The sequence below is a fragment of the Argopecten irradians genome, chromosome 7 (assembly GCF_041381155.1).
Source record: "Argopecten irradians isolate NY chromosome 7, Ai_NY, whole genome shotgun sequence".
Lineage (NCBI taxonomy): Eukaryota > Metazoa > Mollusca > Bivalvia > Pectinida > Pectinidae > Argopecten > Argopecten irradians.
In genome coordinates, this window is record NC_091140.1 from 20,973,252 (window position 1) to 21,261,609 (window position 288,358).

Here is a 288,358-nt window from a genome sequence, read left to right on the forward strand (position 1 = left end):
AATGGTGTAAAGTAAGTAACTTTGGCAACTAAAGAAAAATACTGATTTGCCTCCTCTTGTTTTTGATAGAGAAAAAAATACCATTTGCCAGAGGTGGAACATAATTTCAAAAGACAATGTATAACGTTTTAACAACATCCTGACACGATTCCATGTTAGTGATATACTGATTAGTGACATGTTACCAATCAAATGTGAACTAGCGGAAACACATACTTGTAAGTGGAAATATTGGGCAACTACGTCATCTTTATCATCGGCAGTCAAACCCTTGTATGATTAATAGGAGTATAGCTCTGATATGTAATAAAAAGTTCAGAAATGTCCAGGAGGTGTAGGCAAAGTCATGTTGTGATTGATAAATACATTAGAGAAATGCTCTCCTGGGGATGAATCATAATGGTATGATTTTCGAAAACAAAAACCGGTAAGACTATTTATTCATATGCCTGCTAATAGCATAGTGTTACATTAGAGGAAACAACAAAAGAAAAATCACAGTTTATCCATAAGTGTAATCAAATACCAGTAAATTATCAGGAATAGCGATTGAGTCCTTCATATAATAATATTGAAAAACCTACTGTTCATGTAACTATTTTTTCTTTTACGTAAATGTATTCATAAATATTCATTAACTTAGTTTTCAGAGCTACATGTATAAAGAAATAACGTTTTTAAAACCCTTTATGTAATTCCATACCAAAGTTAACTTCCTTTCCTGTCAGCTGACGATCACACTGTTCGCACTTGTTTCTCAGAGCCATACCGCGATACTATTACAACACGGAAGGTGGTCGATAATTTTTTCACACACCATGGGGTAGGTTGTCAGCTGAAAATAATTCAAAGCGGACTCAAAAATGTCTTGTTGATCGGAAGTTGTTCACTTGGGTAGTCGCTCAACCCAGCAGGAGCCGTAAGACTCAATTAACAAAAACATGTTATTTACAAAGTCGACAAAAATAACTAGCATCCCCATCAGACATATCATTGAAAGAAAAATAATCAATCAAGTTATGATTTAGTGACAATTTTAGTATACCAAAGACTGGTTGCGTGTATAGGAGTATATTATATGCAGTACAATGTACTTTTTTGGAAAATAAACTGACCCTCGGTCAACTCTCGATCTAGCTGCAATATTGTAGCTCAAAAGACTTTTTGACAGAAAATGGTGTCGTCTTTAGAGCTACAATTGGTGCCTATTACTGCTAATGGAGCAAAGTAATAGTTATGCAAACCATTATAAAACGTTTGTTTGCATTTTTATCGTACTTGTTTGATATCGCTTACCTACTAGGCAATAAAACTGAACCACATAAAATATCGAATTCTCATCGAGGCATTATTTTTTTTTTTTTTTTTTTTTACATAATACATATGAATGTCCACAAATTGTGAATTTGACGTCATGTGAGCGGAAATCGGAAACCTACAAAAAAAGTATAGAAAACTATGCCCGAGTGATGCTCCACTACGAACCATAGGGACCACATTCGTACCCGGCCGAAAGGTATAGTAGGCTGGGTACGTATATTCGTTCTATCTTTCTATGTGCGAAATCTATATAAAATCGCTCTAAATGGAGTATTGGAATTTAAACCAATCGAGCTAATAAAAGTACCTCTAATGTATTGTATTGCATAAATGATATGCCCACTCACCAATCGATCAGACTCGCGTAATAATTATTTAAGTGCCACGTGACTTAGCGACAGCATAACAACTAAGTAAAAACATTTACCCGCTATCAAAATTATTCTATGAACAAAATACGATGCAGGCAATGAGTATATTTTTCTTTATACTTTTGAGTTCATTCTGTTCATACTTCAAAATAGGCTTGTTTAGTCATAAGCCGCTTGCTTGAGTCTTCATCTGTGAAAAGATATTTATCATTACGTCTTGTGTTTGTGAGCGTAACGTCATGCACCATGAATTCTTATCCTATTTCTAACCAAAATAATTACAACTTAGTCTTGTCTTCATTTTATCTTCCTCGCCTAACTCATACATTGGAAAGAAATCGCCAATTTGAAATTCGAAAACGTTTCCGTCAGACATATACTTCCTCGAACCATTCATATGTTGCTCCATCCTCGATACTCCAGGGCTTCCGATCACTTACGATCTCTACACCCCTGGACTGTCTCATAGTAAAACTGGAGGCAACAGAATAGAAAATTTGATGAACATCAAAAGAGCCGTATAACATGTTAGGTGTCGCTCTCTCTGTAGTCTTCAAAGGAAGTCTTTGCTAGCCTGTGATTGGTCAAATGTTTTCCGCTGAGCAGCCTTCAATTTCACTATGAGATAGTCCAGGGGTGTAGAGATCGTGAGTGATCGGAACCCCTGGAGTATCGAGGATGCATAGGCCTATGGTAAACGTGTAGCTGTCCCGTCCGGTTAATAGCTTTTGAATCTTTAACATAGCGTAATTTTCTGTAAACCACCTTTCATGTGTACTTCTGATGTGCGTCCGTTAAAATTCCACACATTCGTTATAAGTAACAAATTGACGATTTTGAGTTCTGACTTTGCATTAGCTTTCGAAATTGAGGCGATTCACTTTTGTAATTTCCACTATCTGACCTAAAAATTCGCTCGTGAACATAAATGGGTTTATCAGCATATTGAATAATTAAACTTGAAATTGTATATGGAAATTTTGACATTAGAACATAAAGTTTGCTTCCAATAACATAAGCTGTTCTATGGGAAGTAAAAATTGTTGAAGAAAATGGAAAAAAAAACCACTTTATTCCACGCTACTTCCATGGTACCTAAGAGACAGACAACAATAATCAGTCATTTACTGTCAATGTTACAGGGTTCAAGGTATATCCTCGATATTCTAGAGTTTACTATCACTGTCGTTATATATCCATGGAATATCGAGGGTGATGTCAAGGACGATGTAAGAATTTTTTTAACAATGAATTAGTACCAGCAGGTGAGCGAACAGGCCCATTGCGCCCCATTTAGAAATGTAATGTTAACGGGCTGACTAAAATAACAATGGCCGTTCACGGGACAATGAGCTCGCCTACCTTTACAAATAGTTTTGATAGTTTCCACATCTGTCTGTATGCATAATACAGAACTTCTTTTTAGGCAATTTATCTCACCTGTTGAACCCGTTAGCGGAAGTTGTAAAGATCAAAATGACATCAGGTCCACGAAAGATGTCTTAGATGATGCTATCATGGATGATTTGATTTTTGAGATGTAATTTTATGCCGGAATCTATGATTTCTTTGTGTTTATCAAAGTTTTCTGTACATGTTTGGTATTTGAGAATAAGAACAAACACATACATAAATTATTGGCCTCGCCACCAGTCTCTAGAACATTACAATCGTCAATAAAAAATGGCTTGATAAGTTTCAAGCTAGGAGGAAGTAATTCTTATCAATAATTCACGGTCTTACATCCTACACGCTGCTCCAGGGTTACTATCACTACATGACGTTATAACATTAGTGATATTAACCCCTGGTATCGAGGAAATCTGTGGACATTTCAAACATCTGATTTGTTAGTCGGTCATATTTCATATTCGGGTGTGTGATTTTCTATATACATGTATGCGCTCCTCTTTATTTCATATTCATGTATTATTCCATATCCCTGTGCGTGACAAATCCTGTGTGTGATTTTTGTGTCTGATTATTATGAGTCAGATTTATATTTCAAATCCAATTGATTGGTGTTTTGTGTGTCTGAATTATATTTCAATTCCCTGTGTGTAGTTTTTGTGTACTATCTGATTTATATTTCAAATCCCTGTGTTTGATTTCTGTGATTTATATTTTAAATCCATATGTGTGATTTCTGTGTGTGATTTATATTTCAAATCCCTGTGTGTAATTTTCAACCTATGGTCCTATAAGAGGGGTAGCAGCCTGTACAACAAAGGCCGGATGTGTGAAAGTGAAACCTAACGGGGCATTGATTTGCTGTTAAGTACAGCACAGATCGCTGCAGGGGTGGCATAACAAATGATCACTGCAAGGTATATTACACCGACACATTTTAAGTGTGAGCTTTAAAAAATACACAAATAAAAAATAAATGCATGATCGAAGATTCCTGAAGAAATGAAAATCGAAACTGGCTGATACGTTTATGACTGTAATCAAAAACAGGATTGAAGCGATACCATTATGAAGGTCGAATTCCATTTAAGAGTTTAGCAGACAGAGTGGATACCTAATTAAACATGAATTACAGGAGCATATTCTACTTAAATGCACATGCACACGCAGTGCAGCAATTTATATTTGGCACTTCATGGTCTAGCATTGACGTCATCGTGTATTGGTAAATGCAAACATGTAACGTTGGCAATACATAAAAGTCAATTTTATGATGTCATTTTATATCTATAGACTAACTAGAAAATAAAAACCCCATTGTGTTCGCACACAAATGACGTTTCCGTTTTGTCGCCCTCGGGATATGATATATGAATCAAATCAACATATATTACCACTGACATTCTGACTTCCACGATAACACTGTGTCGTAATGTGTATTTTAAAACGGCAGTGATAGTAACTCCTGGAATATCGAAATCGAAGATGGCAGCCCTGATTTTTTGACGTCACGCGGAGTTTGAGAAGACCGTAGGCTGTTCCGAAGTCGCAAGAAGACGGCGACAATAGGAGATTTCAGAAAAGATGGCGTGACGTCACAGAAAGTTTACATCCGGGTCCTCAAAGGTACAAACACAGTATGGCGACTAATAAAAACAATAACAGATACGTACATCCCTGCTACACAATCGATACGTTGGCAAAAGTATACACTTTCATACTTGCAAATTCTGATTTTAAAATAGTTTCTTATTGTTTCAGAGGAATTACAGACATTTATATTTACAATTGTTCAATGCTAAAGTATATTTGTGTAGATTTAGGGTTGAAGCCAGCTTGCGAAGCGGAGCCGGGCCGTCACACGTACCCGGCCCGCTTTTTTGTCACCACGTAGAAATCCATTGTTGTGAAAAAAGTAATGAAATATATAATTGATTTTAATGTATCATATTTCTTGTTATACACGAAAAATCTGTTCATAACACTGAATTAATATAATATAACGAAATGTGAACCACCTGGCCAGAACACGGCCGATCGTGCATGGCTTCGCTGGTAGATCACCTCGGGGTAACAGCCAATAATTGGGAAATTAATACTATTTATACGTAATTACCAACACCATATCCCAATAAGTACTTGTAAAAATATATATACTTGTCGTTTATTTCCCCATGTACATATTATTTTAAAAAAATGAATGAGGTATAAACCACTGTTTACACATAAATGAAAATGTATGTACATTGTACGTACACGTACAGTAATGGCTGCCGATATTCTCGAAAAATAAAATAGTGAAATCGTTCAATTTCATGAGTTTACATTTTATTTTTTAGCCACTTTTATTCCATGTGCCGTTATGTGAAGTCTCAATTTGAGATGCTATTACTTTTAAATAATTTGAATACATGTTAGATAGACTACATTTAGATTTATGAATATAGCTAGATAGCAATTACTATAAATGCCGACCAGGACACATTGCGCACGGCTTCGGGAATCCTAAAATACTCGAAGTTTTGTTTTTAAATATGATAGAAAGTAACTATAAAATGACTCATTTAAATGTCATAAACTAAATTCCAAAATTTCTGACGAAAAAGTTAACCAAAATACATAATTTTATGACTCTGAAAAATGACGAAATTCGGGATCTCGGCAGTACCGTACGTAATGGCTGCCGTGCGCTTGGGGTTGGATCTACATGTACTACGAAGGCAAATTTTTAATTTGGTCATAATCACACATCGTAAGGTGTTTTACCAAGTTAGACTTAGAAAACAGTAATCGCATATTAAAATGTCAGTATAATATTTGGGGAAGTTGGCATTTACTTGTAGTTTTCTGTCAATGCATTTTCAGTAGGTTAATGGCGACCGTGTTTTGTTCTCGTGGCGGTCGAAAATGGAGTATAAACAGAGTAAAATATATGAATACCAGATGTTATATCTAAATATTTTTGTTAAATTTAGATTTTTATTTAGAATGTTTTTTAAAAATAAAATAAAGCAATAGTTTGGGATTGTCGTACTATTTAGCCGCAATAAATTGAAAACCAAACATAACAAGCGGCTGTGTTCCCTCTATGGTTACCCCCTAGATAACGGAGTGTTGTACTTTGAGCGGGATGTACCTTTGTGTGAAGGCTCATCGCCAATCTTTTCTGAAATCTCCTATATGATATAATACGACCGAGACGCAGTAGTGGTAATCTATTTGCCTAAGAAACGTCATCAAATGATTTCGTGCATAAAGTGACGTTATGAAGAGATCGAGATGTTTTGCCGGACGTGTCAATTTAGAAATCCACCAAAAGATCAATCTGATTAAAACACAGATCCTTATAACCACTCCGTTCAATATAGGATCTGACAATATCCCATAAGGGGTCACGTCCAGATGACCTTTATACCACGTGTACTTCAGAGCAAATGCAGTTTCTACACCTTACAACATCAATTGAAAACGTCTTTTCGCCCCAGTATACATATACAATTAGCTTTGTTGTGCACTTCGGGCGATATGACTGCATACACGAAAATAATTTAGACAGCTTTTTCAAACTATTTCGTCCCCAGTCAAGATTCTGGCAGTGCCAATTTGATTGGCCATTTCAAAAGGTCATCTTGACGTGACCCCTAATGGGATGTTCTCAGATCCTCTTATCCAACGTAGTGATAATAAGGATCTGTATTTTAATCAGATTGCCAAAAGATCTAGATAACATCAGGAAACCATTGATTATACAATCATCACTTAACCTCAGACATGATATCGATTGTGACGAGACCATGATGTCATGTCGCCACATGGAGTCGGTCTAGCACGTGAGGAGACTATATGTGTGCTCAGGCGTCCTGACGGTGTAAATCGGCAATCGGAAAGAGTTGTCTTTCCCTAGGAACTACGAAATGACTCTGTGAAGTATGGGAGAAATGAACCGACATTGACTGGAGCCCGTAATGACTTAACGTGGATCAGTCACTCACGGGGTTCAATATTGCATGCGATCCATGCATTCAGAGGATTGCAATGAAACCTGGGCCGGAGAGGTTTAACGTGGATATCATAATGATTGTTGACGTCATCTAATATGTATACCTATATATATATAAAAAGAAAACACAACTATAAAACAGTTTTTTCCTCCCTAGCGCTGTCTCGGCTCATGCCGGTCTTCAGGGGTTTGAATTCTTTTATTTACCGTTTTCGAATCCATTTTTTAAAACTGTTCTCTTCATCACAAGTAATAAGATAAGTAAAAAAGAACCATGTTCATGTGATGGTTCCATATACATAAAAAGAAAACACAACTATAAAACAGTTTTTTCCTCCCTAGCGCTTTCTCGGCTCATGCCGGTCTTCAGGGGTTTGAATTCTTTTATTAAAATAATAAATATTAAATAAAATAATTCAAACCCCTGAAGACCGGCATGAGCCGAGAAAGCGCTAGGGAGGAAAAAACTGTTTTATAGTTGTGTTTTCTTTTTATGTATATGGAAACCATCACATGGACATGGTTCTTTTTTACCTTATATATATATATATTATAAATGAGCATATCAATAAACAAAAGGTTAAAAATGGCTCGTTTAAATGTTATAAAGATTATTCGTTCTAGTGCAGATGGTGCTTACAAAGATCAGATGACGTAATGCGACTAAATTGAATTGAATTGAAGAGTTTTACGTGCCATTACGTAATCGTTTCGGGGAATGTGACTAGAACGAAAATGGCGATACGGCGTCATCGGATATCGGTATAGATATAACGTCACACACAATATGATAATTACTTCATTTCACGAGGACATGATATGTTCGTTGATCTAATATATATATATATAATATCTATTCAGTGTCTCATTTTAAAGGCCCACCACCTTTCCGGAGCAACATTTAAAGGTTTCTAAAAAACATTAATAACAAAAGAAATATATATCGATGGCTTAAGATGAGGTTACAACACCAAACATATGCAAGATTTCCTGTCTAATGTACGATAAAAGTGGAGATTCATTTCGCTGTTTTGCCGTCTGGCGCAGTGATAGTCAACTACCGCGCGGCATTTAGGACGACGGCGGGAAACATAAAACGACCCGCGTTATGAAAATTAACATTTTATTTATTCTAATTAAACAGTTCTGAAGGTGATGATAAGTGTGCTAGTAAACGTATAGTTAATAACTTCTGCGACTCTACAAAATTATCGATCTCGTTTTACATTCCTATTTTAAAAATTAAAAGCCGTTTCGGAAAGGTAGTGGCCCTTTAACGTTGATGAAATACCTAAATTAAAAGATATGTAAAAGATATGTTTTAGCAAAGGACGTAGCCATCTTACACTTATACCTTGGTAAAATATCCGTATTTCTGATATAAATTTTGCTCAGCATATCATATAACTTGACATTGAACCACTGTCCAGCTGCTTGAGGTCGAGCATTGTGATAAGTGAAAACACCTGAATATAACATAGCGTGAAAAACAACCCCTGGTTCTGCCAACGTCACCAAAGTGCGTATTGTACTCGCTTGTTTAACGTGCGTATCAACGTATCCTCGGCAGTGGACGCAGGCTACACATAAAACATCTGTATCATGCGCATGCGTAACATTATCTCTTTAAAGAGTGGCGTTATTCATTGAGCGCAGACGATCCTCGGCGAAAATCGATAGAAATTAAAACGGGACACATTTCATTTACGGTGGAGAAAAGAGACCTTGTTCAGTTGGAATATTTAACCCGTGAAATAAGGATGAGTAAATCTACTTCACTGGATTTAAATGATGATAACATCGCAACATCTGCGTTTCTTTCCGATAAGGAGGTAAGCTTACGTATCTATATTATTATAAGCTGTGTCCGACAAATACATGTATTGCGGGGGATGCTGTCAATCTCTCTCTTTGTCTGGTAACAGCGTCGATGACGGGGGCATCGGAAGCATTTTAAATTTGTTTAAAATTGATTAAAATGGTTGCAATTATCTGATATTTTTTTTAAATTCAATGTTTTAATTTAATGTGGAATTTATTAAAAATGTTTATGATAAAACATTATGTATATATCCATTTGTCGCGTTTTAGAATGTTTAATTATATTTTTTATGAACATGAACACGTGTTAGATTTACTGAGGTCAGTGCAAATTATACGAAACATTTGGATTTTTGGCGATACAGGAGGATGAAGCTAATACTTTGTTTATTAACGACATGTACAAACATCACCGAGTATAACTATAGACCAGGATTATTTTCAAAGACCATTTGAAAATCTCACTAATTAAATCTCACTTACCCTTGAAATCGATATGTGACAGAATCTTGACATTCTGTCAGTGTCAGTAGTACATAGCATAAAAATACCCCTAAATGAAAAAACACTCTTATATAGTATATAAGGGATATTTTTTTTATATATTTATGCTATATATATTATTGTCAGAACGTTAAGCTCATGTGGTTTGATGAAATTTCAAAACGATTCTTGTTAATTATCATGATTCAGGATCAAATTACATTATGCAGATGACAAGTGTTGAATCACCTCCTCGGGTGTAGACTTGCTCAAGCCCCTTGGAAAATATTATTATGTAAAGTAACAGAATCTACTTTTTAGTGGCTTTTTGTACATAATGTCAAATTTGTCCTTCATACACTATTATCTAGTAACAAGTGTCCTTTAAACTTCAAAGAGAAATACACCTTTATCAAAGACAAAATACAGAGAAATGACCTTTTGGCGTTATAATCAAAATGTCTTTATATAGAGGTGTCCTCCATAGACATGTGTCCTTCATAGACAAGTGTCTTTTATAGACAAGTGTCCTTTATAGACAAGTGTCATTTATAGACAATAAGTGTCCTTTATAGACAAGTGTATTTTATAGACAAGTGTCCTTTATAGAAAGTGTCCTTTATAGAAAGTGTCCTTTATAGACAATGTTTTTATAGACAAGTGTCCTTTATAGACAATGTCCTTTATAGACAAGTGTCCTTTATAGACAAGTGTCCTTTATAGACAAGTGTCTTTATAGACACAAGTGTCCTTTATAGACAAGTGTCTTTTATAGACAAGTGTCCTTTATAGACAAGTGTCCTCTATAGACAAGTGTCCTTTATAGACAAGTGTCTTTTATAGACAAGTGTCCTTTATAGACAAGTGTCTTTTATAGACAAGTGTCCTTTATAGATAAGTGTCCTTTATAGACAAGTGTCCTTTATAAGACAAGTGTCCTTTATAGACAAGTGTCCTTTATAAGACAAGTGTCCTTTATAGATAAGTGTCCTTTATAGACAAGTGTCCTTTATAAGACAAGTGTCCTTTATAGACAAGTGTCCTTTATAGACAAGTGTCCTTTATAGACAAGTGTCCTTTATAGACAAGTGTCCTTTATAGACAAGTGTCCTTTATAGACAAGTGTCCTTTATAGACAAGTGTCCTTTATAGACAAGTGTCCTTTATAGACAAGTGTCCTTTATAGACAAGTGTCCTTCATAGACAAGTGTCCTTTATAGACAAGTGTCCTTTATAGACAAGTGTCATTTATAGACAAGTGTCCTCTAAAGACAAGTGTCCTTTATAGACAAGTGTCCTTTATAGACAAGTGTCCTTTATAGATAAGTGTCCTTTATAGACAAGTGTCCTTTTTAGACAAGTGTCTTTAATAGAAAAATGTCTTTATAAACAAGTGTCCTTTATATTCAAGCATTCGTTATAGAAGTGTCCTTTATAGACAAATGTCCTTTGTAGACAAGTGTCCTTTATAGACAAATGTCTTTTATAGACAGATTTTTTTTATAGACAAGTGTCCTTTATGAAAAAGGCAATTATTCTATATCTAGACAGGTGACTTTGCTATAGATATATGTCCGTTATGGACTGCTGTCTCCTGTATAAGATGTCCTTTATAGACAAATAACCTTTTTATAAAGATATCCTGTATAGAAAGGTTACTTCATGGGTAAGTGACAAGTGTCTCATATATACATTGTCCTTTATAGACAGGTGTGTTTTATAGACATGTGACCTTTATTCAGATAGATATATTCATATTGTATTGCTCAATGAAGTGTCTTTTTATATGTAGGCAAGTGTCTTTTATACAGAGGAAGGTTTTTGCCAGCTGTTTTGGAAAAAAGGACCCCAAGGAAAAATTGGGAAAATATCACCGGTGTTTTTCAAAAATCGGGAAAATATCACCGGTGTTTTTCAAAAATCGGGAAAATTTTATCAGCATTATTTTGTTAAAATTTTCATCACAGTTTTGTAAAGTGTTGTTTTTCAATTGGAAATGGGTCCTTTTACCGTACCCTATAAAGGCCTTGCAAAAACCCTGGAATGGGTCCTTTTACCGTACCCTATAAAGGCCTGGCAAAAACCCTGGAATGGGTCCTTTTACCGTACCCTATAAAGGCCTGGCAAAAACCCTGGAATGGGTCCTTTTACCGTACCCTATAAAGGCCTGGCAAAAACCCTGGAATGGGTCCTTTTACCGTACCCTATAAAGGCCTGGCAAAAACCCTGGAATGGGTCCTTTTACCGTACCCTATAAAGGCCTGGCAAAAACCCTGGAATGGGTCCTTTTACCGTACCCTATAAAGGCCTGGCAAAAACCCTGGAATGGGTCCTTTTTACCGTACCCTATAAAGGCCTGGCAAAAACCCTGGTATTCTATATAGACAGGTTATTCCAATGACCAATGCCTTTTATATAGATGTCTTTTATAGAAAAATGTTCTCTAGACAGAGGTATCCTATATAGACAGGTTACTCAAATGACCAGTTTCTTCGTAGATTAGAGGTCCTTTCTAGATAAATGTTTTTTTATACAGGGGTATCCTTATAGACAGGTAACATTTTGAATTAAAAGAGTAATGAAACAGTGTTCTCTATTGTATATGTTCCTGATATGCCCTTTATATCGAATTGTTCTCTTGTCCTTTATTTACCAGTGTTCCTTATCTGAAGGTTTTTGTTATAGACAGGTATTTTTTAATGGGCATGTGACCTTTATGCAGAGGTACATTCAATTTGTATCCTATATAGACAATGTAACTTACTTCATGGATCAGTGGCTAGTGTTATAAGATGCCCTTGTCTTTTACAGGCAATTGTCTTTATATACAAGTGTCCTTTATACAGCGATGTTCTTTTACAGGGTTTTCCAATGACCAGTCTCTTCTAAATAAGAGGTCCTTTATAGCTAAATGTTCTTTATACAGAGATATCCTAGACTTATCCTTAATGAGTGTCCTCTATATCATATACGTTCATGATAGAAAAATGCCCTTTATGTATATACCAGTGTCCCTTATCTGAAGGTTTAAGGTTTTGTTGTTTTTTGATGGGCATATATATTCTTTATCGCTAGTTATGTATTTGAAGTGTCTTTTGTATGGTTTTAGACAAGGGTCTTTATATATAGAGATATATTCTTTATAGGCCAGTTTACTTGAAGTATATTAGGTGTACTTGTAGTGTGTTTGTTTTTATTATTTACAAGAAATATACAGGCGACACCCTTCAGACTTCTAATTAATTGATGCCATTATCATGGCTAAAGTTATTAAAAACCTGGACTACCACAAACTATGATATCCGGTTGTGGTTTCTAAATGTAGAAGAATGACAATGTCTAGACCACAAACACACATTAAGGAAAGATATAGGGGGTCAAACCTCTTATATTGAGGAAGATATTAATGATAGAAGGAAGGAAAAAAGCTTATATATAGATATATAGACTCGTGGTTATGTAATGCTGAAATAACAGTAAATAGACATATGTCAGAATTCATAGAAATGCAGACATCTGCTGGGAAGAAAATGTGAATTATTAATGTGGTGGGAATTTTTAATCAAAGTCTGATCAAATTCAAAACAGACATTTAAAGGCTCATATATTAGGCGATAATGAGAGTTCTTGATTGTTTGTAGACTGGCTAACTAGTAGCAGTCTCTAGAAACTAAAATTTGACTTGGTATTTCTGTCTCTGCAACAGGTTTCAAACCAGGGGGAGATAATCTAGTGTTAGACGAGTCAGGTGGCCTCACTGGCCTGTCTGGGTTATTTGATAGGTCGTGTGTAAATATTGATAGTTATAGTTCTGACCAAATACATTTGAAAAGATGAATTTGAATATTTAGACATATGCAATTTTTTTTCTCAACTACTCAAAAAATATTTTCATATATAGTGGTGTATATACGTTCATAGATGAATATTAATTCTTCATTTGTCAGAATGATTATTAAGGAAAGTCCATGTAATCAATTATTCAGTTATTTATTATTGGTAACGAACAATAGCCATATTATATGTTACAATTAAAAAGGTGCAGGTGTTGTCAATTTCTAGCCATGACATGTGGATGTTCTATTTCTACTGTAGTTTTCCACTCAACCAAAACAGTCCTGAATAATATAATTAATAGTACTGGTACTTTAATGCTCATTTATGTATTGTCTAAATACAGGTGTCGTAGTCATTATCACTAATGCATTGGAAACTTCACAGGAAAAATACTGCAGCCATGTGCATGTCATCCTTTATTAACTTTATTAGATACTTTAGATATAGTTCAGTCAATGGAATCTTTTAGTTGTGCCTAATTAAGTTGTACAGTAAAACTTCATGGTTACCTTTTATCTTTCAAACACACAACTACCAACTTCAAAAGATTTAGTATCTGAAGTTGTAGGGAAATAAAAGACAACATGGAGAATGTCTAATTTTGTTGCTCATCATGCATCAGATGATAGGCTTCTTACTTTCTGTGTGTGTGGCCTAATAATATAACCCTGAAACAGATGTTCTGTCAAATATTGGGTTATTACAATATATCTTCTTTTTGTCTGCTGAAAATCCAGAAATAATCGTTGTTATTGCTGAATTAACAAGCAAACTCTGCCAAAAAGGATCCGAGCCTTTGACACATTTATCCATGTGACCAAGTTACAAAAAAAAAATCGCTTAAAATTTGTGTCAGTTATTGCATGGAAACCAAGCTTCACTGAACGAAAAACAGCCATAAATGGCGTTTTATGAAAGTGCCGATCTAATTTGGCCAAAGACCTGAAACATTAACGATGTTATTGAACGGATGTTTTTCGTTGATCAAAGGGCTAAATGGGGTTTAATGAAAGTGCCGAGTGAACTCATCCGAGCCCTTGGCACATTTAACCATGTGACCAAGTTACGAAAAAATTGTTTAAGATTTGTGGCAAGAGAACCAAGCATTACAGACAGACAGACGGACTCAAATTAATATCCCCAGTTTCAGTGAAAGCACCTGGATAATAAGTAATGCATGGAAATTGTCTTAGAAGTAATTCATGGGTTTTGATTAGTTTTCCAACTTACGTGAAACCTTCTCCCAACAGAAAGTAGCATATTTGTGTTGTGGCCTGAAAATCCTGAAGGTCAGAGCCCAAGCAGTGGTTTATTTTCCATCAATTTCTTCAAAGTACAGATTTGGTGTCATTGACCATCCCAGGGGGGAACTATTTACTTAAACGTTAGCTCTGGTGATGTTTCTTTCTTAGAAATATTGTACAGAACAGACCAAATATTTTATAAAACACACTAAAAGGAGGATTCAATGTATTGTTAATCTGTCAGGGAGCCCAAGGATTCAATATATTGTGGATGGGTTAGGAAGCCCAAGGATTCAATGTATTGTTAATCGGTCAGGCAGTCCGAGGATTCAATATTGTTTATCTGTCAGGCAGCTCGAGGATTCAATGTATTGTTTTTCGGTCAGGCAACCTGAGGATTCAATATTGTTTATCTGTCAGGCAGCTCGAGGATTCAATGTATTGTTTATTAGTCAGGAAGCCCAAGGATTCAATATATTGTTTATCAGTCAGGCAGCCTGAGGATTCAATATATTGTTTTTCGGTCAGGCAGTCCGAGGATTCAATATTGTTTATCTGTCAGGCAACCTGAGGATTCAATATGTTGTTTTTTTGGTCAGGCAGCCTTGAGGATTCAATATGTTGTTTTTTTGGTCAGGCAGCCTTGAGGATTCAATATGTTGTTTTTTTTGGACAGGCAGCCTTGAGGATTCAATATGTTGTTTTTTCGGTCAGGCAGCCTAAGGAGTCAATATATTGTTTTTTGGTTAGGCAGGCCCGTGGATTCAGTACAGAGGATTCCGCTTATTTGCATAGGTCATTTTCCAGAAGAAAATATGCAAATAACCGGAGTATTCGAATAGGCGGAGATGACATTTTGCACCTCCGTTTGACCCCACACATACACAATGTATGTATGTGAATAGGCAAATAGATATCGTTTCGTTTACTTGATAAATACGTAAATTATTTACACTTAAAACGAACCACAAGTAATTATTTTCGAAGTTGTAAATCGATTTTAATTGTTTAATAACAAAAAAAATATTCCAATATTAGATTCTTTTTTACGTTAGATCGACACGTGAATATTTGAGAAACAGCTAAACGATCGATATCAAATGCAATTAGATTCTACTAAACAGGATTGGATTTGTGTCTACAATTCTAAACCTAAATAATAAACAATTTTACGTACATTTGCCTGGCAAAATGAACTTACGATCGTGATTAAACTTCAAAGTGCCGATCAACTAGTAGTGTTGCTTTTACACATGTGCATATGAATTCGAAAATGGCGGCAGGTGATGAAGCCATGCGTTCACTCGACCTAAATGTCTTTTGAGAATTCTCCCTGTATTGTTGATCTATACGGCGAATAGCTTGATAACATTTCAGAAATTAATGCATATTCAAGTAGCAATGAAACAATTAACGTAGCAAGTATCTTTTGTATCCAAAGCTTACATACTGTACGAAACTTTCGGTAGTCATTGCACGCCGACTTTGCATGCTTTTATGTCTCGTTCAACGAGACGCTTGATACGCACATGTCTGTCGTAGTCAACAAGACTCTGGTTGAACGAGACTACTCATGAATGGAGATTGTTGTAAGGAAGCATGGTTTCTCCAACCGATCGCGAACTAAGGTACGTTACGTTAATAAATAAACATATTTCAAAGTGCAAATGCTTTAATTAGATGTTTGAGTCAGTGAATATACTAAAGTTATGATCAAACCGCTGCTGATGTAAATCGTAACAGCGTCGAATACCTTTGCAGATTCATGCATAAAATAACAAGCCATACGATAACGTTAATCTGTTACCAGGATGATTTCTAGTAAAAGCGAAGTATTTTGAAACATATATCGGCGAATTTCGCTAAAAATATATTGCAAAATTGAAAAATATTCGATTTTATTTTCAGAATTTCCCAAATATTTTATTCAAATAACCGGAGGTCATGTAAAAGTCTATGCAAATACACGGAGTTGAAAAACAAAGATAATGAAGGAAAAAATCGGGACCGCAGAATTTTATCCAAATAACCGAAATATTCGAATAACCGTTATTCGATTATGTGGAGTCCTCTGTACATTGTTTTTCGGTCAGGCAGCCCACCTACACACCATAATAATCCTTAGATGTGTTTACAAACATCACAACTTGGCAGATGCTATCACCAGCTTTGTGATATTGCCCAGCCCCAGAGATTTAGGCTCCTGCTGGGGTGATTTACAGCTGTGGAAGAATAGATTGGTACTGACAGAAAATCGCCAAGGCTGGATTACAAGTATGTCAGCAAAGGTCAAAGAAGGAGATGTTCTAGCTAGAGGTCAATGTTCTGTATTCCTGAGACTTGTGTCAGCGCTTTAACTCATTCCCCCCTGAAATTTTATAATGGACTGGTCTGGTGTTTAATTTGGAAGAGTCTAATTGTGATTTCAGGGAGAGATGAATGTGTTAACTCAGATAACTTAATATGTAATTATTAGTTTAAAAAGATCTAGAGTTTGCATAACTTTTTTTTAATTATATAAAACAAATATTGCTATTGTAACAGGGTGAAATAAGGATCCCTGCATACTTTGTATATGTCATATGGCCTAGGCCTGTTCATAAAGTAATGTTTCCATGCAAAGATGTAAAAAAAAAACCTACAAACCAACTTGCTTTTATGATAAAAAAAAATCATATGGTTTCAGTTTCAAAACAGAATGTGGAATGAGATTGAATTAATTAACCTTCATTACGAAGTTATAAATAAATATCATTCATGAAGATGAATAAATTAGCAAATGTAAATCATGTGTAATAGAAAATATGTTTACATTGATTCCATGTGGTCCATGATTGATACAAAATTAATGAAGATTGAAGGTCAATATCCTCAGTTACAATGATCTGTAAGTGTGCACTACACAAGTTTGATTTCTGTACTGCCCTTAACTTTCTGTACTGCCCTAAACTTTCTGTACTGCCCTTAACTATCTGTACTGCCCTTAACTATATCTATACTGCCCTAAACTATCTGTACTGCCCTTAACTATCTGTACTGCCCTTAACTATCTATACTGCCCTAAACTATCTGTACTGCCCTTAACTATCTGTACTGCCCTTAACTATCTGTACTGCCCTAAACTATCTGTACTGCCCTTAACTATCTGTACTGCCCTTAACTATCTGTACTGCCCTAAACTATCTGTACTGCCCTTAACTATCGGTACTGCCCTAAACTTTCTGTACTGCCCTTTGATTTCTGTACTGCCCTTAACTATCTGTACTGCCCTAAACTTTCTGTACTGCCCTTAACTATCTGTACTGCCCTTAACTATCTATACTGCCCTAAACTATCTGTACTGCCCTTAACTATCTGTACTGCCCTTAACTATCTATACTGCCCTAAACTATCTGTACTGCCCTTAACTATCTGTACTGCCCTTAACTATCTGTACTGCCCTAAACTTTCTGTACTGCCCTTAACTATCTGTACTGCCCTTAACTATCTGTACTGCCCTAAACTTTCTGTACTGCCCTTAACTATCGGTACTGCCCTAAACTTTCTGTACTGCCCTTAACTATCTGTACTGCCCTTACTATCTGTATCTTAACTATCTGTACTGCCCTAAACTTTCTGTACTGCCCTTAACTATCTGTACTGCCCTTAACTATCTGTACTGCCCTAAACTTTCTGTACTGCCCTTAACTATCTGTACTGCCCTTAACTATCTGTACTGCCCTTAACTATCTGTACTGCCCTAAACTTTCTGTACTGCCCTTAACTATCTGTACTGCCCTAAACTTTCTGTACTGCCCTTAACTATCTGTACTGCCCTTAACTATCTGTACTGCCCTAAACTTTCTGTACTGCCCTTAACAATCTGTACTGCCCTTAACTATCTGTACTGCCCTTAACAATCTGTACTGCCCTTAACTATCTGTACTGCCCTAAACTTTCTGTACTGCCCTTAACTATCTGTACTGCCCTAAACTTTCTGTACTGCCCTTAACTATCTGTACTGCCCTTAACTATCTGTACTGCCCTTAACTATCTGTACTGCCCTTAACTATCTGTACTGCCCTACTAATCTTTACTGTACTAAACTTTCTGTACTGCCCTTAACTTTCGGTACTGCCCTTAACTATCTGTACTGCCCTTAACTATCTGTACTGCCCTTAACTATCTGTACTGCCCTAAACTTTCTGTACTGCCCTTAACTATCTGTACTGCCCTTAACTATCTGTACTGCCCTTAACTTCCTGTACTGCCCTAAACTTTCTGTACTGCCCTTAACTATCTGTACTGCCCTTAATGCTAGGTTTACACTATGTTCCCGGCGGCCACGGCAGCCCCGTTTGCCCGAAACGTAGTACGCCGTGGAATTTTGGTTGTTTTTCTCTCTCTATTCAAATTGAGCTAGGTCTTGCGAAGTTTTGCCACGGTCTTTATGGATTACGTGGTGGACCGTGGATATAAGGGAAAGGACTGCTCAAGGAGGTTAAAGGTACACTACGGTTTCCGTACGGTCTACCAAGGATACCACTACGTTCTCTCTAGGACCTCTACGATCTGATAAGGTCTGCTACGTTTTGCACGTTTTGATCAAGATCTTATACGTTTATCAAGGTTCGCCAAGGCTTACTAGGGATGAAAGTCTGATGACGGACTCTTTGGAGCAGGTGTAAGCCCAGAGTATTAAAGTTGAATGGAAATAATCAGAAATGAAACGATATCTATTGCTGAAAATTTCTTTCAAACACATCTTGATTCCAAAATGTATTAAAAGAAAAGAAAAATCTTAACTAGATTTGGTAAAAATATATCATTATCAATTTATCATATATTTAATGCATTATATATCAGCTAAGTAATAGGAGACAGTAGTTTAATATGGCAATGTGTTTCTATGCAGATCTTTTTTATGTTATGGTTCTCACTTAATAGGCTTTTTTTGTAAGAACAGCTTTGGTATAATTTGATGGTTAAAATGTGTTTGATAATGACTATTTCTAGTAATCATTAATACAAATACTCCATGAAGTATCAAATATGTACCAGACCAACCAATGGTACTCCATCATATATTACTTGCAACGTAAGACCGTAATATGACGCAATACGCCGAAGCGCGTCGAGCTTTCAACCGATAAAAGCGGTGATGTGCCTTACCAGAACGCATCGAAACGGTGACCATCCACCTTGGCTTGCCGTGAAAATCGTGACAAACCTGGATAAAACGGGACAAAGCATACAGCCAGTCTGCATCAACCTTGATAAAACGTGTCAAAACGCAACAGAACGTTACAAAACTTGAAAGCACCGTGAGTTTCTGGGGAACATGCTTGCTGCCCGTTCGACCACGGACTGTCTGCAAGTTCTGTTATGGCTTCATACGCACAGTTACCTTTTGTTGCATCAATCCCGTTTTATTACGTCACGTTACGTTTACCATCTGTACCGTGGCTGCCGTGGCAAATTTTTTGACAGTTTAAAAATCTGGCACGGCATCCACGGTAATCACGGCGGCTCACGTCCTCCTGCATTGTTTCACGTTGTGTTGCAGTCATCACGTTTTGTCCACGGTGGCCTGAAACGGGGCTGCCGTGGCCGCCGGGAACATAGTGTAAACCTAGCATAACTATCTGTACTGCTCTATTTCAGCCAAGAACAATTTGCTGTAGTTGAATCTTTGCCCTTCAAATCCATAAATCAATGGTCAAGGGTAAACTTTTAGGATATCACAGAATGATTTTATTGGGTTGAATGTACACTGTATCTGGAACCTTTTAGGATATCACAGAATGGTTTTATTGGGTGGAATGTAATCTGTATCTGTAACTTTGGGAATATCACAGAATGGTTTTATTGGAATTGAATGTAATCTGTATCTGTAACTTTGAGAATATCACAGAATGGTTTTATTGGGTTGAATGTACTCTGTATCTGTAACCTTTTAGGATATCACAGAATGGTTTTATTGGGTTGAATGTACTCTGTATCTTTAACTTTGAGAATATCACAGAATGGTTTTATTGGGCTGAATGTACACTGTATCTGTAATTCTAATTATCTCTAGCAGACTTAGAACACATTTGTATGTGGCACCAGCTTGTCTGTTTATTCAAACATTTTGAAATCAGACCCTACCTTGCCCAATCAATATGTTTATCTATCTATCTTTGTATATCTAAAGAATGATATTTATTGTTTGTTGTTTACTGGTGTGTAAACTGCATTTTAAGCCCACCATCATTAGATGGTGGGCTATTCAAATCGCTTTTTGTCCGTGGTCCGTGGTCCGTCCTTCCGTCCGTCCGTCCGTCCTTCCGTCCGTTAACATTTCTTGTTACCGCTATTTCTCAGAAAGGGCTGAAGGGATCTTTCTCAAATTTCATATGTAGGTTCCCCTAGGGCCCTAGTTGTGCATATTGCATTTTAGGACGGATCGGTCAACAAGATGGCCACCAGGCCGCCATCTTGGATTTTGATAGTTAAAAGTTTGTTACCGCTATTTCTTAGAAAATACTGAAGGGATCTCTCTCAAATTTCACATGTAGGTTGCCCTAGGGCCCTAGTAGTGCATATTGCATTTAAGGACGGATCGGTAAACAAGATGGCCGCCAGGCCGCCATCTTGGATTTTGGTAGTTAAAGTTTGTTACCGCTATTTCTCAGAAAGTACTGAAGGGATCTCTCTCAAATTTCACATGTAGGTTGCCCTAGGACCCTAGTTGTGCATATTGCATTTTGGGATGGATCCGTTAACAAGATGGCCGCCAGGCCGCCATCTTGGATTTTGGTAGTTAAAGTTTGTTACCGCTATTTCTCAGAAAGTACTGAAGGGATCTCTCTCAAATTTCACATGTATGTTCCCCTAGGGCCCTAGGTGTGCATATTGCATTTTGGGACAGATCGGTTAACAAGATGGCCGCCAGGCCGCCATCTTGGATTTTGGTAGTTAAAGTTTGTTACCGCTATTTCTCAGAAAGTACTGAAGGGATCTCTCTCAAATTTCACATGTAGGTTGCCCTAGGGCCCTAGGTGTGCATATTGCATTTTGGGACAGATCGGCGGCCGCCATCTTGGATTTTGGTAGTTAAAGTGTGTTACGCTATTTCTCAGAAAGTACTGAAGGGATCTCTCTCAAATTTCACATGTAGGTTGCCCTAGGGCCCTAGTTGTGCATATTTCATTTTGGGACCAATCGGTCAACAATATGGCCACCAGGCCGCCATCTTGTATTTTGATAGATGAAGTTTGTTACCGCTATTTCTCAGAAAGTACTGAAGGGATCTCTCTCAAATTTCACATGTAGGTTTCCCTAGGGCCCTAGTTGTGCATATTTCATTTTGGGACCAATCGGTCAACAAGATGGCCGCCAGGCCACCATCTTGGATTTTGATAGATAAAGTTTGTTACCGCTATTTCTCAGAAAGTACTGAAGGGATCTCTCTCAAATTTCACATGTAGGTTTCCCTAGGGCCCTAGTTGTGCATATTGCATTTTGGGAGACCGAACGATCAACAAGATGGCCGCCAGGCCACCATCTTTGATTTTGATAGTTAAAGTTTGTTACTGCTATTTCTCAGAAAGTACTGAAGGGATCTCTCTCAAATTTCACATGTAGGTTGCCCAAGGGCCCTAGTTGTGCATATTTCATTTTGGGACCAATCGGTCAACAAGATGGCCACCAGGCCACCATCTTGGATTTTGATATTTAAAGTTTGTTACCGCTATTTCTCAGAAAGTACTGAAGGGATCTCTCTCAAATTTCACATGTAGATTCCCCTAGGGCCCTAGTTGTGCATATTGCATTTTGGGACGGATTGGTCAACAAGATGGCCACCAGGCCGTCATCTTGGATTTTGATAGTGTAAGTTTGTTACCGCTATTTCTCAGAAAATACTGAAGGGATATGTTTCAAATTTCATGTGCAGGTTCCCTTTGGTCCCTAGTTATGCATGTTACTATTTTGGGACCGATCCGGTCAACAAGCAAGATGGCCGGACAGGCCACCATTTTGAATTTTGATAATGAAGTTTGGTTAACGCTATTTCTCAGAAAGTACTAAAGATGTAGGTTCCCTAGGGCCCTAGTTGTGCATATTATACATTTTGGGGACCGATCGGTTAAACAAGATGGCCACAGGCCGCCATCTTGGATTTTGTATTTAAAGTTTGTTATCGCTTTTTATACTCAGAAAGTACTGAAGGGATCTCTCTCAAATTTCACATGTAGGTTCCCTAGGGCCCTAGTTGTGCATATTGCATTTTGGGACGGATCGGTCAACAAGATGGCCACCAGGCCGTCATCTTGGATTTTGATAGTTTAAGTTTGTTACCGCTATTTCTCAAAGTATGAAGGATCTTTCACTGAAGGGATATGTTGTTTATCAAATTTCATTATTCCCTTTGGTCCCTAGTTATGCATAACATTTTGGGATCGATCGGTCTTTAACACACAGATGGCCGACATAGGTGTTTACATAACATTTGATTTTGATATGAAGTTTGTTATACACAGGTGGCCTCTCAGAAAGTACTGAAGTGTATCTCTATAAATTTCACATGTGTGTCTTTATACCCCTAGTGTTTTTACACAGGTTGTCATTATTTCACAGTTGGTCTTATATACAAAGATGTTGTCTTTATATACAGGCAGTCACTTATACACAGGTTGATTGTCATTATACACACAGTTTCTTTATACACAGGTTTTGGGGATCTCATTTACACAGGTGGTCTTTATACTGAGGTAGATCTTTGTTCAATTGGAGTTTCTTTTATTCATATACACAGGTTGTCTTAGGACACAGTTGTGGACACCATACATATTGGTCATTATACACAGGTGGTCATTTATACACATGATGGTCTTTTATTCTTGTTAAATTTACACATGGTATGAAGTTTTGTCATTATACACAGGTTTTTTATAAACAATTTGAAGGGACACAAATTTCACATGACGTTACAGGGCCCTGTTTTTATACACATTTTGGGACTTTATACACAACATGATGGCCGCCAGGCTTTATACACATCTTGTCTTTATACACAGTTGTTTTATACACAGATGTTTTATTAACACAGGGATGGTCTTTAACACAGGTGTTTTATAAGCAGAGTGTCTTTATACACAGATCTTTATACACAGGTGTCTTTATACACAGGTGGTCAGTTTACACACAGTTTCATTATACACAGGTGTCATTATACACAGGTGGTTCTTTAGCAGCTGTAACACAGCAGGTTTACTGTTTTTTTTAACACATTTTCCTCAGTTTACTTTAAATTTTCAGGAAGCTTTTTAAGGTACAATTGATTAGGTGTCATTTTGCTGTCTTATAGAGGATGGTCTAGTAAAGGGACAAACATGGTATTAAAAATGTCCTTTTACACAGATGGTCTTTATATAGAGTTTTACTTAAAACAGGTTCCTTTATGTAAGATTCTTACGGTAAACAAGTTGACAGTATACACATAGTCAGTCAGTTTTTATACATAGGTTTATTAAAACTTGTATCAAATGGGGTTGTTTTGTCTTTATACACATGTTTTATAAACGAGTGCTCTTTATAGCATGTGTTTGATTGTACTTTACCCACTAATGTTTTCAAAGTACATGAAGTTTTCATTTAACATTCCTTGAAATTAGGTTCCTTTACTTAAAACAGTGGTCTTTAAATTTGGCATTTACAGATTTTAAGGATGGCTCCTAATCTTATGATTTTTTCTTAAAACAGTTTTTAATGTTTTTTCTACTAAAGTACAATTAAGTTAACAGAATGTTTCATGAAACTGGACCCATATACATAACTAAGTGAATAGAATTTAACACATGGCTTTACCAAATTATCTGATGAAATGGTCTTTATTCAGATATTTGATGTTTTATACATTTGGTAATTAAAATGTGTGTAGTATTTTAGGACTATCAAAAGATGCCATTTTAGATATGTTATTGCATACATATTTACAAATACACTGTATCTTTCAAATGCATGTAGGTTCCACATGTGGAAACATAGAATTCATTTTATGGTTTTTAGGGTGGTCCAAATTGTTGATTTTAAACAGTGTGTCTTCAACACAGGCATGTATCAGTACATCTTAAACATGCTGTTTTATACCCTTGATACTTCGACTAATCAGGTTTTTTATAATACATTCCCCCAGTGAGTTTTAAGGTAATATACAAATTTCAAAAATCAGAAGATCCTTTAAATGTGTCTTCAGGGTTAAATCTAATTAGATCACTTGTGGGTAAACTAAAAGTGGTTGAGACACAGTGCTTTAAGGGTTTTGGAGATTTTAAAACACAGTTAGGTTTAGGTTCTCAAAAATTTTTAATCATTGGTCCCTTTATCAGGCTGTTTTTTTTGGGTCTATACATATCCCCAGAATCAGTTCTGATTTTATATTTATGGTTTTTCTAAATTGTTAGGTTTTAAAAGATCTACTGGATCTCCCAGATATCACATGAGTTTGTTTTATATTCTTTCTAACATTGAGGTTTAAATGGCCGCCAGATCTATTGACATTTTATACCCCAAATCATTCTGAGTTTGTATACACAATTTATTTGTATTTTTCTAACTATTGTATTTAAAAGTCTCGGATTACTTCAGTGGTCTTTATCCATTTCTTGTTTGTATTTATATCTAACATATTGTAGGTTTACTAAAGATCTATTTATATTCCCAGAAACAGTGGTCTTTTGTATACATATTTTTCTTAACTATTGTAACAGTGTCTTAAAAGATCTTATAAATGGTCTATCTCCCAAATCATGTTTGTAGTTTTTTATACACATTTTTCTAACTAGGTGGATTTTATACACATGGTTTAAAAGATGGTCTTTATACACATGTCCCAGAATCTTTTTTTTATCTTAATCTTGGATTAACTAGTTAGAGTTTTAAAAATGTCTTACTAAGATGTGGTCTCTCCACATGTGACCATTACAGTTTTGTTTATACACATTTATTCTTTAAAAATGGCCGTAGGGTCGCCATTATTTTGGTTTATAGTGTGTTACAATTTCTCAAAAATAAGTCTTACTGAAGGGATCTTTTAAATTTAACATGTCATTTCTAAGTAGTTTAGTTGTCTTTATAATTGGTCTCTGGATACCACCAAACAGGTCAACAAGATTCCGAGGCCGCCATTTATATACACATGTCTTTATAGTTAAGTTTGTCTATGCTATATTCTCAGAAAGTTACTGAAGGGATCTATAAAATTTCATATGTATTCTGAGTTTGTGCATATACACATTCTTACTAACTTTTGTATCGGTTTAAAAGATGGCTTATACACACTTTAGGCAAGTGTCATTCTGAGTTTGTTTTATACACAGTAGTTTTTTAACTTTTATACTCAGAAAAGTATAAGTGATCTTTATACACATGTCCTTAAAAGATGGTCACATGGTAGGGTCTTATAATACACATTTGTCTTTTTACCATCGGTCAACATTGATGGCCGCCAGGGTGTCTTTTACAATGTCTTTGGATATCACAGGGTGTCTTTATACACATTTTACTCAAAAAATGTGTCTTTTATACACAGGTTTTAACACATTTGGTCTTTATACACATCTCTTACTAATATGGTCTTTAACATTTTGGAAAAAAACAACAAATTATTATTAATCATTGGTTTTGGGGCCCAATATTTGATGATTAAATCAAAAGAAGAAGCTTTGTCTAGATTGGAGTTCCCTTGTTTATATCCATCTTGACTCAATTAGGACCCCAACTTGAGGACACCAACATATATGTATCGGCTAAAACTGTATTTCATCTAAACATGATGAACGTTTTTTCTGGCATTCTGTTAACTCCCTAAATTATGACTATAAGTGAGCAATCAGCCTGATATTCTATTAAAGTACAATTACCAGTCATGGTTTTGATTGTAATTCCTGTATTTTTTAATATACTTTACAAAAAATATGTGAACATAGAAAATGTCATATGTATAGTCAGATGTAGACCACGTGCACCCAGGACGAAAAAGAAAAAATGGTCCATAATAGCAGTGTTCGGTATAAACCAAACTAGTTTTATGAAACAGGTGGTCATTATACACAGGTGGTCTTTATACACGAGTGGTCTTTATACACAGGGTGGTCTTTATACACGGGTGGTCTTTATACACGGGTGGTCTTTATATACGGGGTGGTCATTATACATGGGTTATCATTATACACAGGTGGTCTTTATACACAGGTTGTCATTATACACGGGTGGTCTTTATACACGGGTGGTCATTATACACAAGTGTTCATTATAAACAGGTTGTCATTATACACAGTGGTGGTTTTTATACACAGGTTGTCATTATACACGGGTGGTCTTTATACACGGTTGGTCATTATACACAAGTGTTCATTATAAACAAGTTGTCATTATACAGGGTGGTCTTTATACACGGTTGGTCATTATACACAAGTGTTCATTATACACTGGTTGTCATTATACACAGGTGGTCTTTATACACAGGTTGTCATTATACACAGGTGGTCTTTATACACGGGTGGTCTTTATACACATGTGGTCTTTATACACATGTGGTCTTTATACACGGGTGGTCATTATACACAAGTGTTCATTATAAACAGGTTGTCATTATACACGGGTGGTCTTTATACACAGGTTGTCATTATACACAGGTTGTCATTATAAACAGGTGTTCATTATACACATGTTGTCATTATACACAAGTTGTCATTATACACAGGTTGTCATTATATACACACATTATACAGTTGTCATTATACACAGGTTGTCATTATACACAGGTGGTCATTATACACAAGTGTGTCTTTATACACAAGGTGTCATTTCATTATAAACAGGTTGTCATTATACACAGGTGGTTCAGCAGCTGTGGCAGGTTTCACTGTTTTATGTTTACTTAAAATTTTCAGGAAGCTGTTTTCGCTACAATTGATTCGTCACACCTGTCTATAGAGGATGTAGTAAAGGGACAAACATGGTATAAAAAATGTCCTTTGTACACAGATATTCTTTATATAGAGTTTCTTAAAACTTCCTTTATGTAAGAAATTGACAGTAGACAGTAGTCAGTCCTTAATATAGAGGTTATTAAAACTGCATCAAATGGGGTTGTTTTGTCTATTCTTTTAAAACGAGTGCTCTTTATAGCAGATTTGATTGTACCTTACCCCTAATTGTTTTCAAAGCCCATGCCCATTTCATGAACATTCCTTGAATTTACGGAATCCTTTAACTTAAAATTCTCCATCGAAAAGCATTACAGATTTTAAGGTTGGCTCCTAATCTTATGATTTTTTCTTAATTTTTGTAATGTTTTGCTACGGGGACAATTAAGTTAAGGAATGTTCATGAAACTGGACCCATATTGTTTATCTGTTGAGAGTGAATAGAATTTAATTCTGCCAAATTAAGCTGATGAAATGTCATTTATTCAGATATTTGGTTTGTTTTATGGTATCATTTGGTAATAAAATGTGCAGTATTTTAGAGAGAAGTGATCAAAAGAGCCATTTCAGATAATAGCATACATATATACATACACTGTATCTTAGATGCATGTAGGCACAATGGAAACATGAATTCATTTTAATGTTTTTAGCCAAATTGTTGACTTATTATTATTATCACACTGGCATGTCTCAGTACATCCTAAACATGCTGAAAATACCCTTGATCTCGACTGTCAGAGTTTAATACATTCCCCCTGAAAATTGATAATATACTATTCCAGCCATTAAATCAGAAAAGTCCAAATGTGTCTTCAGGGTGACGGGGTTAAATCTAATTAGATCACTTGTGGGTAGGAACTCGAAAGTCGTTGAGACATTCTTTAATTCTGGAGGATTTTAAACTGCTTTTAAACAAATTCCTCACTGAATTTCTAACTATTGTAGGTTTAAAAGATCAATGGATATCTCCCAGAATCCTTCTGAGTTTGTATTTATATTTTTCTAACTATTGTAGGTTTAAAAGATCTCTGGATATCTCCCAGAATCCTTCTGAGTTTGTATTTATATTTTTCTAACTATTGTAGGTTTAAAAGATCTCTGGATATCTCCCAGAATCCTTCTGAGTTTGTATTTATATTTTTCTAACTATTGTAGGTTTAAAAGATCTCTGGATATCTCCCAGAATCCTTCTGAGTTTGTATTTATATTTTTCTAACTATTGTAGGTTTAAAAGATCTCTGGATATCTCCCAGAATCCTTCTGAGCATCAATACAAGAGTCACAATTTTAGGTGTAATTGTTTTCATGTTAACAGATATTTAGTTGGCTTGTAAAATGTACGATTTGGATGGTCTCCAACAGTACATTGAAAGTTGGAGAGCTCATCTTAATCGAACTGGTTGTAAAACAAGCAATACGAATTATGGTAATCAGTTATGTGCATATAGTATTTTTTAATCTGTTTTTGAAACTGAAAACTATATACATATGATTATGCTAAAAACTTACAGAAGTGCATTGGCCAAATTGAGGTGTGGAGTGGCACCAATTAGACTTTAAACTGGCCAATATGAACGTTTACTAGAACATGAACGAACTTGTTTTTATTGTTTGGAAAATGTAGAATCAGAAACTCATGTGCTTTGTAAAATAACAGCCAAAACCTGCTCTGAGATTTTGAAAAAGTGCCATGAATGAATATATAAGTAGTGATGCTCTGCTACTAGGTTATTCTATTTGATACCTGTAAAGTGAAATTAGTATGTACATAATGTGCCTGTTCTACCATATGATTCCGAACTTAATGACATTTTGGAATTTTATTAACAGATGTGTATCTATTAATACCCTGATTTGACTTTGATGTGGAGATCCGCGACTTCTAGGTAAAGTCAGACCCAACCACTCTCACTTGTCTCCTGAACTAAAGCCATACATATATATATATATACATTATATTTACTCTTTTTAAAGTGGCTTTTTATGATTGGTATCCTTTAGTGTTTTAATATGATTGTAAATCATGGAAGGTGAGACAATAATAAAATATCTTATCTTTTCTTATCTTACCATTGCCCTAACTCCCATTTAGATTTCAAAATAAACAGAATACATTTAACATCGGATACTTAAATGAAGCTTATAGATTTGATAACAAGATAAATATGTAATCATCAGCAACATTAAAACAGCATCATGTTTAGGAATGTTACTATTTAAAATGTCTTCCTACTGTTATACCATTTAACAAATATTATTTTACCCCATCAAACGGATTAACTCTGTAATTCAGTTGTCTCCTTCAAATGGTGTCCTCATATAATAAGGTGTCTCCTTAATCTTAGACATCATTTAATGCTTGCTGTTTAATTATCTCCTTAACATCCATCCTTATGTGACCTTCCTTGGCTATTGATGTCTCCTTGACATAGATTTTGATTCGAAGTTCACTTTTCTTCTTGACATATATCATGATATGACCTTGACTGTTGATGTCTCCTTGACACCCATCCTGATATGACCCCGACTGTTGATGTCTCCTTGACACCCATCCTAATATGACCTTGGCATACTTGCCAATCTTTTAGCCAACCATCATCAGATGGTTGGCTATTCAAATCGCCTTTCGTCTGTGGTCCGTCGTCCGTCCTTCCATTTATAATTCTCGTTACCGCTATTTCTCAGAAAGTACTCAAGGGATCTTTTTCAAATTTGATATGTAGATTCCCCTAGGGCTCTAGTTTTGCATATTGCATTTTTGGACCGATCGGTCTACAAATGGCCGCCAGGCAGGTCATGACCTTGTCCTTTACATTGGTTTCATTGTTACAGAAAGCGCTTGATGTTGCCTCTTCAAATGACACCAGCAGCTGTAGTGATTCCATGGCGACCGGAGATGAAACGTCCCGTGGGAACTGGTCTGGACGGTTGGATTTTTTCTTGTCCTGTGTGGGATATGCTGTTGGACTTGGAAATATCTGGCGGTTTCCATATCTATGCTACAAAAGTGGCGGAGGTACAACATTTTTATAGGAATTCTGAAAATCTGGGATTTTACCCATTTAACAAGTCATGAAATTATCATTTTTTGGGGGTTTTTTTGTGTTCATTTTTTGTTTTGGCTTTTAACAGGTGCTTTCATGATACCCTACGTTATATTTCTGGTGCTGTGTGGCATTCCAATGGTTTTCCTGGAAGTGACCTTTGGTCAGTTCGCCAGTCTTAGTCCTGTGTCAATATGGAGGATCTGTCCATTGTTTAAAGGTAAATAGTAAAACAGATAAAAACATTTCTTTGATCGATTATTTTATCTTAGCATAAACAAAATTTTGCATCTTCAGTATTTTAAACACATTCATGAATGCATAGTTTCATAATGAAGTGTTTTTCTGACAAATCTGCATTCATGTAGACTTCATATAATTATTCATGTATAACATTTAAATTACCAATCCATCTCTCTCACGATATCACATGAAAGTATCCACTTGAATAGTAATTTTGTCGGGTATTGACTTTGTATAACATTACCTGGACTTTATATTACCCGTATCTATTGTTTTATAGGTGTAGGTTATGGAATGGTGATTGTGTTGGATATTGTCTGTATAACATTACCTGGACTCTATATTACCTGTATCTATTGTTTTATTGGTGTGGGTTATGGAATAGTGATTGTGTCTGGTATTGTCTGTGTATAACATTACCTGGACTCTATATTACCTGTATCTAATGTTTTATAGGTGTGGGTTATGGAATGGTGATTGTATCAGGTATTGTCTGTGTATACTATAACATCATTATTACCTGGACTCTGTATTACCTGTATCACTCCCTACGATTGGTCTTGCCCTGGAGTTTGTGTCACAACTGGTGGAACACGGAACATTGTTACCTAAGAACGAATACCAACAACACTGTATCCAACATTAATGGTTCATCTACATACAACCTCACCATGGTAACGGAACTTCTCAACAGTTCATCAACTTACAATCTTACCAATGTCGAAACCGTTACAGCATCCAGAGGAAATACATCTAGTGTATTGAAGAAAACAGCCAGTGAAGAGTTTTGGCAGTAAGTCTCAAAATTTAATAAGTCCTAAGGCCTATCCTGTAGTGCAGAGTTATGCCCCTTTTTTACTAAATATTAAAACAACTACTACTCCTAAACTACTGGAAGGATTTGAACAAAACTTGAATGGCAGTAATCCTTATACAGTGTAAATGTGTGTAATCTATATCATAACATAACCTTCACCTTTTTTCAGAGTTATGCCCCTTTATTATAAAATAATGGAAAAAAAAAACCTCCCCCTAAACTGTTGGACGAATTTCAATGAAATTTGGTAGCAGCAATCCTTATATAGTGCAGATCTATAACGAAAATACTGATGTTTTGTACAGACGTGGGGTCCTACAGCTGTCTAAGGGTATAGAGGATATGGGCGATCTGCGGTGGGACCTTCTCATCTGTCTGTTCATCGCCTGGGTGGTGGTGTTCCTCTGTTTATGTAAAGGCATTAAGTCATCTGGCAAGGTAAGTACACCAATTAGTAGGTGCTTATATCTATACCAGTGTGTATAGTGGCAATAACACATGTAGATATCTCCTCATCTCACTAACTGTAGGTTTTGTCAGATTATCACATCCAATCATCAGTTAGCGTGTACTATGTACACCTATTGCTCATGAAGGCTTCCTTGGATGTTGTAGGTGTACTTGTCTTTGTTTTTGTCTGTCAATTATCATTTGCTGTGAATAAACCATCTTTATTTATCATCTTATTTACTTTTTGTGGCCAAATGATTAAGATGTCCGGACATATTACCACAAGCACTGCACCTTTGGACCACGAGTTAGAATCTTATATGGGGCAGTTGCCAGGTACTGACTGCTGGTTGGTGTTTTTTCTCTGGGTGAACCAACTTTTCTCCATCATCTAAATCTGGCACCTACGTCCTTAATAGAATGTTAAATTTATCAAATCAAACCAAATTTGTTTTTGTTATAAAGTGGCAGAGGGTTTAGCTGAAAAGTTCATAATCAGTTTTTCAGCTATATAAGTGGTAAAAAATTCAATTATTTCAAATTATTGTCTTGTCTAACTTCAATATTTTCTATTTCCTGCATTATTAAAGAAGCCTTTGTTGTCTGGAATTTTACTGATATAATTTACAGAACATCATTTTCTATAACGAAAAGTAAATTATATTTCCATATAATCTCCCTATCACCAAAGGCAAGATATTCTAAGGTGGTGCGTAGACAATCTGGTGGGGGTAGATTTTGGAAACATGCCTATAAACTCTACATGTTAATAACAGTGAACAGTGTATATGATAGATACATAGCAGGAGGGCTATTTACAAAACATCCAAATATTAGATTATGATCAAAAGGAATTAGATTTAATATAAAGGGAAAACAAGCAACCCATCAAAACAAATCTGTTTACAGAATATCAAAAACATTTACCAGTCTCCCAAAACATTGTTCTGATATGCGACATAATTCTTGATTTTGTGAAAACACATACATTGCCGAACTACATACAGGGGAGATCGTCCTATAAATGACCTAAGCTGTTCTTAGGATGTTAAATTAAGCTCAATTAACCAACTAACCATCTTATAGATTAATGGATGGTTATAATGTGAAATTTAAGGCAAGACACTCTCTTGATCTCCAGAATGTTGAATCTAAAAGTATTTAAAAAGTGTGAAGGAATTGATTTTGAAACAACAAGTTAAACTTGCTAATATTTGAATTTTCATCACAACTAGGGGATCATTCTGAGATTTTAAACAGACATGTTGTAAAATTGATAAATTGAAATCAAGCATGAATAAAAAAAAAAAACTGGTGTGACTTGTAACCTTTAATCGGTCAAGGGGCCTCATTGCTGAAATACATGAAAGATCCACATGGTCCCAACAAAGTGTTGTTGAAATGTGCCACCATCTTGAAAACACTGAACTTCTTCTCAAAGTTCATACCGGTGCGATTTGGCTGAAACTTGCATGAAATGATCCTGACATGGTCCCGACAAAGTGTTGTTATTTTTCGGGTCGATCCGAAATCCAAGATGGCCGCCACAGCCGCTATCTTGAAAACACATTTTGAACTTCTTCTCAAGTTCTACCAGTGCGATTTGGCTGAGACTTGCCTGAAATGATCCTGACATGGTCCCGACAAAGTGTTGTTATTTTTCGGGTCGATCCGAAATCCAAGATGGCCGCTACAGCCGCCATCTTGAAAACACATTTTGAACTTCTTCTCAAGTTCTACAAGTGCGATTTGGCTGAAACTTGCATAAAAATGATCCTGACATGGTCCCGACAAAGTGTTGTTATTTTTCGGGTCGATCCGAAATCCAAGATGGCCGCCACAGCCGCCATCTTGAAAACACATTTTGAACTTCTTCTCAAGTTCTACCGGTGCGATTTGGCAGAAACTTGCATGAAATGATCCTGACATGGTCCTGACAAAGTGTTGTTATTTTTCGGGTCGATCTGAAATCCAAGATGGCCGCCACAGCCGCCATCTTGAAAACACATTTTGAACTTCTACTCAAGTTCTACCGGTGCGATTTGGCTGAGACTTGCATGAAATGATCCTGACATGGTCCCGACAAAGTGTTGTTATTTTTCGGGTCGATCCGAAATCCAAGATGGCCGCCACAGCCGCGATCTTGAAACAACATTTTGAACTTCTCAAGTGCTACCAGTGCGATTTGGCTGAAACTTTCATGAAATGATCCTGACATGGTCCCGACAAAGTGTTCTTATTTTTCGGGTTGATCTGAAATCCAAGATAGCCGCCCCAGCTGCCATCTTGAAAACACATTTTGAACTTCTTCTCAAGTTCTACCGGTTCGATTTGGCTGAAACTTGCATGAAAGGAGCCTGACATGGTCCCAACAAAGTGTTGTTACATCTCTGGTTGATCCCCAATCGAAGATGGCAACCATGAGGCATGACACTATATCTAATTAATTTCCTATATGATTATTGCAAAGGTACTCATCAGATGACCGTTAAGGCCCATGGGCCTCTTGTTTATGTGACTGCAACCTTCCTGTATCTGTTTTAGGTTTTATATGTGACGGCAACCTTCCTGTATCTATTTTAGGTTGTACATGTGAAGGCAACCTTCCTGTATCTATTTTAGGATGTATATGTGACGGCCACCTTTTCTGTATGTGTTTTAGGTTGTATATGTGATGGGTACCTTCCTGTATCTGTTTTAGGTTGTATATGTGATGGCCACCTTCCTGTATCTGTTTTAGGTTGTATATGTGACGGCACATTTCCTGTATCTGTTTTAGGTTGTATATGTAACGGCCATCACTGTATCTGTTTTAAGCTTTATAGGTCACAGCAACCTTCCTGTATCTATCTTAGGTTGTATATGTGAAGGCAACCTTCCTGTTTCTATTTTAGGTTTTATATGTGACGGCCACCTTTCCTGTATCTATTTTAGGTTTTATATGTGACAGCCATCTTCCTGTATCGATTTTAGGTTTTATATGTAACGACAAACTTCCTGTATCTATTTTAGGTTTAATATGTGACGGCACATTTCCTGTATCTGTTTTAGGTTGTATATGTCACGGCCACCTTACTTTATCTGTTTAAGGTTTATATGTGACAGCAACCTTCCTGTATCTGTTTTAGGTTTTATATGTGACGGCAACCTTCCTGTATCTATTTTAGGTTGTACATGTGAAGGCAACCTTCCTGTATCTATTTTAGGATGTATATGTGACGGCCACCTTTTCTGTATGTGTTTTAGGTTGTATATGTGACGGCCACCTTCCAGTTTCTGTTTTAGGTTGTATATGTGATGGCCACCTTCCTGTATCTGTTTTAGGTTGTATATGTGACGGCACATTTCCTGTATCTGTTTTAGGTTGTATATGTCACGGCCATCACTGTATCTGTTTAAGGTTTTATATGTGACAGCAACCTTCCTGTATCTGTTTTAAGCTTTATATGTGACGGCAACCTTCCTGTATCTATCTTAGGTTGTATATGTGAAGGCAACCTTCCTGTTTCTATTTTAGGTTTTATATGTGACGGCAACCTTCCTGTATCTATTTTAGGTTTTATATGTGACAGCCATCTTCCTGTATCGATTTTAGGTTTTATATGTAACGGCAAATTTCCTGTATCTATTTTAGGTTTTATATGTGACGGCACATTTCCTGTATCTGTTTTAGGTTGTATATGTCACGGCCACCTTCCTGTATCTGTTTTTGGTTTTATATGTGACGGCAACCTTCCTGTATCTGTTTTAGGTTTTATATGTGATGGCAACCTTCCTGTATCTATTTTAGGTTGTACATGTGAAGGCAACCTTCCTGTATCTATTTGAGGATGTATATGTGACGGGTACCTTCCTGTATCTGTTTTAGGATGTATATGTCACGACCACCTTACTGTATCTGTTTAAGGTTTATATGTGACGGCAACCTTACTTTATCTGTTTAAGGTTTATATGTGACGGCAACCTTCCTTTATCTGTTTTAGGTTTTATATGTGACGGCCACCTTTTCTGTATGTGTTTTAGGTTGTATATGTGATGGGTACCTTCCTGTATCTGTTTTAGGTTGTATATGTGATGGCCACCTTCCTGTATCTGTTTTAGGTTGTGTATGTCACGGCCACCTTACTTTATCTGTTTAAGGTTTATATGTGACAGCAACCTTCCTTTATCTGTTTTAGGTTTTATATGTGACGGCCACCTTTTCTGTATGTGTTTTAGGTTGTATATGTGATGGGTACCTTCCTGTATCTGTTTAAGGTTGTATATGTGATGGCCACCTTCCTGTATCTGTTTTAGGTTGTATATGTCACGGCCATCACTGTATCTGTTTAAGGTTTATATGTGACAGCAACCTTCCTGTATCTGTTTTAAGCTTTATATGTGACGGCAACCTTCCTGTATCTATCTTAGGTTGTATATGTGAAGGCAACCTTCCTGTTTCTATTTTAGGTGTTATATGTGACGGCAACCATCCTGTATCTATTTTAGGTTTTATATGTGACGGCCACCTTCCTGTATCGATTTTAGGTTTTATATGTAACGGCAAATTTCCTGTATCTATTTTAGGTTTTACATGTGACGGCACATTTCCTGTATCTGTTTTAGGTTGTATAAGTCACGGCCACCTTACTGTATCTGTTTAAGGTTTATATGTGACAGCAACCTTCCTGTATCTGTTTTAGGTTTTATATGTGATGGCAACCTTCCTGTATCTATTTTAGGTTGTACATGTGAAGGCAACCTTCCTGTATCTATTTGAGGATGTATATGTGACGGGTACCTTCCTGTATCTGTTTTAGGATGTATATGTCACGACCACCTTACTGTATCTGTTTAAGGTTTATATGTGACGGCAACCTTACTTTATCTGTTTAAGGTTTATATGTGACGGCAACCTTCCTTTATCTGTTTTAGGTTTTATATGTGACGGCCACCTTTTCTGTATGTGTTTTATGTTGTATATGTGATGGGTACCTTCCTGTATCTGTTTTAGGTTGTATATGTGATGGCCACCTTCCTGTATCTGTTTTAGGTTGTATATGTCACGGCCATCACTGTATCTGTTTAAGGTTTATATGTGACAGCAACCTTCCTGTATCTGTTTTAAGCTTTATATGTGACGGCAACCTTCCTGTATCTATCTTAGGTTGTATATGTGAAGGCAACCTTCCTGTTTCTATTTTAGGTGTTATATGTGACGGCAACCATCCTGTATCTGTTTAAGGTTGTATATGTGACAGCCATCTTCCTGTATCGATTTTAGGTTTTATATGTAACGGCAAATTTCCTGTATCTATTTTAGGTTTTATATGTGACGGCACATTTCCTGTATCTGTTTTAGGTTGTATATGTCACGGCCACCTTCCTGTATCTGTTTTAGGTTGTATATGTCACGGCCACCTTCCTGTATCTGTTTTTGGTTTTATATGTGACGGCAACCTTCCTGTATCTATTTTAGGATGTACATGTGAAGGCAACCTTCCTGTATCTATTTGAGGATGTATATGTGACGGGTACCTTCCTGTATCTGTTTTAGGATGTATATGTCACGACCACCTTACTGTATCTGTTTAAGGTTTATATGTGACGGCAACCTTACTTTATCTGTTTAAGGTTTATATGTGACGGCAACCTTCCTTTATCTGTTTTAGGTTTTATATGTGACGGCCACCTTTTCTGTATGTGTTTTATGTTGTATATGTGATGGGTACCTTCCTGTATCTGTTTTAGGTTGTATATGTGATGGCCACCTTCCTGTATCTGTTTTAGGTTGTGTATGTCACGGCCACCTTACTTTATCTGTTTAAGGTTTATATGTGACGGCAACCTTCCTGTATCTGTTTTAGGTTTTATATGTTACGACAACCTTCCTGTATCTATTTTAGGTTGTATATGTGACGGGTGCCTTCCTGTATCTGTTTTAGGTTGTATATGTGACGGGTACCTTCCTGTATCAGTTTTAGGTTGTATATGTGACGGCCACCTTTCCTGTATCTATTTTAGGTTTTATATGTGACAGCCATCTTCCTGTATCGATTTTAGGTTTTATATGTGACGGCACATTTCCTGTATCTATTTTAGGTTTTTTATGTGACGGCAACCTTCCTGTATCTGTTTTAGGTTTTATATGTGACGGCAACCTTCCTGTATCTGTTTTAGGTGTTATATGTGACGGCCACCTTCCTGTATCTGTTTTAGGTTGTATATGTGACGGCAACCTTCCTGTATCTATTTTAGGATGTACATGTGAAGGCAACCTTCCTGTATATATTTTAGGATGTATATGTGACGGCCACCTTTTCTGTATGTGTTTTAGGTTGTATATGTGACAGCCACCTTTCTTGTATGTGGTTTAGGTTGTATATGTGACGGCCACCTTCCTGTATCTGTTTTAGGTTTTATATGTTACGGCCACCTTCCTGTATCTGTTTTAGGTTGTACATTGTATATGTGACGGCCACCTTCCTGTATCTGTTTTAGGTTGTATATGTCACGGCCACCTACCTGTATCTGTTTTAGGTTTTATATGTTACGGCAACCTTCCTGTATCTATTTTAGGTTGTACATGTGACGGCAACCTTCCTGTATCTGTTTTAGGTTGTATATGTGACGGGTACCTTCCTGTATCTGTTTTAGGTTGTACATGTGGCAGCCACCTTTCTATAACTGTTTTAGGTTGTATATGTGACGGCTACCTTCCTGTATCTGTTTTAGGTTGTATATGTGACGGCCACCTTCCTGTATCTGTTTTAGGTTGTATATGTGACGGCCACCTTCCTGTATCTGTTTTAGGTTGTATATGTGACGGCAACCTTCCTTTATCTGTTTTAGGTTGTATATGTGACGGCCATCTTCCTGTATCTGTTTAAGGTTTTATATGTGACGGCACATTTCCTGTATCTTATATAGGTTGTATATGTGACGGCAACCTTTCCTGTATCTTTTTTAGGTTCTATATGTGACGGCAACCTTCCTGTATCTATCATAGGTTGTATATGTCACGGCCACCTTACTGCATCTGTTTTAGGTTGTATATGTGACGGCCACCTTCCTGTATCTATTTTAGGTTGTACATGTGAAGGCAACCTTCCTGTATCTATTTTAGGATGTAAATATGACAGCCACCTTTCCTGTATGTGTTTTAGGTTTTATATGTGACGGCCACCTTCCTGTATCTGTTTTAGGTTGTATATGTGACGGCCACCTTCCTGTATCAGTTTTAGGTTGTATATGTGACGGCCACCTTTCTTGTATCAGTTTTAGGTTGTATATGTGACGGCCACCTTCCTGTATCTGTTTTAGGTTGTATATGTGACGGCCATCTTCCTGTATCTGTTTTAGGTTGTATATGTGACGGCCACCTTCCTGTATCTGTTTTAGGTTGTATATGTGACGGCCACCTTTCCTGTATCTGTTTTAGGTTGTATATGTGACGGCCACCTTTCCTGTATCTGTTTTAGGTTTTATATGTGACGGCCACCTTTCCTGTATCTGTTTTAGGTTGTATATATGACGGCTATCTTTCCGTATCTGTTTTAGGTTGTATATGTGACGGCTATCTTTCCTGTATCTGTTTTAGGTTCAATGTGTGACGGCACCTTTCCTGTATCTGTTTAAGGTTTTATACGTGATGGTACCTGTCCTGTATCTATTTTAGGTTGTACATGTCATGGCCACCTTCCTGTATTTTTTCCCATCAAATCTCGATTAGTATTTTTGTTAGCAAAAGTTACTTACTTTACACCATTACCACCCTTGAAAAATTTGAGTTTCCAATTTTACTTAAAGTTAAAAATATGGAAAAATAATTAATTGCATTTAAAAAAATTTATATTGGAATGAGTAATGATGCGCATGCACCATAGCGAAATAAATTATTTTATGTATTTTTTTGACGGCTACACACTTCCTGTATCTGATATCATTTTAGGTCGCGCGGTGTCTTAAGGTTTATATGTGACGACAACCTTCCTATATCTGTTTTAGGTTGTATATGTGACAGCCACCTTTCTATATTGGTTTTAGGTTGTATATGTGACGGCCATTTTCCTGTATCTGTTTTTGATTGTATATGTGATGGCCACCTTCCTGTATCTGTTTTAGGTTATATATGTGACGGGTACCTTCCTGTATCTATTTTAAGTTGTACATGTGACAGCCACCTTTCTATAACTGTTTTAGGTTGTATATGTGACGGCCACCTTTCTATAACTGTTTTAGGTTGTATATGTGACGGCTACCTTCCTGTAATGGTTTTAGGTTGTATATGTGACGGCCACCTTCCTGTATCTGTTTTAGGTTGTATATGTGACGGCCACCTTCCTGTATCTGTTTTAGGTTGTATATGTGACAGCCACCTTTCTGTATCTGTTTTAGGTTGTATATGTGACAGCCACCTTCCTGTATCTGTTTTAGGTTGTATATGTGATGGCCACCCTCCTGTATCTGTTTTAGGTTTCGTATATGAAGGCCACCTTCCTATATCTATTGTAGGATGTAGATGTGACGGCCACCTTCCTGTATCTGTTTAAGGTTGTATATGTGACAGCCACCTTCCTGTATCTGTTTAAGGTTGTATATGTGACGGCCACCTTCCCGTACCTTGTGTTGCTGATTCTACTGATCCGTGGAGTGACATTACCGGGAGCAGGTGCTGGAATTGCATTCTACCTGGTACCTGACTGGGAAAAACTGGCCACATTTCAGGTAGTGTATAACACTGTACTGTGCATGAATTGGTCAAGGTCACAGGTACACTAAGGTGTAATAACTTTGGTTAAAGGTCAAATTATAATGAATTTGTGATCACTTGTGATGTACATTTCTGATGCAAACTTTGTGATATTACTGTCAAATCTGTCTAAAGACTATATCCAACCTCTGTATAAAACCACCTGTTTAATAAGATCATTTGGTCCAATATAACCAATTTCAATAGAATTGAACATCCAAATGAAGAATGCTTGGCTAAAATACACAGATTTGACTGTTCTTTGAAGGTTAAAAACTATTATAATGAAGTTGTGATAAGCTATATTGAAGATTTGTACTAATGTATAATTGTAAATTTGTTTGATTATTTGAAGGTTTGGGGAGATGCAGCTGTCCAGATATTTTATTCTGTGGGTATGGCTTGGGGAGGCCTTATCACTATGGCGAGTTACAACAAATTCCACAATAACGTGTACAGGTAAAGTCTGTCATGTATTGATCAAGGCTTAAAACTCAGACTTGATTGTAACATTTCATATTGATTTTGTTTCCCTGATTCCAAGAACAAAAAAAAATCCTATCACTTTATAATCTTACTCTGTATGTAACTTTCATTTACAATATGCAGAAGTAAATTACCTGATATACACATTACCTATATAACAGGAGAGGAGAAAATGTAGCGGCCAGACCGGGGTATGAACCTGTGATCTCCAAACAGTAGCCGGATGCTCTACCAATAATGCTAGCTGGTCACCTATGATTGACCGAATCCTGTCCTAGCTGTATAAACGTTTTCCCTCCTTCTCAAATCTTCACTATCAAAGACACATGAGACCCTAAGACCATGGGTGTTAAAGTTGGAGTGTTATGATATAGGAGTGACAATGTAGCGGCCAGACCCGGAGATTTAAACCTGTGACCTCCAAACAGTAGCCTGATACAGCTACATGGTCACCAATGAATGTGACCCCAAACTTCTCCATCCGTTGTCAAAGTTTTCACTTTCAAAGACACATGACACCCTTAAACCATGGGTGTTAAGTTGGGTATTAATTCTGTTATAGGAGAGAAAATGTAGTGGCCTGAGTGGAGTTCTGAACCTAAGGTCTTCCAAACATTAGCCATCTACCAAACAAACTACTACCTGGTTACTGATGGCCACCCATTACACTTGCACTTAGTCACCGATTTTCTACACCAAGGCAACTCAATTTTTACTCCTTATAACCTGTGCCTGTACTTTAGGCTTTAATTATAGGTACATAGCTCAAATAATCTGCACTCATGATTTGTACAGGTATTGGTTCCTCTATATGTAATACACTCAGTTCGTACAGGTGTGTCTCCCTTAACACTGCTATTATACTGGTAAATCAATTAGTCATCTTGACAGGAACTCTAGTCTAGTTCCTCACAAGGAGGCTATATTGTGGGTGGGGTGTCGATTACCCAATACTCATTGTACTCTGATCACATGACACTACCTAATTGATATTTCTGCCTTTATAAGTAGGAATCGTCAAAAAAAACTATAGTATTATTAATAAAAGTCATATTGAATTGTAATATTCTGCTCAAAGACCTATTAAGACCCGTTCTATAGATTAAACATGGGGTGGAGAGTCTTTATGACTGGAATGGTGATAAGCATGTTGTAATTCAATGTTTTATGTAAGGAAGTATTTGGACATTATTCATGTACGATCATGTTATATCCACTTACACAAGGGCTGAGGTGGCCAAGTGCTTATGATGTTCCAACATATTACCACAAGCCTTCAACTACTGGGTTGCGTGTTCATTTCCCATGTGGGGCATTTGCCAGGTACTGATCATGGCTGCTAGACGGTGGTTTTTTAGCTCACCTGGCCGGAAGCGCCGGTGAGCTTATGTCATGGCGCGGCGTTCATCCGTCCGTCCGTCAACATTTCCTTTAAATCGCTACTAGTCATAGAGTTCTGCATGGATTGTAACCAAATTTGGCCACAAACACCCTTGGGGGATGGGGAACAGAACTTGTATAAATCTTGGCTCTGATCCCCCAAGGGCAGGAGGGGCGGGGCTCAATAGGGGAAATAGAGGTAAATCCTATAAATCGCTACTTGTCCTAGAGTTCTGCATGGATTGTAACCAAATTTGGTCACAAACATCCTTGATGGAAGGGGAACAGAACTTGTGTAAATTTTGGCTCTGACACCCCGGGGGCAGGAGGGGCGGGCCAAATAGGGGAAATAGAGGTAAATCCTATAAATTGCTACTTGTCCTTTGAGTTCTGCATGGATTGTGACCAAATTTGGCCACAAACATCCTTGGGGAAAGGGGAACAGCACTTGTATAAATTTTGGCTCTGACCTCGGGGGCAGGAGGGGCGAGGCCCAATATGGGAAAAAGAGGTAAATCCTATAAATAGCTACTTGTCCTAGAGTTCTGCCTGGATTGTGACCAAATTTGGCCACAAACATTCTTGGGGGACGGGGAACAGATCTTGTATAAATTTTGGCTCTGACCCCCCAGGGATAGGAGGGGCAGGGCCCAACAGGGGAATTTGAGGTAAATCCTATAAATCGCTACCTGTCCTAGAGTTCTGCATGGATTGTAGCCAAATTTGGCCACAAACATCATTGGGTGAAGGGGAACAGAGTTTGTATAAATTTTAGCTCTGACTCCCCTGGGGCAGGAGGGGCGGGGCCCAATAGGGGAATCTGAGGTAAATCCTATAAATCGCTACTTGTCCTAGAGTTCTGCATGGATTGTGACCAAATTTGGCCACAAACATCCTTGGGAAAGGGGAACAGCACTTGTATAAATTTTGGCTCTGACTCCCCTGGGGCAGGAGGGGCGGGGCCCAATATGGGAAAAAGAGGTAAATCCTATAAATCGCTACTTGTCCTAGAGTTCTGCATGGATTGTGACCAAATTTGGCCACAAACATCCTTGGGGGACGGGGAACAGATCTTGTATAAATTTTGGCTCTGACCCCCCAGGGATAGGAGGGGCGGGGCCCAACAGGGGAATTTGAGGTAAATCCTATAAATCGTTACTTGTCCTAGAGTTCTGCATGGATTGAAGCCAAATTTGGCCACAAACATCATTGGGTGAAGGGGAACAGAGTTTGTATAAATTTTAGCTCTGACCCCCTTGGGGCAGGAGGGGCGGGGCCCAATAGGGGAATCTGAGGTAAATCCTATAAATCCCTCTCCATGGGTTGTGACCAAATTTTTCACAAACATCCTCGGGAGAAGGGGAACAGAACTTGTTTTCGCGGGGCCCAATAGGGAATTAGAGGTAAATATTCAAATTCCTTCAGAAAAGAAATACTGAACCTGTATTCAGAACATTACTTGGCATTACAAACCAGGTGAGCAATACAGGCCCTCTGGGCCTCTTGTCTCTGGGTACTCTGGCTTTGCTCCACCAACAAACCTGGCACATCCCTAAATGACCTTGGCTATTAATTGATGTTAACTAACAAAGCACTTAGGAATCAAAAGTATCAATTGGGAAGTAATCTTTTCAAATTCAATTATAAATTGGGTATAATACCTTAAAATGTTAAAGCTCACTATAAAGGGAATGGGACAGCTAGTTTTCTAGTTATCAGTATAATGTGACCGAGTTGGGTGTGCTTATTCTCTAGTTGCATGCTTCAGTGAGATAGTACTATAAATTGGACAAGAAATTCCACTAATGCAAGGAGACACAATATGAACAAACTGCAGTCTTCCAAAACAGGCACTATGCCCTTAACACCCGCAATACACCCCACACGCTGGTGGCTGTCGTAAATGACACTTGCTGTTAATAGGATGTTAATATAATCTATTGACAAGCATTCTTATATTAAAAATAATTGTTTAAAATTCATTATATTAAACTGAATTCTTTTTACTGAAGTTTCAATGAAAAGGAAGAAGATATTGATGTGGTGTAACTCCGACCACAATGGTGAGATATTTCCTGTTTCCTGGTGTGTGGCGTATCAGATCCCCTCTGGTGAATATAACCCAGTATAAGGAAGTGTTAGTCTTATTGTTTTATTTTCTACTGCTCTCCCTTTGAACACTTGACACAAGGAAATACATGTCAGTTGTGCTATATGGTAAGCACATTTGATGAGTATTAGATGTCTTTCTCTTATTGTAGAATTTAAGAGAATTAATTCTGAACAGAGATGCCTATTCTTGGAATGAATTTAAGTGTCAAATACTTTTGGACAGATATATCCATACTTCTGATGTGTCTAAGCTTTATTTTACTTATAAATTTCTATATGACAGAAATTCTCTCTTCTGTTGGTTCTGATTTCCTGATGTCCAAACATATAACCATAAGCCCTTTACATTGGAATCACAAGTTCAAATACCATGTAGGGCAGATGCCAGGTACTGAATCTGGTCATTACTTTTTCTTTGAGTACTCCGGCTTCCCTCTGGAAAGACATGAGACAGATTTTCAATGTTCTGTAAATATCTACACTTCTTATGAGTAAAGGTATCTGTTTCTGTGCTAAGATTGCCAATATTCTTGTATTGGAAAGATGTTGCGTTTGCTTTCTTATGAGTAAAAGTATCTGTTTCTGTGGTAAAGATAGCCAATATTCTTGTATGGGCGAGATATGATTCCAATCAGAGATATCCAAAATTCTGGAGATTTATGTTCTCCTACCCAGGATACATGTCAACACTTCTCTCCCTCATAACTCTTTCTCCCATCATTCACTGATTTTTCACCGGTTTAAAGTGAACTGTTTGTGAGTTACCCCTCAGTTTGCGATTTAGTTGTCATACACTTAAGGTAGAGAAGTTTATATTATTCTCTTACCCCAGACAGGGATATCTGCAATTTTACTGGTGTGAGATTTTTAGCTAACCTGGTCTGAAGGTCAGTGAGCTTATGTCACGTCTGTCTTCCACCCGTCTGTTCACTGTTTACATTTCCTTTAAATAGCTACTAGTCATAAAGTTCAACATGGATTGTAGCCAAATTTGGTTAGAAACATCCTTAGGGGGAGGGAAACTGAGTTTGTGTAAATTTTAGCTCTTACCCCTGGAGGCAGGAGGGGCGGGGACCAACAGGGGAAATAGAGGTAAATCCTTTAAATCACTACTAGCAATCAAGTTCTGCATGGATTGTAACCAAATTTGGCCAGACCTCTAGGGAAGGGGAACAAAATTTGTATAAATTTTGACTCTGACCCCCTGGAGCAGAATGATCGGAGTCCAATAGGGAAATTAGAGGTAAATATTTAAATTCCTTGAAAAGAAACAATGAACCCCTATTCAGAACCTTACTAGGCATTACAAACCAGGTGAGCAATACAGGCCCGCTGTACCTTTTGTTCTATCTCACCTGAGGGTAAAGACAAGCCACAAAGATCTTTGCACATGCTCACATAGGGTAAGAGAAAATTAATCATTCACTCTCTTTGGATGTGACAGAAGATCTTAATCCTAGGTATAAGATTCTTAAGCTGTCAAACACTCAGCACAGTCTTGTGTTGACAATCTGAGAATCTTACCCCTCAGGTTGAGATTCTCCTGTCTCAACCAAAAGGATGTGAAAGATTCGTTTAATTTTAGCTCTTGACAGGGATGTCAATCCTGGAAAAAGATACCGTAAAAACTTGTGTAACTTGTGCACCAATGTACTTTGCGCAGGTACTTTTTGGGACTGAAAAAGCTAAAAAAAAATCTACTATCGATATATTTTGCATATCAAAAAATTCTGGGAAAAACAATGTCCAGGGAGCCCAAACATCGATGTATGAAAGTGGCAATTTCAATATAAAACATTGCACAATCAAATGTTGTATTTAGAAGAAATTGAATTCTCGGATCAAATGGAAATCAAGACATCATGATTATAATTTAACACTTAAATTAGCTTTAGATAATCAACTGTTGTAGGTGGGGCATTGTTTTAACAATGTTCAATAGCTTTCATTATATAAAGGGCTACCATAAACTGTGCGGTACCTCAACAATCATAGATTGTCAGCCCCTCAGAATGGACAGATTTTTTCCCCGTAAAATTTTTAAAACCTCCTCTCGATTTTATTTTTGCACAGAAGAAATGCGCATTTTACACAAGTTTTTACGGTATCTATTGTTTGTGACAACTAGCTCTGGGCTGTTGTCTTTTCTGTCAGGGAAATAGTCCTATCAAGTAGGTATTACTTTCAGTTCTGCAGCCTCCCAAATCACACTTAATCATCATGTGACGTCTCCAAGTAAGTTTGTTCTAAATGATGGTATTAGTTGATAGGTTGTTATATAATATGGAACCATTCTTATATAGAATGTATTGTTTGTATATTACAGAGATGCTATGGTTGTCCCTTTGATCAACTGTGGTACGAGTGTGTTTGCTGGCCTTGTTATCTTCTCAGTCTTAGGATTCATGGCACATGAAACTGGAGTGGACATCAAAAACGTCGTCACCCAAGGTAAGTGTATACCAGGTATAAAGCTAACATCGAAGTGATCACGATTTATTGAAATAATCATTAAATTGGTGATTATGATGTCAAACTTTTACCAAGTCAGATGGTCATATCAACTCAGAAGTAACAGGTCAGCAGATTGCATTTTGAAAATTTCAACATCTCTTCACTACTTTATAATGAGAAGTCTTTTTTAAAATTATGTGTATCATGTAATAGAGGTGTTTCAAGATATATAAACGATGTCACAAGGTAAAGCACAATTTATCACTGATTAGTCCAATCTTCCCGTGATGTCACTAAAATCATGTCAAAATATGACATCACAATAAGGTGGGACTAATTGATGCTAAAGTATTATTTGCCCACGTCATTTTGGTATTGAAAATTGACATATGGTTATTTGCTGTCTGAGATATAGATATCATATTCAACCCAATAAGTGCCCATGTCCCTATAATGGCCCCTCCTCCTGTAGAGGCCTTGATTTCAATTGACGGGCATGAATTAAGACCAAAACTATCAAAACTGGATAGGTTTGCATTTTGCTTTGCAATAATTTCGTCTTATTAAGCACTTTTTACTTTTTTCAATTTTTTAAATGCTTAGGGTGCTTATTCGGTTGAATACTGTATCCATTTTCATGACCTTGGATCAATTAACATCGCAATTTCCTTAAATGATCTTTTTAACTAAAGCAAAGACCATATATTTACTGATTACAGGCCCTGGACTGGCGTTTGTAGCGTATCCTGAGGCTATTGCTAAGTTACCAATCTCCCCGCTGTGGTCTGTACTGTTCTTCCTGATGTTGTTCAGCGTTGGATTAGACACACAGGTAAAGGTTGAACATGGAATGCTGTGTTTGTGAGGATTTTGTCTGCCCAACTACTAAATACACTGTACTCTAACCTTACTATAGGTATTTGTGTGGTATATAGGTGGGGTGTAGCTATTGGTCTTCACTTCACTCTCTTAAGTCTGGTACTACCCAGACAATCCCAAGTCATATTCAAGGTCATACAAGTACCCAAATAATCGAAGTTCATCAAATTTTCTAAACAATCCAAGTTCATCCAAGTTGTTCTGAGCTAGTCAGACGTAAGACTGTAATACCGCCATGTAAATAAATCAGTAATGATATAATGACATCAGTAACATTATAAACAACTGTAAATCTTGACACTTCAGTAACAAACTTTGTTCTATGGTAACTAAACACTTCTAGATGATCATGGCTTTGAATTACAGTCAACCCTGTCTATAAAGATCGGCCCAGGGACAGAAGAAATGGTCTTTATAAACAGTTCATCTTCATACATAGGTTGATTTGTGTGACAATAGGTCATTTGGGACCCTGGAAAAGTGGTCTTATCAAACAGGTGGTCTTTATACAGAAAATGTTCACTAAGGTAGATTTTACTGTAAATAAATATTGTAAAGAGTTGTGCCCCCTCTTCTTCCCTGTAATTTTATAAGTTTACACGAATTATGCCCCTTTATGGTTTTAACTGCGTTCTGACCACTAGCAACCCTCTCCTACTCTTACAGTGCATGTCAAAATAACCAATCGTCCTTCATAACTTATTTTGCCCAAGTTTTCTACTTCAAATGACCGATTGATGAACCTTGCCCTAACTTTAGATATAGTCCAGTGTACACTTACAACTCAATATTAAAAAAACCCAACTAGAAACCATTAAGATCAACCAATTATTTACAAACAAATTTTAAATTTTAAGAATATTCTATGCATAATAATCAAAAATGATAATTCCAATCCTAACTAAAAAATATTCTTCTATCAAATACAAATTAAACAATTAAGCAATCATTTGCTTGAGTTGAATTTACTTGTTGTAGTTTGGTCAGATTATATCTGATCAGGAAGGGTAATAATGCACGCCATGTAACATTTTTTGATCAAAAGAAAAACATAGCAAAATATGTTTTCATTATCATTTGATGTCATTTAATGTATGATCAATGAGGTTACAGTACAGTGTGTTTTCAACAGGGTAAAGATTCATACGATTGTGGATGCATAATAATAACTTTGAGGCTTGATTATCTCTTAGTTAAGATATCTATACCAGCAGAATTAACCATGCTCATCAAAGGATGATATTGACTTAGTTAGCTGAGTGACAAGTTATAGAGCAAATAATAAAGAATATTCTAAATATGTTAACGAGGCAGAGCTTGTAGTATTCAAAAAAAAGGATTATATTACAATTATCATACCTTTCATATCAAAGTGGATGTAATGCCTTTATTTTGTTTAGATTTGTCAAAATTAGAAAAAGGGACATAATTTGCATCGATATAATTTGCATCCAAAGGAGGTAATTAAAATCACCAAATTTTATATATATAGACCATGAAGCTATTAAAGTGACACTTTGAGGACAATTTGGGATATAGGGAAATAACTTAGATGTGGAAATGTTTTTTTAAAGGTTAATAGAGGAAGTAATTTGTTTTGATGATAAAAAAAATGTAAGCAACATGTCACTATGGTAACTGATGTCCGCCATCTTTCTAACCAGCATCCATAATGCATATGATGATACTACCTTTCTTTATGATCATGTTGCCAGAAATCTGTCATCTCGTTTTTAAACTAGACAAGATTTTAATGTATTTAACACAATAAGTACCTAGCTTATCACTGCCCTTACCCTCTGTAGACTTCATCTGTTTATTAAGAAAGAGAAAAGAAAAATCCATTTAAAATGTTCTTGGTTCTAGATAACTTATTTTTATGAATGAATGTATATGGTTTAGTATTTGAATATGAACAGGTAGCAGATTATCATATCAAATTCTATCAATCATATCCAATTCTATCAATCACATCAAATTCTATCTATCTATATATATATATAAGATAACCAAGGTTAAGTTAAAGGAATCAAATTTAGTTGTAAAAGTGAGTATTATAGCTTTGATATATTTTTTTAAAGTTTTACAAGGAGCTGGGCTAAGTTGCTTATTTTTGAATACAAAAGAAAACAATTAACATTAATATTCATCAAAACTATCTTTAAATACAAAAAAAATAGCAGATGACATTTTTCTGATGACGAAAATAGCAAGTGCATTTAATTACTTTGTATGATATTTTCTGTCAAAAGTGCTGGCTGTCATATCATTTCTAATAAAATTTGGAAATTTTAGTGTTATCAATGGCTTTTTTCTGATAGATTTTAAACAAAAACCTTACTACTGTATATGGGCATACAATTGAAAAATCATTCTGAAATATCCCTAATGAAAACTGTTTTTTAAATATTAAAACTTTTTAATTTACCTACATGGGTATATTGATATAATCACATTACAGATATTAATCTGGGTTACTCATATCTTTTTTTGTATTTCATGTAGTCATCCAAAAATCATTGACTTTGCTTATAATTATATAATTATTTGACGAAGACTTTTGACATTTAATTTGTATGACTTTATTGGATGCATATGTTTTTCTATGATAACTTATTAACGTGGAATGTATGTTTTCTCTCCAAAAATACAGCATTGTGTTCCGGGACCAGCTAGTCTCAGGTAAAAGTAACGAGAAAAAAGTGTGCAAGGCTGAGAGATTGATAAGATATTATGACAAATTCTTTAAAATGCTTACTTTTTAGTGCCGACTTGAGCAGTTTATTGATTTTTTGGTTTAGTTTGAGATTTGAGATTCTTAATTTGACATTTTATCTCCATTGGATGTTAATATATTGTGATTACAGTCCGTCAGTTTGTGGCTGCCTCAGTTTTGAACGTAGCCGTGTGTTGGTTAATCTGTGTTTGATATGGATTTACATCATAATATATTACCATTCATTTGAGAAGCTGTTTCTTCCATAAAACATGAAAAATTCGGGGGTGAAAATTGAAATTTTTTTTTGAATTTGAAATCTTTCCGTATTGGTTTTTACTTTCACAAAATTTATGAAGATAATATAAGTTATGGAAGAAACATTTTTAAAGTTTTATGAGAACATTTTTTATCGAACTTGAAATTATATGATACAAATCATAGAATGTATAGTCCACACTAAAAACAATACCTATTATGTCAAATTTATGTTATCACTTTAATATAGAATACATTCATACTCAAACTTAAATTTGAATTTCCCTTGTATACTGATTAACTTTGGTCTGGGAGTTCATTTATTAATGAGATTGGGATAATGTTTTCAAATTATTGTGGGGGGATTGTTTATCGGGATACTGAACGTTGTAAAATGATTGTCAGGAGCATATGATTTATCAGGATAACGTTGTAAAATGATTACGAAAGGAAAGAACCATTTAGTAACAATTACATAATTGGTGAAATTGTGGTTAAGTCTCTACTTTGATTGAATCATGTTCAACTTAATAAAGCACCAAAATAATATGTTTTATTTTACATTTTCTTCCTAAAGGCCTGAGTTCCTGGACTGATGCTCGAACCTATCCCAGGGCCATCCGTGAATCCTCGACTGTTTTAAACAGTCGGCCATATTATAGATCTATATTTCTCGTTTCCTAGGAAACCAAACACTCACTATGTCCAATAACATCTACATAGGTCTCCGGTAGGTTAGTTTTACGTTCATTTAAGTTGTTTTCAAGATTAAGGATATAGGCCTACATTTTCTTTGGGAATTTTCAAATGTCTACTTGGGGCAATAAGTCGAGAGGCTGATAAAGGGGTTTCCTTATATACCAGGTAATGATAGAGATGCATGCGTAAATTTCCAATAATAAATAAATATGATTTTATTGATTTATTGATGATTGGGAAAATGTGATATTTTAGCCAAAAGAGAAATTTAACTGAAAATAAGCTTCGACATGTGAAAAGCTCATTAAAGCCAAAATAAGAAATTCTTTCCAATATTTTTTAATTTTTTAAAACACATTGTAATTTTTACAAAACGTTGCTGTAAATTAAATTTTATTGTTATCAAAATAAAGGGCGGTTTTATTGAAAATATGAATAGTGGAGGTCTTGGTGAAGAAGAAAACCACTTTGAGGTTTCGGTAAAGACAAATTACACAAATAACGTAACAGGATACTACTGAACATAAAGGGCAGTAAGACATGTGCTGTTTAATGTTTCTTCTGTTGCATTATAAAGAGGCAAAGACCAGATGTTTCTGCTAACTTCAAACATGATGATCATCTCAAACTAAGATCACTTGGTAAGGCCTGAAGAGATCACATGACTTGTACAATTCCTATTAGGGACCCGATACCCGATCAGGGCAAATTCCCAACCCTAAAGTCCTAGTTCCTGGTTTGGGCCCCACCCCCGTCCAAGTCCCAGAATCCCTGTTACATCTGCATGTATCTCCTAGAGGACAAAGCTTTCAATATTTAAGGTGACTTTCTAGTGTTGGGACTCTTTTTGATCCAAAGGATATTCACACCAAAAAGGTTGTATTGGGTCTAACAAAACAATTTAAAAGTTACCTTTTTTTTAAACAGGAAAGATCAAAATGTTCACAAGTTTCATCATGATTACCAATTATTATGATTTGCCACATTATTTTCATTTAAATTCAAAGTATTATTTTTCCTTTTTCAAAATTTTTTTTCTCTTTTTTTTTCTCAAAATATTGATATTATCTTAAAACTTGTGAACAAAACAATTAAAATTATCGAAACTTGCAATAATTAGAAATTTAAAATAAAGATTAACAAGTTATATTCTATAACTAGCTACGAGCTGTAAAATATTTGAAAAGTCATCTGAAATAATTTTATTCTAATTATAAGTTAGCGACTTCCTTCTTTGTCTATCCTGATTTTAAAAAACTTTTATTGCAAGTTGATCAAGAAATACCAAGAAAACTCTGTTATAATTTCTTATAAAATCCTGGTGTTAAGAAGACAATCATAATTATGTCGTTCAATGATAACTTAAAACCACAGACACACAATCTGTAGGATTTGAATTGAGAATAAATGAAATTTTGATTTGATTTTTTTTTTCTCAAATAGATGTTGGGCTATGAAAGATCAGCTGGAAAAACTTACTTTGTTGCACTCTTACCAATACTTGCCGTTTAAAATTTTTTTATATTTATTTCAGACTGGAGATAATTTGACTGGAATGAATTATCTCCCTTTATCGTAAAAATTGCCATGAAGTACTTGGTAACCACCCAGTATGACAAACTAATTGTTTTACTTGCAAAGTCTTCATACCACCAACAAAATAGTTTTTAAAATGTTAGCGACAAACTTTAATATTTCATTCTGTTGTTCACAGATGATGTGTCTTTTGGTTTTTGAACAAAAGTCTCTTTATATCAGTTTTAAATTATTTCTTTGAACCGTTTTCATGGTGTTTCTTCATTTAATCACACATTTTCCCATAACAGCATTTGTGTCTTGACGAAGGGTTTTACAGATTTGATTTTGTGATATTTTTAGTTTGGAATGTTTGAAACCATGAGCAGTGCTTTCATAGACGAGTTTCCAGAACTGCTAAAAAACAAGAAGGCTCTCTTCACGGCATTCATGTGTTTCTTGGAGTTCCTGCTCGGGATTCCCTGTGTCATGCAGGTCTGTAATCTGATGTTAAATGTCACATTTTTGTGGCTTTAATGAAGAATTGAACTACAAAACATGTTTACGGTATATTGTTTATAGATATAATATTTTTAAATTGATGTTTATTTCTCTGGAATTTCCATGCTTCATTAAGAAAATACATGTACAAATGTATATAAATAAATTTCAAGAGTATATGACCTGTACATGACCTTGACATTGTAGAGAGGTGTATTTGACCTCAATTTAACCTAACATTGACATTATAGGGAGGTGTGTTTAACTTTTATTTAACCTTGACATTGTAGGGAAGTTTGTTTGACCTCTGTATAAACTTGACATTGTAGAAAAGAGTGTATGACCTCAATTAAAGCTTGACATTGTAGGGAGGTGTGTTTGACCTCTATTTAACCTTGACATTGTAGGGAGGTTTGTTTGACCTCTATTAAACCTTGACATTGTAGGAAGGTGTGTTTGATCTCAATTTAACCTAACATTGACATTATAGGGAGATGTGTTAAATTTTTATTTAACCTTGACATTGTAGGGAAATTTGTTTGGCCTCTATTCAACCTTGACATTGTCGGGATGTGTGTTTGACCTCTGTATAAACTTGACATTGTAGGAAAGTGTGTATGGCCTCTATCAAAGCTTGACACTGTAGTGAGGTGTGTTTGATCTCTAAGTAACCTTGACATTGTAGGCAAAAGTGTGTGACCGCTTTTTAACCTTGAGGTGTGTTTGACCTTTATTTAACCTTGACACTCTTGGGAGGTTGTTATGACCTTTATTTAACCTTTACACTGTAGGAAGGTGTGTATGACCTCTATATAACCTTAACATTGTTAACTTTGACAGTATAGGGAGGTATGTATGACCTAAATTTAACCTTGACATTGTAGGGAAATGTGTATGACCTCTATTTAGCCTTGAAATTGTAGTGAGGTTTGTTTGACCTCTATTTAACCTTGACATTGAAGGGAGGTGTGATTGACCTCTATTTAACCTTGACATTGTAGGGAGGTGTGTTTGACCTCTCTTTAACCTTGACATTGTTAACCTTGACATTGTAGGGGTGTGTGTTTGACCTCTATTTAACCTTGACATTGTAGGGAGGTCTGTTTGACCTCTATTTAACCTTGACATTGTTAACCTTGACATTGTAGGGAGGTGTTTTTTACCTTTATTTAACCTTGACATTGTTAACCTTGACATTGTAGGGAGGTGTATTTAACCTTGACATTGTTAACCTTGATATTGTAGGGAGGTGTGTTTGACCTCTATTTAACCTTTACACTGTAGGAAGGTGTGTATGACCTCTATATAACCTTAATATTGTTAACTTTGACAGTATAGGGAGGTATGTATGACCTAAATTTAACCTTGACATTGTAGGGAAATGTGTATGACCTCTATTTAGCCTTGAAATTGTAGTGAGGTTTGTTTGACCTCTATTTAACCTTGACATTGAAGGGAGGTGTGATTGACCTCTATTTAACCTTGACATTGTAGGGAGGTGTGTTTGACCTCTCTTTAACCTTGACATTGTTAACCTTGACATTGTAGGGGTGTGTGTTTGACCTCTATTTAACCTTGACATTGTAGGGAGGTGTGTTTGACCTCTATTTAACCTTGACATTGTTAACCTTGACATTGTAGGGAGGTGTTTTTTACCTTTATTTAACCTTGACATTGTTAACCTTGACATTGTAGGGAGGTGTATTTAACCTTGACATTGTTAACCTTGATATTGTAGGGAGGTGTGTTTGACCTCTATTTAACCTTGACATTGTTAACCTTGACATTGTAGGGAGGTGTTTGACCTCTATTTAACCTTGACATTGTAGGGTTGCGCATTTGACCTCTATTTAACCTTGACATTGTTAACCTTGACATTGTAGGGAGGTGTTTGACCTCTATTTAACCTTGACATTGTAGGGTTGCGCATTTGACCTCTATTTAACCTTGACATTGTAGGGTTGCGTGTTTGACCTCTATTTAACCTTGACATTGTAGGTAGGTGTGTATGACCTCTATTTAACCTTGACATTGTAGGTAAGTGTGTATGACCTCTATTTAACCTTAACATTGTAGGGAGGTGTGTTTGACCTCTATTGAACCTTGACATTGTAGGGAGGTGTGTATGACCTCTATTTAACCTTGACATTATAGGGAGGTGTGTTTGACCTCTATTTAACCTTGACATTGTAGGGAGGTGTGTACGTGCTACAGATCATGGACTGGTATTGCTCCACATTTTCCCTGATGATCCTCTCCCTAACAGAGTGTATCGTTATTGGCTGGATCTATGGTAATGTTTTAAAAGCTGAGGAAATTGAGCTTAAAGATGCTCCACGGCCAACAGAGCACAAATGATTCTCATCATTTGAACAATTTGTTGTGTTTAATTGTGTATCTGTATGTCTAATTAAGACAAAAATAATAAAAAATAATTCATTTTGCTTTTGGTGCATGCGCAATCAGTAGTTCATTCCATATAGGATACATTGTGAATGTATAGTGCCATAGATTTTTTTGGAGTCCAATTTATTATTTTTTATATTTTTAGCTTGAAGTAAAAGTAGAAGCTCAAAAATTTTTAATGTTGGTAATGGTGTAAAGTAAGTAACTTTTGTAACTGAAGAAAATAACAAATGGTCTGCTTCTGTTTTTGATAGTGAAAAAATCCCATTTGTCAGCGGTGGAGCATTTTTAACTGATTATAATGATCAAAGTTAACATTGTCTCACTTTCAAAATAAAAATTCACCAGAAAATAAAGAATTATGCTAGTACCATCATAGTCGCTATCAATTGATATAAATTCAATACAATAATACCTTTACTCATGTGTTGTTCGTTTGTTGACGAGATGACAATTCCAAAACTATTTTAAGAATGAACCTTTCAAATATTTTAACCCTAAAGGTTTTACAACATGTGTAATTTGTTGTTTGTAGGTGCGGACCGTTTCTATAAGGACCTGGAAATGATGATAGGTTATCAGCCCTGCTCCTGGTGGAAGATCTGCTGGTGTTTCATCACCCCCGTACTAATTCTGGTAAATTTCTGTCACATTAGTAGTAATAATAATGATATATAGTCAAAACTGTCAAAGTTGTCAGGACCATGGTAACAGTTCAAATTTAATTTACTTGAATATTATGGTGAAAGTTTTTATACAGACCAACAAAGCATGGTCTTCTAAGTTGTATAAGTTATATAAGTTGGAATTAACAAGAGTTGACTGTACAAGGAATGCAATCAGTACAGAATCATGACGACAAGATTATCATTCGATGCACAGACAACAAAGAATTTCAATTTTTGGATTTATGGCGGCACATTCTGTCAATAGACCATAATGGCACACCATCAAACAAATTCAATCAAAATTACAACACAAATTAATTGATAGATTCTGGGAAGCAGTAATCCACCAATTAAGATGGCCGCCGGTCCATGAATAGACCATAATGGCAAGTCATCAATCAAATAAATAAATTGATTCTGGGAAACCATCCTCAATCAATTAAACAATAAATTCAATCAATCAATCAATCAGATGTCAATAATGATCAGTGATACTGGGAAACAGATTGAGTGTTCAAACCAATTATTTTTTCACATAAACTTACCTAGCCTCTATCAGAGCTGTCGTTGTACCAAAAAACTTAGTTGTCTTCATTTAAAAAGGGGGAATAACTCGTCAGCAATTCTGACAAAACTTTTTTAGGTATCATGTTACCAAATCAACAGGTGCCCTCTGATATCCGCACTATATGGTTCATTGCCATACATGCTATAATGTTTAAAATCTGTAAGTTTATGTAGCTGAAAAGAGCACTACATTGTATATTGTTTTGCTCGAAATTTTACAATTTTTTTTTATTTATAGTTTATCTGGCTGTTCAGTGTGACCCAGCTGAGCCCTGTGACGTACGGTACCTATCAGTATCCCCAGTGGGCCATTGTACTCGGCTGGATCCTGGGAATGACCTCCCTTGTTCCTATCCCAGTCTGTGCTATCATTGCTATTCTAAAAGAGAAAGGATCTCTCGTGTCGGTAAGAAATGACAGTAAATTTTGGGCTAAACAGTTAATCATTATTTATCATTATGATCTGTTGTTTAATTGATGGCCTCGACACAATGTAAAGTTTAAAAAGGTCAAAAACTTGTTACCACATTTGTCCCAATGAAACCAAACTAGTTTCTTTATTTGATTTCTTTTACAAATTTTATTTATTATCGGCAAGTGAGTCGAGTATGGTAACAAAAATTTAAATCTGTTAATTCCACCAAATGTTATGTTTCGAACTGTATTATTTATTGTCATGATTTGTTAAGACCACATCTTTATTTCCAGAGAGTGAAAAAACTGATAAAGCCTGCAGACAACTTTGGACCCGCCATGTTGAAGTACCAAGAAAAATATCTGGAATCAATGGAGAAAAGGGAGTCCATTTTACCAACCATCAATGTGAGATGCAGGCTAAAGAAGAAATCAAAAGAAATCGAAGCTTCATCAGAACCCTTGACTTATATCAGTTAACTGTTTTATTTACAATTTGGTTAATTTGTAGGTTATAATCTTGTGTTGCAGTAAGTTTGATGTGAAATCTGATTTAATTTATAACAACCCATTATCCATCAGTGATGATTGATTATATTCACTTAGGTGATAGAGAAAAACAATTTACACATGTACCATATATATTCTGTAATAAGCCCATGTTTGGTAATAAGACCACGTCTGGTAATAAGCCCAGGCCATGGTCGGTAATAAGCCCAGACCATGTCTTGTAATAAGCCCATATCTGGTAATAAGCCCATATTTGGTAATAAGTCCTCGCCTGGTAATAAGCCCATATCTGGTAATAAGCCCATGTCTGGTAATAAGCCCAGATCATGTCTGGTAATAAGCCTACGCCTGGTAATAAGTCCATGCCAGGTAATAAGTCAATGTCAGATTATATGCACCCATGACAATTACAAGTCAAATGAATACAAGAGACCTTGCTTACTATTGACCAAACCAGTTGATTTGGTTATTACAGAATAGATGAGGTATGTGTACAGTATATAGCTGATGTTCAGTGCCAAGTAAGGAATGCTGTTATTATTGATATCCACAGTGCTTCCAATCAAAACACTCACGGATATTAAAATATAAGGTTCTACAGGGTTTATAGTAAGAACTTTAACTTTGGTCAGACGTCCAGTAAGATACAACAATGACACATTATTAGTAACTTATTACTTCAAATTTACATTTATATTGTGCATTCCAGTTCAGTTGAACCCTTTCTTTTTACAGTTTCTGTTTTTGGAAAGCTCAGAAGATCAAAGTTCAATATTTAGATTTCTACTTAAGTAGTTGTATAACTAATATCTTGGATATGTGTTCCTGGTTTAAGATCTGGTTTGTTTTGAAACCCAGGATGAAAAAAAAAAATCCAAATGATCAGTTATCAGCTAATTTCAATAAATATCTGTCATCATCAGACAAGGTGATTGTAGATAATTGATTGATCTGACCAAAATCTGGCATGATACAGGTGCTACTAACTACTGGATCTTAATCCAAATTAGTATCAATCTAGTCAGTATTCAAACATCACAAATTTCTTCAGAGTAACGAAAGATTATTTTTATATGTATTTATACAATACCTATTCCTCAAGGATACTTCACAATAATTATTCAATGGATCACATTTGTTTTTATTTACTTTTTCAAAAAACAAAATGCCAAAAGTTTTACATCCTGAATCAGGGTCAACAATCTCCTGTAGAGATTTATATACAGCATCAAGTGTTTTAGGCAGGTTACACATGTTAGATATATAATGTATTAATTAAAAAGTGCTATTTCAGGGGAATACATGTATCACACACTCAGCTTTCCATGTCATTTCTATGTGTTCTGAAAATTGAAAGTATTTTAAAAACTCTTTAACAAAATGGTGTGCAGTTTTGCATCTCTGATTGGCATTGGTTCCTTCAGTACACATTTCTGTCTTAATTCCCCATGTTGATCTGAGAAAAGACAAGTGCCATAGATTTTAATCATCACACATGACAGTTTAGGTTAATGGGTTCTACTATAGCACCTGGCCAATTGGAATCAAACTAAATGATGAGAAGAAAATGGGTTTTTTTTATTTGTAATTTTTTATGTTTATTTTAATATACCGTAGTTCCCCTTCCCATTTTAAAATAAAAATATTGGCTTTTCCAACAATTTATTTTTGAGTGTGAAAATGAAGGCTAAAGTTTTAGTAGATTTTGTTGAAAAAAGAGAGAATGATACAGGTACTGTCAAAATTAACTTAACGAGTAGCATTATTGTGGAGCCATTTTAAGCTACATTTATATCTCTAGGGTATATGTTGTAGTACCATTGGTGTTATCATAGTAGTAAAGAGAGCTAGGATCTCTCAGCAGAGCAGGCTTGAACGTCCCCACTGCTGGACCACCATCTATAATCAACGAAGAATTAATTAGTCAGGCCTGGTATATTATATAAACACTATGTGTTTACTGACAAACTGAAGGATTTCTTGTGTTTTAGCAAGAAGTGTATGTTAGATAAAGATAGAAGTACAGACATTGGACATGATGGAGTTTACTGTCCATTATAGTGTTGTGTCCTAGAGTTACCCCCCTTTACTTACCCATTGGATTGGACTTCAGTAAAAACAGTGGATAGATTATAATCCAATTAAGTGTATACCTAAAGTATGTAATAGTTGGAATTTTAAAAGAATGATAACATTTCTAATAACCGTATTGAACCCAATAAGTGCAAAGGACGCTTAAAAAAATTAAAGCCAAGAAGTGGGAGCTTAATAAAAAACAAATTTTGACCAGCCTTTCATAAAATTCTTCTACAAAGTAAGCCATAAATTAATTCGCAAAAGACAGTGTTACTATTTTCAATCTACATTTAATTTGAAGTAAGTGAAATTGAAGCCTAAGGGATGGGGGCGCTTACAGGGTTGAATATGTTAGGTTTTACCCACAACTCGCAAGGCAACGTTTTGGGGACACCTTTCCCTTGTATAAATTACTTAAAAGATTATTAATGTATAAATATTTGAGTGTTAAATGTAAATACAAGTCTTTGAAGATCTGTTTGATGTTTGTTGTACCATATCATTTCCTTGTACCGTATATATCCTAATTAAATGATAACAATATTAACGTTAACTTATTAAAACATCATATCTGTATACCATATACCTTCTGATGAACTTATCATCACAATATCAAAAAACTTATCTTTTTATCACATTATCTACCAGTGACTTTGTCCATGTAATATTTTTGTATATGGTACTAGTGTAATATCCCTTGAGCACTTTTCATTGGCCGATATTCATTGTGACGTCGGGATTTGACAACGTTTTGACAAAATGGCGGCCTCCGCTGTATATAATTTTAGCATCACATTTATGTAATTGGATGTTGAAATTCTTCCAAATATTGGTTGGTGTAGTTACGGTATGTGATAAAAAGTATCTTGAATTTGTGTTCATTTCATATGAAATTTTAATTTTAATTTTTCTACGACTTGCAAAGATAAAAATCTATTAGAATCATGTATTAAAATCTCATAAAATGAAAACTCTATCATTAAAGATCCTACATATAAATGAGTCTATTCTATTATTTCTAAATCTGAACTTTCTTACCCCTGGTAAACAACTATATTTTCATATTGTTATATTTATTTTTGTGGTTTGAAAAAAATTTAAACTGCATTCTGTAACCTGGTGAATGAAGATATTTGCAGAATTTTTTTAAAGCATGTATAGTGCTTTTGATTGATATCTGCTCCTCCAAAATTATCTATATTTATATTGTGAAAATTCTGTGAAAAATACACAATTTACAATAATGTTCTCTTTTACTTTTTGGATACATTGTGTATTTTCATAACATTTATTAAAATCATTAATTTTCAATTAAGTCATTTCTTCATTAAAGAAAAATCTAATTTTAATTTTAGATACTTCACAAAGTCATTATCAATATGATAACGTTTCTTGAAGGCTTATTTGCATACATATCAAAAGAAAAGTGCCTTAGGACACTCTCTTGACCAATGAAATGCCTGCATTATTTATAAGGACATATACGGAATGCTTCGTAGTACAAGTTTCATCTTTAATCTTAGATATTAACAAATGCTTACGATAACCTGGATATAAAAAGGGATGTTTTACTACTAATATGAATTTTATGTATTCCCAAATCATCGTGTTATTTTAAAATAACGTCCTGATACTGTAAACCGTCTTATTTTCATGTACAATTCAGTTTGATGTATTTCACGGGTGAGTAATCGCGTAAATTAATCACTGCAAAAAAGTCTTAAACTTAGATAAAATGAAATCAATGGAATTGTGTAACCCCTGTGAAAGTGTCTTAGACATGAAGACGCGAAATAAAGTTGCCATGAAAATAGTTCAGTTTACAGTAATCTTAGATCATAGGTTGTCGTTTCCGAGACTTTTTTCTGCAATTGGGATATGTTATCACAGATAATTGTTCTTATCGAATATTAATTTTTGTCATGTGTGAACAAATCTCAACATCAATGTACAAGTGTATTTTAATTGTATTATACATGTCTTTTTTTTCTCTTTTCTTCTTCTTCTTTTTTATTCATTTTAAAATATAACTGTTAATTGGTTATTAGCTCACCTGGTCCGAAGGACGGAGGTGAGCTTATGGGATACCGTGGCATCCCTGGTCCATCATCCGGCGTTTGTCGTCCGTCGTCGGTGGCCCGTCAACAATAGACATCATCTTCATCCCTGGTTGGATTTCAACAAAATTTGACTGGTAGCATCCTTATGGGTTACTTTCTGAAAATTGTACAAATGATGCAGCTGACCCTCCAGAGGCCTGAATGGAGGGGTCAAAAGGGGTCAATTTGGCTATTTCCATATAAAAGACTTCTTTTCTGCAACTAAGCATGGGAGAGCACTCAAAATGCAATGGTAGCATCCTTATAGAGTGGGGATTCAAAATTGTACAAATGATGGGACTGACCCCACCAGGGGCTGAGGGGCAGGGTCAAAAGGGATCAATTTGGCTGTTACCATATAAACGACTTCTTCTCTGCAACTAAGCATGGGATAGCACCCATAACGCAATAACGCATCCTTATAGGGTGGGGATTCAAAATTGTACTAATGATAGAGCTGACCCTTCGGGGCCAAAAAGGTCAATTAGGCTTCTATTTTCATATGAATTACTTCCTCTCTGAAACTATGTATTGGATAGCATACTGTATTTGTATGGTATCTATAGCATCATTATATAGTTGGATTTCAAAATCGAACAAATTAAAGGGTCAATTTTGCTAATTTTTGTAATTGTAAGAGTCTTTTTGATAATTACAAAAAAAAAAAAACAAAAAAAAAACAGGTGAGCGATACAGGCCCTCTTGTATATTTTTCATGTAAACAACGAAACAAGACTAATGGTTTTCAAGATAAGGTAAAAAATTGTAAATTCCCTCCAAAAATGAACTCTTATGGATTTCTCTATAGCAGATAAATTAATGTAAACTTACCAGAATCTCATACTCCAATCATGAATGTCAGTGGGAACGAATCACAAAAATAACTCCAGTGTATTGTAATGTAAATATGCTTGGACTGTTTTAAATACAATTGGTGTATGTTATAAATGTGTATCGGTTTTACAATGATGCATAATATCTTTATAGTCTTTACAATGATAAAATTCATTTCAAATCTAAGAAAAAAATGGTTTTCGTAATGTATTTTTTCAAAAATTGACGTAAATTGTGTATATATATCTTGGCTAATGAAGACCTGATTTTTGATGGCCCACTACCTTACAGTAGCAAAATTTAAACGTTTATTAAAAACATTAATAACATAAGAAAATATATATTGATGGCCTTAGATGAGGTAACAACACCAAACATATACAAGATTTCCTGTGTAATATTTGATAACTGTGGAGCGTCGTTTTGCTGTTTTACTGCAGTGATACTCGACTACCACGCAGTATTTAGGACAATGGCAGGAAACATAAGACGACCTGCAATATCAAAATTTTCATTTTATTTATTTTATTTAAATTTTTCAGAAGATGATGATGAGTATAGTATTAATTGTAAGTTAAGAATAGCTTTTGCGAATCAACAAAATTATAGATCTTGTTTTACAATCCCATTTAAAAAATTCAAAGCCGTTTTGGAAAGGTAGTGGGCCTTTAAGGATAAGTAGGTATTTAATTTGTGTTACTGATTCCTGGCAATGTTAAATATTAACAGGATAAATCAGTATTACTTTGTGCCATCGGAGATCAGGCGACTTTGTCGTTCAGATACAACACTCCAAAACACTTCATTTCTTGTTCACCGATGGTAACAGGTACATATTTTTGGTCACAGAGTTGCCCCGAACTTTAATGAATATGTTGTCAATGATGATAATATTATCAATTTAACACTGATGTAAGCCTTAAGGTTCATGTAATGGCTTTAAACAGTGATATTTTGCAAGCCTAAAACTCATTACTGTGCTGCAATTGAACAGAACTAATTTCATTAATTGTTGGTATATACCCTGGCTAACTGTCAGTCTTACTGTTGATATGTAATTTGTGAAGCTGCGTGTAAAATACAGTAAAATATGAGAAAAATGTATATTTCTGGAGAAGACATAGAACTCGTGTGAATTGCATTGATGGAACCAAATAATCATGCCATCGTGTTCAGTTGTGAATATGCCAGGTACTCCAACAGTTTGTTTGGCAAAATCGGACCAGCAAATAGCGCAGGAGCCTAGTGTAGTAAATGCAAATGGCTGCTATAAATGGCGGATCGAAAATATCGCATATAAGAAGCCATCTCAATTGATACAAATGTTTTTATAGACACCATAAGGTACTCTGAACATAACAAGAAGACTCTTCACGAAAAAAATAGTTCAAACAATCTGTTTGGGGCGAAAAATGCAAATTTCCGGAAAGAGCCTCAAAGTCCACATTTTAACTATTTTTTTCGTAAATATTCTTCTTGTCATGTTCAGAGTACCTTATAGTGTATATAAGAGCACTTGTATCAATTAAAATGTCTTCTTATATGCTATATTTGTGATCCGCCATTTAAAGCAGCCATTTGCATTTACAACAATAGGCTCCTGCGCTATTCGCTGGTCCGATTTTGCCAAACAAACTGTTGGAGTACCTGGCATAGTCACTACTGAACACGATAGCATGTTTATTTGGTGCCATCAATGCAATTCACATGAGTTCTATGTCTTCCCCAGAAATATACATTTTTCTCTTATTTTACTGAAATTTACAAGCAGCTTCACAAATTACTTATCAACAGTAAGACTGACAGTTAGCCAGGGTATATACCGACAATTAATGAAATTAGTTCTGTTCAATTGCAGCACAGTAATGCGTTTTAGGCTTGCAAAATATCACTGGTTAAAGCCATTACATGAACCTTAAGGCTTCTGGAGAAAGAAAACATATATATTAGAAAACATACAAAGATAAAGTTGAATTGTGCACTCAGTTTTTTGTTTGTTTTATACCCGGTATATAAATATAATTAACTACATTGTTTTTTTTCCAAATCAAAATATTTTGATACACATTCATAGTAAATATGTAACTTCTGGTTGGTAAACAATTTTAGATTTTTAGAGGTTGAATCAATGTAAACACATCATCACTATATATATATGTGTTAATCTGGTTTATACACCTGGTTTGTCTGTGTTATTGTCATACAATTATCATCTCGTCATCACAACCATTGTAGCCATAGAAACATGGTGTCCAAGATTTTTGTTGCTCTGTGGTTTTTGTTCTGTTATGACTTCTGTTTGTGTTTAATTTGTAATACAATTTATGTCAAAACAAATGGTGTCTTGTTCTCTTTCAAATGACTCTATATATATCTATACATTCCATTCTGAAGAATGAATCTGAAGGGGCACTGGTTACTGTCGACACAATAATAGTGTGAACGGTTTCGGTTGATCACTTCATCAGCATTCTGTTGCTATTGCTTGGCAGGCTGTCGCTACACACTCGATATCTTGGTCGACAGTAAGTTGTCCCGACATCCTCCGCCTCTGGGTTGCGAGTTCGAATCCCAAGTGTGGAAGTTGCCAAGTACTGACTGCTGGTTGGTGTTTTTTCTCCGGGTACTCTGGTTTACCTCCATTATTAAACCTGGTACATCCTTACATGACCCTGGCTGTTAATAAGATGTAAAACTAAACAAACAAAAGAACAAATCTGCAGCCTTCCTGAAAAGTCCAAAATGGAGCATAATCAACTGAAGACCAGGAGCATTCAAAACCCTTCTGTATATGCCATCAGGTTCAGTGAGATCCACGCAGATCCTTATTTTCACTCCGTTTTAGAGAGGACTAAACAACTTCCCATATAGGATTATGTTCTGATGACCTCTGACAAATCAAATTACTACCACCAAGTTTTTTGACGGGACAAAATAGTATGCAAAAGTCATTTTACTTAATGAGCACTGGAATCGGGTCGTCTGTCTCTCTGTAGACATTAATACTTTGTCCAGCAAAATCCTCCAAAACTACTAATAGATTTTGATAAAATTTAGTTCACAGAACTCTTGACATAAATGGGAGTTGAGTTAACTATATAGGGATCTGCAATGTCCCCTATTAATGGAGTTATTACTACATTTGTGCAGCAGGGGGTATAAATCATCCACTTTTGTGACAGTTCTAGTTTTGTCAACAGTAAAATTTAGGTCACCGTGACTTGATTCCCTGGTGTAGAACACAGTCTGGCAGTACCAAACTAAAGTTTTTCTTAAAAGGCAGAGTCATACCGGTATATATGATGACCTGAATTTAATAAGCAATACACAGTAGGTTTACCCATACACCATGTGAGAACTTTCAATGTATTCTCGTAAGTTTATAGACCAAAGAGCCTGGACAATATAAAGTGTGAAAGGCAAGAGTGACAGATATGGCAAACCTAACATAGTCGCCCTAGCTGGGAACTAATTAGCCACAAAGACTGAAAGTGAGAATTTTCCTTTCATTCGCTTTAAGATAAGATAATGTGTTAGAGGTGGTAAAATACCCAGTAAGTCATCTCCAAAGCTTCTTACCTACAGAATACATGTACCAATACTATACTCACATAGATATAAAACTGAAAATACCAAGTTTTAATCAAAATCATTTATTGAACATAAATAAAAACAAAAGTAATTGTAAATTGTATCTTATTGTTCTAAAACATCAGGTATTACATGTTGGTGGCACTATCTTGGTCTGTGAATACAATGTACTACCACAGAGGATTGTATTCCGACCAATCTAACTAAAATTAGACTTGTAATTCCACTCCCACTACGATACTCTACGTTATGCTTTGGAATTACAAGTCTAATTTTAATTAGATTGGTATTCCGACTTACCATATCAGAGTTATCTGCTCTTGGATGTAGGTATTGATCATTACCATATCTGGGCCCAGTCTCAAAAACAAAGATAACTAAGATATAATAATTTACTTGAGAAATAAAACAAGAACCTACGCTTAACCAACTTATTACATATATCCAAAATGTTTGAATACAATACTGTATAATTCTTTGACCTATAAAACCATGTTTCTTGCAGAAAAAAATTATGAGATATCAAATTGTGAATTTGAGTGAATCTGCCAAATTAAAACCCTCACAAATATTAATAACTATGCAGCATTCTATTATATACAACTGCTGAAGATTTGATTGATTTATTGCACAGGGTTATAAGGTCACAGAAGACCAATTCTGACACATTTAGCCTAAATAAAAATACCAGAGGATTTATTAAAACAGTATTAAAATGTCAAAAGATAATATAATTTATTAGTTAATGTAAAACTGTTGCTGAAAATAGATGAGTTACAACTTAAAATATACATGTATTGACAAAAGATTTACATTAAAATTCTACAGCTTTGGTCTTTTAAAAAATATTACTCTGTAAAGTTCAAGTGGGCTTAAATACTATTGTTGCATTTAAACTAATCACATCTCCACTATACAGTGGATAAAATACAAAATAAACATCTTTGGTTCAAGAATGGAGATCATTTCAACTACATGTAACAGAACCTATATAATATACATGTATGTACATGTATGTCATATATATAATAAATGTGTAGAAGAACAGGAAAAATACACATTCCTGTCGAGTGCCCCGACCAGGAATCGAACCTGGGTCTCCGGCGTGGAAATCTACGGCTCTACCGACTGAGCCAAAGAAGCATGCTCCGTCAGCTGAGTGACAGGGACCGTATTTAACACTTTTTACAAACCACACCGACCCGCTCCTTTTACACATGTATTACTACTCTCATACTCATTAAGTCTATATAACCACACAATGTAATTGCAAAGATAGAAGCATTCATTCTTCTTATCTGCAGGTTTCTGATGTCAACATCACAAACTTGGAATTAGCATTCTGTTATTGTACATGTCTATAAGTGTCAGACATTAAAATATCATTCAGAGATTACACACTCAAGTTAATTTCACAAGTCATTCTATTTTTTCCATAAATTTCATTTTGATTTCAAATAGAACAAGTGGATGCCACTTATTCTAAATTGATATATACAGGCAACATAAAACCTGAAATTCATCAAAATTGGACCTCAAGAAATTTTTACCTAAAATTGACAATAATTACTTGCAAATTTATTGTCAAAATTTCTCGAGATTAATTTCAGGTTAGGAAATTTTGCTTGTCCATGTTCAATAATTTTATATAAGTTCACCAAATACCATTATGAAACTATGATTTTCGAATTATTACACAAGGAAACGTTATCGTACCATGGACAACTACTAACTACGGACAAAATCATTTGCTATAGGTCACCATGACAACCATACAGGGTCAGCACACCTAAATAACAATCAATTCCAACATTACTATGTACATCATGATTTTGTTTGGACTTTTCACATTGTAATAAAATACATTGCACAGACAAATGTGTTAGTTAACAATTCTAAATGCATGAAAATGTATATACAATTTTGACAAGATGCTATTCATGGTTAATTCTAAAAATTCAAAAAAGAAAAAAAAATTAACAGAAAGCCAACAAATGGAGCACCATCACAAAGTGAGACAATGATATTATCCCACACGGTGTAAACAACTTAAACTGTGTATGGTAAATTTTCGCTTTTTTCGCTCGTAACTTGAAATGATGGCCATGAAGTAGAACTTCTTTGGCTGTAAATGAAAATATTTTGTTACTCACAATCAAGTTGTGGCGAAAAATCACTACAAACTGAAGCTGGTTTACTGTAGTGAATGATCATGCTGTATTAATAAAATAGCAACTGGTCATAATATATTTACATCATATTTAAATCATATAGGATTATTCTGGTTCATTTCACAACATTACATTATCTTTTATCATATTGAATTTAGAATAGAATAATCTGTATTAGAATATATAATATTTGTTCTACATAATGCTTAACATATATTTGATATTACCAAAAAGATTATAATTACAAACGGTATAAATTCATTGTTTGTCAAGAATGTCATAATTTCATTTTATTTCATTGGATTCTTAAGAATGAAAAAAATATTTTGAAATTCAGTTTAAATTTTCTCTTTTTCCAAACTCAGCATCTCCTTTTAGATGCATTCCATGCTGCTGTTTATCTAGTCTTCGTATCAACTGAGGAAGTTCTGGGCCTCTCGTGTGTCGGTTGTTTCCGATATGTCTTGTCGCGTCCGGGTGTTTCGCGATGTGTGTCTGCATCTTAAGTCAATTGTAGGGAAGTACGACTGCCGTTTTTCTACTGTATCTAAATATTGTTGTCTGTATTTGGGTACTGCTGGTCCAAAATCCTCAGCAGGCTTTAACAGTTTCTTCACTCTCTGAAAATTGCAGTAAAAATTCAAATTAACTTTAGTTGAGTTTTTACCAGGTATCTGTTGTCAGAAAGACAATCCTTTTGACATACTAAGTCATTTATAAGCCACTTTTTAGGTAATACCTCAAAAACTGGCAGTCTATGTAACTTCGCTATAGGACCATAGTTAGTAAAGTGACTTAGGTTTCCTTTTACATATTGTTCTTTACCAAAATGACCCTATTTTGACCTTGTTTGTGATTGTTACCTTGACTTATGAATGAAGTATGACCTTGGTAATTGAATGTGACCTTGATGTCACATGGGTTTGTAGATATGACCTTTAATTTATAAATATATGATTGTTCCTTACATTTACTGAAGTACTTACCATCATAATTGGTCCACTCTCTTTATATATAGCTATGGCAGCACATACAGGAACTGGAACAAGGGAGATAAGTCCGAGGAACCAGCCCAGGTTGATGGCCCAGGGGGGATAGTTGTAGTCACCATAGGTTACCGGGCTCAGCTGGGTCACACTGAACAGCCATATAAACTGTGGATAGAAGAAGAAACTTAACAATGATTCTTCACATTGTACAGGTTTACGTGTGTCCATTTTGGTATGTTATTTGTTTTTTGCCATATTCAGTCTTTGCAAATTAAAAGAGTTACCTGCCCTTATGGGTAGAGATCAATGAGAATGATTTATATACCATGTAATACCCAATAACATTTGTGCAGGGCTAGTATCTCTAGTGGTGATGGAACGTAACTATTGAAATTTTCTTTCTGCTATGACGTTAACAAGCAATATCACCTATCAGCGTCATTCCATCCCCAATAGAAACAATAGTCCCACACAAACCTTACCAGGCATCACATGGTACATGAATTTGTCCCATTGTCATATCATTATTTTGTGAACTTATCTCTCATCAATTTCTCTTAAACATACAATGTCACACCCACAAACAATTGTCGTCACAATCAATACCTAACCCACAAGGTAGATAACTCTGTATGGTAAAGAGTAGCTGACTATGTCAATACCTAACCCACAAGGTAGATAACTCTGTATGGTACAGAGTAGCTGACTATGTCAATACCTAACCCACAAGGTAGATAACTCTGTATGGTACAGAGTAGCTTACTATGCTAATGGTGTTTGTTAAGTTTAAGGCTGTCTTAGCTACAGAAACAATTCTCAATCAAGGACATATGACTTAGTTCTCCATGGACCTGTGACCAAGATCTCCATGGTTACAGTAGTAACTGATCTTACCAAAATGAGGACGGGAGTGACGAAACACCAGCAGATCTTCCACCAGGAACATGGCTGGTAACCTATCATTAACTCAATGTCACGATAAAATCGGTCGGCACCTGGAATGTAAATAATGTTTACTCTGCTAGGTCATTCAACTTAACTATGTTATCATTTTACAACTTGATCTTATAAAAGTCAAAGAATTTATTATTAAATTAAGGTTTAACAACAATCCAAGAAAACAAATCTCTAACTGGGAAGTTGGCAAAAACCATTATCTGTTATGTGCAAAAAAAAATATGACCAATAGAATAACATATCTCTGTGGTAATGTCCTCCACCAGCATTTCCCTTTACATTATTGTATATAACATTTACAATACTTTGTACATTTTCTTGCCATCACATCAAAGTTTAATATGGGAAAATGCCAATTAACTTAGTACCTACCATAAACCCAGCCAATGACAACACACTCAATGAGGGAGAGGATCATCAGGGAAAATGTGGAGCAATACCAGTCCATGATCTGTAGCACGTACACACCTCCCTACAATGTCAAGGTTAAATAGAGGTCAAACACACCTACCTATAATGTCAAGGTTACATAGAGGTCATACACACCTCCATACAATGTCAAGGTTAAATAGGGGTCAAACACACCTCCCTCCAATGTCGAGGTTAAACAGAGGTCAAATACACCTCCCTACAATGTCAAGGTTAAATAGAGGTCAAACAGCCAGGTCACCTGGCTGTTGTGAGGTCAAATACACCTCCCTACAATGTCAAGGTTAAATAGAGGTCAAACACACCTCCCTACAATGTCAAGGTTAACAATGTGAAGGTTAAATAGAGGTCATACACACCTCCCTATAATCTCAAGGTTAAACAGGGGTCATACACACCTTCCTACAATGTCAAGGTTAAATAGAGGTCATACACACCTCCCTACATTGTCAAGGTAAAATAGAGGTCAAACGCACCTTCCTACAATGTCAAGTTAAATAGAGATCAAACATACCTCCCTATAATGTCAAGGTTAAATAGAGGTCATACACCCCTCCCTATAATGTCAAGGTTAAATAGAGGTCATACACACCTCCCTACAATGTCAAGGTTAAATAGAAGTCAAACACACCTCCCTACAATTTCAAGGTTAAATAAAGGTCAAACACACCACCCTACAATGTCAAGGTTAAATAGCTATATATATAGATGTCAAACACACCTCCCTACAATGTCAAGGTTAAATAGCTATATATAGAGGTCAAACACACCTCCCTACAATGTCGAGGTTAAATAGAGGTCAAACACACCTCCCTACAATGTCAAGGTTACATAGAGGTCAAACACACCTCCCTACAATGTCAAGGTTACATGGAGATCATATGTAAACACCTCTCTACAATGTAACACAGCATAATGTTAAATGGAATCTCAACATTCAGAATAAAAGAATTGTCTGTATACTTACTTGCATGATACATGGGATTCCTAGCAAGAACTCAAGGAAACACATAAACGCTGTAAAGAGTTCCTTCCTGTTTCTCAGTAGATCTGGAAACTCGTCAACGAAGGCACTAGTCATCGTCTCAAACATACCAAACTAAAACAGAGAAAGGCACATGTCACCTGGCTGTTGTGTTAGGGCGGATGCTGTACGGAGAGATAGGACAAAAACACCAGGAAACATGGCTGATTCAGGGGAGATCACTCCAGGCGTTATTGTTTTTCTAGTTCTACTTTTGTGTAGATTGCAGCATAGCTTATACAACCAAACTGAATATTTTTCTTCTGATTTTTCACAATTTTTGTAAGATCTCATTCAGCAATATTACTTATCATAAAATATATATCTTGATGGGTTTTTTTTAAAGTAAAATTACTTATTTCAAACCAGTGTTCCTGACATGTGTCCATATTTTCACTTGCAATAATTTCAAAACAATTAAAAATCATTAAAATCAAAGATTTGAATCATAATTACTATCATCTTGCTTCAGTTAATTATGCAATAAATTGATTCTCGGTATTGAATTATTTTTACATTGAACCAACAAAGATAAAATGCGTTTAAAATGTTTTTCATGTTATTGCAAGCTTGACATAAATTTAAAATGTTCACAAGTTCAAAAATATATTGGAAATGCCATAACGATTAATGAGATAATTTTTTTTTTAATAATAACAATTCTATTATTGACTCTGAAGAAACTTTTTTAGCAGTTAAGAATTATTTTACTTCAAAAACTTTTATCCATATAACAGAACTTGTGAACGTGACTTTTTTCCTGTGTATGAAAATCAAAAGAAAATTAATGCTCTGAAAACAGTTTATTACATTTTCTCCACAAATCTAAATTGCTACTTTATTATGCAGTTCTCAAACTAACAAGGGACCTCTGGGGTATACAATGATGGTACATACTAGTAGTATATATATACCCTCATATTAGGTCACTACCCATATATATTCGGTCAATGTTGCACCAGCTTTATATATAAGGACCAATTGTCGCAAATTTTATTGTTGTAATTACATACACATTAAATGGTTGATTTCCTATGATTATCAAATTTTGTTCATTTGATACTTTTTCAGTATTTTTGTATGAATGATAAATAGAATTCAAAGCTACTAGAAAATACATGTTGTAGATATTATGTTGACAATAAGCTCTGAGTGAATGGAAGAGAGATTTGCCAATTTCTAAAGCAAAGACCTATTGGTGGAAAACGATTGACACAGAAATTATCAAATAATGAAATTTTATGCAAATCAAATATATCTAACTAATAAAGTAACAGCTTGATTAAGTGGAGAAAATATCTGGTCAATTGACCATGTGGTGTCCTCCGCTGACCCCTGTGGTGCCCCTGGGGATCACGCGGTGTCAGCGGTGGGATTATTCTATAGACTTATATGTGTGAGGCATACTGTGTTGGAGAAGTTGGCGAAGTCACACAGGGACAGGTGGACATTCCCCGCTGGACACAGTACTGACCATGGGCCTTGAGAGAAAAAAAACGTAAGAAGACAAAAGTTACCTTATCTGTGATATTAGTGATAATAATTTCAACACATAGCCTCTCAACCTCTCTCCTATCCCATAACTCCTTGTTTATAAAATAAGTGAGTATTTTAGAATATTAAGGTTGTAATACTGCTGTGTAACTTTGTGAATAAGCCCTAAATCAATAAGCTCTTGTATTATAACAAATAGTCCTTGTAGATAAATAACAACAAGCCCTTGTACAATAATTAGTATGAGCCCTTGTATGACAATGAGCCCTTGTACAACAACCAGTACTATGAGCCCTTGTACAACAACAAGTACATAAGCTCTTGTACAACAACAAGTACAATGAGCTCTTGTACAACAACAAGTACAACAAGCCCTTGAAGAACAACCAGTACTCTGAGCCCTTGTACAACAACAAGTACAATGAGCTCTTGTACAACAACAAGTACATAAGCTCTTGTACAACAACAAGTACATAAGCTCTTGTACAACAACAAGTACAATGAGCTCTTGTACAACAACAAGTACAACAAGCCCTTGTAGAACAACCAGTACAATAAGCCCTTGTACAACAATAAGTCTTTGATTAACAATGAACCCTTGCCTTACAATAAGTCCAAGTTTGTTTGTTTGTTTGATTAATTAACGTCCTATTAACAGCTATGGTCATGTAAGGACGGCCTCCCATGTATGCGGTGTGTTGCGTGTATGTTGTGCGAGGTGCGTGTTTTGGGAGACTGCGGTGTAATTATGTTGTGTCTTCTTGTATAGTGGAACTGTTGCCCTTTTCATAGTGCTATATCACTGAAGCATGATGCCGAAGACACCAAGCAACATACCCCACCCGGTCACATTATGCTGACAACGGGCGAACCATTCGTCCCACCCCCTGTTTGCTGAGCGCTATGCAGGAGCAAAAACTACCACTTTTATAGACTTTGGTGTGTGTCGGTCAGGGGAAAAAACCCAGAGCTTTCCTCACAGGGGCAAACGCTCAACTCAAGGCCAAAAGTGAGGCGGTGCCAAGGGAGGCATTAGGAAAAATAAAGTCAGTTAGGAAGAAGAGAAAAGATAAGATCCTAAATTTAGTCGCCTTTTACGATCATGCAATAGGGGCAACAGGAACAATATTATATAGAAGTCCAAGTCTATCAATAAGCCTGTCTAACAATAATTAGCACTTGTTTAACTTCAAACTCCTCTCCTATTTATCAAGCCTAATTATATTGCAGAGATCTTCATCCTATATAACTTAATTGTAATTCACTCCAGATAATCTGATATTTGAGGTAGTGAAATAGAACTCCCACATGTAGTTACTAAGTTATTTCACTCTCTAGAGTTTGGAAGTTGCAACTCATAAAGGATATAATGTGATTCTGTGTTCTAACTGAATTCTGACTCTATATAGAACCCACATATCTAATCCCCGTGGGCTGGTTCAGAATGCAGATCTAGGGGTCGAGATGACTATAGGCATGTTATATCTTGGTGTCACTTGAGAAATGTCAATTGCAATCTCTCTCTCACCCACTCCCACACTTTCTGAGTTTACCTGTTAGAGTATTCCATTAGGAAGAGGCTGTTCTCACAGAAAAACAAGATTTCATATTATAACATGGCATCGGCATTAATCTCTAAAATTGTGTCAAATGTTCCTCAAGAATATATCACTTATACAAATTCATTCAATAGGATTCAATTTATTATCAAAAACATTTCAAGAAAAAAATATTTTGGAAACTTTACAAAAGAAAAAAGTTATTTCATTGAAGAAGAACCAAGATATGTCTACCAATTAAACAAAACTCATGTGCCTTTTGTAGGATTATGGCAGAGAAAGAACATGTAAGATACCTAAAACATTCAAAAGGTCCCACAGGCCTGTGCTATTGATCATTGATTTTGCCCTCCAGAGGTGTACACCAGGGTTCCCTTTTTGATCCAAACCTATATCAAATTAATGGACAATTTCCTAAAACTCTCTAATATTACCAAAACTATTCTTTAGAGTGTCATGAATTTTGTAACTACACCAGTCATATTTTGCATTTCCCAATCACTCATTTCCTAAAATGCATGTTACGAATGATAATATTTAATACCTAAGCCATTTTTGATGAAAAGATCATGAAATAATATGCAATTATTATGATCTTGATAGCATGGACATGCATATATATATATATAATATTGATCATATATTTTAGTATACTATCAAACCTACATTGATATTAAGTAAATGTAATAATTTTTAATTTGTAATAATATGTACTTAATAATAATAGCATCATAAAATTTTGCATCATGCAATTTTACTGGCATCTTTAGTCGGCCTTGACTGTTGTTTAATTAATTAAATACAGAGAATAAACACAATAATGTGTGTTTATTTTTGTACACAAAGTGTAGGTATAATTATATGTAAGATACTGTATCCTATATGTTCTCTGCCATAGTACAAAAAAGTCATCTGGGTTTTGTCAAGTGGTTCATGGACAAAATATCATGTTAGCTGTAACAGGTTCTTTAAAATTTTGTAATCAGATTTGTGTGGTTTCTAATTTCACAATTAATAATAAATCGGACCATTTTGACACAAACCAACATTAAATATATAATAGATTGCTTGTCATCAGAAAATAACTTTGTTTTATAATATTTTTTAATTAAAAAAGTGTTACAATGTTTTTCTTCAATATAATATGTGCAAAAACCAGTAATATATATGCTAAGTCAAAGTGCTCTCAGCTTACAGTTAATGTGATACCAAATCAATTGCATCCCAATACTATCACCTCTTTCATTTCACCAAATCAGTTCAAACGTATTTATAAAAAATTTCATTAATTAAATATAATAAAAGTGAAAAGATTTTGTAATCACCGATACCTTTATAAAAGATAAGAAATGATTTGAATTTTTTGATGACAAAGTCTAGAGTCAGTAGAACCATGAACAAAGGACATTAACATTCTGTATCCCTTGATGCCAGATGACTAAAACTTCTGCAATCAAAATCGACCTATACCAGGCAATACTTTTATTTCTCACAAAAAAACAATATTCAATAAAAATATGCACCAAGATTTTATGCATTTTAGTAAAAAGTCTTGAACTGTTAGTAAAGCCAACCATTCAATTTTGTGATTAACACAGCATCATTCTAATAAAATTTCAGTAATTTTGACATACGAAATAAGAGCGCTCTTTGAAACAAATCAATTTTCTTTCAGTAAAAGCATCACGGCATCAAAGATATCATAGGAAAAGGGGGAGATATTTCATGCCATACATACTGTATTGTAGCCTCCCCTAGTTTTTCCTAAGGTTAACATGATAAAAGAGTGACCTATAATGGTTTATTTGCCTTTATCACTTTTTCATATTGATTTGAATATAAAACACAAAAATATCATTATTCCCTACATACTTGAAGCAAATCTGTAGATTTAGAGTAAATTATAATGAAATTATGCACACCTGAGAGAACGTAGGCATTTAGTATTTAACCAATGCTAAGATACCAGGTAAAAGAATATATTTGATATTTCTTCAATCCAGTACATTCGAACAACAAAGCAGTTAAATATGCAACTAAATCTGTCTTTGCATACTACAAAGTTACATTCCTTTTAGGTAATGATTGTGATATCATTATTTCTTTAGAAAAACGCACGTTGTTTTTACAAAAGGGATCAACGTTTTTCGGAACCTTTTCCAAATTTGAGAAAATTTATAACATTCAAGTGTTTCCGAAATTTTGCCTTTGTAAAGTCAAATATGCAAATACGATATTGCTATAACAATAAGCAAACAATTTAATTAATACATTAATTTTGTGGTGGCGGTAGAGATGTTGTATTTGTTGTTTAATTTTCAGTTCAGAAAATCTAAATTTTATTTAGCTATACTAATAAAAGCATTTTTTTCATTATTTAACCTACTTTACACCACAGGGAAGACTACAATACAGTTTGTTCATAAAAATGAGATAATTAGTGCTTATTTTGTTTATTACAGTTGGTAACTTTACCTGACTATCCAAACCGATCGTAAACAACATCAAAAAGAACAACACAGCCCACAACGGTGATATGGGTAACTTGGCCACGGCCTCAGGGTAAGCGACGAAAGTCAACCCAGGTCCTGTAAAATATCAATCCACAATAACATCAATAATATCACACTGGTCCAGAATGTTTACTAACACGCCAACAAAAACTTTATATGTCAGCAGTTATTTATAGCATTGATCGATGGAGGCCTGGGTTCCACCAATAGTCCTTATTTCATACTTCAATATCTTCACTTATTCTTTTTTATGAAAAAATACAAAAGCAACTGTTCTTGAATTTAGACTTTTACGTTTATCCTTGATTCTGATTTAATTTTTTCAGATTGTACAATCAAACCTGTCTAAAAGACCACTCAATACAAGGGGTGAAGAAAGTGGTCTTTATATACAGGTCAAATTGTATTGGGACCCTTAGAAAGTGGTCATATTAAACTGGTTATCTTTAAATAGAGTGGAATTCAATCAATTTTATCAAATGAAGTGACAACTAAATCATATACAGACCCTGTGTTACGACTTTTTCTATGTCCACTCCAGTTTCGTGTGCCATGAATCCTAAGACCGAGAAGATAACAAGGCCAGCAAACACACTCGTACCACAGTTGATCAGGGGCACGATCATAGCATCCCTGTAATTAACAAAATGGAGATTATTATCTCATTATCACAAACATCTTTTGACCGTTAACAGATAATTTTACCATTGGAACATCATTAGACATTAGAAATATCATTTGACCTTGGAAACATAACTAGACATTAGAAATATCATTTGACCTTGGAAACATAATTTGACATTGCAAACATCATTCGGGCCTGGAAACATAATTTGACATTGCAAACATCATTCGGCCCTGGAAACATAATTTGACATTGCAAATATCTTTTGACCTTGAAAATATCCTTTGACCTTGGGAATATCATTTGACCGTGGAAACACTATTTGCCAGAAACATTAGATACAAGTGACCTTGATTCAATCTTTAAAACATAAATAGACCTCAGAGACATCAGTTGCCCTTGGAAACTTAATTTGATATTCGAAACATCATTTAATCTTTTTTTTTTTTAACTTAAACATCATACAAACTTGATTTAATATTAGAAACATTGTTTAATCTGGTAAAATCTGAATACATTTAAATGGTTATAAAAATGGCATGAGATACAAGTTTTAAGGTGTCTAACTAGCACCCTATTGTTGTAAATGTCACAGTGACCTTGGTATCAACCACCCACACTAGACCCTGATCATTAGGGCCCTAATCCGGATGTTAAACTCTTAATGATTGGTTAGCTTTAATTCAACAAGAACTGACCAATCAAGTTCACTTTCTGGCAAACAAGTAAATCAAAACCTTCCTGGATACATTTTATATGTAAGAGTGTATATATCTGTTTAGGTTCAGGTTTTGATTTCCTGGCTCGAGTATCATTTACGTCAGACTGTTATCACTGCAGTCCCAGATTGTCATAGACGTCATTGTAAGTTTTTTTCTCTACCCCAGCCGAGAGTGACAAACACTTGAAATATAAAGGAAGGACCTTCGTCATTCAAAAACAGAACAATGGAGTCTTAAACATTGACAGGATTATAGGGGTATTGTGTCAGAATGTGGCCAAACTTCCTGTCCCATTCTTCATAACAGTATTGACCAATAACCCTGGAGTAAACATTTACCCCGGTAGCCTTCTACAAATATTAATGTAACAAACAAATATTAACACAACAAACATTATCCTACTAAATCTATATTTTATTATTTTTCCGCTAACTTAACTAGCTACAGAGAGAATACATATGTACATGCGAACAGGTTTTACACCAAGACTATAGCTATGATACACTTAAAACAGTCTACATGGATAGAATAACATTATAGTCATTGTTACCATGAACTTTACTTATTTGAATGACCATTAAAGCCGTCCAGTCTTAGATACTGAACTTGTCTAAGCTCAGAGTCAATGAGTAAGTTTTGTAATATTTTGAGCTTAATTTCAACCTGAGGTCAGATCAAACTGGTTAGATTGGCCAGGTGGTACAATTATACCTTACATATTCCAAACTATTACGTAAGTTTCCTACTAACTAAATATATTGAGGATTACTCAAGAGTTAGTAACTTGTTTATCACCTACATGACTCTGGCTATTAATAATAGGCTTTCTCTCACCAATTAATGTTATTGTTCTGTCGAAGTTTACTCGAGACAGATTCAGATTTTTTTTTTATTATGCTCTGCCACAATTACATGTGTAAAAAGAGGTCAAATATATAGGGAGGCTCCTATATGCAAGTTCCTATGTAGTATTGCATTGAGCAAGGAAGTATATTTTTTAACACAAGTTTATTTTTCACAGCACACTATCCTTGTCGGATATTTTATGATCCAATAGCTCAGCTGTGGCTATGTAGAAGCCTTATATTTTAAATCTGCTCCTGTGTAATGTAGAATTATCTGTAACTACAGGAAAAGGAAGAATCCTCTGGACAATAATATATGTATGTTTATTGTGTGCGGTTTTTGGAGACAAACTTGTACTGTCACAGATTAAGCAGTGTCATTGAGTACTTGTTAATGTCATAATCTTGGTAGACTCTGGTGAGATATAAAGGAAGTAACACATTTAGGTTTGTACCAGGTATCATGTACATGATCAAAATGTCAAAAGTAACAATAATGAAAGTATTTATAGGTCAGGAGGATAGAATTATCAATACAAGAGGCCCAGAGGGCCTGTATTGCTCACCTGGTTTATTTTATAGTAATTATCACAAAGACTCTGACAATTATTAGCAAAATTGACTCCAAAAGTTTAATTTTGAATCACAACCATATAAGGATGCTATTGATACCATACAAATATGCTATCCAATACATAGGTTCAGAGAGGAAGCAATTTATATGAAAGTAGTAGCCTAACTGACCCTTTTTGACCCCACAACTATGGCCGTCTAAGGCCCCGGAGGTCAGCCCTATCATTTGTACAATTTCAAATTCCAACCCTATAAGGATGCTACCATTGCATTATGAGTGCTCTTCCATGCTTAGTTGCAGAGAAGTTGTTTATATAAAAATAGCTAAATTGAACCCTTTTGACCCCACCCTTCAGGCCTCCGTGGGGTCAGCCCCATCATTTTTACAATTTTGAATCCCAACCCTATAAGGATGTAACCATTGCATTATGAGCATAATCCCATGTTTAGTTGCAGAGAAAAAATGGTTTATATGGAAATAGTCAAATTGACCACTTTTCACCCCGACCCTCAGGCCCCCGGGGGGGTCAGCCCCATCATTTGTACAGTTTTGAATCCCCACCCTATAAGAATGCTACCATTGCATTATAGGTGCTATCCAATGCTTCATTTCAGAGAAGAAGTCTTTATATGGAAATAGCCAAAATGAAACCTTTGGACCCCGCCCCTCAGGCCCCCAGGGGGTCAGCCCCATTATTTGTACAATTTTGAATCCCCACCTGATAAGGATGCTACCATTGCATTATGGGTGCTATCCCTTACTTTGCTTCAGAGAAGAAGTCGTTTATATGGAAATAGCCAAAATGACCCCTTTTGACTCCGCCCCTCAGGCCCCCAGGGGGTCAGCCCTATCATTTGTACAATTTTGAATCCCCACCCTATAAGGATGCTACCATTGCATTATGGGTGCTCTCCCATGCTTGGTTTCAGATTAGAAGTCGAAATAGCCAAAATGACCCCTTTTGACCCCGCCCCTCAGGCCCCCAGGGGTCAGCCCCATCATTTGTACAATTTTGAATCCCCACCCTATAAGGATGCTACCATTGCATTATGGGTGCTCTCCCATGCTTGGTTTCAGATTAGAAGTCGAAATAGCCAAAATGACCCCTTTTGATCCCTTCATTACTTTCTGAAAAATAGCGGTAACAAACTTTAACTATCAAAATCCAAGATGGCCGCCGGTCGGCCATCTTGATGACCAATTGGTCCCAAAATGCAATATGCACAACTAGGGTCCAAGGGAACATACATATGAAATTTGAGAAAGATCCCTTCAGTACTTTCTGAGAAATAGCGGTAACAAACTTTAACTATCCAAATCCAAGATGGCCACCAGTCGGCCATCTTGATGACTGATTGGTCCCAAAATGTAATATGCACAACTTGGGCCCTAGGGGAACCTACATGTGAAATTAAAAAAAGATCCCTTCAGCACTTTCTGAGAAATAGTGGTAAAAGAATTGTTAACAGACGGACGGACGATTTGAATAGCCCACCATCTGATGATGGTGGGCTAAAAATTCCGTGGCACTATATCCTATATGGAATGAAGTACTGATTGCCCATTCACCAAAGGCAAAATAAATTATGTTATATTATTTTTTGGTGTTTTTGCTCTTTATACACAGTTTAATCCATTTTGCAATTGGTCATTTGGTACTATATAAAAGTGGTCTTATTAAGCAGGTGGTCTTTATAAAGAGGTGGTCACTATGGCAGGTTTTCCTGTATCAGTCTTAATTCTAGTTAGAAAATTATACTTTAAATAACAATATTGTCAGAAATTCTTATCTTCCGCACAATGTACAAAACAAACTTGCAGGCTGGAAACGAGATTGATAATTTAAAAAAGATTTGAAGTCCTATTGTCATAGAATTGCCATGGAAACAGAAAAGAGGATAGAACAGGGCTACAAAAGCATACACAGAAATGGAGTCCTAATGATGAAATTACACAAATATAATACTGTACAGGAAATATGAGATCAAATACAACTATATGTCAAGTGATAATTTCTAGCAAAGTTCTTGGAATCAGGGAAACAAAATCAATATGAAATGTTACGATCAAGTCCGAGTTTTAAGCCTTGATCAATACATGACAGACTTTACCTGTACACGTTATTGTGGAATTTGTTGTAACTCGCCATGGTGATTAGGCCTCCCCAAGCCATACCCACAGAATAAAATATCTGGACAGCTGCATCTCCCCAAACCTTCAAAGAAATCAAACAAAACTGTCATACATTATCATAAACCTTTTAAATATAGTTGATCACAAAGGAGTAAATATGATAGGACCAGTATTTGGCCTTAATTTTTCAGGCAGAAAAATATTAACTCTAATCCACATCAATTTCATATCAATAAATACTCTCATACTTGCCATCCATCAAAACATAACTTTTTATAACCATGTACACAATGTGCTCCACCTATGACGTCATCAAATTGATGATTTTCCTCTTCTCGCCAAATTTTGCTAGAAATTCATCATCTTTAGGTCAGAAAAGGCTTGAAATGGATTTGGACGCCACCTTGGAGCAACTTTATATTTTGCATGGATATGCGTAAATACACAATACATAACGTGTGAAAATTTCTTTTTTGCTCCATGAAGGCGGCCACATTCATTTTTAGAGAAAACCACTCAAAAAGTATGATTTTTCAAGGATTTTTGTGAAAAATGGCGGGAAACTGCATGTTGATGACGTCATAGTGAACATAATTGGCACTTGCGGGATATTTTCGGGATGTAATGTGTTAGCAAATGTATTCAACTGTTATATTGTTGTTCTTTACTGGAGAATTAATTTTGGGGCCATATTCAAGTCTTAACGTACTTTCTCTTTATCATAATCATCCCTAGCCTTCAAAGTAATAAAAAATAGATTGTGGTATCTTCCAAAAACCTTAGAAATAGTTTCACAAATTGACTGTAATCATATAACGTATCACAGCTTCATTAAAATCTTACTAAACTTCAAATGTACAAATATTATACATTATTCCAAATCGTTCACAAATTATCACAACTTTATGATAATCTCTGTAATCTCCATAACAACAATTCCCAACTCCATTACAATATGACTGAAAATCATTATGAAATCACATCCTAAACTTTGATACTAATATCACAAATTAGGACAATTTTGCATAACATCTTCAAATAAACTATAGAGTTGAAGCATTGCAGCTTATGAGGACCATCTCATTTTGTGGCTCCAAACTTTCAACATAAAGTTATCACAAACGTGATATACATTTGACCCTGATTTTTCCAACAAAGTTAATTTAACAATAATAATTATGACCTTGACCTTTCCTCAGTGTCATCATGTCGCAACAAAATCTCCAAATGAACCTCGAGATTTAACACAAAATTTGGATCTTTTACTGTTAACTTATTTCCGTGGCAACTAAATTTCTATTTCCCATAAGTCGTTTTCACAAGATATTTAATTTTGCAATCTAGTCCTCTGTAGTTCTACATTACCAGGTTTCATGGCAGTTTATTTTCATGATTTCTTATTTGCTGATAAAATTCTGCAAAATTCAATGATGCTTATATTTTCCTTATAATTATAAACGTTACCTCAAATGTAGCTAATTTGTTCCAGTCAGGCACAAGATAGAATCGGATTCCATCACCAGCTCCCGGTAATGTCACTCCACGGATCAGTAGAATCAACAACACAAGGTATGGGAAGGTGGCCGTCACATATACAACCTAAAACAGATACAGGAAAGTGGCCGTCACATATAAAACCTTAAACAGATACAGGAAGGTGGCTGTCACATATACAACCTAAAACAGATACAGGAAGGTGGCCGTCACATATACAACCTAAAACAGATACAGGAAGGTGGCCGTCACATATACAACCTAAAACAGATACAGGAAGGTTGCCATCATATATACAACCTAAAACAGATACAGGACTGTGGCTGTCACATATACAACCTAAAACAGATACAGGAAGGTGGCCGTCACATATACAACCTAAAACAGATACAGGAAGGTTGCCGTCACATATACAACCTAAAACAGATACAGGAAGGTGGCCGTCACATATACAACCTAAAACAGATACAGGAAGGTTGCCATCACATATAAAACCTAAAACAGATACAGGAAAGTGGCTGTCACATATACAACCTAAAACACATACAGGAAGGTGGCAGTCACATATACAACCTAAAACAGATACAGGAAGGTTGCCGTCACATATACAACCTAAAACAGATACAGGAAGGTGGCTGTCACATATACAACCTAAAAAAGATATAGGAAGATGGCTGTCACATATACAACCTAAAACAGATACAGGAAGGTGGCCGTCACATATACAATCTAAAACAGATACAGGAAGGTGGCTGTCACATGAACAATCTAAAACAGATACAGGAAGGTGGCCATCACATATACAACCTAAAACAGATACAGGAAGGTTGCCGTCACATATAACAGGAAGGTTGCCGTCACATATACAACTTAAAACAGATACAGGAAGGTTGCCGTGACATATAAAACCTTAAACAGATACAGGAAGGTGGCCGTCACATATACAACCTAAAACAGATACAGGAAGGTGGCTGTCACATATACAACCTAAAACAGATACAGGAAGGTGGCAGTCACATATACAACCTAAAACAGATACAGGAAGGTTGCCGTCACATATACAACCTAAAACAGATACAGGGAGGTGGCTGTCACATATACAACCTAAAAAAGATATAGGAAGATGGCTGTCATATACAACCTAAAACAGATACAGGAAGGTGGCCGTCACATATACAATCTAAAACAGATACAGGAAGGTGGCTGTCACATGAACAATCTAAAACAGATACAGGAAGGTGGCCATCACATATACAACCTAAAACAGATCGAGAAGGTTGCCGTCACATATAACAGGAAGGTTGCCGTCACATATACAACCTAAAACAGATACAGGAAGGTTGCCGTGACATATAAAACCTTAAACAGATACAGGAAGGTGGCCGTCACATATACAACCTAAAACAGATACAGGAAGGTTGCCGTCACATATACAACCTAAAACAGATACAGGAAGGTTGCCGTCACATATACAACCTAAAACAGATACAGGAAGGTGGCAGTCACATTTACAACCTAAAACAGATACAGGAAGGTGGCTGTCACATATACAACCTAAAAAAGATACAGGAAGGTGGCCGTCACATATACAACCTAAAACAGATACAGGAAGGTGGCCGTCACATATACAACCTAAAACAGATACAGGAAGGTGGCCGTCACATATACAACCTAAAACAGATACAGGAAGGTGGCCATCACATATACAACCTAAAACTGATACAGGAAGGTGGCCGTCACATATACAACCTAAAACAGATACAGGAAGGTGGCCGTCACATATACAACCTAAAACAGATACAGGAAGGTGGCCGTCACATATACAACCTAAAACAGATACAGGAAGGTGGCCGTCACATATACAACCTAAAACAGATACAGGAAGGTGGCCGTCACATATACAACCTAAAACAGATACAGGAAGGTGGCCGTCACATATACAACCTAAAACAGATACAGGAAGGTGGCCGTCACATATACAACCTAAAACAGATACAGGAAGGTGGCCGTCACATATAAAACCTAAAACAGATACAGGAAGGTGGCCGTCACATATACAACCTAAAACAGATACAGGAAGGTGGCCGTCACATATACAACCTAAAACAGATACAGGAAGGTGGCCGTCACATATACAACCTAAAACAGATACAGGAAGGTGGCTGTCACATATACAACCTAAAACAGATACAGGAAGGTGGCTGTCACATATACAACCTAAAACAGATACAGGAAGGTTGCCATCACATATACAACCTAAAACAGATACAGGAATGTTGCCATCACATATACAACCTAAAACAGATACAGGAAGGTTGCCATCACATATACAACCTAAAACAGATACAGGAAAGTGGCCGTCACATATACAACCTAAAACAGATACAGGAAGGTGGCCGTCACATATACAACCTAAAACATATACAGGAAGGTTGCTGTCACATATAAAACCTAAAATAGATACAGGAAGGTGGCTGTCACATATACAACCTAAAACAGATACAGGAAAGGTGGCCGTCACATATACAACCTAAAACAGATACAGGAAGGTGGCCGTCACATATACAATCTAAAACAGATACAGGAAGGTGGCTGTCACATGAACAATCTAAAACAGATACAGGAAGGTGGCCATCACATATACAACCTAAAACAGATCGAGAAGGTTGCCGTCACATATAACAGGAAGGTTGCCGTCACATATACAACCTAAAACAGATACAGGAAGGTTGCCGTGACATATAAAACCTTAAACAGATACAGGAAGGTGGCCGTCACATATACAACCTAAAACAGATACAGGAAGGTGGCCGTCACATATACAACCTAAAACAGATACAGGAAGGTGGCCGTCACATATACAACCTAAAACAGATACAGGAAGGTGGCAGTCACATATACAACCTAAAACAGATACAGGAAGGTGGCTGTCACATATACAACCTAAAAAAGATATAGGAAGGTGGCTGTCACATATACAACCTAAAACAGATACAGGAAGGTGGCCGTCACATATACAACCTAAAACAGATACAGGAAGGTGGCTGTCACATATACAACCTAAAACAGATACAGGAAGGTGGCCGTCACATATACAACCTAAAACAGATACAGGAAGGTGGCCATCACATATACAACCTAAAACAGATACAGGAAGGTTGCCGTCACATATACAACCTAAAACAGATACAGGAAGGTTGCCGTCACATATACAACCTAAAACAGATACAGGAAGGTGGCCGTCACATATACAACCTAAAACAGATACAGGAAGGTGGCCGTCACATATACAACCTAAAACAGATACAGGAAGGTGGCCGTCACATATACAACCTAAAACAGATACAGGAAGGTGGCCGTCACATATACAACCTAAAACAGATACAGGAAGGTGGCCGTCACATATAAAACCTAAAACAGATACAGGAAGGTGGCCGTCACATATAAAACCTAAAACAGATACAGGAAGGTGGCCGTCACATATACAACCTAAAACAGATACAGGAAGGTTGCCATCACATATACAACCTAAAACAGATACAGGAAGTTGGCCGTCACATATAAAACCTAAAACAGATACAGGAAGGTGGCCGTCACATATACAACCTAAAACAGATACAGGAAGGTGGCTGTCACATAATACAACCTAAAAAAGATATAGGAAGATGGCTGTCACATATACAACCTAAAACAGATACAGGAAGGTGGCCGTCACATATACAACCTAAAACAGATACAGGAAGGTGGCTGTCACATGAACAATCTAAAACAGATACAGGAAGGTGGCCATCACATATACAACCTAAAACAGATACAGGAAGGTTGCCGTCACATATAACAGGAAGGTTGCCGTCACATATACAACTTAAAACAGATACAGGAAGGTTGCCGTGACATATAAAACCTTAAACAGATACAGGAAGGTGGCCGTCACATATACAACCTAAAACAGATACAGGAAGGTGGCCGTCACATATACAACCTAAAACAGATACAGGAAGGTTGCCGTCACATATACAACCTAAAACAGATACAGGAAGGTGGCAGTCACATATACAACCCTAAAACAGATACAGGAAGGTGGCTGTCACATATACAACCTAAAAAAGATATAGGAAGATGGCTGTCACATATACAACCTAAAACAGATACAGGAAGGTGGCCGTCACATATACAATCTAAAACAGATACAGGAAGGTGGCTGTCACATTAACAATCTAAAACAGATACAGGAAGGTGGCCGTCACATATACAACCTAAAACAGATACAGGAAGGTGTCCATCACATATACAACCTAAAACAGATACAGGAAGGTTGCCGTCACATATACAACCTAAAACAGATACAGGAAGGTTGCCGTGACATATAAAACCTTAAACAGATACAGGTAGGTGACCGTCACATATACAACCTAAAACAGATACAGGAAGGTGGCCGTCACATATACAACCTAAAACAGATACAGGAAGGTGGCCGTCACATATACAACCTAAAACAGATACAGGAAGGTGGCCGTCACATATACAACCTAAAACAGATACAGGAAGGTGGCCGTCACATATACAACCTAAAACAGATACAGGAAGGTGGCCGTCACATATACAACCTAAAACAGATACAGGAAGGTTGCCGTCACATATACAACCTAAAACAGATACAGGAAGGTGGCCGTCACATATAAAACCTAAAACAGATACAGGAAGGTGGCCGTCACATATAAAACCTAAAACAGATACAGGAAGGTGGCCGTCACATATACAACCTAAAACAGATACAGGAAGGTTGCCATCACATATACAACCTAAAACAGATACAGGAAGGTGGCCGTCACATATACAACCTAAAACAGATACAGGAAGGTTGCCGTCACATATAAAACCTTAAACAGATACAGGAAGGTGGCCGTCACATATACAACCTAAAACAGATAAAGGAAGGTGGCTGTCACATATACAACCTAAAACAGATACAGGAAGGTGGCCGTCACATATACAACCTAAAACAGATACAGGAAGGTGGCCGTCACATATACAACCTAAAACAGATACAGGAAGGTTGCCATCACATATACAACCTAAAACAGATACTGGAAGGTGGCCGTCACATATACAAACTAAAACCGATACAGGAAGGTGGTATATTGATCATGGTACAATGAACCTTGAAATATTACATATTGTATTTACACCTATTATTTTGGCTCAGGGACCATTTTTATGAACTTTTCTTACATCAAAATTCTCCAAAGGATAAGTAAATCATTTCAGAAGTAAGGAAGGAAAAAAAATTAAGAAACAAAATTGATGAATTTTTGTCTAAACTTACATAATAATTTTTTATGGCAAATTTTATGTTATTAAAGAACTACCTGGGCCCAGGTGACTATACTAATTGTGGCTCGACTGAATTCAGTGTCTGATTTTCTTTCTGTATTTCATCAAAATTTTGATTCCAGGTAAGTGCACTTGAGGTCCCATAAAGAGGATGGTGGAGGGCACTAACAGGAACTCTTGTTGGGACATATACAGTAACATTATTCCCAATTCTATATGTAGTTACTCTACGTTAACATAGTATATGGTAGTTTTGTATGCCTCTATTTTGACATTTGTATCATGCATCAAGAATTTTAAATATTACAGCATGTGTAATTTGTATTCTCTTCTTTTTTCTTCATTATATTTCATGCTAAATTCATGAGGCTCTCCATGTCATGAGGACATGCAAAAATATTAGCATGTACAGGATATAATTTATATAATAATCCCTGTAGGTTACAGACTTAGCCACAGTAATGTAAGGATTAACGACTTATTTATTTATAATGTGATAAAAATTTGAATTAAAAGTTAATGCATTTTTACTTGCTTACCTTTCCGGATGACTTCACACCTTTAAACAGACAGAGAAACACAATGACCCAGGCTACGAACAGACAGATGAGGAGTTCCCATCGTAGATCACCCATATCTTCTATCCCATCTGTCAGTTGTAAAACACCGCGCCTGTACATAAATAAAAAGCGATTATCAAACAAAAGGTAACAGGAAGGTCACTAAGTATACACCATTATTAAAAAATAAATATTACATCAGAGATGTTTGAAATATTATCTTCATCTAGGGCACCAAATTGTCTGCACCAGGCATTTATGTTCAAAAGGCCTAGTAGGCCTGGGCAGCTCACCTACTAACATTTTACATAGTTATGTCACAAAGTCAATACTCAAAATATGTTTTGGAATACTAAGCAACAAAGTACCCTGGACAGATTTTCACAAAATCTTTGATTCACAAAATATACTGATTGTCAGCATTTTCAACCTAAAAAAGTACCAATGTAAATTACACTCAATGTCAGTGGTACAGATATGACATGATCATTTTATGGTAGTATCAGTTACATAAAATTTCATTTCAAGTGGTATATGCTTAAACACATATTTGTATATAATGAGATTTCAGCAAGAAACAGTATCCATTCAAAAGAAGTTGTTCTTTATTAATAATGATAATTACATAGAAAGGAGATGCAATTGAAGTTTTCTATTCGGCAACACAATATAGTGAAGCTGAAATTTTAAAGGTCAATTGGTTCTCCAAATTTTATGCTTGTTGCACTATCCATTGATAAAATATTTTATTTCTGGCTTAAAATTTCAAAGACTATGGTAAACAGAGTATCAAAAGTACAGATATTCTTTTCTCACATTGCTAGCCATCATTGAGATGGAATTAGTAAGCATTAAAGGTGATCGTCAAACTAACACAGAGAAAAAGCACCAGCTTCAGGTGCATCAATTTCAAAACTTTTAATTAAGAAAATCAAATTAGGTAGTTCTTATTTTTAGAAATATTGATTCAAAACACCTTACTGCCAGAACTCTTCACTTGCTGTTTTTAGGAACTATTCACCCTCACTTTCATTGGTAACTGGGAGACATTGTTGTCATGGAAATGTTGTAAATGGTGGAGAAACAGAAGCATTGAGGTGAGTAGAAATATTGGTTTGTATAGCATGGTAACCATGGTAGCATTGTTTGTTCTCTACATTTTTTTGTTCTCAAAAAGCCATTTTTTGTTCTCAAAAAGCATTTTTCAGTGTTCCACCAGTTATTACAGGTACTCCAGGGAAGTACTGCTCGGAAGGAGTAGTACAGGTAGTAAATCGTCCAGGTGATAATGATGTTATAATAGATACACACAATACCAGAGATTATCACCATTCCATAACCCACACCTGTAAAACAATTATAGAAAATAGGTCATAATCATACGATAATTATCCTCCAATTTACAGTCAACTAATGGAAAATAGGTCACCAACACCTCCAATTTATACTAGAACTGTCGTCATAGTGGTCGACTAATAACCCCTCTGCACATTAAGTAATAACTCCATTAATAGTGGACATTGCAGAACCCTATATAGTTCACTCAACTCCCATTTATGTCAGGGTTCTGTAACAAATTTGATCAAAATCTGTTAGGTAGTTCATGAGGAGTTTACGGACAAAGTTGTGTCTACAGACAGACAGACCAGCAATTCCAGTATACCCAAAACCCCTTATCTTCTTTGCGGTCATTTTTATAATGCAATCCAAATATAGCCATCTTATTCCAACAAAACAATTACATGTATATGTCATTATGATGTAGGTTTATTTTGTTCTACATCCTACACCGACATCCTGAAGGGTCATTTAAGTGCATGCCTCCCATGTCAGGTTTATGACAGTGATGTTGTAGGTTGGCCGTTTCGCCGAATAACAATTAAATATAGGTGCATAAAAGATGGTGTTAGACAAAAGCCAAAGTACCAGGAGAAAAACTATGAATCTACACTCAGTTCCTAACAAAATATTCACATGTCAAAGTCATGACGAAATACCTAGGAATGGGCTAATATAATGATACAAATCAACTACTATAGATGATTATATCACACAGAATTCAAAATTAGTCTAAGTCCTGACGGTGAATGAACTTGTGAGACAATATCTAAATATCAAATATCATTTTCTGTGATCAGAATCAGATGAACACTCAATTGTTTTAATAATTTTCTAGTTGAGCCCTTTCAATCTTGAAAGATATTTTGCCACAAAACTGCAGACCACAATTATATGAATTTACTCATTTAACCTTTGTGACCTTAAGATAGACATGACTGAATATTCTGTCACAAGGACCCAGAAAAGTAGTTAATTACTAGTGATTCCAAATGCCCCTGTATACCAATTTTCATTGAAATCAGACAATTTTTCAATTTTGACTCCTTTATAGGGACCAAAGAGGCCATTTTGGATTTTCAAACCTCTTCAATACTATAATCATAATATCCAATCTCCCTCAAAACACTTTTATGCTGATTTTCATTGAAATTGGACATTTTTCAATATGTAACTCCTTTAGGGTTAATGGTGGCCATCTTGGATTTCTCTACGGAAATTTTTATCCCTACTGCACATTTACATATTATTAGCTTTTATCATGTGCAGTTTTAGAATCTGCTCAATGGTATTTCAGGAAATCTCCAGAAACCATGACTGTGGACATACAGATGAATACGATTACTATTGGGCTCAAGCTCCTACATCTCTGAATCCCTATAAATATAAGTGAACAACAAAAATCAATAAAGGAATGTCCTACAGCGGATAGGGTTATGATCTATATATAAAGACAATGCAATACTAACTCTATCAGTCCGGTTTACTATTTTTATAATGAAGACAATATCCAAACTATTTATTGATTATTGGAGACCAGTGACCAGCTTTCCATGTATGGGCATGTACAAGATAGGATCAAATCACATGGAAAATTACCAAAGCCAGTGACAGTTCTCAGGGTTTGTTTGCAGGTGGCAGACACAGATTCTTATAAATAGGACTTATTTCCTGTCCTTCCGGGAAGTGATTTGGTATCCTAGAGTCTATAAAAGATCTGTATCTATAGGGCTCATTATATGTCAGTCCAGAATGAGATTTAAATCCTGGAGTATAAAATATCTGTATTTCTACTGGAATTTAATTATACCTAGACATGATTAGAGTGTTTTTACGTCAATACTATGGCGTCCAAATTGTCTGGAAGACAATTATTCAAACCACTAAACCAACTTTATAGACAGTTGAGATGCCATGAAGTCACCTTAAATAACATGTTACATAAGGATTCACATGGCATCTGGAATATTTGTGGAAATGTGAGTGAAACATCAATTCTCACAAAATTCTATGGAATGCTCTATTTTTTAAATTCCATGGAGAATTATCTCTTTACCAATCTTCTTTAATTCCATGGAGAATTATCTCTTTACCAATCTTCTTTAATTCCATGGAGAATTATCTCTTTACCAATTTTCTTTAATTCCATGGAGAATTATATCTTTACCAATCTTCTTTAATTCCATGGAGAATTATATCTTTAACAATCTTCTTTAATTCCATGGAGAATTATCTCTTTATCAATCTTCTTTAATTCCATGGAGAATTATCTCTTTACCAATCTTCTTTAATTCCATGGAGAATTATCTCTTTACCAATCTTCTTTAATTCCATGGAGAATTATCTCTTTACCAATCTTCTTTAATTCCATGGAGAATTATCTCTTTACCAATCTTCTTTAATTCCATGGAGAATTATATCTTTAACAATCTTCTTTAATTCCATGGAGAATTATCTCTTTACCAATCTTCTTTAATTCCATGGAGAATTATCTCTTTACCAATCTTCTTTAATTCCATGGAGAATTATCTCTTTACCAATCTTCTTTAATTCCATGGAGAATTATCTCTTTACCAATCTTCTTTAATTCCATGGAGAAATTATTTTTCTATCTTATATTTTATGGAAAAGTTTTTCCAATTTTCTTTAATTTTATTATTGAGATGCTTGTTTTCAATTTTTTCTTAATTCTGTGATGAAGTTCCATGAAGATGCTTTTTTTTTTTTGCTTTTTTTTTATGTACTATGTTCAACCGAATAAGCATGTTCAAAAAAATTTTAAAAATGAAAAGGTGATTTATAAGATGAAATGATTACAAACCTATACAGTTTTGTGTAATTTTGGTCTTTATATATGCTCAGGCATTTAAAATTGAGGCAGGGGTGATAATAGGGACATGGGGACTTATAGGGTCGAATACGATAACTTAAAGTTGTAAACAAGAATCAACAACATCATAGATGGATGTAGTGGAACCATCTTTACAAACGTAGTGGCCAATACATCATCAGTATACATGTCTCTTTTTATCACTACATATGCTACTACCAGCTGTGCGTGTCCATGGTTTGATAATGTAAGGGTATTGATTAGCTTTTATGAGTATTATGCAGTAATATACACTTCCTGGAATAAAATAAACTTTCACATGCGATAGATATTTGCGTATTTAGCAACCAATCAGAAATTGCGAAATCTATCGTCACAAAACTGCATTATTGACTCAAATACTTTGAACCATTTGAGTCCATTTTGCAAAATTAAATCATTGGTGAAAATGTCTTTCAGCTTAAAAATGTAAAATTAAGTTTCTGTGAAAATTAGATGGTTCAGTATGACTAACAGATGAAGACAATTTTCTACAAAAATGTCAGTCAGTACCAAAGTAGGTTAATTTCCACATATGATAATTGTTACTTACCCTTGAAGAGAGGGCACATCCTCCATATTGTGATGGGACTGAGGCTGGCGAACTGTCCGTACGTAACCTCCAGGAAGAAAAGAGGAATTCCACAAAGAGCCAGGAAGATTACATAGGGGATGAGGAAAGCACCTGAAGGAAACAATTAACATGTCATTGCAAAATTACTCCAGTAAGAGTAAGAACAGAGATATTACAGGTCCACAACATTTCTTCCTTATGCAAAGCAGATAGAGGGTTGTCAAACTAAGCATCACATTTAAGGAAATACACAATCAAGTACTCGCATATTTGAGTCACAGAACTGATTATATTGCATATAATGTTATTTTGTGTTTTATATTAATACTTTTTACAAAGTTAATTTAAACATCCCAATTAATTATTAGTTATACAGTAAGGAAAGGGGCAAACATATATTGTTGGCCTCTATATCCATATCAAATACAAGGTCAAGGTCATTCATTTGAACAAACTTGAGTTTGTGTAATATTTTTAGTGTCTTATACAAAGTATACAGTGTCCTGTGTGTATGTTTTGTGTGTCTTATACAAAGTATACAGTGTCCTGTGTGTATGTTTCGTGTGTCATGTACATTTAATATACAGTGTCCTGTGTGTATGTATTGTGTGTGCTATACAAGTATACAGTGTCCTGTGTGTATGTATTATGTAAGCTATGCAAAGTATACAGTGTCCTGTGTGTATGTTGGATTCCATGGCAGGAAGGAATGGTCTGATGACCAGGATTCAAACGTGATATCACAGTGTCAATGATGCGTAACAACTTCCTTAATTGATTATCAACATCCTGAATCTAACAGTCTGAGAAGAAATACAAAATTGTATGAACCATGTCTATAGCTTACTCTAAAACCAATTTATAAGACATAGCTTTGTTATACATCACCTGTACTAGGTAAACACTCTCTTATAAATTACATATCAATTAGTTTTATAAAAGATAAGATGAATCAAGAGTTTTTTTTGGTTTATAAAAGATAAGGTGAATCAAGAGTTTGTTTTTGGTTTATAAAAGATGAAGGTGAACCAAGAGTTTTTTTTTGGTTTATAAAAGATAAGGTGAACCAAGAGTTTGTTTTTGGTTTATAAAAGATAAGGTGAACCAAGAGTTTGTTTTTGGTTTATAAAAGATAAGGTGAACCAAGAGTTTGTTTTTGGTTTATAAAAGATAAGGTGAACCAAGAGTTTGTTTTTGGTTTATAAAAGATAAGGTGAATCAAGAGTTTGTTTTTGGTTTATAAAAGATAAGGTGAATCAAGAGTTTGTTTTTGGTTTATAAAGATAAGTGTGAATCAAGGTTTTTTTGTTATAAGATAAGGTGAATCAAGATTTGTTTTTGGTTATAAAAGAAGGTGAACAAGAGTTTGTTTTTGGTTTATAAAGATAGGTGAACAAGAGTTTTTTTTGGTTTATAAAAGATAAGGTGAACCAAGAGTTTGTTTTTGGTTTATAAAAGATAAGGTGAACAAGAGTTTTTTTTGGTTTATAAAAGATAAGGTGAATCAAGAGTTTGTTTTTGGTTTATAAAGATTGAACAAGAGTTTGTTTTTGGTTTATAAAAGATAAGGTGAATCAAGAGTTTGTTTTTGGTTTATAAAAGATAAGGTGAACCAAGAGTTTGTTTTTGGTTTATAAAAGATAAGGTGAACCAAGAGTTTGTTTTTGGTTTATAAAAGATAAGGTGAACCAAGAGTTTTTTTTTGGTTTATAAAAGATAAGGTGAACCAAGAGGTTTTTTTTGGTTTATAAAAGATAAGGTGAACCAAGAGGTTTTTTTTGGTTTATAAAAGATAAGGTGAATCAAGAGTTTGTTTTTGGTTTATAAAAGATAAGGTGAACCAAGAGTTTGTTTTTGGTTTATAAAAGATAAGGTGAACCAAGAGTTTGTTTTTGGTTTATAAAAGATAAGGTGAACCAAGAGTTTGTTTTTGGTTTATAAAAGATAAGGTGAATCAAGAGTTTGTTTTTGGTTTATAAAAGATAAGGTGAACCAAGAGTTTGTTTTTGGTTTATAAAAGATAAGGTGAACCAAGAGTTTGTTTTTGGTTTATAAAAGATAAGGTGAACCAAGAGTTTGTTTTTGGTTTATAAAAGATAAGGTGAACCAAGAGTTTGTTTTTGGTTTATAAAAGATAAGGTGAACCAAGAGTTTTTTTTTTTTGGTTTATAAAAGATAAGGTGAACCAAGAGTTTGTTTTTGGTTTATAAAAGATAAGGTGAACCAAGAGTTTGTTTTTGGTTTATAAAAGATAAGGTGAACCAAGAGGTTTTTTTTTTTTGGTTTATAAAAGATAAGGTGAACCAAGAGTTTGTTTTTGGTTTATAAAAGATAAGGTGAACCAAGAGTTTGTTTTTGGTTTATAAAAGATAAGGTGAACCAAGAGTTTGTTTTTGGTTTATAGAAGATAAGGTGAACCAAGAGTTTGTTTTTGGTTTATAAAAGATAAGGTGAACCAAATTTTTTTGTTTAAAGATTGAACAAGAGTTTTTTTGGTTTATAAAAGATAAGGTGAACCAAGAGTTTGTTTTTGGTTTATAAAAGATAAGGTGAACCAAGAGTTTGTTTTTGGTTTATAAAAGATAAGGTGAACCAAGAGTTTGTTTTTGGTTTATAAAAGATAAGGTGAACCAAGAGTTTGTTTTTGGTTTATAAAAGATAAGGTGAACCAAGAGGTTTTTTTTTTTTTTTTTGGTTTATAAAAGATAAGGTGAACCAAGAGGTTTTTTTTGGTTTATAAAAGATAAGGTGAATGAAGAGTTTGTTTTTGGTTTATAAAAGATAAGGTGAATCAAGAGGTTTTTTTTGGTTTATAAAAGATAAGGTGAACCAAGAGTTTGTTTTTGGTTTATAAAAGATAAGGTGAACCAAGAGTTTGTTTTTGGTTTATAAAAGATAAGGTGAACCAAGAGTTTGTTTTTGGTTTATAAAAGATAAGGTGAACCAAGAGTTTGTTTTTGGTTTATAAAAGATAAGGTGAACCAAGAGTTTGTTTTTGGTTTATAAAAGATAAGGTGAACCAAGAGTTTGTTTTTGGTTTATAAAAGATAAGGTGAACCAAGAGTTTGTTTTTGGTTTATAAAAAAAGATAAGGTGAATCAAGAGTTTGTTTTTGGTTTATAAAAGATAAGGTGAACCAAGAGTTTGTTTTTGGTTTATAAAAGATAAGGTGAACCAAGAGTTTGTTTTTGGTTTATAAAAGATAAGGTGAACCAAGAGTTTGTTTTTGGTTTATAAAAGATAAGGTGAACCAAGAGTTTGTTTTTGGTTTATAAAAGATAAGGTGAATCAAGAGTTTGTTTTTGATTTATTAAGGTTTACATCCTATTAACAGTCGCGATCGGGTACCGTATTTTAAGGGAATACCAGGTTTACAAAGGAGGTTGAAGAATGCAGGAGTACCCAGTGAAAAACCACCGGGCAACATTTGTTTCGAACTCACAACCCACAGGTGATATATAATATAATATTATCTGGTAATATAACTGCAGCAACTAATAAATGACCAAAGTCCGTTTTAGGTAAAATGAACTTATTAATTTAAGGCACGAACCTCCTCCGCTCTTGTAGCAAAGATATGGAAATCTCCAGATATTTCCGAGTCCGACAGCGAAGCCGACACAGGACAAGAGAAAGTCCATACGTCCTGACCAGTTCCCACGGGACGTCTCATCGCCACTGTAGACTGTAGAGCTGCTACTAGCCACGGACGAGTCAGTCGGAGTCTCTAATGCTTTCTGAAACATTCAGGAGAAGTCATTTTGTATAATATCAGCTGAAAATTGTTTTAAAATATAATTTGAGGAAGAAATAACAATAATAGATTACTCTTTACAATATCAGAATACATGCATGCATATGTATATCAGTAGAATTCAAGACAATAAAGGCTCCTTAATGTTGCAGGAAATAGGAAAAAAAGAATTGCTACACGCTGATTTTCAACATATTCCAATTAAATTTTGACATCTTCAAAAATAGTTTCCCTTATCTGATCTATTGTTTATGGTTATAATTTTACATGAATCATAGCTTGATAGTACATACAAGTCATGATCCTTAAAGTGAATAGGGTTGACCAACTGTTGATTTATCCATCCCTGGGTTATGTAATAGCAAAACTGAAGTCTCTGTGCACTGTGTGACAATAGATTAGACAGAATGTTTGGTCCTTTGATGGAGATCAAAAGATAAAAATAACAGTACAGTAAAACTGGCTTTATGGTTTACAGTTGGGCGTCGCTCTTAATATTATATTTAAAGGAAGTTGCTGTTGCCCTATGATTGATAATTGGTCTGGTTTTTTCTCCTGAACTGCCTTCAGAGACATGTTCAAATTACCTCCCTTTAATAAATACCCAGACAACATGAAGTATAGGAGAATGTCATTAAAAAGAGTGTTCAATTTCACACATGGTTTGTAGCACAATACCGTCCAAGGTCAGTTATAAAACAATTTTATTATTTTTCACATTTTTTTTTCATTTCCGCAGCATAAACATATTAAATAATGATCTTTAAATAAGTTTCTCTTCAATTCTTGACACTAAATTCACCAAATGTTTGCTATATACATCCCTAAATGAAACATTTAACTTTTTTTTTTTAAACTTCCGATAATTTTTTTTTTGTTTTAGCATTTTGTTTTTGTTATAACTTTGCAATAACCTTAAAGGGTTTGTGACACAAAAACCTTTTTATAGATTTTCTGATAGTTTGACCCCATCAATGTTGGCTGACACACGTTATCTACAGTAAGGGTAAATTGCTGCGGCTGAGAAAACTTTAATGAGCTAGCCGGTTACATGGTACCAACACGTTATCCCTTTCACCATGCTTTGCTGTCTGCTGTAGATACTGTATATTTATAGAGAAAAACTACAAAGTCTTCTAGTATTTTTTTTTTTTTAAATATCTGCAGTGGAAAACAATGAGAGTGATATCCCTGCTTTGGGTTTTGTTCCGGACATTATCCCATACCAGTTTGACCCTTTCGTGAACACTGATAGTTCTCTTTCTACTGAGAAGGGGGATATCATTGCCAGATGTTTCAGATGCTGATCAAGAAAACCAAGAAGGTAATCAAGACGATCAATTGACAAACACAGCATGGGTTGTAATACACCTATTATCATTTTAATTTATTGGCATTAAATATAGATGTGGATGCCTCCATGGGTTTTCATTAGATAATTTATTCTTAACAAGTGAATATAATCTGTAATATATCTTACATAATTAAATTTTTTATATAAAAATCATCCATTGAGAACAATTAATTTTTCCTTTTTTTTACATTATAAATGCATTAACCTTAATGCATTTTTATGATTGATATCAGTGACTTACGATTTATATGACTTATATAATTACTACACTAATTTTACATACCTACATATTACAAATATCCATGTATCTCAATAAAATCTCTTTTTTTTTAATTAACATCAATGACAACAATGTGTAATACACTTTATTACTATGTCAATAAACAATTGAAGAATTCAGTAAATGAGGATTATATTCTTAAAGGCCCACTACCTTTCCGGAGCAAAATATAAAGATTTCTTAAAAACATTAATAACGTCAGAAAATATGTACCGATGGCCTAAGAAGAGGTTGCAACACCAAAGATATGCAAGATTTACCGCGTAATATATGAAAACAGTGGAAAGTCATTTCACTGTTTTGCCGTCTGGCACAGTGAAAGTCAACTCACTACCGCGCGGTATTTAGGACGACGGCGGGAATCATAAGACGACCCGCGTTATGAAATTTAACATTTTATTTATTTTGATTAAATTGTTCAGAAGGTGATGATATATGTAGTATTAACGGTAAGTCAATAACTTTTGCGACTCTACAAAATTATCGATCTCATTTTACATTCCCATTTTAAAAATAAAAAGCCGTTTCGGAAAGGTAGTGGGCCTTTAACAACAGAGGAATGTATAATAATGACATTGGTTACTACTGTGAGACAAAGCTTATTACATGGTTCAATCACCAAAAGTCAATTTTTCCATTTTATGTTGTGGATACATATTTAGTTATATTTTTTATTTTCAACAGGTGTTGATGTGGTTTCTGTGATCCAATGGTTACGGAATCGGAATCTACAATCTGCTGTCGTGAGATAAATGATATCAATTCCATACTTTTCAATAAAAAACGTCTCTGTAAATTGTTTATATTGATATTAATTTTACCTAGTATTGATTATATTCATTATTAACGAAATGTTATTATGAATCAAATTGACCCTGAAGTAATTTAATGCCTCCATATGAAACCCCATTCACACAAATGATTTTCTGTCAGCTCAAATTTGACACTTATATAATGCAACCATGTATTTTGAATACTTTTTTCCTTTGGAAAGCGAAAGAACTTGTTTTAAACAACTTATTTTATTTTAACTTTTTTTATTTCTGCGATTGTTATAGCAGCCATAAGCAGCACATTGCACCACAGACTTTATAATGACAGCCTGTAATTATTTCATATGAAACACAGGATAAGATAACTGTAAGTTTAGGTGTTAGCTCTATTCCTGCGGTCTCATCAGCAGCGGTGAGCCAGTCGGTGAACCAGTGATGTGTGCTGGCTGACAGCCTCGTTATTTGCGGTTGAACCAGTGACGTTATTTGCGGTTGAACCAGTGACGTGTGCTGGCTGACAGCCTCGTTATCGCAATAAATTTTTGCATATCGGTCAGCTGCCCAGATGGCCCTATGTATAGCCTGGTATCTCAGTGTGTGTATTTGCCATCCCCATGGAGTGGGGTATTTCGGTGAACTTAAAGGGGGCCCAATCTATAGACAACTTATCACTTTTTGTGTCACAAACCCTTTAATTATGCAGCATTTAAAGGTTCACTAAATTTTTGTTCAAATTTAAAGATGCTCCACCGCTGACAAATTACATTTTTTCACTTCTTTACACCATTACCACCATTGAAATGTTTGAGCTTCTAATTTTACTTCAAGTTAAAGTTACAAAAATAATTAATTGCATCCCGAAAAAATTCTGTGGCACTATATCCTATATGGAATTAAGTACTGATTGTGCATGCACCAAAGGTAAAATAAATTATTTTAAATTATTTTTTGTGTTAATTAGACATATATATACACGATTAAACACCAATTATTGTTCAAGTGATTAATATCATTTATGCTCTGTCGGCAGTGGAGCATCTTTAATAATATAAATTATAATGTTAATTAGAGTAAACATCTATATTCATAATGAATGTAAAACTTGCAAGGTTCCCTGTGTAAATCTTTATTAAGAGAGAAGGTTTATTTCCCTCTTTTGTCGTGTATATTGCATAGTAATTATAGTCATGCAACTACAGCATGGTAATTAGGACGACGGCATACCAGAAGAGGACCTGTGGAATGGAAATTGATATTTTTGTGAAAAAAAATGTTCAGGAAGTAATTAGAAGTGTATTATCAATGGTAGGCTAATAACATTTGTGGCTCTATTAAATCATCTAACTTAATTTACAGTTACAGTAAACAGCAGGCCTTGAAAAAATGTTTAAAAATTGGACAGGTGGTGCATCTTATTAACAGACTATCTGTAATATGAAGGTCATTTCAATGTCACTATACAATTACATGCTTATAGTGTATTCAACCCCATAAGCGCACTAAACAGAAAGGTGGTGCTTCTTAGATCGAACAATAGCAGTTGGTATAATCAAATGGTAATGTCATATTAAACTCAGAAAGAAATTGATTTTTTTTCTGTAATATATGGTGAATGTTGTTAAATTGTTAAATTATAAACGCCCATTTCCCATACCATGAATGCCATTTTAAACCATATGTTTTACAACTATGTTAAGGTGTATTTCATTGTATCCCATATTACATAACTTGCGAGTCTTTCACATTTGTGATTCACGACATGATAATGTGTCTCTAAGGAAAGAAGGCATATGCATGTTTATTGCGAAAGATTAATGTGCCATGAATGTGTGTTAAAATATAGCTGACATTTTTGAGAGGTTTTTCCATCCATAACTTACATCAGTCTGCAATTTTAAGCACTAGTCCGATGCCCACGGCTAGTAATTTTACAGCCAGACTAGTGCCAATTGTAATGAACTAGTCCGATTGGACTAGTGCATAGTCCGATTGGACCAGTGCATTCAACTAATTAGAATCGGTAAATACTATATTTACGGTGGTCAATTGCATTTTTAAACACATTTTGAGGGCATTGTGCATGCGATTGTTTTAGTCCAGATGCATCATTTTGTGAGAATTTGTGTTCAAAAATTGTAAACTGATCATGACTGAATTTGAAGTGCTGAAGCAAATCAGCTGTATATTTAATTTGGACTAGTGATTTAATAGTCAGACTAGTAAAATTTTGGGTTTAACTAGTCCAAATGACTATATATAGCAGCTAAAAAAATTCACAGACTGTTACATTTTCATTTCCTATTAAGCACCCCAGCCCTATAAGCACCCTGGGCGCTAATTACGGCGAATGCAGTTTACAAAGTGTACATTATATATTCTTTAGCTTTTATAAAAAGCTAATAAAAATATACTACATCATGCAATCAATTTCATCACAATGATTAACCATATATATGTATACAGAAATTATTATGATCAACTTATGGATTGTTGTGTATACATAAAACTTTGGCATTAGTTCCACAACGGTAATTAGTAATTTTTTAAGTTCTAACATGGTATATGATTATATTATATAAAGCTCAAAATGCCAGGAACATAATTTATAGACCTTAAATTATTACATTTGTTTATCTATAAATTCATTTCATTTTATAAACAGATAAAATTCCATACAAAATACACAGCAACCAATGTTTGCAGAGAAAACTAACCAGTTGTATTTATGCATATCACTTATATTCTTTTGAACCATGTCAGATACCATTGAAAATGTTACAATTATTAAATCAATTTGGAAAATGATTGAATATAACAACATGACCAAATGGTAATTTCTATATACATGTATGTGTTACATCAAGGATTTATAAGTGAGAAGGATTCGTGTCTGTCTCTTTACATTACTAAACACCACGCGAGACGCCTATGAACCGGGAATAAAAAACCGTTTTTCTCAACAAATACTTGTCTTATCGAGTCAAACGAAACACCGTTGTAAAGTTTATTAAATTTCACGACGTTTATTACTTGCTTTAAAGACGGAATATTTAGAGGATATGTCTTAAATTTTCGTTAAAAAAAATCGACAGCTCATGAAATGACGGCACCGCTTCAGAAAGTAAGACGGTAACCCTCGCACCCGCAAGCTACATCAAAGGCTGCGCCGGCGGATATCAAAGGAAAATCAGTCGTCGCCCAACGTCACGGTCAGTGCACAAACACAAAAGCGCCTGCCTTGGACTTCCCCAAAACCCAGTGTGACTTATCCTTCTCATATACGTCCTTGGTTACATTGAATTATTTATAACTCATCTAGTTTAATCTAAAAATTGATTTCATAACCTAGCTTCTTCAATTGATTTGAAAAATAAGTTAATACTATGTAAATTTGTAATATCATGACTAATACATTATCAACTACATGTTATCAACAATCCCCCCCCCCCCCCTCCCCCCTGATTGATAATACATGTATAGAGTTGTATGTAATGTGGGAGTGTACACAGCAGGCCACCTGTAGACCACTCCTTCAGTAAGGGGATTACAGCTAGTGTGTAGATCAGGAAGCATGTGTACATGTCAAACACACTGGGGATTTATAGATACCTGTAGAGATATGGTTGTCATGACTACACTGAGGGTGGGGGGAGGAAGGTCAGGGTGACCCCCTGGGATCTGGTCATTGTATACTACCTTATGTACAGCCTTGATTGACACTAAATCTGGACATGGTGAACACTGATTTACATATTAGTCATTTCTGGCAGACAGGCATTTTTCCAAAATTTCACAAAATGAAGGAATTCCAATGATATGATTCAGTGGCAGAGCATCCTCCCAAACCATACATCAAGCACACGTGTATACCTCATTAAACACTAATAATATTGGAAGGCTTTATAGGCAATAATCTTCCACTAAAAGCAATCATTCTATTGAATATTGTCTAGCAACAAAGGAAATTATAATCCAATGCAATAAAACGTTAAGATTTTATAAGCGAAAAAAATACTAGTTGATCAGGATTTTTTTTATTAAAGAATTAAAATGTCATTATAATCCTAATGGATATCTTCAATGGTTTACAGTCATTTATTTTAGCTGATCTGATTTTAACATGTTATCGATCTAGTCTGTTAAAATCTTTTGTCTGCTAGTCTGCACCTTTTCACCGGAATAGCAAGTTTTAGATACCATATGTGTAAATGTCTCCAGTTACATTTGTAGGGCCTAATGATGTGAACTAATTAAAAATTGGCGATTTTCAAAACAATTTCTATATATTCAATTGTATGGAAATTTCATTATTAATCAAGTTACATATCTACAAAACATGAGATTTTACTACACATGGTGTCTTTTTGTGTATCAAATGGCCGATCTTGTTGTGTGTATCATGTCAAATTAATAGAATACGTTACGTATTATGATGATTAATTAATTAATTAGTTACACGTTCATTTAGGTAGTAATGATAAGTAAACTGACCTCCTTTTCCGATATGAATTTAGTCAGCACCACTTGATTTTCCTCTGTATTCCCACTCATCGTGCACGTCCGTCTTTGTGGAAGATTTCTCTCGGAATGATGAGCCTTTCATTGATCGGCGCGCGACCACGTGGTGACTGAGCGGTTATTTTCCACGAGCTCGACCACACAATAGAGGGATAGACGTAATTAGATTTAATACATGTAAGTCATAGTTCAAGGCAAATAACAATACAAACATACACCGGTCAAAAACAATTAAAGGCTGGGTCAATATCAACAATCTTTGAACAATCTATTTTGCGGTTATAGAAGCCCGCTTCAGGTATACAATTTATGGGTATTGCAGCCAGGTTTCCGTGTACATTTAGTCGTTTTCGCATTTCTATTAGCGGACAAAAGAATTCTTACTGAAACCGTTTGTAATCTCACTGAACGGTGTGAGTACTTTAACGTAAACAGTCGGGCAAAGAAAACTAGTCTAAATGCGTTCTTTGGCCTTCCGAAAGTTCTCACTTATTATTACGACGGTCAAGTTCTGCTTACGTTTCCCAGTTCTGACCATTGAAATAAAGAAAAGTTGAAGGCATTGAAAGCGAGGCTGCGTGGAAATGTAACCACGGACATAGTCAGCCGGGAGGACGTTTTAGGATTCCTATACTTTAAATTAATTTCTACGTACGCAGGCAGATTTTGACGAGAAAGTTTATTTTCCTATTCCATAAGAAATTATACTGGATACATTCACGCCATTTTACCGACTTTAGCCATCCTTGCCCGACTGTTCACTTAAGGCTTTACTCTCACTATGAAAACCGGGAGTCCCGCTCGATAAATACTGAAGAAAATATCACTAAAATGTAAGCTGCGACTATTATATACAAACGGAAATACAAGGTCATTCACAATCCAAAACGTTAAAGTATGGGCTTCCTTTCACAGTATCACTGTCAGGGTTTTTATATATAAATATAAATATAAATAAAGAAGATTTCCAGTACAGGAACTACTAATAGTTCCTCTTCACCGGACTCAAAGTATATTCCGGTTATAGAAGCCTTGTAGTTAGAGAGGATATCTTGATTTTTCCACTTTATATCCAGTTTATTTTAAGCCGATACAACTTCCTCGGCAAGACTGTTCCATATTATATAGCTTTACTGTTCTCATAGTAAAGTGTTCCTTCGTAGTAGTGTCCTCGATTGCTCTGGAATTCCCTTTTCAACTATGTTTTGTTGCAAGATTATCCCACTATTTTAAAAATGAGCATGTCTCTTCATCATAGATTCCGTTTGTTATGTTATATAACTCAATCATATCCCCGCTAATCCTTCGGTATGGTAGTGTTGGGAGCTTTAGAACTTTTCAATGCTGGAAGGCTTTTAGCTGCTCTTCGCTGTACCGCTTCGAGTCTTTCTATGTCCTAGAACGAATATACGTACCCGGCCTACTATACCTTTCGTTGTATGGAGCCCAAACCGAGCTTGCATAGTCTAGTTGTGATTGAATGATTTTGTATTCATAAAATTAAAAGTTCTCCGTAATATACCGAAAATCTGATTGGCTTTCTTGATCTTTTCACTTATATGATAATCAAAAGTTAGATCGGAGTCAATAGATACACCGATATCTTTTTCCATGTCCGTACGCGCAAGGTCGTCACCAAGATGTTTATAGGATCTTGATGTTTCGGCTATGCGACGTTTTTTGCCTATGTGCATGTGCTTACATTTTTAGGATGCATACGAAGCAGCCATGTATCATTCAAAGTCCCTATTTTGTTAAGGTCCTCCTGTAATATTTTCGTCCTCGCTATTTTTTTATGATTTTAAATATCTTGGTGTCATCTTCGACCAAACACATATCTGATTTTACTATGTCTGGGAGGTCATTCACGAAAATTACAAAGAGTAGTGGACCGAGGACTGAACCTTGTGGATTACCTGATGATACATCTGTCCATTCGGAGTTTGTTGGATATACAGTGATCTAAGAATCAGGTACAGTTTATACCAATATTAAGACCAACCAATGTCTATAGATCATTATAGACGTTTTAGGGGTCTAGATCAAAACTCGGTCAAAAACATCTATGTAGAATATGATTTTTACCGCTTATTGATGTAGACCCCTAAAACACACGACTTTTACCGCTTATTGATGTAGACCCCTAAAACACACGACTTTTACCGCTTATTGATGTAGACCCCTAAAACACACGACTTTTACCGCTTATTGATGTAGACCCCTAAAACACACGATTTTACCGCTTATTGATGTAGACCCCTAAAACACACGACTTTTACCGCTTATTGATGTAGACCCCTAAAAAACATGATTTTTACCGCATGTAGATGTAGACCCCTAAAACACAGGATTTTACCGCTTATTGATGTAGACCCATAAAACACATGATTTTACCGCTTATTGATGTAGACCCTAAAACACACGACTTTTACCGCTTATTGATGTAGACCCTAAAACACACGATTTTTACCGCTTATTGATGATGTAGACCCTAAAACACACGATTTTTTACCGCTTATTGATGTAGACCCGAAAACACATGATTTTACCGCTTATTGATGTAGACCCCGAAAACACATGATTTTACCGCTTATTGATGTAGACCCCTAAAACACACGACTTTTACCGCTTATTGATGTAGACCCCTAAAACACACGACTTTTACCGCTTATTGATGTAGACCCCTAAAACACACGACTTTTACCGCTTACTTATTGATGTAGACCCCTAAAACACACATGATTTTTACCGCTTATTGATGTAGACCCTAAAACCATATTTTTACCGCTTAAAACGGACCCCTAAAACGCTAAAAATGATCTATGGGGACTCTGGTGGGTCAAATTGACTTAAACTGAAAACCTGAAACTATTTATCAGATTCCTGTGATTGATATCATGCTTAAGACTTTCCTAAAGTTAGTGAAATAATAGCCTAGGCCAGCAAGCTCCGTTTGGTCCACAGGAATCTGAGAATCATAAGGTACAGGAGATGTAACAACGAAGCAATTCAAATAATGTGTACAAAGTATAATTTTCGGGTCGATCTATCTCTAAAAGCAAATTAGATTACGATAAGTTATGAAGAGTGATGTCAAAAATATCTACCGAAATACAAACACATACACAGCATAGATAGACTATATAGTATTTATTTAATACACAGGGATTTTTAGCACGGATTTCCAACCTAGGATCAGTAGGATGGTGGACTGAGAATGATAGATGCCGGGCTCAGTTTCATGATCATTCCTTTAAAATTACGGATTTTAAGGAAGATTCTTAACTACTGTAATGCTTTACTATGGAGAATTTCAAGTTCAGAAATTCCTTAAAGTTCATGAATGTTCATGAAACTGGGCCCAGGCAAGTCTATTTTAGCCTTCTTAAATTAACTCTTTATTACATGGCTGATTAATGTGGAAATGGATACCTCAAGGACGTATATGAGAAGGATAAGTCACACTGGGTTTTTGGGGGAGTACAAGGCAGGAGCTTTTGTGTTTGTGCACTGACCGTGACGTTGGGCGACGGCTGATATTCCTTTGATATCCGCCGGCGCAGCCTTTGATGTAGCTTGCGGGTGCGAGGGTTACCGTCTTACTTTCTGAAGCGGGCCGTCATTTCATGAGCTGTCGTATATTTTTAACGAAAGTTTAAGACATAGCCTCTAAATCTGCCGTCCTTAAAATAAGTTATAAACGTTGTGAAATTTAATAAACTTTACATTGGTGTTTCGTTTGACTCGATAAGACAAGTATTTGTTGAGAAAAACGGTTTGTATTCCCGGTTCATAGGCGTCTCGCGTGGTGTTTAGTAATGTCAAGGACGTATATGAGAAGGATAAGTCACACTGGGTTTTGGGGGAGTACAAGGCAGGAGCTTTTGTGTTTGTGCACTGACCGTGACGTTGGGCGACGGCTGATATTCCTTTGATATCCGCCGGCGCAGCCTTTGATGTAGCTTGCGGGTGCGAGGGTTACCGTCTTACTTTCTGAAGCGGGCCGTCATTTCATGAGCTGTCGTATATTTTTAACGAAAGTTTAAGACATAGCCTCTAAATCTGCCGTCCTTAAAATAAGTTATAAACGTTGTGAAATTTAATAAACTTTACATTGGTGTTTCGTTTGACTCGATAAGACAAGTATTTGTTGAGAAAAACGGTTTGTATTCCCGGTTCATAGGCGTCTCGCGTGGTGTTTAGTAATGTAAAGAGACAGACACGAATCCTTCTTACTTATAAATCCTTGGTAATGTAAAGAGACAGACACGAATCCTTCTTACTTATAAATCCTTGGGATACCTGTAGGACTAACACGTTAATCTGACAAACTTAATCAAATTGCAAAAACATAATTCTATTAATTTGGAAAGATGTTCTCAAATGTTTGGTTGATTAGGTTGAATAAGAGGGCTTAATTAAAAATGTCATTTTATAGACAGCATGTAAGCTATGGTTGATATATCAGAGTTACTCCCCCTCATTTCAATCCGTCAACTCTGTACAATCGGATCCCCTCGGAGAAATTTCCGGTAATCTTCGGAAATACAACACGATATATTTCCGAAGATTCACGGAAATTACTCAGAGATGTCGCGATTGAACTCTGTACTGACGGAGTGAAACGAAGGGAAGTAACTCTGATAGAACGGGCGAAGTGTACGGTTTGGATCGAGTTGTCCTTCGTACGTTCCATTGAACGCGCCGTACTAGACTGGTTCCCTTCCCTTAGTTCTCTACTCTCCGCCAGGCTGCGCTCCGCTCACTGAAGCGTACGCAAGGGAGATAACTGAGGCGGGAACCAGTCTAGCGCCGTACCAGCAAAACTGTACCGGTACAAGTGGTTCGTTTTTAGAAGCGTACCACTTTGATCAAAGATGGCGGACTCGAGATTTTTAATTTGTGGTCGAAATGTTTTCTTTGTTTAAAACAAGATAGAGGTTATTTACATCCGATAAAATTACATGGATTATTTATTTCAATGTTTTTTTCTAAACTATTTATGGATTATTTTAACATCCATTTTGTTGTTAACACCGAAAACACTTGGTTTTTATATTCGAAGCGTATCTTTCTTATGGGTGCCGCCATCATGGAAAAATCCAAACGCGTTCCATTTTGCGGTGCCGTATCAATTTAGTACAACTAGTATGAAACGCAAATGGAACGCACGTGTACCTGTTTTAGTACCATATTCTCTCCACTAGGCTGCGTTCATAAATACTAATGTATTTTGAAATTTCGGAGCGAAAAAAAGTTTTAGAAACAAAAAGTACATTGTATCTCTGATAGATTAGAATATTTTACACTACTGCGTTCTAAATGAAACATATATTATGTAATAAAATAAATTCTCAAGCTGGGTCTGTCGTTGACTGCGTAATGAAAATTAATGAGGCAGGCAGATCTAGCTAGACACAGTCAGTACGTGACCATGCAGGTGGTAACAATACAACAAAGGAGGAAGTTTTCGTTTTCCATTAGTTATCCAAGCATGCCGTATGCTGTTGTGACTTACACAAAAGGTTTGTATCGATCCCAATATCATATATAACACGTTTCTGATAACACCCACACGTTCAAAGATCACAGAGGAGAATATTAGTGTATCGAGGATGCCTGTGACCAAGTTCGTCATTATTCTCAACGTTATTCCAGTACAGTTCTTGCCCAATATCAGACCACGACGGGCAAGACTTTTTTTGGGGTAGAAGTTTTTTTTCGGAAACCTATTAATTACGCTGTGTTCCACATAAGTACATTTTGTATATCATTTCTTCTGTCAAATACAGCCATTTCGCCAGCCATACTGCGTAACTTGAATGAAGTTGGAGATGAGTTTTATCATTTATAAACCATCTATAATTAGCCATATCCAGATACTATCATTGACACCAAACGGACGGTATGTAATGTGGCCGGCGTAGAAAACGTACGGGTATCGTGTCATTTTTATTTCTATGTGGCAAAAAGCTACACTGGGCATTATTCTTCTGTAGAAATCATACCGGGGAACCGTGAAGATTCTGAATTCGTGTGAAAAAGACCCCTCAATTACGAATGTATGATATGTTCAAAAAAATAAAAACTGGTATCGCTCAAAACTCCTTCACCTTCGGCGTGTTCTTGCATTGGTAAAACAAAAGAAAAAGAAAAAAAAAACGCCAGCAGGTCTTAATTTTTAACCCCATGGCTACAAAGAGTAAAATGGTTAGATTTCACCGACGGAAATGGTTCATATGCAATGAGTGTGCACATATTACTTAAATACAGCTGTTTGTGTTGCTGCTCAACCGCCGTCGTCATCAGCCAGGTCCATCTATCTTCGAGGGTTTCAACCCTTATCCTGGAACTCTCTCCGGATGGTGGGTCAGTGGGGGTGATCAGCCCCTACTCTTCGACGGTTGGCTTCCAGCTACTCTCGCCTCTGCGTATCCACAGTCAGCGGGATGCTCTCTCTGCCTCGTTCCCCAACTCTTTAATGGCAGTCTTCCTCAACTTCCCCGTGATGCCGAAGGCAACTAACATCCTCCATCATGACTGACTGTGGAATCCTCGGCAGCCTACCTCCACATGCCTACCAGCCTTTTCTTCCGCACTCGTCGGGGGCTCTCGGGGGGGGGGGGGGTCTCCACCACCTCTTGGGGGGGGGGGGGGGGGGGGGGGGGGTCCTCAACAATATTTTATAAACCTCCCTTCCCCAGACTCCCCACGCCCCAGGAGATTAATTGAACACACAACCCAAATATAATACATTATCAATATATATATATATATATATATTTTCATATACCATTACATATAATCCATGTATACATATGTAGACAGTGGCATCACTACCAGGAAATTAATCAATACGGAAAGTGGCCAATTTGGCGTGCGAGCGACGAAGGCGAGATTTTGGGTTTTTTTTTTTTTTTTGTGTCCGGGTATTTAGAATAGCTGAAATGAGTTTTACGATGTATTTTAATGATTTTGCGAGCGCCGAAGGCGCATGATATTGCTGAGTTTGGGAGGGGGGAGGAGGGTCTCTCCCGGGAAAAAATATGATTTAGAATGGCTGAGATGAGTTTTACGATGCATTTTGATGTATTTGTGAGCGCCAAAGGCGCGATATTTTGGTGTTTCGGGGGTCCGTCTAATACGATTTAGGATTGTCGAGGCGAGTTTAACGATGTATTTTGATTTTAAAGCGTTTTAAACATGGTAATTTTTCGATTTAAAGTTAATTCGGGGGTCCGTCTAATACGATTTAGGATTGTCGAGGCGAGTTTTAACGATGCATTTTGATTTTAAAGCGTTTTTAACATGGTAATTTTTCGATTTAAAGTTATCTGCATTTAGAAATGATAACTATGAATGTCGTCATATCATTATGCAACCCTGCTTGATCTTAACATACCGGCTTCACACCATCGGCACATTGTTGGGTAACTCAAAATAATAATGAATTCATTGTCCTGCTTAGACATATAAACAAATTAATCTTTCAAGAGACATTTTTAAAAATATTAGAATCTCTTGATGGATGTGTTCTAGGCTTCCGTCCTGTCACACTGCTGACATGTTGGATCTTCCACCAGTCCCCATCTGTGAAGATTGGTAGGTGTTGGAAGTACATCGTATTGGTGCTGCCATAGTGTGTATTTCCAGTTCTCTGCCCAGGACAATTTCCCCTCTTCTGTTTCCCGCCGGGTTCATGCCCCCTGACTCCCCATTTCTACTGCTTCAAGGATTTATAAGTAAACGTCCTTGTACTGCTTTCACTCTCCTTGTCTCTTCTTCTTGTTGTCTAATCTCTCTATGTACTTACTGTCTTCTCTCCGTTCTGGTATATTCAGTGATATTGGCTTCTTTCCATCTAGTTGTCTGACCTCTTACCAGCCCCTGTCTTCCTATGCAGACTGTCCCAACAATATCCTCGTGGCGACGTCTACTCTCTGCCTCAGATACAGTCTTGCTGCCTGACCACCTCCTTCCTGTTCTCACCTCTACTCCTGCTTGTCTTACTTTCTCATCCCTGGAGTCTTTGAGTGTCATAACAAGTCTTGCTTTCCCGTTCTTAAACTCCTCTACTAATAATGTTAATGGGAGCTGTAGTTTTGATGTCCGGCTGTAGTCCTGTTGATGAGAAGCACTGAGGAACCCCTAGCCATCTCCGGAGATGTTTACTTATTCTCCTCTCAAGTCCCTCGACTGTTGATATGGAGATCTCGGAGATCTCATATAACATCATGGCCAGGAAAGTTGTGGCAGTAGTCAATATTCCTCAGTCTATGGCACCATGACATCAGTTCACTCTTCACATTCTGACCAATTGCAATCAGAGTTATTCATTCCCTTCTCTTCACTGTCAGTAATGAATAACTGATGAAATGAACAAGGGGAAGTAACTCTGATAGATCATGACTTCAGGCCTGATGACAGAGTGCAAACAAAGAACCAGTATATAAAGTCATTTCAATCTTTAACCCAGATGAACGAGAGAAAAAATAATAAAGACATAAATGGAAAGCATATACATTGTAATTTATTTAAAATTCCATATTCGTATATATAGAGTTAAATGCTGACTACAATCACAAGTCAGGGTACATGTAAGTAACATGGTAAACTGTGCAGCTACACCATACACACAAAATCTAGAAATCAACAAGATAAATGTTACTAAAAATAATTCATGTACACATTGAAATGTATTTTTTTCTCTCCAGCAAACGACACAGGGCCTTTGCACACATTCAAAACCTACATTCAAAATTTTATATATTTCTTGTATTCCTTGTACATGTATACTACAGTAAAAATGGTCCAAACCCCTGTGTCTTTCAGTGCCTGACTGGTACGCAGATGCTGTATAAAACATTTGAAATAATGACAGACCAAAATAAGGTTCAGATTAGACAAAGAAATGAAACAGATTTTCATCATGGTCGCTAGTCTATCACTATTTACAACTGCACAATCTGTGGTTTTCAGTTGTTTATGAGTTAACTACCCTTAGGCACAGTTTCAGCTAATCATTTTTTTCTGATGAGAGTTAGTGAATTATTATTATCAAAAGGGCAGGTAACTCCTTATTGGTGGTGCAAGTAAATGTCATCTAAAATACCAATGAAATCACTACGAAATCATAAAATTAAAAAATCTACATACCAAAATACCTTTCAAATAAATCTAAAAGTTTAACTGTATATCATATTTAATTCCTATTCCATGAATTAATTTAGTGTGTATAATGCTTTAATGTATGATTCTTAAATTGAGTAAAGCGACAATTAAGTAAAGCATATTTTCATACATAACCATGAAGCAAATAAAATTACATTCATTCCTTATGCAAAATAAGGCAAAACTATTGACAAATTCCATGTTATTGTTAGTTTTGTACACTGTTGAAATTCCATTCGTGTAGCTATAAGGTCTAATGTGTACACTATACCCATACCTGAGCCGTATCACTCGACCATCTGGGAGTTCCTAATTGCTTGTTTTTAAGGTATTACATTTTAGAGAAGGATAATGCATTTAAAAAGGTAAACAGATACTAATTTGAGTAGTTTACTCCAACAACCAGCATTTGGGTTCTATTACAGATCTAAAAATACTCAAACTTTCAGCGGAACAGGTCTATTTTCTCCATCAATCAAAATTTTAATGCACTCTTTGACTAAATTGTCCTTCTATTTTCTCCATCAATCAAAATTTTAATGCACTCTTTGACTAAATTGTCCTTTTAACACTTCCATAGACATTTGGACAATATAAGGCCTGTGGGTGTCACAATGTGCAGCAAGTACAACATTGATGTAATGATATGTACATAGTAGACATGATTTGAACACAAACAGGTAAGATATTGTATTCGACCTAATAAACGCCCATGTAAGTAAACATCCTTCTTTCTATCTGTGAATATTTTGTTACAGGAGGAGACAATTATAGGGATTCAATGAAATAAACATGTAGTACCATAATTGTTATAAATTTATGGGTTTTGTTCTTTTATTAAAAAATATCTACATATCATGTTGAAGAGAAATAAAATGCAGTTATGTATATTTCTTTAAAATACAAAAGAGCCAAATGCATTGCCAATTTGTATGATGTCCATGACACACACACCCCCCCCCCCCCCCCCCCCCAAAAAAACCCCAAACCAAAATGCTCCAATCGTAACGACCCTTCATTCAAATTATCCTTATTTTGGTGCCTGGGTGTCTATTTGGTCAAATGCAGTACCCTATAAAATCAGATGATAGTGAGGTATGTTAGTAAGAATGATTGTTGTAGTAAAACCTGATGTGTGGGGTTACATACATTACAAACACTCCACAACATTTGCTAATAACCATACATACAACTTCCATATCTACATCCTCATTGTTAAATGATGATTATTAAAACCCATACTTCACATCATTTCATTAAAAAATTGGAGTAAAAGTACTGGTATTCGCTTCATTAAATTTTGTTTGATGTTTTTGCCTTAAAATTTTTTTAACAGCTAAGGTCATTCAAGGACGGCTTGCCATGTATGTATTGTACATGTACAAATGTATACGTATGATGATTACCCAGTTTATTTTTTCATATGAGGGTACAATTATTCAATTTCATCACCTCCTTATACTGGAAACGTTTGGCCTCTTTATAGTGCAATCTCGATGACATATACCCTCCCCCTCTTCCCTGGGGGAGTAAAATAGCAGAGAACCTCATACAATCACATTATAGAGTTATCTCGATGAAACATACTCCGTTTAATCAGAAAATAATCCAGAGCATCCAATAACGTCAAATTACATATGTTTCCACTACATACAGGACTCCTGATCTTTACCATAGAACAACACTGACAATTAAAGCACAGACTGCTTTACGGAAATGATCATGGAATAATGTATTAAATTTTAGAATTACAGAAGAAATATTTCAATACATATGTCTGTATTTCTGTAGGGATGTAACATTAATTTACAATATCTGGTGCAACATACATGGATGTAGATATCTTGAGTGATATTGACAAATCATACTGGTAGTTAACATGATATTATCTGATAAACAACAATTTGTAGGGTGGCAACAGGTTTACTGGTCAACCACAATATCATCAGAGATCTGAGAACTTTGTATCAGCTTGGCATTTCTAAAATGTTGTTTGGGTTGTCTCCCCTTACTATAACTTCTGTCAAAAATTCTTGTTAGAATTATGTCTCACCTTTTTATCTTAAATATTGCGATATCAGTTCACAGCATACTAAATATTGTTACAGGTTAATTCTCAATTAAAGTTTTCCTGAAAGTTACAACTATCACCAGATCAACTATCACCAGATCAACTAATTAACTGATTACAGTCACCTTGGTGTTTTCTCTATAACAATACATACACTCAATACAAATCTACTGCCAAGTCAATGACAATGAACTTGGATGTTCAGCATTGTGTGTCTCACTCAAACATAGTGTATGAAAATCCCCCGTCGTGTTGATTCAAACACATATCTAACCCTGATTAATGTTCTGTTTTTTCACACCGACTTCTGATTAAGTCATTCTGTAGCCTCGACACCAGAGTTTCATTTTATTTAGATTCAGAACCTTCAAAATGCTGTAAAACTCTGACTTCTTGTCCATTAGTCAGTTGAGGTTCATTGGAGATGTGAGCCTAAGGCAGATTGGACGTCTGTAACTAAAGAAACATTCAATATCATAGTCTGGGTGTTAAAGCTAGATAAGAAATTAAAAGTCAACATCAAACAATTCACAAAGTTAAGCTCTTATTCTTATTTGACTTCATACTGTCGTGCTGAGTATAGCTGTATTAATCCAACCTTACCTATTAGTAGCGTTGATCATAGAAGGAAGAATTCTGAGTCATCAGTATCATCTGAGTCTTCTGTATGGCCAGCATCCACCATACATACATTGGAGGCTGCTTCCCTGTAACCACATAGATAGACACTCAGTAGGAATTGTTCATTTATATAAACACAGACAGACACTGAGTAGGAATTGTTCATTTATATAAACACAGACAGACACTCAGTAGGAATTGTTCATTTATATATACATATAGACAGACACTCAGTAGGAATTGTTCATTTATATATACACATAGACAGACACTCAGTAGGAATTGTTCATTTATATATACACATAGACAGACACTCAGTAGGAATTGTTCATTTATATATACACATAGACAGACACTCAGTAGGAATTGCTCATTTATATATACACATAGACAGACACTCAGTAGGAATTGCTCATTTATATATACACATAGACAGACACTCAGTAGGAATTGTTCATTTATATATACACATAGACAGACACTCAGTAGGAATTGTTCATTTATATATACACATAGACAGACACTCAGTAGGAATTGTTCATTTATATATACACATAGACAGACACTCAGTAGGAATTGTTCATTTATATATATACACATAGACAGACACTCGGTAGAGATTGTTCATTTATATATACACATAGACAGACACTCGGTAGAGATTGTTCATTTATATATACACATAGACAGACACTCAGTAGGAATTGTTCATTTATATATACACATAGACAGACACTCAGTAGGAATTGTTCATTTATATATACACATAGACAGACACTCAGCAGGAATTGTTCATTTATGTATACACATAGACAGACACTCAGTAGGAATCGTTTACTTATATATACACATAGATAGACACTCGGTAGAGATTGTTCATTTATATATACACATAGACAGACACTCAGTAGGAATTGTTCAGTTATCATTTATATTTACATATAGACAGACACTCAGTAGGAATTGTTCATTTATGTATACACATAGACAGACACTCCGTAGGAATTGTTCAGTTATCATTTATATTTACATATAGACAGACACTCAGTAGGAATTGTTCATTTATGTATACACATAGACAGACACTCAGTAGGAATTGTTCATTTATTTATACACATAGACAGATACTCAGCAGGAATTGTTCATTTATATATACACATAGACAGACACTCGATAGGAATTGTTCATTTATATATACACATAGACAGACACTCAGTAGGAATTGCTCATTTATATATACACATAGACAGACATTCAGCAGGAATTTTTCATTTATGTATACACATAGACAGACATTCAGCAGGAATTGTTCATTTATATATACACATAGACAGACACTCAGTAGGAATTGTTCATTTATATATACACATAGACAGACACTCAGTAGGAATTGTTCAGTTATCATTTATATACACATATAGACAGACACTCAGTAGGAATTGTTCATTTATATATACACATAGACAGACATTCGGTAGGAATTGTTCATTTATATATACACATAGACAGACACTCAGTAGGAATTGTTCATTTATATATACACATAGACAGACACTCAGTAGGAATTGTTCATTTATATATACACATAGACAGACATTCAGCAGGAATTGTTCATTTATGTATACACATAGACAGACACTCAGTAGGAATTGTTCATTTATATATACACATAGACAGACACTCAGTAGGAATTGTTCATTTATATATACACATAGACAGACGTTCAGCAGGAATTGTTCATTTATATATACACATAGACAGACACTCAGTAGGAATTGCTCATTTATATATACACATAGACAGACATTCAGCAGGAATTGTTCATTTATGTATACACATAGACAGACATTCAGCAGGAATTGTTCATTTATGTATACACATAGACAGACACTCAGTAGGAATTGTTCATTTATGTATACACATAGACAGACACTCAGCAGGAATTGTTCATTTATATATACACATAGACAGACACTCAGTAGGAATTGTTCATTTATATATACACATAGACAGACACTCAGTAGGAATTGTTCATTTATGTATACACATAGACAGACACTCAGTAGGAATTGTTCATTTATATATACACATAGACAGACACTCAGTAGGAATTGTTCATTTATGTATACACATAGACAGACACTCAGTAGGAATTGTTCATTTATGTATACACATAGACAGACACTCAGTAGGAATTGTTCATTTATATATACACACATAGACAGACACTCAGTAGGAATCGTTCATTTATATATACACATAGACAGACACTCAGTAGGAATTGTTCATTTATATATACACATAGACAGACACTCAGTAGGAATTGTTCATTTATATATACACATAGACAGACACTCGGTAGGAATTGTTCATTTATATATACACATAGACAGACACTCGGTAGGAATTGTTCATTTATATATACACATAGACAGACACTCGGTAGGAATTGTTCATTTATATATACACATAGACAGACACTCAGTAGGAATTGTTCATTTATATATACACATAGACAGACACTCAGTAGGAATTGTTCATTTATATATACACATAGACAGACATTCAGCAGGAATTGTTCATTTATATATACACATAGACAGACACTCAGTAGGAATTGTTCATTTATATATACACATAGACAGACACTCAGTAGGAATTGCTCATTTATATATACACATAGACAGACATTCAGCAGGAATTGTTCATTTATGTATACACATAGACAGACACTCAGTAGGAATTGTTCATTTATATATACACATAGACAGACACTCAGTAGGAATTGTTCATTTATATATACACATAGACAGACACTCAGTAGGAATTGTTCATTTATATATACACATAGACAGACACTCGGTAGAGATTGTTCATTTATATATACACATAGACAGACACTCAGTAGGAATTGTTCAGTTATCATTTATATTTACATATAGACAGACACTCAGTAGGAATTGTTCATTTATGTATACACATAGACAGACACTCCGTAGGAATTGTTCAGTTATCATTTATATTTACATATAGACAGACACTCAGTAGGAATTGTTCATTTATGTATACACATAGACAGACACTCAGTAGGAATTGTTCATTTATTTATACACATAGACAGATACTCAGCAGGAATTGTTCATTTATATATACACATAGACAGACACTCGATAGGAATTGTTCATTTATATATACACATAGACAGACACTCAGTAGGAATTGCTCATTTATATATACACATAGACAGACACTCAGTAGGAATTGTTCATTTATATATATACACATAGACAGACACTCGGTAGGAATTGTTCATTTATATATACACATAGACAGACATTCGGTAGGAATTGTTCATTTATATATACACAAAGACAGACACTCGGTAGGAATTTTTCATTTATATATACACATAGACAGACACTCAGTAGGAATTGTTCATTTATATATACACATAGACAGACACTCAGTAGGAATTGTTCATTTATATATACACATAGACAGACACTCAGTAGGAATTGTTCATTTATATATACACATAGACAGACACTCAGTAGGAATTGCTCATTTATATATACACATAGACAGACACTCAGTAGGAATTGTTCATTTATATATACATATAGACAGACACTCAGTAGGAATTGTTCATTTATATATCTCTGTCATTTTTGTTTTTTATGAAATCTACAATAGTTCCAGGACCCCAATTTTTACAACAATACACAGATATACTGAGATAATACTGAAAGTGAATAGTCAGACAATGAAACCAGTCTAAATGCATTCATTGGACTTCCAAAAGTCCTTATTTATCAAAATGACCGTCAAGTTCTTTTACATTGTCCAGTTTTTACCATTAAAATTATGGAAAAGCCCTGTGTAAATTTAGCATAATTCTAAAAATAAATTCTGAAAGCAATGCTGCGTGTGAATGTCAACATGGACATAGCCAGCCGGAAGTACATTTTAGGATTCCTGTAATATAAATTAATTTCTTCGCATTCAGAGCGATTTTGACAGGGAGTTTTATTTTCCTATTTCATAAGAAATTATACTGGATATATCAACAACATATTTACCGACTTTAGCCTTCCTTTGCCTGACTATTCACTTAAAGGAAGTGTATGAAAACATTGTGAGCTATTTGGTTTCATTTGTTTGATGTCCTGTTAACAGTCAAGGTAATACAAGGACGTGCCAGGGTTATGGCTGAGGAAAAGCCATATTACCTCGAGACAATCAATCAACCACAGGTCAGAACCTGGCATCTGCCCCCCCATATGGCATTCCCCAATTTGAACTCGCAAGGTAGAGGGCTTGTGGTATTATGTCTCGACATCTTAACCACCCGGCCACCATGGCCCTTCAGGGGAGTTAATGTGAAAGTTTAATGAGATATACAGTACCAGTCCTGACAATGAAACGCCTATAAAAATCATGTTTCACCTTTGTTAGCTAGGGAAGCATCCTACCTGTGCAAAATATCAAAGAGAATAAAGAACATATTATTGGACTTACGTCTCGGTGAAAGCCTTCACATAATCGTCCCCTGGTCCCTTCTTAGCATATTTGACAGTCACAGCACAAAGGCCCACTCCTGATAAAGTAATTCACATGTACATTACTTTTGGCATCTCTATACAAACTAGATACATTTACAACGATATTATCTTCATACAGTGAAATGCGTTCAAGCGTCCAGATTTGACTTTCAGATCGTTCAAACCACAAATCACGTGAATAGTTTCAACCAGTTGTATGCGCGTTTATCAGCTCGAAAAACGTCAGTCAAACTGTGGGCGGAGTTTAGTAACAGCGATAATCTAACTGATGGCGGAGTTTACCTGTTATACATTCAAAAACTTTCGTAATTTCAATCATTAATACCGCAACAATTTGGCAAACAAAATCGTAAAATAAAAACAGCATTACATGCATGTATATAGTCATGACCTACAAGTACATAGCCATAGCCACAGGTTGAAATGAGTGGAAATTTGGAATTTGATATCTCAACTTTACAATACTATTTTATTTGAAATCACATGAGCTAGAGAGTCGTTACTTTATACATGTACATGTATATTCCAAACCTCAAATTATGCTTTCTTGAACTACAATAGTGTTTTTTTAGCACAACTTATCATAGGTTTGAATAGAAATCTACATATTAACAAGCATCCTTTTAAAAATTACTATTACTATTCATACAACTAACAATTAGAGGTGGGATGTCTGCTTCCGGATGTAACATCTAAATTAGGCCACAAAATATGTCTGGTTAGGTTAACCAACCGACCCTAATTTTTTTTAGCCCTGACCCTATTTTTTTCTGTACCTAAAAGAATACTCCTATTAATAGCTTTACTTTAGACCAATCTGAGTTGTTTATATCTTCTTTTTTCGTCAAATCTCCAATTATTCATTGTTAATTAAAGAGCCAAGTGTGAAAGACACTACATGTAATGTTTTTAATGTAATCATTTTATTGATAAATAGGAGCCATATATCTAAACATTCATATTTTTTGGCCTTATATATACAGCTACAACCGTGTATGTTACAGGGAACGTTTTACGAGGCTATCAAGATATGGTGGTATTGTCTTCTGATGGTTATATGGTACTGATTGATTTCAAGAACATGTTTGAAACCTTTTTATCGCCATGTGTATGCTAACAAATCTTTCGTACAAAGGTGTGACCAAGTCAAATCAGTAGATTTCTTTGAAGTCAACATTGTTTGCGCTACACCACATTGAGTCTAGCCGATCAGGGCAACTTCCAAAGGTTTTCATTGGCTGTCGTAACAGAATGTTACAACACTTGAGGGAGGAGTCTAATCTGGACCCTTGAACGCAGTTGACTGTAAATCCAGCCTCAGAGAACCTTTCCAAAATCATATAACTCCACTTCTAGAGGTGTAGTTTAATGTATTTTATCATGAAGTTTTATTTTTTGTTTCATGATATTATCCAAATTAAACAAAACAATGGAATTCAAATGAAAACCTGTCATTAGAATAAAACTACAGGTCAATTTCATGTAAATTCCAAGTATAATTTTTCAGTGTGAATGGACTTTTTTCTGCTCTTTTAAGGTAAAACTGAATTTAAATTAAGAAGTTTTGTCTGTGTTATAGATCAGTGATAGATTATCTACCTTTGAGTTGCCTCTCTAATCTGCCATAGTGAGACCAGTAGTTGTTCTCAGGGTCATACTGTTGTATGTTGTGTAACAGGTTGCCAGCCACGGTCTCGCCTCCCGCCACAAGGATCATCTCATTCAACACTATGTGAACAATTCATAAAGTAATAACTGATATCCATAATTGATACAGTTTCATGTTTGTGTTTACATTAACACTATTCTTACAGAATACCAACAGATGTGTAAATAGGAAAAGCCCAAACATTGATTACTAGTGAATCTCTTTAAGTCATATACGGTAATGTATTTTGTATGTGATGTACAAATTTTAAGCATATAAACTGAAACTTTTCATTTGGATTTACTGGGACAATTATAAGTTTTGTCAGAAATCCAAATAGGTATACTTGAATGTATACTGTTATGTTTAATCAGGACCTACATATGTTACAACAAATTAATAATTTCCTATTATATAAGCTGAAGTTAAATAGGTATGATACTATAATGATAGTATGTGGTATATCAAAAGAGAAGTTAGAGGGAAGGACCAATGGATATAGCACAAGCTGATAGTATACCCCTGCTCCTAGTAGGGTATTAGAAGAGACGTACCTACAACGCTGACATCATATGCACCAACAAGCATGGAAGTGAGGTAGGTCCACTGCCTGGTTTTTAGGCTGTAAGACTCTACAGAGTCGAGGCATGAATCACTGTCAGGGTTCTCAAACGACACCTCTTTGTAGCCCCCAAACACATACAGGGTACCGTTCAGACTCACCATACCATGTCCTGCACGGGCTGAAATACATAAACACCAAAGTAAGTAAATGTTCATATCCACATTCATGGAGTACAGAATTCAGAATGTTCCCTAGTAATAACATCCACTCTGTATTACCTATTAATTAACTGGGGTTGCTAAAAATAGTTACAAAGACCTTGACTTTAGGTTTTTTTAAATGCTTTCTTCCTTCGTCATGAAAATGAAGCTATGAGCTACCAGTATGTTAAAAACTTTTATCATGAAAACAAGTGACCTTGATTTCACTTTCTTGAACCTTGAACATGAGACATCATGCATGTACATAATGATGGACAATGAGGAAACAATAGTTCAAGATTATATTGTACAATACCTCAAAGGTCATACCTGGTAAGGTGATAGGGTCATTTCAACCTCCAGTGTAATAAAGGTCAATATGTTGTAGAACAAGGCAATGGTCCTTGTAAAGGTCAATAGGTCGTAGAAACATGCCAATGGTCCTTGTAAAGGTCAATAGGTCGTAGGTAAATATCAATGGTCCTTGTAAAGGTCAATAGGTCTAAGAAACATATCAATGGTCCTTGTAAAGGTCAATAGGTCTAAGGAACATATCAATGGTCCTTGTAAAGGTCAATAGGTCTAAGGAACATATCAGTGGTCCTTGTAAAGGTCAATAAGTCTAAGGAACATATCAGTGGTCCTTGTAAAGGTCAATAGGTCTAAGGAACATATCAGTGGTCCTTGTAAAGGTCAATAGGTCTAAGGAACATATCAGTGGTCCTTGTAAAGGTCAATAGGTCTAAGGAACATATCAGTGGTCCTTGTAAAGGTCAATAGGTCTAAGGAACATATCAGTGGTCCTTGTAAAGGTCAATAGGTCTAAGGAACATATCAGTGGTCCTTGTAAAGGTCAATAGGTCTAAGGAACATATCAGTGGTCCTTGTAAAGGTCAATAGGTCTAAGGAACATATCAGTGGTCCTTGTAAAGGTCAATAAGTCTAAGGAACATATCAGTGGTCCTTGTAAAGGTCAATAGGTCTAAGGAACATATCAGTGGTCCTTGTAAAGGTCAATAGGTCTAAGGAACATATCAGTGGTCCTTGTAAAGGTCAATAGGTCTAAGGAACATATCAGTGGTCCTTGTAAAGGTCAATAGGTCTAAGGAACATATCAGTGGTCCTTGTAAAGGTCAATAGGTCTAAGGAACATATCAGTGGTCCTTGTAAAGGTCAATAGGTCTAAGGAACATATCAGTGGTCCTTGTAAAGGTCAATAGGTCTAAGGAACATATCAATGGTCCTTGTAAAGGTCAATAGGTCATAGGTAAATATCAGTGGTCCTTGTAAAGGTCAATAAGACATCAGAACATGCCAAGCCCCTGTGATCTTACCTTGTAGTAAGGAAGCCTTTTTGTGCCACTTGTTGAGTGAAGGATCAAAACACCACATCTTGTTGGTAGGTGTAATCTCTACACCTCCCGTCACATAGATCTGTAAACACAAACAAAACTGGTGTAATCTCTACACCTCCCGTCACATAGATCTGTAAACACAAACAAAACTGGTGTAATCTCTACACCTCCTGTCACATAGATCTGTAAACATAAACAAAACTGGTGTAATCTCTACACCTCCTGTCACATAGATCTGTAAACATAAACAAAACTGGTGTAATCTCTACACCTCCTGTCACATAGATCTGTAAACACAAACAAAACTGGTGAAATCTCTACACCTCCCGTCACATAGATCTATAAACACAAACAAAACTGGTGTAATCTCTACACCTCCTGTCACATAGATCTATAAACACAAACAAAACTGGTGTAATCTCTACACCTCCTGTCACATCGATCTGTAAACACAAACAAAACTGTATTAATTCCTGCCAAGTCACCAGACCCAATATATTTTATATATATAAAGAAATATTCAGCTTATAAGTGTAGCCTCATTATGAGGTGCATCCTTTACCTTCCCATCAGCAGCAGCTGCGGCGTGATCGTACAGCGGTTTGGGGAGAGGTTTGACGTAGTACCACACTCCTTCGTCACAGTCGTGTTTCTCCACAGAGGCCAGCGGCTGTTTGTTATCCTTACCCCCGATCACATAGATGTTTCCTTGAATGGAAATTTACATAAAACAATGTACATGATTTTGATAAGATGTTCCTTTACCCTTGATATCGACAATGATATGTTGATCAGTGGGAACATGTCAGTCACATTCACTTTGTCATGTTTTGTTGAAAGAACAATATAAAACATGTACTCATGAATAAACAGGACAGGAGAAAGATATCTACATCATTCTACCTTCAGATTTTAAGGAAACATAATTTGACATTTTCTGAAGTCAATTAGACATACCTGGTAGATAGGCTGCCGCATGCTGTGCTCTTTCATGCTTCATGTTTTCCATGTCCCAGACACTAAGGTGGCTAGGAGTAAACATACGAACAGTCCGTGTGGCACTTCGGGAGGCCAAATCTTCGTCCATGTCGTACACATACCCCCCACACAGGATGCTGCTGTCGTTCACCTCAGTACATGTTAGATGTGACATGGCTTCCATCACACGTACACACCCCAGAGGAAACCAATGTCTTAAGTCTTTGTGGTAGAAATGGTTTCTCTCCCAGCCACACCGATCACCGTAATCATCGGGCATTTCGTTATCTTCGTACAGATCAAACGTAGTCACTCCACCAAACTGCACCAAAGTTTTTGTTTCAAACCTTACTCTAGTTCTGTGGTCATAATATGTATATCTCTTGGTAGCATTCACCATATACTCAGTACAGAATTTCAGAATATCCCTACATTTTTTGTTTGACCTGAATGGCTCATTCTTCATTGCATATTCTATGGCAGGCCAACCATCTATCACATAACGAATTTTGTCAAAAACATCAAATGCTTTACTCTCCCGAGCTTTAGGGTCGTGTTCGTACCATCGTAGAGCAGCTTTTAACAGCTGTAGCTCTGTGGTCGTACGGAGTTGGTCATCTAGGAGATAGTCAGTGAGTGTTTCCGCATCCAACCGCAAGAAAGAATCAGTTTCTGAAAACTGAATGAAATTGTCTAATATATATTGTCTATAATAAACTTTTAATGTAGGTATAGAAAGAATTTCTCCTATACCGAGAAGCTCTTCGGCATTGTCAAATGTCATCTTCTTTTTTAGATATTCTATACAAAGTTCCACTGCTGAATTCATCTGTAGAAATGTGGCAGCACATATCACATCCTGGATGTTATCCAGTGTGAGTATCACTGAGCCGGAGTAGGCATACTTGATCAGGGGCTGTACTCCTTTCTTTGTCAGTCCCTTTAGCTCCACATATTCCTGGCGACTCTCCAGCATGTCATGGGAAAACACTGCTTTGAAGTAATCACTACAACTGGCCAGGACTATCTTATGGATCTGAAAATAAAAATACCGGGTAATCAAATATATTATGCATTGCCTATTTAAATGAGCAGAATCATCTGTATTCTTATTGATCATGTATTGAAAAATTAATTTATATTATGAATATCTCATGTTATATTGCACTTTGTTTTTATTATTTCTGCTTTCAACAAAAATCTTTATCTCATAATATCTTGCTATTCAATAAACAGATTAAATACAAGAATGTCAAATCTATCTTGTTTGTGCTGTAGTAATCGCAGCCAAGCCTATCTTTATTTTAAGGTCTCTTGAAGTTCGTCCCAAGATCAATCTGATTAAAATTAGACTTGTAATTCTCGGGATGTTCTAGTAATCAACCACATTGGAGATTTAATAGGCAACATGCTGGAATTATAAGTCTAAGGTTTTAAAATTAGATTGATCCCAAGGTGCTCCACAGAGATGGACAACTGCACTCATTAAAGTTGTTATAACTTTGTAACGATACCTCGTATGTACTTCCTTCGACCTTGACAGTAAAGTCACACAGATGACCAGTCATGTACGAATTATACATGTTCTCCATCAACATGTCGCCAAACTCCGGTGAGGAACATTCCTCTATGGCGAGGTTGGAGTAGTCATCTGAAATTAAAATCAAAACTGATTATAAAACAAAAATGTTGTAGTAGAATGTGTACCTGTTTAGAAGCTTTTGTTTGTTAATAAATGCCATTTAATAAGCATTCTGATCTACTGAAGTCACTTCTCTTCATTTCAGTCCATTACTACCAATTAACATAACTGTTTTTTAATTATGTTGGAGGAATTCAAAATAATTGGAAATGCAATGAGTTTTAAAACACTTGTTCTGAATTAATTAACACTTAAATGACATTATTGAATATTTCAATGTTGTCATTGTCAGGCATTATGACAAGATCAAAGACAAACTCTGTGAACAATCATAAAAAGGTCATCTCATGATCAACTGTAAAAGTGTATATGTACATGTATCTCAATAAGGCCAAATAAAAAATTAATTGTAATAATAGTAATACCCTTTAAAATGAAGGGTCAGTAGATAGTGATTTTTTTTTTCTGTTGAAATATTTTTTCTCTTCATCCCAGTTATCTTGCAGTGAAAAACTGAAATAGTCTTTAATCAACCTTACATATAAACCATGGAATCACTTCCCTGGGGATTATTGGTGTCTTAAATTACAAAATTTGTACCAAAATTCCGGATTTTGTGTAAAGCCAACAAAAATATAAGGTTCTTATTTGTTTACTTGAGGGCAACACTGATAAAAAGTTGGCATTGATTTCATAGAGTCGTTGGGTTACCGGAAACACAAATATTTTTTGTATGGCCTATTAAGGTTAAAAGGATATACATTGAAGGGGAGATATACCAAAGGGTTCTATTTGACCCACTTAAGATTGTGTTTAGGATATATGGGTAAATCTATTCCAAACACAATATTTAGCAGGTCAGATACAGTAGTTAGAACCCTTTGCACCCGAAAAGGGAGATAATCATATTCAATATGTATACTACATGTAAAAATCTGTTTATAAATTTTACTCATCATTGTAATATGCCATACCTTGATTCAAGCAATTATAATTAAATAAATGTTACTTTGCATGTTCTTTTCAATCCTTCTACATCCTCTTTGTTATTTAAACTTGGTGTCAGAAAGATATGATTAACGATGTTTATAATACATGTAGCACCTAGGTTTCTGTGCATTAAATCTCAGATTATCATTAACTAAGGAATTTTAATTAGAAGTTATTTTACTACTTTTATTTGGTATACGTTATATTTTAGTGCGCGTTCGCGTATGGTCCGTGTAGCGATAGTCGCGGGTCGCGGATACGCAATGCGACAAGATCGTTGGCGCGCGCGCGGAAAAGGCACGTGTAAGTGAGAGCGATGAGTTATGTGAATGTGACGTAATGTGTATGTCAATCATATTTGTGTCCTTATATGGTATTAGGTCTATTGTCTACGTCGAGTGAATGTTGGGTAGTTTATCTGGGGTATTGGTCACTTGGGGTTTGGATGACCAAGAGGCAACATCGATCTCTAGTAGATGAACTGATTGCAGACTCATAGGAAATTAGCCCAATACATAATTGTAAGTACCTGTATGTAGTTTAAATATTATTATCATAATGTCATACATAACACTATTTAATATATTTGATTATGGTAATCGTTTATTTAAAAGTAACTTATCATTTTTGGAATTTCGATAAATTTTAATATCGGGCATAATTATTCAGACGGAGAGTGATTTCGATGGTATTCGTATTGTTTTAATTAATTGTATTGTTTTATTATTTCAACAGTATAAAACGAGTGGTTTGAGCTCGTCGGACGACGGTCCGGTGAAACCCTCTTCACACTGAAGAGGTGGGTATTTTTATATATGCTATAGTTATGTAATAGTTGCCATCTATACATATAGATGTTGTTAATTGCTATTATATATGTTCTGATAACGAACTGGTTAACTATCCGTTAGAACATGTAAAGTAATATTGAACATATGAGTATAGCCGTATAATTGTATGTATATAGATAACTGTATATTAAATGGTAATATGATGTAATTCATGTTACAGGGTATTATTTTAATGAATAAATGAAGTGAACCCGACAACAGCATTGGTGTCTTCCTTGAAACCATAGCTACTACATTGGCGCCCATGTATCGTTGGATTGATGACCTTTGTGTACTGCCAGTCGACACGCATGACGGGATACGTTGTGATTCCTACCAAGTAGAATGGCGACCTTGAAGGCCCGACAGGTAAAGTCACCTGTGTATACCTATCGACGATTCACCTGGTGAATGAATGAATGGATTTCCATTGTGTATGTTTGTGTATCGGAAAGACACGCGTCTACGTTTGAACGACCTACAGATGACCTTGACCAGCGAGTGCGCGTGTACGGCACGTTTCCTATATGTGCGTATCTATAGTGAATTCTAAGCTGAAAGTGAATGGATAAGAACTGGACGAAGGAATATCCGGAGGAGACCGTACACGGTAAATGACATTTGTGTACCACTGACTTTTCATATATCTTGCTATAAATCTTGTGCTTCTTCTGTGATCTTCAGTTAAAAAGTGTAAATTGACATTCTGTATTTCACAAAAGTTTTTTTTTTCTCTTGATAACGTTGTTCTAAAATTTGTGAATATTTACTTGATTTCAACTACCGATTCAGTATTTTTATTATTTTCGTTCGTTGTCATAAGATGTGTATTTTCTAAATTTGTATTTCCGGTTGTGAACTTCCTGTTTATGTACTTCCGGTTATTCTGTACTTGTGGCATATTAGTTCCGGTAACTTTTTGACATTTTTTTTTTAGATATAAAAAATACTTGCTTTCAGAATCTTGTTTATTTTCACGATAGTATATTAGTATGGAGTAATTGATTATTTTTTTTGCTGTTACACGAGTTTATTGGATACTTATTTAATTTAGATTTTTGTTTGCTACAATTACTTGGTTTTGTTTGCGAGCGAATTAATTATTTTTTTTTGCATTGAAGTTTAGATACTTTTGTTTTGTTGGTACATTTATATTTTGGTTGTCGCTGTGTACTTTGCTAAAAATCACTCGTCTCTGATATTTGTTTTTTTTCTTTTTGCCCGCATTTTTTTACTTTAACATTTGTTAGGATTGTTTGCTTCTAAACTTAGTTTTTTTTTATTTTAATCTTTTCGGACCATTTGTGCCATAGGTGTACTTGTTTTTTTTCTCTGCCGCTTTTCGCTAGTTTATTTTTTTTTTACACTTAGGAGTTAGCATGTAGGATAGTTTGTTGTTGTTTTTTTTTTCAGTGGAATTTATATTTTTTTTTTCTTTTGTGGGAACTTACTGGGTCAGTGTTGGTGTGTTCTATGTTATATGTACGGAGTGAATCTTTCTGCATTTATGTTGAGTATATGAGTGTGCGTTAGGTGCTATTTTTGCTATTTTGGATTGACGCTTCGGTCTCGTACGCGTGTTGCATATATATTGACTGCGCGCGATCGTGTATATATGTTTTTTTTTAGTTGCTTTGGATGTTGCTGACTTGGCTGGATATATTCAGTAAGTGTTTACATCTATGAGGACAAGAGTAGAATACTTGTTCCGTGTTTGGTAAGGACACGTAGATGATACTGGTGTTTGTTTGCTTTAGCATTTTATTATTTTGTTTATGTTGTAACCCTTGCTTTGTTATGTCGGATTCAAAAGAGAAACTCGCTCAGGCGGAAGCGATACCTCCACCCGAGGATAGCGATCCTGTTGCGGAGGCGACGAAGTTATTTTCTCAGCTTGGTGCTAGGCCCAAGGGTGAAAGTTTACTTACTTTGAGGAGTCAGATGATGGATTTTCTCAGCAATACTGGAGGAGTGGATACTGCGGACCCATCGTTACGTGGTCATGGGGTAAGTAATACTCAAAGTACTAGCTCTTCTACTTTGGACACGAGGTTCTATAAGATACCTATATTCTCCGGAGATGATGGGAAAGGCGAGGCTTCGTTTGATTTATGGAAGTATGAGGTACAATGTCTCATCGATACGGGTAAGTCTCAGGATATCATTGGACAGTCGATTCGGAGGTCGTTGAAGGGAACTGCAGCTAAGGTAGCTATGAGACTTGGAGCTCATGCGACGCCAGCCCAGCTGATCGCCAAATTGAGAAGCTTGTATGGTATTGTTGATGATCAGGAGACTTTGCTGGAGAACTTCTATGCAGCGCATCAACAACCTAAAGAGACCGTGACAGAGTGGGCTTGTAGGCTTGAGGACTTGTTGCTGAGGGCTGATGCTGCTATAGGACCCGCAGAGCGTAATAAGAGGTTACACAACAAGTTCTGGTCAGGATTGAGACAGGAGTTGAGAGACATAACCGGCCACAAACATGATTCTATTTCTGACTTTGAGGAATTGTGCATTGCAGTCAGGTCTATGGAGAGGTCAAGAGATGGTGGTAAATCTGCGATGGCGACAGCTACTGTTCATTCTGTGGTTGAAGGAGAGACGAAGGATGAGAAGGATGACTTGAAATCTATGGTAAACCAGTTGTCTGCCGCTATTCAGAGGTTAGAGAAACAGATGTCTGACGGAGGCGCGGTATCTTGGAAGAACAGCCGAGATCATCGTAACCGGAATAGAGGGAATTCAAACAATTATGGAAAAGGATCTGTTTACCATTCTAGGCCATCTCAGGATAAGTCTGATGGGGATGATGAGTCATTAGGAAAGAAACCTGATGTTATCTGCTGGAGATGCAGGCAGCCGGGACATATTAGAGCGCGATGCCGAGTAATATTGGATCACTCGCGGAGTTCGGTAAAAGGGAAGGAGTCTATGAAGACGGACCGCTCATAGATTTCCGAATACAAGGTCCGGACGGAAGGAAGAGGACTACTGGTGCACGGATGATTGGCAATGCTAATGAGGTAGATGTCACAGTAGATGGCACTGGAACCAGAGCTTTACTGGATACAGGCGCGACGGTGTCTACGGTGAGTCAACGATTTTATGAAAGCCATTTGAGTCATCTGGAATTACAGTCTGTTGGTGAACTACTTGCTATTGAGTGTGCAGATGGACAACAGTTGCCGTATTCGGGATTGATTGAGACGAATGTCAAGTTTGAAGGATTACCTGGATCAGCTGAGCAGAGCTGTTTATTGTTGGTTGTTCCTAACAGCAATTATAACTCGAAGGTACCAGTTTTGTTCGGGACAAATGTTTTGGATGTATTATTAGGAGATTGTCGAAGGAAGAAAGGACCGAAGTATCTACAGAAGGGGTTGGATACGCCATGGTTTTTAGCGTTTCGTTGTATGACGTTGAGGGACCGGGATTTAGCGAGGAATCGTAACAGCATTGGTCTTGTTAAGAATGCAGGAAACATGGATTGTATTTTGAAGCCCAATTCTACGGTTACTCTAAAGGGATACATAGATCAGCGAAGTGCTTATCCGACTACTTGCGCTATCATACAGCCTACGGAACGTTCTAAACTGTCGAAGGATATAGACGTTACGCCTACTGTATTCTCCTACGATTGTGATAAACACACAACCGCTAGATATCCAGCTTTCAAATTTAACCACAAGGACATTTGTAATTCCTCCTAAGGCCGTTTTGTGTGAAATACAGCCGGTGGTTGTACAAGAGTTGCCTAAATCTGATGACGAGATGGGAATACTTCAGTCGTTTATGGACAAGATAGACTTTTCAAATTCAGCTGTTACCGAAGATGAATTGCGTATTGGAAAGAAACTCATTAAGGACTACGAGGATATATTCTCACATGGGGACACTGATCTTGGATGTACTGGTCTCGTGAAACATCGAATCGATTTGACGGATGCAGTTGCTTTTAAACAACGTCACAGGAGGATACCGCCTTCTATGTACGATGAAGTCAAGACTCATCTTCAACAATTGCTATCTGCAGGAGTCATTAAGCCATCACACAGTCCTTGGTCTTCGAACGTTGTTTTGGTAAGAAAGAAAGACGGATCATTGAGAATGTGTGTAGATTTCCGTCAGTTGAATCAGAGAACCATACGGGATTCATATGCTTTACCACGAGTGGAGGATATTCTGGATTGTTTAGCTGGATCGCATTACTTTACCGTGTTGGATTTAAAATCGGGTTATCATCAGATCGAGCTTGAGGATGAACACAAGGAGCGTACTGCGTTTTCTGTTGGCCCATTAGGATTTTACGAGTTTACAAGGATGCCATTTGGACTTACAAATGCTCCTGCGACGTTTCAGCGCTTAATGGAACGATGTATGGGAGACCTACACCTTGCCATTTGTTTGATATATCTTGATGATTTAATTATCTTCTCAAGGACCTATGATGAGCATTTGGAGAGGTTAGGAAAGGTTTTTCAGAGATTACGAGACAACGGATTGAAACTTGCATCTAAGAAATGTCAGTTTTTCATGAACAGAGTTGCCTACGTGGGACATATTGTTACACCTGATGGAATTGAGGCTGACCCAAAGAAGATTGAGAAGGTACGAGATTGGCCGACACCAACTAATCCTGAGGAATTACGTCAGTTTTTAGGGTTCGCGGGATATTACAGAAAGTTCGTAAAGGATTTTGCAAAGATTGCGCGGCCTTTAACCAACTTATTGCCACCAACAAGAGATAAGAAGAAAAAGGGTAGAGTGAAGTCCGATGTGGATACCGTTAAATGGATGTGGACGTCTGAACAGGCTACTGCATTTCAGAGTCTGAAGGATGCACTGTGCAACCCACCTGTCCTTGGTTATGCTAATTACAGCCGGCCGTTTGAGCTGCACACGGATGCGAGTACCCAGGGACTAGGAGCTGTTCTTTATCAAGAGCAGGATGGACATTTGAGACCTATTTGCTACGCCAGCCGAGGATTAGGTAAATCGGAAAGGAATTACCCAGCTCATAAACTGGAGTTCTTGGCGTTGAAATGGGCTATTACGGAGAAGTTTCATGATCATTTATATGGACAGAAATTTACAGTTTTAACCGACAACAACCCTTTGACCTACGTCCTATCTAAAGCTAAGCTTGATGCGACGGGGCATAGATGGCTGTCCGCTTTATCAGCATACAACTTCGAGATAAAGTATCGACCAGGAAGGAACAATGCCGATGCGGATGCTTTGTCACGACTTCCGGGATGTAGCATTTCGGCAGAGTCTGTGCAAGCAGTGTGTAAGGGAGCAGTTACCTGTAGTGGACCCTTGGTAGAATGTCTGAGTTTGTCAGCAGAGGCATTGGATACATTTGAAGTTGAAGACGAACATGGTTTCCGCACGATGACAGCACGTGAATGGAGAAAGTTACAGGCAGATGATGATGTCATTGGGGAATGGTTGCCAGTCATAAGGCAGAACCTGAAGCCGTCACGAAAGAGGTTATCCGCTATTCCAGAGAGCGCCACCCTTAAGAGATGCTGGGATAGCTGGAAATTGAAACGTGGTGTGCTGTATAGACACATGTCTGATGAAGAGGGCGAAGTAGACCAACTTGTACTGCCGGCTTCCATGCGCGAGCAAGTGTTGACGTCGTTACATAATGATACGGGCCACCCAGGACGCGATAGAACGTTATCATTGCTGCGGGATAGATTTTTTTGGCCTGGCATGACCAAAGACGTGGAGAAGTGGCTAAAGGAATGTCAAAGATGTCTCTTCAGGAAGTCTAAGATTGATGTCAAGGCACCGTTGGTAAGCATTGTCACCACCCAGCCCATGGACTTGGTGTGTATGGATTTCTTGAAATTGGAAGTTTCCAAAGGCGGGTTCCAGGATGGTTGGTAATTACTGATCACTTCACGCGGTACGCTAAAGCGATACCTACCCGTAGCCAGTCTGCTAAAGCGACTGCTGAGGCGCTTCAAGGATTTATTGAGCATTACGGAATTCCACGGAGGTTACATTCCGACCAAGGCGCTAACTTTGAGGGGAAGGTAATCGAGAGCTTATGTGACACACTACACATCGCCAAATCAAGGACGACGCCATACCACCCTAGTGGGAATGGGATGTGTGAGCGATTTAATCGGACCCTTATTGACATGTTGGGAACACTGGAGCCTCATCAAAAAAAGGATTGGAAAAGCTACGTAGGATCTTTAACGTTAGCTTATAACTGCACAAGGCACAAGACTACTGGATATTCGCCATTCCATCTAATGTTCGGACGACAACCGCGTTTACCAGTTGATCTTTTGTGTGGATTTGTTGAGGAACCTACTTCACGTTCTTTACCGGATTATATTAAGAATTTAAGGAACAGGATGTCTCATTCGTTTAGCTTGGCAAGTAAGAAGGCTCGGGAATCGCAGAGTCGACAGAAGGCAGACTACGATCTTCGTAGTAGGGAAGCCGTTTTGGAACCGGGAGACCGAGTTCTTGTCAAAGTACTGGCCTTTGAGGGACGACATAAGCTAGCGGATCGATGGGAACCTGACGTGTACATCGTAAAGAGTCAGCCCAATGGAGACATTCCTGTATACACAATACAGAGGGAAGACGGGAAGGGGAAATCAAAAACCCTCCATCGGAACCATCTACTTCCCATTGGAGCGATACCTGTGGAAATAGATAAGGAACCACTTCCTGAACTTCCACCTCGACCAGTTCCACGTATAAGGAGGTCGAGGCTGGAACGTGAACCACTTCGAAAGGAATCTGTGGCGGAACTCGTCGAACCACTGTCCGGGAACGATAGTAGCGACAGTTCCGATGAGGATGTTGTGGGCATGGATATTAATTCCGATGTTCAGCGGCCACCCACGCAGGATAGTATCCGGTCGAGCAATGACACGGTACATATTCCTGGACCTCGCACTGGTTTCGTTGATGTGGAAACGTCGGAATCTGAACCGGAGAATGCAGCTGCTGATGCAGTACAGGGAAATGTTAATTTGCCTGAACCGGAGATTCTAGTGCCAAGGAGATCGACAAGGAACAGACGACCGCCTAATTGGATGACCTCTGGCGAGTTTGTATGTTCACAGCAACCTGTTGAAACGGTGCCGGACTGGAAAATGAAGGCTTTATTTCTGGTGGACATGGTATCTTCAGCGTCCTTTCGGGATATGCCTTCGGCGGCTCAACAGGCAATGCTAAAAATTTTAAGCACTTAGTTTTTTTTTCTTTTGTCATTGGATACTTGTAACCATGTTGTAATGTTATTTTGGAAACCCTTGCGGAAGATGAGGGCATCTTCTTTACGAGCGGGGGAGTACGGGATGAATTTTGTGGCTGAAATTAAGATTTTTGTTGTATATTCTTTTATCGTATTGTAATTTCATTTATTTTGTTTATAGTTTGTCCTTGACATATAGATGGGGACAGCTTCCATCTAAGGAGGGGAGAATGTAGTAGTGTTATTTTACTACTTTTATTTGGTATACGTTATATTTTAGTGCGCGTTCGCGTATGGTCCGTGTAGCGATAGTCGCGGGTCGCGGATACGCAATGCGACAAGATCGTTGGCGCGCGCGCGGAAAAGGCACGTGTAAGTGAGAGCGATGAGTTATGTGAATGTGACGTAATGTGTATGTCAATCATATTTGTGTCCTTATATGGTATTAGTCTATTGTCTACGTCGAGTGAATGTTGGGTAGTTTATCTGGGGTATTGGTCACTTGGGGTTTGGATGACCAAGAGGCAACATCGATCTCTAGTAGATGAACTGATTGCAGACTCATAGGAAATTAGCCCAATACATAATTGTAAGTACCTGTATGTAGTTTAAATATTATTATCATAATATAATAATAATATCTATTTAATATATTTGATTATGGTAATCGTTTATTTAAAAGTAACTTATCATTTTTGGAATTTCGATAAATTTTAATATCGGGCATAATTATTCAGACGGAGAGTGATTTCGATGGTATTCGTATTGTTTTAATTAATTGTATTGTTTTATTATTTCAACAGTATAAAACGAGTGGTTTGAGCTCGTCGGACGACGGTCCGGTGAAACCCTCTTCACACTGAAGAGGTGGGTATTTTTATATATGCTATAGTTATGTAATAGTTGCCATCTATACATATAGATGTTGTTAATTGCTATTATATATGTTCTGATAACGAACTGGTTAACTATCCGTTAGAACATGTAAAGTAATATTGAACATATGAGTATAGCCGTATAATTGTATGTATATAGATAACTGTATATTAAATGGTAATATGATGTAATTCATGTTACAGGGTATTATTTTAATGAATAAATGAAGTGAACCCGACAACAGCATTGGTGTCTTCCTTGAAACCATAGCTACTAAGGAATTTTAATTAGAAGTTAATTTAACTTAAGTAACGATGCACTTATAAAGAATAATCAGTAAATATTACAATATCTGACTATCTGATCTATTAATTGTGTTATGGTGATCCTCAGAACAAAATCCACAAACAGGATAATGAATTATTCAGACTGTCAAGTAGCGATGAGTAATCCAGAAATTGAAGCAGATTACGTCGGAGGTTGCACTGACATATATCAAAGGAAAATCAGTTGTCAGCCCAACATTAGGGCCAGTGCACAAACATGAAAACGCTCGTGGCGTTATCATCCAAAACCCCTGATGACTTATCCTTCTCAAGAGTATGTACACGTACATACGTACTTGATGGGACTAATCGACAGTCAATAATCTTTTACTTAAATCGTTACGGGAACTTAAAACTCCCATATAAACGGCTCTACCAAGTTTCCAAATGAGCAAAAATAATTATGGTCCCGTCAGCTGAGAGACTGCATAGGATCAAACACATTTTACAAAGGGAAATAACTATTGTCACATCTATATATAGTAGGCCCTATTGGAAACGAAGATTAAAAAGAAAAGACATTATTTAACATATTCTCATTGTAACCAAAATATCATCATGATAAAATAGTTAGATAATATCTACTTGTATAGAACGTAGATGAAAACCAACAGATCTGCAACAGTGCAATGCTCATTCGTGAACTGATCAGCTGTGTCAGCAAAGGTGTTCATTCATGTCATTTCAGGCAGATTTATACCATAATGAAGCATTTTAAATTTTGTTGTAAAACTGCCCACTTCTAATGATACATACCCGTCGCCATAATGCTATAGCTTACAAAGTAGACGCATGATACATTATGTCTTGTAATTCAAGGTTTGCGTTAACCGGAAGTGCTTAATTCGGATTACCTCCCTTGTAGTCGCTCTCAATTTCGCGGGAATGAAGTTGCGAACTGAACGAACTGAACAGCTGCAAATTGACAGACGACGGCAAAATAAACAAAACCGATTGTTTGTTTATTATTGGAGTAAGTAAAGTTAAATGCTAAAATAACATTTTGATGATATAGCATTTGTAGAAGAACAGGGAAAATACACATTCCTGTCGAGTGCCCCGACCAGGAATCGAACCTGGGTCTCCGGCCTGGAAATCTACTGCTCTACCGACTGAGCCAAAGAAGCATGCTCCGTCAGCTGAGTGACAGAGACCGTATATAACACTATGTACAAGTCACACCGACCCGCTTCTTTTACACATTACTGCATTTAATATCAAGTTATGGGACTTTCTTGCACTCAGTCTATATTCCCAGTTGATCGAGAGTCACTTTGCGCAGCACTCAGCAATTTAATTTCTTCTAAATCTTACATTCTTAAACCAAGTACTAAACGTTGTGAAATTTGATTAGCTTTACATCTGTGTTTCGTTTGGCTCCTTAAGACAAGTATTTGTTGAGAAAAAATGTTTTTATTCTCGGTTCATAGGTGTCTTTTGTGGTGTTTAGTAGTGTAAAGAGACAGTGATGAATCCTTCTCACTTATAAATCCTTGGGAATAGTACATGCAGTTGCCATTAATATAATAAAATTATTAAATAATGAAATATTGTAAAAATTGTCAAATCAATGGGGAGGGGGTGCCAGGGCTCTGTCGAATTTTACATTTTTGTCATTTGCTAAAAATAGCAAGTGCCCTAAAATTGTACTTGCTAAAATATCTTTTTGCTATTTTTTTACGATATTTTTTTGTCAATTGCAGTTTTGTTATATATAAAATAATGTTTGCATGATTATGCCAGGTACATCAACAACATCATAGTAGGAACTGAGTCACTAAATTTTCCATCAAAACAAATTTTCACAATCATAATGTTTTTTTACAGTTGTCTCTGATAAAAGCCCCACTTTCTAAAATTCTAAAATAAGTCTATCTTTTGCTATTCTGGTATATATTCACTTCCAAAATGCAAGTCAAATAGCCTGAAATTCGAGCCCTGGGCGCTTAAAGGCCTATACATTCAACTCCTTCTTCTTAATAGAAAAGAGCCACTTATATATTAATTATTAGTAGAGCGAATACAGTGTCCAAAATTGTGTTGGACTGTAATAATGCAGTTGAACACATCTAACCAATTAAATGGGTTTTTTTTTTTGTATTTGTAGATTTGAAATGCTTTCCAATGTAGCAACTATTTAAAATAACACTGGACTACTACTGAAGACTACACTACTATATAACTAGCAAAATGATGGAGTATAGTGCATTACTTCATGGAGCTACAGGAAACCCAAAAACACAAGATGAAACAAATATTATGATTTTAGCAAAAGAGATTCATGTATTAATCCTTAGTAAACTGGATGGATTATCACTAGCAAGGGTACAGAAAGTTTGTAGACTTTGGTACGACATAGTGGATGATTTCGAGAAGTACTTCCATGTCTGGCTACGATGTTGTTTGACTGAAATATCCACCTACGATCTGGCTGAAATCACAGGACTGCTAGAGATCGATGAAAGTGAAGATTTAGTGGTCACAGCTGATAACCTGAAGAAATTACCCACAATATTTTGGAGAGAGGTGTATGCAGAGTATCACAGAAATGACTTTATTAAAAACAAAACGAAAAAAGTGAACAAAATACAATATCCCAAATGCTATGGAATGGTCACAGCTATAAAGTTGAAAGGTAAATGCAAAAAAAAAAAAATAAATAAATAAAAAAAATTGAATTATTTGAATTGGTGTATAGAAAGACAATACTTTTTGTATTTCTTGAATGTATCATACATAATGTTAAGTACCGCGACTTATACTCCGGAAAATATGGTATACATTACTAAAAATATTAATAAAATGCTTTCATTTAATAAGGTAGACAAACAATAATCTTTTTACATTCCCATTTTGAAAATTAACAGTTTCGGTTGGAAATTTTCTTCCATAGTTAGGAGTAGTATATTTGAATATAAAATTGGCATATTGAAACTTGTACATGTATGTACTGTTGCTGTCCTGCACACAGTTCATCCATAAAGGTCACGTTTACCTATTACAGATAACATCCTTATAAGTGGACACGAAGATGGCCGAGTGATATCTTGGGAGGACATTGATGTGTGCATCAGGAACAAAACGTGTCACCAACATCAAAGGATGGTGACAGACCTGGCTGTCACTCGGGCAGGTAAGTTGATACAGCCTGTATACATTTCATCAGAGGATGGTGACAGACCTGGCTGTCACTCGGACAGGAAAGTAGATACAGCCTGTATACATGTCATCAGAGGATGGTGACTGACCTGGCTGTCACTCAAGCAGGTAAGTAGATACAGCCTGTATACATGTCATCAGAGGATGGTGACAGACCTGGCTGTCACTCGGGCAGGTAAGTTGATACAGCCTGTATACATGTCATCAGAGGATGGTGACAGACCTGGCTGTCACTCGGACAGGTAAGTAGATACAGCCTGTATACATGTCATTAGAGGATGGTGACAGACCTGGCTGTCACTCGGACATGTAAGTAGATACAGCCTGTATACATGTCATCAGAGGATGGTGACAGACCTGGCTGTCACTCGGACAGGAAAGTAGATACAGCCTGTATACATGTCATCAGAGGATGGTGACTGACCTGGCTGTCACTCAAGCAGGTAAGTAGATACAGCCTGTATACATGTCATCAGAGGATGGTGACCGACCTGGCTGTCACTCGGACAGGTAAGTAGATACAGCCTGTATACTTGTCATCAGAGGATGGTGACAGACCTGGCTGTCACTTAAGCAGGTAAGTAGTTACAGCCCGTATACATGTCACTAACATTAGAAAATGGTGCCAAATTTTACCTTTTTAACAGCTTTGATAACAGTAAAAATTGGATTTGGCATGTCTTCTAACTCTACTTCTGTTGAGCCATTCAATGGCTATAGCCGTTTAAATAATTTGTGAATTTTGTTTTATCTGTGAAATATTCCAGGTCTGACAGTAAACCATCTCCTACTGGGCATAAATAACATGTTTGTCATCTCAACCTCTAAGGATTCATCCCTCATCCTTAACGACATGACAACAGGACAGTCCACAAAGATCTCTTACTTCAGCAAACAAGTCAACTCAGTCAGGTATATATAGGTCAACTCAGTCAGGTAAATATAGGTCAACTCACTCAGGTAAAATAAGGCAAATATGTTGGGTAAAATAGGTTTTTAGCTCACCTGGCCGGAAGGGCCGATGAGCTTATGTCATGGCGCGGCGTACGTCGTCCATTAGTCTGTCCGTCATCCGTCCGTCACCATTTCCTTTAAATCGTTACTAGTCATAAAGCTCTGCATGGATTGTAACCAAATTTTGCCACAAACATTCTTGGGTAAAGAGGAGAAGAACTTGTATAAATTTTGGCTCTAAATCCCTGGGGGCAGGAGGAGCGGGGCCCAATAGGGGAAATAAAGAGGTAAATCCTATTAATCGCTACTTGTCCTAGAGTTCTGTATGGATTGTGACCAAATTTGGCCACAAGTATCCTTGGGAGAAGGGGAACAGAACTTGTATAAATTTTGGCTCTGACCCCCCGGGGGCAGGAGGGGCAGGGCCCAAAAGGGGAATTTGAGGTAAATCCTATAAATCGCTACTTATCCTAGAGTTTGGCATGGATTGTGACCAAATTTGGCCACAAGCATCCTTGGGAGAAGGGGAACAGAACTTGTATAAATTTTGGCTCTGACCCCCCTGGGGCAGGAGGGGCAGGGCCCAATAGGGGATTTGAGGTAAATCCTATAAATCGCTACTTATCCTAGAGTTCTGCATAGATTGTAACCAAATTTGGCCACAAACATCCTTTGAGGAAGGGGAACAGAATTTGTATAAATTTTGGCTCTGTATCCCTGGGGGCAGGAGGAGCGGGGCCCAATAGGGGAAATAGAGAGGGTAAATCCTATTAATCGCTACTTGTCCTAGAGTTCTGTATGGATTGTGACCAAATTTGGCCGCAAGCATCCTTGGGAGAAGGGGAACAGAACTTTTAAAATTTTTGGCTCTGACCCCCTGGGGGCAGGAGGGGCAGGGCCCAATAGGGGAATTTGAGGTAAATCCTATAAATCGCTACTTATCCTAGAGTTCTGCATGGATTGTGACCAAACTTGGCCACAAACATTCTTGGAGGAAGGTGAACAGAAATTGTATTAATATTGGCGACCCCCTGGGGGCAGGAGGGGCGGGGCCCAATAGGGGAATTAGAGGTAAATCCTATAAATCACTACTTGTCTTAGAGTTCTGCATGGATTGTAACCAAATTTAACCAGAAACATCCTTGGGAGAAGGGGAACAGGAATTGTATAAATTTTGGCTCTGACCCCTCGGGGGCAGGAGGGACGGGGCCAAAAATGGGAATTAAAGGTAAATCTTATAAATCGCTACTTGTCCAAGTGTTCTGCATGGGCCACAAATATCCTTGGTGGAAGGGGAACAGAACTTGTATAAATTTTGGCTCTGATCCCCTGAGGGCAGGAGGGGCGTGGCCCAACAGGGGAATTAGAGGTAAATCTTATAAATCGCTACTTATCCTAGAGTTCTGCATTGATTGTGACCAAACTTGGCCACAAACATTCTAGGGGGAAGGTGAACAGAAATTGTATAAATATTGGCTCTGACCCCCTGGGGGCAAGAGGGGTGGGGCCCAATAGGGGAATTAGAGGTAAATCTTATAAATTGCTACTTGTCCTAGTGTTCTGCATGGATTTTGCCCTTTGGCCACAAACATCCTTTAGGAAGGGAAACAGAACTTGTGTAAATTTTGGCTCTAACCCCCTGGGGATAGGAGGGGTGGGGCCCAATAGGGGAATCAGAGGTAAATATTCAAATTCCTTCAGAAAAGAAAAAATGAACCTGTATTCAGAACATTGGCATTACAAACCAGGTGAGCGATACAGGACCTCTGGGCCTCTTGTTTTTTGTTGCAAAATAAGGCAACTTTGTCAGGTAAAATGAGGCACATGTGTCAGGTAAACTAGGGCAAATCTGTATGGTAAAATAGGGCAACTCTGTCAGGTAAATATAGGTCAACTTATATGCCTATCATATACAAATAGGTCAACTCTGTATGATACAAATACAGTAAAACTCACTTGGGTGGAACACAGTTGAATCAAATACATCGGATGAGTCTTAATTTTTCCCTTCTTTATATTAGGAACTAAAGCACAAATAAATCAAACATGGTTGAATCGAATACTGGGGTTGAATCGAATACATTTTGTGGTCCCTTCCTTTTAAAATATACCAAAATTTACTTTTTTGTGTCAAACATTAAAAGTCAAGTCTCTGTCCAATTGACCGAACATGACTAATCAACCTTAACAGTGCTAATGAAAGTTATTGTTTGATCAAAACCTAAAGCCTCTTGTTTACACAGGTGCAAAAATAAGCCAAAATACATACATTGTACATAATATTATTTGATAGCAGTGCTGGAATAAAATGTAGCATCTTCAAACCTTCATGATTTGCGAGTTTATGTACATGGCAGACGATACATATAGGAGGAAAAAATAAATGATAATCTACGGTAAACACGAGATAAATTCTTATTAAAAATATTTTGCAATAAATTTCCTGTTGAACAATTGTAGATTTGTTAACCTTGTCTTTCAAAAATTTGATAGAACATACATTCATTTAAAGCTATATGTATGTATCGTATAGTGCTAATGTGTTTAATAGTTTGTTGTGATCTGAATCATTCATTATTATTTAATAAATAAGTATAATACTTTCTTAGAAGATTTTCTTGTTAGTTATTGCCTGTCTTAAACCAATATGTGTGTAAAACGCCAACTTGGAAACAGTCGGTACAGTCAGTACAACAATTAGACATCAATGTCTTCGTGAACAGGAAAACACGAATGAGTCGAACCAACGGATAAGTCGAATAATTACCTGGTCCCACTGACTTCGACTTATCCGTGTTTTAATGTAGATAAACTGTACACCAATTTTCTTTTATTGACTAAACCTACAATGTAAATGTACATCATAAATAACATTATTCAGTTCTTTTAACGGAGTTCATGACCTTGTTTATCCTGAAAATATGTCAACATACGGAGTATGAAACTGACAAGATTGCATTTTGTAGTTGTAGCGGTCTAACATTTGTGTCGGCGGCCAACTGTAGCTTCCTTCAGGGACATCCTGTGTGGGATATAGACTATTGTAGAGAGCTGAAAGCTAAACTCCGATGTCGACAGGATCTGGCTGGTCAGGACTCCACCAATATACTCGCTGTCGCTCTCCATAGAAACAAGGTGAATATTCCACCAGTATCTCTTATTAAAAGATGCTACACCCCTGACAAATGGTTTTTTTTTTCTCTACGACAAACATGAGCAGACTAATTAGTGTTAATCTTCAGTTACAAAAAGTTACGTACGGTACTTAACACCATAACCACCATTGAAAAGTTTGAGCTTCTTATATTACTTCTAGGTAAAAATATTAAAAAATAATTAATTGCGTCCACAAAAAAGTCCATAGCACTATTTCCTATATGGAATGAAGTACTGATTATCGCATCCACCAATTGCAAGAGCAAAACAAGTAAATATCCCCTACAAAATGCATTTTAGGGGAATATTAAATTGGGCTCTGTCTGTTCGTCCTAGATTCTTTTCTGGGCTATAACTCAAAATAATGTTCAATGTAGCTCTTTGAAACTTTAGGTATTCACCAGACAAGTGCCCTAGTTGTGCCTTTTGCTATTGCAGACCTTCAGTTTTGGGAATTTTTTCTGTTACCATGGAAACTTAGTAAAAAATACCAAATAACTGTTTCCTTTTGTGTCCCGACTGTTACTCCAAAATCATTTAACACAGCTTTATGAAACTTTCTGAATAGTGCCCTAGTTGTACCTTTTGCTATTTGTGAATCTTCTATTTTGGGAATTTTTTCCATTACCATGGAAACATCGTCAAAAATACCAAATTAATATTTCCTTTTGTTTCTTGGACTATATAACTCCAAAACCGTTCAATGCAGCTCCTTGAAACTTTCTGTATATATCAGACCAGTACCCTAGTTGTGCCTATTGTTATTGTGAACCTTCCATGTTAGGTGTTTAATGAAGCTTGGTCCGACCCCTAGGGTCAGAGGGGCAGGGCCTTCAAAAGGGCAATTTATTTATCAATTTTACGCTTTAACATTCCTACATCCTCGTCATACTTGGATGGATTTCATCCATTATTTTGTTGATGAAATCATTTTTGTTGTTGGTCATTTCATATTTTATGTAAAATGAGCTTTGTCCGACCCCCTAGGGTCAGAGGGGCAGGGCCTCTAAAGGGAAAATTTTCTCAATTTTAAGCTTTTAAAATCCTACTCCTCCTTATTCTCTGGGCTTGGATTTTCTGCCCTTATTTGGTGGGTGGGTTAATAAAACAAAAATAATTAATATAATATAAAAAAATTAATAAAATTATACATCATCTTTATTATTTATAGGTAAAAAGAAATAATCAAATTTAATAAAAAATAAAAACTTCATTAGGGAAGGGACAATCCATATTTTATATTAACTATGAGCATGGTTCTGACCCCTAGGGTCAGAGGGGCGGGGGCCACAAAAGGGCAATAATTTTTTATATGTTATTAGCACTTTATACATTCCTACTCCTCCCTCATCCTTGCGATCTGGTTTTCATCCTATATTTGGGTTTGAAACCTCATTGGGTCAATAGATCATCATCATATTTATATAATTGAGCCTGTGGTCCAGACCCCTAGGCGGTGAGGGGTGGGCCCCACAAGGGCAAATTTTCTATATTTTAGCTTTTCAATAAATCCTAACACTCCTACCTTCATCCTTGGATTGATTTCTTCCGCTTATTTTAAGTGTGATAACATCATTAGGTTACGGACATCTCATTTTTTATATATATATGAGTTAGGTGTGAACGCACCCAAGGGCTGAGGCGGTGGGGACCCCAACAGGTCTCGTGAAATTTTCCTCTTATTTTTAAGCTTTAATTGTCCCTAACTCCTCCCTTCATCTCTTGGATCTGGATTTCTCACTCAATATTCTCGGTGTGCGAACATTAAGATTACTGAAGGTACAATCATATTTTATATAAATGAGCTTGGTCCGACCCCTAGGGGCTTAATGGTGGGGCCTCAAAGGGCAAATTTTCTTAATTTTAGCTTTAAAAACATACTCCTCCTTCATCCTTGGATGGATTTCATCCATATTTGGTGTGAAACATCATTTGGGATGGACAATCATAATTTATATAAAATGAGCCTGGTCCGACCCCTAGGGGCTGAGGGGTAGGCCCCAAAAAAGGCAAATTTTCTTAATTTTAGCTTTAAAATCCTACTCCTCCTTCATCCTTGGATGGATTTCATCTATATTTAGTGTAAAACATTATTGGGGAAGGATAATCATATTTTGATGTAAATGAGCGTGGTCCAACCCTAGGGGCTGAGGGGTGGGGCCCCAAATGGGCAAATTTTCTTAATTTTAGCTTTAAAATCCTACTCCTCCTTCATCCTTGGATGGATTTCATCCACTATTTGATGTGAAACATCATTGGGGCGGACAATCATATTTGATATAAATGAGCCTGGTCCACACGCCTAGGGGGCTGAGAGGTGGGGCCCTCAAATGGGGAATTTTCTTAATTTTAGCTTTAAAATCCTTCTCCTCCTTCATCCTTGGATGGATTTCATCCATATTTGTTTAGTGAATCATCATTGGGGAAGGACAATCATATATAACAATTGACCTGGTTCGACCCCTAGGGGCTGAGGGGTGGGGCCCCAAATGGGGAAATTTTTCTTAATTTTAAGCTTTAAAGTCCTACTCCTCCTCCATCCTTGGATGAATTTTATCCATATTTGGTGTGTGTAGCATCATTGGGCGAAAACACAACTTATATTTTATATAAATGAGTCTGGTTCTGAACCCTAGGAACTGAGCGCGGTTGGGGCCCAAAAGGTCCTAATTTTCTTTATTTATAGCTGGCTCATCTTCCTGATTTAAGTTTTCAGTCTCCGATCGCAAATAAAAATGGTTCTATAGGGGTTTTAATTTGTTGCCGCTACAACATGCAAAACATTTTCGTAAAGATTTTTGTATTCCAAGAATGGCCACTGGCCCACTTCCTGTTTTAAGGTTTCAGTCTCGATCTCAATCGAATATTGGTCTATAGGGTTTTAAATGATGCGGAAAACAACATTGCAAACAATTTTCGTAAAGATTGTTGGTTATTCCAAGATGGCCGCTGGCCCATCTTCCTGTTTTATTAAGGTTTCCAGTCTCCGATCTACAATGATAATTGGTCTATAGGGGTTTTAATTGATGCTGAACAACATGCAAACATTTTCGTAAAGATTTTGGTATTCCAAGATGGTCGCTGGACCACTTCCTGTTTTAAGGTTTCAGTCTCCGATCTCAATGAAAATTGGTCTGTAGGGGTTTTAATTGATGCCGAACAACATGCAAACATTTTCGTAAAGATTTTGGTATTCCAAGATGGCCGCTGGCCCACTTCCTGTTTTAAGGTTTCAGTCTCCGATCTCAATGAAAATTGGTCTATAGTGGTTTTAATTGATTCAGAAGGGGGAACTTTAGGTAAGGACAATCATATTTTATAAAAGGACCGAGGTAAGACCCATGGGGGATAGTATGACCGAGGTCCAAAATGGGAGCTTTGCTGGAATGGCTTAAAAATCTGACTCCTCCTTATATTAATCCTTGAATGGGTTTCGACCATATTTGGATGAAGGGCTACCAAGTTTGTTCACACACTAATGACATTTACTTTTTCAGAAACTTACATATTCAACTAGGGAGTTTCCTTGTATTGTTTATATTAATCGTTAACTCCAAAACCGTTCAATGCAGCTCCTTGAAACTTTCTGTATTCAGACAAGTACCCTAGTTGTGCCTATTGTTATTGTGAACCTTCCATGTTAGGTGTTTTTTCTGTTACCATGGAAACTTAGTACAATATACCAAATTACTATTTCTTTTTGATTCTGGGATTTAACTCCAAAACCGTTCTATGCAGCTCCATGAAACTTTCTGTATATATCAGACAGGTGTCCAAGTTTTGCCTTTTGCTGTTGCAGACCTTCCATTTTTGGAATTGTTTCTGATACAATCAAAACTCAGTCAAAAATACCAAATTACAGTTTCTTTTTGTTACCTGCTGTTATTGTTTTTTAAGTTTTACAATATTTGCATACATAAAAAGTTATACTTGAATAATTGTTATTTTGATCTTGATGTATTTGGGTTTATATACCAACTGTGGGGCGCGGGGGATAATGCCACGCTTTATGGCTCCTTGTTTTATATAATTTTTTGTGTTAATTAGACATACACATTCACATGTGTTAACACCAATTATTGTTCAAATGATGAGTACTGTTTATAATCTGTGGGAAGTGGAGCTTTAAACATTGTGGTAGTTATAATATGAATGGTATAACTGAAAAAGATTGGATCTAGACATGAAAAGAAAGTGATTTAGTACTATAATATTTCTGTACTCTCTACAGGTACTGGCTAGTGATGATATTGGAAACTTGTTTCTGTACAAAGGATCATCCGAACAAAACAGGAATAGCGAACATCGGGATCAACCTGTTCTCCTGAGTATGTTTGGAGCAGCTGTCAAAACGATTCTTTTCCGCGATGATAAAGTTGTATGCTTAACAGGTGAGAGAAAAATTCAAAGTTTCCTGAACTCAACTGAGTTGACTTATTAACTGTGTCAACACAGGCATTGAAAAGTATAGAACTATATTTGACTTCTAAGAACATTATTTCATTTTTAGCTTAAAAATCCTTGAAAATTTGCCCGTTGACTGGAAAAGGTCTCAGTTCTGTCCCCTGGCTGAGACACTGAGTCTACAAAAATTTCTGCTCCTGCTTAGCACTTGGCAAAAACAGAGTGGGCGAGTGATTTGTCTGTTGTCAATAAAGGGTAGGGTGTCACATGTGTTGTTTATAGTCTTTGACTGCATACTTCATAATCTCAATAAAAAAGAGCAAGAGTACCATGATTACATAGAGTCAAAACATGAATATATCTCAGCCTCCCAAAACATACAGACATTCACACAGGCAACACTTTACATACAGGCGAGTCTGTCCTTAAATTAGTCTGGCTGTTATTAGGATCATACAGACATTCACAACGGCAACACTTTACATACAGGCGAGTCTGTCTTTAAATGAGCCTGGCTGTTATTTGGATCATACAGACATTCACACAGGCAAAATTTTATATACAGGCGAGTCTGATTTCCTACTGTATGTTACAGATGATGGAATGCTTGGCATCTCTCTGAATCTGAAGGACTTTATACAACACAATGTGTATGAAGCTGTCAATGTTATTCCTGAGTGTATCGCCTGGAGAGTCAACATATTAGCAATTGGAGCCAAGTCTGGTAAGTTTTCATCCCTTATTTCTTATTTCAATATGTATTGGAATCCTTTATTATGTTTAGTTCATCTGGCTCAAGGATCATGAAATAATTTTAACTTAAATTAGACTTTATAGCCAATCATTAAAGACAGTTTTGGACTTAAAATGTTGTTTCATGATCCAAAGAACATAGGTAAGCTTATAACATACCATTGCATTCGGTGACCGTCTTTCAACAATTATTTTCTTCATTTCGGAATATAATCAAATTTGACTGGTAGCATCCTTATAGTACAATGATCAGGCTGACCCCCTGGGGACCTGAGGGATGGGACCAAAAGGGGTGGATTGGGCATTTTTAGCCCACCATCATCAGGATCTGGGATCTCTTGTTCAAGTTAATGACTTCTTCCCTGAAACAAAAAATTGGTTTAGCTCTCATTTACATTGGTAGTATCTCTTTTGACTGGAGATTCAAATTTGTACAAACTGTTTGTTTGATAAGCCGGGGTCCTAGGAGCGGAGCCAGAATGGTAAAATATTTCCAGATTTTTATGCAACATTTGGAAAGTTCTGTGTAAATGACTTCATTTTGGATGATTTCAGGTAAAGTTTTCCTTTACTTGGTGAAGGAAGACACTGATCTATTGGACCTAAACCTATCTGAGCCTGTCGCTGTGTACGATACAGACTCCGAACATGTTAACGCCATCACCATTGGTGATGACGGCAACGGACCAGTGTTAGCTATAGCAACAGACCATAACTTTATCACTTTGGTCAGATGGAGGCGGTGACGTGTGTCGCTGTGTACGATACAGACTCCGAACATGTTAACGCCATCACCATAGGTGACGATGGACCAGTGTTAGCTATAGTTACAGAACATAACTTCATCACTTTGGTCAGATGGAGGCGGTGACGTGTGTCGCTGTGTACGATACAGACTCAGAACATGTTAACGCCATCACCATAGGTGACGATGGACCAGTGTTAGCTATAGTTACAGAACATAACTTCATCACTTTGGTCAGATGGAGGCGGTGACGTGTGTCGCTGTGTACGATACAGACTCAGAACATGTTAACGCCATCACCATAGGTGACGATGGACCAGTGTTAGCTATAGTTACAGAACATAACTTCATCACTTTGGTCAGATGGAGGCGGTGACGTGTGTCGCTGTGTACGATACAGACTCAGAACATGTTAACGCCATCACCGTAGGTGACGATGGACCAGTGTTAGCTATAGTTACAGAACATAACTTCATCACTTTGGTCAGATGGAGGCGGTGACGTGTGTCGCTGTGTACGATACAGACTCAGAACATGTTAACGCCATCACCGTAGGTGACGATGGACCAGTGTTAGCTATAGTTACAGAACATAACTTCATCACTTTGGTCAGATGGAGGCGGTGACGTGTGTCGCTGTGTATGATACAGACTCTTAGCATGTTAACACCATCGCCAGTGTTAGCTAGAGTTGCAGAATATAACTTCATAATTTTACTTTCCTTTCATAAGATTGATTTAAAAATATGATATGATAATCATTCCTTTTAGATACAATCGGTTGATTGAACTGAAGTCTGGGGCTGCCTTTTAAGGTTTATTTAACTTATCGATCTAGTCATATTGTAGAAGGAAGCATTGTTAGTACATTGGGCTCACTAGGAAAGCCTCAAAAGCTCACTAAGTAGAAGGCGCCTTACAATATTTTTGAGAAATATCTAGGTAAATGCTAGCCTCAATCACTAAATTAATGTTTTTAAGATATTTGTATACATTGTTTATTTTGTTACCTATTATATGTTTGTTAACTTTTGATATGTTTTGACAGATACTAGATGTATATATATGATATTTGCCTTTCATTAATTCAACATTAGAACCGTTCGTTTTGATAAATCCATGTATCATCTTGTTTATTGTTGATTTATGTGATAAAAACAAGTCAAGAGTCTGAAATTGAAGGTTGGGTTACCTGGTGATGCAGTTGTATTTGGGGGAATAAAAAGAATGATGAGCATAGTTGACAAGAAATGTAGTATTAAGCTGGGTTTAGAGAACAAGTGAAATGGCATTTTAAGCGAAGCATTTTGTTATTTTTTAGTCTTAAATATTTTAGTTGTTTTTAGTTGTGTTTTAAATGGCATTAGAACTTCCCGAGTTGTTCATGGTACTTGTATATATATCCTGACTGTAATAAAACAAAAGCATTAACACATTGCTTGGTTAGAAACATTTAATCATTTTGGCTTACCGCTTGATTTTATTTTAGCTGCAGTCTCTCACTTCTAATGTGAAATTTGGAATCCTCAATTTCTAAGATATAGATGTGATATACTGTGAACAACAAGAATGTGTTAAACCTTTTGGCCTTGGTTTATATTTGTTTTAATTTATGCCAGTTGATATCTTTTATGTTCATTATTCACTGTAATTTGTTGTCTGTAAAATATAACTTACCTACTTATCTCCTTTGACTGTGTATGTCTCCAATATCTCAATGCAGGGGATCCTGTTTTAGGTCGAGAAAAAGAAATGGACATTGTAAATGAGTTATCCTTCCTTTTAAAATCTTGAGTAATTTGCTCATTTGTAGCCATTGAAATTAATTTAAATTAAGCTTTAAATTTTGAAGTATTCAAGAAAAAAAAAGTTCATTTCCTAAACAGAGACACCTTAATGCTCAAAAGAAATATTGACTGGTAAGTACTCGGCGAGCCTCTTGCTGATAGCTATGTTATAAATTCCAATTGAGATATATACTACACTTTATGTTGATTTATAATTAGCCGCTTTGGTTTACTGTTATCTATGGTGTCCATTGACAGTTTGTGTTGGTCACATTACTTCCATACATCTGGTCCTTCTAGTCACACAAACTTCATATTCATCATATTTATATAGCTGTTAGTACCAAGAAACAAGCATTTTGTTTTGATTATATTTATGTACATTTTGTTTGATTTTCGGTTTTTGGTTATCTTCTTAATCATGATACTGACATATTTAATGATTCATAAAGCTTCTACATGTTATAGAGATTTTATATAAGAGAGAATTGGGAGAGAGTGATAGGATGTGCCAGCCTAATATCAGTAGACTGGAAATAATCTGGTACTGCTTGTGTTTATGATTGATGCTGATGAGATGACATGAGTTTCTGGATATTCAGGTTTAAATTTTACAAATTGTATTGAGGGAGTGCAGGTACTGTAAGTAGTATAAAACATCACCTGAACAAGTGTTTTCTGCCAGTATTATACTAGATGGAGAAAGGTGAATTCCTTTTAAAGTAATTTCTTAATGGTATAAAGAGAAATTTCAGGCGACTGTAGCAGGTCTTATGGGCCTCTTGTTAAAAGATATATAGACAACTTTTTATTCATATTTGCCTTGTAGTTTTATAGATGTATATGTCCACATTATTGACTTGTAATGATATTTTTTTTTATTTTCTCAATTGTTGTATTTCCAGTTTTGGGAAACTTTGAGGTAATTACATTTGAGATACTATCATTTTGTAAGAAAAGGTATAAAAAATAGTTGGTGCTACTGTATTCTTACTCAAGTGAAAATGATTAAGGGAAGAGAAAGATAATGTAAAAGTTTGTAATATTATGATAAGTCATGTGATTCATTGTAGTAATATTAAGTTATGTTGACAACAAAATGTTTTTATTTATTTACCTGTTTGAGTTTTCTGTTCTATTTTTCGAGACAAGAAAAACAAAAGAATTGACATTGACCCAAATGCATATATCTTTAATGTATATACAAGTAATACAAATGATAAAGCATGTATAGTCATATATGGCAGCACTTACAAGGTTGTTTTAATACAGACTAGTGTTGAAAATCAAATAGTTCACAGGTTAACAGGGTCAAGTAAGTGACTGGGTGAATGTTGAAAGTGACATCATTGACCACTTCACAGGTAAGGGACTGCTGGGTGAATGTCGAAAGTGACATCATTGTCCACTTCACAGGTAAGTAAGTGACTGGGTGAATGTTGAAAGTGACATCATTGACCACTTCACAGGTAAGGGACTGCTGGGTGAATGTCGAAAGTGACATCATTGTCCACTTCACAGGTAAGGGACTGGGTGAATGTTGAAAGTGACATCATTGACCACTTCACAGGTAAGGGACTGCTGGGTGAATGTCGAAAGTGACATCATTGACCACTTCACAGGTAAGGGACTGCTGGGTGAATGTCGAAAGTGACATCATTGACCACTTCACAGGTAAGGGACTGCTGGGTGAATGTCGAAAGTGACATCATTGACCACTTCACAGGTAAGGGACTGCTGGGTGAATGTCGAAAGTGACATCATTGACCACTTCACAGGTAAGGGACTGGGTGAATGTCGAAAGTGACATCATTGTCCACTTCACAGTTAAGGGGCTGGGTGAATGTCGAAAGTGACATCATTGACCACTTCACAGTTATTAGGGCCAAGTAAGTGACTGGGTGAATGTTGAAAGTGACATCATTGTCCACTTCACAGGTAAGGGACTGGGTGAATGTCGAAAGTGACATCATTGACCACTTCAAAGTTATTAGGGTCAAGTAAGTGACTGGGTGAATGTCGAAAGTCACCTCATTGACCACTTCACAGGTTCACATGTTAACAGGGTCAAGTAAGTGACTGGGTGAATGTCGAAAGTGACATCATTGACCACTTTACAAGCTAACAGGGTCATTGACCACTTATAAGTATAGGGCAGTGTTGTGCTTCTCCAGACTTCAAAATGTAAATGTGGTTCAGACAATGTTTTACATACGGCAGCATTAAAAACCATTCATCATGATTATATTACAACGGAAAAATATGACTGAAAAACACCAAATTTTATACCTTACCCATGTCAGAAACAGAACATATCAGAAATTCTAAATTAATAAAAAAACATACTGTCAATCTAAACATAAAAGGTACTGTAAATCCTGTCAAAGTTATGTTTAGAAATCATGTTCCAGGCTATACTAAATAGGTTATAAATGCAACTAAAGCAAACACCAAAAAATATAAGAAAAATCACAATTTCAAAAAAATATAAGAAAAATCACAATTTCAAAAAAATTTTAAGAAAAATTACAATTATTATTTCGTATTTTAAAAGATCCATTTGTCCACAATCCGGATTGATCATTGGTATCGCTATAACATTTGTTGATTGCCACCTAGACATGTTTACATCAGATACTTTCACGCGAGAACACAAGGATATGATTTTGAAATAGGATTTAAAAATGGACAAATTTAAAATAAAACCTGTTTTCAAACTAAAAAAAATGCTTCGAATAGATAAAACCAGACTGTTCAAATGACAAATTGTCTTTAGACTAAAAAAGGTCATATTAAACAAACTGTTGCTTAGACTTACAAGATGATACAGAGGGGATCCTAAATGGGTGTTTCAACTAATAACATACTTAATTTGTTTTCATACTATATCCGACTTTCTGATTGGCAGATCCTTTTTCTTCATACACCATGAAGAAAAATCCGAGAATGGCGAAAACCCAACGTTATAATGATTTCAGAATAGAGACGTCGACGTTGCGTATTGATTCATAATAAATAATCCGTTGTAAAATCAATGGAATCGTAGTTTAAACGTATTTCATATTATCAAATAGTCTGAAAAAATAAATTATAAGCATTGATGTCATTATTTTTTTACTTCATCGGGTTATGAAATAAAATGTGTTTGCAAACTTTTGTGAGAATCTGCGTATTTGCAAACAAAATTTCTGTCATAACCCGATGACGTTAAAAATAGTGACATCAATGCTTAAATAACGGATATATGAACGAGAAATCGGTGTTTAAGACTAAATATAATACATTACTATGTTCAGACTAAAAACTTTATGATTATTTAGACTAAAAATAAAATACAAAACCATGTTTAAACTAAAAAGTATTTCAAATGAAATGGCTAAAAAAAGTTAAAATAAAATTATCATGCTGACTTGAAAGGTCGTAATGTAATCAATGTTCTGTCTAAAAGATTGATAATGACAAACAAATCTGTATTCAGGTTAAAATGGTTATCGATGTGACACAGAAAGGCAAAAGAATGTTATATGATTAACGAAAATCGATGTTAAGAATAATATAATGGTGAAATACAGATCCTGACGTTCTATAAAAAACTCCCCAGGCAAATAAACCAACTTGTTCAATTTCTGGGAAAGATAAAGGAAAACAGCACAAGGTGGTCACAAATTAATAAATTATGTTAAAAATATATATTATTTTCGAGGATCACACACGTGGCAGGTGTTAGAATATTTTGTCATTTCATGGTTGATGTTGAACCGCAAACATAAAGCAATGGTTTTAAGCACCATAAAACCATATATATTTGCAATATACATAATATATACAACCTCTTTTCCAAATTTTCGGCTACGTAGCCTTCGTTTACAATAAACGTAATACAAACAGTCTCTTCCAAATTTTCGGCTACGTAGCCTACGTACAAATGTAAGGCTACGTAGCCGAAAATTTGGAACAGAGACTGTTTATATCATGTATATTGTAAATCATGTTCCCTTTTGAACACTTATGAGAAGTCATATATATTTGATATAGAATAGCACTGTTAAGTTTATAGGGTTGTTTTTTCTCAAAACATGTAAATTAATATATTCTGAGGAGGTTCACTGTTTAGCATCATCTAGTTACTTTAATGAGTCACGACCATTTGTATGCTTGAAGATCTACTGTAGGATCATCAGGTATATAATAAAGCATCAGCATGAAAAAAGGAGTTGTCCCTTACCCTCAAACTATCATCGGAACATTTAAAGTGATAATCTCCAGACACACCCTCAAATAGTAGCTACACAAGGTACGTCACGAACGTAGGAAGTCAAACTTGTTGACGTACGATGAACCTTGACTAGTATCTGACACTTTCACAGTGAACTCAGTCCCTCCAAATAATATATCTACCTGCAGCGAGGCCTGTGGGTTCCAGCCTCGGGCAGGGCGCTCCACTTTGATCTTACCGACTTGGGAACATGATAGTTCAGTGGTATAGGTTGGAATCTGGTTTGAGGCATAGACGGTGATTTCTATTTGATTCTGTTTGTTTCCTGGGCTGTAGAACTTTGTTACCATGCTTCCATCCTCCACCTCTTCTTCTGCCGTCACAAACGCGTCAAAGCATTTGGCACAATACCATTGGTTATCGCCCTGGCTCCAAAATCTATATTCAGGTGTGTGTATTTTTGGATCGAAGATACTGTTCACCTCTATCCCATAGGTGTATTTCATGACTCGTGACTTGATAACGCTTGGATCAAATCCGTACAGCACAGCACCTTTTAGTACCGCCAGTCCAGCATCCTTTGGACAGATGACGGTCTTATTGGGGAACATATCTTGAAATTGTGTCTGTATGAGCGATGACTCTGAGAAGCCTCCAACCAGTACTACCATATCGATATCGTCCGTCATTATATCTAAGACGTGACTCAATGTTCCCTGTACTGCCTCGTTGAAAAACTCGGCACATACCTCGAAACCGATGTGTATTTTGTCTCTTTTCATGGTCACGTCCTTAGGAAGTTTTGTAGACTTTGACATACTGTCAATGAGCTTTTTACCAGTCATTCTCTGGTATAGATCTACTAGCGCCACTGGCATGTGGAACACAATCTTCTTACCAGACAATGCCCTTTTCTTCACCTCGAAATCCCGGAACAAGTCGATATAGTCCGTCATGGATTCTTTTTTCAATGCCTCCAGGACCTCGTTGCCGAACACGTTCTGCAAGAACGTTCGGAAAGCATTGTCAACTGTTGTGCCTCCACATGCCCCTCCTGACGCTCTTCGGATCTCTCGGATGCGTTGACCAGCTGTTATTTGGTGAACGGTCATATCAATCGTTCCTCCTAATAAAACAAATACTGTATATAATATATTTTCATTTGTACATGTATATGACAGACGCACGAGATCACTTACTGATTAACATAGCAATCTGTTATATGAGCTATCAAAAATCGAAAATGTAAAGATAGTATTGCCTGAGAAAATTACGGTACGCTCAAAACTTAATGGAAACTGTAAATTTATTTCTATACAACATAACAATTCAATTGAATAAGAAACACCTAAAGTTGAAACCCAAAAATTGATTTCTATACAACAGAACAATCCAATCCAATTGATCAGCAATCAACCCAACATGAACTAACCTCCCATGTCTACAACAACAAACTTGGATCCCTCCTTAAACAGTGGAGTCAGCTGACGTCCTGAAGGTTCCTCCTTCTCACGAACAGTGTGCTCCTTCATGCAGTACAATGAGGCGGCCTCTGGTTCTAGCGCTAGTTTGAGGTGTTCCGTACATATACCAGCCTTTACAGAATAAAACATGACAAACGTAAACAACGAATCATTTCTTTTTGTCATTATTACAAAGGCGACACATTAAAATAAAATCTGATCTCTTTGACAGTATTAGGTCGATGGGTATTTCTAAGGCAAGACATATGACAAAATGCAAAGCATCGTTTATGTTTTTACCAAAGTATAGTTGTGATGTTACGACAATAGAATATGGCGTTTACATAATCATGCAAAGGCGTTATGATGTTACAATAAAAGCCCTCGACTGTAAATAAAACGTCTCATATCTCAGGAAAACATGCACGCAACTTTCACTTTCAATTGGTTCAAAGTATTAAAGATCAGGACTGAACTGTGTTTTGTTTGTTCTAGTCAACAGTTTTGGCCTTTTCATTTGAAAAATGTTTTACCGAATTCAGGAATAGCATAAAGATGTATGATGCATGGATGTTTGAAGTGCTGGTGTATAATCGTTTTGTGAAAAAAATGAATCTAGATAAACGGCAATACCAAAAGAGGATCAAACACAACTTACAGCTTGCGCAGCTTCCCTCATGAACTGTTTGGCGCCTTCGTCCCAAATGGCTGGTACAGTAATGACCCATCCAATCAAATCCTCTGTTACATCTGAGAGTACCTGTTTCTGTGCCATGTCCAGCAGATGTTTCCTGAGGTACCGTATCGCCATGGAGAAGATGACCTTGGCGGGCATCATTTCGCCGTTAATGTCCTTTATCAGAGTGGACCTTCCTAGGGTCTAAATGGCCAAACAAAAGGAAATCTAGTCCAAAATGAACAAAATCAAACGAAAGCAAACATATTGTGCTAAGCAGTTACTTGAGTGCAGATGTACTGCAATAAAGCGAGAAGGTCTGCAAAAGGAAGCTACATCAGCGAAAAAATCCATGTACAGGAAGACGATGTATTGTATCAGTCTAATTGAGGCGTGGGCTAGAATCCCACCGCTGCCACCAAATGTAAAGTGCAAAGGACACAAGAGAGAAGGTACCAATTCAAGAGGTGATCACACATGACGTTGCTCAACAATATGTCAGGTAATGAATGATGCAGCTAAAATATCCATGAATTGTCATATATTCAATAGTGTGGCTTGATGATGTGTACTAAATGCAATGGAGAGTGTATGCTTATGTATGTATAAGGATGGTTATTCTATTACTATGTCATGGTTATATATTTTGATAGATGTCAGCATATTATGTAATGGCGATGTCAATAAAGTTTGAATTGAGTTAATATGAAATTGTAGAATGGTAAGACGCAAGGGCGGCGATGGTAGGTAGCATGAACAGGGATTCTGGAAAGGAAGGAAGAGCATTGATCAGGCTACCGATGGATGACCTGAACGAAAAAACAATGCCTGGTCATCGTTGAAATTTATACTGATAGAATTTATCTAAACAACGAAAAACTGTTATGTTAAATATCAAATTACAATTTGTGTATGAATGCTTATTTTAGTACAAAAGAATAACTTGCCTTATTGTTATGCAGAAGCATTTTGAAGTGTTTGAAGTAAAGCCATCCTTTGTGCTGGTTCTCCTCTGTCAGTTCGGAATATTTAGTCTCCGCATCGTAACCAAACGAGTGGAACTTTTTGTCCGGAGAGAGAAGCACGGACGAGGGAGCTTTCTGAGACATTAGTTTCCCACTGCCGATCCATGAATTCGTGTTGATCTTCAGTGGGTCCCGTTCGTAGTCGTGCCGCATCTGGAAGGCGTAACCTGAGTAGGTAGTACCGAAGTCTAGGGCGGCGACAATGACCGGACAGAACTCCATCGTGTCCTTAAAACGAAACACACAGTGGTAATATAAAAAAATATATATTGTAACGTTATAATACTTCTCATCGATTAAAAATATTTGTGTGTTTACAGGTAACGAATAACCACACAGAAGGATACCCCTTTTGCTGTCTAAGTTGAGATATGAAAGGAAATGTTCTGGACATATTTATGGCCTCAAGTATTCACAACTTCGTTAGTCAGTCGGGTTAAGCAAAAACATTTCAATGTATCTAATGTATATGGTTCTAGGTTCAGTATCATGCTCTACAGTTCGAACATGCTAAGCTAGCAAAATAAGATCTGAATATTTGTTTAGCTCTTTAGAGTATCGATCGTTGCTAACCAACAAAACTACTGAGATATCTTTACATGTCACTTAAAAATCACAACCATACTATTTTTGAAGTTCAAATACTGATTCTCATTCAAAAAGAACTACAGTACTTCCTTTGGGATTTCTGTGACATGAAATAGTACTATCAAAAGGACAATTATTGCGAGGAAACACAACAGGAACATACCGCAACATCCCAAAACATACAAACACTCACACACCACAACACATTACAAACACTCACACACCACAACACATTACACACAAGGGAGGCCTCTTTAATGTATCTGGCTGGTCATAGGACGTTTTATAGCATAATAAACCAAACAAAAGAAAACCGAAGTGATATTATCAATAATTGTTCGTTTTACTGTGCATGGCAAAGTAAATACGTATCGTTGTTAATTTTATTGTTATATTGCTGTCAAATGCTGAACAAGCTCACGTTAAGTCTATTGACCATGAATGACTTGTCACTTATCGTTACTAACTGTCAAAATGGAAATCTGAAGAGTAAACAAAACCTATTACGAGGTTCAACAATTTGAGATATTCAGTTGATTATGATATTGAATTTCGACGAATCCTCAAGTGTGTAAGTATAATTTTGACAAAGTCGTAATTCTAATAAAATTTTAAAACGTGCCTAACACGGATGTCACTTCTAGGAAACATTATTGTTGACAATAGGTCATGATGAGCGGTTAATGCCAACTTCTCTTCGCATGGTCACCTCTAGCATCACTATAAAGGACATTGAGCTCTGGTATGGGGGATATGACAGGTCTTTGGCCGAACATTTATTAGTTGAAACTTGTATGGATGTGGCCTATATACCACAGACTTTTGACTATGTGCATGTATACAGACCTCTCTCTCTCTCTCTCTCTGTTCACGAACTAAGCCTAAGTCTATACATTATAATGAAGCGCCACAAGTTACTATAATTTCAGAGAAACGTGCTGGTGACGTTGTTGCTTTTCTGCTATTTTATAGCGGGTAAGGGATAGGTTCACATTACTCTTTCTCAGAACTATGCCCCCATTCCCATCAATTCTGAGTATCATAACAATAGGACCAAGGGAGGTAATACGGGTAGTCTAGACAGGGGTATCAGTTTTCGTCTGATGACCTACACAAAAACTAAATGAATAAAAAATAGTAATGGTTATTGGTACTTGTATATTATTCGTGTTAATCATATTTCCATTTCTCTATCTTAGGTTCGACTTAGTATGAATCATTATAAGTACTTCTTGTAGAAGCGCACGGTGACAGTCCTCAAAGGCACGGGTACATCATCATTCTCACAAATTCACAAAACAATGAATAGATTGAATACCAGATATGTTAAAAACTTTATAAATATATTAAAACGTAAATAATTTAGGAAATACTTACCTCGCCTGTATAAACTGATAATATCACCTCCACATTGTATGTATGTCTTTACCTGGGTATTCCTGTCTCAAAACGAAAGTATAATTTACATCCTTGTTAGACTGAGCTCATTATACTACAGTGACCCAGTTCTCAGTAGACCAAGACGTCGGCTGTAATACAGGTAAGAAGGCTTAGGTAAATATGAATTAACAGTCTTAAAATTTCCAAATGGATATCTATTTGCTATTTTGTTTCCAAAATTAGTTTTAAAAAATCAGCTTTAATAAAATCTTTAAAGTATCGATAATTTCATATAATGAAATAAAAATCTCTCTACAATTCTTGTCAAGAATATGTAACTAAATTTGGTTCCCAAAAAATACCATTTTACTAATAATAGTAACACACTTTCCTAGAAGAGTATTTTGTAGAACAAAACAACAATAAAAATCTCGCCAGTAAACGCGAGGAATATCGCCAGAATTATTATTGTTTCTAAATATCAAACATGTAGCTTCATTGAAACCCCAAACCATCAAAGGCGGTATCCCTAAGTTTCCTCAAACAATGAGAACCTCTACCACAAAAAAAGGTAAGTAGAAAGTTAACCCAATAATCCTCTATTAGCAGGTCACAAAGAATTATTAGGATCGCCTTAAAATATCTAGGAAGATACGAAAATGCAAGCAACAATAGCAAAATAATAGACCCAATCAATAAAATTATTCTCAGAACTTAAAATAGTTGTCTTCCACGACTACATTGGTTGATGATTTTGGAATTCAATTAAGCACAAGCATATCGCTACAATTGTTCACAAAGAAAAAATGTTATAATGTAATATAGCACCATCCTCTACACGTCAATGCCTATGCTACATTAAAGAGAATATATATATTTTTATTTATTTATATTTGATTGAGTTATATATTTTGGAAATGTTAAGCATACAACTGCTTCAGTAACACGAAATATTTCCTCCCTCGCTGTGGACGTAAATGTTGGGTGCGTACAGAAGATTAAGGGCTTTTAGCGAGACTGGTAAACTGGTTCGATTCCTTCCACGTCGTTCATTACAGCCCAAAGGCCCAATACCAGTACACATTTCCCTACAAACCTGTTAGTTAGAAATGTGGCTAGTTGAATAAATATTAGCAGTGTCCTATGAGAACCATTAAAAAGTGATTAGATTGTTACTGTCAAATATCTGATAGCTGACAATTCTTCCTTGATAATTTTAGTCGCGAACATCTATCGAAATCTCAGGAATAAAGATTTTCTTTCTTGACTAATATGTCGAGAAACGTAGGTATATCAGACGATTGCTTGTCCATCATTGAAATCCAAAATCATCAACCAAGACACTCTGGGAAGACAAGTATATAAGCTATTTACAATTATTTCTCTACTCAACCCGTTTATGAGAAAATTGTAGTTGATTGCGCTTATCAATTTACTATTGTTGCTTCCATTTTCGTGTCTTCCGTTTTCAATATTTTTGAAAGTGGTCCTTATACAAGTAATTCCCTACTAATAAAGGATTAGTGGTTTGACATTTGGTTTTTTTCTGGTTGAGGTCTTCATTGTCTGAATAGAGAGATAGAGCTTTTGTTGTCCTCCAAGTGTATCGCATTTGATGGTTTGGGATTTCAGTGAAGCACCAACATATACGTTGCGATCGTCATCGTTACGCGACATGTTGGATATTTAGAGGAATCATAATTCTGGCGACATTCTACGCGTTTATTGGCAAGATTTTGATTGCTGTTTTGTTCACACAAAACCCTCTTCTAGGAAAGTTTTCTACAAAATATTTTATTACAAATTTATTCAGCAAGGTATATTTTACCATTATTAGTAAAACTCTATATTTTGTGGGAAATGTATTTTGAATTTTCGAAAGGTCTTGAAGCAGTTAACAGTACTTCTCAGCGTTTGTGATTGAAAGGTTCCGCAGCAACATAAACACGACCAAAGACCTTATATATTGATATAAAGACCTTACACATAAATGGACTAGGGGGCTGCTGATTTGGTTCTTGAGAAGCGGTTATCCTCTTTGCACCATCGCTCGAAACGGACAAAGCCAAAGGTCGCCAACTTAAAATTACATAGACTTGAAACTCAACAAAAAAGGATTCTTGGTGGAAGGACTATTCAACTTATTCACCCCAATCCCCCGGCAATTTTCGGAAAACATATTCCGAATATTGCCGGAAATTTCTCAGAGATGTTCTCGGTATTGCTCGCGTAGATATTGCAATGATTGTGTCGGGAAAAATCAATTTAAAGAATTTGCTTTTATAAATTATTTCTGATAAAGAGGATGTCATTCATCTTTAGAATTTTCAATTTTAGACCAGACGTTTAGATACCATAACTCTTCTTCATCTACGATAGTTTTTTAAATGAAATATTTCTATATTCCCTGTTAGCATATGTCCCATGAGCTAGCTCTTCCCCAAAAGGAAAGAGTCACAATTTTCCCCAAATTCTGCATCTTCTCTTAAGATGTTTTTGACCATTTGACTAAAATCCATTAAGAATAAAACAGTCAACATAATTATATTCCTCTATTTTTTGAGATTTCAGATGGTTACCATGGCAACTACATCGGCAATGATACACAGCAATCAACCACAGCCTTGGACTAGGTGAGCAAAAGACGAGTAATATAAAAGTATACTCTCCGATCTTGACAATCAAAACTTACCAAGGATGACATTAAATGTTTTATGAAAATCACTTTTAAATTCATCTTTGCAATTTGTAACCAGGCAGGTACAGTTGAAATATCAGTTTCCTTGATTTTTTTTGGATCTTAGTAACACTACATTGTATATCAAAATATGGTAACATGGCAGTTTTATTTAAAACAATAAATCCAAAGTCCATAATCAAGAGCATATAATATTTATTTTCCTTTTAATATTTTCTGGCACAGCTACAATTCAATTATAACAACGTGCTCTGAAATAGCATTCAATAACAATGTTTAGAATAATTTAATACTAGATTTTTCATAATCAACATGTATTGCTTAGTACCATTCCATTAAAATATCTACCTCAGTCAATCAAAGACTCCGAGATACTGTAAGTGTCCTTATTTGGATCAAATTAATTGTTAGGTTAAAAGCTATATTGGAACAGGTTATCTCAATAATGAATTCCCTCAATTTCTGGTGCGAAAATTGTTAAATATGACTAACACAGAAATAGGCCATTTACAGCACAGTGAAACCGAGCTGCTTCAGCATCCAATCTGTATACAGCATCCATCTCTGTATAAAGCATCCATCTCTGTATACAGCATCCATCTCTGTAAAGGTTACCTCCTTATCAACATCACTTTTCATGGTCTCAAATGGTCATTTATAGTACAATTTGACCTATATACATGGTCTCAAATGGTCATTTATAGTACAATTTGACCTATATACATGGTCTCAAATGGCCATTTATAGTAAAATTTGACCTATATACATGGTCTCAAATGGTCATTTATAGTACAATTTGACCTATATACATGGTCTCAAATGGCCATTTATAGTACAATTTGACCTATATACATGGTCTCAAATGGCCATTTATAGTACAATTTGACCTATATACATGGTCTCAAAAGGCCATTTATAGTACAATTTGACCTATATACATGTTCTCAAATGGCCATTTATAGTACAATTTGACCTATATATACATGTAAAGACCACTTGACGATAAAAATAAACTTTTCTTTAATTTGTCCCTTGGGTGGTCTTTATAGACATGTTTGACTGTTCCTTGGGTGGTCTTTATAGACAGGTTTGACTGTTCCTTGGTGGTCTTTATAGACATGTTTGACTGTTCCTTGGGTGGTCTTTATAGACATTTGACTGTTCCTTGGGTGGTCTTTATAGACAGGTTTGACTGTTCCTTGGGTGGTCTTTATAGACAGGTTTGACTGTTCCTTGGGTGGTCTTTATAGACAGGTTTGACTGTTCCTTGGGTGGTCTTTATAGACAGGTTTGACTGTTCCTTGGGTGGTCTTTATAGACAGGTTTGATGTCCTGTCCCTTGGGTGGTCTTTATTATAGACAAGGTTTGACTGTTCCTTGGTGGTCTTTATAGACAGGTTTGACTGTCCCTTGGGTGGTCTTTATAGACAGGTTTGACTGTCCCTTGGGTGGTCTTTATAGACAGGTTTGACTGTCCCTTGGGTGGTCTTTATAGACAGGTTTGACTGTTCCTTGGGTGGTCTTTATAGACAGGTTTGACTGTTCCTTGGGTGGTCTTTTATAGACAGGTTTGACTGTCCCTTGGGTGGTCTTTATAGACAGGTTTGACTGTATATCGCTTACATTCATGGTTGATCTTCCTGTCTGTTCATAATTTGTGATTTACAAATCAATCATACAAGAATCAGATCAGGTGTATCCTTTTAATACCTGGAGCATTTTCGGGTACAGTAGATGTTTCATTAGGAACAAAAGCTTTACAAATATTAAAATAAGACTCATCTATAACTAGCATAACTTGACTACCTATGATCTAAGAAACAGCATGATTCATTTAATTATGATTAAACTGTCTCAAACAAATGCTATTTTTCTCACTTTTCAGACATATCCATGCACATATGAGTAGGTTTTTTGAGACGTTATAGACGACTTTTTAAACAGATTCTGTCCAGTCACTAAGAAAACTAAACTGACTGGTAACATCACTAACAACTATCAGTTATTTCCCCTCTTTTCACTCTGTCAGTACTAACAAAGTGGAACAAAGGGAAATAAAGTTGATGGATCACTAATGGGTAAAATAATAAATGTCATGGATTTCAGTTTCAAATTGAAAAACATTAATGGGGAACATGGCAGTATGGGAAATGAAGTAAATGTGGACGGACAATGACCATTATCTCCAGATCAGCTATCACAATTTGTTGAAAGTCAAGCTCTTCATTGAGATCTATAAGATCATGACATTGACAACATGATTCGGTTTGAAGCTTATCTCCTTACAGATACCATTAATGTACTCAGGCTTTTGACATGGAGCTTTGAATTCACTTCACAGAGCACTTAGATTAGAAAAAACCCAGCTTTAAGTCCAACTCCTCCCTTCAAATCTAATTGGAGCACTACAGATGGGGAAGTTCAGTTGGAAATGTCCACTTCTAGTTTTGGCTAGCCCACCTCGGTTAGAGAATGACAACGTGAAGATCAGTTGGAAGTCTAACTCTTCAAATTTGGTTGGAGTACTAAAGGTGAGGAATTTTAACTTAAAAGTTCAGTTCTAAGTTTCAACTCCTTTCAATATGTTTGCAACACTCAGCTTGTTGAAAAAAATAATTCAGGGTACTTTTCAAACTCCTCTCTTTAGCTCTGTTTGGAGCACTCAGCAGTTAGATAAAGCAGTAGAGATTTGTGAAGCTAGATTTGATTGGAGCACTCCGCGGTGAGATTAAACAATATAGATTTAAGGTTGAGAGCCAGAAACGCTTGTTCTGTGGCACAACCTCGTAACAGTTCCTGTATGATGGCAACTATGGTGTAAACTTCAAAGTACTTCCTGTTGGATCTAAAAGGAGGAAAAGTCAACATTACACTGGAGAACTTTGAAATGAAGTCATTCAGGCCTGGTTCATCTATTTTTTCCTGTAAATACTACAAATTTTTATTGTATGTTCATCAAAGAGTCTTTGATGCATTGTGCAAGTGAATGAAAATAAAGTCCATTATTATTATTAATAGTTTAAACTAACATTTCTTGCATAAAATTTGATTGGTCAAATATCAATCAAGAATCAATACATTTGTTTTATTATCAACAAACCTTTAATGATACAGTTGCTTGCAACACAGTAAACAAAACGGGAAAGGTACCAGATTCAAAATTCACCGAAAAGTTAATTTACAATGAGAGGATGTAAGAATTTCTGGTGACTTACTTCATTTTGGAGAGTTTCTGAAGGATGATGCTGAGTTTTTCTAGTACTTTGTAATCCTGGCTGGGAGCTCGCAGGACCATGGCAATTGTCCTGAACCAAGTCTCATTACTACAGCCCTCGAGGAAGGTTTGCTGGAAAGGTGAGTCGGAAGACATCTGGAGGAATATATCCATGGCCGCTCCCATGAAGGCCTGTCATTACATAAAAACAGGTGTTAGAATTGCGCGGGCTGATGTACTGAGGCGTTTTCATGTGATAAATGGTACATTCTAAATGGAAATGATTAACTTCATGACAGGTTTGTGGTAAACTGGAGTGAGGACTAAGTTACTTCACTGACTGGTTTGTGTTAGACTAGAGCGAGGACTGAGTTACTTCACTGACTGGTTTGTGGTAAACTAGAGTGAGGACTGAGTTACTTCACTGACTGGTTTGTGGTAAACTAGATTAGAGTGACTGGACTGTGGTAAACTAGAGTGAGGACTGAGTTACTTCACTGACTGGTTTGTGGTAAACTAGAGCGAGGACTGAGTTACTTCACTGACTGGTTTGTGGTAAACTAGAGTGAGGACTGAGTTACTTCACTGACTGTTTGTGGTAAACTAGAGTGAGGACTGAGTTACTTCACTGACTGGTTTGTGGTAAACTAGAGTGAGGACTGAGTTACTTCCACTGACTGGTTTGTGGTAGACTAGAGTGAGGTGAGGTTATGTCACTGACTGGTTTGTTGAGACTGAGTTACTTCACTGACTGGTTTGTGGTAAACTAGAGTGAGGACTGAGTTACTTCACTGACTGGTTTGTGGTAAACTAGAGTGAGGACTGAGTTACTTCACTGACTGGTTTGTGGTAAACTAGAGTGAGGACTGAGTTACTTCACTGACTGGTTTGTGGTAAACTAGAGTGAGGACTGAGTTACTTCACTGACTGGTTTGTGGTAAAACTAGAGTGAGGACTGAGTTACTTCACTGACTGGTTTGTGGTAAGGTTAACTAGAGTGAGGACTGAGTTACTTCACTGACTGGTTTGTGGTAAACTAGAGTGAGGACTGAGTTACTTCACTGACTGGTTTGTGGTAAACTAGAGTGAGGACTGAGTTACTTCACTGACTGGGTTTGTGTAAACTAGAGTGAGGACTGAGTTACTTCACTGACTGGTTTGTGGTAAACTAGAGTGAGGACTGAGTTCAACTTCACTGACTGGTTTTGTGGTAAACTAGAGTGAGGACTGAGTTACTTCACTGACTGGTTTGTGGTAAACTAGAGTGAGGACTGAGTTACTTCACTGACTGGTTTGTGGTAAACTAGAGTGAAATGAGACTGGTTACTTCACTGACTGGTTTGTGGTAAACTGGAGTGAGTGACTGAGGTACTTCACTGACTGGTTTGTGGTAAACTAGAGTGAGGACTGAGTTACTTCACCTGACTGGTTTGTGGTAAACTGGAGTGAGGACTGAGTTACTTCACTGACTGGTTTTGTGGTAAACTGGGAGTGAGGACTGAGTTACTTCACTGACTGGTTTTGTGGTAAACTAGAGTGAGGACTGGGTTACTTCCACTGACTGGTTGTGGTAAACTGGGAGGTGGGACTGAGTTACTTCATCACTGAATTTGTGGTAACTAGAGTGAGGACTGAGTTACTTCACTGACTAGTTTGTGGTTAAACTTAGAGTGAGGACTGAGATACTTCACTGACTGGTTTGTGGTAAACTAGAGTGAGGACTAAGTTACTTCACTGACTGGTTTGTGGTAAACTAGAGTGAGGACTGAGTTTACTTCACTGACTGGTTTGTGTGGTAAACTAGAGTGAGGGACTGAGAGATTACTTCACTGACTGGTTTGTGGTAAACTAGAGTGAGGAACTGAGTTACTGTCACTGACTGGTTTGTGAGGTATACTGACTAGAGTGAGGACTGAGTTATGTCCACTGACTGGTTTGTGGTAGACTAGAGCGAGGACTGAGTTATGTGTGGTAAACTGGTTTGTGGTAACTTGTGGTTACTTCACTGAAAACTAGAGTGAGGACTGAGTTACTTCACTGACTGACTGGTTTGTGGTAAACTAGAGTGAGGACTGAGTTACTTCACTGACTGGTTTTGTGGTAAACTAGAGTGAGGACTGAGTTACTTCACTGACTGGTTTGTGGTAAACTAGAGTGAGGACTGAGTTACTTCACTGACTGGTTTGTGGTAAACTAGAGTGAGGACTGAGTTACTTCACTGACTGGTTTGTGGTAAACTAGAGTGAGGACTGAGTTACTTCACTGACTGGTTTGTGGTAAACTAGAGTGAGGACTGAGTTACTTCACTGACTGGTTTGTGGTAAACTAGAGTGAGGACTGAGTACTTCACTGACTGGTTTGTGGTAAACTAGAGTGAGGACTGAGTTACTTCACTGACTGGTTTGTGGTAAACTAGAGTGAGGACTGAGTTACTTCACTGACTGGTTTGTGGTAAACTAGAGTGAGGACTGAGTTACTTCACTGACTGGTTTGTGGTAAACTAGAGTGAGGACTGAGTTACTTCACTGACTGGTTTGTGGTAAACTAGAGTGAGGACTGAGTTACTTCACTGACTGGTTTGTGGTAAACTAGAGTGAGGACTGAGTTACTTCACTGACTGGTTTGTGTAAACTAGAGTGAGGACTGAGTAACTTCACTGACTGGTTGTGGTAAACTAGAGTGAGGACTGAGTTACTTCACTGACTGGTTTGTGGTAAACTAGAGTGAGGACTGAGTTACTTCACTGACTGGTTTGTGGTAAACTAGAGTGAGGACTGAGTTACTTCACTGACTGGTTTGTGGTAAACTAGAGTGAGGACTGAGTAACTTCACTGACTGGTTTGTGGTAACTAGAGTGAGGACTGAGTTACTTCACTGACTGGTTTGAGATACATTGGAATAGTTACAGGGGTGAATGAGGGTGGAGGGATATTGTTTGAGGATGTGGGGTGGGGCGAGGGTTAGGTTGAGGTACGTAAGGATGACTTGAGGGGGAGGGGGTGATGATGATGGGTGTGTGAATGTTACAATTACCTTATTGACAGGTTTGAGATACATCAGTATAACCGGCGTAGCATGGTAGTATAGGTACAACTCCTTGGCTATATCAGACTTTAGGTCATTTCTCAGCACATCGAACACATGGGCTATAAGGTCAACTGTGTATTGAAACAAATCATAATTAGGTCATGCAATTATTGATTTTTTCATCCATATTTTACAGTGGTAAAGATGTACAAGTGAATCCATTGTACATACCAATAAACCCTAAAATTAAGATAAACAGCCCTCTGGAGCTGAAGTCCATCTGCTAATATGTTTACATGTGAGCCTCTTTAATTCAAATTTAAATAACTTGACCATCCTGCCCAATTTAAAATATGTTCTTGATCCAAAATTTAATTTTCACAAATTACTAAGTATTCAAATAAACTTAATCAAAATTCTTGCTTACTTGAATTTTTAACGTGGTCCTGAAGACTTAATTTATCTTAATCAAGACTTTGGCCTAATGTTGTATGTTTCTTAGAGAGATAAATTTGAAATCTGCAGCAAGTGTAGAGTTTATGAATGTAAAGCCTTACCCTGACTGAGAGTCTTTAGTATGATGAGAGAGGACAGCAGACGGACATGAAGATTGGTACTCCTGAAGTACACTGTGTCCTTACTCTTGTCTGGTTTATTTAGAGGAGGGGGTAGGCTCTCTATCATCTTATCTGTGTCGGAGAATCGTACTGTCTTAGCGCGGTACATCTCCTCTCCTAGTCTTCGTAACGTCGAAGAAAGACTTGACTTCTAGAATGAGATCATAGTGGATTTCACAATATATCTCCTGTGAAATATTCTGTTGACAATGAAAACTCATTTCAGGAGGGTGAGACACATTGTCCAATTTTTTGCAGACAAGAAAATAACAAATTAACAATTACTTTGAAATTACAGATATATTTTAGGATTTCCGCATGAAATCCAGCAAGCCTTACCTGTGAGCCTGGTCCATTTTCTATGTGTACTAGAGACCAGTATATAAACTGTATACATGGCAGACTGATACGTAGATTCTGTCCGGGAAACTCCCGCAGTAAATCCACAGAGGAAGGTAAAATCTACAAATAGGTATGAATATATACAACCAATAAAAATGTATCATATAATATATACTGTACTAGTTGTTAACAAAATAATGAATAAGTAGCTACATGTTTTTTTAATGGTAGTTTGTGTTTCTCAGAAATCTAAGAAACAGTTCAGTATGGATGATTGTTCTTGGCCTGAAAGACATGTAAAAATTGCTCTGAATGACTTGTAACAGACATGTTATATGTTGTTTATCAAGATCAATGCTCCAAAATTACCTGTTCATGGGTAATATACCAGAAAAAACAAATTTCATATTTTAATGAATATAACCTTATCAATAAGACTGAATCTTATTATTTTCAAATATGTACACTTAAATGTTAATATTGATATCTATCTATTCACCTTCAGCACTTTCTCCTGGACATATTCAGGAGTAAAATGGCGGTCTGTGGGTCGAGCAGACTGGTCACCGACTGCATATCGAAGGTGTGCATCACAAATCCAGTCCAACAGTACTCCCATTACATCAAAGGTGTACACTGGTAAAGTTACCTAAACAGAGGAAAAATACCAATGATATTACCAAGACGAAATCACACATATCAAACGACAGTTAACTACAACAGGTCAAAAAATACCAATGATATTACCAGAACAAAATCTCACATATCAAACGGCAGTTACCTACAACAGGTCAAAAAATACCAATGATATTACTGGAACCTAAAACTCATGAAAATGAAGAATCTACATTTTTTTATTACATGATACAGTAAAACTTAAACAATATCAAGACAAACCTTTGGCTGTTTGACAGATTTAGATTTCTCCTCGGCCTCTTTTTGTGGTTTCTGTTTGGGAACAGCTAGTGCCAAGTCTTTTTGTCGTTCTGCAAATTCTTGTTTTCTCTGAAACAGTACCGTTACATAATGAGGTTAGAAAGTAATACTCTACTCATCATTGTAACCCTGGTCAATACTAGTCACAATATATCTCTGAGTTAGAGTGATTTTATCTTTATCAGCTCAATCAGTTGAACGTCAGACTAGTAATCCAGAAGTTCTAAGTACTGAAGGCAGTGATTTAAATGTGTATGGTCTGTAATTTGTTGTATTTTTGGCATAGAAAAAGTATTTGAAGTGTTCTACATATTTTTCACTGCCTCTTTAAGTTTTAAACTTTTGATATTTACCAACTTTTGTAACGTTAGCATTCGCAAAGGTATTAAACAGTTAAATTAAAAAATATTTATTTTTAGTGTGTACGCGTTTAAAATAGCTAAGAAGTATCCGAACTAGTCCGGCAATCTATTCCAGTCTGTACGTGTATTGCTGATATTGACCACACGATACGTTTCTGGAGGTTCCAATCTATACAGGTATTGCCAATGTCAGTCACGTGATGCAACTCGGTTTTCCAATAGTTTGAAACACAGTGTTGACTGTCATGGTTCTTTCAAAACGTGTGATATTTCAAGCGACATTTACCGCTAAGTCAATAGAATATTGGTGTTTTCATGGGTCTGAACCATCATATATATGCATCCATATTCACACATTGTATTATGTTTTATGAGAGTTTGTGATGGTAAAAATTACAAAAAATACAACTTTAATTCAAATGAAAATCATGCACTCTGTTACACTATTTCTACAATGAAAGGAACTTTGGTAAAATTTCATTTGATGTCCCATTCCAGTTTTGAAATAGCTGGAATACACGTGAAACATGACCTGATATACTTGTCATTATCATGTGTTTACCTGTAGATTGGTGAGACGAGACTGGACACTGACGGCCTGCTTTTCTAGCTTCTCATGTTCAGATTGTAAGGTTTCAAGCTGTCAATGGAATAGAAAGTCTCAAAATCCCACCTTAATAAGAACTGATATAATGATACAAGCACTTCCAGCTTCCTGGATGTGTTGTATTAATGACACCTGTTACATAATTTGTGTCATTTATCATATCAACATTGGTAAAATAGATAATGATTATTCTAAAATCATTACCATAGAATTGCTATAAGCCCTAAAAAGGTGTAACGATCATGAGCTGATCTTTATACTCATTTGGCTAAAGATGATAATGTAATGTAGCAATGTATTGTTGATCATCTCTCGGTCTGGAATACCCTTGTTTTTTTGTACATAATTAGAATAATTCAAATTCCCCTAAAAGAAACAAACAAAATTACATGGTTTGGTATATCTTATCTAGTGTGGGTCCCCAACATATCTGACAGTAGTTCCATTACCTCCTTCTTTAAGGCATCATTGGCCTGTTTAAGAGTCTCAAAGTTGTCCTTAAGACGTTTATGGTCCTTTCCTTTCTCTTTTAGGGCTTGCTCCAGAGCTGCCACCTCGGCCTTGTGCTTCTGTTCACAACAAAAATGTTATAATGTGTACTTATCATAGAATAAGAACCTGGAAGGGGTATTACTAGATAAGCTAGTTTTTCTTTTCATTGAAACAATTTCTGGGCAACTTCATCTGAACTATCAAATCAATTTCAATGGCAATTACACCTGAATGTTAGGGATCATGTGTATAAACATATGTAGGTGAACCTTTTCAGCCAGCTTATTTTTTGTTGTCATGAAAATAAAAACACTTTTCAAAATCTCAATTGTCGTGATTTTGGAAAAATTTCTGTACTAATTGCATATTTTGCCTTTCAGTTCAATTTCTGACACTTTGTACATTGGAATGGATTGAAAAAGAATCAAACAGACAAAAATGGGAGATAACTTTGTATCCAACTCATCTATGGCCTGTACTCCACAGACAAGGACAAAAAGGGGAGATAACTCTGTATCCTCCTCCTCTATGGCCTGTACTCCACGGACATATGTGGATAAAAAGGGAGATAACTTTTGACATATCACCTCTTCCATAGCCTGCACTTTTTGTCTTATAGCATGGTCTGTGATGGTCTGTACACTGGCTGAGGAGATAGACACCATCCTCTCTCTTTCCTTCACTTTCTGTTCTCTCTCATACAAAATCTTGTTCTCTTCCTGAAAATACAGACATGTTTTTGATGAGATTACTCAACAATATCTCATGATTAATGTCATTTTAAATAGCTATAAGTAGATTCTACACGTACATTTCTCGCACCTCGGACAGGGAAATCTCACATGATACCCGGTGCTAGATTTTTCTATCTTGTCAGATCTGTCTGGTACCTTTACGCAAATTTTAGCGGAATTTTACGCCATTCATGTAACAGTCCGCGCATGTGACGTCAAACTCTCGAACCGGTGACGTCACAAGCGTCAGATAATCAATATTATTAGAAATATGTGCATTCAGTGATTTACCATGCATTGTTTGGTTGTTGTTTTTAATTATGAAACAGTATATACCGATTGATCATCGTTTGTCATTGATATAACCGAACTATAGTTTTATGCGGAATGACTGAAATCGAAGTGCAGATGTAATGGTTAATCGGCTTTGAACCAGGAGGCCCATGACGGGATAGTTTTGCACTCCGAACGCGTATAAAGATGGGTTTTGTTATATCTTAGAGGCGCGAGAAAAAAAATCTATTACCTTTAAGTGATCGAGATCGGGTTATCTCAGTCTCGGGGTAAGATTTTGTTACATCCCAACCTCGGCTAACGCCTCGGTGGGGATTATGTTACAAAATCTTAGCCCTCGACTGAGATAACCCGATCTTGTTCACTTACAGGTAACAGATTTTATTAATTCTTCTGCTGAATATATAGATAGCAATCTAAATCTTTTAAGTTGTTATCATTCTTTAATAGACCATTTGCGGTTTCCAATAGGTTAGCGATTAGAGTGATCTCCCTTGAAACACAAAAGAGTTCCACCGGACAAAAAGTTGGCCTTTACTCATATAATCAAATAAGAAAGTAAGCTCATTTAAAATGCTGTGTGCACTAAAATTAAATTGCTTTTGGTTGTATTTGTTTATTCAGTGCATTAAATCAAACTGAGAGATATGTGTAAAGGCTGTCAAAATATTCATTTAGCGATAAATCCTAATTTATCGTGCCCACATGCAGCCTATTTTTCGGATTCAGCTTACCTTTACAGTACTTAATATACATTTTTATATATATACATTTGTGTGAAATGAAATGGCATATCTCATTATTAAAATATTAACGAATCGCATTTCATAGAAGTAAGCACTTCTTATAATATAGCAGCTTCGGTAACTTGTCCGGTTGTTCCGGTTGCCACTTAGGTGTTTGCAAAGAAAATCGCTTACGTCATTGAGAACCTGCAAATCGCCTATTAGTGTATGAATAATGAAACCTTCAAACAAATATAAAATAAACCTGAAGTAGCTGACAGGAAACAAAAATACTGGTACCTTCTAATTCATATGCATAGAATATTTCAACACATTAAAACAAATCTAATATCTTGTCATAGATTAACTGTGGTATCCTAGACCATTCTCACCTTAAGCTTTTTACTGATTGTCTGTAATTCTCTGTAGATCTCCTTCATGTTGTCTCTACTCTGACGATCTACAAAAAAATATAATTTAAATATAAGGTAGCTGAAATAACATAATTCAATATTAACAATTAAAAACATTAAATTTTAAACAGCAGAGCCCTCTCTCACAAAAGGATGGACAATCATAACTTAAATAAACAGTATTGAAATTAGAGTAAATCTAACTTAAATGAACAGTACATGTATTAAAATTAAATGATACCTTCATCTGACTGCTCATCATCATAGCTTTGCCGCTTCTTCCTGTGTTTTTTCCGTTTGTCTTCGTGAGGGTAGAAGTCAGAGAGACTATCAGACTCAATGACTTGTCCATGGCCGCCATCATCAGGAGGGTTAATAGGTGTAACTGTCGACTCTGGACACAAAACCAAAACTTTTCATCATTTCATTTATTTGACAATTGATTTAATCTTTACACTCTTAATATTTCAAAAACATGGAAACACCACTTGGCCAGCATTTGTCAGCCATTACTTCTAGATTAATTAGAAAGTGTACATACTTTACATTCTATATCATTGAATTAACGACAGATTGCAAATCTTATTTCAATGAACAAAATACATGTATCACTCAAATACATATGTGATAAGAATTAAGTTTAGCTTGGAACTTGAACAATTACATATGAATATGAAATATTAATTGATCCATCATATCAATCCAGGGAGAGGGCTTATATAGGCATAGCCTGCTGCCCAATCCCTATAAGATCGAATGATGTAATAAAATATTTTGAAATGAAAAAGAAGAAAAAAAAATACAATCCAGTTGATGATGTGGTATTCATCATCATGACCTTTTTTCCTTTTTCAATATTTCTTACTTCTCATTATACCTAAATCACTGTCTCCTGAAAAGTCATGGTGTTTGGACCTCCTTAAATTGCTCATGATGAAATATCTGAAATAAAAGAGATGAGCAATAAACATTATATGTTAGATATATATTAGTTATATTAGATGTTTTATTGTAATTCAAACAACAAATCTTCATATATATGTTGTGGGATTGGACTTGGCCGATCATCTATGACCAGGTTGCTCAATCGATAGACCATCTGACAAATTGCAATATGTTTGGAGGTCTTGGGTTCAAGTCCCATGGTGGTGATATAAGGGTAAAGACTTTGAGAAAGGAAGGAGGAGTGTAGCAGGATTGGATTGGGCCAATCACCTTTATATCTATTTCTTTATAAGTACCCTTGAGAGACCAATATTCCTCAGGGTAATCAAATTCTCTCGGTTATCGACAAACCAGCAAGAAATAAAATGTACCAGTTTTATCAACACAAATATATAATATTTTGTCTTAATTGTACAACAAGTTGTCTATCAACACTTTTTTCATCTATCACAACATGGAAGATTTCTATCCGCCGGTCACCGGGTGATGGCTAACACATATAGGGACCTATTTTTATCAGGGGGGCTGCTTGGCTTATTACGAAAGTTGAAGTAATTCCAAATAAATGTTGAGCAGTAGACACTTGTGAAATCTGAAAGCTGAAAATTTCTTGTTGTTTCATCGATTTTAAACCTATTTGGTCATGGAAAGTGGCCAACACCTCTGTTTACATAGAATAACGTTATGTTTTCACCAATACTGCACCAAAACTATCGGGTAAGTTGAATCGCCAAAATAATTTGTAATAAATTAACCCCAAATCTCAGTTAATTTATGAATCACATGATCAGACACGTGAATTCCAGTACTTTGTTGACATACTGCTGATCAGTGCACATGGACAATCAAACACTGACAGTAGGGTTTTAAAGTGTCATTCAAAATGGACTTAAGAAAATGCCTCTGTCTTGTGTTAGATTGCTATATAACACACACTCCTTTTTGTGCAATAAAAATCTTCCTTGACCAAATCTGCTTTGGCGGACGGCAATTTTTATGAAATCTCGCGATTGTTCATGAGATATAAGCAAAATTGTAAACATGACGAAAACAGGGCCGTTTTCGATCATGCGGATTGACTGGTTGGACCTAGTTGTTTGTTTATGAATAAAAGATGGACCTGATGATTTTATATTGTTTTCAGACGACGAGCCTTGTTACTCAAGCTTAATTGAGTAACTATTACCTATTTAGATACACTAAGTAAGAACATGGAAAAAGAAATACACACATGATTCCTGTCAAGTGCCCGGACCAGGATTCGAACCCGGGCCTGTGGTGTGAAAAACTACAGCTATACTGACTGAGCCAAAGAAGCATGCTCTGTCAGCTGAGTTACATAGATCATCTGATCAAATCAAAGCCATAACGACATGACATACATAAATAAACTGCAAATATAATTTTTGATTCGCTTTTGATGAAGTTTTCAATACGCGCGTCTTATGTCAAGATTTCACACTGAGCAGAGACTGGTTTAGACTTGTAACAGTGACATCGAAATATACTTAAAGGACCCATAAACATGGAACAAAAACGAATTTTTCAACTCCCCATGAATGTAAATAATTATGTTTTCAACACGAAAACAGTTTGTTTACCTTTAAAGTTGTTTTATAAGTCAAACAACTTATTTTCATCTGTCAGTGCAGGTTTGTTGACATTTTATGCGCCATTTTGAATTTGGTGCCGAAAACTCTCGCGAAAGAAGAAAATCTCGCGCGATTTCATTCGGAATTTTTATTTTTTGGCTAAAGCTAATGGTAAAAGCTAGAGAGCAAACGAACAACACATGAAAAGCAGAAAAATTGTTGTTGTAGTTTGATATTGAGAATCTATCCCAAATTATCAAAATGTTCACTTTGTCAACTGTATTCGCACATATATTTGGGAAATATAGGGTACCGGCATCAGGTTTGTATATCAAAATGTGATAAAATCTCGTTTGATAATTGTTATTTTGTAATCTTGGTACCGTCACCTTGCACATGACAGCTGCTGAAACAAACTGCACACCAAACGTGCTTAGTAACATGTGTTTCCTTAACTGATTTACTATTCAAATATAATTCTAAGTGATTTAGGGCCAACATATTTATTAAAGATAATCATTGACAATCATCCAGAATCAAAATAAATTGAATATTATATATAATTATTGGTCCTCTGTGGACGAATCCCAGTTTAAAACCCCAGGACCATTGAAACGCGTAGTTGGTGAGAAAGTCAAAGGCTGTGTTTACATGTGTAATAAATATAAATAAAAAGGGACAAGGGAAAACCAAACGGCTCGCTATGGAAGAAGGTACACCAGCCTCTATACACAAATTTGCCCGTATTCCGACAAACATTTGATAAATATGTTCATATTTAATATCAAGAAAATCCTAAATAAACTTCTACGGACATGGTAAAACACAAGTTTCTTAATATAGACAACCTTTATACAATTATGGCCCTCTGTGGAAACTAGGTCAAAAGCACTCATATTCCCTTGTAACAAATTTTTGTATGCATTCATTTCACTTTCCGGTGATATTTTCCCATTGCAAATACAAATAGGCTATCTCTGATAACTTCTTTCATTAATCCAATCCCAACAGCTAAGCGAGGAATCACACTTTTTTTATCCAGCACTCGACTCTTGTTCGTATAATCCGCCATATTGTAATTGATGATGGGTACCTTTTGGTGTACTCGCCCTTGCCCGATACTACAGTGAAATTCTGTACTCAGACTCTGTATAAATTAAGTTTCACGGTTTAGGTTCTTAGAAGAACCTTTATTTGAGATGCATATATCATTAATTGAAGAATCTAACTTATATGGAGACTCTAATGTTGTACTTGACCGTTACCACATTGAATATTGTAGCGTTTAGTGTACAGACACCGGGTATATGGTGTTTCCAGTCCGGGTCCGGGTATGGGGTACACAATATCCACACAAACGTGTTTAACCTAGATTTCAGTGGACAGGCAAAACGACATCGGTGATATCTGACCGCATTTTCCACGTTCATAGTGAAATAAAGGTATGTTAACATATTATTTCGTGTTTGAAGTTGTGTTTTCCATGTCGAAAATTTATTTAAGAAATATATTGGTATTAAATATGTACATATTTATCAATGTTTGACGGAATACGGGCGACTTTTGTAGAGGCAGGTGTACCTCTTCCAAGCGAGCCGTTGGTTCCCTTGTCCTTTTATATAGTAGTATATAGTACACATTTATACACAGCAGACTTTCTCACACAACCTACGTTACAAGTCCCTGTGGTTAAAATGGCCCTGCTGTAAAAACGGCCCCAGTCAGAACGGCCCCCACTGCAATAACGGCCCCAGTCAAAACGGCCCCGTTACAAAAAATGTTTAAAAAGGGAACATATGTTTATTTCAATTTATATTCAGCGTTGATTTTGTTTATTTTATTTATAAGAATTTATATATTGTCTTGTACATTATCAAGATAGAAAAATACGAAACACGGCACCAAGGACGTATATGAGACATACATGTATAAATCCTTGACGGAACTAATTTGTAACTAATCATTTCATTATACATGTAGAATTTATGCCTAGATATTCTACAATGCTTGTTACAGTGAAATTGTTTAATATCTTTGATAGTTTTTCTTGCTGTGTTTTTTTTCTTTCTTTTGTACAACGTATATTTTTTTTCAAATTGGAAACTGTTTATTCTAACAACACTACATTGTAAATTATACACCTCTGTAAAACATTTCTTTGGCAGAATAAATGTTAAATTATGAATAATTTTGTTTCTGATATTTTTATTGTTAGATCAACGAATGATCAAATTGGACGCAAATAGCTGTGAAATTGGTCACGGTTCTAGCGATATGTACATTGAGTCTTTTAATATATTCAGTGAAATATACGTGTTTATCACGGAGACTAAGAACGGACTGTGGGTCATAGACACAATCATATTTCATTCGAAAGCTTTAATTTTATTTTTCCATAGCCTCGGTAAAAAACAAAAAACTTTAATACAGATGGCTTTTGCTGGAAATACTTTCGAATTAACTTCATACAAACATCTTATTATTGCATACATCTCGGTTATCTGCATAAGGTGTAAATATATAAAGAAAGGAGAAGAAATCAGAGAATATTGCATTTTGAAAAAAACGATAGTGAGGGTGAATTTTATTTCCTTAAAAGTGCAAAGTGTATGAAGATTTCATATTAGAAAACCATATTTTGTCCGATATTCCAACATGTTTAAGTTGGTTCAATTACTTAATGCTCAATTACTTAATGCACAAAATATAAAAGAATAAAATAATCTTTGTAACTATATTTCATTAGCCCTAGAAAAGAACATTACTGTAATTAAGATTAAGACCAAGTTTTGTGCTCTCTTTCTCTACTACAATACATTTCAATTTTATCAAGAATGTATTTTTTTATCAAAGTTGTGTGAGTGTGGCGTATATCGTCGCTGTAAACCCAAAAGCAATTAGAGAATCTAAACCCATAACAAGTTATGATTGACAGTTGTCACCACAAGATGAATTAGCCGTGGTCAGTGTATACCTAATTATATGGTAATTATATAGTGTATACGGTGTAATTGTGAAGGTGCTGATATCCCACAAAATTACGGTAAACTGTACGGGAAAGAACAAATCCAGTATTGCCAACCTCTGATGAGGTCAAATCGGGTGATCACCCTTGAAAAAAACGGGGTGAAAGGGTCAAAACAAGGGTCATGTGCGGAACCACATTTGAGTGTAATTTTTAACACTTTTTTTAAAGCCTAAAATATGCATATGTTTATTATCTTCGTATTGTTACTCAATAATCATAGGATACCGTTCACGTTGACTATGTTTTATTCATGTGAGTAAATCTTTGTCTGAAATCATAATTGTTTGTACTTTTGAAGAGTTTTGAAGAGATTATTTCTGAAATCAAATCATGAATATCAGTAAAACAATACATGTCTATATATAAAGCATACAATTCAATTCTGCCTCATACATTCTGTTGGTCTCATGCAAAACTCAAGCCGTTCTCTTCGAAATTTCAGTGCATGTTATCATAATTAAAACTTATTTTAACGTCTTTCATAACTAAGAACAATACATTTGCTCAAATTCACTAAATTTTTGACACATGTTCATTTGATTTCTAATAGTTTAACAAAATGTTTCACATACTATTATATGGACGTTTTCTATTTAATTAATGAGAAAGATAATCTATTTCTTGTAATTTCTTAGATACTGATATGTGAGCTACATGTAATTCGTTTTGTAAGATAATGTTACAAGCAAAACTTACCACATATTTTACAGTGAACATTTAGAAGACAAATGTATATAAATTTGCAATAATTAAAGATTTGAATATATTTATTACTTTCAATATTTTCCGTTTGTCAAAATATCACAAACACCTACAAAAGAAGTACAAGTAATTTCCGAGTTAAATGCTAGCACTTCCCTTTTCAACAATATCTTCGTCTCAAGCATACATGAATCGATGAGAAATTAATACTAAAAGTATTTTGAAGACATTTCAAATTGATTTCTTACTTGAATATAAGATCTATCAAACGCTGCTTGAGATCGTGAACGTAAAAAAAAATCATCATTTGCAACATCATTTACTTGTATATGTAGGTATAAATTATTAACCTAACCAACCATCATTAATAAGATAGACAACAAATATGTTCATTCATTCAAATTTACTTTTAATTAATCTCAATGTGTTCCGTCATAAGCTTTGTCTTATATCTGCCTATATAAAAATGAGGCCGTTTCGACTGGGGCCGTTTTAACTGGGGCCGTTATTGCAGTGGGGCCGTTTTAACCGTATTCCCTGTGGACAGGTCCGATAGCACTACTCCAACAATGTTAGAGGTATAGCACGACGAGACACTTTTGGAACATTACGTTGTGTCTAACCTCTAACTTACGATAGGCCATTTACCCGATGCTGAGGGTAACATTTTCAAAGTTTGGATTGTGACAATATAAAATGTTTAAATCATAATTAAATCGACATCAATGTCAAATACCTACCTCTTTTTCATAAATCAACATTTTTTTTGACAAAATCAGCCGTAAAATCCATCTAAAACAAATATTTACATCTCCTAACGTAAACTTTCATGACCCAGACAAAACTTCATGATGAAAGCGATCCGCCCGGTAAATAGAAAAAACGAATTGCAAAGTCCCCAAAACGCTTGATCTGCCTTTACTTTTACTTGCATTCTGCCCGCTTGAATTCTCGTTCCGTTTTTTGTAGTAACCAGCCGCCATATTTAAAACTAGGTCAAAATGTTACGGAAGGGATTCATCATATCTAATCCGCTAAAATACTATTTTATGAGGCCACAAATTATGAGTTTCCTTGATAAATGGGATAATTAATACCTAAACTGTAAGTGCACATCAATGTTATCACTGTTAGAGCAAGAAATATTGATATTATTGCACTTTTCCTTCCGCCTTCATCTGACGTCGGAAGCTGCATCAAAGAAATAGGCCTTCGGAAATGAGAGTCGACAGTCAGCAAAGTAACGTCCGATGAAAAAAACGGTTGACCAGTTGACTCTCATGTTATGGGAGTACGGTAGCACCTACAATTTAAATCGCGTATATCTGGCTATATATTGCTAGATTTGACTATATTGCCAAATCTGACTACACGTATAGTGGACAAATGTAAACAAACAGGTGAGGTCGGGTCACATTTTTCTCTTGCAGTATGAAAGCATGGATGACGAAACATGTAAGTCGGTGATATGAACAATGTTTCCCTACTTGTTCATTTGCAGGCGACTTTTTAAGATTCCATCCTTGCAATTATTTAGTACAGTGGACCCTCGATAATCCGGACACCTTCGTTCCCAGCCTAAACCGTCCGGATTACGAGTTTTCAGGACTGCCGAATTCCGTGTTCTTAGTCAATTAAATTGTCATGTACGAGTTACTCCCCTTTACATTGTAATCGATGATGAATTATGAAATATACGCATATTATAATTAATACTTCGTTTGTTGTGTTTTATAGGTATTTTTATATCATTATGTTAAGAATATTAAATAAATGTATTTCTTTTTCAAAATACGAAACATAAAGCCATCGGTAATTGTGTACTATATGTATGCATATAGCTACGTATCCCACTCTTGATCAGTCGTACGACAATTTGCCTAACCAAGGATCAATATAATCTATGTTCTTGGCATAAAAAAAAACTATGATAACAAATAGTTGTGAACATTTTATGAACTTGTATATTTGTTATTTTGTATAATATGGGCTTTTAATGACCATTTCCACCAGTCTTTGCTTTCTGACTTACAGACGTAAGTAACATAATTGTGTAAGTTAGGAAACGAAGTAAATATTTTTATAACTTTAATATTATGGAATGTAATATTAGAGAAAATAACTTAGTTATAAAAATATTTATTTCGTTTCCTAACTTACACAATTATTTTCCAACTAATACTGCATTTCGCAATATCAGAGGTTATACAAAACTCCCCGATTTGCATTTTGTATTGCATTTCGCAACACACAAGGGTTATAATAATATTTTTATAAATACTACACAATTATCAACAGTTATTTTCCAAGTATTTGCATTACGCAAATATCTTGGTTATACAAAATAACTTTATAAATCAATCTATATTTTCCACAGTTATTTTCTCTAATATTACATTCCGTAATATTAAAGTTATAAAAATATTTACTTCGTTTCCTAACTTACACAATTATTTTCCAACTAATACTGCATTTTGCAATATCAGAGGTTATACAAAAACTCCCCGATTTAAACCCAACCAAAAACAAGAGTTACCTGCCTTGTCCCGTATTCAGCTGACTGTTTGTGTCCCGGCTGCCAAGTCTTTGAAAATACCGGAAACTCCACCTTTTATACGACGAAACTTGTTATTCACGTGCTCCGTTGGTAACAACATAGATACAATATTATCTTTATTACAACTATAGAAGTTATATATATCATTAGCTCACCTGGTCCGAAGGACCGAGGTGAGCTTATGGGATACCGCAGCGTCCGTCGTCCGGCGTCCGTTGTCCGTCAACAATCGACTTCTTCTCCATAACCGCTGGTCGGATTTCAACAAAATTTGACTGGTAGCATCCTTATGGGCTACTTACTGAAAATTGTACAAATGATGGGGCTGATCCCCCCGGGGGCCTGAGGGGCGGGGCCAAAAGGGGTCAATTTGGCTATTTCCATATAAACGACTTCTTCTCTGAAACCAAGCATGAGATAGCACCCATAATGCAATGGTAGCATCCTTATAGGGTGGGGATTCAAAATTGTGCAAATGATAGGGCTGACCCCCCCGGGGGCTTGAGGGGCAGGGTCAAAAGGGATCAATTTGGTTTTTTCCCATATAAATGACTTCTTCTCTGCAACTAAGCGTGGTATAGCACCCATAATGCAATGGTAGTATCCTTATAGGGTGGGGATTCCAATTTGTGCAAATGATGGGGCTGACCCCCAGGGGGCCTGAGGGGCGGGGTCAAAAGGGACAATTTGGCTATTTCCATATAAACGACTTCTTCTCTGAAACTAAGCATGGTATAGCACCCATAATGCAATGGTAGCATCCTTATAGGGTGGGGATTCAAAATTGTGCAAATGATAGGGCTGACCCCCCGGGGGACTGAGGGGCGGGGTCAAAAGGGGTCAATTTGGCTATTTCCATATAAATGACTTCTTCTCTGCAACTAAGCATGGTATAGCACCCATAATGCAATGGTAGCATCCTTATAGGGTGGGGATTCAAAATTGTACAAATGATGGGGCTGACCCCCCGGGGGCCTGAGGGGCGGGGTCAAAAGTGGTCAATTTCCATATAAATGACTTTTTCTCTGCAACTTAACATGGGATTACGCTCATAATGCAATGGTTACATCCTTATAGGGTTTGGATTCAAAATTTTGCAAATGATTGGGCTGACCCCCCGGGGGCCTGAAGGATGGGGTCAAAAGGGGTCAATTTAGCTATTTCCATATAAACGACTTCTTCTCTGCAACTAAGAATGGAAGAGCACTTATAATGCAATGGTAGCATCCTTATAGGGTTGGGATTTGAAATTGTACAAATGATAGGGCTGACCCCCTGGGCCTTAGACGGCAATATATGCGAGGTCAAAAAGGTCAATTAGGCTACTACTTTCATATAAATTACTTTGTCTCTGAACCTATGTATTTGATAGCATATTTGTATGGTATCAAGAGCATCATTGTATGGTTGTGATTCAAAATTAAACTTTGGGAGTCAATTTTGCTTATTTTTCTAATTGTCAAAGTCTTGTGATAATTACTAACAAAAAACCAGGTGAGCGATACAGGCCCTCTGGGCCTCTTGTTATTTACCATTTACAATATAAACGTCACTCTCAAAGTTTCAACTCTAAACACTCACTGTTTCTAAAAATAGCCTCCGAGAACATACTGGAAGTTGACGTTTCTATGTCCACAGATACAACTGACAAATTTTGCCGGGAAACAGATACACATCTTTTCCCTACTATCCGACAATATCTACCACAAGGTAATACAAACATGTAATAAATTATCACCTTTATACAATTAACTATCGATAACTAGGTTTACACAAGTATTACTGTGATGAAACACAGTTTCATAACAGTCACTTGTTTACATTTGTCCACTATACGTGTTGTCAGATTTGGCTATACCAGCTGGTATAGTAAAATCTATCTTTATAGTCAGATTTAGCGTGCTACCGGACCTGGTGGAGGGATACATCTAGAATATTGTCACCCTGGAAAGGGTTATTTTCTCCAAGGCGAAGCTTGAGAGAAAATTACTCTTTCCAGGGAGACAATTTTAGATGTATCCCGACACATAAGGACATAATTATTTTATGATACTAAACAAAATTAAAAGATAAAAAGCAAAAGATGTCATGTAGATATTTTCCAATAATATTGCTAAATTTGTCAAGCTGCAAAAACATAAGCAACAGTGTTGCCATTTTGGTAGACGTTGCAGATGATGTCAACTTCCGGTCACAATGAGAGCTTCCAAGGGTTATTTCCCTGGGGTTATTTCCCTGGGGTTATTTCCCTGGAGTTATTTCCCTGGGGTTATTTCCCTCGCCTTCCAATTCTGGTGAAATATCTAACTTATTCAATGTCATGTGATCAAGTTTAATCCAATCGGAACATTTATATGAAAGTGAGGTATAATAATACTAATTATAATTGCATTCTGTTATACAGAAAAAAGGTATGTTATACAGAAAAAAAAGTTTCAAACAAACATAATGTATTTGTATGTATATGTAGTGGGATTGAACTAAGTTGATGATCAGTGACCTGAGGTACATGTGCAGTTCAATGGGTAGATCATCGATATCTGGCTAGTGTTAGGAGGTCCCAGGGTTGAATCCCAGTTTGCAGCTACATTTTCTTGGAGATCTGTTTCAAAATTGGCGCCCAATTAAAATAAACATGGTGGTATATATTAAGGATCTCAAATATGTCTTTGTGTGTAAAGAGTTTGAAAAAGTGTATAAAGAGTTTGAAAAAAGGAGGAACGAGTGTAACTAGGGGGATTGCATGGACAGGGTCGATCATCAGCAACCAGGTAGTTTAATTGATAGAGCATCTGGCTAGTGTTTAGGAGGTCCTGGGTTCGAATCTCTGGATAGCTGCTACATTTTCTCCTTTCCTGTTATATATGTGTGACTTGTGTTTGGTTTTCTTCTATGAACAACTAGGCATCCAAGACTGATGAATTGTGGAGTGCAGTAGCAGTGGCATATTTTATAATTGTATAGCTTCATTTTTTAATGATAATGACAAACTAAAATCCATTCTACATCAAAGATGATGTAAACAAAATGCATATATGACCTGACTGGAGTTAACACTATACAATGTATATAGCTTGATGCTCTACAAACTTAGATACAGGTAACCCATTTCCTATCCAGTTCACATTCAACTTTATTAGTTACACAGTTTGTTAGTGACCTAATACGGTAAAATATTGGGTCTAAATAAAATTGTATCGGGCGAGGCGAAACCGAGCTTGATACATGTTTATTTTAGACCACAATATTTTCTGTATTAGGTCACTAATAAATTGTGTAACAAATTTATCCTGTCGAAGACCCTTTCAATAAAGTAAACTGCAAAATGCATTATGCATGGAAACTAAAATGACTCAAAACTTGAACAAATCTCACCTCATTGAAGACTCTAATGCATTGTCATGGCCCTTTTCTGTTAAATAATCCTAAATAAGTGTTGCCGATTTTGGTTTGCCTTGAAAGTGGTCATCAGCGCTATCATTGAAACATTTTGTCTCCATCTCTTTTGAGTGCTGTGGTTGCTAATGACGTTAGGGGCAAAGAACGATAACTCTATCATCCAAACCTGATACAATTTCCACTAACCTGATACGACTATATCTTGGATATCACGTCACATCATTTTAACCAATAGGAATACAAGATTCCTGTCTGAGGCGGGATGATAAACTATAAAGAATGTGTTATTATAATTTGTATGGGCTAACTGTTACATTATCATTTTGTTATAGTTGTATTTGGATGTCCAAAACATGTGTCGTACCAGAACGCTGGTCAGCTGATTGAAATGGCTAAGTCTATCATACCTCCGCTATCGCACGACCAACACAAGGGCATGATGGGAAGGATAGGGGTAGTCGGAGGCTGTCCAGAGTAAGTTTAGTTGAATTAGATACAATCTGATCCAGGTGGCCATTGTGTAAGGCAGGTTTTATGTACTGTATTTTGATATGTATTGTTATTGTCTTTTAAACCAAATATGAACGCTAAAGGCATGTATATGTACCATAACGATACAAATGTATAAGATCTTATGACAGAAGCACAATTGTACACTGTACATGTTTGAAAATTTATATTTGTACAGATCAGACCATCAAAATCCTTAAAATGTTTGAAAATTTTGTTTTGTACTATATGTCAAGTAAATAAAGCGAAAGGCATTTTATCTCTCATTATAGATACACTGGTGCACCATACTTTGCAGCCATTTCTTCACTTAAAATTGTAAGTAACAAACATTTTAATGTAATCCTGTTTTAATTTTTCTCCGAGTTTGTAATGAATTTAAATGCTTGCATTTACTAAACGAGGCTATGTAGACAATGTATTGCTGATGTTGAAATGTTATTGATGAGATATTTGATGATTTAAAGCTAAGTTTGATTTTAATAATAAATTTCTTTTTTCTTTTTTTTTTTTTTGCTCTGTGATACAAATTTGTGATTAGAATAGTGATTATGATAAGCTAGTACATTTTTATTTTGTTGTAGGGTGGTGATTTGTCCCATGTTTTCTGTACCAGAGATAAGCTACATTTTGATTTTGTTGTAGGGTGGTGATTTTTCCCATGTTTTCTGTACGAGAGATAAGCTACATTTTGATTTTGTTGTAGGGTGGTGATTTGTCCCATGTTTTCTGTACCAGAGATAAGCTACATTTTGATTTTGTTGTAGGGTGGTGATTTTTCCCATGTTTTCTGTACGAGAGATAAGCTACATTTTGATTTTGTTGTAGGGTGGTGATTTGTCCCATGTTTTCTGTACGAGAGATAAGCTACATTTTGATTTTGTTGTAGGGTGGTGATTTGTCCCATGTTTTCTGTACGAGAGATAAGCTACATTTTGATTTTGTTGTAGGGTGGTGATTTGTCCCATGTTTTCTGCAAGAGAGATTAGCTACATTTTGATTTTGTTGTAGGGTGGTGATTTGTCCCATGTTTTCTGTACGAGAGATAAGCTAGTACATTTTGATTTTGTTGTAGGGTGGTGATTTGTCTCATGTTTTCTGTACGAGAGATAAGCTACATTTTGATTTTGTTGTAGGGTGGTGATTTGTCCCATGTTTTGTGTACGAGAGATAAGCTACATTTTGATTTTGTTGTAGGGTGGTGATTTGTCCCATGTTTTCTGTACGAGAGATAAGCTACATTTTGATTTTGTTGTAGGGTGGTGATTTGTCCCATGTTTTCTGTACGAGAGATAAGCTAGTACATTTTGATTTTGTTGTAGGGTGGTGATTTGTCCCATGTTTTCTGTACGAGAGATAAGCTAGTACATTTTTATTTTGTTGTAGGGTGGTGATTTGTCCCATGTTTTCTGTACCAGAGATAAGCTACATTTTGATTTTGTTGTAGGGTGGTGATTTGTCCCATGTTTTGTGTACGAGAGATAAGCTACATTTTGATTTTGTTGTAGGGTGGTGATTTGTCCCATGTTTTGTGTACGAGAGATAAGCTACATTTTGATTTTGTTGTAGGGTGGTGATTTGTCCCATGTTTTCTGTACGAGAGATAAGCTACATTTTGATTTTGTTGTAGGGTGGTGATTTGTCCCATGTTTTCTGTACGAGAGATAAGCTAGTACATTTTGATTTTGTTGTAGGGTGGTGATTTGTCCCATGTTTTCTGTACGAGAGATAAGCTAGTACATTTTGATTTTGTTGTAGGGTGGTGATTTGTCCCATGTTTTCTGTACGAGAGATAAGCTAGTACATTTTGATTTTGTTGTAGGGTGGTGATTTGTCTCATGTTTTCTGTACGAGAGATAAGCTACATTTTGATTTTGTTGTAGGGTGGTGATTTGTCCCATGTTTTCTGTACGAGAGATAAGCTACATTTTGATTTTGTTGTAGGGTGGTGATTTGTCCCATGTTTTCTGTACGAGAGATAAGCTACATTTTGATTTTGTTGTAGGGTGGTGATTTGTCCCATGTTTTCTGTACGAGAGATAAGCTACATTTTGATTTTGTTGTAGGGTGGTGATTTGTCCCATGTTTTCTGTACGAGAGATAAGCTACATTTTGATTTTGTTGTAGGGTGGTGATTTGTCCCATGTTTTCTGTACGAGAGATAAGCTACATTTTGATTTTGTTGTAGGGTGGTGATTTGTCCCATGTTTTCTGTACGAGAGATAAGCTACATTTTGATTTTGTTGTAGGGTGGTGATTTGTCCCATGTTTTCTGTACGAGAGATAAGCTACATTTTGATTTTGTTGTAGGGTGGTGATTTGTCCCATGTTTTCTGTACGAGAGATAAGCTACATTTTGATTTTGTTGTAGGGTGGTGATTTGTCCCATGTTTTCTGTACGAGAGATGCAGCCAGTGTAATCAAGTCCTATAGTCCAGAGCTAATTGTTCATCCAATACTGTAAGTATACCGTAAAAACTCTGATAGTTTAAAGATTACGTCTTGTTCTTACCCAACTCAACGTTTTGATTTTCTCGTTGACTCATTTAGCCTCTGCTTGAATACTCTTTGTTGTATCATTAGTCCTGTTAACTTGATATAATGAGGGCTATGCTATTTTTTACTCCAATAATACTTTTAAGTAAATTCACAGCTGGAAGTTTGATTATTAACATATCTCACTGTATATCAAGTTTATACATTGAAAAAATGATCATAGAAATATTGAAGTTTTCCCTTGTGGATTTTCTGTGTGAATATTGAGGTGTTAAGTTATATAGAATTTTGTTAGTTTCGAATGCTTTTATCTAAAACTTTGAATTTTGTTTTACAGTGATTCTGATAGTTTTAAATCACAAATGGAGGAATGGTTACCACGGCTACATGCCATTGTCATTGGTCCGGGGTTAGGTAGATCCCAGACATGTATAAAAAATGCCACCGTAAGTGATCTCCAATAATGTCAGAGGTCAACACTTAATAGGTAGTTAAGTCAAGGGTCAAATGTCATATTGGTAAACAGTTTGGGTTCAAATCATGATATGTTTAAAGCAGGTCAAAGGTCATTTTCAAGGGCATATTTGTCAACACTCTATATGGTCAATGTGTATTAATATACAGTTAAAGTATGGGGTTGAAGGATATATCAAGTTTCTGGTTTCCTGAGACTTGTCTATTTCCCGAGGCGGAGCTGTGGGAAATAGGCAAGTTTGAGGGAAACAAAAAACTTGATATATCACTCAATCCCTTACTTTAGCTGTTTCAATATATCGATACATACAAAAGCTATGATTAGTCTAATAATATATTTCTCTCATACGCTATATTCCTGTCGCATATGGCCATGGTCATTAGAGATTGAAAGAATTTTACATTGCAATAGATCTGCATAATCATAGCTTCAAACATTCAAATTATTCCAAGATGATATTTGTGATTCCAAGTCCGTTTTTAGCCCACCATCATCAGATGGTGGGCTATTCAAATCGCCTTTCGTCCGTGGTCCGTCGTCCGTCCGTCCTTCCGTCCGTCCGTCCGTCCGTCCTTCCGTCCGTCCGTCCGTCCGTCCGTTAACAATTCTTGTTACCGCTATTTCTCTAAAAGTACTGAAGGGATCTTTCTCAAATTTCATATGTAGGTTCCCCTAGGACCCTAGTTGTGCATATTGTATTTTGGGACTGATCAGTCAACAAGATGGCCGCCAGGCAGCCATCTTGGATTTTGATAGTTAAAGTTTGTTACCGCTATTTCTCAGAAAGTACTTAAGGGATCTTTCTCAAATTTCATATGTAGGTTCCTCTAGGACCCTAGTTGTGCATATTGCATTTTGGGACTGATCGGTCAACAAGATGGCCGCCAGGTAGCCATCTTGTATTTTGATAGTTAAAGTTTGTTACCGCTATTTCTCAGAAAGCACTGAAGGGATCTTTCTCAAATTTTATATGTAGGTTCCCCTAGGACCCTAGTTGTGCATATTGTATTTTGGGACTGATCGGTCTCAACAAGATGGCCGCCAGGCAGCCATCTTGGATTTTGATAGTTAAAGTTTGTTACCACTATTTCTCATAAAGTATTGAAGGGATCTTTCTCAAATTTCATATGTAGGTTCCCGTAGGACCCTAGTTGTGCATATTGCATTTTGGGACTGATCGGTCAACAAGATGGCCGACCAGCCGCCATCTTGGATTTTGATAGTTAAAGTTTGTTACCGCTAATTCTCAGAAAGTACTTAAGGGATCTTTCTCAAATTTCATATTTAGGTTCCCCTAGGACCCCAGTTGTGCATATTGCATTTTGGGACTGATCGGTCAACAAGATGGCCGACCAGCAGCCATCTTGGATTTTGATAGTTAAAGTTTGTTACGGCTATTTCTCAGAAAGTATTGAAGGGATTGTTCTCAAATTTCATATGTAGGTTCCCGTAGGACCCTAGTAGTGCATATTGCATTTTGGGACTGATCAGTCAACAAGATGGCCGCCAGGTAGCCATCTTGGATTTTGATAGTTAAAGTTTGTTATCGCTATTTCTCAGAAAGCACTGAAGGGATCATTCTCAAATTTCATATGTAGGTTCCCCTAGGACCCCAGTTGTGCATATTGCATTTTAGGACTGATCGGTCAACAAGATGGCCGCCAGGTAGCCATCTTGGATTTTGATAGTTAAAGTTTGTTACCGCTATTTTTCAGAAAGCACTGAAGGGATCTTTCTCAAATTTCATATGTAGGTTCCCCTAGGACCCCAGTTGTGCATATTACATTTTGGGACTGATCGGTCAACAAGATGGCCGACTGGTGGCCATCTTGGATTTTGATAGTTAAAGTTTGTTACCGCTATTTCTCAGAAAGTATTGAAGGGATTGTTCTCAAATATCATATGTAGGTTCCTCTAGGACCCTAGTTCTGCCTATTGCATTTTGCGACCACCATCTTGGATTTTGATAGTTTAAAGTTTGAAAAGCAGAAAAAAGAAGTGTAAGTTTGAAAAGCAGAGAAAAGATCCCTCTTTCATTTGTCAGACATAGATCAATCTTTGGTGGGCGCCAAGATCCCTCTGGGATCTCTTGTTTTGCTTTTATTCAAACCACAGGTTATAATTTGATTCTGGTATGATTTCTCAATATTTCAACATGTAATACCACTAGGCATAATACTAAATTTATATACAGTGGAACCTCCCAAAACCGAACCTTCTCAAAACCGATCACCTCTAGAAACCGAACATGGATGTCATGTACGGAATGAATTCCTCTTTATTAATAGTATATAAAACTTCCCAAAACCGATCCCTCCCAATTCCGAATACCGGACCGATTTTGAGATCGGAATAGTCAAATGTAACTAAAATACACTTCTGAAAACCGGCCTTACCTGAGCGACACCAATAGATTGCATTGAGGTCTGATCAACCGACCGTGAAATACACACATACCTGTACCATAGTTGTTGCATGCCATGTCCTTGGGCATGTATACCGATGGGAAGGCTATAGGTACACATTAATTATACCCGAGATGGTGGTGTAATTATTTAATCATGCCTATTGTTTAGATATCTAACGAAGGTCTACCATGTGCACGCGGTTTGTTTACTGTAGGAAAACAAGCAGAGCTAGTAATAAAGAGAAAGTTTCGCATTCAAAACACATGTTTTTTTATTTACATATGTAGTTGTCGGATAACGTAAATTATCTGTATGAAGAAGCCGAAGCCACGTATTGTTTTAGAAAATGACTATGTCAAATAATAACGGGATCGACTGATCATCGTGTAATTAGGCCATATAATTTGATTCTTGACGTAACCAGAAGCGATCGGTCGTATATAGGTTGCAGACGAAAACATCCCAAAGAACATTCACGCAACTAACTAACTAAACTATGTTTATAAGCGGTTACAAAGTCAAGTTTGCTGTAATCCATTCCTTTTAAACGTATGATTCTCTCTTTTGTGATAACATTCACATGAACAATCAATATCAGTCGGTTTTAACACTAGGCATACATGCGGTGCACTAATGTAAAAAAAAAGACTTCCGATCGATTAAATCCGGATCGTGATGATCGGTATTCGGTTCACTTCTCCAAACCGAACCCTCTCTAAACCGGCCGAAATTATATGCACCGACCATGATCGGTTTCGGGAGGTTCCACTGTACATGTATTGTTAAAAGTCCGAGATGTTAACCACTTACATGTAGCCTAAAATGTACATAACAACTTTACGTACATTTACATATAAAAGGTATTGTCCTTTGACCCCATTACATTTTTCACAATCCTCTCACTTTCAAGATAAATATGCATGACGACGTGTTCGGTAAGAGTTTCTGATCGATACTAACGTTGTTTGATTACATCAACGGAGGTGGCGCGATAAGAAACTAGCTCCGCCCAATTGTTACGTCGCTTAGCAACTGATGAAGTGATCAGAAACAAGTCCCTCTCACCTCGAATCTGATTGGTTAAATGGAAATAGCCGAGTCAGGGTGTGTGCTAGCTTCCAGGGGTGTGTTAGTTCGAAAGACTAACACACAGCTGAGCGAGGGTTTTGGAAAAAAGTAGGGAGCTAGTCAATTAAACCAAGTAACTTTTTATAGAGTAAATAACGTAGAAGTATATTAATTAGTACTGAGACCATAATGAAATTATTATACGTAGTTATGTACAATATTGAATAATTAAAATATGTAATCGATGGTTTTAAATGAGTAAAACAATAATTCAGCAGTGATTTCTTCCAGTTGTTTGCCCTATTGATTATAATACCAACATCATCAAAACATTAAACAGTGTGTCATACTTTACTTACTCTAGACATATCCTCTGTTTCTGTTGTTTTATTTCAGTCTATCATTGAGATGGCTAAGGAGCGGAACATTCCACTGATAATAGATGCTGTAAGTTTTCTCTTTATTAGTATTTCTCTGTAAAGATTTTAATAAAGACTACATATTTATATATCTGCTCTACCTTTGTACCAGAGTTTACTATTCTGTGCGATGTTTCCACATCTAATGATATAGATCATATTTAATTGACAGGACGGCCTTCACCTAGTAAAGGAAAACCCCGGAGTTATATTTGAGTACACTAAGGCTATCCTCACACCTAATGTAGTGGAATTCAACAGACTCTATGAAAAAGTTGTAAGTATTAAAATATGGTATAGTTTTAGCTTGTCAACTTTGGTGTTGTCAATTTGTTTTAGCTCAACTGTCTTTAGCCAGTTGGACTTTTGCCATGGTGTGCCCATCCATCCTTAGCCTTTTCTGTTTAAACAGTTTTTTCTCAAAACCCTTAAAGCAAAGAGACTTGATGTTGAACCTTTTGCAGGTTAGGATGAAGGGCTTCAAATTTTGTTTAAATGTGTAACCTTGGCCTTCGATCATTCATGGTGATAAGGTGTCAATTAAATAGTCAAAAATCTTTCAATGACTTCAAATATCAATGAACTTACTGGCAGAGGCCAGGTGACCTGATATTGGGCCAGTGGTATGTTTGGATAAAGGGCTTCTAAATTTATTCAAATTAATGACCTTGACCATCTTTTATAGTTATCTTAGTTCAGCATAAAATACTCTATTGAATATTGTATGCACCATGGTCACTAATTAGTAGGTGAGTCATGACTCATGAGGGGGCATTGGGCCCTCATAAGTATGTTTATTACTGCTTCTGATCTTCCTAATACAGTGGGTGATGTTTAGTCAGGATTCATCATTAGGGAAAAAGGAACAGTGTAATGTTGCATCAATTAATGTCAAATAAAGATTGATTATCAATATTACTGCTTGTTTTAAACCTGCCTGAATTGATTATGAGAAGATTTGGTCTAGATTTCTGTATTGCTGGGTTCAGTGATCCTTCAGGCCAAATTTCTGTTACCATGATATAAAATAAAATGAATGAGGTTTTAAATGATTGTTTAAAATAAAGCTTTGTTTGATAAATTTGAAAAAGTTCAACACGAGTTTTAACTGTTACAGTTAAAGGGCCATTACCTTTCCGAAACGGCTTTTAATTTTTGAAATAGGAATGTAAAACGAGATCAATAATTTTGTAGAGTCGCAGGATTTATTAACTATACGTTTACTAGCACACTTATCATCACCTTCAGAACTGTTTAATTAGAATAAATAAAATGTTTATTTTCATAACGCGGGTCATTTTATGTTTCCCGCCGTCGTCCTAAATGCAGCGCGGTAGTTGACTATCACTGCGCTAGACGGCAAGACAGCGAAATGAATCTCCACTGTTATCGTATATTAGACAGGAAATCTTGCATATGTTTCGTGTTGTAACCTCATCTTAAGCCATCTATATATATTTTCTTTTGTTATTAATGTTTTTAAGAAACCTTTAAATTTTGCTCCGGAAAGGTAGTGGGCCTTTAATGTAACCGACAGTCCAACACAGCTGGTAGGTTATGGGAACACAGGTCTGATAAGTTAGGTTGAGTGTAGGTCAGTGTTAGTCAATTTTACTGCATATCACAATGATATTAATATTGTCAAAATGAACAGTTAAGCATGTAGGATTACATGTGTACAATATCAAAGCTGACCAAGTAAAGACCAACAGTTATTGGATTACCTCCCTTTGTACACAAGATGCAAATTGTCATACAGACTGGAATATTGTAGAAAAATACATTGATTTGCTGTATCATACTAGCATATGATACAATATACATTTAGTATTCAGTCTTTGTTGTAAATTAAGGAATGATTTCTGGTTATGAAGGGAGGGAAATACATTAAGGTATTACATAAGTTATACCAACTGGAAAATAATAATTCAAAAGACATTAAGGTATTACATTAGTTATACCAACTGGAAAATAATAATTCAAAAGACATTAAGGTATTACATTAGTTATACCAGCTGGAAAATAATAATTCAAAATACATTAAGGTATTACATTAGTTATACCAACTGGAAAATAATAATTCAAAAGACATTAAGGTATTACATTAGTTATACCAACTGGAAAATAATAATTCAAAAGACATTAAGGTATTACATTAGTTATACCAACTGGAAAATAATAATTCAAAAGCAAATATTGGTAGTCATCCCAGATCTGAAATGAAAGGAAGCAAATAATGTCATTCATATATATTCATGTCTTTCAGTGTGATCATTTATAATTGTTATTTTATTACTGTAAGTAGACTTATTTTTCATGTACGATTAAATTTTGTGTAATTTGCTATGAGAAACTGGAAATTAATTGCAGAAAATTCTCTGAGGACAGATACAATAGAAGCATATGACTCAAAAATCGCTAAATTAAATCGCCATGAATATAAAACCCACATTATTATAGACATGGAAACACAAAATCTATTACTGCAAAAAATTGTTGGTTTACACTATAATGCTTTTAAACTGATGCATATATCCTATACATTAAACAAGGTTATGTATGCCATTGTTAAGATCCAGCTAGCAGCAACACGTCGGACAGACTTTGGCCCAATGCATGACACTAGGTGGGCCCAACGTCAGATGATGACATTGCATTGACTTTTTTTTGTCCAGATGATTTACATTGTCCAGACGTCAGATCACAACGTTTTAATAACGTTGCTAGACATTGATACAACGTCATTTTGTAACTGCTTTCGACGGCTTTCCAACGTAAATCAGATATGTATAGACCTGATTTACCATTGAAAATACATGTAATAACAAAGACAACAAAATAAGTTTCACTGCTTTTAATATACCGAGTTTCTGTCCGAGTTTCTGTCTCGTCCCACAGAAATGTTTCTGTCATCTGCTTCTGCCACTGTAAATCGAAAAAAAATATTATTTAAATAGTACTTTATTAGTATTTTAATAGTACAATAATAATAATTAGAACTTAGGAAAGTGTCATTCCTGTATACAACAGTTGTATGCTACCGCTATTTCAAGAGCCACATGATAATCAAATCGTAAACACATAACCAAATAACGGTAAATATAAGTGGAAAACATAAATGTATTAGCAACACATAATTAAATGTACATGTAAATATAAATGACATCTCCGTTTTGGAATTCTGTATATAAATAAACATATGTGTCAATATAAAAAGTCATCATTTTAAACTGAGTATACTACAGTATGTATAATACATAGACTTTGTTACACATTGTATGTTGATAAACTCACCCAGGTAAACCAGGTGGTTGTAAAACATCTATCTATAAACATCACATAAATATATATATCATATTACATTCCTAAAACATATCTGTACAATTAGGTGTAATTACTATAAGGATATAGTGATTAAAACTGCTAAAATCAACATGCAAAAGTACTCACGATCGTCACAGATGAGTACTGTGTCACCTGCAGTCTTGTTCTGTCAGCGGGAAATTTAAATGTTGCTGTGACTGCATCCACTCTAAAACAATTGTTGTATGTCGTATTGTGAATGTTTTGTATACAGGGGTATCTGTGCAGTATATACAAGTATATATGTATGTGTTGGAGATGTTTAATTAGGGATAGTTGCAGATTTAGAAGGTCTCTAAAACATTAGAGATTATTTTCATAAAAGTTAATATCGTAGCCCGTGAAAAATGTGTTTTAACAGTTATACTTCAAACGTTGCTCCATCGTCTCAGCATCGTTACTAGTATTTAATCATTTGAAACTGACCTTAACAATTTAAAGTGTGTTGAACCAACGTTGGCTAAACAATGTGCATTTACTTTATCTTCAAGAGAAAAACGTTGACGTTTGTCAAACATAGACGAAACGAAGAAATTCGACTGCGACCTAGGCGACTGAAAATGATATCGGACCAACGTAACTCTGCTAGCTGGGGAGTAATTTTTTTTATTGGTAAAAGTCAATCATAAAAATCAATCAGGTTATATTAGATAATTTAGTCCTGTAAACTGCAAAATATACTCAAAATTTAAATATCAAGACTCAAGCCTCTTAAGTTATGTATTGAAATAAAACTAATTTAAAACCTGGTTGGCAGCTCTTTTTCAAGTTTACTTGTCAGACCATTTCCATGTAGATTACAAATAAGAGTTTATCTCCTTCTAATGTTTGTATGTGTTGCATGAACCATAAACTGTCAAATACAAACCAGCAATACCACATCTATATTTCTAACACAGTATTTGCCAAAACAGTGCAGGGTAATCACTTACAATTAAATTATCCCGGAGAAGTTTAGAGTTATCCCACATGACGGGGGCTGATATAAAGTTGGTGTATGTGCATCTTATATTATTTATGTGGAGGTTATAAAAGACCCTGGACAGTGTTATTTAAACCTTTTATAGGATCCAAACGCTTGGAGGACTACAATGAAGCCTCCGCGGGATGTATCAGTCGAGTTGACGCGGTTACGTAGCTGAGTCACATTGTGTCAGCTTTTGTTCGTTTGATTTCTGATATTTGATAGCTTCATTGGTAGTCAGTGTAATTTATTGAATTTGGTTGATGCAAATATCACTTTTTCCAGTTGCACTGTTCATGTATATTACACTATTGCAGAAATAAAAATGTGCCTTTGGACGTTAATGGCAAGTTAACTGCTCCAGTGACGACTTTTATGAGGTCAGGGGGTTATTACCGTCTTCCTAGGGCTTAGTTGGGCAATACTGGGAGAGGGGGGAGGGGAAATTGAATCAGGAACAATTATTGAATAGCAAATTCCTTTTGAGAAAATAATGATTTTACAGCCAGGTCACTTTAGTTACCATCAAATATTCATATAGCTGTCTTCAGGGTGAAGGGCTGCAGAGGCCGTTTTGGTATTGTAATAAGCTTACGTAAGCTGAATGTTTATATATACATGTACTATTTGATTTTGTGAGAACTCTTCTTAATCCAGTATTGCGATTTACTAATACTAGTAGATACACTTAGGTAAATTCTGGAAGCAATGAATAAAAGCATTGCTCTTTAACATTCTGGACAATTGTTTTCTGCTAATTGTTGTTTAGAAAGACTTGATAAGAAGAAAACAAATGGTGTTAGGAGCGGGTTGATGTTGTTTATAGTGTTAAATACTGTCTCTTTCACTCTGCTAACAGATTATATACTTCTTTAGCTCAGTTGGTAGAGCTGTAGTTTATCATGCCACTGTCCAAGGTTTGATTCCTGGTCGGGGCACTCACCAGGAAAGAATATTTTTAGCTCACCTGGCCCAAAGGGCCGGTGAGCTTATGTCATGGCGCGTCGTCCGTCGTCCGTCGTCCGTCGTCCGTCCGTCCGTCAACATTTCCTTTAAATCGCTACTAGTCATAGAGTTCTGCATGGATTGTAACCAAATTTGGCCACAAACATCCTTGTGGGAGGGGGAACAGAACTTGTATAAATTTTGGCTCTGACCCCCCGGGGGCAGGAGGGGCGGGGCCCAATAGGGGAAATAGAGGTAAATCCTTTAAATCGCTACTTGTCCCAGAGTTCTACATGGATTGTAACCAAATTCGGCCACAAACATCCGTGGGGGAAGGGGAACAGAACTTGTATAAATTTTGGCTCTGGCCCCCCTGGGGGCTGGAGGGGAGGGGCCCAATATGGGAAATAGAGGTAAATTCTATAAATCGCTACTTGTCTCAGAGTTTTGCATGGATTGTAACCAAATTTGGCCACAAACATCCTTGTGGGAGGGGGAACAGAACTTGTATAAATTTTGGCTCTGATCCCCCGGGGGCAGGAGGGGCGGGGCCCAATAGGGGAAATAGAGGTAAATCCTTTAAATCGCTACTAGTCATAGAGTTCTGCATGAATTGTAACCAAATTTGGCCACAAACATCCTTTTTGGAAGGGAACAGAACTTGTATAAATTTTGGCTCTGGCCCCCCAGGGGCAGGACAGGTGGGGCCCAATAGGGGAAATAGAGGTAAATCCTATATACAGTTTTTGTCCTAGAGTTTTGCTTGGATTGTGACCAAATTTGGCCATAAACATCCTTGGGGGAAGGAGAACAGAACTTGTATAAATTTTTGCTCTGACCCCCTGGGTGCAGGAGGGGTGTGGCCCATAAGGGGATTTAGAGGTTAATAATAAAATTCCTTCAGAAAAGAAACAATGAACCTGTATTCAGAAAATTACATGGCATTACAAACCAGGTGAGCGATACAGGCCCTCTGGGCCTCTTGTTTCCTGTTCTTCTACAAATGGTACGCGTAACATAATTATTGCTCATTTTGGACCAATTTTTCATAAAGTCTGCTGGAGAGCTATCATGAATAATTATTACATTTTGATTATTTGGTTAGCTGTATCAAAGAAGAAAGGGTTTGTATAGGTGGAGTTAGTAGGTTTTGAGCAGCTATAAAATAATAGATCATCACAATAGGTAAAATGCTAATGAAAGTCTTACCAGTTGTACTGAGTACACTACTTATCATTACAGGGGTTTCAATATCAGACAGTACTCAGTACTTTTTGCGCACTGCCTCTCCTAAAAGAAATGAAACCCCTGAATCAATTCTCCAGGTTTTCTCACAGATTCATACTTGTACCGGTATATACAGGAGAACCAATCTTTATAATAGCAAGTCAAGGAGTGGGAGAACGCTGGTCTTTTAACTCATTCACCCCTGGAATTTTATAATGAACTCTTCCAGTTTTAGTTTTGGGAGATTTCAAATGAGTCTTCAGGGGTGAATAAATTAAGACAGGGTCGTTCTTAAAACTGGCCTATACTATTTACATTAAGGGACTAGAAATACAGGTTCTAGATTATACAGGTTTTAATTACTATAAATAAAGAAGGAAAATGTCATATTATAACATCGGAATAGAGAAGTATTCAGATTAGACAAGGGTCGGTTTTGATAGGTTGTACTGTATACAGGTGGTTGTAATAGCAGGTTGGAATCTATAGTGTCTCTTGTTTGTGTTATTTTAACTTTACGTTGTATTCTGATTTGGTTGTTTCTGTATCAGAATATAAGTTTCGGATATAAAGACTAATTCAACAGTAGTTAGACCAGACTTTATGTAGAAATCAATGATTTTTATGACAGTTCCCTCATTTAGAAGCAGATCTTCTATAAAGATATATAATGTAACTAGTGACCATGATGATGGTATTTTACAATCACCACAGTGATACGACACTGTCTACAAGAGAATAGGGATATTGAGACATGTTTGTCTAGAGCTGGGGTTTATTTAACTTCTCTATTGGAATTATATAGCAGTCTTGTCAATTAGTACAAAATCCTCTATATGTGGAACAGGCTGACATAAATCACAAGATTTATCTCCCTTGGAACACCATATACTCCCGACTAATTAAACCCATTACTTTCCATAGCCAGAGTAATGGTTATTGGTAGTCTGGGTTGACCGGTGTCCGGATTGACCTTAATGCTGACCCCTGATTTGGACTGTTATGTATAGGATGAACCCAGAGTTTGACTTTGGTCTGATGCATGTGTTTTGGCAGGGTAAATGGAGCGTGTCATGAGAGGCCATGATTGAGACAAATGAGATCATCATTAGGCCTGTCTGATGGTTGACTGTCTGTGAGATAAATGATTGCCACAATACACATTTGTTTTGTTGTTTATACCTCCTGTACTGCACACTATATATTGTAAACCTTTTGTGTGTGACTGCACAGATGTACAACGTACAGGGGGCTGCACTGGCTGAGTGGTTAAGGCGTTTTAACTTCTTACCTCTTATAAAGACCTCCATTTCTGATTTCAAATTTGAATCTCACATGAGGCAGTTGCCAGTTACTGACCATAGATTTTCTCTGGGTTCTCCGACCACCTCTTATACCTGGCACATCCATGGCCCTCTGATTTAATATAGGAGATGATTTTATTTCAGCAAATTTACCATCCATACATACTGGTATAAGGTACTGTAGGCTGAATTTTTGAATTTATAAATGTAATTTCATACTCATTATCAGTGTGAAATTGAGACTGTCGTCCATCATTTTATAAACGTTTGTGGTGCAGTGTGATATATGGGAGAATGATTAAAACAGGAATTGATTTACATATGCCTCTTGATTTATGAAAAACAGTTGTTTCAGCAGATTCCATAAATTATGTTATGGAAATATTATTTCGAATAAATTGTCATTTGATCAAAGTTATAAAGAGTTGAATTGTATGTGGGCCTAATGGTGTAGATGAGGGGTTTCCATAGTTACGGGAGAAATCATCATCATCAGATAGCTTGATGTCAGTTTAGTAATAAATCATCCATTACAAACTTCCCTGTGACTTTGATCTGCCGGGTTATGACTTCCCTTTGATATTACATCCCACAAGCTATGAACATTGACACCAATTAATTGTAGAGGACATCAATATTTTCCATATAACCAATATTAGTAGACTGGTCAGTTTCGGAATGTTGAGACAAATCCATAATAAGCTATTATTGAGCTGGTCAGTTTTAGAATCTGAAGACTTATCCTTGATAAGCTATTATTGAACTGGTCAGTTTTAGAATCTAAAGACAATCAATGATAAGCTATTATTGGACTTGTCAGTTTCCGAATCTGCATGAAGACAATAATCATTTAAGATTTGTTTGGACGGAATATGTATAGATATGGTATATATGGTGTGGTTTTCTTCTAACTTTGGATTTTCAATTTATTCCCCACCATATTTAATGAAACGGATACCTGCAATTTCTTTATTTAATCCTGTTACAAATGAAAGAAACTTTTTATTCAAATAAAAAATCTTTGCTAAAATAATCTTTTTCTGTTGAATTAAGTTACATCTAGACCCAAATGAGGAAACCCTATTTCTTTCTTAAAAATATACTGTAGATTCTATTAGAAGAATCTCATTTAGTTGAAGAAAGCAAGTTTGTTGCAGCTAGTTTCTAATAAATTTGTTTGTTAAACGCATGATCTATTTTAAGAAAATCATGCAGTTCAGTTTTAGCATGTCGCTGAAAAAGAAATATATTTTGACAGCACGATTTCATTAATGCTAATTAATAAGGTCTATTGAAGTTTGGGTATCATATCATGTTGACAATAGTCTACATTCAATAAGATGGGTTGAAACTGAAATAAAACAGATTTATAACATTTTCCTACTGAGTCAACAGCCAAAACCAGAGAAGACGCTACAGCAGTGTGCTTTCTTTATATTCTCGTCTGTCACTTCAAACAAATGGTTTCTTTATAAAGAGGGTAATTTCTGGTACAACTGAGAGTCAGAGGATGGTTATGTTCTGAAAATCAATCACTGACAACGACTTTGAGGATTTATTAAAAACAGAATATAAAAAATATTTTAGATTAGATGCAATTGAAAATTGGATTGATTTCAGCTTTCAATTCCCCAACTTTATGAAATTGATTTTATTCTCTAACAAACAAGCTGTATTTATTTTCAGAAATGTATTTAAGTTAATTCAGAATTACAGAGAAAGGCGAATTATTTGAGATGTCTAGGTTTCAAAACAGAAATCTGTAGCATCTGTCACTTTCTTTATGATTGTGATGAAACAAAAGCTGTAACTACATTGCAAGGTAAATATTTCAATTACAGAGTACAGTAATTATTGTGTACAGTTGAAATATGACAGACTCACACGATGGATTTAAAGCTGTCACATTGATTGCATGTACTGTCTTAATAAATCGTCGGATTTTCTAACTAAGAAATAACGTGATTTTACTCGCCGGAAATGTGTGGAAGATGAAAAAGCACTTAAGGGTTCTGTACTGACCAACTGCCAAGTGGATTAGCACTTGTAGGGGTGACAAATCCCCCAAGGTTCCTGATTAATACTTCTATACAGGTCTACTGTACAAAGTGCTCCTGGTACTCGTGATGGTGACGACTGGAGCACGCATTACTGGTCCTGGTCAGGGCCAAAACACACAATGGTTAATAAGTCTGAAACACTAATTGGTATAATTAAAAAATCACTGTGTAAAAGAACGGGAAATGTGTCTAAACAAGAATTGGTTTCATTTATATTTCAATATACCATACTGGCATATTTTTTTTGATTCTCAAGGACTTATTTCATAAACTTCTGAAAATATGCAGTGCATGATATTATCTCAAAGTAAACAATGCCATTATACTTAGGAGTATTTTGATTGTTTAAACTCTTTATTTAACACCTGAACAGGTAGTATTGTAACAAAAAGAAAATTAGCAGTTTTCTGTCCACTTTGGTGTGTATTTACCGTCAATAATCATGTACATTGAAGTTGGTTGTTTTAATCATGTCTGAACATCTGTCTTTTCTCTGTTATTCCTTACAGATCCTATGTTATCCCATATGAAACACAATTGAAAGTAATGTTTTGTTCTCTAAACATTTCAGATTGGGAAGTATGGTTTATGTAACAATATTCAATTCAATTCAATTCTTTTATTACTTTAGGCTTTACAGCCCATCAGTACAAAATACAACATTTTTACAGAGCAGGCACTAAAGCAGTGTAGAGAGGACAGGTTACATGTACATATGTATAATACACAGAGAATGGACAGGGTTTTTTTTCTTTACTTTTTCATGGCAATAAATTTCTTCTTATTTGATTAGCCTTGTAAATGTATTTACTTAACATAGACAAATCTTTCAAATTACGTTGAATACTGTTACATAATCATTGACAATTTGATGTGTGACATAACGATGACTAGTACGATGTATACCTTCATATGACAAATAATCTGATAGTATAGTACACATAAAGCATTTGAGAGAATTTCAGAGTACCTATCATACAAAAGTACCCCTAATCACCATTTACTTTTGCTAATTCAGCCCTTTTATAATGACCTTGTGCAGATTGAGTTTCATACTTTTCCACCAATCTCTTTAAAACTTAAGCATTTTAAACTGATAGTACTTTATGAAGGTTAACAAAAAAGTAGTTGCAGTTGCAGTCTTTGTCTACTTTCTAAAATTCAAATTTTTATTTAGACTTTTAATGAACTTAATATATTTTACATTGACGACAAAACAAGTCATATATACAAATCACTTTTGATAGTCCAGATGAAAGCAAGCGAGGGACCTTAAAATAGGAAGAAACCAGAATGCCTGTAGAGAACCCAGGTGATCGGGCAGGTGATCTTTGATCTTTTCAAGTCTGTATTAAGGATCAATATTACGGGACACTAGGTAAAGGCGAGTAACTAACCACTATGTCACCTGGTTTTGTATTCAGATTACCATTTCTGATGAATAATCTGTTAGATTCTAAGACTTGATTATTGTTGCCATTATCTAGTCATGTTCATAACTGAAACTATAATAAAAGTAAGATATTTAAATTCTATTTACTTCAGATGGATGGTGAAAAACAACAGGAGAATGAACCACTTCTCAATGTCAAGATGCTTAGTAAGAAGTTAGGTCATGTGACCATCGTACAGAAAGGCAAGAATGACATAGTCACAGACGGAAAATATGGTAAGTATTGTCTGGAGTTCAAGGTCATATACAAGTACCACAAACACTGAGGTCAAGGTCTAATAAGGGAGACAATTTTAAGAGGAGACAACTCTAACTAGTAATTGTTCATAAGATCATGTTAAATAATCAAATTAGTTCTGATAAAAATCAATTTGTTAAAAAAACATTTTCTTATCAGTATGTGTTATTTAGAAAAAATGGAAATTATTATGTCCTTTTTTAAAACAATTTTCATTGATAATTTCTTTGTTAAAATAAATTTTATTATGTGCAAGATCTGCTTTCGGATACCGATGATGTACGTGTCTGTGTAAAGTTTTTGTCACTACCAGCATATTATGTATTTTAATTTCTGGCCCCTGAAAATGGTGATGTCTTTTGTGTCGTTGTGGTGTCCTTTTGATGGATGTGACCTTCATCAGTGACAATTATCACTTGTGTCTAGTCACGGGGGTCATCGATTATAGGGTCAAGGTCACTGACATGTCAGTGTCAATACTGTGATCGTAATCATTATTGATGGCATAATCCAAATCGTCTTTTCGTGTAACTCATATTTGTTACAGCCTGTGAAGAATTTTATTTCGAAATTCCCGCAAAATCATTGTTATTATATTGAGAGCACAGTGAATTTTATAGTGAATATTCAATTTTAACATTAATTTAAGTTTCTGAATGATACATATCTAGGGCATTTCTATGACTTTCCGATAATTTGTTTTCAATCTTTGAAACAGGACAAGATAGGAAAACCCAGTAAAAAGCTGTGGTTTCATGCTGCGAGCATTTCATTGGTTTTTTCATAGAACTGTTGAGCGCCTCTGACCTCTGAAATGTGCATTAGTTTTGTGTACAGTTTTAAGGTGATCATTACAGGTTGGACTATACCTATAAAACTTACCTGTTATAGCTACCTGTCATCAGGTCTGTCTCACCTGTAAGGTAGATAATTATGGGGATCGTATCACACTTTTTAGGATCATATCTTCTGAAGTGTCACCTCATGTTGAGTCATTATTTACATGTATTAAGTTGTAGAAACCTGAAAAAAACCTATTTAACTTCTTCTGTATTTATATCATTATTTATAAGATTAATTTCAATGTACCTTCCTTGCAGCCATGTTTGATTTCCTGGCCAATTCTATAAGGATGTCCAAAAACTTTTATTTGTTCAGCTGGTTATTCAAAAATTGTCATTTTTATAGTAGTTAAGAATTTTGGCTATTGTTGTTGTGTATCTGAACTTGGTGCAGAGGATGATGTGAGCTTGAAACTGATGTTAGATTACATTATATCTGATAAACTTTAATTTGTGGTATGTTACAAGACTACAGATAACCATGGTCATGTCAGACCTTTTCTCACAATGCATGTATATCTGGTCCATGTAAAGATGTATGAATTGTTTCTCATAAAGGGGAGATAAGCATGTTTATCAAACCATAAAGGGGAGATAAGCAGTATTTATGGAAACATGAACATGTCATTAGTAGTACGAGGGTGTAAAGGGGACACAACCCAGGTGTAGAGGGAGCCACATGGCCTCTGATACTGTCCTGATAACCCAACATAGAACACAGGTCAATCTCAGGGTCTGGACACAAGGGTCAGGGGAAGGGTCATCTGCGACCAATGTACTGACCATAAACATGTCGTGTCCTCTGATAGCACCTGATAATGACGTTCGTACAATGCCTTGTTAATTGGTGTCTGCCTTCCTAATTGGCTTTCCCTCTACACCAGGCCCTGTACAGTGTCGGGGGAGTGTAAATACAACACGTTAGGGGATACAAGGCTGATTACACACACAATTTATGTTGTAAACATTGACACTATAAAAAAATCAAAATCTGACCAAATGTCCCCAAGTTATTTGATTCCTTCAAATCAAAGATAAAACCTGCTACACATGTTTATAAATCTTCCCATCCTTGTTTGAATGGCCATATCTAATTTGTTGTTTTACCACTTGATATTCAGTGTAATTACTTTATTTGTTTGCTTGTTGACAACAAATTACCATAGCTTTCTTTAATGTATACATCAAGCATATGTATAATGATAAAACTTTGTACCAAGGCGTCAGAATTTTAATATGAATGATGACTTTTTACAGCAGAAAATTGCACATTAAGTCATATTTATTTTGAAAATCTTCAACACTGTTGAAAATCAAACTTTAAAACTTTTTTTTTTTTCATTTTGAAACAAAAGTATCACTATATGAAGATATTGCTAATAATTCATGATTTTTTAATATGATAAAAATTTGAATAGGGAGGATGGCCTTGAAAATTTTGTCTTATTAAAGGTCAGAATTGACTGACATTGGTCCCTGGAGTCATTTGTGGTATTATGTGTCATTGCAATGTTTTATGTATTGTCTGTACAAGTAATAAATATAAAACATATCACAATTAACTGTTGACCTATACACTATTCAACTAACCTCAGTTATCACCGAACACAAAGAGAGTCGGTTTACATGAAGATGTTGAAAAGTACATTTAATTTGACGATAGATCATTGAGAGGATTTACTGAGATGCTTGTGAGTTGAATAAAATTTACAACACTTAATACAAGATAATGATGTTTACTGAAGTATTCCACAGAGATTTATATCCTCTGACACTGCCCTTTGTTTCTATTTCTGCTAACAACTTTCTGTAATACTGTGTTCCTGTCATTCCAAATATTCCAGTGATGGAACCCACCATTTGTTCCACTTCATAAGATAATCCTAAAAATGAAGTCACCGTGTCTGTTGTGTACTGTTTCAGTCAGTACAGAGTGGTGTGTCTTTGCCATCACAGAAGTATTCATTAACCCCTAACACTCAATAGCCAGTTGGTATGCCTCATTGCCTCATGCTTAAAGAATTCTACAAGAAAAAAAAAATCTTAAAAACTTTTTAACAGTGTGGGGTTTGTGTTTTTCCACTTGGTGTATTAGCGGTGCCAGTCTAATGTATAGACCTGGTCCCTAGTGAAGGAGAATTGCTACCTTTCAGGAGCACTGAGTCTAGATCACATGTCATGTGAGTGTCAGTGCGGGACAGAGAGGGATTGCCGCCACAGACAGTTAGAAGGAAGAGCCTGCTGTCGATGCACATTACTGCACTAATTGCATGCAGTGTTAGGTTCCCACACAGCTGGTCTCAGCGACCTGTTTCAACTCTTCACTCACATCATCTCAACAAAAACTTCATGAAAAACTAAAAAAAACCTCTAGAATTAATTGGAGAAAAAAAGAGTTTAAAGAATTTGTATTGTGATAGCTTTTCAAGACTATAATGAAACCTTTCATTTGACACCTTGGCCTTGATATGACTATTGTGACACCTTGATATGACTATTGTGACACCTTGATATGACTATTGTGACACCTTGATATGACTATTGTGACACCTTGATATGACTATTGTGACACCTTGATATGACTATTGTGACACCTTGATATGACCTTTGTGACACCTTGATATGACTATTGTAACACCTTGTCAGACTATTGTGACACCTTGATATGACTATTGTGACACCTTGTCAGACTATTGTGACACCTTGATATGACTATTGTGACACCTTGATATGACTATTGTGACACCTTGATATGACTATTGTGACACCTTGATATGACTATTGTGACACCTTGATATGACCTTTGTGACACCTTGATTTGACTATTGTGACACCTTGATATGACTATTGTGACACCTTGATATGACTATTGTGACACCTTGATATGACTATTGTGACACCTTGATATGACTATTGTGACACCTTGATATGACCTTTGTGACACCTTGATTTGACTATTGTGACACCTTGATATGACTATTGTGACACCTTGATATGACTATTGTGACACCTTGATATGACTATTGTGACACCTTGATATGACTATTGTGACACCTTGATATGACTATTGTGACACCTTGATATGACTATTGTGACACCTTGATATGACTATTGTGACACCTTGATATGACTATTGTGACACCTTGATATGACTATTGTGACACCTTGATATGACTATTGTGACACCTTGTGACTATTGTGACACCTTGATATGACTATTGTGACACCTTGAAGACTATTGTGACACCTTGATATGACTATTGTGACACCTTGATATGACTATTGTGACACCTTAGACTATTGTGACACCTTGATTGATATTGTGACTCAGACTATTGTGACACCTTGATATGACTATTGTGACACCTTGATATGACTATTGTGACACCTTGATATGACTATTGTGACACCTTGATATGACTATTGTGACACCTTGATATGACTATTGTGACACCTTGTATGACTATTGTGACACCTTGATAGACTATTGTGACAACCTTGATATGACTATTGTGACACCTTGATATGACTATTGTGACACCTTGATATGACTATTGTGACACCTTGATATGACTATTGTGACACCTTGATATGACTATTGTGACACCTTGATATGACTATTGTGACACCTTGATATGACTATTGTGACACCTTGATATGACTATTGTGACACCTTGATATGACTATTGTGACACCTTGATATGACTATTGTGACACCTTGATATGACTATTGTGACACCTTGATATGACTATTGTGACACCTTGATATGACTATTGTGACACCTTGATATGACTATTGTGACACCTTGTCAGACTATTGTGACACCTTGATATGACTATTGTGACACCTTGATATGACTATTGTGACACCTTGATATGACTATTGTGACACCTTGATATGACTATTGTGACACCTTGATATGACTATTGTGACACCTTGATATGACTATTGTGACACCTTGATAAGACTATTGTGACACCTTGATATGACTATTGTGACACCTTGATATGACTATTGTGACACCTTGATATGACTATTGTGACACCTTGATATGACTATTGTGACACCTTGATATGACTATTGTGACACCTTGATATATGACATTTGTGACACCTTGATATGACTATTGTGACACCTTGATAGACTATTGTGACACCTTGATATGACTATTGTGACACCTTGATATGACTATTGTGACACCTTGATATGACTATTGTGACACCTTGATATGACTATTGTGACACCTTGATATGACTATTGTGACACCTTGATATGACTATTGTAACACCTTGATATGACTATTGTGACACCTTGATATGACTATTGTGACACCTTGATATGACTATTGTGACACCTTGATATGACTATTGTGACACCTTGTCATGACTATTGTGACACCTTGATATGACTATTGTGACACCTTGATATGACTATTGTGACACCTTGATATGACTATTGTGACACCTTGATATGACTATTGTGACACCTTGATATGACTATTGTGACACCTTGATATGACTATTGTGACACCTTGATATGACTATTGTGACACCTTGATATGACTATTGTGACACCTTGATATGACTATTGTGACACCTTGATATGACTATTGTGACACCTTGATATGACTAATTGTGACACCTTGATATGACTATTGTGACACCTTGATATGACTATTGTGGACACCTTGATATGACTATTGTGACACCTTGATATGACTATTGTGACACCTTGATAAGACTATTGTGACACCTTGATATGACTATTGTGACACCTTGATATGACTATTGTGACACCTTGATGATGACTATTGTGACACCTTGATATGACTATTGTGACACCTTGATTATGACTATTGTGACACCTTGATGTGACTTGATATGATTGTGACACCTTGATAAGACTATTATTGTGACACCTTGATATGACTATTGTGACACCTTTGATATACTATGTGACATGCCCTTGTAATATGACTATTGTGACACCTTGATTATGACTATAGTGACACCTTGATATGACTATTGTGACACCTTGATATGACATATTGTGACACCTTGTCATGACTATTGTGACACCTTGATATGACTATTGTGACACCTTGATATGACTATGACACCTTGATATGACTAATTGTGACACCTTGATATGACTATTGTGACCTTGGTATGACTATTGTGACACCTTGATTATGACTATTGTGACACCTTGATATGACTTGTCACCTTGAATATGACTATGTGACACCTTGATATGACTATTTGTGACACCTTGATATGACTATTGTGACACCTTGATATGACTATTGTGACACCTTGAAATATGACTTGTGACACCTTGATATGACTTTTGTAACACCTTGATATGACTTTGTGACACCTTGGTATACTATTGTGACACCTTGATATGACTTTGTGACACCTTGATATGACTATTGTGACACCTTGTTATGACTATTGTGATTGACCATTGTGACACCTTGGTATGACTATTGTGACACCGTGATATGACTATTGTGACACCTTGATATGGACTATTGTGACACCTTGATATGACTATTGTGACACCTTGATCATGACTGTTTTGTGACACCTTGATATGGACTTAGTTGTGACACCTTGATATGACAAATGTGTGACACCTTTAATTGGTATGACTATGACTGTGACACCTTGTATGACTATGTGATGACACCTTGAATACATGACTATTGTGACACCTTGTATGACTATTGTGGACACCTTGATTATGACTATTTGTGTCACCTTGGTATGACTATTGTGACACCTAATTGATATGGACTTTTATGATATTGTCAATTTATTGGACTGATCTGTGACACCTTGGTATGACTAATTGTGACACCACCTAAATGGATATGACTTGTGACTCCTTGTGTATGACTTTGTGACCACCTTGGGTATGACCGTGTGAAACCTTAATTGTCGAACTTGAGGACACACCTTGATATGACTATTGTGACACCTTGGAATGACATAGTTGTGACACCTTGGTATGACTCATTGTGACACCTTGATATGAAACTTGTTTTTCTGACACCTTGGTATGATGACTTATTGTGACACCTTCGGCTATGACACTATTGTGACTAATTGTGCATGACCTATGACACTTGATGGTTATGACCATGTGACTATTGTTTGTATGACAAACTTGAAACCTAATTAATGGCTTTTTGTGACACTCTTGTATGACTATTGTGACACCTTTGGTATGACTATTGGATGACACCTTGGTATATCTACTATGACGACTATTGTTCTGACTATTGTGAACACCTTGTTGACTATTGTGACACCTTGTATATAACTTTGTGACACTGTGATATGTACTATTGTGACACCTTGGTATGACTTGTGACAACTTTGGTATTAAGACTTGTCTGACTACACCTTGATTTATGACTATTGTGACAACCTTGGTATGACTTAATTGTGACACCTTCGGTATGACTTGGTGACACATTTTGGTATGACTATTGTGACACCTTGTTCATGACTTGTGACACCTTGGCTCATGACTAATTGTGACACCTTGGCTATGACTTATGTGACACCTTGGAATTATGACTTGTGAACTATGTACATTGGTATGATCTAGTGTGTGACACCTTGGTATGACTTTGTGACTTATATGACATAATTGTGACACCTTGATATGACTTGTGACACCTAATTGGTATGACACCTTGGTACTTGTGACACCTTGTTTTGACTTGTGACATTGGTACTACTTGTGACACCTTGGTATGACTTGTGACACCTTGTATGACTATTGTGACACCTTGGTATGACTTGTGACACCTTGGTATGACTATTGTGACACCTTGTATGACTTGTGACACCTTGGTATGACTTATTGACACCTTGGTAGATTGTGACACCTTGTGTATGACTTGTGACACCTTGGTATGACTTGTGACACCTTGATATGACTTGTGACACTTGTATGACTATTGTGACACCTTGATATGACAATTGTGACACCTTGATATGACTTTGTGACACCTTGATATGACTAATGTGACACCTTGATATGACTATTGTGGACACCTTGGTATGACTATTGTGACACCTTGGTATGACTTGTGACACCTTGGTATGACTTGTGACACCTTGATATGACTATAGTGACACCTTGGTATGACCTTGTGACACCTTGGTATGACTTGTGACACCTTGATATAACTTGTGACACCTTATGATTGTGACACCTTGTATGACTATTGTAAGACACCTTGGTATGACTTAATTGTGACACATTTGTATGACTATTGTGACACCTTGATATGACTATTGTGACACCTTGTTATGACATTGTGACACCTTGTATGGATGCCAGTGACACCTTGGTATGATGTGACACCTTGTTTGACAACTGATTGTATGGTCACCTTGTGATGACCTATTTGTGACACCTTTATATGACTTGTGACACCTTGATATGACTTGTGACACCTTGATATGACTTGTGACACCTTGTTCTGACTTGTGACACCTTGTTCGACTGACTATTGTGACACCTTGTATGACTATTGTGACACCTTGATATGACTTTTGTGACACCTTGATATGACTATTGTAAACACCTTGTATGAACTTTGATCTATTGTGACACCTTGATATGACTATTGTGACACCTTGTATGACTATTGTGACACCTTGATATGACACCTTTGTGACACCTTTGTATGGACTATTGTGACACCTTTAATGACTAACTTGTGACACCTTATTTGTATGACTATTGTGACACCTTGGTATGACTTGTGACACCTTGTATGACCTAACTTGTGACACCTTGATATGAATTGTCTATTGTGACACCTTGGTATGACTATTGTGACACTTGGTTTAACTTGTGACCTTGGTATGACATTATTGTGTGACACCTTGGTATGACTTGTGACACCTAGAATTTGATATGACTTAATTGTGACACCATGAAATGACTTGTATACTACTTGTGACTTTTGACACCTTGTTATGACTTGTGACACCTTGTATGACTTGTGACACCTTGTTCTGACTTGTGACACCTTGGTATGACTTGTGACACCTTGGTATGACTTGTGACACCTTGGATATGACTATGTGACACCTTGGTATGACTTGTGACCACCTTGTTCTGACTTGTGACACCTTGGTATGACTTATAATTGTGACTGACCTTGGTGAATGACTATTGTGACACCTTGGTATGACTTGTGACACCTTGTATGACTATTGTGACACCTTGGTATGACTTGTGACACCTTTGATATGACTATTGGGACCCTTGATATGACTTGTGACACCTTGGTATATGTGACACCTTGGTATGACTTTATGACTGTGACACCTTGGTATGACTTGTGACACCTTGGTATGACATTGTGACACCTTGTATGACTTGTGACACCTTGTATGACTTGTGACACCTTGGTATATGACTTGTGACACCTTTGGTATGACTTGTGACACCTTGTATGACTTGTGACACCATTGGTATGACTATATTGTGACACACCTTGGTATGACTTTGTGACACCGTGTATGACTTGTGACACCTTGGTATGACTTGTGACACCTTGGTATGACTTGTGACACCTTTGTATGACTTGATGACACCTTGTTATGACTTGTGACAAATTGGTATGACTTGTGACACCTTGTATGACTTGTGACACCTTGATATGACTTGTGACACCTTGTTCTGACTTGTGACACTTGGTATGACTTGTTGACACTGGTATCACTTGTGACACCTTGTTATGACTTGTGACACCTTAATTGGTTTGCCTTTATGATCTATTGTAATACTTGGTATGACCTGTGACACTTGGTATGACTTGTGACACCTTGTTATGAACTATTTTGAACACTTTAGATGACCTTTGTAATATATGGTATGAAGACATTTTTGACACTTTGGTATGACTATTGTTACACTTTGGTAAGGCTATTGGGATACTATGGTATTACTACTATGACACTATAGTTTGACTATTAAGACACCCTGTTATGAGCCTATAGTAACCTTGGTATGACTTTATGACTACTGTAACACCTTGTTCTGACTTGTGACACCTTGTTCTGACTTGTGACACCTTGTTCTGACTTGTGACACCTTGTTCTGACTTGTGACACCTTGGTATGACTTGTGACACCTTGGTATGACTTGTGACACCTTGATATGACTTGTGACACCTTGATATGACTTGTGACACCTTGGTATGACTTGTGACACCGTTGGTATTACTTTTGACACCATTGGTATGACTTGTGACACATTGGTCCATGACTTGTGACACCTTGGTATGACTTGTGACACCTTGGTATGACTTAATTGTGACACATTGGAATGACTTAATTGTGACACCTTGGTATGACTTGTGACACCTTGGTATGACTTGTGACACCTTGGTATGACTTGTGACACCTTGGTATGACTTGTGACACCTTGGTATGACTTGTGACACCTTGGTATGACTTGTGACACCTTGATATGACTTGTGACACCTTGGTATGACTTGTGACACCTTGGTAATTGGTATGACTTTGGAAGACTTATTGTGACACCTTGGTATGACTTGTGACACTTGGTATGACTTGTGACACCTTGGTATGACTTGTGACACCTTGGTATGACTTGTGACACCTTGGTATGACTTGTGACACCTTGGTATGACTTGTGACACCTTGGTATGACTTGTGACACCTTGGTATGACTTGTGACACATTGGTATGACTTGTGACACCTTGGTATGACTTGTGACACATTGGTATGACTTGTGACACCTTGTTATGAACTATTTTGACACTTTAGCATGACATTTGTAATATCTTGGTATGAAGACATTTATACAGATGTTGTAAAACTATTCAATGACTATTTTATGAGGTTGGTATGGAATTTTAACACTATTGCCGCACAGATATTCAATTTGTATATTATGTAGAAATGATATTTCAAACTGTATTTATTAAGATATAAAAATTCTCAGGAAATTAGAGTCATTTATCATATTAGACTTTCTACAAACATGGATTTATGATTAGTTTAAGTGATATTTATCCGTTCATTTCGAGTGTTGATAATGTCGCCAGTATTTGTGTTCTCATTCATCTTTCAGTTAAGTATGGCAATATGAAATCTCCCGCTGAAGCTGTAATAATTTGTATTCTTCTCGCTGCATGGTTGTGAAAGTAAACAGTAATTTGGAGGCTGAGATAAGATAAATGATGGAAAAATAAAATAGGGAATTAAAATGTGCAAGATAAATGTTAAGAGAGTTGATGTGTGTAAGCCTGAACATTTGTCATATGGACGGGTGCGGGCTGGTACAGAGGTAAGATTGATCGCCATGGAGACAAAGCGACACTACCATAATCATTGTCAGTCATCACAATGTGTGAATAAAAAAAAATTAATTTGCATATTTTGCATAAATTAATGTGGTTAAGCATTGGTACCACCAAAATTGGAAACAAAAACCTAAAAAGAATGACCCTTTCTATCTCACAAGAAAGGGAGGAAATCAGGTACAAGTTAAAGGTCAAAGTAATCTTAAAAACAAAGCATGATATATGAACATGGAAGGTTGAGGAAATCACCCAGTTTTCTTCCCTCCTGTCACTGTCAACAATCATTCAAAATAAACCATGACTTGTGACAACTAGACTAGATGATCCTAGAGTAGTATTTGTCCCATGTATAGGTCAAGAGCAAGGGAAGTAACTCTTGCCTTTAGCATTGAATCTGATGCTTTGTATAAATAAAAAATCTTCACTTGGTAATTTCTTAATTTCAATTAATAGGTGAAGATATAGAGAATATACGGTTAGCATCTTACAATACAAGGTTTATTTTGGTGCGAGACTTCTGAAAAAATTAGCTGCTTTCCGTGTCGAGCACCAAAATAAACTTTGTATTGTAAGATACTAACCATGTATTCTGTTTATCCTGCAACCATTATGACATTCAAAACAAAAGCAAATTGCTAGTTATTTACTTGGTTTCACTCGAAGCGAGACGCTTCTTTGATGCGGAGAAAAACATTCAAACATTAACTGAATGAGAGTGTACTTGTTTTTAATACGGTGGGAAATATGTAAGCGCATTGGCAAACAGTAACAATAATTCTATTCAGTGTGTAATACCACTAAAACAATATGGAAATACTCAAAAAACAATAATTATATACCCATCAAAGTACATGTATTACTCTACAGTACATACCTTCTGTTGAATGTGACCTCACTTTTTAGCGGATCTGAATAAAGTTTCATTCACAAGAAGCGTAAAGTTCTGGGTCAAGTACAAAATGTTCTATCATATGTGGAACAAATTCACGTGATCGTATTGACGAATAAAGCATTTTGTATTGACGGATAAAGCACAAGTTCATCTGGCAGTACTTATCGGTCAGTATGTGGGGCAGTTGCAGTATAAAATATAATTACAATACACTGGGTTTAAAGGTGCATGGAGATAGTTGATGATGTGAGAGTAGATAGTAACTTAACAACAAGTTAAGGACCTGGAGGTTAGGGGTCAGAGTAGATAGTCTCTTTACAACAAAGTTAAGGACCTGGAGGTGAGGGGTCAGAGTAGATAGTCTCTTTACAACAAAGTTAAGGACCTGGAGGTGAGGGGTCAGAGTAGATAGTCTCTTTACAACAAAGTTAAGGACCTGGAGGTGAGGGGTCAGAGTAGATAGTCTCTTTACAACAAAGTTAAGGACTTGGAGGTGAGGGGTCAGAGTAGATAGTCTCTTTACAACAAAGTTAAGGACCTGGAGGTGAGGGGTCAGAGTAGATAGTCTCTTTACAACAAAGTTAAGGACTTGGAGGTGAGGGGTCAGAGTAGATAGTCTCTTTACAACAAAGTTAAGGACCTGGAGGTGAGGGGTCAGAGTAGATAGTCTCTTTACAACAAAGTTAAGGACCTGGAGGTGAGGGGTCAGAGTAGATAGTCTCTTTACAACAAAGTTAAGGACTTGGGGGTGAGGGGTCAGAGTAGATAGTCTCTTTACAACAAAGTTAAGGACCTGGAGGTGAGGGGTCAGAGTAGATAGTCTCTTTACAACAAAGTTAAGGACCTGGAGGTGAGGGGTCAGAGTAGATAGTCTCTTTACAACAAAGTTAAGGACCTGGAGGTGAGGGGTCAGAGTAGATAGTCTCTTTACAACAAAGTTAAGGACCTGGAGGTGAGGGGTCAGAGTAGATAGTCTCTTTACAACAAAGTTAAGGACCTGGAGGTGAGGGGTCAGAGTAGATAGTCTCTTTACAACAAAGTTAAGGACCTGGAGGTGAGGGGTCAGAGTAGATAGTCTCTTTACAACAAAGTTAAGGACCTGGAGGTGAGGGGTCAGAGTAGATAGTCTCTTAACAACAAAGTTAAGGACCTGGAGGTGAGGGGTCAGAGTAGATAGTCTCTTTACAACAAAGTTAAGGACCTGGAGGTGAGGGGTCAGAGTAGATAGTCTCTTTACAACAAAGTTAAGGACCTGGAGGTGAGGGGTCAGAGTAGATAGTCTCTTTACAACAAAGTTAAGGACCTGGAGGTGAGGGGTCAGAGTAGATAGTCTCTTTACAACAAAGTTAAGGACCTGGAGGTGAGGGGTCAGAGTAGATAGTCTCTTTACAACAAAGTTAAGGACCTGGAGGTGAGGGGTCAGAGTAGATAGTCTCTTTACAACAAAGTTAAGGACCTGGAGGTGAGGGGTCAGAGTAGATAGTCTCTTTACAACAAAGTTAAGGACCTGGAGGTGAGGGGTCAGAGTAGATAGTCTCTTTACAACAAAGTTAAGGACTTGGAGGTGAGGGGTCAGAGTAGATAGTCTCTTTACAACAAAGTTAAGGACCTGGAGGTGAGGGGTCAGAGTAGATAGTCTCTTTACAACAAAGTTAAGGACCTGGAGGTGAGGGGTCAGAGTAGATAGTCTCTTTACAACAAAGTTAAGGACTGGAGGTGAGGGGTCAGAGTAGATAGTCTCTTTACAACAAAGTTAAGGACCTGGAGGTGAGGGGTCAGAGTAGATAGTCTCTTTACAACAAAGTTAAGGACCTGGAGGTGAGGGGTCAGAGTAGATAGTCTCTTTACAACAAAGTTAAGGACCTGGAGGTGAGGGGTCAGAGTAGATAGTCTCTTTACAACAAAGTTAAGGACTTGGAGGTGAGGGGTCAGAGTAGATAGTCTCTTTACAACAAAGTTAAGGACCTGGAGGTGAGGGGTCAGAGTAGATAGTCTCTTTACAACAAAGTTAAGGACCTGGAGGTGAGGGGTCAGAGTAGATAGTCTCTTTACAACAAAGTTAAGGACCTGGAGGTGAGGGGTCAGAGTAGATAGTCTCTTTACAACAAAGTTAAGGACCTGGAGGTGAGGGGTCAGAGTAGATAGTCTCTGTACAACAAAGTTAAGGACCTGGAGGTGAGGAGTCAGAGTAGATAGTCTCTTTACAACAAAGTTAAGGACCTGGAGGTGGGAGGGGTCAGAGTAGATAGTCTCTTTACAACAAAGTTAAGGACCTGGAGGTGAGGGGTCAGAGTAGATAGTCTCTTTACAACAAAGTTAAGGACCTGGAGGTGAGGGGTCAGAGTAGATAGTCTCTTTACAACAAAGTTAAGGACCTGGAGGTGAGGGGTCAGAGTAGATAGTCTCTTTACAACAAGTTAAGGACCTGGAGGTGAGGGGTCAGAGTAGATAGTCTCTTTACAACAAAGTTAAGGACCTGGAGGTGAGGGGTCAGAGTAGATAGTCTCTTTACAACAAAGTTAAGGACCTGGAGGTGAGGGGTCAGAGTAGATAGTCTCTTTACAACAAAGTTAAGGACTTGGAGGTGAGGGGTCAGAGTAGATAGTCTCTTTACAACAAAGTTAAGGACCTGGAGGTGAGGGGTCAGAGTAGATAGTCTCTTTACAACAAAGTTAAGGACCTGGAGGTGAGGGGTCAGAGTAGATAGTCTCTTTACAACAAAGTTAAGGACCTGGAGGTGAGGGGTCAGAGTAGATAGTCTCTTTACAACAAAGTTAAGGACTTGGTGGTTAGGGGTCAGAGTAGATAGTCTCTTTACAACAAAGTTAAGGACCTGGAGGTGAGGGGTCAGAGTAGATAGTCTCTTTACAACAAAGTTAAGGACCTGGAGGTGAGGGGTCAGAGTAGATAGTCTCTTTACAACAAAGTTAAGGACCTGGAGGTGAGGGGTCAGAGTAGATAGTCTCTTTACAACAAAGTTAAGGACCTGGAGGTGAGGGGTCAGAGTAGATAGTCTCTTAACAACAAAGTTAAGGACCTGGAGGTGAGGGGTCAGAGTAGATAGTCTCTTAACAACAAAGTTAAGGACCTGGAGGTGAGGGGTCAGAGTAGATAGTCTCTTTACAACAAAGTTAAGGACCTGGAGGTGAGGGGTCAGAGTAGATAGTCTCTTTACAACAAAGTTAAGGACCTGGAGGTGAGGGGTCAGAGTAGATAGTCTCTTTACAACAAAGTTAAGGACCTGGAGGTGAGGGGTCAGAGTAGATAGTCTCTGTACAACAAAGTTAAGGACCTGGAGGTGAGGGGTCAGAGTAGATAGTCTCTTTACAACAAAGTTAAGGACCTGGAGGTGAGGGGTCAGAGTAGATAGTCTCTCTTTACAACAAAGTTAAGGACCTGGAGGTGAGGGGTCAGAGTAGATAGTCTCTTTACAACAAAGTTAAGGACCTGGAGGTGAGGGGTCAGAGTAGATAGTCTCTTTACAACAAAGTTAAGGACCTGGAGGTGAGGGGTCAGAGTAGATAGTCTCTTTACAACAAAGTTAAGGACCTGGAGGTTAGGGGTCAGAGTAGATAGTCTCTTTACAACAAAGTTAAGGACCTGGAGGTTAGGGGTCAGAGTAGATAGTCTCTTTACAACAAAGTTAAGGACCTGGAGGTGAGGGGTCAGAGTAGATAGTCTCTTTACAACAAAGTTAAGGACCTGGAGGTTAGGGGTCAGAGTAGATAGTCTCTTTACAACAAAGTTAAGGACCTGGAGGTGAGGGGTCAGAGTAGATAGTCTCTTTACAACAAAGTTAAGGACCTGGAGGTGAGGGGTCAGAGTAGATAGTCTCTTTACAACAAAGTTAAGGACCTGGAGGTGAGGGGTCAGAGTAGATAGTCTCTTTACAACAAAGTTAAGGACCTGGAGGTTAGGGGTCAGAGTAGATAGTCTCTTCACAACAAAGTTAAGGACTTGGGGGTGAGGGGTCAGACATACCTTCTTTTTCTATAGTGACATGTTTGTTGTCTTGGTTTCAGAGTTGGTGTGTGGTAACGAGGGCAGTCCAAGACGATGTGGAGGCCAGGGTGACCTCCTCGCTGGTACCATGGGAACCTTCACTCACTGGAGTCATGCTGCAAGTCGGGACAGAACCTCCAAAAAGTAAGTACCAACTTTTTATTTGACACGTTTCTTTCAGTTCCACAGACTGAAGAATGATGGAGAAAAAATATTCAAAACAAGTGAGGAAATGATACTGCCAAAAAAGCCTGTTATTTTTTCACATCAAATATATGTCAATTTTTACTTTAATCAATTTTCCATTCCAGCAGTCAGTGTGTACATATGATTAATTTACCCCAATGGAGTGGGCAAGGTATTGTGTTTGTCTTTATTTATTCTTCTTTCTTTTCTTCTTCTTCTTCTGGTTCTTATTGTTCTACCACGACTTTGTCTGACCATTTTCTTGTAAACTATAAGTCATTTTGCCTTGAAATTTTGCGAGGTCATTTCTGGTGAACTGCAGATGTGTCGACCAGTTTCATTTTTTCAACCAGCATCCAAGATGGCAACCACATCCTTTCATTTTTCAAAAATTGGACTGCTTATAGATATTTAACTACTGGTGCGATTTGCCTTGAATTGGTTTCAATATGTAGTTTAAATCAGATTCTAATTTTTTAAGTGAAAAATACCATAATATGCACACACACACAAAATCTGACTTTCAAATTTTCTACCTTGTTCTTGGAGTTCAGCAGGGATCCGTTTTAGGTCCAATTTCATTTTTGTTGTATTTTTAAGTTATGGATCATATTAGTGACATAAAACTATTTTGAGGTTATTTTTAGCTCACCTGGTCCGAAGGACAATGGTGAGCTTATGGGATACCGCAGCGTCCGGTGTCCGGCGTCCATTGTCCGGCGTCCGTCGTCCGTCAACAATCGACTTCTTCTCCATAACCGCTGGTCGGATTTCAACAAAATTTGACTGGTAGTATCCTTATGGGCTACTTACTGAAAATTGTACAAATGATGGGGCTGATCCCCCGGGGGCCTACGGGGCGGGGCCAAAAGGGGTCAATTTGGCTATTTCCATATAAACGACTTCTTCTCTGAAACCAAGCATGGGATAGCACCCATAATGCAATGGTAGCATCCTTATAGGGTGGGGATTCAAAATTGTACAAATAATGGGGCTTACCCCCCGGGGGCCTGAGGGGCGGGGTCAAAAGGGGTCAATTTGGCTATTTCCATAAAAACGACTTCTTCTCTGAAACTAAGCAAGAGATAGCACTCATAATGCAATGGTAGTATCATTATAGGGTGGGGATTCAAAATTGTACAAATGATGGGGCTGAACCCCCGGGGGCCTGAGGGGCGGGGTCAAAAGGGGCCAATTTGGCTTTTTCCATATAAATGACTTCTTCTCTGCAACTAAGCGTGGGATAGCACCCATAATGCAATGGTAGCATCCTTATAGGGTGGGGACTCAAAATTGTGCAAATGATAGGGCTGACCTCCAGGGGGCCTGAGGGGGTGGGGTCAAAAGGGGTCAATTTGTCTATTTCCATATAAATGACGACTTCTCTGCAACTATGCATGGTATAGCACCCATAATGCAATGGTAGCATTCTTATAGGGTTGGGATTCAGAATTGTGCAAATGATGGGGCTGACCCCCGGGGGCCTGAGGGGCGGGGTCAAAAGTGGTCAATTTCCATATAAATGACTTTTTCTCTGCAACTTAACATGGGATTACGCTCATAATGCAATGGTTACATCCTTATTGGGTTTGGATTCAAAATTGTGCAAATGATGGGGCTGACCCCCCGGGGGCCTGATGGGTGGGGTCAAAAGGGGTTAATTTAGCTATTTCCATATAAAGGACTTCTTCTCTGCAACTAAGAATGGAAGAGCACTTATAATGCAATGGTAGCATCCTTATAGGATTGGGATTTGAAATTGTACAAATGATAGGGCTGACCCCCGGGGCCTTAGATGGCAATAGATGCGAGGTCAAAAAGGTAAATTAGGCTACTACTTTCATATAAATTTCTTTGTCTCTGAACCTATGTATTGGATAGCATATTTGTATGGTATCAATAGCATCATTGTATGGTTGTGATTCAAAATTAAACTTTGGGAGTCAATTTTGCTTATTTTTTGGGAGTCAATTTTGCTTATTTTTTTTTCTAACAAAAAACCAGGTGAGCGATACAGGCCCTCTGGGCCTCTTGTTTGTGACCTGTAGATGTGCAACTTTTGCAGACCAGGAACCAAGATGGCCGCTATGGCATGCAATTGGTCAAAATTGAACCAAAAGATCATTGTTGAGAATACAAATCTAATACAATTATAGACATTGCTGTGCCTAATATATGACTTTACAAAAAGTTTTTTTTTACTGCGAAATAAAATGTATTTACTGGTAAAACAATGTCACGTCATCATTCAGGGGAGGTCACTCTTGTCAAATTAGGCTCAATGGAGATTGGGGGAACTTTATGTGACGGCACCTGTCACAATTAGATCTTGTTATCCCCCGCCCAACGAAGTTGGCGGGGGATATACAAATGGGTTCCGTCCGTCTGTCTGTCCGTCCGTACGAATGGTTTCCGGAGCATAACTCTAAAACCAGTAGAGATATTTCCACGAAACTTCATACACACATTGGTCTTATGGTCTAGTAGTGCCCTTTGCTATTTTTAGGTTTGCATTTTTTTCATTTTTTCCGTAACCATGGAAACATTGCTGAAAATATCATATTTTTGTACCAGGTTCGTTTCCGCAGCATAACTCTAAAACCAGAAGAGATATTTCCACGAAACTTCATAGACACATTGGTCTTATGGTCTAGTAGTGCCTTTTGCTATTTTAAGGTTTTCACTTTTTGTACTTTTTTCTGTAACCATGGAAACATTGCTGAAAATGGCAGATTTTTGTGTAAGAATCGTTTCCGGAGCACAACTCTAAAAACCAGCAAAGATATTGCAATGAAACTTCATAGACACATTGTTCTTATGGTCTAGTGGTGTCTTTTGCTATTTTTAGGTTTTCATTTTTTGCACTTTTTCCGTAACCATGGAAACATTGCTGAAAATATCATATTTTTGTACCAGGTTCGTTTCCGCAGCATAACTGGAAAACTGGTTGAGATATATGCATGGAACTCCATAGGCACATTAGTCTTATGGTCTAGTAGTGCCTTTTGCTATTTTAAGGTTTTCACTTTTTGTACTTTTTTCTGTAACCATGGAAACATTGCTGAAAATGGCAGATTTTTGTGTAAGAATTGTTTCCAGAGCACAACTCTAAAACCAGCAGAGATATTTCCATGAAACTCCATAGGCACATTAGTCTTATGGTCTAGTAGTGCCTTTTGCTATTTTAAGGTTTTCACTTTTCGTACTTTTTTTCTGTAACCATGGAAACATTGCTGAAAATGGCAGATTTTTGTGTAAGAATTGTTTCCAGAGCACAACTCTAAAACCAGCAGAGATATTTCCATGAAACTTCATAGACACATTGTTCTTATGGTCTAGTAGTACTTTTTGCTATTTTTAGGTTTTCACTTTTTGTGCTTTTTTCTGTAACGATAGAAACATTGCTGAAAATATCATATTTTTGTAGCAGGTTCATTTCCGGAGAGCATAACTCTAAAACCAGCAGAGATATTTCCACGAAACTTCATAGACACATTCTTTTTATGGTCTAGTAGTACCTTTTGCTGTTTTTAGGTTTTCATTTTTTGCACTTTTTCCGTTACCATGGAAACATTGCTGAAAATATCATGGTAAATGGTAAATGTTACTTTGCAAAACTCCACCCATCTTTGTGTATATAATCTTATATAAATGTCAAGGCTGTATACCTGATTCAACAATTGCAGCCCCGCTCTACTTGAATTATACTCCATCTTTCTTTAGCTCAACTTCCTTTTTCCTGGTTCTTTTTCATACACATAAGTCTCCACAATCAAAATTACTTCAGCTTTGATATCTCCATTGGCTGGGGATCTGAATGACTATGTCCTTGTTTTGTTATTGTTTTAGCAAAGTTATTTGTCAGGATTAAAACAAGGTTCTGTGGAATTGTAGAAATATAGAAAAAATAGTGATAGTAATCCAAATTTTTGAATTGTTCATATGACAAAAGGCACAGTTGAAATACCTTTGGCACTAGTCAGTAGTTGCTACTTGTCATACAATGTACTGGGATACAGCATGTCAGAGTCACAATGTCATACAATGTACTGGGATACAGCAGGTCAGAGTCACAATGTCATACAATGTACTGGGATACAGCAGGTCAGAGTCACAATGTCATACAATGTACTGGGATACAGCAGGTCAGAGTCACAATGTCATACAATGTACTGGGATAGAGCAGGTCAGAGTCACAATGTCATACAATGTACTGGGATACATCAGGTCAGAGTCACAATGTCATACAATCTACTGGGATACAGCAGGTCAGAGTCACAATGTCATACAATGTACTGAGATACAGCAGGTCAGACTCACAATGTTATACAATGTACTGGGATACAGCAGGTCAGAGTCACAATGTCATACAATGCACTGGGATACAGCAGGTCAGAGTCACAATGTCATACAATGTACTGGGATACAGCAGGTCAGAGTCACAATGTCATACAATGTACTGGGATACAGCAGGTCAGAGTCACAATGTCATACAATGTACTGGGATATCAGGTCAGAGTCACAATGTCATACATTGTACTGGAATACATCAGGTCAGAGTCACAATGTCATACAATGTACTGGGATACAGCAGGTCAGAGTCACAATGTCATACAATGCACTGAGATACAGCAGGTCAGAGTCACAATGTCATACAATGTACTGAGATACAGCAGGTCAGAGTCACAATGTCATACAATGTACTGGGATACAGCAGGTCAGAGTCACAATGTCATACAATGTACTGGGATACAGCAGGTCAGAGTCACAATGTCATACAATGTACTGGGATACAGCAGGTCAGAGTCACAATGTCATACAATGTACTGGGATACAGCAGGTCAGAGTCACAATGTCATACAATGTACTGGGATACAGCAGGTCAGAGTCACAATGTCATACAATGTACTGGGATACAGCAGGTCAGAGTCACAATGTCATACATTGTACTGGGATACAGCAGGTGAGAGTCACAATGTCATACATTGTACTGGAATACATCAGGTCAGATTGCCAGTTCCTCAAATGCCCCTTAATCAGAAAGCATTGGAAAACAATGGCACGATTAGTCAGCTTGTACCTCACACAATGAGATACTGCAGGGCAATTGCTCGTCTAAACCTGCAATTCAGGTGGTGTGCACTGTAGTACTGCTGCAAAAACTAATTCTCTGTTTTCTGGGCATCTCCATAAACTCTGTACTCTTGTACAATGGTCTTGCAGTCATGTAGTGGGTATTTTATTTTTTAATGAATTAAATTCAAGAAATTAACTTAGTATTTGTTGACTCTTCGAGTGCGAACAATCGGACTTTTGCTTGGCCAACTGCTAAATTTAATGTGCTGTGAGCTGTTCCCACAGATATGCCATGGTGTTAGGTAACATATTGGGATAAAAGGACAAAGCCACATTACATGTAAGTGTTACCATGTATTGACCATTACAACTTACCCAATTCTCACACCTTTGTAGAGCAACCACATGTCACAGAGCCATTTACATGGAACAAATCAGCATGTCACTTTACTTAATACTTTGAAATTTCTGTGTAAAGACGCCCAGCGGACATTTGTCAGAGTACATGTGGTCTGCAGGTGTGCGCAGTAGCATGTTTTTTGTGTCGTACAGTGGTACCTCCATGTGTTTAGCCTTGGGTAGTGACAATAAAATATTTCAGAATTGTTGAGATGATGACAGGGGAATGTGGTATTAATGTTTTCAGTGCAATTTGTCCCATAGGCTTATTACAATTGTCCCTGTATTTGAGAGTCAATGCTAGGAACAAATGGCATGGTAGGCTTTATTGAAAATTAATTATACAATACAAGTTTTTTCACAATATTGATGTTGAGGCCAGTTATACAAATTATGGTCTTTTTGTACAACCAAAATTTTGATGTAAGAGGCTAAGTGGTTAAGGTGTTCCAACATATTACCACTAGCTCTTCACTTGCTTATTTGAAACCCACATTTGGCAGATGCCAGGTAATGGCTGTAATGTGTTATGTCTGTAGTTTATCGCCAGGTAAGACACCTTCTAAACCTTGCATGTCCATATATGACCCTGGATGTTAATCTGAAATAAAAAAATAACCCTAAGTCCTCACTAACGAAATGAAGTTGTAGAAGGGAAGTTGTTTTAGGGAAACTTGCATAGAAAAGAAAAAACTTAAAGACTAACCACATTTTGGTTATCGGAAAAAACTATCAATTTCACATTTTGAAATGTACTACCATCAGTATTCTTATGAAATTAGCAGGATACTTTTATGTAGCTTTCTCAAACATTGCTGTGATGCTGGCTCTGGATTCAAGGTTAAAAATACTGTCAACTGCTATATATATTTAAGAAACACATTCACAAAATGCAATAAGAATAAGAATGGAAAAGAAAACTTCCTCCATTACATCATGTATTTTCAAGACATCTAATACACTTAACAAAGGCTTGTGTTTAGTTAATTTGAATAAACAAAGACAATCCTCTGAGAATGATGTATACTTAAAGCAATAATGCATATTGCACAGTGTGCTTTATGTGCATGCAAACATTTTGAAGATTTTGAAACTTTAAACGATTTGACCTTTGAGAAAATAGCTACAAATTACACTTACACACATTTTAAAATATAAAGATACAAATTCAATTTTGGGTTCTCTTTCATGTTTTCCCGAATAGACTATTGATTATATTTATGAGGTTTTCGCATGTTAAAATGTATCCCCAAGCTATACACATGTATAATATAGAGGCCCCTCGGTGATCTGTTGAAATAACTTCTTTCCCCACAAGATACAAAGATGATTTCTATGGCTTTAGAAGTAAAAAGACAAAAGTTAGGATTTAAACAAAACTATAAGTAATGTCTTTCCTGCACAAGTTCAAGTGCTAATTCTTTTATAAAGATGTTTATGTATTGGTTTGGCCGACATTTTTATGTGATGGATTTTCTTAGTTCTGTAGATTTAACAGTATAATCACTAGCCTCACACAACAATTATGTCTGCTTTGTTAATTAAAAAAGTATGTCTGTATTTCTGATATTAACAACAAGGATTATATTTTTTCTCCGTTTTCTATGACCCTGTCTACGTTGATAAAAAACATTAAATTAATTAATTTCAATCTGAAATTAATTGAAAATTCTCCGAATGTATTTTTCATAGAGTAATTCTCTAACTTTGTCTTTCATCAAGGCATTCTAAAAGGTTATCTTTTATCAAAGAATTTCATATCAGATAAAAAATTATCTGTCTTTTGAAATTTAAAATTCATAAAAGTTCATTGTTGATCTTATAGTCTGATTAACATATCTAAAACAATACCAAGTATAAAGCTCACATCACTATTGATTTAAATCCTATTGATGGTAGTATTGTAACCACAGAAGCTCTATTGGTGCTGAAAATTTCTCGTGTGACCGTGAGCCCGAGAATTACAGAGAACATAGAGAGAGTACAATACCCTATTTATCTCCCTTGAGTAATTCTAGTAATGGTATAGGCCATGACTAAATCACCTTCTGACGATGTCACACTTTGAACCCCTAACCTCCGATGTCTTTGACCATCTATACGTTTGCTGATCGTCCCGATATCACGGTCACAGTTGACAGGGTTTATACTCTTACTGCTTTATGTGATGACTATTTCTGTTATAAAAATCGGCACCATACCTAATTTGGTTTTATATTGTTTAATTGTTCTGGATGGTTGTACTGATAAACTGACAGATAATAACGTTTTGATTTAATGAGGCCTGAGAATCTATTGGTATGTAGAAATGATGTATGGGGTATGTGAGATTAGATTAATATTTTGTAAGTTTTATAGAAATGGAGACTTTTACTGAAAATAATCACCGTAGTCGTATTGTTCAGTCAAACTTATCTATAATTGGTCTTTATTGAGCCTAGTTACAGCTCTGGTGAAATTTGCCCATTGGAACCCCAAAACAGTGGTCTTAATTAGCAGGTGGTCTTTATACAGAGGTGGTCGCTAAGCTAGGTTTACTGTTTAACAATATCAATAAACTACCTCAGATAGCTTATATATAGTTTACTATTGGCCTTAGATAAATTGTGTTACTGTACATGTGATACAATTTATTTTATCTTTGTTAGCTTATTGCCTCTCTTGGTATAGAAGTGTATAGACAAAAGCTTATTGCCTCTCTTGGTATAGTAAGTTATTGCTTCTTGGTATAGAAGTGTATAGGCAAAAGCTTATTGCCTCTCTTGGTATAGAAGTGTATAGGCAAAAGCTTATTGCCTCTCTTGGTATAGAAGTGTATAGACAAAAGCTTATTGCCTCTCTTGGTATAGAAGTGTATAGACAAAAGCTTATTGCCTCTCTTGGTATAGAAGTGTATAGACAAAAGCTTATTGCCTCTCTTGGTATAGAAGTGTATAGACAAAAGCTTATTGCCTCTCTTGGTATAGAAGTGTATAGACAAAAGCTTATTGCCTCTCTTGGTATAGAAGTGTATAGACAAAAGCTTATTGCCTCTCTTGGTATAGAAGTGTATAGACAAAAGCTTATTGCCTCTCTTGGTATAGAAGTGTATAGACAAAAGCTTATTGCCTCTCTTGGTATAGAAGTGTATAGACAAAAGCTTATTGCCTCTCTTGGTATAGAAGTGTATAGACAAAAGCTTATTGCCTCTCTTGGTATAGAAGTGTATAGACAAAAGCTTATTGCCTCTCTTGGTATAGAAGTGTATAGACAAAAGCTTATTGCCTCTCTTGGTATAGAAGTGTATAGACAAAAGCTTATTGCCTCTCTTGGTATAGAAGTGTATAGACAAAAGCTTATTGCCTCTCTTGGTATAGAAGTGTATAGACAAAAGCTTATTGCCTCTCTTGGTATAGAAGTGTATAGACAAAAGCTTATTGCCTCTCTTGGTATAGAAGTGTATAGACAAAAGCTTATTGCCTCTCTTGGTATAGAAGTGTATAGACAAAAGCTTATTGCCTCTCTTGGTATAGAAGGTTATAGACAAAAGCTTATTGCCTCTCTTGGTATAGAAGTTATAGCAAAAGCTTATTGCCTCTCTTGGTATAGAAGTTATAGCAAAAGCTTATTGCCTCTCTTGGTATAGAAGTGTATAGGCAAAAGCTTATTGCCTCTCTTGGTATAGAAGTGTATAGACAAAAGCTTATTGCCTCTCTTGGTATAGAAGTGTATAGACAAAAGCTTATTGCCTCTCTTGGTATAGAAGTGTTATAGACAAAAGCTTATTGCCTCTCTTGGTATAGAAGTGTATAGACAAAAGCTTATTGCCTCTCTTTGGTATAGAATTGTATAGGCAAAAGCTTATTGCCTCTCTAGGTATAGAAGTGTATAGACAAAAGCTTATTGCCTCTCTTGGTATAGAAGTGTATAGACACAAGCTTATTGCCTCTCTTGGTATATAGAAGCATATAGGCAAAAGCTTATTGCCTCTCTAGGTAAAGAAGGTTATAGACACAAGCTTGTTGCCTCTCTTGGTATAGAAGTGTATAGACAAAAGCTTATTGCCTCTCTTGGTATAGAAGTGTATAGAGAAAAGCTGATTGCCTCTCTTGGTATAGAAGTGTATATGCAAAAGCTTATTGCCTCTTGGTATAGACGTGTATAGACAAAAGCTTATTGCCTCTCTTGGTATAGAAGTGTATAGACAAAAGCTTATTGCCTCTCTTGGTATAGAAGTGTATAGACAAAAGCTTATTGCCTCTTGGTATAGACGTGTATAGACAAAAGCTTATTGCCTCTCTTGGTATAGAAGTGTATAGACAAAAGCTTATTGCCTCTCTAGGTAAAGAAGGTTATAGACACAAGCTTATTGCATCTCTTGGTATACAAGTGTATAGACAAAAGCTTATTGCCTCTTGGTATAGACGTGTATAGACAAAAGCTTATTGCCTCTCTTGGTATAGAAGTGTATAGACAAAAGCTTATTGCCTCTCTTGGTATAGAAGTGTATAGACAAAAGCTTATTGCCTCTCTTGGTATAGAAGTGTATAGACAAAAGCTTATTGCCTCTCTTGGTATAGAAGTGTATAGACAAAAGCTTATTGCCTCTCTTGGTATAGAAGTGTATAGGCAAAAGCTTATTGCCTCTCTAGGTAAAGAAGGTTATAGACACAAGCTTATTGCCTCTCTTGGTATAGAAGTGTATAGGCAAAAGCTTATTGCCTCTCTTGGTATAGAAGTGTATAGACAAAAGCTTATTGCCTCTCTAGGTATAGAAGTGTATAGGCAAAAGCTTATTGCCTCTCTAGGTATAGAAGTGTATAGACAAAAGCTTATTGCCTCTCTTGGTATAGAAGTGTATAGACAAAAGCTTATTGCCTCTCTTGGTATAGAAGTGTATAGACAAAAGCTTATTGCCTCTCTTGGTATAGAAGTGTATAGACAAAAGCTTATTGCCTCTCTAGGTATAGAAGTGTATAGACAAAAGCTTATTGCCTCTCTAGGTATAGAAGTGTATAGACAAAAGCTTATTGCCTCTCTTGGTATAGAAGTGTATAGACAAAAGCTTATTGCCTCTCTTGGTATAGAAGTGTATAGACAAAAGCTTATTGCCTCTCTTGGTATAGAAGTGTATAGACAAAAGCTTATTGCCTCTCTTGGTATAGAAGTGTATAGACAGAAGCTTATTGCCTCTCTTGGTATAGAAGTGTATAGACAAAAGCTTATTGCCTCTCTTGGTATAGAAGTGTATAGACAAAAGCTTATTGCCTCTCTTGGTATAGAAGTGTATAGACAAAAGCTTATTGCCTCTCTTGGTATAGAAGTGTATAGGCAAAAGCTTATTGCCTCTCTAGGTATAGAAGTGTATAGACAAAAGCTTATTGCCTCTCTTGGTATAGAAGTGTATAGACAAAAGCTTATTGCCTCTCTTGGTATAGAAGTGTATAGACAAAAGCTTATTGCCTCTCTTAGTATAGAAGTGTATAGACAAAAGCTTATTGCCTCTCTTGGTATAGAAGTGTATAGACTGTCTATAGCTGCATAGTATCGATTGGGCATAAGGAATTCTAATTGGAGAAATATCTGTACAAAGTGAATTAGGGCTATGACAATGAAACTTATATTTATAGTGTACCTTCAATAAAAATTTCTCTGTCCATAGATAATGTCACTACTACAAAAGAATCGTCCCAAGACCACAGTTCCTATTTGTAATGAAGACCATGATAAAATCTTTTGTCCATAAAGACCTGCCTACAATTAGCTTCCTTCTGCAAAAGTCTTGTGCAAAAATATTTAGGATTAGTTTTAATTTGTTTATGGAAAAGCTTATCAGTGTATTTCAAAAATAATCAAGCCCCTGTTAACAAATAAGCCACTATTTAAAATTAAGCCACTGTTTACAAATAAGCCACTGTTTACAAATAGGCCCGTTAACAAATAACCCACTATTTACAAGCATGCCACTGTTTACAAATAAGCCATAGTTAACAAATAGACCATTGTTTACAAAAAAGCCACTGTTAACAAATAAGCTACTGTTTATAAATAAGCCATTATTAACAAATAAGCCCCTGTAAACAAATTTATCCCTGTTAACAAATAATCCACAGTTAACAAATAAGCCATTGTTTACAAATAAGCCACTGTTTACAAATAGACCATTGTTTACAAAAAGCCACTGTTTTCAAATAAGCCACTGTTTACAATAGGCCATTGTTTACAAAAAAGCCACTGTTTACAAATAAGCCACTGTTTACAAATAGGCAACTGTTTACAAATAGGCCACTGATAGGCCACTGTTAACAAATAAGCCACTTTTACAAATAAGCCACTGTTTACAAATAAGTCACTGTTTACAAGTATGCCAATGTTTACAAATAAGCCACTGTTTACAAATTAGCTGTTGTTTACAAATATTCCATTATTTACAAGTATGTCACTGTTTACAAGTACGCCACTGTTTACAAATACACCACTGTTCACAAATAAGCCACTGTTTACAAGTATGCCACTGTTTACAAATAAGCCAATGTTTACAAATAAGTCACTGTTTTAAAATATGCCATTGTTTACAAATAAGCCACTGTTTACAAATAAGTCACTATTTACAAGTGTGCCACTGTTTACAAATAAGCCACTGTTTACAAATTGACCATTATTTATAAATAAATCTCTGTTTACAAATAAGCTGTTGTTTACAAATAAGCTGTTGTTTACTAATAAGGCGCTGTTTTCAAATAAGCCATTGATTACAAATAAGCCACTGTTTACAAAAATGCCACTTTTTACAAATAAGCCAATGTTTACAAAAATGCCGTTTTGAGAAACAACTTATGGCGGACATATTGTGTACAGTTGTGTTACCTTGTTAAACACCCTTCGTACCTTTATCAAAAAGGTTTGTCTTTTTATGTTCCCAATGAATATTTGTTATTCATGGTAACACACATGGGTTGCTTTTGTTGAGAAAACAGCATTACAATCTTCTGTCCCATAAAAGTAAGAAAACTGTTTACTGACTTCAGTTTTCCATATTTATATTGCCTTTTTATTCCTTGAAGAATCCACAATTAATTAAGTCATAAAAAACTGATACAAGCTTTTAACACCACTAAAAGAGGATTGCTAGATAATTTTAAAATACAAGTACAATACCTGACACCCAGAATTTGAGTTGTGCAAGTAGGTAAAATTCTGTCACTTTGCTTTCAGTAGGAAAAATCACATTGTAGTAAATGTTCCCATCTTATTTTTTTAATTGAATATTTATCTTTATGGTTTTTCTCTTAGAATATCAGTTGTGTATAAGGTGGATATTAATTATGAAGGTGTTGTGTGTGCATGCAGCAGAGTTCACCGTCCCCTGATAATGGTCCAGCAGTTAGCCAGTAAAAAGTCATCAATCTAAATAAATCTTTTAGGCCCAAGGGAAACCTATAACAACTATCTTGTCCAAAATACTTCTCCTTTTTTCCTGTTGGACAATTAAAGAAAAAAGTAATCTGGCTTTTTCTGGAGTTTGTATGTGATATTGATGGAGGGTTGGGTAGTTACGTGATGGCGGACTCTGATCTACTGATAGTGAGGAAAACTCAAGTAGGCTGCAGATATGTACGACCATATATGGGGGTAGGTATGGAGATACGTCCATATATGGGGCTGACATTGCCTGCTGGGCGCATGGCCTGGTGTAGGTAATTAACTACACACTTTGATCAGACGAGAGCTGACTCGCACGTGTAAATAATGTAGTGGGTTAGATGTACAGCCTGTGTTACCTCACACACAACATCTCTCTATCCGTAACACACAGTCTCTCTATTCTTACACAATAGCTTTTTTGGTTACTTGAGAAAAATTCTGATGGACAATGTTTTTTTCTTTTCAAAAATTTCCTTTAGTTTTGTTTATTAGTCATAAGGGACAAAAATGCCAAATTTGACTATTTCACTTCACATTTATTTCTGTTTTCAGTTGAATTTAGTAAACAATGCAAGTTAATCATAATTGGTTCTTATGAGGAGATTTTTGTCATAAGTCAATTTTATTTGTTAGGGACGTATCATTGTTTTTATAAGATAGGTAAATCGGGGCCCATCCTCCATTAGTTTAGTATTACTCTTTAATATATCTGTTCACCAAGACAACATCAACCGATGCTTAATGTTTTCATCATTCCTAATAGTTATCTGCAAGTCTATGAAATCTAAAGTGTGTGCCCTTTTGTATGCATTTTCAACTAAGATGATGATGTAAAAGAACTTGATGATCTTAAAAGAATTACTAGTTTAATGAAACACTCAAAAGTTCTACAACTAAAATGTAGACATGGATGACTTAATGTGTGAGACCAGAATAAGACTGCTGCCGACAGGATCTATTAAATTATAATTCACGGGTTTAACTTCATTATGTGCTGGACAGCTAGATCTCCAGAGCGTTTGCACAACACTAAATCTCAACATCTAATCCAGGAACTAGATTTTATTACCTCCCCTTAGGGTATAGCCTTCAGGCTCCATTAAAACAATGATCCAATTTCAAAATAAGAAGTCTAAAGGTCATAGATGTTTCAAAAATAGAAAGGTAAAGGTCATGGCCAATTTATAACTAAAGATAAAAATTAACACGGTCACAAGAACGTTTGCTGGTAATATTAGACCTTGTGATATAGGTGGTTACAGAATTATTCACTGATGACGTAATAATAGACTAAAGTCAATAATCCCTCGCCTGCCATTGGACGAAATTAAGGAAATAAATCTTTCTTGTTTGAAGGGTTTTAAGGTATATGGGTGATATTATGGCTGTAAATTGATTTTTAAAATCGACAAGAGAGCAAAGACTCTGGTGTATCTGTTTGACAATATGCTGCATTTCTGATATAAGTAAGAAAGCTTTTGTAATCTAGCTGTTCTAAAAATAGGATGGAAGTGAGCCATGATTATTTGAAGACATCAGATTGTCATTTGATATTAACTCTATTTGAAGTTTAGAAGCTAATTTTTTTTATGAAATTCTCGATTTGAAATATTTTCACGTTGTACAAAGATGACCTCAAATGAAAGTTTGATATTGATGCAAATCTGAGTTACATAATCAACAAATTATCCAGCTAAAAGAAAATTGAAAATAAGACTTTCCAAGTGGTACATGTACCTTTATCTAGCGGGATTGGACTGGGTCAATCATCGGTGACTAGGTAGCTCAGTCGGTACAGCACTTGGCTTGTGTTCAGAGGTTCCCTGCTTCGAATTCCAGTCTGGTCGCTACATTTTCTCCTCTCCTGTTACAAATTTGGGGCCCAACTAAATAACCCACGGTGGTGGTGTTTGGAAGGGTCTTGTATGTCTTCGAGGCAGAAGACTTTGAGAAAGGAGGGAGGAATATAGCGCGATTGGACTGGGTCGATCATCGGTGACCAGGTAGCTCAGTTGGTAGAGCACTCAGCTAGTGTTCGGAGGGTCCTGGGTTCGAATCCCGGTCTGGCCTCTCTCCTGATACCTTCTTAATATTCATACTTCTTACATACACTTACATATACATGCCTGTTATTTTCTAGTAGTAAGAGTGTTCATTGATATAAATATTTAACGAGATAAGGGTTTTATTTCACGCTTCCTTGATGATATTTTTTTCACCCTAATTGAATGCCGTATAAAGTACTATTCTAAGTCATGTGTTTTAATGGTACATGTTGGGTTAAAGAGTATGGCTGGAATGTTTCTTTAACACAACGAAGATGTCGGTCTTTATTGAAATTATTAGTGTAACATTGTCTGAATTTGGACCTTGTTAAGTGTAAAGGTAGCCCTGAATACCTTACCTACTGTACCTGTGGGAATAGCAGGTTAGGACAGGTTTCACTGTAAAAGGTCATGTCTGTGGGGATCAAGAGCACTTGTCTGGTCGTGTTTTCATGTCAATTAGGGGTGGACGACATCTCAAGTGGGTGTAGCACCCTAACTTTCTCACTTACATCCATGTCAAGTGTCTTTAAACAATGTAGTTAGGGGGTAGGGTGTCAACAAGCTCACAGTAACATTGGTATCTGGTACTCCACCATTACACAATCCAATTACTGTTCTCCTGACATGGGGGGGGGGGCTTATTGGTGACCATAACTTAAATAGGGAACAGTAGCCGTTACATAAATCTATCATAATAGTCTTGTTCATATCTTACAATTTTGCCTTTAGAATCGTAAACAATTACTATTGAAATGTGCTAGCTACTTTATTATCGTAGTTGTGTCCCTTTGCTAATCTTTCTTTGAAAGCAAACATATTGTATATGTTATAAATATATCTATAATAAGATAACCTCTTGTTATGTCTTTTGGACTATGAAGAATATGTCTCTTTCAATCTGGATGACAGTGCTTTTGAATATAGAATGACATCATCACACTGTTGGCTAATGCTGACATCAATATAGCACGGGAGGGCATGGGTGGTTGTTGGGGGTTGGAGTAGTTGAGTTAAGGGTATATGTCATGTAAAAAGATTGATCAGATAAGTGTAGCGGGATTGAACTGGGTAGCTCATCGGTGACCAAGTAGCTCAGTCGGTAGAGTACTCGGCTAATGTTTGGAGGTTCCCAGGTTCGAATCCCTATCTGGTCGCTACATTTTCTCCTCTCCTGTTAAAGAATTGACGCACAACTAAATAACCCACGGTGGTGGTGTATGGAAGGGTCTCGTATGTCTTTGAAGGCCAGACTTCGAGAAAGGAGGGAGTAGTGTAGCGGGATTGGACTGGGCTGATCATCAGTGACCAGGTAGCTCAGTTGGTAGAGAACTCGGCTAGTGTTCGGAGGGTCCCGGGTTCGAATCCCAGTCTGGCCTTTACATTTTCTCCTCTCCTGTTACATAAGTTACAGCCTTATATCAAACCACCATGTTTAATTTTCTAATTAGGAAATATTAGAAATTAAGGTGTTAAAAGATATCAAGCTCTTAAGAAACGTTTCCATGTATGGGAAATTATAAAACATTTTGATAAAGGTCAAAGTTCATGTTTCCAAATTAAAGCCAAATGGTTTCATAGTTATCTCCCTTATGTCAAAAACTGAGTATTCAGCAGATATTCACTTAGGATTAGGAGTGGTTTCTCTATTAAGTGTTTATCATTCAATTAGCTTTTCTCCTTCATTCCTTTTGATGAATGGTGAAAAGATAAGCTACATAATTTTGTTTATCTCTCGCTTCCTCCTGACTTCGCTGATAAATGATTCGTGCTTCTCGTATATAAACATCAATCAAGCAGTTGATATGTATATTATTTATTTACAATTCAATTTCCTTCAAAGAGTTTTATTGTTACAATCTAAGTTCCAAATGGATCAAGCGAAATTGATTTTATTTTTTTTTCTATTTTTTATCGAAATAGATTTGACAAAATTGAACTATTCGGCACAGGGGGGCACCTGTCAATGCAGTAGTATAGAGAGAGAAATTTCATACCTATAGCAGGTTAATCCACAAGTGTCAGTATTAACACGTCTCCTTAAATAACACATCCTCTGATCGATAGAACACGGGGAGCTTGACAGGGCAACCTGCTGGGTAGTTAGACAAGCTATGTTTTTATCAGTGTAAAGTTCTCAGCTCGCTCAAAGAAGGACATTTGTCCAGCAATATCCATAACTTTTTGAATTTTCAAAAATGATCAATTTTCCAATGTTATGTTTAAAATTCTGGACATTCACTTTCGGATATTTCTGTTCTTTTATGTCCTTGCCATGGAATGAGTGTGTGTGGGGTGGGGGTGGGGTGTGTAACATGTTAGTGATATCTGTTACCTTCAGTCAAATCCTAGCTATCACATCCCAATGTCATATGGATGTCACAGGGTATGTTTTACAAACTATGTCTATAGCTTTAAATGTTTGAAGATGATACTATTGTCAAATATATGACTTATGTTCCTTCTATATGATAAACTAGCAAGCTATTGAGCAGTAAGCTACACTTTTATCATTTCTAAGTTCTATGACTCTAAGGATTATCAATGTCCTATAATATCAACTTAAACAGCAGTTTAAAATTGAATTTTTTGACAGGAAAAGATGATAGTATTGTCAAGTGTATGACTTATGTTCTATCAGTATGATGAACGATGGAGTCACTGTATATAGTGATCTTACTCAATCAAAGGGTCACTGGTCTGCTGTATCTGTATTTATTGTTAAGTAAAACAATGGGTGTGAGGAATAAGTCATAATGGACTAGACAGACTAGTCATTCCTCCAAAGTTGTCGGAAAACTTGGTGTCAGCTGTCATAGAGAGCAAAAGCTTAGGAGCTTTTTATACGTAGACCAGAAAGTTGACAGTAAAGCTCTCCTAGTGTTCCAGTGCCAGACGGGCGGAGTGTCATGATCGGGTGGATACTACCCACAATGCACCTTTCTCTTGTGTAAACAAACCCTCGCTATCTGTATTTATGGCTGTCAGTAAGCCTCACAAAAAGATACAATATTTGAATGCTTAAGAATTTACCTCAATGGTTGTTGAATTTTCACCCTGAATAAAAATCAATGATGTTTAATTGTTGACTTTATAAAGTGTGTTAACTTGTTGTGTTGTCCCTCCCTGTGAGTAAAGGAAGGAATATGCCAAATAAAGTTTGGGGATCGCTTTTTGTCGTTGAACCCATTGAGACTAGATCAAAACTACAGTTAAGTACCTGGATAGAGTAGATTTGAGAACTGATCATTATTTAGTTCATGGCATTTACCAGCTCAGCAGAGAGATGTTTAAAACTGTAGTTATAATAGGGTTATTGTAGCATTTAAAGACTATTCGTCTAATATATAGAGAAATTTAGTGGTGTATCTGTACTCATCTTGCAATTCTTCTCTCACTCCAGATTGATAGCACTGGGTATACTGGGTTAAAAAGGAGAAATTATTCTATGTAATAAGATCATTTACTTTATTTCAAGGTCATTTGTTGGTTACAAATTTCAAAATACCTTCCTCATAAAAACAAAAGTGATACAATATCCTTAAAATGATGTTCCTATAATATCTTTCAAAGTAAGAAAGTAGAAAGTGCAATGCTTAGACAGTGGGGTTTGAATCTCTTGAGCCGGGGAGCTCCAAACACAAATTTTGTAGAAGAACTGTGTTTCAAGGTCATTGAAGGATAGATTTTATGTTGATTGAAACATTTCTGCAACATCTTTGCATGGCTTGCAGTTAATGTTTTTAATGTCAGCATCATCTCGTAGATTCTATAAAAGAGTTACCAAATTCTGGCCATCTGATCTGAACAAGAACATCAATATTAACAAAAGCTCAGCATTCAAATCTCCTCGGTTTGTGTTGTCATGTACCTTCAAAAGTGCAAAGCATAAAAATTAAGTTTGATTAAATTTACAACATTGTTCCTACAGTTTAACAGCCCCTTGTAAAGGTAATTCTCGTTCTTGGTCTTCCGTCAGTATGCCATTTTGAGAAACACCTTATGGCAGACATATTGTGTACAGTTGTGTTACCTTGTTAAACACCCTTCGTACCTTTATCAAAAAGGTTCGTCGTTTTATATTTTAACGAATATTTGTTATTCATGGTAAAACACACATTAGTTAGGAATTTCAGCTGTTTGAAAGGTATTTCTGCATCAGAAATATGTTCTAAATTTTGGATGAGATACAGAAAATCATTTTGTGTACGTCAAACGTTCTGTTTGAACTTCAGAATCCTTACTCTATGACAATTGTGTGGTCTAAAAAGGAAGTGTGTGTTGAACTGTTTGGTGTTTTATGGAATTTTGTCATATATTGATACTTTTATTCTTACAAGCTTGTTTTATTGGATGGAACATTGCTTTCAAGAGAAAACAGCATTATAATCTTCTGTCCCAAAAAAAGTAAGAAAACGGAATGATCTTCATGCCAGGCGATTAAGACATCACCGTGCCATATAAAACAAATCATGGAGTTGTGTAAGATACCAGGTACTTTTTTTTTTAACTATTAAACATTGAGATTCCATATAACCTGGAGTATGTGTGAGAAACGTTAAAGTTCCTTATCAGATGGTTCATTAGTGTCTTAACTTTCAAATTTAAAAATGCCATACAAGATAAGTTATTACAAAATTGTCTAAATGTTCAAACCATTGAATGTATTATATCAGATAAATAAGATAAGATGAAGGTGTCTTAATCTCCAAATTTTGAAGTGCCATGCATAAAAAATAGATGAAATATTTATGATATTAGTGTCTTAGAATTCCAACAAACTTTGTCATATCAGACAGATTAGTTCAGTTTTAGATGTCTTCACTTTTAATCAATGTCACAGATGCCATATAAGACAGTCAAGATAAGACATAGATTTTATTAATTTTCAAACAGTTAAGTGCCATATTAATAAGATATTGGTGTCTTAATTAATTTTCAGACATAGAAATGTCATGAATTGTGTAAGCATGGAAAGTTTTGTGTTTTTTATTTTAATGCACCTCCCATAACTTGAGGAGATATAGTTATACGTTGTGATATGTTGGAATTTTTTGGGGGTATATGGTGTAGTCATAATGCACCAATGTCATCTTGATATTGAGAAAATAAAATTGAATGATTCAAATGGTTATTAGGAAATCAATTGAAATATCGTCTTGTCGATTGTGAATTGTTACATTTGCATGAAATAATGAACGATCCTAAGAGTTTGTCTAATCAGATCATTACAGCGTGGTTGCTAGGAATGTGCTCTAATGTCATGGTAATTGGTTTTCAGTAAGATACGCTGAAATTAATTTCTCTTACAAAGATTACTAAGCAATTTTATGCTAAAATATTTTCTTTAAAAATTTGCAACATGATGAAAAAAAAATCTTTTCCACATCTCTAAATATTGTAGGTTATTGGTGATTTCATTTAAATCATTTGAAAAGAAATAAAATTTCCATCTAAATTCAAAATGTTTTTCATGTATGTTTGAACAATGATGATTCAATGCGAAATTGAAGCGTATGAAATAGTGAGATTTTATTGTAGATAGGACCATAATGGATGGCTTGGCAGGAATTAGACTGTAAAGTTTTGGGATTTCCTCATCACCGTTCTGCCGTACAGGCCCGATCTAGGTGATTTGGTCCAACTTTATTGCTCCATATCATTACACAAGCACTCTTAAACTGATGAAAATTTATTGATATGTATCTTTAATTCGAAATTTAAAATTCTAACATCCTGTGAAGGAAGCTATAGTGAGGAATGGTTAATGGCCTGAGGAGAAAAGGCAGTTACGGGCCTTATTGGTGTCCTCTGGGCTCCTGTAAACACCATCAATCTAGAGGTGTAATGGTTACCACTGTCGGCACGGCAACCATTGTACTGTACACACTTTATTGTCCTTTATAGAAATGGTATTGTTACATCATGCAACTCATTAATTGGTAATTAACACAAATGCATGTAACGTTGATAATGTGTAAATATACAATTAAAGCTCTGGGAGTTAAAACGATTCTTATTTAAAGGCTTTGTTTAAGACTTGTTTATTACAACCAGAGATAACTTTATGGTTAACTGTTGTAATAATATTTCTTGTTTAAATATTGGTATTATACACAAAACAATCAATTAAAACTGCAAAGATTTGAGTACATTTATGGATATTGTTTGACTGTCAAAAATCTTTTATTAAAAGCAATGCATTTGTCTTCCAAAATATTCAATGTATCAAATATTTTCAGTCGCATCGTTGGAATTTCTGTAATAATCTTATTAGACAAGGATAAATATTTGTGTTATCACACACAGAAAACAAACTCTGTCAAAAGGATTGGTCAAAAGGTGATATGGGAGATAGACAGCTGGACCTGAAACATTCCCAGGTCAGGGAGAGGTTGTCTCCCAAAGGATCCGTGCCAGATTGGGATACCTGTACATCACAGGCTTTAAAAGGCAGCTCTAATAATTGTGTCTATCATATGTTTCTATAGTTACAAGGTTCCCTAAAAAACACTTTATCACAGAAGATTTCCATCATGGGAGACAACTATTGAGGAGAATAAATCATTTCCTGTCATTTGATGTCCTTGTGTGAAGTACTGCTGTTGACACTTGGTGAACTAAGATTTGATCTTAAACTAACAGTCGTGACTTTTTATCCCTTTCACCTGTAAAGTTCAAATTGATTAATATATTAGGATTTTAATATCTGAAATACAATAAAAATGTATCGTTATATTAGGATTTTAATATCTGAAATACAGTATAAATGTATCATTAGAGAGCAGAAATATTTTGGGAATGTTAGTAAAGCTATTGATGTTGTTAATCTTCACCCCGATGTGTAACTATACATTGACATTAAGTGTTTCCAGAAACTCCAGACAGAGTTGTACGGTGGTTGAATTTATTGGCTGATTTTGTAGATGGGGCTGATCAGAGGGATGATGCATCATTATCATAGCTAATGTAAAAAATACATTATCACCAGAAATAAAATCTCCTGTTTTGTGACTCTGCAATAAATTTTATCACTTTTCACAGTCTTTGATTTTAACATTAAATTTGTAAAAATTTATCTTGATATTAAAAATGGGACTTACCGACGTAATGGGGTGGTAAGTCTGGCCCTCTATAAGGATTTAGGGGCTTTAGGTGGCTCCCTTATCATCCTTACATCAGGAAGGATACGTACCTTCATAGGGTGAAGACATAGAAGGGGTATTAGGTATATTACTGGTCACTGTTACATTAAAGTCCAAACGTCTGAAAAAAGTACTCTTTGATGTGATAAGTAATCTTATGTGTCTTTTAAGCAGAAGGAATTTACATCTTTGCTTTTGACAGAATTAATAAAGCACCTAGATTGTAAATATATCTCTTATTAACATTTACTTGATTAAATTGACCTCTATTTTCCTCCATGCTTTATAGATGTGTAATGATGTCTAATCCAACAACCCCATACTGCTCCCTCTTACCCTTATCTAATATGTCACCCCCTCCAAACCCCTCAAATCCATTTAAACTACCCCCATTTTAGATTAAGTCTATACCCTCACTGTCCCATTACTTCCTCCTTTCAACATCTTCCATATCACTCTATTACTCTCAACATCTTCCCTATCACACGGACAAACCTGGTACATCCTTAAATGACCATAGTTGTTAAACGTATCAAAACCAAAACAGTTTTTCCCATACCTTGTTGTCACCCTCTCTGTACTCCCTCCCATCACCTACCCTCACCCCCTAATGTCCCCATCCTCACCCTCCCCCATCACCTACCCTCACCCCCTAATGTCCCCATCCTCACCCTCCCCCATCACCTACCCTCTTCCCCTAATGCCCCCATCCTCATCCTCCCTCATCACCTACCCTCATCCCCTAATGCCCCCATCTTCACCCTCCCCCATCACCTACCCTCATCCCCTAATGCCCCCATCCTCATCCTCCCTCATCACCTACCCCCATCCCCTAATGCCCCCATCTTCACCCTCCCCCATCACCTACCCTCATCCCCTAATGCCCCCATCCTCATCCTCCCCCATCACCTACCCTCATCCCCTAATGCCCCCATCCTCATCCCCTCATCACCTACCCTCATCCCCTAATGTCCCCATCTTCACCCTCCCCCATCACCTACCCTCATCCCCTAATGCCCCCATCCTCACCCTCCCCCATCACCTACCCTCATCCCCTAATGCCCCCATCCTCATCCTCCCTCATCACCTACCCTCATCCCCTAATGCCCCCATCCTCATCCTCCCTCATCACCTACCCTCATCCCCTAATGTCCCCATCTTCACCCTCCCCCATCACCTACCCTCATCCCCTAATGCCCCCATCCTCACCCTCCCCCATCACCTACCCTCACCCCCTAATGTCCCCATCCTCACCCTATATCCCCCCATCGCCCCAGTACTTTATCAAGTGAGTTTTCAGACTGTTTTCAGACTAAAGTAGACTAAAGTAGTTATTTGTAAAATCTGCTAATGATATTATCTGTAGGGAGATGCTAAGATATGTTATAATAGATGTGTTTTAGGCTGTAGGTATCTAGGTGTTGAATACTTGGATACAGTAGGGTGAAAGGTCTCTCTCGGCACAAAGACCCTCATCTATTCCTCCTCAGATCTCGGTCTCACAGGAAGACTTCTATAGTTCAATTAAGCCATATAGGTAGCAGTTCTGTAAATATTGTTTTACATGATACTAATTAAATTAAAAGAATTAAATGAAATACAGGTGTAAGATCTCTACATGGGAATGGTGGACATTTTCTTGATAATGTATCCCTACATCTTGAGCTCCTAATAACACATTTGTGCTTTACAAATCTACTTTTTATATATTTCCAGACTGCTCAGATTTTTTTTTTCAGACATCAATACTAACCTTAAAAAAAAAAAAAAATAGCAACGGCTGATCTTGTAGCATGCCTTCTTTGGTCGTTGGTATACATAGAAGCCATATTTTTTATCTCTGGAGAGAAATAATAGAACATGTACCATTGTAATGACAATTGTGTGTTTTAATGAGTCTGTAATGTGATTCTCTAAAATGTTCATAGGCACAGCCTAATTTAGTTAGGGATATGTAGTTTGGAATTGTTTTTTATGAAATGACATTTTTGGCATATGAAATAAATGTTGGCTGTATTTCAATTGAATAAAAACAATGTTTAATTCAATTTTCATTCTAGTGAATTATGCCTTATAAATTGAAAAGAAAGAAAACTTAATTCATTTTAAATGCATGTTATTCAGAAACTATTTTACCCTTTTCACTTTTATTTTGAAAGTTCATGACATGATGCAGGTTTTAGGATATTGAAAAGAAAAATGCTGAAACTGAAATTCTAATGTAATTGTCAATTATTTGTGTTGAATGGAATTTAATTTTCACATGTACTGTGTCAGAAGTGTTTTTCTCATGGAAATATTAATTGTTTTGTTGACAAGCGAAATGTTATTGTAAGGGTGCAGTTGTTTTGTGTTTCCCAAGGCCAAGAAAGTACAATGATATTAGAACAATAGGTAGATGTAATAATTTGACTTAGATTAGCTTTGTACATTTTACTTTAATGTGGTGATGAGCATTTTCAATGCTCACACACCTATCTAATAGGTCTGGAATTAAATCGCTTTTGTTTTAGATGGCTTTTCCATATTATTCTGATTACGCTAAGTGCAACTTATGACACAGATGCTAATTGGAAATATTATCTCATCATCGCAGAACTTTTCTCAACATATGTCTTGTCTGTACTGCACTTTAGTGGTAACTATTGTTATCAGTAGGTGTGTTACATAATCAACGCCGGGCCTAAGTCTGTCCCTAACACACATTATTATCCACCATAGCCCTCCGTCATGTACACCTTAAAACTAATTTGAAATTTAGGCAACTGGGTCTCATTATGTAGACCAAGTGATTATCAATTAAAAGATAATTCTAGTGGCAAATGTACTTTTGTGATTAAGGTAATTGTCTGGTTGATGTTGTCTGAAAATCAACAAGATTGATAAAAGAAGCGAAGGTTGTCCTTGAAGATCAATGATCCTGATTAAAAGGTTGAATGTTGTTCTTGGAGGTCAAGGCAAGTTTGATGAAAAAAGTGAAGGTTGTTCTTGGAGGTCAAGGCAAGTTTGATGAAAGAAGTGAAGGTTGTTCTTGGAGGTCAAGGCAAGTTTGATGAAAGAGGTGAAGGTTGTTCTTGGAGGTCAAGGCCAGTTTGATGAAAGAGGTGAAGGTTGTTCTTGGAGGTCAAGGCAAGTTTGATGAAAGAAGTGAAGGTTGTTCTTGGAGGTCAAGGCCAGTTTGATGAAAGAGGTGAAGGTTGTTCTTGGAGGTCAAGGCCAGTTTGATGAAAGAAGTGAAGGTTGTTCTTGGAGGTCAAGGAGTTTGATGAAAGAGGTGAAGGTTGTTCTTGGAGGTCAAGGCAAGTTTGATGAAAGAGGTGAAGGTTGTTCTTGGAGGTCAAGGCAAGTTTGATGAAAGAGGTGAAGGTTGTTCTTGGAGGTCAATGAGTTTGATAAAAGAGGTGAAGGTTGTTCTTGGAGGTCAAGGCCAGTTTGATGAAAGAAGTGAAGGTTGTTCTTGGAGGTCAAGGCCAGTTTGATGAAAGAAGTGAAGGTTGTTCTTGGGAGGTCAAGGCCAGTTTGATGAAAGAGGTAGGTTGTTGTTCAGTTTGAAAAGGTCAAGGCCAGTTTGATGAAAGAAGTGAAGGTTGTTCTTGGAGGTAAATCAGTTTGGAAAGAGGTGAAGGTTGTTCTTGGAGGTCAAGGCCAGTTTGATGAAAGAGGTGAAGGTTGTTCTTGGAGGTCAAGGCAAGTTTGATGAAAGAAGTGAAGGTTGTTCTTGGAGGTCAAGGCAAGTTTGATGAAAGAGGTGAAGGTTGTTCTTGGAGGTCAAGGCAAGTTTGATGAAAGAGGTGAAGGTTGTTCTTGGAGGTCAAGGCAAGTTTGATGAAAGAGGTGAAGGTTGTTCTTGGAGGTCAAGGCAAGTTTGATGAAAGAAGTGAAGGTTGTTCTTGGAGGCCAATGAGCTTGATGAAAGAGGTGAAGGTTGTTCTTGGAGGTCAAGGCCAGTTTGATGAAAGAAGTGAAGGTTGTTCTTGAAGGTCAATGAGCTTGATGAAAGAGGTGAAGGTTGTTCTTGGAGGTCAAGGCCAGTTTGATGAAAGAAGTGAAGGTTGTTCTTGGAGTTCATTGAAGTTGATGAAAGAAGTGAAGGTTGTTCTGGGAGATCAAGGCCAGTTTGATGAAAGAGGTGAAGGTTGTTCTTGGAGGTCAAGGCCAGTTTCGATGAAAGAGGTGAAGGTTGTTCTGGGAGGTCAAGGCAAGTTTGATGAAAGAAGTGAAGGTTGTTCTTGGAGGTCAAGGCCAGTTTGATGAAAGAAGTGAAGTTTGTTCTGGGAGGTCAATGCCAGTTTGATGAAAGAAGTGAAGGTTGTTTTTGGAGGTCAAGGCAAGTTTGATGAAAGAAGTGAAGGTTGTTTCTTGGAGGTCAAGGCAAGTTTGATGAAAGAAGTGAAGGTTGTTCTTGGAGGTCAAGGCCAGTTTGATGAAAGAAGTGAAGGTTGTTCTTGGAGGTCAAGGCCAGTTTGATGAAAGAAGTGAAGGTTGTTCTTGGAGGTCAAGGCAAGTTTGATGGAAGAAGTGAAGGTTGTTCTTGAAGTCAAGGGCAAGTTTGATGGAAGAAGTGAAGGTTGTTCTTGGAGGTCAATGAGTTTGATGAAAGAGGTGAAGGGATGTTCTTCGAGGTCAAGGCCAGTTTGATGAAAGAAGTGAAGGTTGTTCTGGGAGGTCAAGGCCAGTTTGATGAAAGAAGTGAAGGTTGTTCATGGAGGTCAAGGCCAGTTTGATGAAAGAAGTGAAAGTTGTTCTGGGAGGTCAATGAGGTTGATAAAAGAGGTGAAGGTTGTTCTGGGAGGTCAAGGCCAGTTTGATGAAAGAAGTGAAGGTTGTTCTTGGAGGTCAAGGCCAGTTTGATGAAAGAAGTGAAGGAAGGTTGTTCTGGGAGGTCAAGGCCAGTTTGATGAAAGAAGTGAAGTTGTTCTTAAAGGTCAAGGCCAGTTTGATGTAAGAAGTTAAGGTTGTTCTGGGAGGTAAATCAGGTTGGTGAAAGAGGTGAAGGTTGTTCTTGGAGGTCAAGGCAAGTTTGATGAAAGAAGTGAAGGTTGTTCTTGGAGGTCAAGATGAGTTTGATGAAATAAGTGAAGGTTGTTCTGGGAGGTCAAGGCCAGTTTGATGAAAGAAGTGGAGGTTGTTCTTGGAGGTCAAGGCCAGTTTGATGAAAGAAGTGAAAGTTGTTCTTGGAGGTCAATGAGTTTGATGAAAGAGTGAAGGTTGTTCTTGGAGGTCAAGGCCAGTTTGATGAAAGAAGTGAAGGTTGTTCTTGGAGTTCATTAAGTTGATGAAAGAAGTGAAGGTTGTTCTGGGAGGTCAAGGCCAGTTTGATGAAAGAGGTGAAGGTTTGTTCTTGGAGGTCAAGGCCAGTTGATGAAAGAGGTGAAGGTTGTTCTGGGAGGTCAAGGCAAGTTTGATGGAAGAAGTGAAGGTTGTTCTTGGAGGTCAAGGCCAGTTTGATGAAAGAAGTGAAGTTTGTTCTGGGAGGTCAATGCCAGTTTGATGAAAGAAGTGAAGGTTGTTTTTGGAGGTCAAGGCAAGTTTGATGAAAGAAGTGAAGGTTGTTCTTGGAGGTCAAGGCAAGTTTGATGAAAGAAGTGAAGGTTGTTCTTGGAGGTCAAGGCCAGTTTGATGAAAGAAGTGAAGGTTGTTCTTGGAGGTCAAGGCCAGTTTGATGAAAGAAGTGAAGGTTGTTCTTGGAGGTCAAGGCAAGTTTGATGGAAGAAGTTAAGGTTGTTCTTGGAGGTCAAGGCAAGTTTGATGGAAGAAGTGAAGGTTGTTCTTGGAGGTCAATGAGGTTGATGAAAGAGGTGAAGGATGTTCTTCGAGGTCAAGGCCAGTTTTGATGAAAGAAGTGAAGGTTGTTCTTGGAGGTCAATGAGGTTGATGAAAGAGGTGAAGGTTGTTCTTGGAGGTTAATGCCAGTTTGATGAAAGAAGTGAAGGTTGTTCTTGGAGGTCAAGCCAGTTTGATGAAAGAAGTGAAGGCTGTTCTGGGAGGTCAAGGCCAGTTTTGATGAAAGAAGTGAAGGTTGTTCTTGGAGGTCAAGGCCAGTTTAAATGAAAGAGAAGTGAAGTTGTTCTTGGAGGTCAATGAGGTTGATGAAAGAGGTGAAGGTTGTTCTTGGAGGTTAATGCCAGTTTGATGAAAGAAGGGAAGGTTGTTCTTGGAGGTCAAAGTCAGTTTGATGAAAGAGGTGAAGGTTGTTCATGGAGGTCAAGGCCAGTTTGATGAAAGAAGTGAAAGTTGTTCTTGGAGGTCAATGAGGTTGATAAAAGAGGTGAAGGTTGTTCTTGGAGGTCAAGGCCAGTTTGATGAAAGAAGTGAAGGTTGTTCTTGGAGGTCAAGGCCAGTTTGATGAAAGAAGTGAAGGTTGTTCTGGGAGGTCAATGAGGTTGATAAAAAGAGGTGAAGGTTGTTCTGGGAGGTCAAGGCCAGTTTGATGAAAGAAGTGAAGGTTGTTCTTGGAGGTCAAGGCCAGTTTGAAGAAGAAGTGAAGGTTGTTCTGGGAGGTCAAGGCCAGTTTGATGAAAGAAGTGAAGTTGTTCTTAAAGGTCAAGGCCAGTTTGATGAAAGAAGTGAAGGTTGTTCTGGGAGGTAAATCAGGTTGGTGAAAGAGGTGAAGGTTGTTCTTGGAGGTCAAGGCAAGTTTGATGAAAGAAGGGAAAGTTGTTCTTGGAGGTCAATGAGGTTGATGAAAGAGTTGAAGGTTGTTCTTGGAGGTCAAGGCCAGTTTGATGAAAGAAGTGAAGGTTGTTCTTGGAGTTCATTGAAGTTGATGAAAGAAGTGAAGGTTGTTCTGGGAGGTCAAGGTAAGTTTGATGAAAGAGGTGAAGGTTGTTCTTGGAGGTCAAGGCCAGTTTGATGAAAGAGGTGAAGGTTGTTCTGGGAGGTCAAGGCAAGTTTGATGGAAGAAGTGTAGGTTGTTCTTGGAGGTCAAGGCCAGTTTGATGAAAAAAGTGAAGTTTTGTGTTCTGGGAGGTCAATGCCAGTTTGATGAAAGAAGTGAAGGTTGTTCTTGGAGGTCAAGGCAAGTTTGATGAAAGAAGTGAAGGTTGTTCTGGAGGTCAAGGCAAGTTTGATGAAAGAAGTGAAGGTTGTTCTTGGAGGTCAAGGCCAGTTTGATAAAAGAAGTTAAGGTTGTTCTTGGAGGTCAAGGCCAGTTTGATGAAAGAAGTGAAGGTTGTTCTTGGAGGTCAAGGTCAGTTTGATGAAAGAAGTGAAAGTTGTTCTTGGAGGTCAAAGGCAAGTTTGATGGAAGAAGTTAAGGTTGTTCTTGGAGGTCAAGTCAAGGTAAGTTTGATGGAAGAAGTGAAGGTTGTTCTTGGAGGTCAATGAGGTTGATGAAAGAGGTTATGAAGGATGTTCTTGGAGGTCAAGGCCAGTTTGATGAAAGAAGTGAAGGTTGTTCTTGAGAGGTCAAGGCCAGTTTGATGAAAGAAGTGAAAGTTGTTCTTGAAGGTCAATGAACTTGAGGAAAGAGGTGAAAGTTGTTCTTGGAGGTCAAGGCCAGTTTGATGAAAGAGGTGAAGGTTGTCCTTGAAGTCAAGGATGTTTATGAAAGAGGAAAGAGTTGTTTAAGAAGGTTGCTGAAAAAGAGGGAAAGTGTTCCTATAAGTTCAATGAGGTATTTGAGGGAACAAGATCATCCATGAACTTTAAGAAGGTTGTGTATTAGGGGAAGTGTGTACTGCATGTTTATCGGGGGGGGGGGGGGCATGAAAGTAGGATGAAAAGTTGTCCTCCTCTTTCATCATTTGACTTTGTTTGCTGTATCAGCTTATATACTAGGCAATGCATTGTAAATGTAGTCAAGTCTTGGTACACATGCCCACTTGCAGCTTTAACAAAGTGATATATCATTACAAACATTATAAACTGAAAAGTCTCTTCAAGTGATAGCATTTGGACAAAATCTGAATATACGTGTTTATAATTGCTCCTACAGGTACCATACTAATTTGGCCTTTACAGTGATTCCCAATAGTACTTATCAGTTGGTCTTAGCTGATTAATTATTTGTGAAGATTCTCTTACTGCAATCTCATAAAACCCTTTCTTCAAAAGTTTGTATCAAATCAGACTGACAGTTTATCATTGACTTAGTATTGTGGGACTGAGTTGGTCGTTTGATGGGTAAGCTGTGTGGCTGACTAAGATAAGATAGGCAGGCCATTATACCAGCTGGTTCAGGTATCTGTCAACAGAGGGAGCTGCTATCTGTATCCGGATCAGGATAGAGTTATCTCTCTTGTTTCATCCTTGGATACCTATTGTAATACCATGGTAACAAAGAAATATTGTTGTTCTATGATAGTATTATATTCAGCATGTATTGGCGTTTGAACTGTTTTATCAACCTCAGATTGAGATAAGGTTAAGATTTATATTGTACAGTACCTGAACCGTTTAACGTTCCCAGCCTAACGCAAACGCAACGCAAAAAAAATCGTCCGTTAGCTAACGCTAACGATTGCTAACGCTAACGATTAACGATTAACGATAAACGATTAACGCAATACCGGCTAACGATTAACGATTAACGCAAAACGCAAAACGATCAGCTATGATAAAACCGGAAATACCATTGTTATAATCACGGACACGGCTTGACGGTAAATAAATTACGGATCTTGACGTTCTGAAATACAAACGAAAGTACAAGAAAAACTGGAGTATGTTCGGGATTAAAGTTTCTGTATATCATATAAACATTTGCCTATGAAAACTATATGGACACGATGAAGTCAAAGACGACAGTACTCAATGCAGTTTCCACTTTACATGTACAAAATGTACGTTTACAAAATGAAATTACATGTGCAACTGTGTGTATGGAGAAAGAATGGTATTATTCTAAAGTGTCATTTTTACCTGATATTTTAAGAAATAACAAATTATTACAACATCTCTTTACTGATAATAACACAATGAAGTCAAACACGACTGTACTCGATACGAAGTTTCCACTTCACACGTACACGTACGTTTACAAATTACGTGTACAGCCGTATGTATTAAGAGAGAATTGTATTATTCTAAGTGTCATATTTGTCCGACATTTTAAGAAATAATAAACAAATTGTTACAACAACACTTTATTGATAATATTACCGTCACATACTGGTACTTTAAATAGTATCATGGTATTGAAATGACGAATATAACATTTTCACACAAACACATTTAAAATGCAGTAAAAATCAAATTTCCATCTATATGTTTGATTTCTATCGATCGATGATTTCATAACTCAACAACTTGTAATAAATTAACATCTTATAGTGTTTCCGCGCATCAATCACATATAAGTTTTTCAGAGTTTTTTGTAGATTGTCGAAAGGCTCTTCACTGCTTAACATGGGGAAAATTGTATTCTCGACAAATATTTGTTTCATCTAACCGGATTACACGCTGGTATATTACTAGGGTGGTGCATTCACTAAAAGAAGCCCATTGCTTACTAAGGCATCGATTTTAGGGTCGTACATGTACATTTACAAACTGCACGTACGCCACAGCTACTGCATAATAAAGATTGAACACGCTTTTGGATTCGTGTGTATGCACCATTTGCAGTTCTCTCATTTTATAGGTTCATGCATATAATATAAGATAGATATAAAGAATGAAAATATTTCACTTCCAGTTATTTATATTCAAATTAAGTCAATAATGCATATATAATCATTAATAACAACGACGATGAAGATAGTGATGCACATGCATACATGTATGTACACTGAATATTATATACTGTAAAATTGCATTGCGACAATTTTCTACGTATATTTGTAACTGGTGTAAGAAATATAGTTATTTGATCACATTTCACATCAAGCAACTCTTCAATTTACAGTTTAAACAAATTAATTATTCATACAATGTATAAGTGTAAGTTAATTTTTTTCCAGCGTAATCTATACTATATGAAAGCATATTGCACACATCAAAACTTTGAAATACGACAGTACATATATGGACGTGAAATGTACTGTCACAGTGTGTACGGGGCACAGGTAAGTTGGGTATAAAGTTAATCTCCCTCCCAAGAAGGTGTTAATTACAGGTGAACTCCGCCCGTGGCAAGCTACAGGGGGTCGACACAAGGTAACACCAGTCGTGACCTATATACCTGTACAGGTAAAATACCCGTGCGCGTCACGCTGGGAATTGAAGAGATTCCAGTTACAAATAACAACGGGTGCCCGTGACTGTCCAGTTTTTATTGATATGAGCTGATTTGACACGCGTACAGTATGTGTGAAGGCTTACAATGTAACGTACCCCTACACAGTTCGAATTATCTACACGTGTTCTACATGTAGTTGTAGGATTGCAAAATTTACATCATTTTATTCCATTTGCATATAAATAAAAGTACTAATAAATGGCGTTTTAAAAGTTTGTACATGTAAATGACAAATCTCACCTATTCCTCGTGTTCAAACTCGTCATATTAATGATTTTTAAATTTCACGAATTTATGTGTTCTTCGTACATTGATAATATTTAACATAACAAGAACAATATTATGCAGCGTGTCTGTAATAACATTTTTATATTTTTATTATCTGTTTTAGCTATTTTCTTGTGTAATCTATCAGTCGTGGTGGATACACGAAGCGGTAAACGTAATATCTTAGTAGATAAAAATGAACATTATATCCGGATCGTCAAAGCATATCACCGGCATTTGGTTCTATTTTTAGTGGTTAACGTTAGCGGAAGTCGGTCCTGCTAACGATTAACGCAAACGATTTCTAACGCAAACGATTGTAAACGCAACTAACGATTAACGATTGCTAACGCAAACGATAACGATTAACGATAAACGATTGCTAACGTTAACGATTGCTAACGGAAATAACGCAAACGCAAACGAAACGCAAATTTGGGAACGTTAAACGGTTCAGGTACTGTAAGAAGGTTTCCAGTTTTCCTACTCTAAACACTTTTAACCATTGGACAGAGATGCTCCTGGTCAACTACTTAACAAAAATCTCCAAAGACACAAAATGACGACTATTTACTTAGAAACCCCAACAATGCAAGATAGAACAGAAAACAGGATGGCTTCATGCAGTCTATGTACATGGTATCATGGCCAGATATATCAGTATCCCAATATTTTTGTACATAGTAAACTGTAAGATAAGCATGCAGATCTGAAGCCATTGGAAATCTTAATGTCCCTATAACACCTGTAAGGACCTGTTACCCGAGACATAACATCCAACTTTTGTCCTTCTACAACTAGAGATCCAGATCTGTGACCTTGACCTTTAATACAGATAATTATCTACAACTAGAGATCTAGATCTGTGACCTTGAACCTATAATACAGATTATTAGGATGTCCTTCATCACCACTGACAAGCAGCGTGATTAAAGATTAGACAGGCGATTGACAGGATATTTGACATTCACGATGCATCACCTACAGAAGGTGGCAACAGAAAATAGATTGGTTTGTGAAAATAGATTGGTTTGGTGATATTCATCATCTCTCCATTAGCTGTTGGAAATGTCCATTTCTTATTAGATCAGTGTTGTAAAAGAACTCAGCCTACTTATACCCTGTATGATGATAAATCTGTTTCACCCTGATAAGAGTACTTGTATGCAGGTTTTGTCTCTAGTTAGATTTATTGCCAAAAATGTCCCTGAATTCAAATGAGCTCAAATCTACTAGTTCTGGTCATTTTCTGTTTCTGTTGGCATCAGTCTTTTTACTGAAAAATAGAAATTTCTTTCCATCTTCAGAAAATCATAGCTCCCTCTGACACTGTCTTGCATGTTATTGAGTCCTATATCATTCTTTGTTGAAATAATATTTGTTAACTGAATATTGTGGATACAAAATGAAGATCCCAATTAAAAATAACAATAAATTAATGAGTGTCATTTTCATGACAGACCTTCTTTTTCCATTTTTCTTCCAAATAATTTGGTTTCTCACGCTGTGATTTTTTTTCATATCCTACACAAAAGACAAAAAACCATCATGACTCTGGCCGTCGGTAATTATTCTGTATAACATGTGTCCTAAGACCCTTAATTGACCATTGACTGGACAGAATGACCAGGAATCAGGCCTGAATGCAGAAATCTGTACATGTCATCTAAGATGTCCTCTCTCTATTGAGCACTAAAAGAAAATTAATGCTGTTATGGCATATGTGTGGTATTTTCACTTTGTTCAGAACTGTTTTTGTTCGATGTATTCCAAGAGAAGAAAGACATCCATTGTACACCAATTGATAAACTCTCTCTCATCCCTGCCTCTCATCAGTAATAAAATTAAATATGACTTTGTTGTCACTTGTTAAGAGCTCCCTTTGATTCTGTTGATTATGAAATGTCTGCGGACACGGAAGCACAAGTGGAAGTGTCCATCCAAACAAATTAAGCCATGTCTGTTCGATAATAAGCCTCTGAGTCTGTCGATTCTTTATCTGGCTATCCCACAATCCTTCTGTGATCAGATTCTCCCGATTAAAATGGTCAAGTGTTGCCCGTTTTAATTATTTTCCTATCGAGTGTCGTCTTGTCCTGATTTGACTTGTTACGGTTCATTGGTTTAGTTTCTGAAATGAAAAGATGATTTAGTATGAAATAAGTGTCCCCGTGGTGACCGCCCCACCCCCTCTGTAACCCTGTGTAGTGGGGACACAGTCCTGGGGAGTTTAATTATGTGATTAGATGGCGAATTAGGATAAAACTCCAGGAAAAATTGGGGAAGTTTTGTATCAGCCAAATACTCACAATCGACCAACCCCAGGAGAAATCACTTTTATCACATTTTTCATCTATAACTAGAACAAATTCTCCGTAAATGAATACGCTGACAGTCATGTGTCAGCTGACCATAGCCGTGGCACACGTCTGATGGACATGCTCCATGGACATGCACCGTCACACTACAATGATCACCCTACCGTTTTATCAATGTAAGAAATACGAGGATAAAAACCATTTCCCATCTGGACATTGAAACATGACATGCTGCCAGATAATCATAGCTTCCTTTTTACACAAATCTACAACAATGGTCACAACTTGATTTTTTCCTTTACATTAAGGCCTCACCATGACTGGGGTTTAATACCCTTTATACTGATTGGGCAGTGTTTTAGTGCTGTATGTGTACTTTGTAACCAGTTTTGATGCTCTAACTTTGAATTTCATATTTGTAGAGCGTAAGACTTAGGTAATGAAGATGATTAGATATTGTCCTTCGTAGGAATTTAACTCTGAGTCAGATAGTTTGATACAAAAAAAAGTTGTCTCTCTCCCTATCTCTCTCTGCCTCATTTTCACTTCCTTTCATTAATTTAACCCTTTCACCCCTGAAGACATGTTTAGATTTTTCCAGTTCAAAGGTTGTGATAGTCCATTTTGGAATTTCTGGGATGAATGAGATCAGAAATCTGAGACTTTGCTATAGTAATGTATACCTATATGATATTTACTGTTAAATGGCACTGCTATAAAGCTTGGGTACAGATTTTATATCTATTTACATATACAATATACTGGAATCTATCAAAACATCAGTAGAATACAAACCATGATATTGTAAAAGGAATAAAAATGATCCTGTTTTATTTTTGATCTGCATCTGTTGAGTGACAATATTGTTTCATTGATTTTCTGATAAAATGAAAATCTACTTATTGTTTCTTTTGAAAACAGGTCTATGAGTCGTTACAACTTTTGACTGGTTGGTGTATATGGATTTGTAAATTAGATATGATATGTTGTCAAGGAAAACTTGACGCCCTGAAGTTGTAAAAATGGTGTACTGTCACTGGATTGTCTGAGAAGGAAGGACACATTACAATGTGATCAGTCTGTCACTTAAGTCTGAGGTGGATAGCAGGGAGGGGAAGGGGAGTGGGAAGGTAAAGGGTGGGGGAGGAGTGGGGGAGGGGGAAAAGTTAGGGAAGGAGTTGGGGAGGGGAGGGGAGGGGAGAGGATAGGTAAAGGGTGGGGGAGGGGGAAAAGTGGGGGGAGGGGAGGGGATAGGTAAAGGGTGGGGGAGGGGAGAAAGTGGGGGGAGGGGAGGGGATAGGTAAAGGGTGGGGAGGAGTGGAGGAGGGGGAGAAGTAGGGGAAGGAGTGGGGGAGGGGAGGAGATAGGTAAAGGGTGGGGTGGAAGGAATGGGGAGGGGAAAAGTGGGGGAAGTGATAGGTAATGGGAGTGGAATTGGGAGCATTAGGAGGAGGATTGAGGGAGAGGACTGGAGGAAGGAGTGGGGGAGAAGGGGGGGGGAAGGAAAGGAAAAGGAGGAGGGGTGAAGGAAGAAGTATGGGGAGGGGATAGGGAAAGAGGGAGAAGTGGGGGAAGGAGTAGGGAAGGGGATAAATAAAGGGGAAGGGTGGAGGGGATAGGTAAAAGTGGAGGGGTGGAGGAAGAAGTAGGGGGAGGAGATAGGGAAAGGGGGAGGAGTGGGGGAAGGAGTGGGGGAGGGGGGGAAAAGTAGAAGTGGGAGGGGATATTAAAGGGGGGAGTGGGAGAGGGGAGGATGAGGGGGAAGGAGTGGGTAAGGGGGTGAGGAGTGGGGGAGGCAAAAGGGGAAGGAGGAGGGATAGGAAAGAAGGGGGTAAGGGAAGGGGAATGAATGTAGATGGGGAAGGAGTGAGGAAGAGGGAATGGGAAGGGATGGGAAAAGGGGAAGGGGGAAGGAATGGGGGAGGGACGGAAAATAGGATGGAATAATGGAAGAAAAGAATAGGGGAGAGAGGCAAAATGGGATGGAATGATGGAAGAAAAAAATAGGGGAGAGAGGGAAAATAGGATGGAATGAGGAAGGAATAGCAAAAGGAGGGGGGTAAACCTGGCTGATAAAGGTTGGTTGCATGTGTTTGCCACATTAATTAGTTTGGTCTCACCTGGGAGGTGGGCAGAGGGGACAGTGGAAGTGGCGGGTGGGGGGGAGGGGGGGGGGGGGGGCGGGGGGTGGGGATATCTGTCTTGTATCCATGATTTATCTCTATCGTAAGGGGTGAGCTATAGACAATGTACCTAAATATTGGAGAAAGTTTGGTGAAATATTGATACAAAATCTGACATGTTTAGTTTACTTTGTAAATATAGCACTAAGTGATAGATAGGAATTATCATTACTGGGCAGTTTATTTACAGTTAGGGTGATAGTGGTCAGCATTGGTCAGTGGAGTGGTTACCATTGGGCAGTCTGGTGTCTGTTCAGTGTCAAAGTCTTGAGAATTTTTGCTTACTTTCACAAAAATATTGTAACCTTTGATTATCTAAGATGAAAGTTATAAGACAAAGTTAGAGCCTTTTATTATCTTAGGATAGTGGAGGATAGAGCGTTTCAGATTCAGTCTCCATACAATCATACAGTAGAACCTGCCTTAACGACCACCTCTTAATAACAACCACTTGTTAAATAGGACCCTTGTACACTAAAGACCACATGGCTGTAGAGACATATTACTTTTCCCAAAGGTTTTCCTAATCTAGACAGGTTTGACCGTATAAAAGGATATTTTTGTAATTGAAGTTAAAGATTCTTTATCTAAACTATGGGATTCTAAAGTCTGGTTTTCTTTACCATAGAAAAGTCATGCTCGTTTTTTTGTTGTTTTTTTGTGTGTTTTTTTGCATCATTGATATTGATTCAAGAAGAACAAAACCACAAAGTTAAGAAAATGTGTCCTGTTGTGTTGTTTAATTGAAAAGCACTGATGCCATCAATACATCGACTGCCTGCTTGTTACTTCATTAGCTCATTAAGATTAATCACTTAAGAAATATTTAATTATGCATCGTCAGAATTTTTTTTATTTGTGCTGTGCTATCAATTCTATGATTCTGGCAGAGATTGAATTGTCTGGATCACAATGTGAAACTAAACTCTAATTCTTAAAGCTGAGTCCATTTTAATCTCATCGAATTTCATTGTGAAAAAATTGAACAACATACAAAGCCTGAATACTTTCTTAGGAGACACTGTTTAAAATCTTTTATTACAGTCTTTTAATGATCAGTGAATTTGTTACATGGAAAATACCTTTAGTTTTCTATAACTCTACTTGATTTTACATGCTATTTAAACAGTCAGGGTCATTTACGGACGTGACAGCTGAGGAGATGGTGGAAAGTCGGAGTACCCAGAAAAAAACCAACGACCAACAGTCACTACTTGGCAACTGCCTCACATGAGATATAAACTTGTGACCAGAGATGGTAATTTATCCCACCTCAGACAAGAATCTTGTACTCCTATTGGTTAAAATGACGTCACGTGATATCCAAGATATAGTCGTATCAGGTTAGTAGAAATCATATCAGGTTGGACGATCGAGTTATCGTTCTTTGCCCCTAAAGTCATTAGCAACAAGATGGCGGTCAAGTAACGCTTCGCAGCGGCAACACTAGAAGAGATGGAGACAAAATGTTTGAATGATAGCGCTGATGACCACTTTTAAAGCAAACCAAAATCGGCAACACTTATTTAGGATTTGAATGATAGCGCTGATCGGCAACACTTATTTAGGATTATTTAACAGAAATGGACCATGACAACGCATTCGAGTCTTCAATTAGGTGAAAATTGTTTTAAGTCTTTTTGGTTTCCATTCTCAGTACATATTAATGCATTTTGCAGTTACTTCATTGAAACTTTCCGTGGTCTTCGACGGGATAAATTTGTTACACGGTTTGTTAGTGACCTAATACGGAAAAATATTGGGTCTAAAATAAACTTGTATCAGGTTCTGCTTCGCCTCGCCCAATACAAGTTTATTTTAGACCCAAAATTTTTCCTTATTTGTTCACTAACAAACTGTGTAACTAATAATGTTGGGATACCACTCGTCCACCACAGCCCCCTCTTCTAATATAAGATAAGTCCTAATCAAATTAAACCTTTAAACACAAATCATTTTAGCTTAATTCTAATTCATTGTATAGTAAAAGTCATTATCTCCTGTGAAGCCACATAGTGTTCTTTATTTCAACTATATTTCATTCTTTTTTTTTGCTCACTTACTTTGACTATGAACTTTACTTATTTACTTTTTCAAGCTCACTTTTCATCCTTTTCATTTCTAAACCAAAAGTTGACAAGGAAATTGTATCATACATTGTTTAATTATAATCTGATGCACAACAGAATATAACTCAATCTCCAGTATGAAAACGCTTTCTGTGAGCTATATATCTATCTAATGTAAATATCATACCTAAAAAAACAAAAGAACATAGACTATAGAAGGCGTAAAGAACAAACATTTATTGTATGACTTGCTCCCCCTCCCCTTACCCCCCTACTTTCTCCCCCCAATTTTATACACCTCATCAGACTATATTCATTTGATTGAGTTAGGATGAGATCAAAGCGTTTCTATAAGAATCCCACAAAACAGGAACTTTCCACTTCCCCTTTCTCACCACTATGAGCTCCATTCAGCAGGCGAGCTGATTTCTGTTCCACTATTATAACAAGTTGTGTTAACCCGTGCCCATCTGTGTTCAATTTCTGGCCGACACCAAATAGTAACGGATTAAAGAACAGATATATTTTGCCAGAAAATATTTGTCAGAGGGTTTCCGTAACATACAGGAAATATATACAAATTAACTTCTGACATAGATGTGTAAAGAGGGCTGATTTACTGGTGGGCAAACATGTGTTGGGGAACACAGCTGTACAACTATATCACTACCGTCACAGTAAAGACGCGGCATTACTAAACAATATTTTAAGAAAATTTCAAATTTCAAAACCAGTACATTCACATTAAACACATCTTAATGAGATGTGTTCTATTGAAATAGAAACATCTGAGACTTGAGAATGTGATTGAACTTGTAATGAACCTATGTTTGGGTGTTTTTCACACAGGTTTTTGTTAGAATTGAAAAAAATTAGTAAGAAATGGTGCAAGTCATTATTTTACATGTTAGAGGAAAGCTATGTGTCTGTGGTGAGGGGCTCCATAGCCAATTAGTGTGGATTGAATCTCCACAGCCAATTAGTGGGGATTGAGGCTCCACAGCCAATTATTGGGGATTGAAGCTCCACAGCCAATAAGTGGGGATTGAGTCTCCACAAGTAATTAGTGGGGCCTTAAACTGATTGGAATTGTGAGGGTTTGGAATAATTGGGGACTCTGACTTGGGGATGTAAATTTTGAAGAGTAGATGGAGAGAAATTTTACAGCAGCTGTACCAATGATACAACTATAATCCTACAAATACTTATGTAGGGAATTAAGTCTCCTAACAATATAGATATAGGCAAATTAAAACAATTACAGCAACTATTTCCAGTGTCGCTAAGGTATACCATATTACGCTATGTATTAATTGGTCTAAAAGTGTAAAACTTTGTTTGTAAATTTATAGCAATTATCATTTACACCAAATCTCTATGGAAAGTCACTATAAATGCAGACAACTGACATCAAGTTTGGGCTATAATTAGTATATATGTCCATGGTATATAAGTCTATGAAGTTTGAGGATACCTCTTAACTTTATGCACCACAGAAAAATAAACTGCAAGAAACATGATGTGTGAATTTTTCACATGAAAAACATGTTCTTGTGTGGTGCAGAGATTGTTGTAAGTTAATTTTAGTCCATTAGCTGCTTATCGTTCAGGAATCCCTTAACCTCGCCTTAATGAATATTCCATTTGTCAGAGCAGTTGGTATGGTCATCAGATGATAATAAATAACTCTATCCCTAATCAGTAAAACAGTGGCATGCTCTGTTGGTTAGGGGGGTCACCAACAATTCCACAGTCGTCTCCCTTTATGTGAGTTACCTCCCCTTGTGTGAAGGCCTTAGGGCCCTAGGTATTTCCATTTTAACAGAACCAAAGTCAGGAGTCATACTATTTTAACAGACAACTATTACCCAACTTCTCATTATCGGTTTCTCTCGGCACCACCACGCCAATTGATACCTAGTGGGGCGCGACTGTAGGATCACAAAGCCTGGTGTAAAAACAATCTTTATCTCTGAGGAAAATCATCAGTCCAACATGATGGCTTCATCATATTCTAGCCAAATCTAAAAACAGGATTCACAATAATTGTGACTTTTAAGTGTGGAGTTAATGACGGGTAGCATGCACCATTAGCAGGCGTTGATGTGAGAGGGATGTATGTAGGTCGATGTAGCTGCTCAAATGGTAAACTTGTGATAAATCTGTCCAGGCCTTGTCAAAATAACCAGGGAAACTCTTTGTATATAACTTCTTCTTAGTTATATCTCACTACCAACTCCATGTATTTATATTTGATGCTGTCAACAACATCTGTTTAGTTATGATATGCCATACTCAAAACCTTCAACACTTAAAGATATTATGATATATCTTACTTGAATATGTCAACCAACTCCGAAATTCAACACAAACTGCAGACATCATGCAAATATATCTCATTGCAGTATTCAATGTAAAAACGTAATTCTCACTGCTAATTAATTGAGACTAATTTTGACTAATGAATGATGTACTATTAACTGTTTGTAGGGGAGGATGATGATGAGATATTAATAGTGTCCCAGGGGTACTACTGTAGAACACATGAGCTTTGTCCCCCATCTGTCAGTCTATCAGGCCGTGTGACACTCTGTCACAGAAACCTCACTACAATGGCGATATATTGGGGGAAATACATTTTGTGGTTACAGATTTTGATACTGAAATTGTGTGTTGTGTAACATTAAACAGAGTTATTGTACTTTGTATCTTCTTTTATTTTATGCTTTGTCTATTTCTGATATGTCTTTATTTTTTATTCTTTCATTAAAAAGCTTCCCACTGTTTTTGCCCCATATTCAGCATGGAACAAACATGGTGAGTAAATGTTCCTAGGCCAATGAACAAACATGGTGAGTAAATGTTCCTAGGCCAATGGTGGTAGGTGTTGTCATGCCTACTGGGATTTAACATTTTATCTCCTTAAACATGCCGTTATGGCAAAGATTTCTCTTAAAAAGAGAGGTATCCATGACATAAGAAACCAATGACCTTGACCTTTATCAAAATTACATAAGTCATAAAGCCAGCCTGGATACCAGGTCAGTGCCATCAATATTGTATCGGTAATAATTTCGGTGCTATTCTAGGTGTGTCGCAGTGTCAGGAGCCAGCAAGACCAGGTTTTGTGAGACGGCACAGCAAGTACTTACCGATATGAGGCCCACTCGAGATTGGATAAATGACAAAATGGATGCTGTTTTTCCTGACTTTTACTGCTATCCTGAAGGCTGATCATTAGCCTGCTCATAAATATTTATTTAATCCATTAATAGGTGCAGAAGACCTCCACTTAATTTGTTCAGATCAATTTAGACAACTGGTTTTAGAGGGAGGGGCGTAGAGGACCGAGGGCCAAGGGATGCGATGATTGGACTCAAAATGTATTAGATTAGTACATTGTCTGGCGGGAGGTCAGTTATAATTAAGTATTGTTTATACCATTTCCAGACAGTTACCTTAGGAGTTGTGTGAAGGGTACAAAAATATACTATTACACTTGGCAACAGTCAAATCTTTAACTTTACTTTTGCTATAAAAACTTTTCTTTCAGCTCATTTCTTATGTTTTTAAAGAGCTACGTTCAATAGACATGTTTGTTAAAAAGATCTTTCACTGATATTTAGAGAGTCCTTGTGCCATGATAATGAGGCTGTCGACTGTTAACGATCATATTCCTTGGTGTCCCATTATGTCCCAGGTTTCTATATCCATTCCGTCCTGTCCCTTTAAGTTGCATTGTGTCCCGTCCCATTATATCAAATTTTGTTGTGTCCCAATTTCATATATATAAATAAACCTTGGTTAGGAAGTTTTTCTCTTAAGCTTCATTTGGTCTAGAAAGTCTTATTTATTGAGTAAGTCAATTTAAAGTTCCTGAATTTGTTCCCTAGAGGTTTATAGGTAAGATATCATTACTCTCTGTTATGTTTACGTCTTAAAGATAATTCCAGTTGTATATAGCCTCATCAAGTATTTGCATAATCATGTCTTTCTGTCATATGTTTTAGACTCAGTGTGAAATCCATTTGAAAGCAATTAACTTAGTAATACTTGTTTAAGTTGTTTTGTTATGACGCATGTCCAGTAAAGCCTTGTATGATATACTGGCCGTTCATCAGACGTACATCAGACGTACTGTCAATAATTATTCTGCTGCCTTTCCTGATGGTATAATTGGTTTGCGTGCAGTTCTGTTGATGTCCATATGTCTAGAATATAATGTACATGGTAACCAAGCAAACATATACAATACCGCGTCAGCTCCAAGCATGGATATGATGTATTGTAAGGTCTGAATTGAGCTAGATTTGGCTGAACTGCAATCTTAGAGGGTTATTGTATCATTGTTTGGTTCATTGTTCATAGGAAGGTGGTCTTAGGTTCAAATTTTGATTAGTAGTCTTTTAATTGAATCTTGCTCTTTTGTTTACAACCAAAATGATAATGGTTGAATATTTGTAGGAAACTGGTCTTGGATTTGAGTCCTATGATGTTGGCTTCATTTGTACTAGCTGCCACATGGTCTGTATGATAGCAGTGGCACAGTTGACTTTCTGATACTTGAAGATTATTTTTAACTCAATAGTCAGTTGAATTAATTTCCTCCCATTTGATTATTAACCACACCACTTTGTAGCCAAAGAAAGTATATGCTATTCCAGGTCAATGAACTGACTTCATAGACCTAATGATTGACCATGTATCTTGAAATCAGAAGATCGTAGTTCCATTTAAGTCATCGCAATTTTCATGTTAATTAAATACAAAATGAAGGCAATTTCTTAGGTAGACATTACTTAATGGATATTGACCATTGTTAGATCAGAAAGCGAGAAAATCAATGTAGAAACAAATGTATCTTGTTATAGTCGATATAAGTCTTCACTAATGTGTTGTACATCTGGGTCAAGTTCCGTGTGACCCAGACATTGCATGGCCAATAGTATGGCTACCTTTGGTAAAACATGATCAGAGGCAGGTGTTTCACAGGAACATGTTCCTAACAATGATTTGGGGGTCGGGGCAGGGGATATAGGAGCACGTGCCTTCAGCTATGTTTAATGTGTTCTATAAAAACCTGCACAGGAAACAGGCTTATTTGTGTGTCTGTATGTGATGTTGTTTGTACCTGCAGGTGATGCCCGTGTACACAAACAGTTTTTAGGGGAGATCTTTATAATATTCATAACATTACTCGCATGACTGGAGACCACTGTATATTTACCCTGGCATTGGGAGTTAAGAGATAGAGTTTGTTTTGTCTTTATTACTCATTGGTTCCTTAGATATATACACATCCTTCCCTAACATCTGTTGATTACTCCCCTACATCAGATTTCTAGTGGTATGTTAGGGGCCGTTTATTGTTGTTCTCTGTGTCACCACATCAGATTACTAGTGGTATGTTAGGGGCCAAACGTTTATTGTTGTTCTCTGTGTCACCACATCAGATTACTAGTGGTATGTTAGGGACCAAACGTTTATTGTTGTTCTCTGTGTCACCACATCAGATTACTAGTGGTATGTTAGGGACCAAACGTTTATTGTTGTTCTCTGTGTCACCACATCAGATTTCTAGTGGTATGTTAGGGGCCGTTTATTGTTGTTCTCTGTGTCACCACATCAGATTACTAGTGGTATGTTAGGGCCACTTTATTGTTGTTCTCTGTGTCACCACATCAGATTATAGTGGTATGTTAGGGACAAAGTTTATTGTTGTTCTCTGTGTCACACATCAGATTCTAGTGGTATGTTAGGGGCGTTTATTGTGTCTGTGTCACACATCAGATTCTAGTGGTATGTTAGGGGCCGTTTATTGTTGTTCTCTGTGTCACCACATCAGATTACTAGTGGTATGTTAGGGACAACGTTTATTGTTGTTCTCTGTGTCACCACATCAGATTACTAGTGGTATGTTAGGGGCCAACGTTTATTGTTGTTCTCTGTGTCACCATCATCAGATTACTAGTGGTATGTTAGGGGTTTATTGTTGTTCTCTGTGTCACCACATCAGATTATAGTGGTATGTTAGGGGCCGTTTCTCTGTGTTCTCTGTGTCACCACATCAGATTACTAGTGGTATGTTAGGGGACCAAACGTTTATTGTTGTTCTCTGTGTCACCACATCAGATTACTAGTGGTATGTTAGGGGACCAAACGTTTATTGTTGTTCTCTGTGTCACCACAGTCCACAGATTACTAGTGGTATGTTAGGGGCCGTTTATTGTTGTTCTCTGTGTCACCACATCAGATTACTAGTGGTATGTTAGGGGCCGTTTATTGTTGTTCTCTGTGTCACCACATCAGATTACTAGTGGTATGTTAGGGGCCGTTTATTGTTGTTCTCTGTGTCACCACAAACTTATGTAAGGGGAACAAGTCAAAAATACCTGACCAATTAAAGTCATGTGTTCAGATCAAGACTGATGTTGATTGGTCAGTGAACTTAGTCTGTTTCATACCTTCATCCTATTGACTGTTCATCAGGTCCTAAGTCCTATAATCCTTAATCCTAAATCATTCATCAGATCCTTCACTGCTATCCTAAATCATTCCTCATGTCCTTTACTAGCTGCATTCCTATTACTCCTCAATCATCGTTTACTCAGTGACAGCTCCTATTCTATGTACATTTATCCTAAAACCATCATCATCTAAAACCTACATACATTCACCTTACCCGTTACACCTTTACAGGTATTTAAAAGCAAGAATAAGCATAAGCATTTCCATTAGTTGTACATTGTACAATGTATTTCTCTTTCTTTTGACTTTCTGAAGCTTTAAACCCAATTTTTTTTGTCATTGTGGAATTCTCCTTTTACTCTGAACTCTCCTGACCTTTGGCAGTTGTTTACTCGATTCTGATAATCTGATAACTCCATGTTTTACTTTTGATAGTTATCTTGTTTTGAAAGCCAAGCAGTGTTAAAATCTCTGCATGTTTTGCTTGGAGATTAACTGTTTTCATATTCTCCTATTTCAGAAAATAACTAAATTTTACTTTTTTTTTATTCACTACAAACATGTCATCGTGTTTCCTAAACATCCTTTCTAATCGTCTATGTTGTAAAACAGATGTCTTCATTCTAAATAGCAGGTTTTTATATCAGGTTAATTTTTATAGCAAAACTCCTCTCTCCTTGTCATTGACAGCGGGGATGAAACTTGAGACATGTTATTTTATTGATGCAGCTCTTCAATTATTATTTTATCAGAATGAAGTTATTTACTGACGATGTCACAGCTGACGGTGTTTCCTTACATCAATGACACAACATCTGAGATTTACAGTGTGTCAAAGATGCTGCAGCAAAAATGCATTTCTCAGTATGCACACACTTTCTTGAAAATTTATTTTGAGATTCAATATGCAGGAAATGAAAGGCTTTCAGCAAGGTGCTAATGTCTGAAATCTTTTTAGGCTAGAATAACAGAAAAATAAATCCTATATCTTAACCAAAGTGGACATTTGGAGGAACCACTTACAGTTATGTAATGTCTATACAGATAAGGCTTGGAGTGACACCCCTATTGATGTGTCTGAGGATGGATGTAGATAAATTCTCCACACTCTCCTAATGATGTCTGCACAAATCTTACCATTTAGTAGAATTATCTCCCTTCTTCATCAAAACTCTTCAATCTCTCAACACTCTCTCCACCTCCGGTCATCCATCGTCAGTATTAGTTCTGTTTGAGAAGTCTATGGTTATTTACAAAAAATGACCATTACCAAACATGATGCTTCATGTTTTGAAGGCTCATCATCAGTTCTAAAGAAGTTTTTTTTTGTGAATACCTTGTCCAGCCTAATGTTGTTGTAAACTCATCTCCTTTTAATTTCAAACTTATCTTTAGCCTTCTCCATGTAAAACAAAAGTTTCAAAACTTCAGTTATTTAAGAATCAAACATTATGAAGATACTACTTTTTTAAACTATACACTAAGTCTTGCTTCAATTCTGATCCTAATATTTTGATAAGAAAGTTATCCAGTTCTAGCTCTAGATGTTCTCCCCATTATAGATTTAAACATTGGTTTGAGTACAATTTGAGTCTTACCACTGGAAAATATGATAAAAAACTCAATGTTATTGATGAATTAAAGGCATGCTCACTTCTCCCCTAAGTCCACAAATAATCTGATGTATATATATTTGGGAAAGGGGTAAAGTGTTTATGGTTTATTTACCATTAAGTGACTGAGGTATCTCCTTCCTTATCATTTCTGGTATGACTGGACCTTAGCCAGCCCTGATCACATATCTAAAGACTTATATTTGTAACAGGCATCAATTAAGATCACAATGATAACATACAGATTTAATGAAAATGGAATGTTGATTGACCTCCAAGTTCCTAGTAGGACTACTGGTGTCCAGTTACTACTAATCCCTTGTTAGCTGGTCAAGGATTGCTACTTGCTACTTTAGATATGTCTTTTGTCTTAATTACAACAGTATTAATGAATAAGATTCAAAATTTTAGAATTCAATTAAAAAAAAAACTTGCAGGAATGTTTAATTCAAAGATAAACAAGAGTTTGGTGGTGGTCTAAGTGATACAGGACTCCTAGTGAAAGCATCTGTCTGTATGGCCCTCATTTCATGGTCTGCCTGTGTTCGTTGATCCATCTGAGTACTGGAGTGGTCAGGCCATGCTACAGATACATTATGGAATTATAAGTCATTTCTTATGTTGAAGGTATTGAATTTCATGGGTATCAATTTTCAAATCAATTGAGAAAAGTGTAATTAACAGATGTTTTTTTAAATAAGAATTCCTAGGAATTAATTCTCACATGTACAATGCATTCATGTATTTCATAGAGGGCTTTGTCAATAGAGTCCAACTATTGACCACTTTCGTTGCCATGTAAAATTGAATACTATAAACCAGTTTTCTTTCACATACGTTTCATTTTTGCATATTTCAAGGTCAAGGTAAATTCACAAAGTTTATCTTGTGAATTGACATCTACCACAATTCTTGCACAATAAAATTCAAAGATATTTCAATTCAATTTTAAATCAACCAAACTTAATCTCTGTTAAAATGTTTTGAAATAGAAATTGCGAAATTAAGTTGTTGTCAAAGGAAGTTGGTGTATACTACTTGATTGTCTCCCCTTCCTTTTCAGTACGAAGTAACCAGGATGTTGAATCTATTGTATTGATGATAGTCCTATAATGCTTGGTTGATGTTATTTATATCCCGTGTCCTTTATCAGATCATTATCTGATATCTGTTGGTGCTTTATAATTAGGGTGATGGTAATTTCTCTTCATCAATGACGAGAGGAATGTGACGGAATCCAACGCATCATTTTGTTATGATTAATGTCTTTTCTGATAGTGTCTTCTCAGCAGCAGCAAAAGGCATAGTTTTCAGAATAAACATATTAAGAAATGATTTCCTAATATGATGATGAATTAAGAGTTAGCAGATCTCAATATCAAACTCAGATGATAATTGTCCATGACCTGTTTTAATGAGGATATTTTAGTGTGTTGATTATATTGATGCTAAATCAGCTTTCAAATTCTCTGCAGTCTGATCATGTTTACGCTGTACAACTATGTTCTAATTATTCACATGTTAAAATTTGAACTATCCATAGTTTTGTGTGTGGATATGTATCTAGATTTATTGAAAACGAATCATATGAAGCAAAAATTAACAAAAAATAACCCACTTTTTTAAATACAGTATCTGCAGTGTTTAAGGAATATCTTAACTTAAAATGATATCAATATGGAAACAATTCAGAAGATTATAAGGAAAGTTTCTTTGCTAAGATTTTTTCCTTCATTTTATCTAAGGAGAATTTAAGTTAAAAAATCGCTGAAGTTATGGAGAGTTGATGAAACTGAGCTTTGTTTTCTCTAAAAGTCATAAGGGGAATAGAAGTTCGGATGTCAAAATAAAAATGTTATGTCAGTTTTGCTTTGTCCTTGATCTACTTATATGACTGTTCAGTAACTGATTTCAAATAGAAAAGTAGCAAAATTACAATACAGATAAATAAAAAAGTAATTAACTCATTGACCCGGAGACCCATTTGTACTCTTCTAATTCAAATGTTGAAATAGTTCATTATAAATTTGTAGGGGTGAATGAATTAAATAAATATGTTATGGCATCTCTCATTCTGAGATAGTTTCAGTCATTGACGTTTAAAGTTTTAAAATTCAATTTGTCTTCCGCTTGTTTCTGATATCTGGTATTACAGCTGCATCTGCTTTTCCTAAGTTGCTCTGAATATAGAGTAAACTCAGACTTATAAGAGAAACTTGAGTTTATTGGTGTAACTAAGGGTTTAGTTGTATAAGTGGAGTTACGTAACTGATAACAGCATCAATTTATATAATATAAAAAATCTTCTTTTCTACGGTAATATCAGTTGGCTCAGCAAAAAATATGATGGTATCAAGGAAATGTTCAGAAAATATGTCTATTTTGATGAAGCTGTACAAAGTGAATATACTCCGGGGATCAGTGTCCCTGTATTAGGTGTAGATATATTTACAGGGAGATGTGATGTCGTGTGTCTCTGGCAGATCTTAGGGAGATGTAAAGTGTCGATACAACCATACATGTGGACATTGTGATGTCAATAAACTCCATAAAAAGGCATTACTGTCAGTAGTAACAGGTGCAATAGCCTGATCAGAGATGACAAAGCAGGTGGGAGTAGAGAGGTTCAGTAATGGTCAAAGTTGTCAAATTTTACTTTCAAAGTTGTAGCTGTAGTTCTTCAATAAACTAGTCAATGGGGCTACTAACTAATTAACTAACTTCGTTGGGCGGGGGATATACAAATGGGTTCCGTCCGTCTGTCCGTCCGTCCATCCGTCCATCTGTCCGTACGAATGGTTTCCGGAGCATAACTCTAAAACCAGTGGAGATATTTCCACGAAACTTCATACACACATTGGTCTTATGGTCTAGTAGTGCCTTTTGCTATTTTTAGGTTTTCATTTTTTTGCATTTTTACCGTAACCATGGAAACATTGCTGAAAATATCATATTTTTGTACCAGGTTCGTTTCCGGAGCATAACTCTAAAACCAGAAGAGATATTTCCACGAAACGTCATAGACACATTGGTCTTATGGTCTAGTAGTGCCTTTTGCTATTTTTAGGTCTTCATTTTTTGCATTTTTTCCATAACCATGGAAACATTGCTGAAAATGGCAGATTTTTGTGTAAGAATCGTTTCCGGAGCACAACTCTAAAACCAGCAGAGATATTTCCATGAAACTTCATAGATACATTGTTCTTATGGTCTAGTAGTGCCTTTTGCTATTTTTAGGTTTACATTTTTTGCACTTTTTCCGTTACCATGGAAACATTGCTGAAAATATCATATTTTTGTACCAGGTTCGTTTCCGCATCATAACTGGAAAACCGGTTGAGATATATGCACGGAACTCCATTGGCACATTAGTCTTATGGTCTAGTAGTGCCTTTTGCTATTTTAAGGATTTCACTTTTTGTACTTTTTTCTGTAACCATGGAAACATTGCTGAAAATGGAAGATTTTTGTGTAAGAATCGTTTCCGGAGCACAACTCTAAAACCAGCTGAGATATTTCCATGAAACTTCATAGACACTTTGTTCTTATGGTATAGTAGTGCCTTTTGCTATTTTTAGGTTTTCACTTTTTGTGCTTTTTTCTGTAACCATAGAAACATTGCTGAAAATATCATATTTTTGTAACAGGTTCATTTCCGGAGCATAAGTCGAAAAGCAGCAGAGATTTTTCCACGAAACTTCATAGACACATTATTTTTATGGTCTAGTAGTACCTTTTGCTATTTTTAGGTTTTCATTTTTTGCACTTTTTCCGTTACCATGAAAACATTGCTGAAAATATCATGGTAAATGGTAAATGTTACTTTGCAAAACTCCACCCATCTTTGTGTATATAGTCTAATATAAATGTCAAGGCTGTATACCTGATTCAACAATTGCAGCCCGCTCTACTTGAATTAAACTCCATCTTTCTTTAGCTAAACTTCCTTTTTCCTGTTTTTTTTTCATACACATAAGTCTCCACAATCAAACTTACTTCAGCTTTGATATCTCCATTGGCGGGGGATCTGAATGACTATGTCCTTGTTTCAACAAAATTTTAATTCAATTAAATTGAAAATGGATTGAACAGCATGCGACGCCATTGTACGTTCCCTCCCTGACCCACAACTAATTAAAGTTTTGTTTCAACTTCTTCTCCCCTTCTCCACAACAAAGTGAAGGAGTATACTGTATTCAGGTTGTCTGTCTGTAGTAATGCTCGACTGACTACTCCTCCTAAACTACTAAAGTGATTACAGCGAAACTTGATGGCATTAATTCTTATACAGACAGTGTAGATGTGCATAAACTGTATTGTATAAGTTGGCCTCCTGGGCAACAGTTTTTAGCTTGTAATGACTGTGGTTCTTAAACACAGTCTGGTCAATGGGACCCAGACTTGACATGACAGAACATGCTAACTGATACTGAGCTATAATGTTCACTGTACCATTTATCAGCCTCCATACATCATCCCTTAGATAGTCCTGACATATTGAACTTTTAATAAACTTAGATATCCTAATAGATCAATGTCAGATTTCATTCAGATGATTGTTTCAACATTTTTAAAGTGTCTTAATTTCTACTCGGGCATGCTGATTCTTTGATGGAAATGATTCATATTTGCATGCAGACATGATTATATAACTCACTTGGCTCTGTAGTCAAGGTTTGCTATTCCTTACCTCCCCTCAGAACATTTGTCTCTGTTTGTTTCGATGATGATATTTAACCACTATATTGCTAATAAATTTTAAATGCTATGAATCTTATGATTATAATTTATGACCTTGACCTTTTTCAGTTTTGATATCCAATTCACATTATGTTCAACAAGTTTTATTCACAATTTCCTAAACTGACCAAGCTTCACAAGCATCAGTATCACTTAAAAGCAGAGAAAAATCTAACAGAAAACAGAACTTTACAGTTATTGCATGTACAGCGAAATCCGCCTTGGTGTGCCTCATGTTGTATAGTTGTATTGCTGTAAACGCACAGAAACACTTTAACAATAAATATCACAAACACAAGCTGCCATTTACAAAACACATATAACGTTAATACATTCATTTGCCCAAGGACATTCGATAGATAAAGTAGTAAATCTGTTCAGTAGAAAATTGATTTATATTAGTAATAATCGTGTTTCGTTATAGAGTTATGGGGATTTGTTTAGAGAGAGCCCCCTGTAACACATTACTCGCGGGATATAAATCGGCCAAATTTGTATTTTGTCTGTATGGCGCTATTGTGAGCGGACCATCTATATAATAGGGATGGCACCCTCTGGCGTATTAGTTGATGTACTTACAGCCCTGTACCCTATGGAATGGTACTAGTTTAATTACTAAACACAATGTTGATATTACACCAATACACTGTCTGATCAGTAGCCATCAATTGTGTATTCACTCACGTAAAATATTCATACCCCTCGGGAAAGATATTACCATCCCAAATTAAGAATTCCACCAGATATATACTTTGTCCTTGTTATTTCTGAGAGTTAAGTGATTGCAGTCAGGTCTGGCTTCCAGGTTGATGTAAGGGTTGAATGTCAGAATTAATTTGAACACCTTTTCTGTGAAACTTTCTGTAACAGTACAAAGTTATTGTTTGTCTCGTTCTTAATGAGTTTTTGTTACCTCACCTTAAAATCTTAACGTTACTGTCAAACCAAAAAGTATCCAAGAACCAGAGGGAAAATGGTCTTTATAACCAAGTGGTCATTATACACAGGTCCAATGGTGTTGAAATAGTTATTTAGCAGGTGCAGCAAGTGGTCTTTATACAAAGGTGGTCTCTTAAGGAAGGTTTTACTGTATTTATAAAATATATATCTAAAAGAAATATGGGGTAACTGGTTGTAATTATCATTAATATTTCAGCCTAGCTGTCACATCAGAAATAATATTGGTGAGGAATATTCTGTCATTATATATTATAGAGTAATCTCCCTTGCAGGTAGTTATCAACCCCCATTATTTTGTGAGAGAAACTCACATCGTTTTCTCTGAAAAATGTGACATTACACTCATGAAAATGACATAGAAGCATTACCTACCTGTAAGGTTAGGGCATATAATTGTATTATACAAATAGGGAAAGGAGAAGAGACACCACTAACTCGGGGAAGTAAATAACCTTTCTGGGGAAGGGCTGTTGATATGGGACAAGATTCTGGGGAAGGGCTGTTGATGTGGGACAAGATTCTGGGAAAGGGCTGGGGAAGGGCTGTTGATGTGGGACAAGATTCTGGGAAAGGGCTGTTCATATGGGACAAGATTCTGTGAAAGAGCTGAGGATGTTGGAATCTGGGGAGGGGCTATTGATGTGGGACAAGATTTTGGGGAAGGGCTGTTCATATGGGACAAAATTCTGGGAAAGAGCTGAGGATGTGGGAATCTTAGGAAGGGCTATTGATGTGGGACAAGATTCTGGAGAAGGGCTGGGGATGTGGGACAAGATTCTTAGGAAGGGCTATTGATGTGGGATAAAGTTCTGAGGAGGGCTGGAGATGTGGGATAAGGTTCTGGAGAGGGCTGGAGATGTGGGATAAGGTTCTGGGGAGGGCTGGGGATGTGGGATAAAGATCTGAGGAGGGCTGGAGATGTGGGATACGGTTCTGGAGAGGGCTGGAGATGTAGGATAAGGTTCTGGGGAGGACTGGGGATGTGGGAATCTGGGGAAGGGCTATTGATGTGGGACAAGATTCTGGGGAAGGGCTGGGGATGTGGGACAAGATTCTTAGGAAGGGCTTGGGATGTGGGATAAAGTTCTGAGGAGGGCTGGAGATGTGGGATAAGGTTCTGGAGAGGGCTGGAGATGTGGGATAAGGTTCTGGGGAGGGCTGGGGATGTGGGACAAGATTCTGGAGAAGGACTTGGGATGTGAGATAAGGAAATATTTGGTTGTGATAACCCTAATTCTGGGGGATGGGGGAGGGGAGGGTGGAGGGGATGTGATAGGCAAGGAGAATGGGGGAGTGATGATACAGGTAATGATAATGTAGGGAGCAGGAAACAGAATTTTACAGACGGGTGTACACAGGTACAGAGTCTAAGTAATGGTAGGAACACTTCATGCTTACAACTTGGAAAAATGCAGTTATACTTGAAACAAGATGAGCTGAGAAAATGAACAAGCCATTTACTAAATAGATTTAGGGGCAATTCCTGTGTACAAAGAGAAATAATTGAGCACATCAAACGAACACACACAAACCATTCCACATGAGCCAAAGTGGAAATTTAGGTCTAAATATAGCAGTGGTACAAGTTACAAATGCATGCATCTGTCTTTGTAATGTAAAATGATTGGAGTTCATAACTATGATTTTTTTCTCTGTTGAATATTGTCCAAGTATTTAAGGACTGTTTCCATATCCCCACTCTCTTTTACTTACTCTTCAGTTAAAACAGCTCTTATGGGCTGTAATAAAAATGTCATGTTAAAAACAAAGTAGTTATGAGATCATCTTCTTTGTACAGTAGACTCAGGTTTTCAAACATTTAGTAAAAAATCCACGAAATCTAACAAGAGGTTTTTGTCTAAATTAATAAAACATACGGGGATAAATTACATAATAAGTTTAGCAGGAAAGTCCTAAAGACTTTGTAAAATGCAATATATCATTAAATCTGACTTCTTGAAAAATGGAGTTTATCATGATTATCTTGATAACCATGCTTTCTATGTTAATATGTACCCTGAAGTTATCTCCCCTTTACTTTAATATTTCCCTGATTAGCCTCCCCTGATGTCAGTAAATGACTTATCTATTGCAGTAATTATAGCACATAATTAATAGTTGTCTCCCCTTATATATGTTGAGGACAGCTTTTATAACAAAATTGCTCAGTATACTAACATAAGTTGTCTCCCTTTATTTCAGTATAGAGACAAAGCTACTGACATATTGTTATGTTTGGCATTTTCTTCGCTGATTTCAGTAAAACTGTTTGAAAATAAGGTTGATGAAGTAGTATAAGATTCTATCATTATAATGTAGTCACGCTATTACTAATTAAAATGATCAAAAAGAAAAAGTAATATAACGGAGAAAAATTGGCACTTTATTGTCGGTCTTCATTAAAAACTATACTTGTCTAAATCAGTAGAGAATTAACTAATAACAGTCTTATTTTGTTCAGGAAGAAATCTCCATCAAATTTAATTATTGTGTGAAAACCCCCACAGTTTATCTGTAGAGAAAATGTAGAAAACATTACGCAGATTAAAATGAATAGAGTCAGCTGCTCTCCCAACAATCAAATTTATAAAATATTACACACGATGGGTTTTCATATGATATTTCATTACACAACTTTGTGAAAAAAGATTGGTGTAAACACATGATTTGTGAGTTGCTAATTAAAAAGGTAATGTACCATTTCTTCTCCGTCCTAAAATTGAAATGTGTTGGGATCCAAAGCGGATCTTTTCTTGTTTAAAATTTCTGATTAGATTTGGATGTCAATGAGGACTGAAGTAGAAGATTGGAAGCAGCTGCTCTCTACATCCTGGAGGAAGTAAAGGCTTCAAATCCCCTCAATGACGCTCGGCAACCTCATACTAGCTCTACGGCTCTAGAATATCAAAATTAAAAATAAAGTCTCAATTTGTCTAGTTGAAGTAAGATGGAGAAAATCTTGTAGGAGTCAATTAATGCTATTTATGGTTTGAAATTATGGAGGGCTATTTCTACCAATATCGGTGTTGTCCCATCTGTGGTGGATCTTTGCATCCAGCCCCAGTTCTACATTCTAGTTGTACAAAATTTCAGGTAGGGGTTGCCAGTCATTTAACTGATAGGAGATCATTATTCAGGAAGATATACATCGGTGTTATTTTGTCTGATGAATACTCAGTGACTATTAGTGATGTTGTATTTCGTCTGATGAATACTCAGCGTCTATTGGTCATGTTGTATTTTGTCTGACAAATACTCAGCGTCTATTGGTCATGTTGTATTTTGTCTGACAAATACTCAGCGTCTATTGGTCATGTTGTATTTTGTCTGACAAATACTCAGCGTCTATTGGTCATGTTGTATTTTGTCTGATGAATACTCAGTGACTATTGGTCATGTTGTATTTTGTTCTGACAAATACGCAGCGACTATTTGTCACATTGTACATTGTCTGACGAATACTGGGCGACTATTGGTCAATAAAAAACGTAATACCCAAGGATCATGATTAGGCAATAACCAAAATCTAATATCATCACACGTAATGTTGTCTCATAGACATAATACTGTATTATTTATGAGTTTTCCTAAAAGGAACAATATACACTGTACTTATGATTGTGTGGTATCATTATGAACAATGCTGTTTTTGGCTACTTATGTCTGCTCAGAAAATATACACGTATATATATAGTTTCTTCAGTTTTCTCTCATGTAAGTAGTAATATATGTCATATTGATAATAAAAGAACAAAAATAATTTAAGACTATGATGATCTATTGATAAGCTATATATCTTGTAGAAATCAAGAGCTCCACATAGGGTTACATGGATGTATGATTGGAATTATAAATTTGACATTTTAATAGATGAAATCTTGGAAGTCCATAAAATAATTTGATGAAAGAATAAAGTGTTACATTAAGGACAAATGAAAAAAGGATAGATAGCCATTGTTGATGATGGCCTGTGTATCTTTGATTGAATTGATTAAGGGTTAATCCTTGATCCCTTTACTTGAGGGCTGGAGTAGATCCCTACATTGAAGTATGTCTGCCAATCATTACACAGAAGGGAGTCTTTATTCTCAGCCCCATGGGGTCACAAATATTAATTATCCTATAGATCTACTAATACTTCACTCCCTTTATCCAGTAAAATCATTAAGTTTGTGTACATAGTGGTCACTTAATTACAACAGAGGATGACCAATCAGGGAGTCTGACCACTCAATTACTCACCCTTAGTGGTCATCTTTCTTCTGAGGATGACCAATCAGAGAGGCTGACCAGTCAAAGGAACATGCCCGCTCCCTGGTGGGACTGTTAATGACAGATATTAGAGAATGCTGTGTATGGATTATCAGGGGCACTTGTCCCCTATAGGGGGTAGTGTAGTCAGAACTCCAACACCTCAGTAGGGAGCTGATTATAAGTGTGGGGATCAAGGGATGAACCAATTAAAACGAATCTGGATAAATCATTGTAATATGTTAGTACTTATAAATACTGGTGTTTCATCTTAATGTTGAGAGATATATCTCTTCAAATGCTGAATGCTTAAAGTTTGGATCATTTCTAAATCCAAATGGTGCAATTATGAAGAAAAAAATCATGACCAATACTTTTCAGACGATTATAATTGACAGTATCCCTTGTCTGCATTAAGTTAAGAAAGTTTGTCCACATCAATAATCCATATGAATTACTTTATGATAAGGGGAGATTATTGTTGGATTTGGGTTTATATTATATATATTTATATATTATTATTTTATATATTAAAAGTAACCAAGATCATTTAGGGATGAGCCATGTGTATAATAAAGCTGGAGTGTCCAGAGAAAAAACCACCAACCTGCAGTCAGTAGCTTATAACTGCCCCATGTTGGCTATGAACTCATGGCCCAGAGGTGAAGGACTGTAGTGATGATATGTTTGAACATCTGAACCTCTCGCCCACTACAGCCTTAGAGCTTCGATTGGTATTGCTGGAGTCATTTTGCCAGACATATTTAATTATAAAAATTAGAAGGAAAGATATGAAACACACATACCCCTGGTATTGCATAAGAAAAGGAAATATCAGAAATAAAGATGTGCATAAAGGAATTCAGAGTGATTGAGTCACAACTAGGGTTGTAGACTATGGCAGCTGTAACAGAGGCCCTCCATGTTGTGATGTGGGTGGAAACTCATGATCTGTAGTTACATTGTTACCTGTCTATAAAAAAAACAGAATTAAGTTTTAAAATTATAACTCCAACCCTTACTTTACCAAAACCTCTATACAGAACCACAGGGACTTGTAACGTAGGTTGTGAGAAAGTCTGCTATGTATACATGTGTACTATATACTATATAAAAGGACAAGGGAACCAACGGCTCGCTTGGAAGAGGTACACCTGCCTCTACAAAAGTCGCCCGTATTCCGTCAAACATTGATAAATATGTACATATTTAATACCAATATATTCTTAAATAAATTTTCGACATGGAAAACACAACTTCAAACACGAAATAATATATAAACATACCTTTATTTCACTATGAACGTGGGAAATGCAGTCAGATATCACCGATGTCGTTTTGCCTGTCCAGTAAAATCTAGGTCAAAAGCACTCATATTCCCTTGTAACAAATTTTGTATGCATTCATTTCACTTTCTGGTGATATTTTCCCATTGCAAATACAAATAGGCTATCTCTGATAACTCTTTCATTAATCCAATCCAACAGCTAAGCGAGGAATCACACTTTTTTTATCCAACACACGACTCTTGTGCGTATAATCGGCCATATTGTAATTGATGATGGGTACCTTTTTGGTGTACTCGCCCTTACCCGATACTGCACTGAAATTCTATACTCAGACTCTGTATAAATTAAGTTTCACGGTTAAGGTTCTTAGAGGAACCTTTATTTGAGATTCATATATCATTAATTGAAGAATCTAACTTAAATGGAGACTCTAATGTTGTACTTGACCGTAACCACATTGATATTGTAGCGTTTAGTGTACAGACACCGGGTATATGGTGTTTCCAGTCCGGGTCCGGGTATGGGGTACACAATATCCACACAAACGTGTTTAACCTAGATTTCAGTGGACAGGCAAAATGACATCGGTGATATCTGACTGCATTTTCCACGTTCATAGTGAAATTAAGGTATGTTAATATATTATTTCGTGTTTGAAGTTGTGTTTTCCATGTCGAAAATTTATTTAAGAATATATTGGTATCAAATATGTACATATTTATCAATGTTTGACGGAATACGGGCGACTTTTGTAGAGGCAGGTGTACCTCTTCCAAGCGAGCCGTTGGTTCCCTTGTCCTTTTATATAGTATATAGTACACATGTATACACAGCAGACTTTCTCACAACCTACGTTACAAGTCCCTGTGTACAGAACAAAGACGCCATCAAATAAAATTCTGTTTTGTTTTTTTGTTGGTGTTTTTTTCTTTTGGAAAGATTCTGTTATTTGTTCTGTACATTTATGCAGTTTTACTTGCATCAGACTGGTGAATTTAGGGGAAAAGCAATGAAAACTGTAGTCACCTTCAGTTTCATTAAAAACTTGATACAAATTAACAATTAGCTGATTCTATACCAGAGTGTTCCTTTCAAGGGAGATAACTCTATCCCTGTTTCCCTTTATATAGTTGCCAGCAACTTATAATGCAGTCAGTTCAAAAACTTAAAAAAAAAATTCTTTCACCTCCCTTGTCCCCCTCAAATCTTCTTTCCCCTCCTCCTTCCAGGAAAAGCACACTTTAGTATCATCTATATATATATATGCTACAAGGGAAACTTACATGGCTAAACCTGTTTATTAAAACTCTTCATATTTTTCCAATTAAAAAATGTATCTCTTAATATATATTTTAATAAAAATTTCATAAACTTCCACATGGAGAATAATCAAGTTGAGCTGAAATTTGATTAAGAATAGAGGTAGTCAGCTTTAATGTAAGGAATTTAATTACTTCAATGCCTTATTAATTTAGGGTTCATTAAACCCAAGTAAGAATATAAGCTATATGATGTACTGGGTATTATAGATTGTGAAGGGATATTAGCTAATATGCTATATTGCTAAGTTAGTAGCTTTTCAGTAATTACAAAAGTTATGAAATTTTTAAAAAACATCTTATCCCAATATTGTCTTCTTTACGTCATGTCCCTAGTAAATATTTCATCCCAGATGCTCTTCTAATATAACTTACAGCAAGCTTCCAACTACAAACAATGAATTCCTACTTGTAATGTGGTTATAATGAAAGAATGCATTAGTAGCATTCCTATATAATTTTGTCAGCTGTTAAGGATAAAGTCATTATATATTTCCAAGGTAGATTTGATAAGCTAAGCTAGATTGTTGTTTTCTATTTTGAGTCACTCTTTATTATTGCAGTTATATCTTTTAAAATGAAAACAAAACATACAACATAATGGTATAGAATGAAATTCACTGTTAAGATAAATAGATTTCAATGAGGACATCATGATTGATAAGGGAAAAGATTTTTTGTTAGTTTAATATCATAATGACTTTCTCTATATTATATTCAAGCTGACACTTACAACATGACACTGTCCCTCCCTTAATTATGTGCCCAGACATGCATGTGATACCCATCCCTCCCCCTTTCCTCCCCTTATCCAAGGTACACCCCCTCCAGTACCCTGCTGACATTAATATTAGTCCCCTTGCACCCTCCTTTACCATTATTTTTGTGTCCAGACACATGGCACTCCTCCATCCCCATTTCTACCCTGATCTACAGCCCCCAGCATTAGTAGCAGCTAGCCCCTCCCCTTTCCTACCTAGATCTAAGGCATACACCTCAGCCATATACAATTGAATCTTCTCCCCTCCCGCCTGCCTTATCTGTGCATCCTGATATTAATTTAGCCCCCTTCTATTTATCTGAGCCCCCTCCTCCCATCCTGTATATGTTATCTTGACCATTATCAGGTGACCATTTGGTAGGTGTAAACCTTTATCCAAACATGTGCCAGTCACAGCAGCAGATTAATAGCCCCTGGTCAGCTGGCAGCAGTGGTCAATGGTAGATTTGATAGTGACCAGTGGTCAGTGGCTTGAGGGGAGGTGACCCCTGGTTTATGTTATAAGTCTGACAGTAATTTGATTATACCCGGCATAATTTGACATGTCAATATTATGGTGGATTTTCACACTGTGTAACACAGGTTGTAATCACTTTACTATACTGTAACATCTCATTCAAATTAAATCCCTGCACATGTAGTGTGAAAATTTCAAAATGGTGAGAACATGCAGGTTCCTCACAGTCTCCTAAATATTATTACATAAATAATTTTTTTTGTCTATATAGGGGGAGATCGACTGGTCACCAATCCCTAAGCTATTGATAATATTTTTTAGCAAAATTTTAGTACTAGATTATCTCCCCCTTATTTGAATCAAACATGTCATGGAGGCAATGTTATTAAGCTGAGTTTAAGCAATATTTTGAATATTCTATAGACTGATGGCTATAGTCAAATAGTGGATAATCTTGTACAAGTTTAGTTTTAATAAAGCAAAGAATGGATGGTGATGTGTCCAGAATCAACTAGATATTATTAACTCAAAATTGAAAAATTAAATCTAATTTGAGATATATCTATAAGAAATAGTGTGTATTTTTTTTTTTTTTTTAGACATCATAGCCTTGGGAGCCAATGAAAAGCCATCATCAGCTTTTGCAATTCAATGTCTATCTCAAATCTTAGAATATAATTTGTTAAATTTCGTTATATGGAATGGGTTTTTTTTTTAATTTAAACTTAGCATTGTGATTAGATTTGTAAATCTGATTTTTTTTAGCTATGGCCTCATTTCTTGAAACAAATTTGTTCATGTAAGTGACATAAGGTGAAAAGTTTTGACTTCAGTCTGCACTTTTGCTTTGAGAAATCGGAGTCAGGTCTCTTTTTATCTTCATGAAAAGTCACAAACCTTTTAACAGAAAAATGTTTAAACAAATTTGATGGTTATAGAAGGCAACTTTTGCTTTTACACTACAGACAACTGTAACATGAGTTCATCTTGGAGTAAGATTATAATAACAAACGTCCAAGGACTTCAATGAACATATGTTTTATGGTACAAAGACTTGTTAGAGGGGGTATTTGTCGGCAGAAAACCACCCGGCTGTGCAAACACACTAAGGACATGTCAGAATGTAGAATTTCTCATTAAAGGAATATCAAGAGTATTTGAGACGGTTATAAAATGAATCTTCAGACATGCTGGACTTCAAACGAGACATTTGCTAGCAGCAACCTCAGCTGGGAAATCATTGAAAAACTTTACTAAAGCCATTTCCGACTGGGTCCCAAGGGGCCTCTAGTTTTACAAGGTCAGCTCCACATACCCAATCACCTTTTGTATTCTTTCTATGATTTTGTGTATCATTTTAAATCATTCATGACATCAGATAATAAATATTTCTTCCATCGTATAAAAAAAGTATACTTTGTTGGTATTTTGAGCCCCATAAGGTTTTAGGAATTGATGAATCGTCATAGTTAGAAAGAGCTGGTTAGCAGTTCGAAGCTCAGCAAGCTTTTGTAGAAAAGGGACTGTAAGGGTTCCTAACAAAAAGGGCCTTGATTACCCTTTGACTGTAGAGAGTGGGGAACAGGCTCCTTTTGAAATCCTAGCCATGTCTCCCAGTCGACTGTGCGGTTTAAGGAATGTGTTTTACGGTGGTGTGTTTTGGTCACTGCCAGCAAAGAATGGCGGTCCCTTGGCACTAATCATTGTCAGTTGGTCGTGCCATGGTTCAGTAAAACAACCATTCCAAATGGCAGTCAAAGGCATTGTGCTGCTCTCCTTGGAATGCTTCTTTTGGATATCAAAATACACAGAAGTTTTTTGTTGATAATGAAATTTAAGAAGACTTTAACTTCCTTGATTTTATTGTCTCAATGGGCCCGAATTGAAGAATGCTAATCTGTAAAAACAAAGTCGAGAATAAAGAAACATATGAGGGTCAGAAAGGAGCCAGTATCTAAAGAATGAACAGGGAAGAGATTGGTGAGGTCTACAATTTATCATAGGAAAAGATCTATTGTATATACTTTGTGACAATGATTTGTATTTTATCTTAATTAGAAGGGACATCTTTATAGTTACCAATATTATTCATTGACAAAAATGGAAGAAAAGAATATTACTAGTTTGAACCCTTTTGTGAAATAATTATTTGATATCAGTTTTCTTTTCATGAGAGCAAATCAACCTCAGTATTCTGAAAGTATACAAAAAAGTGAACTATTTACAGTGAACTTAAAAGCCCACCCCTTTTTTCAAGTTTTATCAGAAATTTGTAATTGACACTAATTGTGATATCTAACAAGTATTTTGTTTGCCTTGATGATAGAGTGTATCTGTCACA

The 288,358-nt window shown here is 36.4% G+C and overlaps 7 protein-coding genes, 1 long non-coding RNA gene and 1 pseudogene across 13 annotated transcripts; 5 read left to right on the forward strand and 4 right to left on the reverse strand.

Moving 5' to 3' along the window:
• The first annotated feature begins 8,707 nt into the window (after positions 1-8,707).
• Positions 8,708-65,638, forward strand: LOC138327819 (sodium- and chloride-dependent glycine transporter 1-like). Its single transcript, XM_069274214.1, has 14 exons — positions 8,708-8,933; positions 30,275-30,458; positions 30,575-30,706; positions 31,186-31,522; positions 31,852-31,984; positions 40,568-40,702; positions 41,083-41,186; positions 47,032-47,156; positions 47,879-47,991; positions 53,590-53,721; positions 55,921-56,020; positions 56,669-56,769; positions 57,607-57,774; positions 58,077-65,638. Exons 1-14 carry the CDS (start codon positions 8,862-8,864, stop codon positions 58,260-58,262), a joined length of 2,022 nt encoding a protein of 673 aa, XP_069130315.1. The 5' UTR covers positions 8,708-8,861; the 3' UTR covers positions 58,263-65,638.
• A 1,300-nt stretch (positions 65,639-66,938) lies between these two features.
• On the reverse strand, positions 66,939-106,214 carry LOC138327820 (sodium- and chloride-dependent GABA transporter 1-like; annotated as a pseudogene).
• An 8,065-nt stretch (positions 106,215-114,279) lies between these two features.
• On the reverse strand, positions 114,280-154,435 carry LOC138327822 (kelch-like protein 26). 3 transcript variants are annotated; one of them, XM_069274219.1, is made up of 11 exons: positions 153,692-153,815; positions 151,430-151,632; positions 128,461-128,597; positions 126,926-127,982; positions 126,531-126,676; positions 125,948-126,047; positions 124,403-124,591; positions 123,800-123,928; positions 122,157-122,235; positions 117,621-117,724; positions 114,280-117,473 (listed from the first exon to the last, which is right to left on the reverse strand). In XM_069274219.1, exons 3-10 carry the CDS (start codon positions 128,542-128,544, stop codon positions 117,637-117,639), a joined length of 1,872 nt encoding a protein of 623 aa, XP_069130320.1. In that variant the 5' UTR covers positions 128,545-128,597; positions 151,430-151,632; positions 153,692-153,815; the 3' UTR covers positions 114,280-117,473; positions 117,621-117,636. The 3 variants fall into 3 exon arrangements, with proteins under 3 accessions (XP_069130320.1, XP_069130321.1, XP_069130319.1); XM_069274220.1 differs by lacking the exon at positions 151,430-151,632 and having other exon boundaries at positions 153,692-154,435; XM_069274218.1 differs by lacking the exons at positions 151,430-151,632; positions 153,692-153,815 and adding an exon at positions 139,601-139,719.
• LOC138327821 (uncharacterized) lies at positions 130,899-138,785 on the forward strand. Of its 3 annotated transcripts, XM_069274217.1 has the most exons (3): positions 136,308-138,231; positions 138,446-138,509; positions 138,722-138,785. In XM_069274217.1, exon 1 carries the CDS (start codon positions 136,534-136,536, stop codon positions 137,638-137,640), a length of 1,107 nt encoding a protein of 368 aa, XP_069130318.1. In that variant the 5' UTR covers positions 136,308-136,533; the 3' UTR covers positions 137,641-138,231; positions 138,446-138,509; positions 138,722-138,785. The 3 variants fall into 3 exon arrangements, 2 of the variants coding, with proteins under 2 accessions (XP_069130318.1, XP_069130317.1); XR_011209107.1 differs by lacking the exon at positions 136,308-138,231 and adding an exon at positions 130,899-131,018 and having other exon boundaries at positions 138,446-138,783; XM_069274216.1 differs by having other exon boundaries at positions 138,446-138,783.
• Positions 139,709-154,913, forward strand: LOC138327824 (uncharacterized). The gene is made up of 8 exons (XM_069274222.1): positions 139,709-139,817; positions 140,952-141,479; positions 141,849-141,977; positions 142,771-142,915; positions 145,924-146,092; positions 150,345-150,504; positions 151,113-151,241; positions 151,826-154,913. The coding sequence occupies exons 2-8, from the start codon at positions 141,035-141,037 to the stop codon at positions 152,014-152,016; spliced, it is 1,368 nt and encodes a 455-aa protein (XP_069130323.1). The 5' UTR covers positions 139,709-139,817; positions 140,952-141,034; the 3' UTR covers positions 152,017-154,913.
• A 53-nt stretch (positions 154,914-154,966) lies between these two features.
• Positions 154,967-163,275, reverse strand: LOC138327823 (heat shock 70 kDa protein 12A-like). The gene is made up of 5 exons (XM_069274221.1): positions 163,147-163,275; positions 161,104-161,409; positions 160,139-160,360; positions 159,450-159,612; positions 154,967-159,143 (listed from the first exon to the last, which is right to left on the reverse strand). Exons 2-5 carry the CDS (start codon positions 161,401-161,403, stop codon positions 158,101-158,103), a joined length of 1,728 nt encoding a protein of 575 aa, XP_069130322.1. The 5' UTR covers positions 161,404-161,409; positions 163,147-163,275; the 3' UTR covers positions 154,967-158,100.
• A 3,537-nt stretch (positions 163,276-166,812) lies between these two features.
• LOC138327828 (uncharacterized) lies at positions 166,813-167,296 on the forward strand. Its single transcript, XR_011209108.1, has 3 exons — positions 166,813-166,934; positions 167,034-167,169; positions 167,245-167,296. It is a non-coding gene; the product is annotated as an uncharacterized lncRNA (long non-coding RNA).
• Positions 167,297-168,454: 1,158 nt separating this feature from the next.
• On the reverse strand, positions 168,455-180,291 carry LOC138327826 (coiled-coil domain-containing protein 138-like). 2 transcript variants are annotated; one of them, XM_069274233.1, is made up of 14 exons: positions 180,157-180,291; positions 178,488-178,552; positions 177,852-178,004; positions 177,590-177,657; positions 176,032-176,163; positions 175,402-175,521; positions 174,908-174,985; positions 173,945-174,052; positions 173,547-173,696; positions 173,045-173,167; positions 172,646-172,856; positions 172,095-172,219; positions 169,063-169,253; positions 168,455-168,692 (listed from the first exon to the last, which is right to left on the reverse strand). In XM_069274233.1, exons 2-14 carry the CDS (start codon positions 178,540-178,542, stop codon positions 168,545-168,547), a joined length of 1,662 nt encoding a protein of 553 aa, XP_069130334.1. In that variant the 5' UTR covers positions 178,543-178,552; positions 180,157-180,291; the 3' UTR covers positions 168,455-168,544. The 2 variants fall into 2 exon arrangements, with proteins under 2 accessions (XP_069130334.1, XP_069130333.1); XM_069274232.1 differs by having other exon boundaries at positions 178,476-178,552.
• A 33-nt stretch (positions 180,292-180,324) lies between these two features.
• On the forward strand, positions 180,325-198,108 carry LOC138327079 (ATP-dependent (S)-NAD(P)H-hydrate dehydratase-like). Its single transcript, XM_069273065.1, has 9 exons — positions 180,325-180,469; positions 190,166-190,307; positions 190,616-190,661; positions 190,928-190,984; positions 192,715-192,803; positions 193,177-193,285; positions 197,187-197,237; positions 197,382-197,486; positions 198,034-198,108. The coding sequence occupies exons 1-9, from the start codon at positions 180,409-180,411 to the stop codon at positions 198,106-198,108; spliced, it is 735 nt and encodes a 244-aa protein (XP_069129166.1). The 5' UTR covers positions 180,325-180,408.
• Positions 198,109-288,358: the final 90,250 nt, after the last annotated feature.

Excerpts from the sequence above, each read along its gene's own strand:
- LOC138327819 (XM_069274214.1), top strand. The coding sequence starts at position 8,862 with ATGAGTAAATCTACTTCACTGGATTTAAATGATGATAACATCGCAACA. Across the intron at positions 8,934-30,274 it reads CGTTTCTTTCCGATAAGGAG|AAAGCGCTTGATGTTGCCTC; the intron begins GTAAGCTTACGT and ends TCATTGTTACAG. Across the intron at positions 31,523-31,851 it reads GCCAGTGAAGAGTTTTGGCA|ACGTGGGGTCCTACAGCTGT; the intron begins GTAAGTCTCAAA and ends TGTTTTGTACAG.
- LOC138327821 (XM_069274217.1), top strand. The coding sequence starts at position 136,534 with ATGTGTGAGCGATTTAATCGGACCCTTATTGACATGTTGGGAACACTG.
- LOC138327822 (XM_069274218.1), bottom strand. Across the intron at positions 126,048-126,530 it reads CAGCTGCTGCTGATGGGAAG|ATCTATGTGACGGGAGGTGT; the intron begins GTAAAGGATGCA and ends TTGTGTTTACAG. Across the intron at positions 122,236-123,799 it reads ATTAGAGAGGCAACTCAAAG|GAGTGGGCCTTTGTGCTGTG; the intron begins GTAGATAATCTA and ends TTACTTTATCAG.
- LOC138327824 (XM_069274222.1), top strand. The coding sequence starts at position 141,035 with ATGATGGAGTATAGTGCATTACTTCATGGAGCTACAGGAAACCCAAAA. Across the intron at positions 142,916-145,923 it reads AAACAAGTCAACTCAGTCAG|TTGTAGCGGTCTAACATTTG; the intron begins GTATATATAGGT and ends TGCATTTTGTAG. Across the intron at positions 150,505-151,112 it reads TAAAGTTGTATGCTTAACAG|ATGATGGAATGCTTGGCATC; the intron begins GTGAGAGAAAAA and ends TGTATGTTACAG.
- LOC138327823 (XM_069274221.1), bottom strand. The coding sequence starts at position 161,403 with ATGGAGTTCTGTCCGGTCATTGTCGCCGCCCTAGACTTCGGTACTACC. Across the intron at positions 160,361-161,103 it reads TGCTTCTGCATAACAATAAG|ACCCTAGGAAGGTCCACTCT; the intron begins GCAAGTTATTCT and ends TTGGCCATTTAG. Across the intron at positions 159,613-160,138 it reads TGAGGGAAGCTGCGCAAGCT|GCTGGTATATGTACGGAACA; the intron begins GTAAGTTGTGTT and ends TATTCTGTAAAG.
- LOC138327826 (XM_069274232.1), bottom strand. The coding sequence starts at position 178,542 with ATGAGCAATTTAAGGAGGTCCAAACACCATGACTTTTCAGGAGACAGT. Across the intron at positions 174,986-175,401 it reads ATGATGCCTTAAAGAAGGAG|CTTGAAACCTTACAATCTGA; the intron begins GTAATGGAACTA and ends TTCCATTGACAG. Across the intron at positions 168,693-169,062 it reads CAGAAACTCTCCAAAATGAA|ATCCAACAGGAAGTACTTTG; the intron begins GTAAGTCACCAG and ends TCCTCCTTTTAG.
- LOC138327079 (XM_069273065.1), top strand. The coding sequence starts at position 180,409 with ATGTTCACTTTGTCAACTGTATTCGCACATATATTTGGGAAATATAGG. Across the intron at positions 180,470-190,165 it reads ATATAGGGTACCGGCATCAG|TTGTATTTGGATGTCCAAAA; the intron begins GTTTGTATATCA and ends ATTTTGTTATAG. Across the intron at positions 190,308-190,615 it reads GTAGTCGGAGGCTGTCCAGA|ATACACTGGTGCACCATACT; the intron begins GTAAGTTTAGTT and ends CTCTCATTATAG.